Source organism: Lepidochelys kempii, chromosome 4 (genome assembly GCF_965140265.1).
Source record: "Lepidochelys kempii isolate rLepKem1 chromosome 4, rLepKem1.hap2, whole genome shotgun sequence".
Classification (NCBI taxonomy): Eukaryota; Metazoa; Chordata; order Testudines; family Cheloniidae; genus Lepidochelys; species Lepidochelys kempii.
Genome location: NC_133259.1, coordinates 98,048,925 through 98,337,282, shown reverse-complemented (window position 1 = coordinate 98,337,282; position 288,358 = coordinate 98,048,925). Strand labels below are relative to the sequence as shown.

The 288,358-nt window shown below is 42.4% G+C and overlaps 1 protein-coding gene and 1 pseudogene across 3 annotated transcripts; both read left to right on the top strand.

Moving 5' to 3' along the window:
* Nucleotides 1–159,173: 159,173 nt before the first annotated feature.
* On the top strand, nucleotides 159,174–285,997 carry NWD2 (NACHT and WD repeat domain containing 2). Of its 3 annotated transcripts, XM_073342315.1 has the most exons (7): nucleotides 159,174–160,649; nucleotides 206,483–206,571; nucleotides 226,192–226,308; nucleotides 276,008–276,211; nucleotides 278,438–278,582; nucleotides 278,903–279,492; nucleotides 280,397–285,997. In XM_073342315.1, the coding sequence occupies exons 1-7, from the start codon at nucleotides 160,499–160,501 to the stop codon at nucleotides 284,330–284,332; spliced, it is 5,232 nt and encodes a 1,743-aa protein (XP_073198416.1). In that variant the 5' UTR covers nucleotides 159,174–160,498; the 3' UTR covers nucleotides 284,333–285,997. The 3 variants fall into 3 exon arrangements, with proteins under 3 accessions (XP_073198416.1, XP_073198418.1, XP_073198419.1); XM_073342317.1 differs by lacking the exon at nucleotides 226,192–226,308; XM_073342318.1 differs by lacking the exons at nucleotides 159,174–160,649; nucleotides 206,483–206,571; nucleotides 226,192–226,308 and having other exon boundaries at nucleotides 276,122–276,211; nucleotides 278,387–278,582.
* On the top strand, nucleotides 207,542–209,267 carry LOC140910794 (nucleolar complex protein 4 homolog pseudogene; annotated as a pseudogene).
* Nucleotides 285,998–288,358: the final 2,361 nt, after the last annotated feature.

Here is a 288,358-nt window from a genome sequence, read left to right as displayed (position 1 = left end):
CAGCTGTTCACAGCTTAGAGAGCCCTTGGAGAAAAATATATATTTAATATTCTAAAGTTTTTGCCCCATGCTGGAGATATGGCACTTGTACTGTTTCCATCCCCTGAGAAACAGCCTCTGAACAATTTCAAAATAAGCGGTTCTAAAGAAATTTCCATCATGAATACGACAGCAGTTTACCAATGAACTGGTGCATTTAAGTAGAATATTTCAAAGTACATCCACTATTAACTTTGTTTTTGCAATGCTAGATGCAGGTTTTCAGTATGGATGTTTATTATATGACATAATACCTCTTGATAATATATGACATGAAAACTTAAGAAATGATAATAAGCTCACTCCAGGTTTGTGGACTTGTTTGTGTATTGCTTTCAAGGGATACATGATTTCTCTGCAGTTTGTCAGTTAAAATTTCCAAGTCAAACTTTGTAGTCTCAGAAGCTCCACAAAGGGGTGTCTGCATTATAATTGCCTATTACAGAATGGATTATCACACTAATATACAAGTTCTCTCATTTGTATTCTTCATTCACCATTTGGCAAATAGACAAACTTGGTTATTTCTATGCACTTCCAAGAAAATGTACAAACGTAGCAAAAGCAAAATGTCTTTTGATTCTAGACCAAGAGTCATATGAGCAACATGTCCCAAATCCACTCCAGGCCCGAACATTCACTCCTGTACCTGCGCTGGGTACTAGGGATATGTGCACTAGGAAGAGGATGAGGAATCCTCTCCCGGATTGAGGGGTACCAATGGATGCAGTTGAATCCATAACTTTAGAGAGCCTCCTCATTTGGAGGCAGGAGATTGGAGTATTATTCCGAGCCTGTGATATAAACAAGGCTCTCTCTATAGATCATTTGGCAAGACTAAATCTAAGTGTTCCTAATTTTCAAAACCCTGGGGTTATTTACAATCCAACATGACTGCACATGCAAATCAGATAGATATTTGCATGTGAAAATGCCAGGACTGCCTGTGCATCTGTGGTAATTGTGTGTCTCTTCTGCATGGCTGCTCTTCTGTGACAAAGTTACACAGTATCCTTATCTATATCTCATCTGTAAAATGGGGATATCTACGTACATTACTTGTAAGGGTGCTATGGCGCAGAGCCTCAAAAGGTATTTAGATGCTTAATTCTGATTGATTGAATATTGATGTAAATAGTTAGGAGGTATATGGTATAAGTCTATTTGGGAGACCAGGGTCCTGGTAGGTGACTCCTTCCATCTTAGATCTGGTCACAGCCTCGTCCATTTTATTTCACTGATTGTGAGATACTCTTAGGGAAGGTGTGACATGAGAATAATGTTGTTTACAAAGTTGTCATGAGAACTCTGCTCATTTGGAAGGCTGAGCATGCCTAGGGCCTGTTGACCCACAGCACTTCCAATGTACAGAACTTCAAATCTATTTGGAAAATGGCCTGTATAATCATCCTGGGCTCAGGATTCACCCCCAGACTGCTCCAGCATCTGCTTCTGCCTACAGACTGTCAGCCAACAGACCTACACTGCACACTGGTCTTCAAGAACAGAAGGCATTTGTCTTGTTTATGACTATGATTGTAAATATTATCCTTTCAAGGAAAAGGTCATTTACTGAACTCTGTCAGTGGATTACTCAGTATTTTGGAATCATTTGAATCTTAACTAAAGAGCAAGCAGCACATCACTGTATTTGATAAAGTCACTAATATGCTGGGGAAACTGAAAACGATCACTTGGACTGGTGATGTGATGCAATCTACAATAATTGACAGTTCACAAGCACAGTCTGACCTGTCTGAGTTCCCATTCTCTAATCTATTATAAATCTCTCATACCATCTGTTTACCTGCATGTCTCTAATCTCAGGGGGTTTTTTTACACTGCTGGAAGCAGTATACACAACCCTGGCAGTATGATTTTGGCTCATTGGGCACACATGGCCTATGTCACAATCTATTAACATGATACTTTTGGACTCAGTTTTAGATACAGAACGATAAATACTACAGAGCGGGAGTACTGTTTGCTACATTAATTCCTTGTAATATTCATTCTTCAGCATGCAGTGTGTGATATGACCATTTGGTCAAAGACAGCTTAGGTCATTTTTCTTTCAGCTTTAATTTATTCAAAACATTTGCTTGTGAATTTGATGTCCTTCCAATATCCCAAGATTGATGTCAAGCACTGGAAAATCAAAGTGTTAGAACCATTTCTGGAGAGGTGATGAGAAGGGAGGAAAAGTTAGGTCTACAAACCTTACACAGAACAAGAAGTTTTGATCTACTCTCCGGAACCACTGAATTCCTGAATACACTATAAAAGTTGGTGTTTGTCCCTCACTTCAAACATAAATATACACAACATGCAACACAAGAGTTATAGTTCCCAGCGCATTAGGATATAATCAGCGAACATTACTGTCACATCAACTCCTTGAACATGGAGTCCATATTGAACTATACAAAATTAAGTTTTCAACTCTGAATAAAAGCTGATTTTGATTTTTCAGGAATTTTATTCTAGACATATTCTGGGTGTAGGACAGTTTGCTGTTAATATTCCAGGTTTTTTCGATCCTCAAGTGTCCATTTTTGAAGACTACACACACACACGCAAACGAGAGACAAGGTGAGTAATTAATAGAGATATCCACAATTCCTCAAAGCCCACAGGGGACAGGGTGATTTTTCTGGTTTGAGGCACACATAAATGACTGTTTCATCAGCTTGGCTTGAGCCACACTGTAGGCCCAACTTTTACCCTGAATAAAGTTTTAAATATTGCTTATCCAAAAATGGTAGTGGGTGCCAAATAATAGCCTAGTTCAATCCTGAGTGATGCCAGTTCTGGGGGGGGGGGGAGGGATTAGAGTCCCAGGTGTGCACAAACATAAGAACCGTACAATTCTGATGTCACATGATTTATGGGGGTGCTGTATCTAATGAACCTCTTGTTTGGTACAATTTAAAAATTGTATCATTAGCCCCATCACTGACCCCCCATGTAGCACAGCAACTTTCAAGACAATCCAACTAAGCATGTGGATTTTAGAGCACTTTGGAAAAATCAGCTGTTAAACAGTAAGTTACTCTCACCAACAGAGGTTGATCCAATAAAAGGTATTACCTCACCTACCTTTTCTCTCTGTGTCAGTGACCAACATGGCTACAACACTGCAACTTACCCATAGTGTTGCTACCACCCCACTATAGTATGTTGGTACAGAAAAAGGTTTTCCTTTTATTTCTTTGCTGAAAAGTCCCTTAAAACAATAACTAGCTCATGTGGTGCTATCAAATTAATATGGATAATGATTAAACTGCTTGTCATGGTGAACAGGAAAATGTCATTTTTCTATCCTTAGTGACCCACTGTAAAATACAAGTTACGGGAAATTAAATTTCCCAAGAAGTGCTTATCTTTTCAACAGGTACCAAACCTTTTGCTACCTTTGGACTTTAATTATATTTAAGATTCAGGAGTTGGCAAAGATACAAAAATCTAAATCAAACTGCAAATAGCATGGAGAGCCTCTCTATGTGAAAGGTACATGAAGTTCAAGTCTTTCAAATTCAAGTTTGCCATTGCAAAGAATCTTCATCTACTAACAAGATGTGAAGAAAAGGCGAGATTTTCCTCACACTTAGATCTGACAAGAAGGAGGAAAAACTCAAGGATGCTAGCAGATAAAAATATTAGCTTCCTGGCTCTGTAAAATAAAATAGATTGTATTGAGTAGTAGACACTTGTGGCTGGATTCCTGAAGGGGATTGTGGAAGCAGTTTAATGGCAGAAGCTAGAAGTAATTCTGTAAAGTTGAACCGGCTCTGAAATTCTACTATTTTTATTGTGTGTGTGAGGAAGTGGAGAGAAAGAAACCAAAAAGTCTATATAGTTAGAAAATTTTGATGTTTGGTCATATTAAACATCTGAACCATCTTGAAACTGGTTTCTGACCCATTTTCATCATTAGGAGAAACACTTATGCTATTTAACATTTGTAATGGTTTAGGAGCACCCAGCCTTTCTCCATTTGCTTTATTCCAGCAAGCCTTCTGTGGTCCTTTATCCTTCTTGCTATGGTAAATAATTAAATGTCATTGCATCTGTCAGAGCATACTTTCAAGATAAAGGGGGAAAATGTGTGGGTTTGGAACACTTAATTTGGAACTTCAAAAAAGAAATATACAAAGTGCTTCTTAAAGTCACACACACACACACTTATTGTGCTGCTTAGCTTAGATCCCCAGTTTTAAAATTAAGATAAGAGGTCTTTCATAACAGCTATTGCCCATGTGCCTCAAGCCTCTCTCACTTGCTTTTTAGCTCTTGCAGATTCCAACCCTCAATAAGCCCAGGCAGGCAGAGTTGACACATGATGTTCTAATTAAATACATGTCCAAACTTGTGGAGTGAGCCTTGCAGCTGCAAAGCACTCCGGGATAAAGACTTTTATATCCAGTAAATGCATGTCTGATTTTTTATTTATCGTGACAGACAGCAGAAACAGCCAGATATGCACTGACTAAAAATACTGAGCTTTGCCAGTGGTGATAAGATCAGAAGAAAGAAACTTACTCTGACTGATGGTACTAGATATTCTCCAATGCATGCTGGCAAAACATGCCAATGTTCTGGGTAACCTGGTATAGTTATCTGTGTGGCACTTGAACCACTAAATGTCCAGTGTAGAATATCTTTAAGACAACCAGTCTTACTCCCTAATAAGCGCACAATATTTTTCATACTGCCATTGCTTTCAAGTGAATTTTCCCCTAAGGTTTTCATCAGCTTAATGTGCTACATGCTAAAAGCAATATATGTTAATAGACACCATGAGTGAAATCTTGGCCCCATTGAAGATAATGGGAGTTGTGCCATTGACTTCAGTAGGGCCAGGAGATCACCCCAGGAATATCTGCCACAATAGCAGTAATGCAAATACCTTTCGTTAGATTGTAAGTGTCTCAGGGCAGGAACTGTCCCTTCTTGAGGACCCATTGATGACATCACTAATGCTAATATAAACAACTAAATAAAGCATACTACTGCAGGAATGGATTGGTCACTCTGTGGTTCCAATAGGCACTAACTAGTGCTTTTCTTCCTGTTTTATTAGGACACACATCCATCCCCTTTGGTCTCCTAAACTGTTTGTAATAGGTCTTTTGACCATGCTTTGCAAAATGATTTTCCTTTTTGGTCTCAAAAAGCAGCTTCTATGACTCCTAATCATAAAAGTGACCTCAAGAAGTCATTAAGTCCAGCCTCCTACACTGAAAAAGGATCAAGTAAACTTAGACCATCCCTGACAGGCATTTGTCCAACCTGTTCTTACAATCCTCCAATGATGGGGATTCAACAGCCTCCTTTAGACCACTATTCCAGAGCTTAACTACCTTTATAGTTAAAAAGTTTTCCTAATAGCTAATCTAAATTTCCCTTGATGCAGATTAAGTCCATTACTTATTGTCCTACCTTCAGGAGACATGATCACCTCCTCTTTGTAACACCCCTTACCATATTTGGAAATAATTACCAGGTACCCCCTCCGCCTTCTTTTCTCAAGGCTAAACATGCTCAGTATTTTTCAACTTTTCGTCATAGAACACATTTTCTAGACCTTATCATTTTTGTTGCTCTCCTCTGAACTCCCCAATTTGCCCACTTTTTTCCTGCAGTGTGGCACGCAGAATTTGGTACAGTATTTCATCTGAGGCCTCACCAGTGCTGAGTGCAGCGGGACAATTACCTCCTCTCTCTTTGTGATGCTCTTTGCTTATGGGGAACATTGCCTAGCTGCCAGGACTTAGGCCCTGCAAACTGCAGAGGGGCTTTTAGTAGAGGAGCCCAGTCTTCCCAGTGCACCAGGCTCTGGCCCAAGACCCTTAGGGGAACAAGAGGGTCTGACATGCAGAAGTGCTGGTCCTCTGGGCCACTTCCTACCACCCTACAATTGTCCACAGTTCAGTCTGTACAGGAAAGTGTGAAGGGGTCAGCTCACCACATGGCACCTCTTTGTAACTGCACAAGGGGTGGTAATTCTCTCCCTCTTGAAGCAGCAGCTGCCTCCTCTCCTGCCTTGGCCCTGGCCAGGTTAGTTCCAAGCCTCTCCACTTTAGGGGTAGTCCATAAACAAATCAGGGAAGCACCACACATAAGCTGGGTTATTAGGGGAGAGAAGGAAATGCTGCCCTCTCAGGCTGTATCAGAAGCCAGTCCTCCCTTCCCTCAGGGAGGGACCTTCAGCCAGCTATGAGTGGGACAGAACCTGCCTTCCCTCAGCCCTTTATTCAAGAGCTGCAAGGTAAAGGTCCTTTCTCTTCCCTGCCTTCAAGTGAGCTGGTCTGCTCCCTTTTAACTCTTCCTCCAGCCTGTGCATCTCTTGCAGGTGAGATGGGGTGGGGCTGGCTAAGCCCTGAGCATCTCCTTATTCTCCAGTGTGGGGTTTGTATACCCCATCACAATCTTACATACATAGGAGTGTTGTATACACCCCAGAATGGTATTAGCCTTCTTTTGCAACTGCACCACATTGTTGCTCAATTTGTGGTCCACTATAACTCCCTGATCTTTTTCCGCAGTACTACTGCTTAGCCAGTTAGTCCCCCATTTTATACCTGTGCATTTGATTTTTCCTTCCTAAATGTAGTGCTTTGCACTGGTCTTCATTGAATTTCATCTGGTTGATTTCAAACAAATTCTCTAGTTTGTCAACATGGTTGGTTTTATGTCATTTTTTCCATTTTCCATATTTTGGCCCATATTTTTTTTAAACTCCTGTCCCTCTGAAGAATGGCATTAAGTCACCCAGAAGCCTGCTTCTGTACACTGGAAATTTTATGATGCAATCTGAATCTTCTGTGCTGTAGGTTTAAATTACACATGACATTTGACAAGATTTGTTTTTCCTCATTCTAACATTGATGTCTTTTTGACTTCACCATTTTCGAACACACAGCTCTTCTGTCTTTAGGTTTTCAGTCAACGCTGCAGAAGGACATATCCAATTTTGCACATTGTCACAGTCAGATGAGTTGGTGTAAATCAATTTACACCTGCTGAGCTTCTGGCCTTCTAATGCGGAGAGCCACCATTTTAAAAAAAACTGCCCTAACAAAGTTGTGTTCAACTTATAACTCAGTAGAATACCAGTAAATTTCTTATCCCTTGTGTAAAGCAAAATTAAAAATATATAATTAGAAAAAGTCCAAATCTCAGATTGGTCTGTTTGCAAATATGTATTTGTTAGCAAAAGAATCTCAGCTGCCATGTAATAAAACATATACCATGACATTCTAGGCTTTTCTAGAGTTTTGTAGTTTTCCTTAATCCACCATGTGGGGACGAAATCCAAGATCCATTACAAACCCTAATACTATATTGAATTATACCTCTAAATCTGATCATCCCCAATAAGAGACGTTGAGGCCAAAAATTTACATCAAAAAGAGCCCTGTTACGATTAGAACACAAGGCAATACAGAGCAGTTATATGGTTTTCCTCACTTCTCCATTGGCAATACCATTTTTGGCAAATGTCAACAGATTAACCAATGGTACATGCATCTTTTACTCAAGAGGCAGGTTGCGATATGTTTTAAAGGGGATGTTATAGTTCTGTCAGTTGCTTCTCTACACGCAGCACTTGTTATTACTGCTTGAAATAACATTAAATTGGAGGGTTTTAATCAAGTTCATTTTCAGCTAGTTGGGAGACACAGGATTTATGTCTACTTGGAAGAGTAGGTCTTGGTGGGTGACTCCTCCCACCTTAGACCTCACCACACCCTCATCCATTTTACTTCTGGCAGTAACTAGATATTGTGAGCTATTGTTGTTCCAGATTGCAAATGCTAAATGGATCATGCCACAAAAGAATTACTTTCTTGTAGATTGCCTGCTACTTTTTCAGTTAGTTGCAAAAAACAGTTTTGCTCCTTTGCACATTAGATACAAGAGCATATGGCCCATTGTAGATACTGCATCCAATTCCTAGACTAAGGAATCGGATCATGAATACAAAAATAACCCTCTAACACTAAACTGAGCAGCAATTGACACCAAGCCCTTTCTAGTCTGTTGATTTATATTATTTAATTCTATTGACCAATAAACCAGTGAGCCTCTCGTTCTACACCTCCTCTTTATATCTGGCCTTTTTATATTTCCTTGTTCTGAAGACAACTCCTTTTCAAAGAATCCACGTGCATAAGTGCATTTCATTAAATCAATATCTGCTGAAGGGGCTCATTTTGCTAAAAGCTTTGCATAATACATTATTTTTCCCTTTATCATCATAGCCTTTATGCCTACAGGGAGCACTAAAGCAAATGTTAGTTTTTCTGTTGGTACATGGAAATATAATACATGTTTCATTAAGGATGCTTTCTTTTCAGGTAATTTAAGCAGGACAGAATTGGTCCCTCATTTAAGAGAGAGTCAGAAGTTCATTCATTCTGATTATGGATAAAATTAAGATGAAATATCAAATGACTGGCTACCAGTGAATTATGCCTACAAAGCACCTTATTTTTAGCTTAAAAGTCCATTTTGCAAGCAGCAATTCTAAAACTATTTTTAGAAGTGCAATTTTTAATTCTTTCACCCATTTTCCATAGATCACTTAAATAGACTGTTCTCTATATATTTCCTAAATAGACAATATTTATGTTGAAAGCCCTGGGCACTATAATACAATTTAAACAAATTGGGACCAATGTCCAAAACATAAAAGCCTCCCAAGGTGAGATTCTTCCATCCCCTAATCAGCCATCTTTCCCAGAAAAGGCCTGGGTGAAAATTAAGCTATGCAATGTGACTTAAGAACCAGCAAATTCAAGTGTATGCAGAACAATGGGTAAGTGAATCCCAGAACATAAGGCTAGCCATACTGGGTCAGACAAATGGTCCACCTAGCACAGTATCCTCTTTTCCAACAGTGGCCTGTGACAGATACTTCATAGGGGATGAATAGAACAGGGCAATTTGTCAAGTGATCCATCCCCTATCATCCAGCCCCAGCTTCTGGCAGTCAGAGGTTTGGCGATATCCAGAGTATGAGGTTACATCCCTGACCATTTTGACTAATCCTCATTGATGGACCTTTCTTCCATGAACTTATCTAATTCTTTTTTGAACTCCGTATACTTTTGGCCTTCACAACATCTCTGGCAACAAGTTCCACAGGGAGACTATTCATTGTATGAAGTACTTCCTTATATTAGGTTTAAGCCTACTGCCTATTAAATTGGGTGACCCTTGCTACTTGTGTTACATGAAGAAGTAAACACTTTCTCACACACTTTCTCTACACTGTTCATCATGGGTATCAAAGACCAGGGCAAGTCTCCCCTGACCAAGGCCGTGGCCACACCCATGTTCTGGTGGAAGGCCCTGCTCTCCCTCCCTCTCTACCCTGAAGCTGCCAGAGGTTCAGGTTCCGCTCCAGCTGGCAACCCAAGGCAGTGCTGTGGGAGGGGCGGTGGCGAGAGTTTGGCCGGAGCTCCCACTGTCCATGCCATTCATGATTTTATAGACCTCTATTGTATCCCCCCCTTAATCATCTCTTTTCTAAACTGATGAGACAGTCTTTTTAAACTCTCCTCAGAAGAAAAATTGTTCCTTGGATCTAATAATTTTTCTTGCCATTCCCCTATACCTTTTCCACTTCCAATATCTTTTTAGAGATGGACCAACCAGAATTCTACACAGTGTTCAAGGTATGGGAGTACGATAGATTTATGTCGTGACCTTATGATATTTTTGGTCTTATTACCTATCCCTTTCCTAATGATTCCCAACAGTGTTAACTTTTTTTGATTACAGCTGCACATTGAGCAGATGTTTTCAGCGAACTATCCACAATGACTCAAAGAACTTTGAATGTTAACAGCTAATTTAGACACCATCTTTTTGTATATTTTCCAGTTAGCATTACTTTGCATTTAACATTGAATTTCATCTGCCATTTTGCAAAAAGAAAAGGAGTACTTGTGGCACCTTAGAGACTAACCAATTTATTTGAGCATAAGCTTTCGTGAGCTACAGCTCACTTCATCGGATATGTGAGCTGTAGCTCACGAAAGCTTATGCTCAAATAAATTGGTTAGTCTTTAAGGTGCCACAAGTACTCCTTTTCTTTTTGCGAATACAGACTAACACGGCTGTTGCTCTGAAATCTGCCATTTTGGTGCCCAGTTGGGAGATCCCTTTGTAACTCTTCACAGTCTGATTTGGACTTAATTATCTTGAGTAACTTTGCCACCTCACTGTTTATTGCTTTCTCTGTGTCTTTTATGGCATGTTGTACAGCACTTGTCCCAGTGCACATTGTTGGGGGACCCCATTATTTACCTCTCTCCACAGTGAAAACTGGCCATTTATTCCTACTCTTTGTTCCCTATCTTTTAGCTGGTAACTGATCCATGAGAGGACCATCCCTCTTATCCCATGACTGCTTACTTTGGTTAAGAGTCTTCTATGAGGGGCATTGTCAAAGGTGTTCTGAAAGTTGCAGGGGATATAGTATACTTGATCACCCTTGTCTATAGGTTTGTTGACCCCACCCCCAAAAGGATTCTAATAAATTGATGAGGCCTGCTTTCCCTTTACAAAAGCCATGATGACTATTTCCCCAACACATAAAGTTCATCTATTTGTCTGATAATTCTGTTTTTTGCTATAGTTTCAACCAATTTGCTTAGTTCTGAAGTTAGCTTTACCAGCCTGTAATTGCCAGGATCACCTCTGGGGCCTTTAAAATTAATATATAAGCATTATAATAGCTAGCTGCTAGTCAACTAGAACAGAGGTCGATTTAAGCAATAAGTATTATACCACAATTAATAATTCTGCAATTTTATCTTTGAATTCCTTCAGATCACTTGGGTGAATCCTATCTGGTCCTGGTGACTTATTACTGTGTAATTTATGAATTTGTTCCAAAACCTCCTCTGACACCTCAATCTGGGAGAGTTGCTCAGATTTGTCACCTAAAAAGAATGGCTCAGGTATGAGGATCTCCTCCTCAATGAAGACTGATGTAAAGAATTCATTTAGTTTCTCCACAATAGCCCTCTCTTCCTTGAGTACTCCTTTAGGATGTGGATCATCCAGTGGCCTCACTGACTGGTTGGCAGGCTTCCTGCTTCTGATGTATTAAATTTTTAAAAAATTGCTGTTTGCATTTGTCTTTTCCTAGTTGCTCTTCAAATTCTTTTTTGGTCTGGCTAATTATGCTTTTACATTTCACTTACCAGAGTTTTGTACCTTTCTATTTTCCCCAGTAGGATTTGACTTCCAATTTTTACAGACTGTCTTTTTGTCCCTAACCACCTCTTTTACTCTTTTTTTTTTTTTTTAGCCACAGTGGCATATTTCTGGTCCTCTTTTTTTTTAAAATGATTTGGGGTTTACATACAGTTTGAGCCTCTATTGTGGTGGCGTTTCAAAACTTTCCATGCAGCTTGCAGGCATTTCTTGTGACTGCTCCTTTTCATTTCCTTTTAATTAGCCTCCTCCTTTTTGTGTAGTTCCCCTTTTTGAAGTTACTGTTATGTGGTTTTGGCATTTTCCACACTACAAGGATTCTAAATTTAATTACATTGTGATCACTATTACCAAGTGTCACACTGTCTAGAGTGGCTCAGATTCAGTCTCAGGGTAGACAGTCAGAACATAAGGGCAGAAATCCCAAACTGGTGGTATAGTTTGTGATTAGATTTCACCAAGCCAGTAACAAATGTGAATGCCTGGATCACTATACCAGTCTTACCATGGAAAGATAGGCAGTCTCCTTAGACTTTTCAGTCTTGTCACCCACAAACTGACTGTTATGATAAAAAGGTTAAACTTTTTTTTTAAAGTCATCACCCCAAGTTTCTTCCAGTCCCAAGGGACCAGTCACTTACCCCAAATAAACTGGTATTCAAGATCTTACACCAAAGACAACATTGGTAGCCAATTATATAGTAAGCTAACTATAGGCTTATTAGTTAAGAAAAAAGAATGAGAGTTAGGGCGGTTGAAGCAGGTAAAATATAACAGGTAAATCAGTTTGTAACTCCAAATGGTGGCAGTGATGTAATAAAGTATCTGATTTCCCAAAAGTCCTTCAGGACTACCCAGAATAATTCTGGGGATCTGAGTCTTCTCATTCAGTTCTTCTGCCCTGTTAGAATCCAAACAGTCCAGGGATAAAGTCCCGGGGGAGCGGAGAGGTTCCGGGGGAAAAAAATTGCCAGACAAAAGGCATTATATACAGTTTAAACAAGCAATTTAATACAGGTATAAATTCATAGAATATAAGGGTTGGAAGGGACCTCAGTAGGTCATCTAGTCCAACCCCCTGCTCAAAGCAGGACCAACCCCCAACTAAATCATCCCAGCCAAGGCTTTGTCAAGCCTGACCTTAAAAATATCTAAGGAAGGAGATTCCACCACCTCCCTAGGTAATGCATTCCAGTGTTTCACCACCCTCCTAGTGAAAAAGTTTTTCCTAATATCCAACCTAAACCTCCCCACTGCAACTTGAGACCATTACTCCTTGTTCTGTCATCTGCTACCACTGAGAACAGTCTAGAGCCATCTGCTTTGAAACCCCCTTTAAGGTAGTTGAAAGCAGCTATCAAATCCCCCTTCAGTCTTCTCTTCCACAGACTAAACAATCCCAGTTCCCTCAGCCTCTCCTCATAAGTCATGTGTCCCAGTCCCCTAATCATTTTTGTTGCCCTCCGCTGGACTCTCTCCAATTTTTCCACATCCTTCTTGTAGTGTGGGGCCCAAAACTGGACACAATAATCCAGATGAGGCCTCACCAATGTCGAATAGAGGGGGAAAAATCACGTCCCTCGATCTGCTGGCAATGCCCCTACTTATACATCCCAAGATGCCATTGGCTTTCTTGGCAACAAGAGCCCACTGTTGACTCATATCAGCTTCTCGTCCACCGTAACCCCTAGGTCCTTTTCTGCAGAACTGCTGCCGAGGCATTCGGTCCCTAGTCTGTAGCGGTGCATGGGATTCTTCCGTCCTAAGTTCAGGACTCTGCCTTGTCCTTGTTGAACCTCAGATTTCTTTTGGCCCAATCCTCCAATTTGTTCTAAACAATTTTAAAGAAACAATTTAATACTACAATCATTGCTGAATACAAAGCTTGGTTGAGGTGGTGGAGTCAGAGAGTGGATTGTCCGGCTGCTCCTCTTGCTGAACTTGAAAAAATACATCTAGAGATTGTTGTTTTGCTTTCCCTTTTTTCCCCCTTGTGGTAAATTTCTTTATAGCAAGTCATTAGATGACCAACTCCCCTGATCACTTTGGAGCTGCATTCTCAAGTTCCTTGTCAGGATTGTCACCACTCAAGATTTGCAAGTCAGCCTTAACCCGCTTCTTCTCCTCCTCTACTCCGCACAACACATCCTCACTCCTCCCTCCCCAGCCAATCAGCCTGCTTGCAGTGTTCAGGAGACAGGAAGGAGTGGGGAGGAGCAAGGACGAGGGACGCAGGCTTCCACCCCGCCTCCTGAATGCTGCAAACCAGCTGATTGCCACGGGCAGGAGGCGAGGGAAGGTGCTGATCCATGGGGTCTGCCGGTGGGTAGGAGGCGCTGGTGGGGGTCCGCAGGGGAGCTGATAGTGGGGCTGCCAGTTGTGGACAAAACAGGCAGCCAACCAACGTTACAGCAGAGCATTGCACAACTTTAAACCGAGCATGTCCTGTAATGGAGCAGGGACGTAAGATCGAAACAATGTTAAGCAAGAGGATGTTAAGTGGGGAGTTACTGTACATCTAACCATTACTTTGATCTACACAAGTGAATTGTCTTGAATACACTCAAGCATGATCTGGACAGCTAGCATCATGCCAAGTGGTTCAGATATATTAATTTCTTGTGAGATCCTGCTCACAACTTAGGACTAAATCAAAAATTGCCTCTCCGTTTGTGGGTTGCAGGACAAGCTGCTCCAAGAAGCAGTCAATTATGAGGTCTAGAATTTTTATCTCTGCATTCCATCTGGAGGTCAAATGTTTCCACTCATTATATGGATAGTAGAAATTCTCCACTGAGTTTTCTGTTTTGGAAGCCGCCCTGAGCATTTCACGATTGCTGTCACTATCCTGATCAAGAGGTTGGTAGCTTATTCCTACTGCTATACTCATTGTTCAAGCATGAGATTCTATGGTATTGTTTGATTCATTTAAGATTACTATATTTTACTCTAAGCTCCCCTCTCCCGCCACCCCCCATGCAACCTACTCTGCCACTCCTATATAGTTTGTATCCTGGTATTACCATGTTGCATTGGTCGTCATCATTCTACCAAGTCTGCCTATTATAGCAATATCCTCATTTAATACCAGGCACTTAAGTTTACCCATCTTACTATTTAAACTTCTTGCAAATGTGTACAAGCACTTATAACATGTAGTTGTCGGCCTTCATGATGATATAATTGAATGGGACTATTTTGTTTGACTGTTTCTTTTCCACATGTACCTGGACTTTATCAACTTCTATCCTCTTTTTACTAGGTTATACAATATCCCCTTTAATAAATCCTCCAAAGGATGTCTCTGTGCTGTGCTCCTGCACACCTGCCAGCTTTCCCACAGCCCTTAGTTTAAAAATTCCTCTATGACCTTTTTAAATTTTAAAAGCCAGCGGTATGGTTCCATTCTGGTTTAGGTGGAGTCCATCCTTCTTGTACTTCCTCCTTTCCCAAAAGGTTCCCCAACTCCTAATAAAGCTAAATCCCTCTGCTGAAGGCCCTCATCTTATCTATGCATTGAGACCCTGCAGGTCTGCCTGTCTAACTGTCCCTGTTTGTGTAACTGGAAACATTTCAGAGAAACGCTACCATGGAGGTCCTGGGCTTTAATCTCTTACCTGGCAGCCTAAATTTAGCTTCTGGGACCTCTCTCCTACCTTTCCCTATGTCACTGGTACTTATAATTACCCCTCTTCTCCCTGAATTAGCCCTACCTTCTTATTAAGGGATCCTAAATGGATTAGGGATGAAAGGATGGCAGGGTAGAGTTTTGTTAGGAAGCTCTCAGTCTTGCCTAGTAGGTCACTATGCTCAGTGCACAACCCCCTGAAACAGCCTACACTATAAACTTAAGTTAAGCATGTATATGGCAAGCAAGCAAACAGGCAACAAACTGACCCCAAGGGTCATGTATTTGCTCCTCCTTCACATGGAGGACTCCCTCATGATCTGCTCCTGTTCACTAGCTGGCATCTCTGCTCAGCACAGCAGAGTGGAAGTGCAGGGGTGGGTGGGCTATTTGGGAGCTGATTATGGCTCCTGGATTCTGTGGGCTGGTGTGAATTAGAGCTGCCTAAAAGCTGCTCTAGTTTATACCTTAGATGAGCATCTGTAAAGGAGTGAATCTCCACCCATCCCCATCTCTGAAGGAAAGATGAAAGTGTCACACTTCCTATGACAAGGCGCTGGAACCAGTAGATGCAGAGCTGACTTTTCACCAGCTGAATACTCCCTCATATTTAGGAAGGGGCATAATTTCCCAATCTATGCAGGCATGCAGAAAACTCATTATTGTGCACCAGACATTTGGTATCTATCATATATGCAAGACTAGAATAGCTGTTACCTCTAATACATAGCACACGCTTTTCTTTAGCTAGGAAAAGAGGTATTACATTGAAAAAGTGAGCCACCTTTGAGGTGAGGGCAGGAAAACATTTAAGTTACAGGAAAGAAGTTTCCTTGTCATTCAACATTTTGGCAAACACCCAAAAGTGAGATGGGTTTCACAAGCTTCACCCATCTCTAGTTTGTAACTGGACTATTCCAAATGACAACTTAACAGCCAAAGGACTGATTGCTCTCTGCCGGATGAAAAATATGGATTTGAACTGGCTTCATCCAGACATTCAAAGTTGATTAATACAAAAACTGAAGAAAAATGCCAGAAGGATCCTGCTCTTACTATCCCTGTGCTGGTAAATATTGTCTGTCTGAAGCTGAAAAATACTATGGGCCAAAAGAACCAAAGACATTGATATTTAGTGCCAGGACTGCAGGCCTGCTATCCACCCTCAGCAGCCACAAGGTTGACCTTAAAACACCAAGCAGGAGCAAGAGGAGCTATTGAAGACAGTAAGGGGGGGGGTCTCCTGTGGGGAATGTTGTGGAAGAGGATTAAACTGAGTGGATTTGGAAGGCCACAAGGAATGAAGGGGCCACCAGAGTTTGGAGATGTATATTTCAATTAGTATTTATTGTTTAACAGTGTGATTAAAACTGCAATTATTTTTTTTCAAATTGTGATTAATTTTGAGTTAATCATGTGAGTTAACTGATTGACAGCCTTAGTCTATAGCATTACTTGGCTGAGCTGTCACTTCATTCCTAGGAACGGCCAGTTATTTCTTGTTGGTCTCCCCCCCCCCCCACACACACACACACACACAAACTCCCATACCAGTCAACAAGACTTCCTCACATGGAAACAGCTACAGAATTGACCCCATAGTGGATGTCTTTGGACACTTTACCACATTTTGGTGCGTTAGTTTCCAGATTGTATAATCCCCATTTAGCCCTATTTACATACCCAGGGGACTAATTACCTAGTGTTTGTACAAGATTTTGAAGGCATATGGCCAGATTTTTCAATAGAGCTCAATGCATGACAGTTTCCAAAATTTGGCCACTTAGGTGCTTAAATGGACTGAGATTGGGTGCTGAACACTTCTGAAAATCTGGCCCTTAAAGTGCTATAGGCTTTTAATTTTAGTAATTGTATTTTTTTTTAAAAAAATCATTTGAACTACTACAGTGTAAGTCTTTCCTGTACCCACAGTGTTTTATTTTCCAAAAATTTTTAGTGTTCATAGTTTGAATCTTCATTAGATAATTGTACAACAGTCTGTAACAGCTCCAGTGGGGCAATTATGATCTTGCAGCTGAATAATAATTTTTTTTTCTGAAGCAGTTGCAAAAATCCTCCCTAATTCTGTATTTACCTAAGAAGTTAGACCATCTGAAAGAAGCAGTTCTAATCTCTTGGGTAAATTAGAAAGCCTTGCTTTTCTGACTATTGCCTAGTTACCCAAGCGACCAGAATGGAATTTTATAGCATTGTACAAAGGTTTGGGTTATTTTTAAACATGACAAAAACAAAGAAAATTCCATTTAAATTATGTGGGATTTTCATTTCTATCTATATACTTTGGCTCGTCAGCTTGTGTCACTTTCAAGCTGGAGGAAAAACAAGGTTATTCATCCTGGGAGATTTATACTTGTTACTTTCCAAACACCCAGGCATTAGGGTGAAATTCTAGCCAATGTGTCTGCACCTGCTTAGCCAAGGTCTCTAAAGTGCTGCTGCAAGACAAATGCTAATACTACCCTATCAATGGGGTGAGGGAAATAGCGTAATAGTCTTTGGGTAGTATGGTCACCTCACTTTTACCTTAAATATCCTGGCTGTTCATCCTAACCAAATGATTTTCATCCCGATGTTTTTGCACTGATTTTGTTGCATTTAAAATGCATTTATTTGAAATGTATTTCAGGGAAGCAGGAGACCAGACGGCTCAGATGACTGATAACGGGATACAGAACGTTTCATATCCAGGTGATTTGTTCACATGTTTGAATTCAGAACTAGTCAAGAGTAACTGAAACAGTTATCTTTTGGCTGTTTAGTGATCTGAGTCCATTTTTTTTTAAGTAAAAAGAAAAGGAGTACTTGTGGCACCTAGTCTCTAAGGTGCCACAAGTACTCTCTTTTTGCGAATACAGACTAACACAGCTGCTGCTCTGAAACCTGTCATTTTTTTAAGTGTGCATCACAGAAACCACCACCTTAAATTTATGCTAACTGACAGTATGAGCAGAGAGCTGTGGATCTAGTGGGCCATGGAGATTTAATTGTCCTCCTGCCAGGACATCACTGGCAGGGCAGCCTTGGGAAGCCTCAGCAGTGCTGCCACCTGTGCTGTACTGGTTGTGTATGTGTAAATTGTGATTTGCCAAGGTTATCAATCTGCTTTGTGTCATGGCAGCAGCACAGGATAGCAGTGGAAAGTATCATGTGTTTACAGATGTTTAAGCTTCAAATGCCATCATTTACTTGTTACCTGTCACGAGCACTGACTTCACACAAGTTGTGTTGCCAGATTCAATGTACAAAACAATGAGCACCTTGGTTTTAGCAAACCATATTTAATTATCTAGGAATGTGGGAATGAGGGGAATTATGTACTGTGTATTGTGGACTCTGCATAGGATAGCTGGAAAGAGAAATTAAATAAGCAAGAGAATGCCACCACCACTAGTTTCTCATAGCCTAACATTGGATAGCATCTGGAGAAAGAGCTTTTGTCCAATGTTCATCTGCTTGAACTTTTATAATAAGTTACAAAAGGCAAAACTTCATTTATAGCAACATCTCTATCACAGACCACAGCTCTCCCATGGGCCAAGTTATGCTAATTGCTTGGAAGCTGAAATCAAAGCTGTGGAATATCAATTTAGAGTGCTTAATAGCAAAGAGTGCTAAGCTAAGCTTCAACTTTGTCTTTTTCACAAAACTGGTGTAAATCCAAATTCACTGGTTCTGCTTATGTGAAATTCTCTGCACAGCTCCAGGACAGGAAGAGTCTGATACAGCTGAACTATCATTATGTTAACCACAGCACTACGCCCCAAAAAAAGCCAATGTGACAAAAGGTACCTTCTGACGGTCAAGAGCAGCTATTACTGCCTAGAAGAGTAGACACTACAGTCCAAATTGTGATCTCAGTTACACAAATGGAGAGCCAGAGTAATACCAAGTAGGTCAGTGGATTTACTCTGGATTTACACTGTTGTAATGACAGGTTTCAGAGTAGCAGTCGTGTTAGTCTGTATCTGTAAAAAGAAAAGGAGTACTTGTGGCACCTTAGAGACTAACCAATTTATTTGAGCATAAGCTTTCCTGAGCTACAGCTCACTTCATCGATGCATAGAGTGGAAAGTACAGTGAGGAGATTTTATATACACACAGACCATGAAAAAATATACATTGCAAGGAGAGTGATCACTTAAGATGAGCTATTACCAGCAGGAGATTGGGGTGGAGGGAGAGAACCTTTTGAAGTGATAATCAAGGTGGGCCATTTCCAGCGTATTCTGTGGCTGAGGCCCTACTCTACTGTCATTACAGTACATCTGTAATAACAGACAGCAATCACCACTTCAAATAAACCACATTCCAGTGATGAAACTCTTGCCCCTTTGGTCACTGGCATTAGGATTTCACTCCAGGAGCTGACCAAAAATAATAATAAATAATAACCAGAAATTGATGGAGGTTTGAGCTGGTTTGTAAAAAGAGTGTTTGAGTGACCACATAAGTCTAGAAGACACTGGGACTTTCAGCATCACAGGTAGTGGAAGAGGGATCCACTGTGAATTGTCTCCTTTATGAAGGATCATCCCAACTATTTTAGCACAACTGTTAACATTCTGGGTGGAAAAATGATAAGTTCAATTATTAGTGAAGTATTTCTGTTACTAGCTTTCAGGGCTTCTCTATTCAGCAAATACTGATCAGGATAGTTGGTACACTTTAGAATATATTATTTTCTTCTTTGATAACATGGCAGGCTTTGTTATAATATAAACTTAACTTTAGGTAGTGCAATATTAAGGTTGAAAAAAATCTGAACAGCAACATAAGGAAATGAACACTAGAATATTAAACTACTTAGATGAAGGGTCTACAAAATGTCATGCAAATGACTGAGAGACCATAGGGACAGGCATTGCCTGTTTCACATATAGTATGGATTCGCAGATAGGGTGACCAGACAGCAAATGTGAAAAATCAGGACAGGAGGTAGGGGATAACAGGTCCCTATAGAAGAAAATGCCCCAAAGATCGGGACTCCCTATGGTCACCCTATTCTCAGACAGAACATCTTATAGTGGATACAATTAAATAGATATTACCTGGAGTTGTTAAATTTACAGCTTTAGTTGCACTATTTCCTAATCTAAGATGATAATGGAAATACTGTGGGAAAGTTAAATACCATGCTACAATAGGGGCTGTGGATATTTTCTAATGGTGCCTAATGCACTTTTTTTCCATGTGAAGTAGACACATAAGACATAAGGGAGATTTCTATAGGAAATACCAGAGGTTCAGTATGAAATACCAGGTATGTCTTCATATAAAAGACAAAATCCAAGATGTGGTATTCTAAAATTCATAAAGTGGTCTGATAATATATATGAAACTAAGTTTTAAAAGGTCTGACAACCAAGCTACCCAACCTAGCAGGTACACATGTATTTCAAGGCATCATCCAGATCAATGTATTCTATCTACAGCTGAGGTGACACTCTGAAAGAGTATCTAGTGAATTGGAGATTTTCTATTAAGTGTATTATATTTGTTTTAATTATTAACTAAATCCTGCAATAAACTGTAGAAGACAGAAAGCAACACTGACAAAATTTCCTGCCAGCCTTTAAAACCGATGTAATCTACTGCCAAGGAATTACAGATTCTTATTTCTTGTAAGAGTAAAGAGGTTAAGATTTTACACTTTTTAGGTGTATCCATAGATAGGATATTTGACAGGAGAGGACTAGAAGAAATAACCGAAGTATAAAGAAGCCATTGTATGATTCCATTCCCTCTGCTGGGTTACAACCTGGAACTGTAAATAAGGGCCTTGCCCTAGAACACAATGAAAATTCAGAGAAATGCTGGAGGCGATTCAAACTGATGGGCTAGAGCCTCAGCTGTATAAACAAGCATAATTCCATTGAAGTCAATAAAGCTATACCAGTTTTCAGTAGTTGAGAATATGGCTGAAGAATTCATCTTAAGAAATGGTACTTTTATCACAGATGCTGAAAATTGGCACACCGGCTTACATCTGTATGAATACCTCATAATGGACAGACCAGATTCTCAGCTAGTGCAAATCAGCATAGCTCCTCAAGCCTCAATGGAGATATAAGTTAACACCAGCTGATCATGTGGCCTTGAGGCTTTTGCTCCTTCCATTAATAAAGTCAGCAAAATTCCAAGCCCACATATAAACAATGGTAAATATAAATTGCATTCAAATTAACATTTGCACTTCTTTTCATCCAGTTCAGTTTACAATTATCACAAGGTCTTTCCTTCTTGCAGGTCACTATGTAGCAGTATTCAGAGTAGCAGCCATGTTAGTCTGCATCTACAAAAAGAACAGGAGTACTTGTGGCACCTTAAAGAGTAACAAATTTATTTGAGCATAAGCTTCCGTGAGCTACAGCTTACTTCATCCGATAAATTTGTTAGTCTCTAAGGTGCCACAAGTCCTCCTTTTCTTTATGTAGCAGTAGCATCAGTGCCCATCAGATGTCTCCGGCAGGGTCTCATACTAACTGCTTTCCAGTGACTGACATATCAGCTCATTGGATTTATAGATGCATAATTACCGTCTTTCCAAGGGTGGCACTACTACAAATTTGGATTCTTTTTATGTAAACTATGTGCTTGGATTTTCTTTCAGGACCCTCATGACCCAACTTATTAGCTTTCTCATCTTTTGAAAGCAAAGGAGGGCTCCCCCCACCTGATATTGGCAACCTCTAAATTGGGGAAATACTTTGGCCCTGCAAGTCCTTTTGCAGCACAGCTACTGCATTGCAGCACAGCTATGAATACAAGCAACCCATAAGCACAAATAAGGTTAAGTACACCTCTACCCCAATAGAACATGACTCAGTATAACATGAATTCGGACATAACGTGGTAAAGCAGTGCTCCGGGGGGCGGGGCTGTGGGCTCCAGCGGATCAGTGTGTCAGGCTCAGACACGCTGCTTTCAGCAGCGTGTTAAGGGTGCCGGGTCAGGGACGAGGGTCTCAGGGGCGGTCAGGGGACAGGGAGGATTGGATGGTTCTCGGGGAGGGGCAGTCAGAGGACAGGAAAAAGGGGCATTGGATAGGGTGTGGGAGTCCCGGGGGGCCTGTCAGGGGGTGGGGGTGTGGATAGGGATCGGGGAGGTTGGGTAGGGGGTGGGTCCTGGGGGTGATTAAGGACGGGGGTCCTCTGGAGGGGGCGGTCAGGGGACAAGGCATGGGGGGTTGGAAAGTGACTATTAATAAATGGAAATGCTCGAGGCCAAGCAAGTTCCATATAATGCGGTTTCACCTATAAGGCGGTAAGATTTTTTGGCTTCCGCGGATCGCGTTATATCAGGATAGAGGTGTATAGCACATAGTCCTCCATAAACAAGCAAAATGTAAGTTTAAGATCTTTTGCTCTATAGTGCAGAGTGAAAAAGGAGCAGGATGCATGTCTGAGGTGACACATAAGGATGATCACTAGCCTGCAAATGAGGAGTTTCGTTACTTGCTTCCCTCTTAGGCCTCAGCCTAAAATTTACCCAGAGCAAACTACTAGCCATGTAGCAGCAGTAATTAATTGCAGTTCAGATGTCTGAGCCCCATCTATTGCTTACAAGCAGAAGCTTCTACACCTGAGCTATGCAGGATCATGCCTTATAAAGAACAAAAATGAAATATGCAGTACTATGACAGATGGGCAAACTACGGCCCATGGGACCATCCTGCCCCTGAGCTCCTGGCCCGGGAGACTAGCCCCCAGTCCCTCCCCCGCAGCCTCAGCTCACTGTGCCCCAGCGTAATGCTCTGGGCGGCGGGACTGTGAGCTCCTGGAGTAGCGCACCTGTGGAGCCCGGCCTAAACCAGTGCTCTGTGCTGCACAGCTGCCTGTCCTGGTGCAGCCATGTGGCCAGCTACCAGTGCTCCAGGCAGTGTGGTAAGGGGGCAGGGTTGGATAGAGGGCGGGGAACAAGGGGGTTGAATGGGGACATGGGTCCAGGCCATGCCTGGCTGTTTGGGGAGGCACAGCCTCCCCTAACCGGCCCTCCATACAATTTCAGAAACCTAATGCGGCCCTCAGGCCAAAAAGTTTGCTCACACCGACCTATGATAATAAAGGGGTTTATCACCTAGTCCTATCTATCCTGTAGTACCAAGGTATTGCTTTCACATCCAGTTTAAAAATTCCCTGAGAACAGATCTCAGACCTCCTCTGTCCCCTTTTGTAATAAAGTGAACAGCACGTTATTACAGCATGGGGAATGTACAACTGCCTCCCCCTTCCCTGGGCCAAGTTTTATGGGCAAGCAGCATATGTAACTACCTGAAACACCAACAATTTGGAGAGCACCATTGCAAAGAATATTGTCTTTTTCCCAGTCTGCAAAGCAGAAGACAGTTAATATATGTTAATAGCAAATAAAACAAGGCTAATAACCTATTAGATAATGTATCTCACTATTACTGTACTCAAAAGTGACACTAGACCCTGCTAGAACAGATGTAAAACCTGCAGACATATCTCCAGTAATCAACATCCCCCAACAACACACCTTTCGAGATCCATAGATCCTACGCAGGCCTATCACAACATGTGGTGTACCTCATCCAGTGCACTAAACTCCCCAAGAACAATCACTACACTCTCAAATGAACTCACAGGAAAATGATAAAATACAAAAACTATTACCTGTGGGTGAACACATTTCACAAAGCGATTACTCTATATCTTGACCTGTCAGTCCCCATCCTCAAAGAAAACACTGAACACCACTAATTGGGTCAGCACCCCACCTCATGAGTGCCCCCTTTCTCTCACCAATATGCCTGCAATCACAGTCTTGGGGCAGCCCCCTTTGGTTGGTTGTGAACCTGCTTTTGGTTTTAGTTCTTATCTAGGGGTGGCACCCACCTCTTGCAATCACCCCCCAGCTGATGGTTCTTTCAGCAGGTCTCCAGCAACTCAGCCCTCCAGCCAAGCCACATACACTGTCCCCCCCCCCCCACCCTCCAGGGTATACAGTCCCAAGTTCTTATCCCAGCCCTAGTATGGGGCCATAGTTCTTAGGCTTCTTCAGTCACCAAGTTGGGGCCTATCTTGGTACCCTCAGCTAGTATCCTTTTCAGCAGCCCTCCCCATGGGCTCAGTCTACCACCAGACCAGCAAGGCCCATCTCAGTACCCTTGCCTAGTCTAGCCAGGTTCTGATCTCACTCCCACAGGCAGCCTGCCTCCACTCACCTTTTCATGGTCCTGCTGCTATTCTACCCAGCCTTCCCTAGGCTCAGTTCTGTCTGGTGAGCTCTCTGCAGTAAGCTGTCCACAGCCCCGCTGCTCATCTAGCCAGCCAGGCATCCAATCCTCTCTTGCCGAGCTCCACACAGCAACTAGAGGTTCTACTCTGCTGCTTGCCTTTTATCTAGCCCTTCTGGCCCCTTATTGGTCACTCCCACAGCCCCTCTAATTGGCTGCTCCTCTACAGCCACTGTAGGCTGCCTGGAGGACTTCTCCCTGCTCTATTCTGGGGCAGGGTGATGCAGGGCCATGAGGCCTCCAGCAGGGACCCTCTGGACCTAATCCACCCTGACACAAACACTTTCAAAAGATAAATCTGGGTGCTCAGATTGCTAGACACTAAAAATCATGGTCTTAATAAAAACCCTGGGTTTATGGCTTATTACAACAACCTGTAACCCACCAACTCCCCTTTTTGTCTTATGACTACAGCGATGTTAACAGGCCACTCCACCTTGAATGGCCCCTTAGAATATGTGAAAAGAAAAGGAGTACTTGTGGCACCTTAGAGACTAACCAATTTATTTGAGCATGAGCTTTCGTGAGCTACAGCTCACTTCATCAGATGTTTACCGTGGAAACTGCAGCAGACTTTATATACACACAGAAATCATGAAACAATACCTCCTCCCACCCCACTGTCCTGCTGGTAATAGCTTATCTAAAGTGATCAACAGGTGGGCCATTTCCAGCACAAATCCAGGTTTTCTCACCCTCCACCCCCCCACACAAATTCACTCTCCTGCTGGTGCTAGCCCATCCAAAGTGACAACTCTTTACATAATCAAGAATATGTGCTAACTACTGCTAAACTATCTGTTTGATCTTGTATTTAGAGGTGACACTCTGAGGACATGTGTACTCAGGACTCTGGGTAGCTCAAAAGCTTTTCTCTCTCGCCAACAGAAGTTGGTCCAATAACAGATATTACCTCACCCAGCTTGTCTCTCTAATATATCTCACTGGCATTTCACAACCCAACATGGAAATCGTTGCTATCTTCAGAAATTAAGTACAGAAAATGGTATCGGTGTAAAACAGGTGTGAAGTAGAAGTAAAAGTAAAAGTACCAAGAAACATGAACATTCAGTAGCTGTTTGCATCTGAAACATTTTAACAAATTAGCTTATTTTGATCACAATATAATAAACTTCAGGAGCTCAACTCCATATATTTCATATTGGTCACCTCAGAAAATAAAACCGGTTCTACTCCCTCTTTCTCCTTTGTCCCATTTTCAGTCTTCACAGAAATGCACATTGTACAATTATGAAGTGTGAATACTGGCTACTCAATTTACAAATGGTCACTGATTTTAAAGCTATTGAAACTTCCTAGTGCCCAGCATTTTTCACTACTCAGTGGTGCTGGAACTAGGGGTACTGGGGGTGCAGCAGCAACCCCTGGTTTGAAGTGTTTCCATCATATACAGGATTTACACTTTTGTTCAATGGCTTTCAGCACCCCCACCACAAAAACTTTTCCAACACCACTGTTGCGGCTTATCTTTTGAGTGGCCTTTCTGAGACAGTGATCTCACTCGAGTTCCATGCTGACAGGTATCCACATCACAGGCACCTCCATCACAAATGCCAGTAGAAGAACCCTCTTGTTGAGAGTCTCAATAGAGAAGCCAAAGACGGCATTACTTCCTCCCCTATCTTTTCAGACTGTGGTGGGTGCATATTAGGGGGCTACACTGTAGAAGTTTGCACTGCTGCTGCCCCCCATGTTACACTCTGTTTTATAAAAGAATACAAGACTTCAGGCACAGAGTCATCATAGCAGCAATGCAGAGATTGAAGAAGTCAGGGCCACAGGGGCTGGTTTGGCCATGGCTCAACCTAAAGCAGAAAGAAAAGGAGGACTTTCGAAAGCTTATGCTCAAATAAATTGGTTAGTCTCTAAGGTGCCACAAGTACTCCTTTTCTTTTTGCGAATACAGACTAACACGGCTGTTACTCTGAAACCTAAAGCAGAGGGGCTCAAACTGTGGGGCACGTACCCCTAGAGGGGTACAGAGGAATGTTCAGGGGATTGTGGCTAGGGCCTGGGCCAGCCCCCACGGGAGGCAGGGAGCTCCACTCCTGGCCCCAGCCCCAGCTACTGGCCCAGCTTTTGGGGCTACACTGGCCCCACACCTGGGGTCCCAGCCCCATGCCCAGGGCCCCAACTGCTGGGCCTGCACCCAGGGTCCCGACTCCAGGCCCCACCCCCAGCCCCCTTACCCCTGTCTGCATCCCCCTCCTGGAGTCGCAACCCCACTCCCTGCCCCAGCTTTGGGGGGGGGGGTGCATGAATAGGGGTAAGGGGGCCACAAGATAAAAAGTTTGAGGACCATTAATCTAAAGCATCTCTATCAGCCTTTAGAGCAGCAGACAATTAGCAATGTGCAGGTCCACCCAGCCATTCCTCCTCCTGCCCATGACAAGCCTGCTCTGCCCACAGCCTGACCGAGAATACCTCTGTCCCCTGTTCTTTTGCACTGGGAGTGCAGGAATGTCAGAGCCATCTCCTACTGTGCAAGAGTATATTCTGTGCCATGGTGAATTCCCTCCACACTCAGTTTCCAGGGTTGTCAATCTGCACATTTTCAGAAGCTCTACATTCATGTTTTTAAAAACTGAGCCCAAAAAAAATATGTATGAAATATTCTTAATAAAAGTTAATGGTTTCCTAACATTGTCTTTATTTTTAAATGTTTCCTAAATAGAATATCAAAGAGTATAATCTTGTAGCATAGCCCTCAAAGGCTTACTAAAAGCTTTGGTTATGTGATTGTTGTGTGTCCCACAAGAGAAAGATAAATGCGTTTTCCAAGTTCATTTGACTGGCTCCATTCCCTTTCCAATTAGACCATCTTTAAATTTGCATGAGGTTTATTTTTGTTGAGAACCAGATAAACATACAGCTGTTCACACTGAAATTAAATCCCAGGAATGCTTCCCTTATAAACAGCCCACTGTTTGAACTGTTTCCTTGGTAGTGAAAAGAAAAAGAAAAAAAGAGGATCTGAATTGTAAAATATGAATAATTAGCCTATTGTTAACAAAGGCAACAATAACAAAGAACTTGTGGTGTCTGCATCAGTTACAGTCTGTTCAGTCTGAAATGGCCCACTTGATTATTATGCACATTATAAGGAGAGTGGTCAGTTTGGATGAGCTATTGCCAGCAGGAGAGTGAGTTTGTGTGTGGTTTTTGGAGGGGGGTAGGGGGGTGAGAAAACTTGGATTTGTGCTGGAAATGGCCCACCTTGATTATCATACACATTTTAAAGAGAGTGGTCACTTTCGATGGATTATTACCAGCAGGAGAGTGAGTTCGGGGGGGGGGGGGGCGCGGAGGGTGAGAAAACCTGGATTTGTGCTGGAAATGGCCCAGCTTGATGATCACTTTAGATAAGCTATTACCAGCAGGAGAGTGGGGTGGGAGGAGGTATCGTTTCATGGTCTCTGTGTATATAATGTCTTCTGCAGTTTCCACAGTATGCATCCGATGAAGTGAGCTGTAGCTCACGAAAGCTCATGCTTAAATAAATTGGTTAGTCTCTAAGGTGCCACAAGTACTCCTTTTCTTTTTGCGAATACAGACTAACATGGCTGTTACTCTGAAACCAGTCTGTTCAGAGTCTCCCACCCTCAACTACAGCATGTATTCTTTCTTCAGGGAAAACTTTCACTTCTGATATTATTGCAGCTAGAGCATCTGTCCAAGTCAGATTCAGAGCTGCCTCAGGCAGCTACCACACAACCACATATCATAAAGGGCTTTGTGTTTAACTGTTTCTCTTGACATATGCACTACATAGAGTTCTAGCTGTACTGGGAGCAGGTTGAAATTTACTATCCAGAGGCCAGATCTTCTGGCCAGTATTACCTATTCAGTGGGAACCCTCTGAATGGACTTTCTCCCTTCATAGGCAGAGGGGAGTAATATCTTTTATTGGACCAACTTCTGTTGGTGAGAGAGACAAATTTTCAAGCCACACAATATTCCTTAAAAGCTTGTCTCTCTCACCAACAGAAGTTGATCCAATAAAAGATATTACCTCACCACCTGGTCTCGCTAATTCCGAGGACAAACACAGCTACAACTACACTGCATAAAGATAAGAGATCATTCTGGTACATCTAGGAGTGTAAGGAAACACACTGAATCCTTCACCTAGGAGGCAAGCTAACAGTGTGGCTGTCTCATGAAAAGAGGGTCACAGCCAAACCTGCTGGAAAGAGCTTCAAGGATTTTGGGTGAGCAATATTTGGTTAGACAAGAGAGCATTTTGTTAATTAACTCTTGACTCTAAAACGTGAGTTATGATTTTATTTTATATGTAACCATTTGTTTCCAATACTTCTACCTGGTACTATTTGAATCTCTATTTTTTGATAAACTCATACTTGATTTCACTATAAACCTATGCATTGTGTTAAGTGGAACAGTGCTCTGAGGTGAAACAGGTAGAGCTGGGGTGTACTGTTTCTTCAGGTGTAGCAAATCTGTGAAGACTGAGAGTGTCCAATGAACTAGGGGCTGGACACTTCAGGAAGATGCTCCGAGGGCTCAAAGGCTGGAGTGTGCCAGTAGCCAACCTGTAAAGTAACAGTGGGGCCTGCAAGGCCTGTGGGGATGACTTGTGATGTCCATGGTCGGAGGAGTTGAGGAGCTGACCCATGGGAGACACAGACAAGGCTTCCTCAAGCTGAGGACAGGTGGTAGCAAGGTGCCTGACAACCCTGAGTATTCCTGGATGCATCACACCCTCACAGCACAGTTCCAGCGGAGCTGTGCTGTCAGGGTGTCAGAGCTGAGGCCAGGGCCCCTGTGCAGAGCATATGAGGGAAAACCCTCCTGATAGAAACAGCCTAGGAAAACCCTGCAGAGTTTTCTGCCCCAAGGTTCACTCCTGCAGTGATCTGGGCTCTGAATTTTTCAGCTTTGGGAGTGTTTGAAGTCCCCACGGGTTTCATGGTATGAAAGTGTGCACCTTACGGGTCTTTATCATAGGAACATAGTTGGGAATGACTGAAATTAAACTGTGTACCAAGCAGGATACATGCCACTAACTGTCATGGCATAACATATAAAACTATGACATATCTAGCACAAGAGAGCCCAGACGCAAGGGATTTGAGATACCATACAATCTAACCATTATCTTCCTATTACATCTTAAAGCACATCTAATACAATGCATTTCAGTGCTTCAAGCAGCGTGCTACTTTTTTGTAGATTAGATTGATTCATATCACTCGGCTAGAGTGACTAAATTGACCTAACTCACCCCAGAATTGTGTGTCCTTAGAGGAAAATGTTATTGTTTGTGATCCTCTCCTTTAACAATAACGTGGAAGGATTAAGAGCCAGGCAATATATTTTTAATAGACACATTCTCAGTACAGCAACTGTATTCAGAGAGTGGAATCTCAGTCTTCGAGATCTAGTAAAACAGACATTTCTTCTCACACATTATTTTTGGCATTTGACTCCATTCTTGAATGCAGGTGCTGCACTGATAATGCAACACCCACTGATAATGTAACTTGGGTGAACATAATCCAAAAGATGTGCATTCAGTGGGATGGTAAATTCTGGGAACAGGTAATATGAGGTGAAACAAACCAAGAATTGATGCTAGACAGAAAGTGAGACCTGAGTGGTATGGCAGAAAAAACGCTAGCACAAGTTGGGGATGTATACACTCACGAAGCAGTGCAGTAATGATGTCTTAGATGTCTTTTTAAAATATTAATGAAAGACACCAGAAAAAGGGCAGAACTGAGGGTGTTGGAGGTCAGGGTGACCTGAAGAGAATTATTAAAGAGGTGATGCAGGTCAGAAATGCTGGTGGGTACTGAAATACCCACTCATACAGTTTCAGCTATTACTTCTATGCTGAGCACGCACAGATCAACCTCTCCTGTTCTCCTTACTTGGTGTTTTCCCCCGCACACATCTCCCTAGGTTTGGAATGCCCTCTGGACTAGTTGAACTAGTCACCTCCTCTCCCCAGCCTGCCTTTCCTGTGTGCATCCTTTAGCATGTAAGGTTTCCAGGTATGGGGCCATCTTCATTTTGTGACTTGCAAAGCACTGAACATGTTCTGAGCAGGTAAATTATTAATGACCAATAATAATCCAGTATGTCAGGCTCTCTCCAACATATTGTCTTGAATGGATGACTGCCAGCCCAAATTCAACATGGCCATAACAGAGTTTTTTTATTTTCCCTTCCACATCTTCTCCACTTCTGTCAGTGGACATTGCTGCTTACAACTGTTCCTTAGCCCTGCAGCCTGAGAATCAGCTTTGACTTCTCCCCATTAATCTAAATGGTTAACAAGATATTAAAAATCTGATCCTTACTTTTGTCCAATGGCTCATAAAACTCAACAGCACCATAGTCAACTCTTGCCAGACTTCCTCCTTTCTGGCATCCCTGAAATCCACATTGCTTCCCTCCAGTCTCTTCAAGATGTAAGCGTTAAAATAATCTGTTGCCATTTTGATCAGACTACATCAATCCCTTCTTCAAATCCCTCCACTGGCTTCTTCTGAAATATTTGTCAGGCTTAAACTCCTTGTCTTAAAGGCTCTCCACCTCAAACTATACCTTGGACCATGCTTCTTATCATATCTACCCTCAAGCCCTTCTTAGCCAATGATGGCACTCTAAATGCCTATTCGTTTGCTTCCCTCACTACTTTCTTCAGTCCTTTCTCCATCCAGCCCACTTTGCATGGAAAAAACCTTCTCATTTCAGGCATCAGCCCCCCACTCTCTCCTCATGCAAATTCTTCCTGAGACCTACTTTTTGGTGGTTCCAAATATGATAGACTCCTTTTTCTACCCCCAATATTTAAGATGAGAGGATCAAGGAAAGAGACATAACTCTGCCCCTTTATAGTTTTCCTTCTGTGTCAGCTACACATTGTCCCCCATCCCCTCCACTCTGCCAAAATTTCTTGTCATATCTGACTGTTTTTCAGCTTCTCATAAAATCACTTCCGTACCTTCTTGCCTTCTGTGCACAGTAGGACATTCCTTAGCTCATCTGAAAAGTCAATACCCCATCAACATGTAAGTCCCTCTTACAGAGCTTCTTCTGCCATGCTGCTTATGCTGATTCAAGTTAAATATGTATCTGGGGAGACACAGTTAAGTATTTTGCTGACTTTGGCTCAAGAGTGCTCCAGTAGGATTCAGAAGAGCAGATATACTTTGTCTGCAAAAACAGGTGGAGAGACCTTGTGGCACCTTAGAGACTAACAAATTTATTTGGGCATAAGCTTTCGTGGGTTAGAACCCACTTGATCAGATGCATGGAGTGAAACTACAGGAGCAGATATAAATACATGAAAGGATGGGGGTTGCTTTACCAAGTGTGCAGTCAGTCTAACGAGATAAATCAAGATGATCGTGGAAACTGACCAGCTAGTTAAACTTCAGTAGGGCACCAAGTAAAAAGTTACAACAAATGATGGGATGGTCTGTAATAACTATCTGAAGATAGATTATTAGATCACAACAGTTAGGGAATGACTATTAGACCATGCAGTCTTTCATTCTTCCCATGTGAGAACCATACCTATCGGTGTCAAGTATCAGGGGGTAGCCGTGTCAGTCTGTATCCACAAAAACAATAAGGAGTCTGGTGGCACCTTAAAGATTAACAGATTTATTTGGGCATACGCTTTCATGGGCCATGCATCTGAAGAAGTGGTGTTTTACCCACAAAAGCTTATGCCCAAATAAATCTATACCTATCGGTGGATATCACTCCATACAAACTTATATCTTTGCTACTTGTTTGACTTGTAAACGCACAGCCCACTTCCACAGCCAATGCTGGAGCAAGCCTGGTATCTGCAATTCTGAACACATTCCTTTGCTGCAGTGAACTGAGAGTTTGTTGGCATTGCACCATTTAAGAGGAGCAAATCTAATTGGCTACTGAACTGACAGTTTCTGACCCCTCTTTTAAAATAAGGAGTGCTATTGTATTTCATAGCTACTGGACTTCAATTTTAATAACAATACAATCTTTCCTGGCAGACTTCATTGTCCGCTCTCTGAGAATTGCATAATTAATACTAATTAGAAATTTCTATCCCAGCCAGAATAATTACAGTGTCAATTAACTCTGTCCTCCTACTGGCTTCCTGGAACTATATACAAGTGACTGCCCCAGGAGCACACTTGTACTCTTCCTTGGATAGACTGCACATTTATGAAGTCTAGTCCAGCAAGTGTGTTCAAAGGAAAGGTTTTTATGAAATTTTTATCATAGGCTGACTTCAGAAGATTTGCTTTGGCTAAATTCTTAGTTTAATCCTGACTGAATGTAAATGCTAATAGCTCAGCACCTCTAGCTTTTAGTACAAACTAGCAGCTGAGACCCATTTAATGTCTCAGCAGGAGATGTTCTCATGCATCACATAAAACTTGAGGGCTAAAAGAAAGAGTAATAAAACTGGATTGCAATTCAATAGCACTACATATCACCTTTCCTCACAGAAATAGCTTCTGGATATTTTAAAATCAGGGGAAACAATCATTTGAACAGTGTGTCAGAATAAATACAAACAAGTTTTCCATCAGAAATCAGTATCATGTAGTAGATACTAATTTGGTATTATCTATATGCATGGGAGATTTTAGATGTGAAGAAATGCACTTCGGTTTCTTAGCCAATGATGCCACTCTAAATGCCTATTTGACACAACAAAAACACTAATCCAGGAACCTATCCTTGCAACAAAACTCGATGCCAACTCTGTGCACATATTTATTCAAGTGACACCATCATAGGACCTAATCACATTAGCCACACCATCAGGGGCTTGTTCACCTGCACATCTACCAATGTGATATATGCCATCATGTGCCAGCAATGCCCCTCTGCCATGTACATTGGCCAAACCGGGCCGTCTCTATGCAAAAGAATAAATGGACACAAATCTGACGTCAGGAATCATAACATTCAAAAACCGGTAGGAGAACACTTCAACCTCTCTGGCCACTCAGTAAAAGGTTTAAGGGTGGCAATTTTGCAACAGAAAAGCTTCAAAAACAGACTCCAGTGAGAAACTGCTGAGCTTGAATTAATGTGCAAACTAGATACCATTAACTTGGGTTTGACTAGAGACTGAGAGTGACAGGTCATTACACATATTGAATCTATTTCAATAAGTTAAGTATCCTCACACCTTCTTGTCAACTGTCTAAATGGGCCATCTTGATTATCACTACAAAAGTTTTTTTCTCCTCCAGCTGATAAAAGCTCATTTTAACTAATTAGCCTCTCACAGTTTGTATGGCAACTTCCACCTTCTCTATATGTGTATATATATATATTCTTACTATATGTTCAATTCTATGCATCCAATGAAGTGGGCTGAAGCCCACGAAAGCTTATGCTCTAATAAATTTGTTAGTCTCTAAGGGGGCACAAGTACTCCTGTTCTTTTTGTGGATACAGACTAACACGGCAGCTACTCTGAAACCTGTCTTTATGAGAAGCTGTTTCTTTTGGGCCATTTTAAAATTATTTTACATTTTTTGGGGGGATGGCAATTATGGATTAAATCTGATCAATGTGATCTAATTTTCAGTGGTATAACTCAGAAATGACTCCACTTAAATCAACTGAGTTACACCTGTGTAAAGTTGATACAAGATCGGAATCAGGCTTTGTTTTCCATTCACATTCAGGTGCAGTATATTTAATTCTTTTTTATCTACTGTCCAGATACTGATTAGTCTCTTTGCATTACTGTCAGTGTAGTGTTTGGGATGGAGGTGTGCTGATGGGCCCTTCAGAGAAAGAAAGAAAGAAAAAAAGTTAAAACTGGGATTTTCAAAGAAGCCAATGAGAGAGAAATGCTGAGATCCCATTGTACAATGAGGTCTCAAAGCTACAGGGGCCTCTAGGTTCTACTGTAATACAAACAATAATTTTAAAGAATTCCAACGACTTTCATTAGGTTGTAAAGATAAACACTGATCACATGTCATCATTTAAGGATGATGAGTGTTGACAGGTGTTATCAGGCCACTTCATCATGCATGGTCCCTTAAAACTTGCTAACCACTTATGCTAAACTATCTGTTCCATTCTGTATTTAGCCATGACACACTGAGTACCTTTCCCAGACTTGCAGAGGACCTCTGCATAGCTTGATAGCTGCTCTCCCTCTCTCATCAACAGAAGTTGGTCCAATAAGAGATATTTCCATTCCCACTTTATCTCTCATCATTTAAAGCATCAGTCAATTACCTGCATCTGTAAGATAGTATGAATTTATTCAGCTTGTAAAGAGCTTTGACTAAGGGGTCCACCTTTGCTATTTTTGAGCAGAACTAATTAAAAAAAAAAACTTTAAATTTTTAGTCAGAATTTTCAAAGAAGTCTAAAGAAGTTAGCTGTCAAAACTTGCAGGAGGAAAAAATTGTTATCAAGTCTACTGTTACCAGAGACTTGAAAGTTTGCACTAAATAAATATTTCAGCAGCCTGTTGTACTGTGAAAACACAATGTTCAAATATTAGCTTATTAACAAATATTAATCAATTCCATTTTGCATGTGGTTTTGCAGTACATTATGTGTACAACAACATGGTTTACATAATTATCAGTGTCTTATGGTTTCTCTCTGAGTGCCTAGAGCAGAATTGAAGGTGTGGTCAGAGTTCTTAAAAATACTTCCTACTGAACAAAACCACCATGTGGTCTAAAAAAAGAACTGAGTTACATGCAGAACCAATTAGATGAATTTTCTGCAATTTGTCTATGGTTATGTTGACGTATTCCATTCCTCCATTGTCTGATAGGATCTCAGTGATTTGGCTCTGACAATGCCCAGAAGCCACTGCTCATCAGGATTTTGCATGCATGCTCTCTTTCCTTCATATAGAGTCAGGTTTTTGTGTTCTTGCTGTAATATTTGAACCAGCAAACTTGTTCTGCAATTTTTGCATGCCTGTCAGCAAATCTCTGTCCCTGCACTCGCATGTGTTCCAATGGATGGTCTTTTCTGATCTCAAGCATTGTGGAATCACAGTCCTTTTACCTTCATAAATCAGATCACCCATAACTTATTAGCTCCTTATTAAACATCCAGTCCTCTGTGACTTGTGGTAGATACTGTTTTCTTTATACAGCCAACAATGATTGTTTCCAAGCAATGTGAATAACTGAGGACCTTACTAAATTGCAATTCTTATTTCTGTCGGTATTTTGTTTGATGAAGTAAATTGGGCATAACTAAATGAACTTGTTCTTCAAATGACACCTGCATATTGTTGTTCCCTGCTGAAAATGATCTACATAAGGTACTTATTTCTAATATGTGCTTAGCCACAATGTTATGTGCTTATGTTATTATTTATATTACAGTAGCACCTAGAGGCACCAACCAAGAGTGGTGTCCGTTGTGCTAGGTGCTGTACAAACACATACTAAGAGATAAAGATAGCTTTTTGGGCAGGGTCTTACAATCACAATAGACAACTGAGGTAGTATTTCCATTTTACAGATTGGGAACTGAGGTTGTGTCTACACTAGCACTTTGGGCAGCAAAACTTTTGTCACTCAGGGGTGTGAAAAAAAAAACACACCTCTGACCAACATTAGTTTCACCAACAAAAGTGCTGGTGTGGACAGCATATAGTTGTTTAATTATGCCAGCTGGAGAGCTCTCTCCTGCTGGCACAGAGCGACTACACAGGAGACCTTACAGGGGAGCAACTGCAGTGGTAGAGCTGCGTCATTCTAAGGTCCATAGTGTAGACATAGCTGGAGGCACCGAAACATTAAAGATCTTGGCCAAAATCACACAGGCAAGCTGTGCCAGCACTCACAAATAAACTCAGATTTCCTGAATCCTTGTTCATTGCCTTGACTGCAACCTTCTTTGTAATTTTGCTGTCCTGCCACAAAGACTGTGATTGCAAAGCCATCATTGCCTTCAAAAGCTGTGGTGATTGACCAGCTTAACTTTTCCTCCTATACACATGTTGAAGGGAGAACTCACAGCCAAAGTGTTGCATCTCTTGGTCAATCTGTGCATAGTTTATTTCTGTGAGTTTCAGAAATTTAAATAACTTGGATATATTCCCCTCTGGAAGTAACACAGCCCCACATTGACCTGAATTGCCACCTCTGTATTTATATCATATTATGCCAATGTGCCTCCAATGGCAATTAGTTGCTTCTTCTAGTGAGGGCAGAATCATGCTGGAAATCCCACTAAAAGAGTCTTTTTTCTGGAGATCTCTTCAGTGCCAACACTACTTTGAGGTGTCATACATTTAGGAGGGTGAATCATTGCGCCGATATCCTCTCTGGCTCAGCACGTTGCTCTGCTGACCTCATCTCTGTGCTACTTTTTGCAAAGTTGACTTTGTATATGAAAACTTTACTTTCTTTTTAGTTGAACTTTGGCTGCAAACCAGGATTTCAGATGAAGTGGTACATCTATCTGGATTCCATATGCCCTGCGATGATACGAATAGAAGTGCCAATGGGCTATATTTTCAAGGTGTTAATTCTTCAATCATTGTGACCATGAAAACTAGAAGCCCTCCAGATTTTAGGATTAACTCTTCCTCTGGAATTTCCATTGACCATAACTAAATTTACAGGGCCAGAATCTCAGCTGGTATAAATCAATGTGCGAGCATTGAGTTCAATGGAACTACATTAATTTATACCAGTTGAGAATCTGGACCATACACAATAGCTTTACCTAAAGCCCCTTTATAAAAGAATCAGCATATAACAGAGTATGCTGACAACTGGGGGGAAGCTAGAAAGACGATCCAAGTTCATAATGAAATCATGTATGTGATCATTGAAAGGTGTAAGATTTTCCCTAGGCGGTTTCTTCCATTTTCTCAGAAAAATTGCCTCATCCATGCAAATGGAGGAGTTTCCAGGCATGATAGTCATAAATGTGTTCTTAATTCAATTCTGTAAGTATATTGTATTCATATTACTATCTCTCTTAAGCCAAATCCTGCTTCACTTGACATCCGTGGGAAAATTCTTTCTTGGATTTAACACTATTGTCTTCAACATTCATACCATTGAATACTTTCACACACAGACACTTGAGCAAGAGCAGGGTCCACATCTTTACGGTAACAGTGCACTAAAGGACTATTGGTAAAATTACTGAGTGCTTAAGAGACTTAAGAACCTAAGTCTCATTTTCAAAAGGGGGTAGGAGTCAAGTTTCATTGAAATTCAGTGGGACTTAGAAGACTAAGTCAGTTTTGAAAATGGGACTTAAGCACTTTGAGATTTTACCCAATCTGCTTGGTTGGTGATTTTTGTGAAGGTATAATACAGAGACTATTGAAGTGTGAAGAGAAAAATGCACTGAGTATCAATATTTGAGATATTTGTATATGATCAAGTTTAAAGGTACAAGAAAAAGTTCAAGTATGGCCATTGAAAATACTATGTTATTGTTTTTCTAGTTCAAGAGAATTTCAACTGCTGTACAGGGATATGAAATAACAAGCTTGGTAGAATTAATTTTTTTAATATAATTTTATCAGAATATCAATGTTTATTTTTAAGATTTTTATATGTTTAAATTTTCCACAGTTGCTGGAAATTATTGGATGGGCCAGATAATTAAAGACATTAGACATTGAGATTCAAGAAGCTAAAACTTTATAACTTAAAACAAAAATTATCAACATCACACATCAAAATATACTGTTAATATCCTTAAATCAAACTCTAACATGTTCTCAAGCAGCATTTTTCTTACTTTGCCTATCTATAAATTTTGATTATAGATGGAATTTTTCATCATTTTTGTGTGTACAATGAAATTGACATTTACCAACACTTACCGATTAAAAAAACTAAGTCTAGAAATAACCGTCAGCTAGATCATTGCCTCTTTATGCGCTGACAGCAATGCTCACCAGAATGAAATATGCATTAGTACTACAGAAGGGGGAAATCTCATAGGTGTGACCAGTGACAGAAAAATCAAGAAAAAAAGTGAAACACGCCAGGGGCAAGAAATAAGTATTACTAAATCTTTTAGAAGATCTTGCAGAACAAGAAAGGGAGATTTTACAGAAGAAAACTGGAAGCAGTCTTGAATGCAGATCTCACAGTTGTCACTACCTGCATAGATTAATGTAGCTGAGCTACCTTTAAAGGAGCCTCTGCTAGTGCACAAGCAAGACACTGTAGGCCTATAGCAATTATGGCAATCTTCACACTGTCTCCCTGTTTGCTTTTATATACACAATTCCTAGGATTGGTAAAAAGGCACTGCAAGCTCCTGGGCTGTGCACTAGGATGCCACGCCAGAGTCTGACTCAGGCCACTGCCTCCACACATAATTTATTGGTTAAACAAAAAGAGAGCATAATACCACATTATAGTAGTTCCTGTGTCCAACTTTGGCTACAGCTCCAAGAGGCTTTTTCCTCAGCCCTTCTTAGTCTTTGTTTCAACCCCAGGACTCCTGCAAGAGCCTACCTGCTCCCCAGGAGTCTACCTACACATTTCCTAATCACTGGGTTCTTTCCCCTGCTCCAGAGACTACCACAGGAACCTACCTGTTTCTTGCAGCTCTCTAGCCCTTCTGAGCACTTGCTGGTCCATCATAAGGACCAGGTATGCTTCACCTGACTCCTAACCCCACAGCCTCAGGAGGCAGCTGATTAGTCACAGGTGGGGCTGGGCCCATCTGTCTTTATAGAGGTCAGTCACCCTGTGACTGATACTATACAATCTTTGAAATAAATAAGAATTTCTGTGACTGGAGGGTTTTATTTAAAAAAAAACAACAACACTCCAATAAAGAGTATTCTCCTTAACAAGATCCAGTTCTAGGTATGTGACACCTTGTTCCACCAAGCACAGAAGTCGCCTTTCACATCAATCATTCCCTCTGTTTGGAAGCTGCCAGAAAGCTGCCTAACTTACCACCTGGCTTCCTCCTGCACTCCCTTGGCATGACCTATGGCTTTTTCTCTCACTGTGGGAGAGGGGGACTGTGGTCTCCTTCACCATTCCTGCTGCACCTGGACAGCTTCCTTCTCAGTTCATTGAATGGTGCCAACAAATATTTTCAGGGAATGAGCCACCAGGCAGGAAACCTGTCCCTTCCTGTCCTGACACTCCCATAGTTGAGTTGGAGAAGGAAACTGTCTCTCTCCAACTATAGTAAGCTCTGCAGTAACCTCTGTGATAGGTGGCAGCCCCTTAACCATGAGGGGTTGCAATGCATGAGCGTACTAGGCAGTGGAGCCTCTGATTCCAATTGCGCTATTCCTGGGGTTATGAGTGCTATAGTCACTCTAGGTCTCATGAAGTGTCATCTGCCCCTGGGATGAGTGCAGAACCTACAGCTGAAGGAGAGGACGAGTGACCCAGGGGACAAAGGTGCCAACTAGCAGAGAGCACAGGGGGTGCATAGGTTTTTCAGGGAGTCCTCAAGTCAGATATATGCATAATAGTTCACAAAGGTGTCATGTGAGGTCTCTACTGAGAGCCAGTAGCCCCTTGGTCACCATAATCATTGTGCAATGTATGTACAGATCATGTTTAAGAAGTTACGTATCTATAATAAAAACTATGCTCTCAAGGTCTTGGAATTAAGGCAGGTCACCTGGAGGTGACATACTTCAGAAATGTTCCTTTTAGGCAGGAGATAACAGGCACCTATCTCCCTGTATGATTTTTTGTGTGTTGTATGTCTCACAGTGTATGTCTGTTTACATACTGAGCCACAGGCAAAAGACAAAATTGTGAAATCTACAGAAGAGGAAATCTACAGAAATAAGCAAACAGCATGGGGGTGTCCTGTTTATAAATAATCACAAAAGATTGTTCTGGGATATCTTGGAGTGCAAAGCAACACACTGAATCCTTCACCTGGGAGGCAGACTGACCGCATAGTAGCCTCATGAAAGGAGGATCACAGGCAACCTGACTGTAAAGCGCTGCAAGGATTTTAGGTGAGTAATATTCTACAAGACATGAGTATTTTGTTAATTAAGTCTAGGGTGTAGAATGCATGTTATGATTTTATTTTGCATGCAACCGTTTGTTTCCAATACATTCTTGAATCTCTATGCTCTGTTAAATAAACACATACTTGATTTCACTATAAAAATATGTAAGTGCTCGGTGTTAAGCGGAGCGTTGATCTCAGGTGGACCTGGCAAGCTGGAGTGTACTGTTTCTTTGGAGTACTGTTATGACACAATAATAAATAAATAATAATAATGCCTGCATCTGTAATTTTCACTCCATGCATCTGAAGAAGTGGGTTTTTTACCCACGAAAGCTTATGCCCAAATAAATCTGTTGGTCTTTGAGGTGCCACCGGACTCCTTGTTGTTTTTGTGGATACAGACAAACATGGCTACCCCCTGATATTTGGAAGTTCTGAATCGGTCAGTGGAGCAGGAGCTGGACATTCCAGGGAGATACTCAAGGGCTGGGGTCTGCTATCGCTAGTCTGTAGAGTAACAGCAGAGCCTGCAAGGCCTAGAGGAGAGGGCTTGGGCTGCCCAGGGTGGGTGGAGTTAGGAAGCTGATCCACAGCAGGCACAGACTAGACTTCCTTATCTTGGAGGCAAGTGTTAGCGAAGTGCCTCACAACCCTGGGAACCACCAGGAAGCTTCACAAAGGGTTTCATCCTCTCATTCCCTTAAGAAGGAGACTTCTTGATCATACTAGAAGATCTCTGGGCTGGGGGATCTCTGGCTCTGCTAAGTAGCACCTGTCCCAAAGTTGCAGATGATCAGCAGCGCTTCCTGAAGACTATGGGAAAGGAGGGACACATATGGCCCCAGGAAGTAGAAACCCACATTCCCCCTCCCCCAGCCACCTGAAGAGAAGAATGATATGTTGGGTAGTCTCATGGCTTTGTGTGAAAGGAAGATAATGGTTGTTGGTAGGGAAGGAGGGTAGTCAGTTATCTGGGAATTGGAATTTTACAGATTTCCTTCCCTGAGCTTTACACAATGCAGTTGACCTCAAACGAAAGTCATTATGAACAGGTTGAATGTTTGCTGTGAACACTGAGCGCAGCTTTAGTAATTACTAGCTGAGAATCAATTCCTCTGTGCCTTTCCTCACATCCGAACAACAAATCATTGGTGCATCTTCCGTTCCTCCTTCGAGGCCACTAAAGTACACGGGGTCAGCCATCCATATTCTACTCTGTGGGGGCGGGTTCCCACCATGCTTGTTTGCTCTGCTTTCCCAAAAGTGCAGGGAAACCACGTGACATGAACGTGAGGCTTCCCTTTTTGTCAAACTAAGTTGTCATTCAGGCAGGTTGTTGCACTTTTCCAGTTTTCAGACAAACGGGTTGTTCAAGGTAAAATTGCATTTTGATGTTTTCAGATCTTGTTGGGATTTTCATAGCCAAAACGTTTGGGGCAGTATTTGTAACGGAAAAGCTTTCAGTGGTTGGCATGTTTCAAATTCTTTCATTTTGAGTTTATAGCACATGCTTTTTCAGCGTTGTGCATTTGTGTGATGTGGTTGTCAAAGAAAGAATTGCCTCATTCACTGAAGGCTATGGTTGTCAATTTTTCCACACTGTCATACTGTGCTTTGATACTTAATATTACTACAAGGCAACTGGAAACCATTACACATCATTATGTTGATAATGCAAGGGTCAATTATTAATGGGTTTTAATTGGCTAGTACTCCAGCAATTCAAACTGTGAAATTGTGTTCGCTGTCTGTGTAATTGTTATTGGATATGATGAGACAAGATTTGTGAATATGTTGTAAGACTATCTAAGCAATTGAAATGAACCTTAGAAGTTGGAAATAGAAAAAAGCTACTGGGTCATCATCCAGTTCATCTCCCTGCCAATACAAGATTATTCTTGCATTACAAATGGTGCTGAGATGCAAATAAGCAACACTATTGACCCAATGCCTTCAAAGGAAAAGCATTCATACTGGTATCCATTCAAAATGTCATGAGTATTAAAAACAGTTTATTTTGCTTTTCCATAGAAGCAGCAAAATGAGAACAAAGTGATGAGCCTGGATGGTTCTAGGTATAGGTCTTTCCCTATATAGGGCCACTTATGCAAAAAGAACCTATTTTTCTTTCATTCAAGTTATTGTGAGGGAAATATTCTACATTACCCTGTCAAATCCTGTATATTCAATAATAGCATTATTTTTTCTAGCAGATCATTAGTCATTATTGTGATCTTCAATGAATTCCTTTTTAAGCCAGTTAGGTCTCTCCTATCTGCATTATCACAACTGCAGCAAGGTGATTAGTGCAAAAATATTTTCTGTAGCTATTCAGTCAGGTTTTTTAAATGTAGACTGTGCTTATACCTGAGATAAGTATACTCAGGATACTGCCCAGATGCAGAGCTGATTCAAAACAGTTAGTGTGAACTCCAATGTATCAAAGGTGCCTGAGTGTCTCTTTGAGGCAGAGGAAACTATAGACAAGGAAAGAGCGGTCCTGCTGGGAGAAGCCCTGGAGACAGTAAGGATCAGGAAGCTTTGGTTTAGATTTGTGTCTTGTTATTTGATTTAACAATAAAGGAAACCCTGAGAATAGGGGGCAGTAAGGGGCAGGGGGTCCCGGACGGGAGCGGTCAGGGGACAAGGAGCAGCGGGGGTTGATGGGTCGGGGATTCTGAGGGGGGCAGTCAGGGGGCGGGAAGTGGGAGGGGGTGGATGGGGGCAGCGGCCAGGCTGTTTGGGGAGGCACAGGCTTCCCTACCCAGCCCTCCATACAGTTTCACAACCCTAATGTGGCCCTCGGGCCAAAAAGTGTGCCCACCCCTGTTCTAGCACATGTTTACTAACAACACTGTTCACAAAACCAGTGAATTTAAAGTGTGTAGTAAAGAGCTACCATGAACAAATATCTCAGCACCTTCTTCCATGCCTCACCTGATTCTTGGAACCCTTTCCAAGACCTTGTCCAAAATCCATCCTCCAAACCACCACCCTCTTTCATACCAGTCCTATAGACCATTTTTCCAGCACTGCCTTCAAAAAAAATGTGTGGATCTTACGCAGACATACACATTTAAACTACCAAGGAATATGCATGTCTAAAATGAGTACGCTTCTCAGAGTATAAACTTGTAGTATTTTGTATTTTCTGTGAGCCCATGTACTGGTGCTATAAAATTAAAGAATAATAAAATGTCTGTTTGCCTACAATCACAAATGTTTATACACACACACACACACACAAAACCCTAATTCTAAGAGTTACAACCATCCATGTGGGGGGAAAAATATACCCATGCACACCATAGTATGTGTCCAGCCAAAACAGCCAGCATTTCAAGCCTCTAACATCAAATATTTACCAGGATGTACTTGTAAAAGACCAACAGATTAAAAATTATTCCAAAATTATTTGGCTACTAAAGTAAAATGAGTACATTCAATAAAATCATGATCTGCTCATGGACAAGTCAAAAGGAGAAGAGAGGTGAAACTGAAGGTTGTGATTCAGCAAGGTAGTTAAGCACATGCCTAACTTTAAGTGTATAATTAGTCCCACAGATATCAAAGCTCAAATAAGTTTAATTATTCACCCAATTTTAATCAAGAATGTCTTTTTTATCTTTTGCATCCTGTTGGGATTTCTTCTTTTACAAGGACTCCGCCCAAATAAGGAATCATAGACACTCAACTTGGAAAATGAATTACAACAACATATTGTGCATCAGTTTTCTTTACCCTTCAATATCCACCATTACTTAACACATAGTAATTATGGCCCATGTCATCTCCTTCTCCCCTTATATGGGTGTGCAGGAGAATAATATAGTGTAAACCCCATACTTGTACTCATAAAAGTAAGAAGCAGAGCGCAAATGACATGATCCTTTACCCCTATGCTTATGGATTTGTTAAACAGATGAAAATGTAGATCTTTTTGTACCTAGTGCATTGGTGCCACAATCCCTGATGGGGGCCTCTAAATATTGCCATCATGCAAATAAATAATAAACAGCAACAACAGGGGACATAATCTCAACTAAGCAGAAAAATGGTTATTATATTGCCCTTTATAACTTAGTAACTATGTACCTAGCTGCAGTGATAGGTGCTCTAAATAAAATAAATCAATTAAATTTAATAAATGTTTTGTCATGGTCTAGCATACAATTGCACAGAAAGAAGAGACACAGTAGAGGTTAATTGCAGACATATTGCATGGCAGCACTCCGTAACAGCTTAAAACTATGAGAAGTGTCATGCTAACATTGTTGATGTTGCAGATTGCACAGTTAATACAAAGACAGACGTTGTGTAACAGTGCTCCTGGCAACAGAAGCAGTGAAATCTATATCACATCCCCACAGTCTACTGCCAGCATGAGAGAAAAATCAGCAGAAAATAAGAAATTGTCAGACAACTCCTGCCACAGTTCACATCACACAAACATAAATGTTACTTGATGTCATGCTGAATCACTTGTGTAAGAAGGAGGAAGATTAGCACTACAATGTAAGATGAAACTGCTTTGATCAATATGTTACTCTTATCAGGCCTGATCCAAAGCTCACTGAAGTCTGTGACAGTCTTTCCTTTGACTTCAGTGAGCTTTGGATCAGGCCCATAATGTTTAAATATGGCTTATAGCCACTAGACATTAGAAACTGACACAAGAATTTCCATGTTTTCTGCTTGAAAAAGATTTCCTGCAAAGCATTAAGGATAATGTTTCAGTTACATCAAGCTTATGTTAGTTAAATGGGGACATGCAGAGCCAGATCCCCAGCTGGTGTAAGTCCAGGTAGCCCTGTTGTCTTCAGTGTGTGAGAGAAATTAGAAAAACAAAATCCACACAAGTTGAACTTTTGATTGACTTTACTGGGAAAAGAAGTAGGCCCTTTGTCTGTTATTATGTATTCGTGACTGGAATGTAACAATCTTCTGAGACAACAAGTCTCTTACAAATATTCTTTCTAATAAAGCCATCATCAATGAATATTTGTTCTCCTCAGGCTTTATATTCACTGCTTGGTCTGTCTTTCTTTCCATGACATTCTCTGAGTTCAGTAATAACATCACAATCCTAAGGCCTTAACTCTTTTCTCATCTGTTTGTTTTCAGATCCAACATTCTCACATCTATCGACAGAATCTGGCAAAATCAATACAGAGTATATGCCAGAGTATATGTCCCCTCCAATTATTATTTGTTCATAGGCATGATAATTAGGCCATGGCAGTGAATTTTATTTCTCGTTGTCCCACTCATGTTGCCTTTCAACTTCTCCCTCACCTCATGGTAATTCAAACACCGCAAAAGTTTGTTTTCCTTGCAGGGGGTTTTTTTTCTTTTCTTTTTTCCCCCCATAGTCTTGCCTATGAGGCGTACGTGTCTTGGTTCTCATGTTTTCTCATCAAAAATAGAAAGATTCTGGTTTGCATTTGGGAATTATACCCTTTCAAAACTATTAATATCTCTACGTTTTTAGGAATCTTTCCTACTCCATTCCACTCCCATAGTACTCATTAATGTCAATGTGAAGTTGCACATATGTCAGAAGAAGAGTATGGATCTTTAATACTACATAATATTGCTCCACATAACGTGCAGTAAACTAACAGTGATGTGTGTTCTAAATTTAACATCACTAATGCTAATGGCAAGCTAGACTGAAATTACTTTGTTTAGAAAAGTTGACTAAAATGAGCTCATGTCTTGAAGAAAGGTATTTACTCGTTTTATATTTTATAAAGGAAAACAATGACAGAGTCAACATGATATCCAATGGGACCTCCTGTTTTCAAATAAGTGTTTTAATATTGTAGCATCTGTTATGCTGGTAGACCAACTGCCAGCTCTTGCCAAGGCTGTAGGGGTCAGCTGAGTACTGACAAATTCATAGCTAGAAAGCAGATCAGCTCACTTCTATGTTTGTTTCAGAGTAGCAGCCGTGTTAGTCTGTATCTGCAAAAAGAAAAGGAGTACTTATGGCACCTTAGAGACTAACAAATTTATTTGAGCATAAGCTTTCATGAGCTACAGGTCACTTCATCGGATGCATTCAGTGGAAAATACAGTGGGGAGATTTATATACACAGAGAACATGAAACAATGGGTGTTACCATACACACTGTAACGAGAGTGATCAGGTAAGGTGAGCTATTACCGGGGCGGGGGGGACTTTTTGTAGTGATAATCAAGGTGGGCCATTTCCAGCAGTTGACAAGAACGTCTGAGGAACAGCGTCGGGGGAGGGGAGGAATAAACATGAGGAAATAGTTTTACTTTATGTAATGACCCATCCATTCCCAGTCTTTATTCAAGCCTAAGTTAATTGTATCCAGTTTGCAAATTAATTCCAATTTAGCAGTCTCTCTTTGGAGTCTGTTTTTGAAGTTTTTTTGTTGAAGAATTGCCACTTTTAGGTCTGTAATCGAGTGTATTGTTCAAGATTGGTGTTAGACTTGTACTGATGTGTTTAGACTATAGAATGCTTATAAGTTGCTGCATGCATTAATCTCACTTGTAATGTCTGTATCCCATGCTGTAAGGAAATATGTAAATTTTGCTTTGTAAGTGTAAAAATCTCTGCTCTGAATTTGTGCACCCAAGCAGGAGGAGTGGTTGTCTCGCCCATCAAGAAGAACTATGAAGACCAAATGGGCCATTTTGAAACATCACGATACAAAGACTGGTTAATGGCCTTCTAATGCCCCTGAAGGTGCTATGTGAAAGAAAGCTTGTCCCCTCAGCTTGAATTCTGGATGAAGGATAACTCAAGATAGCTGAAATGAAAATTTTTAATCTTTTGGCTGTTTGGACTCTCACAGGGCAGGAGCTAGGAAACAAAAACAGAGATATCCAGGGTCAACCTGCATTAGCCCTAAAAGACATTCAGTGCTGACAGATTATGGTTCCAAAAGGTGTTAGATGTAGTAGACTAACTCATTTGTATGTTGCCTGCTTTAATCAGTAAATAACTCTTTCATTTCTTTTTCCTAGTTAATAAATCCTTAGTTAGTTTACCATAGGATTGGCAACAAGCATTCTCTTTGGGGTGAGATCTGAGGTAAGTGACTGGTCTCTTGGGACTGGGAGCAACCTGAATATTTTGTGATTTTTGGTGTAAGTTACCATTTATCACTAAGTCTGCCTTGCCTGGGTGGCAAGATAGACTGCAGTGCCCAAGGGGACTGTCTGTGACTCCTTGGTAAGTGTTAGGAGAATGCGAAATAAATAGGGTAGAGACTAAACAACAATAATCTTGCTTCTGGCCTTGCTTTTAGTTTAAACAGGCTTAATAAGCAAGCAAGAGAATGTAAGTGAAAGCACAGGGCTGCCCCCCTTCTCTTCCTTTCCCCCTGCAGCTGGTAGCCTGGAAGATAAGGGCTAATCAAGCAAGGGGTTGCTATGGTAACCAAGCAGCTGGAGGATAGGGGAGGGTGTAAGAAGAAGACAAGGTCTGCAAAAGAGTGACCATGCCCAAAAAGTGACCACACTCTTTACCCCTCCCATTAGGTAGAAAAGAGGTGGTCTTATTGACCCCAGACTCAAGACCCCCAGAACAGAACAGGGGCACTACAAGTATAATTAAGTTTACCAAGAAGAGAGGGTGTGGGGGGCGGAAGAGGGAGCTCCGGCGGTGTGTTAAGCGAGGGGTCAGGAGAACAAGGGGGTTCTATCGGCATATAGAGTAGTAGAAGAGGGAGGGGAAGAGGAAAATTCTATTGGCATATAGAAATAGCCCAACTGGTGTGAAGGGCTTCGGAATATGCTTGCTTGTTTAGCCCTAATAAACCCATCGAATTGCCAGCAGACTGGACTCTGGACTGTTATTTTCCGGCGAACTGTGTCTGGGAACTGAGAGGGAGGAGGGAGCTGGTCCGCTGCCAAGAGTAAGATTCTTACAGTGATTCAAGAGTTCACATTTGTTATTGGGTGGGTGAAATATTATTACAGAACATACCACGAGGTTGAGGTGTCTGCCCTGAAGTTGACATTCATGTTCATCAGCCACTCTAGACAGTTAGATAACATCAAACAACAATATAGATATCTCCTTGCCTAAAACCACATGAAAAAAATCTCTTTGCCACCTTCTTTCGTATGGGAATTTGAAACGCAACATTAAAGGTCAATGTCCAAGTTTGTTATGCATTCTGTGTCTTCCAGTGATGTGGACTGAATCAAGGCTGACCCTCCAAAGAAGGTACTTAGGAGGGCAGCAGTTCACTAGAAGTACAATGGTTTTGATGTCTTCTCCATATTCGCATGTCAGGGTGTCCTTCATTTTCCATTTATGTAACAGATAATTGCAACATCCACATGAGCTTCTGATGCAGTTTTCTGTGACCCATATAGTGGCAAATTATCCAATGGGCCCACGGGGCCCAGACCCAGGGGCCCCAGCCAATTGGCGGACCCCAGAAAAATGGGAACCCCAGCAGAAATTCGCTGCAGGGTGGCAGAAGCCCAGAGCCCTGGCAGAAGTCACAGGTCGGGCAGGTGAAGCCCCAGTGCCTGGACCCCAGTCCCCAGCAGAAGCCACAGAACAGGCAGGGGAAGTTCCAGCGACCAGACCCCAGCAGAAGCCACGGGTCAGGCAGGGGAAGCCTCTGTGCCCCAATCCCAGTCCCCGGAAGAAGCGCAGGGCAGGCAGGATGGATGGAGCAGGGGAATCTCCAGCGCCACGACCCCGGTCCCTGGCAGAAGCGCCAAACAGGCCAGGGGATGGGTGGGGGGAAACCCCAGCACCCCAACCCCGGCAGAAGCACTGGGTGGGCAGGAAGAAGCCCCAGTGCCCAGACCCTGACTGTGGCCCCAGAACTGGAGGAGCCCTTGCTCCGTGCTGCAACCTCAGAGCTGGAGGATCTCTCGCTCCCTGCTATGACCCTGGGGCCGTGTCGGGCGACAGAGGTTCTCCAGTCTTGGGGCTGCAGTGGGGGGGTCATTAAGGAGTGAATGGGGAGTGGGGCTGCAGTGTGAGGGCAGAATAGGGCAGGTCCATGGGCAAAACAGGGGCAGGCTGCAAAGGAAATGGGAAGAACAGGGGCAGGCCAAGGGGAAGGGGCAGAATGGGGTGGGGCCCTGGGCAGAGACGCAGGCAGAAGGGATGGAACAGGGGTGGGACCACAGGTGGAAGGTGTGGGGCAGGATCACGATTCCAGTGCTGGGGCCCCCCGCACTTGTTCTGTTCCAGGGCCCCCGGTGACCTTAATTCGCCTCTGGACCATAACTTAAATGGCATGATGAAACCAGGTGGGCTGTAGGAGCCATGATCAGGTATTGATTCTTGCCTCCACTGCTTTCCCACAGCCTCTGCCACTTGTCTTTTGATGACACTCCAGAGTTTTGAGAACTATGGAGGGGTTAAAAGTCAGCAACTCAGTGGGAGTGGGGAGGAAGGTCTTCATAGGTAGGTAAGTCTGGGTTCATTATCACACAGTCGTATTCTTATATTATCCCTGCTTCTCTTTGGCAGAATACTCGTAAGATATGCACAAGGACAAGGGGGCAGATTGTTGGGGTTGACGTCAGCACTCCTGTGACAATTCTTGCAGCCTGGTTCAAATGCAAATTGATGAGTTCTGTATGTACGCTATCTGCCCATACTGGCATACAATATTCAGCTGCTGAAAAGATGAGGGCCAGCCTTCATACACTCCTCCCTGTTAAGTGCTTCAACACAACCAATGCCATCAATGTGGTGACCAAATGCTGGTCAATGGCTTCGCAGCTTAAACAGCAACTCAAGCTATCCACTCTTTGCCTAAACTCACATTCAAAAGCCTACACAAAGCAAAATTTACTCTTGGAAGTTATGTCATCTCTTAAACTCTCCAATCTCGGTATGTATTGCATCGGGCAGAATGATTCTCATTAAGGCACTACTTCATAAGTCAGCTAGAGAGTCATCAAAGAATCAGATCAATTGTAAAATATTTTGTATTACAAAGAACATGTTGCATTGTACTGTATATGATGTTAAGGTATAAAATCAGGCCAAGGAGTGGAGAGGAGATTAAGTGAAAGGAATAAGCACACAAACACACACACAAAGAAGAATTTAGTTTGAGAGAAAGCAACAGCAAAATTATTCAAAGTTTATAATGGAAGCATGCTGCATGTTAGAACACTGAATCTGATTAATTTAAACTTCCTAGTATGAAGTGAGTGTGTGGGGAGTGATCTTGACGTGATACTCAAATTTAAGTAGAGAGAGAAACAGAAGAGGATTAGGGTTGATGAAGGCAAAAAAAGTCCCGAGGGCAGTAAGTTATGATAATATCAGACCTGACATAAAACATCTGCTCTTAGAATGAGATTATTCAAAGGGCAAAGCAGAACAGTAATGGAAAAGAGTTCATAACATTGAAACTCTGTGCATAAGCATTATATTTATGGTCTCAAAGTTCCTTCAAAAACCTAGTTCTTCTTCCCCCTGTGCTTCTTGTACACATAGCCACAGAAACAAAGGAACAAACAAAAAACTTAACCAAACCTAAGGCCATGTCTACATTTCACAATTAAGTTGACATCTTACATTGACCTAACTGTGGAGGTGTACACACTCCAATGCTCTTCCCACCAATTTAAAACTCCTACTAGGCCAACATAATACAGCCACCTCAATGAGAGGCATAGCGCTTAGGGAGATATAGAGTGACAAAGTGTGAGTGTAGACACTGCATTACTTATGTCACCATAAGTGGTCTCCAGGAGATGTCCCACGATGTCCATTGTGACCGCTCTGATCACCAGTTTCAACTCTGCTGCAGCCAGGCTTCTCCCCCTTTAAAGCTCCAGGAATTTTTGAAATTCTTCTTCCTGTTTGCTCAGCATGGAGAGCTCACATAGCATCTGCCCAGCTGATCGTGCCGGTTCCCTGCAGCAAACACACTCCTGCCTGGAATACACTGGAGTTGTTGGATCTGCTGGGTCTGTGGGGAGACTTTGCTGTGCTTATCAGCAATTTCTTCTGCAGGCAACAAAGCAACACATAGGTGAGCAGCATGTGGATCCAGTCTGCAGCCGCACACAAGCAAGAGCTGTATCCTCAGTTACTCTCAGGAGCAAGATATCAGTTGCTATCACCCCCACCTCTGGAAAATGGATCCAGTATTCAAAATAGTGGCCCTAAGTGCTTGTACTGATACCCCCCTGAAACCCCTCTGCACCCATAGTCCCATATTTCCCCTTCCCCCAACTCCACCCCACCCCACCCTAGGCCAAACTTACCATGATTGGGACTCCCGCTGTGCTGGGTGCCTGCCAAGGGAAAGTGAGAAAGTGGTGTTTCTAACTTGTTTGAACCAAAGGCTGTGAGTGCACTCACAATAGTGCCTCTATCTATTGTTTCTTTAGTTTCTTCAGATGTGCCCTTGACCGTCTCCTCCTGCACACTGGCTGAGCAGCTCCATTTGATAAGGAGACAAAACAGGCGAAAGGAAGACATGTTCCAGGAGGTGCTGCAATCTTCTGATGCATCGGATTGTGAGCAAAGAGCTTGGAGAGAGGCTATCAGTGAGGAACTGTGTGTGGATAGTCAGGAGAGGAAAAGGGCAGGAGCATCAGTACAGCTGCTGCAGGACCAAACAGATGTGCTGAGGTCCCTGATTGAACTGCAGACAGAACACATCCGTGCTCACCTCCCCCTGCAGCCCATACAGAACTGCCTTCCATGCCCTCCTTACATTCCCCTCTCCCCACACACATTCCTTGCATGTTCCCGGGCCGTCTCAGTTCCCCATGCACTCCATTCTGAGGGACATGTATCACAATGACAGCTGGACATATATCCAACTGTTAGAACCTCGTTTGAAAATGTGCTCTTCATTTTCATGTCCCTTGCAGAACACAGAAATGTTTGTATTGCTGTTGAATAAAAATGTACTTATAGAAAGATAAGGAATCTTTATTTGTCTCCTACAGATGGTAGTTGCTGCTGAAATTCATACACAGTGGCAATCAGTGTATTTACATTGTAAAACTAACGCGCACACAGCAACCATTACAAGATTCATACTATGGTGCAAGAAAACAATGTCTGGATAAATGCACTACAGAAACACATTAGTGGGGCTTATTTTCAAAATGCTCCTTCAAAGCCTCTGTGATTCAAATAGTCCTCCCGTTGAACCCCTCCAGCAGCCCTGGTATCTGGCTGCTCATAAGAAATAGCCAGTCGATCCACTTCAGTGCTCCACCCCTGTGGAAACTTCTCCCCCTTAGCTTCACAAATATTATGCAGCACACAGCAGGCTACTGTGACCCCAGGAATATTTTCCTCATTGAGGTCAAACCTGCCAAAAAGGCAGCTCTGGCAACCCTTTAATAGGCCAAAGGCATAAGCAACAGTCATTCTGCACCTGCTAAGCCTGTTCTTAAAGCACTCCTTGCCACGGGAGAAGGGATAGGATAGGTTTCCAAGGATCACTATTTGCATTTCCACATCCCAGACTGGAATCTTCTGATCTGGAAAGAAAGTCCCTGCTTGCACCTTTCTGTACAGGCCAGAGTTCCTGAAGAAGCATGCATCATACACCTTCCCTTGACCACCCTACGTTAATGTCAGTTAAATGACCCCAGTGATCCAACAGAGCTTGCAGTACCATAGAAAAGTAGCCATTTCTGTTGATGTACTCCATCGCAAGGTATTCCGGGGCCAAAATGGGGATGTGTGTACCATCTATTGCCCCTGTGTAAGCCATGTGTCTAATAGAGAGATATCTCTTTAAGAGACCCTTTGGGGAAAGGTATGAGTCAGTTGTGTCTGGGTCATTGTTGCTAGGCAGATTAAGCACTCCACATCCAGAAGCTTCTGGAATTGGGTGTGGTACTTTTGGGTATGCTCCAATAGGCTACCTGTTGCTGGGGTCAGACTCCGTGAGGGCAAGCAGTCAGGACAGCTGCTTTGCAGGGGGCCATGTGCCCTGTGTGAATTGGGAGAAGCTGAGCCCAGGAGCAGAAAGCAGGCTGTTGTCCCTAACCCTGAAGCATTTTGCAGCAGGTTAGTGATATTGTTAACCCTCTAAAAGAGAAGCATGGACAATGTTAATTATAGCCAGGGGAAATTGGGGGGGGGGGAATAACTTCTACTTTAATTGTATGCTTTGAATGTTGTTTTGATTTTAGCCAAACTGTTCTCGTTAAATTGTCTCAACTAGTCTGATTCACCAACTTTTCTTTAAACATAGTAATGGGGAAAGAGTCATTTATATTTTGCTATTCTCAGGTTTGTATTTTCTTGTAACAGGGTTTTCTTTAAATCTATACACTTGTGACTTAACTGAGTGATTGGTTAATCAGTTAGCTGACTGGCTAGTAGTGATTTCAGCAGAGGAAAAGTCTGCAAGGATTCCAACTGAAGTTTCCTACAAGCAAGTGGACGGAAGATATTGTTTTAGACTCGGCAGACTGTATAGATTTGGTGATCGAAAATTCTAACTGAGACTTAAGTGTACTAAACCTAAGCTTTTGGGAACTTTCCGTTTCTTCTCATTGTATTTCTGTGGGGACTGAACTGTTCAAATTTTAATTTGTTTTCTTTATTTCTGGTTATGTATAACTGTGAAGATAATGTCTGTGGATTATACAATAACCATGTTATGCTATAAAATTAGATTTCTTTCTTTATCATAAGATTTTATAAAGTTATTAAATTAAATTCATTTCTTTAGTTCCTTTTAGGACTTGAATTTGGGGAAGTTGACCCTGTGCAATCCTTGCTGAAAATCCTTAGAGACTGAACTCTGGGTCTCCAGCTACTTTTCTATGGGAGTTGGGTTTTTTTAGGCACTGGAGAAGGACAATGAAGTGAACTCTAGCCCACACAAAAGTTACACCACCATGGTTTGGGAATACCATTGGTGCTAAGCCATCCACTGTTTCCCACACATTCCCCAGAGTCACAGTCCTTTGTAGCTGGCCCTGCCCACTTGCATCACTACAACCTCAACTCTAAACTGATTCACAACTGACCAGTAGCAATCTGGAGGTCCCAGTTACCTCACAGTGATCACCATCCGCTTCTCCACCATTAGGGCAGCTCTCATTTTGGTGTCCTTGCACTGGAGGACAGGGGTAGTACTGCGCACAGTTCCAGGAAGGTGGCTTTGTGCATCCAAAAGTTCTGCAGCCACTGCTCATCATCCTGTACCTGCATAACAATGTTATCCCACCACTCAGTGTTTATTTCCCATGCCCAGTATTGGCGGTCCACTGTGTGCAGCTGCTCGGTGAATGCCAAAAGCAATCTTGAATTGTTTCTTTCCACGTCACACAGCAGGGCAGACACCGTGGAATCATTATCAGATGCACAGCTCATGAAATACTGCAGGATCAGCCATGTTGTGTTCATAACACTCATCAATATACTGGAGAGCAGTTTTGATCCATGTTTTGAGACAGAGATGGCAGGTGTGCAAATTATATGGGCTGTCGAAAAGTGGCATGAAATGTAGTTGGAAGCCCATGGAATGATGGGACAGAGAAAACTGCATCATGGGATGGTGAGCCCACCCCAGGAGGCACTGCAAACCCTTCCCAGAAAACCCAGCGACAAATGGTGGCGAGTTGAACAGTGGGATAGCTACCCACGGTGCACTGCTCTCTCTGTCGATGCAAGAGCACCAACTGTGGATGTGCTCCACCATCACAAGGAGCATTGTGTGGATGTGCAAAAGTGGTTTAGTTACAATGGTGGATGATCATCAACATAACTTAAGTTGACTTAACTTGGTAGTGTAGACATAGCCTAAGGAGCAATAGCTAGGATTTTCAAATGAACCTGAGGCAGTTAAGAGACAAAATGTCATGGAAACTGGGTGCCTCACTCTCTTAAGCTACTTCGAAAAATTCCAGCCAAAAATTTCCAAGGAGCAAGCAAACAGAACTGAACAGCCTAAATTCCTCCTTGGATTTCTGCTACAGTCCATGGCCCCTGCAGACCTTCAATGCAAGGCTGTGCCTAGAAGGCACAATCTAACCATTTGTTGGTGTGCTTCCCTTTTTGTGTGTGAGTCTCCGTTCTGATTCCTGCTTTGGATTCACTTTACTGTTTGTTTTTTGCTGATGTTTCCTGGGTGGTGTAGGTGCTCAGTTCATTATGACAGGAACTTGTCCACAATTACAATGTCACAAAGACCATATTTTTAAAACATTGGGATATTTAGTCCTCATTTTCTGTTCTTACAAGTTGAAAAGTGTGTTGGGGTGAAAAGTGTGTTGGGGTGGTGCCCCACCCTCAGGCAAGATTGAGCTGAACCAGGCCTGAGAGGCTGCACAGACCTGCAGCCAATCAGAGAAGGTCCGAGGAGAGCCAATCAGGGCCAGGATAGGCCCTATATAAAGGCTGCCCAGGAGCAAAGCAGTGAGTCTCTTCCAGAGGGGAAGGTCTGTCTCCTGAGTGAAGAAGACCAGCACCTTTGACAGCACAGGCTCAGGGGAGCAGAGGAGAGTGCCAGCCTGATACCTGTCAGACTGCGGGCCCTACCAGAAGGGCCTAGAGGGTGCAAGGGGTCAGAGGGGAAGTGACCCAGGGAGGATGGATAGATGTGGGGAGAGAAGGAGGGTGGAGAGGCTGCCACTAGAGGGTCCCTGGGTTGGGACCCAGAGTAGCGGGTGGGCCTGGGTCCCCCCCTTGTACAGCACCTGGCTGTGGAAGAATGGCCATGATAGACTGCAGCTGGCCCTTGAGCAGAGGGGCTAGACCTTTGGGGGTTGTAGTTGGCCACTGAGGCAGGAGTGAACTGGGAAGACTGCTGTTAACCCCCCCTGACCCCACCAAGCAGGGGGTGAGGATGGACTAAAGGGGCACTGTTGGAGGACAGTGACCAGAAGCGGATGTTGCCAAGCAGGGAGCAACACGGGTCCGGATACCAAGCAGGGAGCAGATGATGAACGGGACACCACTGGCAGAGGGTGCCCTGCAGAGGACAGAGCTAATTCCCAGATGTGCCAGTGGGAGGCACTGCGGTGGGGAGTCCCAACCCTGTCTCAAAAAGATAAAGCTGCTCTTCCTTGTTGTTTTTCATTTAAATCCAATTTTTGTTTACATTTTGAATTAAAATTCAATTAATCGGAGCACAGCACAAAAGAAACTGTATTGGTTGCTATTAGTAACATTGCCCCTCAAAAGCTTTGTTTGATTAAATGTAACCTCCTTGGATCTTGAGTGGAGAAATTGCTCTGTAAACATACAAGAATAGCTTTTCTCACAGTATTTCTACTTTTGTCTCAGCCTTGGACTGTATCAAGAAGAATTAACAAGCAAACAAAGAAAATGAAAACAAGAAAGTTAAAAGAACATTTTCTAACTACTAGGGAGGCTTTTTGTTTTAGTTATGGGCTCAGTTTTTGAGACAGGAAACTGGGAAGTGCAAAGGCTGCTACTGAGTTGTTCCCTGTCACAGTTACTGGGCTAACTCCAAATCTGACCCCTCTTAGTCTCTTTGAATGCACCCCGCCTCACATCTCAGGCCTCAAGCCATCACCTCTTTCCTGGTCTAGAATTACATTATTCTCTTACTCTCCAACTGAGCCCTGGACTACAATCCCCTACAATTAACCATGATTATCTGACTTGCACGTCTGTCCATTCTAGGAACAATGACAATGGTATCCAGTAACCAAACAGCCTTCTTAAAGTAAAATAATAATTATTTAGAATAAAGGTATTATAGAGAAAGCAGATCTTAAAACAATAAACCCAGCTATTCATATGCTCACCTCTTTCTAAAACTTACCATTCCCTAGATCTAGGAAGGCCCAACTTTTTCAGACTCCTGACAGGGGGTGGGTGGGTGGGTGGGTGCCCGTCCCCCTAGACAGTCCCCTGTATGGATCCTCTCACCCCATTCATCTCCTGAGAGGAATCTTTAACTTTACCTAGGAAGTAGTAACTCTGAAAAGGACTTGGAGAGCCTAGTGTATAACCAGCTGAACATGAGCTCCCAGTATGGCCAAAAGGACCTAGGATGTATAAATAAGGGGATCTTGAGAAGGAGCAGAGAGGTTATATTACCTCTGTATTTGGCACTGGTGTGACTACTACTGAAATACTGTATCCAGTTTTAGTACCCATACTTCAAGAAGGATGTTGATAAAGTAGAGACCGTTCTAAGAAGAGCCACAAGAGTGATTAAAGGATTGGAAAATCTGCCTTCTAGACAGATTGAAAGAGCTTGATCTGTTTAGCTTAACAAAGAGAAGGTGAAGGAGTGACGTGATCAGTCTAAGTACCTACATGGTGAACATACATTTGATAACAGAGGGCTCTTTAATCTAGCACACAAATAGCTACCAGGATCCAATGGCTGGAAGTTGAAGCTAAACAAATTGAGAGTAGAAATAAGGCAGAAGGTTTTAACAGTGAGGGTAATTAACTATTCAAACAATTTACCAAAGGGTTTTGGTGGATTCTCTATCACTGAAGATCTTTATAGCAAAATTGGAATATTTGTCTCCCAGCTATGTTCTACTTCAGACAGGATTTTTTTTAACTCAGCATTAATCTGATACACAGGCTTATTTAAGCAATAGGTTAGATACCACTATTCTGCAATTTCATCTGCGTTCCTTCAGAGCTCTTGGTTGAACACCATCTGGTCCTGGTGCCTTATTACTGTTTAATTTATCAGTTAGTTCCAAAACCTCATCTATTGACTTCCCACTTCAATCTGGGATAGTTCCTCAGTTTTGTCACCTAAAAAGAGTGACTCAGATGTGTGAATCTCCCTCATGTTTTCAGATAAAGACTCAGGTTTTTTAATCTCTCCTTAGGTGGAAGTTGTTCCATTTTTTCAATAATTTTTAGTGCCCTTCTCTGAAGACCAATGCAAAGAATTCTATTAGCTTCTCCACAACAGCCTTGTCATCTTTGATCATCTTGGATCATCCAGTGGCCCCACTGACTCTTAGACAGGCTTCCTGCTTCTGTTGTAAATTACTGTTAGTGTTTGTCTTTTGCGAGATGCTCTTCAATTTTTTATTTTTTGGCCTGTCTAAATATACTTTTACATTTGACTTGCCACAATTTATGCTCCTTTCTCTGTTCCTTAGGAAGATCTGACTACCAATATTTAAAGGATGTCTTTTTACCTCTAACCACCTGTTTTACTCTGTTTAGTCACAGTGACATACTTTTGTTTCTCACTTTTTTTTTTTTTAAATTTGGGCTATGTGTAGGATTTGAGTCTCTATTTTGGTGTTCTTAAAAAGTTTTCCTGCTGCCTGCAGACATTTCACTCTTGTGACCGCTCCTTTTCATTTCTGTTTAACTAGCTTCCTCATTTTTGTGTAGTTCCTCTTTTTGAAGTTTAATGCTATTGTGATTTTCTTTGGTATTTTCCTCCCTACAAGGATGTTAAATTTAATTATATTATGGTTGCTATTACTGAGTAGTTCAGCTATATTCACCTCTTGGACCAGATCCTGCGTGTCACTTAGAACTAAAGAAAAAATTGCCTTTCCCTTTGTGGGTTGTAGGATTAGCTGCTCCAAGAAGCACTCATTTATGATGTCCAGAAATTTTATCTCTGCATTCCATCTGGAGGTCAAACGTTTCCACTCATGGGGATAGTTGAAATTCTCCACTATTACTGGGTTTCTGTTTTGGAAGCTGTGACGCATGGCTATAAAGGGTTAAACAGCTTGCAGGCTGAATGACCCAAAGCCCACCTTTAAAGTCCTGTTAGAAAGGTATGTGAATGATAATTGGAGCCATTCATGCTAAATAGACTAGAACTTTGAAATGCAAACCTATTTTGTTAGAAGTAATACTAATTGTGTGTATCTTAGATGTTACCCATAAACAGATAGTTCCTGTCTGTCACTATAACTATTGATTCAGAGATCAAAAGGGAATATTAACATTTAGCTGAATCTTGGGTAAAATGTCATTGTCTAGGTTTCTTTGAAGTTTGTAATAGGGCAATTTATCCATTAGACAATGTTAATTTGGGTAACTAATTACTGGCGCTGTTTAGAAAGCAAAAGGTTACAACAAAAGCCTATTGTTTAACCAGGACTGTGGTCAAGTGGATGCTAGAACACTGTATAAAAAGGCCCTTGGGTCCTGATCCTGTTCATTTCAGATCTGTTTAGGCTTCTTTGGGGGAAGTTTGAGTCACAAGACTGAGGTCCCAGTTATTCTGGTATGTCCTGAATAGGAGATTTGGACATTGGACTGTAACTTATGAACTATTTCTAAAAGAACTCTTTGCAAATACAAAGCTTACCATCTCTGCTATGAATCTGCACTTAAACGAATTGAACTCATGTCTGTATGTGTATTGATCATTTAACCATACTCTCTCTTATTTTTTAATAAAGTTTAGTTTAGTTAATAAAAATTTGGCTGTAGCATGTATTTGGGTAAGATCTGGAGTATTCAATAACCTGGAGGTAATGTGTCTGATCCTTTGGGATTAGTAGAACCTTTTCTTTTATGTGACGAAATAAGATTTAGAGAAATTTTCATCATGTTTGACATGGGTACCTGGATGGAGGCCTGAAGCTGGATCACTTTAAGGGAACTGTGTTTGGACTTGTTGCAAGGTAATAAAGAAACTGTTTTATGCTGTTTTGGTAAATCTAAGTATTGGAATATCCACCAGTTTTATGGGGATTGTCTGCCCCGATCTTTGCAGTTCACCCTAATTGAGTGACCACAGCTGGCTCACACTGGGACACCAGTCACAGAAGCCTCCCTGAGCATTTCACATTCACTGTCACCCTTAGGGTTGCCAACCCTCCAGAATTGTCCAGGAGTCGCCAGGAATTAAAAATTAATTTTTAATTAGAAATTATGCCATGTGATGAAACCTCCAGGAGTACGTCCACCCAAAATTGGCAACCCTAGTCACCATACTGGTCAAGTGGTTGGTAGCATATTCCTACTGCTATTCTCTTATTGTTCAAGCATGGAAATTCTATTCAAAGAGATTCTACGGTACTGTTTGATTCATTTCAGATTTTTACTATGTTTTACTCTATGCTTTGTTTCACATATAGTGCCATCCCAACAACAGAGCAATCTCTGTTTTTCTATATATTTTTGTACCTTGGTATTACATTGATTATCATAAGTCAACCAAATGTCTCTGATACCTATTATATCAATAGTCTCACTTAATACCAGGCACTCACGTTCACCCAGCTTAGTGTTTAGACTTCTTGTGTTTGTATACAAGCACTTATAAAATTTGTCAGTATTTAGTTATCTGCATTCTTGTTATGTAACTGAACTGGACTCTTTTTTCAATTTGACTGTTTTTCTTTAGTTCTGACCTGTACTTTATCAACATCTATCCTCTCCTCTTTACTAGGTTATAGGGGAGGATTTATTAAAGGGGATACTCTAAAGCAGTGGTACTCAAAGCCGGTCCACTGCTTGTTCAGGGAAAGACCCTGGCACACCAGGCTGGTTTGTTTACCGGCCGTGGTTCATTGCTCCAGGCTGCGGAAAGTGGCGTGGGCCAAGGGACATGCTGGCCACCCTTTCCGCAGCCCCCCATTGGCCTGGAGCAGCGAACCACAGCTAGTGGGAGCCACAATCAGCCAAACCTGCGGACGCGGCAGGTAAACAAACCAGTCCGGTGCACCAGGGGCTTTCCCTGAACAAGTGGCAGACTGGCTTTGAGCACCACTGCTCTAAAGGATGTCTCTGACAAAACCATGTGCTTCTCTGCACCCGTCAGCTTTCCCCTAGCGGCTCCCAGAGCAAGCCCCAGGGCAGAGGTGCAGGGCCCCAATGGCAGCCCCCACTGTGGGGCTATGTGGGGAGCATAGCCCCGATTCCAGCCCCAGCCATGGCTTCAGCTGCTGACAGTTGAAGCTGAAGAAGTCACGGAAGTCCAGTAAAGGCACAGAATTGGTGACTGCCATGACCTCATTGACTAAATCAGAGCCTTAACCACTATGAAACAGACAGATAATATCATAATGCCACTATATAAATCCATGGTACGCTCACACCATGAATGCTGTCCTGGTTGCCCAAGTTCAAAAATATATATTAAAAATGGAAAAGTCACAGAGAAGGGCAACCAAAATGATTAAAGATATGCAACAGCTTCCACCTGAGGAGAGTAAAAAGACTACCTCTGTTGAGCTGAGAAAAGATATGGGGTGATATGACAGGTCTATAAAATCATGAACGGTGTAAAGAAAGTGTTTACTCCTTCATGTAATATGAGAAGCAGGGGCTACCCAATGAAATTAATAAGCAGCAGGTTTAAAAACAAACATAAGGAAATACTACTTCACACAATACACAGCCAATCTGTGGAATTTGTTGCCAAGGCTGTTGTGAAGGCCAAAAGTATTACTGGGTTTAAAAAAAAAGAATTAGATAAGTTCATGGAGGATAGGTGGTCCATCAGTGGGTATTAGCCAAGATAGTCAGGGAAACAACCTGTGCTCTGGGTGTCCCTAAACCTCTGACTGCGAGAACCTGGGACTGGATTACAGGGAAAGAATCATTTGATAAATTTCCTTGTTTTGTTCATTCCCTCTGAAGCATCTGGCACCAGTCACTGTCAGAAGAGAGGATACTGGGCTATATGGACCATTGGTCTTACACAGTATCGGCATTCTTATGTTTTTAGAATTAGGCTATTGGAAATAAAGCTCTGGATCCAACATTCAGAAATAGACACAGTTTTCATTAGTCACAAAAATGGTTACAGCAATGGCAATATTAATCTGACACTACAGAGAAATGGACACTTCTTGTTATTCATTAAAACATTTTTGACTGACAGTTTATCATAGTAATAACTGGAAGCATATTTTCCCTGCATTTCCCTTTATTGTTATGGTGAACAGAAAACTGCATTCCTCAGACATGGGAGCATCAATCTTCTAATTTCTGGAGCATTAGCAAAGAGATTACATGGATTAAGTATTCAAATATTTTATGACTTTACTGTAGCTGACTCATCCACTTCAGAAGACTTAGGTAAAGCACTAATTCATTTCTCATTTTGAAGTGAAAACTTTTGCTTATGAACTAATCGCTCTGTAAGAAGAAATATAGTCTCAAACTGCAAAACTGATTGCATTTGTATTTGGAATATCACAGCATTTGGGGGTGTTCAGATGAAGAGCTTTTGTTTAGTCCATTATTCAACTGGAGGCTACCAACTAAATTCGTTTGTGGATCTGCGTTTAGATTTTGAAACTCATACTCCTCTAAGGTGCCACAAGTACTCCTTTTCTTTTTTCTTTGATAGTTGCTAGTGTTTTGTTTTTATTTGTTTCATTTTTTTCATTTTTTGTAACTTTTGTAACTGTTCAGTCTTGAATAAAGCTCGCATTCAAATGGTAATCTATCAGTTCTAAAATTATTTTCTTTTTTGTAGAACATAATTTCATAGTGTTGTATTTTTCTACATTAGAATAACTCAGTTAGTTATCCAAGACTAAGCCTATTGGAGACCATAAAATCTTAGGCTATGTCCACACTGGAGACCTTACAGCAGGACAGCCACTGTAAGATCTCCATGTAGTACTCTATGCCAACGGGAGAAAGCTCTCCTGTTGACATAATTAAAGCACCCCCAACAAGCGGCAGTAGCTATGTCGGCGGGAGAAGCTCTGACATAGCACTGTACACACTACCAGTTATGCCAGCAAAATGTATGTTGCTCAGTGGAGTGTTTTTTCACACCCATGTGTGACATAAATTTTGCCAACGTAAGTGGTAGTGGAGACATAGCCTCACTTTTTTTTTTGTTACGGTTGTTACTATCCTAATAAATTAGTGCTTTTAAATATTTGACTATTTCCTAGTCAAATGCCTACTCCTAATTCTACTTAACTGAGATTTGAACATTTGTGATGGCTGCTGTATTGGGACAAAGTTTCCTAGGAAACTGGTTTAGTCTAATGATAGTAGATGTTAATGACTCCTGCTTAACTGTCACAATATTAGAATAAATTTCACTTTGTTGCAGTGAATTTAGCTAGTACTAAATTAGTGGCTTAACTAGGTGTTAAATAGATGTTACATTCTAAAACCTAGTATTTTTAAGAGAATTGCCAAACAAAGATTATGGGACATATTCTCCTGAGTACTCAACAGCAATGGTGTCTGGGTTTAGGAAGCCTTCATCAATCCACAACCCGTCAACAGAGAATATTACCATATAAAACCAAACATACGTGCACAGCTGTAGCTTGTTGTGTAGTGAAGATTCACAGAAAGATATGCTTTCTTCCAACACTGAACAAGGAACTTTTTTTGAAATAAGGAAAATAGTATCAATCCTAAAGCTACTCAACCTCTTTTTCAACTTCATTGTACAGCTTCTGGATTGAAGCTTCCCCAGCACCCCTCTTGCCTGGTTTCCTTCTCCAGTTTTAAAGTACACATATCCTCATAGCTGGGCTAAAAACACAGACCTCTCTATTAATGAGGTAAAAGGAGAACTCCTTTAGCTAAAAGTATATCAGGTCCCTTCTCTAAGGGCCAGATATTAGAGGACAAAATCACTTTCACTTGTGTTAGGATATAGATATTCAGGCCCACCTGTAAAGGCCTAAACTTAAGAATGTAGGTATATGTTTATCATTTAGCTAGTAATAGAGGTATACAAGAAAGAATCTGTGTAAGGGCCTGCTCTCACTGTGACAGTCTGAGGCCCTGTTCTTAGGCCAATGCCTTCAGCTAAGCAGCAGAGGCAGCCATAAGCTGGGAAGCGTATGGTCACATCCTCACATTCCAAACTAGTCAATATGGGGCTGTTAGGAAGGTGATCCGATCTATCACCTCCGGAGAAAGGGAAGAGCCTAGGAGATGTAAAAGGAAATTTAGGTTGCTAGTTTTCTGTCTGGTAAGAACTCACTTATCAATAAACACAGCTGGGAAACCCTTATGTCTTTATAGATGTAGTTGTGAAATCCTCACTTCTGTATTGTTTTGTCATTATAGTTCCCTCTTTGCTATTGTTTATTTGCATGGTCTCTGTCTGGTTCTGTGATTGTTTCTGTCTGCTGTATAATTAATTTTGCTGGGTGTAAACTAATTAAGGTGGTGGGATATAATTAGTCAGCTAATCATGTTACAATAGGTTATGATTGGTTAGTTAAATTTCAGTAGAATGATTGGTTAAAGTATAGCTAAGAATATTACTATATAAATTAGGGACAAACAGGAAGTAAGTTGGGATTCGAAAATAAGGAAAAAGGAACTTGGATTTAAGCTTGCTGGAAGTTCACCCCAATAAACATTGAATTGTTTGCAACTTCGGACTTCGGGTATTGTTGCTCTCTGTTCATGTGAGAAGGACCAGGGAAGTGGGAGAGTGAAGGAATAAGCTCTCTAACAACTTGTACACACAAAGCCAATACATTACATTACCACTAGCCCATGTCTGACAAAAACTTGTACCAATGTCCTGAGGCAATTGGGGTTCAAATACAACAGTCAGCACCAGTCTGTGATGCTTTGTATGCAGATAAAGATCAGCAAAACTGAAGTGAGTGAGGTTCCTTGGCCTAATTCAATACATAGGTGGCAGGCAACACACACACCAGTCATCACAGGCCAATTATCTTGGCACCCCATACTCTCAGCCCAACAGAAGTGATTCCCAGATTGAGCTAGAGTTCTTGGCAAAGGCTTTTATTGTACGCTTCAACATCAGAAGACATTTCACCTTGGAAACAGATCATTTGCCTATTCTGGGTCTCTGTCATAAGACCATTGACATTCTGCATGTGAGGCTGCAGAAGAGGATTATTCAGTTGCAGCAGTATGACTTTGATCGGATTAATGTCAAAGAAAGATATAATTTACTTGCTGTTACTCTTTCAGTAAATTTGGCTGGGTTGGCTCTGTCATTTAAGAAACCGCATACACCATGTTTTTTTAATACTGAAAGAGATGCCAATCAACTTTGGCATTAGCAGTCTGCCCTCTCATAATATAAGAGCATACGAATGGCTATACTGGGTCAGAACAATGGTCCACCTAGCCAAGTATCCTGTCTTCCCACAGAGGCTGTTAATAGATGCTTCAGCGGGAGTGAACAGAACAGGGCAATTTATAGAGTGATCCCTCTGCTGTCATCCCAGTCCCAGCTTCTGGCAGTCAGAGGTTTAGGGACACCAAGAGCATGGGGGAGCATCCCTGACCATCTTGGATAATAGCCATTGATGGACTTATCCTATATGAATATAGCTTATTCTTTTTTAACTCAGTTATACTTTTGGGCTTCATAGAAATCCCTGGCAATGAGTTCAACAGATTGTGAAGAAGTATTTCCTTATGTTTGTTTTAAGCCTGCTGCCTATTAATTTCATTGGGGTTGTGTGAAGGGGTAAACAACACTTCCTTATTCGCTTTCTCCACAGCATTCTTGATTTTTCTAGACCTGTGTCATATACCCCCTTAGTTGTCTATTTTCTAAACTGAACAGTCCGATTTGTTTTTTAAATCTCTCCTCAGATAGAAACTGTTCCACCCTGCCACTCAACCATTTTTGTTGCCCTTCTCTGTACTTTTTCCAATTCTAACATACCTTTTTTGAGCTGAAGCAACCAGGACTGCGCACAGTGTTCAAGGTACCATGGATTTGTATAGTGACATTATGACATTTTCTGTCTTTCTATCTATCATTTTCCAAATGATTCCTAATATTATGTTAGCTTTCTTGACTGCAGCTGTACACTGAGCAGATGTTTTCAGAGAACTATTCACAGTGACTCCAAGATCTTTCCTCTGTGAGCTAATTTAGACCCCATCATTTTGTATGTATAGTTGGGATTATGTTTTCCAATTAGCATTACTTTGCATTTATCAACATTGAATTTCATCTGCCATTTTGTTCCCCAGTTTTGTGAGATCCCTTTGTAACTCTTCACAGTCTGCTTTGGACTAACTATCTTTGGTAATTTTGTATTGTGTGAAACTTTGCCACCTCACTGTTTACCCATTTTTCCAGGTAATTTATTAATATGTTGAACAACACTGGTCCCCGTACAGATCCTTGTGGGACCCAGTTATTTACCTTTTTTCACTGTGAAAACTGATAATTTATTCCTACCTTTGGTTTCCTATCTTTTAGCCAATTACTCAACCATGAGAGGACCGTCCCTCTTATTCTATGACTCCTTACTTTGCTTAAGAGCCTTTGGTGAGGGACCCTGTCACAGGCTTTCTGAAAATCCACACACACTATATCAACTGGATCATCCTTTTCCACGTTTTGTTGATCCCTCAAAGAATTCTAGTAGATTGGTGAGGCATGATTTCCCTTTACAAAAGCGATGCAGACACTTCCTCAACATATTTTGTTCATCTGTGTGTCTGATAATTGTGTTCTTTGACTAATGTTTCAACCAGTTTGCCAGGTACGGAAAGTAGGCTTACCAGACTATAATTGTCAGGATCACCTCTGGAACCTTTTTTTTAATTTTTTTTTAAATCAGTGTCACATTAGTTATCTGTCAGTTCATCTGGTACAAAAGCTGATTTAAGCAACTGGTTACTTATCAAAATTAGTAGTTCTGCAATTTCATCAGAGTTCCTTCAGAGCTCTTGGGTGAATACCATCTGATCATGGTGAGTTATTACTGTTAAATGTATCCATTTATTTCTAAACCTCCTCTAGTCACACCTCAATATGAGACAGTTCCTTAGATCTGTCACCTAAAAAGAACGGCTCAGGTACGGGAATCTCCCTCACATCCTCTGCAGTGAAGACTGATGCAAAGAATTCGTTTAGCTTCTCCTCAACAGCCGTGTCTTCACTGAGTGCTCCTTTAACACCATGATCTTCTGGTAGTCACACACACCGTTTGCCAGAGTTCCTGCTTTAAAAAATTATGCTGTTAGTTTGTGGGTCTTTTGCTAGTTGCTCTTCAAATTCTTTTTTGGCCTGTCTAATTATACCTTTACACTTGACTAGCCAAAGTTTATTATCCTTTCTATTATCCTGATGAGGTTTTGACTTCCAATTTTTAAAGGATGCCTTTGTCTCTAACCACCTCGTTTACTCTGCTGTTTAGCCAGAGTGGCATTTTGTTGTTGCTGGTTCTCTTGCTGTTTTGTTTGTTTGTTTGTTTGTTTTTAAGTTAGGTGTATACATATATTTTGAGCCTCTATCATGGGCGGCAGGTAAACCCCTGTTCTGGCCAGGGCCGGATTAAGACCTTTAGAGGCCCTAAGCACTGAAAAGATTATAGTGTCCCCCCATATGTAATTCAAAATAAAAACAATACTATCCTGTAAAATTTTTATTTTTTGAAATGACAAACTTACATGTACGCTGAAATTAAAATTGCTTCTTTCTAGATTTTCTGATTGCAAAATTCTGGATAAGTTAATTGAAGCTGACTCGATGAAGCATGTCCGCTTCCATACACAATAGGGAAAGTGAATCAAGTCTGTCCTGACACATTGTTGTTCTCTGAGGGTTTTTTATTCTTTTCAGCTGAGAAACAGAGCATTCTGCAGAGCAGTTAGTAATCATCAATGTTAGAAAAATACATAGTGTGATCTCTACATTTGGAAATACTCATTGTATTCCATCTTTCAGTCTTGTGTCATGAAGATCAATGTGACTGAATTTCATTTTTCCTGTTTCATTAAACTTTGTGCGCATATAACCGTGGAACTGCCGCACTTCTCCACAGAGATTCGTGTTCAAGTCAACAGGATATGAGTCAACTAGCTTTTGGGAACCTTGTGAATATTGTTAGTCAGATAAGTCCATATCGTTTTAGAAAAGAATCTACTTGATACTACTTTGTACACTTCACTTCTCCTCTTCATATGAGCTTCAAGTGTATCAATTATAGCATAGTAAGTAGGTATGTGAAATTACACAACATACACACACACACAAAAATTGTGTGTGTCATATATATATAATGAAAGAAAACGAATCAAGTACATATAACTCAAAAGAATATATCAATAATAAAACAAATTTATTGCAATACATGACAGGATCGGATTTCCTTGCATTATTTCGATCTATGTTAGTAGGATGCCCCCTGGTTTAGGTGGGGATAAGTAATAAAGAGAGAAAGAAAATGGGGGAAGAGTGGGTAGTGGAGTGTAAGGAAGTCTACAAATTCTGATTTTTTTCCCCATGATGACTATTTCAATGCTTTTTTTTTTTAAATACCAAATTTTTTCAAAAAAAAAAATTTTTTTTTGTGCCCCCTGCTTTGCTGATGCCCTAAGTACGTGCTTAGTCTGCCTATTGGGTAATCCAGCCCTGGGGGAGGCTAACCTGCTGGCCCTGCCCATTCCTCCAGAGGCCCCTCTCCCACATGCCAGAGACCCAAAACCACCACTCCTTACAGGAGGAGCAATAAGGGGCCCCCCTACAACCGGAGGAGCACTGGCCCACCCACCTACCCCAGCCACATAGGGCTGCCAGACCGGCCCCAACGCTAAGCCGAGCCCCCTCCCCCTGAGCGCAGGCTGAGCCTCCCGCCCCCTATAACTCCCCACCCCAGCCAAGCCACCGCCCCCCTCCCCAAGCACTGGGCTGATCCACGAGCCCCCATACCCCTGAAGGCCCTCCCCAGCCAAGCCAGGCCAGCTCCAGCGGTGGGCGGCCAGCTCCCCAAACACTAGGCTGGCCCCAACACTGGATCAAGGCCCCCCTCCCCAAGCACGGGCCAAGCCACTGCCCCCCCCGCCTCGGCCCTTAAAGGCCCTCCCCCAACTGAGCTGCCGCCACCCCCTGGCCACCAGTCCCCAAAATGACCTGCACTGGGACAGCCCCAGTGCCTGGCTGAGCTGCTTCACTCCCTTACCAGACACCCCTGCCTGCCCACCAGCCGCTCACTGGCTTGCTGCGTCCCTCCTCACTCCCCGTCCCAAGAAGAGGAGGAGGGACACAGCGAGCTAGCAGCAGGGACTTTGGGGTGGGGGGAGGGCAGGGAGCAGCAGGCAATGGAGGCCTCAGAGTCGGGGAAGGGGCAGGGCCACTGCAGCCCTTCAAGTGTCTGGTGGCAAGTCAGCTGCAGCTGTGCCAGGGAAGGCTTAGCCTTCCCTGGTCTAATATACCCATCGCCCAGGGCCTCTATTATGGTGTTTTTTAAAAGAATCAATTCTGCTTTCAGGCATTTCACTTTTTTGACTGTTCCCATTAATTTCTGTTTAACTAGCTTCCTCATTTTTGTGTCGCTCCCCTTTTTGAAGTTAAATGTAGTGGGTTTCTTTGGTATTTTTCCCCTGTAAGGATATTAAATTTAATTACATTATGGTCGCTATTACCAAGCAGTTCAGCTACAATCACCTCTTGGACCAGATCCTGTGTGCCACTTAGGACTAAATCAAAAATTGCTTCTCCCCTTATGAGTTCCAGGACTGGCAGCTCCAAGAAACAGTCATTAATCAAATATTAATTTTCAAGATGCTGAACTGCAAAAGGTGACATGTACTCTATAAGCGGGTTGGATGGACCCAGTCCTTAAGAAAACTGTGTCTACATGCTACAAAATTTGTTCTGAGCTCACAGTGAAGACATGTGCTACTCGACCTCTCTTATGCAGATGAACCCACCCAGATGATCATTCCAACAGTGTTGTGATAAGCAGTCCTGGATGTTTTCTCATGAAAGACAATTGGGAGTTATGAAGATGAAGAAACTTCTGCACAGTTGTGTTTGGGGACCAGGGCTGCACTGAGACACTGAGCATCATGTAAAGGTATGTCCAGTCCACACACTGCATACAACCACTGTTCCTACAGCCCCTTTGTAACTGGTAGTCATAGACAGACCATGGCAGAGAATTGCAGTGGATGTCACTGGCTCCTTGATTACAGTGCATGGTTACACACTGCTGTCTCTTACAGACTATTATTTATTTTACCCCTTTACATTAATAATTTCACAAGGCACCTCAAAGGAGCTAATTTCTTGTCTAACCACTTCATTCACTCTGTTTGGCCTATCAGAGAGCCTTGTTTCAGACAATGGGGCACCTTTTGTATCAAGAGGGTTTGAAGGCTTTCTGACAAGTATTGGTACAGTACATTATAAATCCGCTCTGTACCATCCCCAAGGAAATGGGATAGTGGAGTCACTGCATGGGAATCTGAAGAAAGATAAGTTTGCAAACTGGATAAACACTGAGATACACCCTTCCCTATTGCATTAAGTCTTGCTTTATAGTCTATTCAAAGTATGCCTCATGAAAGTGTTGGAAAATAACCCATTCTTTCCGTTCGTCAGCTGACCTATGCACAAGTTTTATATGCTGATGGAAAAGGCTCAGCCCACCCCTTTGCTGTCCTCAAAGCCGACTGATCTGATTATGGAATATGAGATTTTCAACAAGCATATCCACGCAGGACTCCAGGTGTTTATCCTGGACAAGCAGTGTATGCTAGGCAAGGATGTGGAAACATTTTCGATAGCATGACACTGCAGGCTGCTGGGTATGGAGTGTGACTAGGGTGACCAGACAGCAAATGTGAAAAATCAGGATGGGGGTGGTGGGTAATAGGAGCCTATATAAGAAAAAGACCCCAAAATCGGAACTGTCCCTATAAAATCAGGACATCTGGTCACCCTAAGTGTGACAAGTGTTTACCACAAGGAGAATGCATTGTTAAACCAGTGAGATATACTGCCTACTGAAAGGGAAACAAATAGGGAAGAGGATGCTCTTCCTGTATATGATTAGGCAGTTGAGCCACAGCAACCACATCCACCTCTTGAGCTGAATCAGAGGTATAATCTAAGGCCCTTAGATCACCTGGTGCCTCCAACCAGGTATAGAATCATAGAAGACCAGGGTCAGAAGAGACCTCAGGAGGCCATCCAGTCCAACCCCCTGCTCAAAGCAGCACCAACACCAACTAGATCATCCCAGCCAGGGCTTTGTCAAGCCAGGTCTTAAAAACCTCTAAGGATGGAGATTCCACCACTAGATAACCCATTCCAGTGCTTCACCACCCTCCTAGTGAAATACTTTTTCCTAATATCCAACCTAGACCTCCCCCACTGCAACTTGAGACCATTGCTTCTTGTTCAGTTATCTGTCACCACTGAGAACAACCTAGCACCATCCTCTTTGGAAACCCCCTTCAGGTAGTTGAAGGCTGCTATCAAATCTCCCCTCGCTCTTTTCTTCTGCAGACTAAATAAGCCCAGTTCCCTCAGCCTCGCCTCGTAAGTCATGTGCCCCAGTCCCCTAATCATTTTCGTTGCCCTCCACTGGACTCACATCCAGCTTCTCGTCCACTGTAATCCCCAGGTCCTTTTCTGCAGAACTGCCACTTAGTCAGTTGGTCCCTAGACTGTAGCAATGCATGGGATTCTCCTGTCTTAAGTGCAGGACTCTGCACTTGTCCTTGTTGAACCTCAGATTTCTTTTGGCCCAATCTTCCAATTTGTCTAGGTCACTCTGGACCCTATCTTTACTCTCCAGCATACCTACCTCTCTCCCCATCTTAGTATCATCTGCAAACTTTCTGAGGGTGCAACCCATCCCATCACCCAGATCATTAATGAAGATATTGAACAAAACTGGCCCCAGGACCAACCCCTGGGGCACTCCACTTGATATTGGCTGCCAACTAGATATTGAGCTGATGATCACTACTCGTTGAGCCCAACGACCTAGCCAGCTTTCTATCCACCTTATAGTCCATACATCTAATCCATACTTTTTTAACTTGCTGGCAAGAACACGGTGGGTGACGGTATCAAAAGCTTTGCTAAAGTCAAGATATATCATGTCCACCACCTTCCCCATATCCACAGAGCCAGTTATCTCATCATAGAAGGCAATCAGGTTGGTCAGGCAGGACTTGCCCTTGGTGAATCCATGTTGACTGTTCCTGATCACCTTCCTCTCCACCAAGTGCTTCAAAATGGATTCCTTGAGGACATGCTCCATGATTTTTCCAGGGACTGAAGTGAGGTACTGATGAACTCTTGGAGGAGAAGGGAAGGAAATTGTGATGACTGGTGTGCATGTGTGCGCACGTGCGTGAATAGTGTTGGCTGTGTGCAGCTACTCACGACCCTCTGCTACACATGTGCTGTTCAAACTTATGTTTTCTTCAAGCTGTTGCTGACCTAACTGGTTCATGATTTTACATGTTTTGATTGAGAACCTAGCTGCATGTCTTGCTTCACTTTTTTGTGCTTTTGGATTGCTATCCTGGGCTGCATCAGGCAAACAGGATACTTGACTAAGGCTTGGCCTACACTATAAACTTGTCAGTATAACTGTGTCGCCAAAGGCTGTTCAAAATCCACACCCTTGAGCAATGTTGTTATACCGACCTAACCCCCAATGTAGACAATGCGGTCAACGGGAGGGCTTCTCCCCTAGACATAGCTACCGCCTTTTTGGGAGGTGGAGTGTCTATACCAATGGAAGAATCTCTTCTGTCAGTGTAGGTAGCTTCTTCACTGAAATGCTACATCAGCTCAGCTACACCAGCTGCAGTGTTCTGAGTGTAGACCTGCCCTAAATGTATTTCCCAAAGTAGTCAAACAATCCAAAAGGTTTAAGAGAAAAAATAAGCCACAAACACTCCAAAAAGAGTTAATAAAGCAGCCCTTGGGAGACGACCCTCACAGACTCCTAGTGTCTTTGCTCTCTGGCTAATTCTAAGTCTGAATAAACCAAAAGTATCCTAACCATATCTACTACACTCAGGTGAGGGAAGAGGTTTAAATACAATCTCGTCAAAATGTCTCTGCTCTACCTCGTTTATTTCACCAGGTGGTTGAGTTTGATTTGATATGAAAAAAATCACTTCAGCTTTAAGTAACTGAAACAACATTGAACCCAAATTTCTTCAAATTTGACTTATTTTGTTGATCTGATTGAGATTTGGAAATCAAGTTAAGTTTGAAGAAGGCATGTACTTATTGTAATTTAATATCTGTAACACTGCATTTTATAGTTGATTTACAAAGGATATATAGATAACATACTTTAAATATGGGGGGCAGAGTGAAGGTTTAACTTTCAACCTTAACTCTAGATTTTCTGAATTTTGAGTGGTGATTTTAGAGTTTTGCATGGAATAACAGAACATTTCTATTAATACATGTTGGTCATGTTACATTTATAAAGTCAGATCAGCAGTGTTCTATTTATAGCTATAAGTTTACCAAAAAATACAACTTCATCAAGAAGAAAGTCCTCTAAAAGGGAAGAGATTGTAATTATCTCAAAGCTTCCACATTTTAAATTTTAATTCTCACATTGTTGTAGACACTATTTCTAGATCACGTTTAATGAAAATAAGTACAGATAGCTGTCATATATTAGGTGAGCTAAATTTACCTGGTGCAGAAGACCTTGTCAAATTTCCAGTTAGCAACAAAATATTTTAATATACTACAGTTGTATAGAAAAAGTCAGTCTTGCTATACTTTACTTAAAGGTTGAACTGTATGAAAAATGTTTCACCTCTAATATATTTGGTTGAGATTAATGGTTCAACCAGATTAGCATAAAGTGAAAATTTGGCCTTTTCATTCATATTTTTTCTATGGAAAACAACAAGGCTAAGTGAATATTTGCCAACAGTGAAAGTAGGAAGATTTTTTTGACACACAGAACACCCCCTTGGTTACAGAACAGTGAAACTAGCTAGGATCCAGCCTTTCATGTCTTTGTAGGCCCAAGCTTGGAGAAAGTACAAAACACTTTTGCAGATTTTATATTTGCAAAATAACACTTATAAATGGGCGGTTTTCTACAAACAGAGGGCTAGATTGTGTCTGGATACAGGAATTGCCATACAGGATCACACCCAAAGTCCATCTAGTTGAGTATTCTGTCTGACAGGGGCTAGCACCAAATGCTTTAGGAGAAAGTGCAAGAAACCCCACAATAGGCAGATATGGGATATACTGACTCTCTCACCTTAGGTTTCATCCTGATCTCTAATAGTTAGAGGTCAGCTTAAACCCTGAAGCATGAGGTTTAACATCCTTTCCAAATTTTTTGTCAGCATCAACTATTTATCACTCTAGATATTGTTGTTATCCATATAAGTGTTGTATTCTTTTGATTTTTGCCCTTGACTTCCCCTGGCAATGAATACCGCAGTCTAATTTCTCATTGGAACTGGTTGCAAAGCTATAACAAGAGATGTTGCTTTGTCTGTGTGTAAGGTCTTCTTAAGCATTGTCTACATGAGAAAGCTGCACAGATTTAAAAACATTTGTTAAATTGGTGCAAGGCCCCGCATGGATATTCTGATTTCACTTTAAAAGTGGATTATTTTGGTTTAGCTTAAACCTGTTCCTAAAAAACTTAAGCACTGGTTTAACAAAATCAGTTTAAAAATCACACCTTATTTATTATTTAATATTGGCAGTGGTAGTATAGGTATAGTATTGCAGGAGACCACGGGGACCCAAATCATAGATCTGGACCCATTTATGTCAGATACTGTACAAACAGAACGTAAGCTCCTCAGGGTAGGGACTTTTAAGTCTAAGACAAGAGACACCATACAGGGGAAAGTACAAGGATACAATGAAATAATATCAATCAGCATGAAAAGCCATGGTCACAGCACATCAGCTGCTAGCCAGTGTTGAGTTTTAGGTGTTATAGCAAAAGAGGGCTTTGAAGGAGGACAATGAGGTTGTTTCCTGGATGTTTACTGAGACCTCCTCCCATGCATGAGCATCAGCAAGGGAGAAAGCATGAAGATGCTTGTTTGAAAATGTAACAAGTGGGCGATGAAGGCTGGCATCACTGTCAGAGTGGAGGCAGGGACCAACATCTCAACAGCATACAAGAGATGACAGATAGGATGGAGACAGGCCATGAAGGGTCTCAAAAATAAAGTCATTGTGTTTTACGTGATGGAGAAGTGGAGGGATACAAAAACAAGGTGTGAGATGGTCAAAGCAAGGAACTCAGAAAATAATCTTTGCAGCAAATGGACCTAAGTGAGGTAAGATTGCATTTGTCAAGGGCAGAGGGGAGGATGTTGCAGTAGACAAGATGATGAGGGACTGGACAAGAAACTTAGCTGCATAGATAATACGGAAAGGCCAGAACTTAGAGATGTTATTCAGGAAGCACTGGCAAGATTTAGACACAGCCTGAATGTGAGGATCTGAAGAGTGGGTCAAGTCAAAGATAACACCCAGGTTACAGCCCTTTATGTGAGGAAGCATGTCCATACTAAACTGTTAGTTAAACCAGTACAGCTTTCTTTTGTAGACCAGGCCTTAGGCTGGGACCTTTTGCTTTTTATATGTTGGCAAAGTGCCTAGTGCTTTTGGATGCTATATTAACAATAATAACTAACATTATTAACTATTACATAATTAGGTGTGGGGGAAGGGAATTGAAAGATCTAAAAGTCGGTTGATTGATAGATGAATTCCTGATAACTAAAATAGTGGCTGAATTCCCTTAGCCCCAAGATACATTATGCTGTATCCTTCAAATGAAAAGAGTTGTGAAGTATGTTAAAATAAATTTTAGTATTCTAAAAGTAGATTCAGATCTGGCCTGTTTATGATACTGTCAACCAAGGGTGCATTTAAGATGTCACTGAGACTGACAGCTATGTTACAATGCATATTCTTATAACTTCTTTTGGTCAGGCATATATGACAGCTTACCTAGCAATTCTGTTGCTCTTTATAAGTTAGATATAACACATTCAGCTGTGTGTGATAGCCAGCCAACCATCCAAAAATCCAGTATTTTAACAAAGCTGACAGTTCTGAGCATCTTGGGGTAGGAGGAGAGTTCACATTTTGTACATTTTCATTTAAATGCAGGTGATGACAATCTTCTTGTGGGCTGTCTTGTTATCTGCTAAGGCAACAAATGTTATCAAATCGGATTTGCTCAGTGATTTTGGGATGCCCTGGATTGAACAGGTATGGAAAGAGTTGCCCTGCAAGAAAAATTATTCCTTCCAGAGCTTCTTTGACAGAACCACAGGTTCATATGATAACACACAACTTATCAGGGCTGCTGAATCTCACAGATCTGGGGTCTAATCTGAGCAGAACCTCACACAATGTTACCAAATGAACAAGTGGATTTCCAACCAGGCCAGAGCTGCACCAACCATTATTACAAGAAATGTGTAAATATCATTCAGAAAATGACAGGAATGACCTGGTGAGCTGATGCAAAAACTCTGGACATCTTCATTGGCTCTTGTCTACTCTACTGCAGAGTACTACTCATCTATCTGGACACACAGCTCCCACACACAGCTTGTCAACTCTCAACTTAACACTGGCACAGTAAAATCAATGCCACAACCCTGGCTTCCCACATTGGCACGCATCTACCTCACCCCAAAATCATCACAACCTGATAATCCTTCAGAATTCATTGTATCAGAAAGACAAGGATGTTCCAATATATGAAGACCTAAACAACATATTGAGATTTCCACCAAAATCCAGAAACCTTTTTGGCTTGCAGTGCAAGAGCTCAAAGACTTGGGGTTGTCCCCCAAAGATCAATGTCAAGCAAGATGGTAGGATGCCAACATCCCAATCAAACATCTCATAAACGACCCAATCAAAGAATCCAGTGGTTTCATTCTCAGGGAAAATATGGTCCACTTTGAACTGCATCCACACATCATATGGAAGAGGTACCTACTTCCTCCCTAAATGGGGACTGAGACCCAGTTTGTTACTGCAGAAACAGACTTCAAACTATGGAATGACTAATCAACTAATGTCCCAAACAAGTATAGCCTGGTGATATCTCTGCCATCTGCTCCGCATCACCTCAGGCAATCAACTGGATTGCCAATTTAGACTTGGACAAGTAACATTGCTGATTTTAATCCATACAAAAGAAAAAGAAAGGAGAATATGTGCAATATAAGTCTTCTGTTTTGATGCTAACTTTAATATTTGTTAAATAGATAGCCGCTTATTTTTGTTTAGAATGTTTCCTTTTCTTTTCATAGGACAGTAGCTTATTTTGCAACTGATAATGTAATCCAAGGATCAGAATATTCAGAAGATTCCAATTTGTCTAGGAGAGCTAAACAGAACTTCTAACAGAGTGGAACAAATGCTGTACTGACATATATCCTGTGCAACCCCAGTGACTTAAGTGAAGTTGTACAGGATGCAAAAATTTGACAGAACTTAAATTTAAAATAAAGTTAAATTTATAGTATGTTTTGTTGAAATATTTTATCCACTAATCATTAACTACATAAAATATAGGCCTGAGATTCTTTCCATACATTTCCAGAACTCATTGAGTGAGGCCATGTGTGCATAAGACACAGAGAATATATACTACAGTGTAGTACTCTCTCCTAACAGTAATCAAGGAGCTCAGAAACATTGTTCACTACATAATTAATGGTGTGAGTCTCAGTAGTTTCAAGAACTGTGTCATAAATATAAAGAGAAGGGTAAACCCCTTTGAAATCCCTCCTGGCCAGGGGAAAGCTCCTCTCACCTGTAAAGGGTTAAGAAGCTAAAGGTAACCTCACTGGCACCTGACCAAAATGACCAATGAGGAGACAAGATACTTTCAAAAGCTGGGAGGAGGGAGAGAAACAAAGGGTCTGCGTCTGTCTTATGCTGGTTTCTGCCGGGGATAGACCAGGAATGGAGTCTTAGAACTTTTAGTAAGTAATCTAGCTAGGTACGTGTTAGATTATGATTTCTTTAAATGGCTGAGAAAAGAACTGTGCTGAATAGAATAACTATTTCTGTCTGTGTATCTTTTTTGTAACTTAAGCTTTTGCCTAGAGGGGTTCTCTATGTTTTGAATCTAATTACCCTGTAAGGTATCTACCATCCTGATTTTACAGGGGGGATTTCTTTATTTCTATTTACTTCTATTTTTATTAAAAGTCTTCTTGTAAGAAAACTGAATGCTTTTTCATTGTTCTCAGATCCAAGGGTTGGGTCTGTGGTCACCTATGCAAATTGGTGAGGCTTTTTATCCAACATTTCCCAGGAAAGGGGGGTGCAAGTGTTGGGAGGATTGTTCATGGTTCTTAAGATCCAAGGGTCTGGGTCTGTAGTCACCTAGGCAAATTGGTGAGGCTTTTTACCAAACCTTGTCCAGGAAGTGGGGTGCAAGGTTTTGGGAAGTATTTTGGGGGGAAAGATGCATCCAAACAGATCTTCCCCAGTAACCAGTATTAGTTTGGTGGTGGTAGCAGCCAATCCAAGGACAAAGGGTGGAATATTTTGTACCTGGGGGAAGTTTTGACCTAAGCTGGTAAAGATAAGCTTAGGAGGTTTTTCATGCAGGTCCCCACATCTGTACCCTAGAATTCAGAGTGGGGGAGGAACCTTGACATGGTGGCATAGTGGTGGGATTAACCTGAAATCATTTTGAGATCAATTTCAGATTTTTTGAACTAGAAATACAGATTTTAAAAAGGAAATTTTTTTTCCTTTGGAGCTGCTGGAAAAGCAGCTTGTTTTCTCTCTGCTTTGGAGCCAGAGCTGAAACAAAAGGGGATTATCTTTGTGAATTGCAGGTTTTCTTTGCCTGGAGGCAGGGTACTTAACTCCTGCAGGGAAATTCACAGTCTTCCAACCCAGAGTTTTTTTTCCCTAAAAGTAAATCGGGGGAGTGTTCTGCCCATTTGCCTGGAGACAAAAGTGACAGGGTTTTTTTTTTTTTAGGATTTTGATCTTTTACAAGGAGCACAAATTTAAAAAGGAATTTTTTTTCCTTTGGGCTGCTGGTAAGCAGATTTCCAAATAGTTGGAGGTTTTTTGCTTTGATTTGGGCCCAGAGCAGAGACAAGGGAATTGTCTTGTTCTGTAGGCTGACAATCACTATCAGAGAATAGGTATTCTATTCCAGCACAGCAAAATTTTACAGCCAAGTTTTGTTTGTTTATTTCTAAACCTCGGGTGTAAAGTTAGTTAAAAACACAGAGGTTAGAATGACAAAATCCACGGCTCAACTAAAGCTGGAATTAGCCAGATTTCAGGCTGAGGAAAGACAAAGGGAACATGAAAGACAGATAGAACTCATGCGGCTGAAGAAGGAGGAGAAGGAACAAGAAAGGGAGGCAGCGAGAGAGGCAGCGAAAGAGGCAGAACAACACCAAGAGGCTGCTCACAGGAGAGCTATGGAAGCAAGGGACAATGAACTGGAGGAGAAGGAAAAAGAGAGGAAGTATGTGGAGGAGATAGAGAAGATAAAGGCTCAACGGAATATCCCAACAAACCCTAGCAATCCTTCTCCAAGTACCACTTCCCGTCCCAGAAAGTTCCCCACCTACAAGGCAGGCGATGATACTGAGGCCTTCCTAGAAAACTTCGAAAGGGCCTGCCTTGGGTACAACATCTCTACTGACCAATACATGGTAGAGCTGAGGCCACAGCTCAGTGGACCCTTAGCTGAGGTGGCAGCTGAAATGCCTAAAGAACACATGAACAAGTATGAACTGTTTAAATCCAAGGCGAGAGTCAGAATGGGGAATAACACCCGAGCAGTCTCGTCGGAGGTTCAGAGCCCTAAGGTGGAAACCAGACGTGTCATTTACCCGACATGCCTACCACATTGTGAAACATTGGGATGCCTGGATATCAGCAGCAAGTGTTGAATCTCCAGTAAATTTGCCCTTCCTAATGCAAATGGAACAATTCTTAGAGGGTGTTCCTGAGGAAATAGAAAGATACATCCTAGATGGGAAGCCCAAAACTGTAATCGAGGCAGGAGAGATTGGAGCCAGATGGATGGAGGTGGCAGAGAAGAAGAAAACTGGTCGCAGTTGGAGCGGAGACCAGAAGGGACAACCCCAGACCACACCCTATTACCGGGGGCCGCCCAAGGCCCCACCTACCTCCCAAAGAACCCTCCAGACCCCTTATCCCACCACCCCATTCTCCAGCAACCCACCTCGCCCCAGTGACCCGTCAGCTGGACGATGTTTTAAATGTAACGAGCTGGGGCATGTAAAGGCCAACTGCCCCAAGAACCCCAACAGATTACAGTTCATTGCACCGGAATCACATCAGAGGTCCGCAGGCCCAGATACCTCCCAGATACCCTTGGAGCGGAGGGAAACTGAGTGTGGGCGGGAAGAAGGTCACCGCATGGAGGGACACCGGAGCACAAGTGCCAGCTATCCATGCTTCCTTAGTGGACCCCAATTTAATCAACCCAGAGATCCAAGTGACGATTCAACCCTTCAAGTCCAACTCTTTCAATTTGCCTACAGCCAAGTTGCCTGTCCAGTACAAGGGCTGGTCAGGAACGTGGACTTTTGCAGTCTATGATGATTATCCCATCCCCATGCTGTTGGGGGAAGACTTGGCCAACCATGGCAAGCAGGCCAAGAGGGTGGGAACGGTCACCCGCAGCCAGGCTAAACAAGCCGTGAGGCCTAGCTCTGTTCCGGAAACTTCTATCAGGACCCGGTCAGAGGTGATGGACCCAAACTCCAGGCCAATGTCTGCAACAGCAGTAGTGGATCCAGTCCCAGAGACCCAGATGGAACCAGTCCCAGAACCGGAACCAGCCGAACAACCAACACCAGACCCAGTGTCAGCACTGAATCCAGTACTTGCAACCTCAACACCAGAGGGCCCCACCGAACCTGAACTGGCAGCAGCCGATAACCCTACACAAGAGGCTCAGCCGGAGCCTGAATCCCAACATAGTGCACCAGCGGAGAGCGGTTCACAGTCAACAGAAACAGCTCCATCCCCTATATCGCTTCCAGAGGGACCAAGCCTAGGTCCACAATCCCATGAGGAACTGATGTCTCCAACATCAAGGGAACAGTTCCAGACCAAACAGGAAGCAGATGAAAGCCTCCAGAGAGCTTGGACGGCGGCACGGAGCAACCCACCGCCTCTCAGCTCTTATAATTGATCCAGGTTTGTTGTAGAAAGAGGACTTTTATACAAGGAAACTCTTTCTGGGGGACACCAGGAAGACTGGCATCCTCAGAGACAGTTGGTAGTTCCAACTAAATACTGGGCCAAGCTCTTGAGCTTAGCCCATGATCACCCTAGTGGCCATGCTGGGGTGAACAGGACCAAAGACTGTTTGGGGGGGTCATTCCACTGGGAGGGAATGGGCAAGGATGTTTCTACCTATGTCCAATCTTGTGAGGTGTGCCAAAGAGTGGGAAAACCCCAAGACCAGGTCAAAGCCCCTCTCCAGCCACTCCCCATCATTGAAGTTCCATTTCAGCGAGTAGCTGTGGATATTCTGGGTCCTTTTCCGAAAAAGACACCCAGAGGAAAGCAGTACATACTGACTTTCATGGATTTTGCCACCCGATGGCCGGAAGCAGTAGCTCTAAGCAACACCAGGGCTAAAAAAGTGTGTGCCAGGCACTAGTTGACATTTTTGCCAGGGTAGGTTGGCCCTCCGACATCCTCACAGATGCAGGGACTAATTTCCTGGCAGGAACTATGGAAAATCTTTGGGAAGCTCATGGGGTAAATCACTTGGTTGCCACTCCTTACCACCATCAAACAAATGGCATGGTGGAGAAGTTTAATGGAACTTTGGGGGCCATGATACGTAAATTCGTAAATGAGCACTCCAATGATTGGGACCTAGCGTTGCAGCAGTTGCTCTTTGCCTACAGAGCTGTACCACACCCCAGTTTAGGGTTTTCCCCATTTGAACTTGTATATGGCCGTGAGGTTAAGGGGCCATTGCAGTTGGTGAAGCAGCAATGGGAGGGATTTACACCTTCTCCAGGAACTAACATTCTGGACTTTGTAACCAACCTACAAAACACCCACCCTCTTTAGCCCTTGCTAAAGAAAACTTACAGGATGTTCAAAAAGAGCAAAAAGCCTGGTATGATAAACATGCCAGAGAGCGTTCCTTCAAAGTAGGGGACCAGGTCATGGTCTTAAAGGCGCCCCAGGCCCATAAAATGGAAGCATCGTGGGAAGGGCCATTCACGGTCCAGGAGCACCTGGGAGCTGTTAATTATCTCATAGCATTCCCCACCTCCAACTGGAAGCCTAAGGTGTACCATATTAATTCTCTAAAGCCCTTTTATTCCAGAGAATTAAAGGTTTGTCATTTTACAGCCCAGGGAGGAGACGACGCTGAGTGGCCTGAAGGTGTCTACTATGAAGGGAAATGTGCTGCTGGTGTGGAAGAGGTGAACCTCTCCATGACCCTTGGGCGTATGCAGCGACAGCAGATCCAGGAGCTGTGCACTAGCTATGCACCAACATTCTCAGCCACCCCAGGACTGACTGAACGAGCATACCACTCCGTTGACACAGGTAATGCTCACCCAATTAGGGTCCAACCTTACCGGGTGCCTCCTCAAGCTAAAAACTGCTATAGAATGAGAGATCCAGGATATGTTACAGATGGGTGTAATCCGCCCCTCTGAAAGTGCATGGGCATCTCCAGTGGTTCTAGTTCCCAAACCAGATGGGGAAATACGTTTTTGCGTGGACTACCGTAAGCTAAATGCTGTAACTCGCCCAGACAACTATCCAATGCCACGCACAGATGAACTATTAGAGAAACTGGGACGGGCCCAGTTCATCTCTACCTTGGACTTAACCAAGGGGTACTGGCAGGTACCGCTAGATGAATCTGCCAAGGAAAGGTCAGCCTTCACCACACATCTCAGGCTGTATGAATTTAATGTACTCCCTTTCGGGCTGCGAAATGCACCCGCCACTTTCCAAAGACTTGTAGATGGTCTCCTAACGGGATTAGGTGAATATGCAGTCGCCTACCTTGACGATGTGGCCATATTTTCGGATTCCTGGGCAGACCACCGGGAACATCTACAAAAAGTCCTTGAGCGCATAAGGGAGGCAGGACTAACTGTTAAGGCTAAGAAGTGTCAAATAGGCCTAAACAGAGTGACTTACCTTGGACACCAGGTGGGTCAAGGAACTATCAGCCCCCTACAGGCCAAAGTGGATGCCATCCAAAAGTGGCCTGTGTGTCCCAAAGTCAAAGAAACAGGTTCAATCCTTCTTAGGCTTGGCCAGTTATTACAGACGATTTGTACCGCACTACAGCCAAATCGCCGCCCCACTGACAGACCTAACCAAAAAGAAACAGCCAAATGCTGTTCAGTGGACCAAAAAGTGTCAGAAGGCCTTTAACAAGCTTAAAGCGACACTCATGTCTGACCCTGTACTAAGGGCCCCAGACTTTGACAAACCGTTCCTACTAACCACAGATGCGTCCGAGCGTGGTGTGGGAGCAGTTTTAATGCAGAAAGGACCTGATCAAGAATTCCACCCTGTAGTGTTTCTCAGCAAAAAACTGTCTGAGAGGGAAAGCAACTGGTCAGTCACTGAAAAAGAACGTTACGCCATTGTCTACGCTCTGGAAAAGCTACGCCCATATGTTTGGGGACGGCGTTTCCACCTGCCAACCGACCATGCTGCATTGAAGTGGCTTCACACCATCAAAGAAACTAACAAAAAACTTCTTCGGTGGAGTTTAGCTCTCCAAGATTTTGATTTCGACATCCGACACATCTCAGGAGCTTCTAACAAAGTGGCTGATGCACTCTCCCGTGAAAGTTTCCCAGAATTAACTGGTTAAAATCGTCCTTGAGATGTAGAAAATATTGTTAGTCTTTATGTACTTAGTAGTATATTTAGAGATGCATGTGTCTTATTAACTCTGTTTTTCCTAGAGCTCCAGGAAGAAATCCCAGCCAGTGTTTCACCCTAGCTGAGATTTGGGGGGCGTGTCATAAATATAAAGGGAAGGGTAAACCCCTTTGAAATCCCTCCTGGCCAGGGGAAAGCTCCTCTCACCTGTAAAGGGTTAAGAAGCTAAAGGTAACCTCGCTGGCACCTGACCAAAATGACCAATGAGGAGACAAGATACTTTCAAAAGCTGGGAGGAGGGAGAGAAACAAAGGGTCTGTGTCTGTCTATATGCTGGTCTTTGTCGGGGATAGACCAGGAATGGAGTCTTAGAACTTTTAGTAAGTAATCTAGCTAGGTATGTGTTAGATTATGATTTCTTTAAATGGCTGAGAAAAGAACTGTGCTGAATAGAATAACTATTTTTGTCTGTGTATCTTTTTTGTAACTTAAGCTTTTGCCTAGAGGGGTTCTCTATGTTTTGAATCTAATTACCCTGTAAGGTATCTACCATCCTGATTTTACAGGCGGGATTTAACTGGGAATTGGTCCTGCTTTGAGCAGGGGGTTGGACTAGATGACCTTCTGGGGTCCCTTCCAACCCTGATATTCTATGATTCTATGATTTCTTTATTTCTATTTACTTCTATTTTTATTAAAAGTCTTCTTGTAAGAAAACTGAATGCTTTTTCATTGTTCTCAGATCCAAGGGTTTGGGTCTGTAGTCACCTAGGCAAATTGGTGAGGCTTTTTACCAAACCTTGTCCAGGAAGTGGGGTGCAAGGTTTTGGGAAGTATTTTGGGGGGAAAGACGTTTCCAAACAGCTCTTCCCCAGTAACCAGTATTAGTTTGGTGGTGGTAGCGGCCAATCTAAGGACAAAGGGTGGAATATTTTGTACCTTGGGGAAGTTTTGACCTAAGCTGGTAAAGATAAGCTTAGGAGGTTTTTCATGCAGGTCCCCACATCTGTACCCTAGAGTTCAGAGTGGGGGAGGAACCTTGACAAAGTGTTTGAAGTGCACCACGAATAATGAATTTCTGTTATGGAAGTCAGACAAGAGGTTTGCCTGGAAGGAATCTCTATAGCTCCATGGTGAGGGCCTACTCTCAAATGCCACTTTTAGGTAAGAGGGCTGAAAGTAGCTTTCCAACCTTTTAAGCACTCAACTTTGGACAGCCTTAACGTATATAATTAGTAAGGAGTACTATGGAACAGCATTTTAAATCCACAAATATAGTTTGAAAATTTAACGACACTACAAAAAAGTCAGGTTTCATCAACAGAACAGTGGAGGTGTACACACAACAATGCTCCTCCCACGGATTTAACTCTCCTGCCACGCCGACAAAATAAAACCACCTCAACGAGTGTCACAGAGCTTTTTGCATCAAAGTTGGAGTGATGCAGTGTCAGTGTAGACACTGTGCTTGCTTATGTCACCCTAAGTGGCCTCCAGGAGGTGTCCTACAATGCCCATCATGACCACTCTGGTAAGCAGTTTCTGGTCCGCTGCCATGCAGCCAGCTACACAGGCATGCACTCCTACCCTTTTAAAGCCGTGGAAATTTTTGAAATTCCACATCTTGTTTGCTCAGCGTGGACAGCTCACATTGCATCTTCCCAACTGACCATGCCAGATTTCCAAAGCAAACAGGCTCCCACATGGAGTACACAGGAGTTGCTGGATCTGTTGCGTCCTTGGGGAGAGGAGGCTGTCCAGTCACACCTCCATTCCAACCATAGGAACTTTGACACCTACGAACAGATTGCTCATGGCATGGATGAGAAAGGGCATGAAAGGGACGTGCAGCAGTGCTGTGCTGTGCTAGGATCAAGGAGCTGAGGCAGGTGTACCAAAGGCAAGGGAGGCAAACATCACTCTGCACACCATCCTCAGCAGTGACCCCATCTCCACTGCCAAGAGCCCTATCAATACTTTGGCAGGACTGGAGGCAGCGTCCAGCAGAGTCAACCCTGAGGATGAAGTGGTGGATGAGGAGGTAGAGTTGGGGGAGGATGTGGGACAGGCATCAGGGACATCTGGTGGCATGGCAAGCCAGGACCTCTTTTTGACTCCAGAGGGATCTAGCCAGTCCCAGCACTCCAGTTCCGGTGTGCCTGAAGCAGGAGAGCGGAACTCCATTAAGTACTCAAGTTTTCTTTGATAGTGCATGGTTACATGAAGTAGAGATATCCTTTATTTTGTTACATGGTTCATGTGGGAGAAGGGATTGAAATTAACAACACTAGATACTGTTTGCATCTGCTTCATGTTCCCCTCATGCAGCTACACAGTATGGGCCCTCCAGAAAAGTTTGGTAATACACACTGAAATCCTTCATAGAGATCTCCAGGAATCTTTCCTGCAGATACTCTGCAACTCTCTGCTGAAGGTTCCTTGGAAGAGCTGCTTTGGTTCTTCTCCCTTTGTAGGAAACTTTGCTGCACCAATTGGCAATTGCTTCTGCAGGAACCAAAGCAGCACAGGCAACCACCATACGGACTTGATCTGAAGCTGCACTCATGCAGGAGATGTACCCTTGCATCTTCAGTTACCCTCAGTAGTGTGATTTCAGCTTTGATCCCCCCGCCTGTGGAAAACGGTGCCAGTATTCAGAATACTGTCCCTAGGCGCTTGTACTGATCCCGTTCTGAAACCATCCAGATGCTTTGTCCCATCTTGCTACACCTCCCACATCCCTGTGGTACATGCCTGCCATGATTTTTTTATGATTCAAGACTGAGTGCACACACAATATACTGGCTCTGTGTATTGTTTCTTTTGCTTCTACGGATGTGTCCTTGAGGGCCAGCTCCTACACAGTAGCGGTGCACCTCTGTCAGATAAGGAGGCAAACGAGGAGGAGGAGTAAGGAGGACATGTTTCATGAAGTGCTGCTATCATCAGGCCGATAGTGAGCACAGAGCATGGAGGGAGACAGTAAATGAGAAACTAAAAGTGGATAACCAGGAGAGGAGACAGGGCCAGACATGGATAATACAGGGTCAGGAGTGAGTAATAAAGCTCATGGAGAACTAAACAGAGATGCTGAGGTCCCTGATTGTGCTGCAGGTGGAACACGTGCTTGACTTCCCCAGCAGCCCATACACAGCTGCCTTCCTTGCCCTCCTCAAACACCCCACACACATTCCTCTCAAATTCCTGGCCCATTGCAGAACCCCTTGCTCTCCACCACAGGAACATTTTCCATAATGACAATTGGATTTACACACAGCTGAGAGATCTTCACTTCAGAAAGTGCTGCTCACTGTCAAGTCCCTTGTAAGCCATGTTAATCTCTGTTTTGCTGTTTAATAAAAAGTGAGGCTTCCAAAGACAGTGATTCTTTATTTGTGACCTACACAGGTGTGGTTGCAATAGAAATTCATACACAGTGGCAATTGCCATGTTTTCAGACTACAATTAAAGCTCAGGCAGGAATTATTACAAGGGTCATTCAATGTGGCAAGTAAACAAAATGCCTGGCTAAATTCATTACAGAAAGACACATTACTGGGGCTCATGGTCAAAATGCTGTTTCAAGGCCTCCCTAATTCAGATAGCCTTCTTCCCAGTCACCCATTGATCCCCTCTAGTAGCACTAGTGTCTGGCTGCTCAAAATTAGCAGCCAGTCAATCCACCTTACTGCTCCCCTGGGGAACTTCCCCGCCTTGGCTTCACAAATGTTATGCAGAGCACAGCAGGCTGCTATGACCATGGGAATATTTTCCTCATTGCAGTCTAACCTGCCAAAAAAGGCAGCACCAGCGACCCTTTAATCTGTGAAACACACATTCTACGTCATTCTGTAGCTGCTGAGCATGTTGAAGTGCTCCTTGCTGCTGGCAAGGCTTCCGGTGTATGGCTTCATGATCCACGGGAGTAAGAGGTAGGCTGGGTCTCCCAGAATCCCTATGGGCATTTCCACATCCCCTATTGGAATCTTCTGGTCTGGAAAGAAAGTCCCTGCATTCAGCTTTCTATACAGGCCAGTGATCCCAAAGATACATGCATCATGAATGTTCCCTGACCACCCCACGTTAATGGCAGTGAAACAACTCCGGTGATCCACCAGCGCCTTCAATACCATAAAAAAGTAACCCTTTCTGTTGATGTACTCTGTCACAAGATGGTCTGGGACCAAAATAGGGATGTGCATGCCATCTATCACCCCACCACAGTTAGGAAATCCCATTGCCGCAAAGCCAACCACTATTTCCTGCACACTTCTCAGAGTCACAGTCCTTCGTAGCAGGGGGTGATTACTGGCCCTGTATGCTTGCATCACCACAACCCCCACTGTCAACTTCCCAACTCCAAACTGATTCACGACTCACCGGTTGCCAGCATCCACACAGCAATTGCCACTCACTTTTCCAGCATTTGGACAGCTCTCATTTTGTTGTCCTTGTGCTGCAGGGTAAGGGCAAACTCTGCACACAGTTCAAGGAAGGTAACTTTGTGCATACAAAAGTTACGTAGCCACTGCTCATCATCCCAGACCTGCATCGCAATCCGATCCCACCACTAGGTGCTTGTTTCACAAGTCCAGTAGCGACAGTCCACCCATGTGTGGCTGTTCCATGAATGCCAAGATCAATCTTGAATTGTTTCTTTCCATGGCACACAGCAGGGCAGGCAGCATGGATTCCTGTTAAGTTTCGCAGCTCATGAAATATTGCAGGATTAGCCATGTTGTGTTCATAACACTTATCATGAGACTGTCAGGATCCATGCTTTCAGGCTGAGATGCCGGGCGCAAAGTTTACAGGGGCAGTTGAAAAATGGTACAAAATGCAGTCAGAAGCCCTTGGAATTATGGGACAGAGAAAACTGAATCATGGGGCAGTGATACCATACCCACGATGCACAGTGATCCATTCCCAGAACTCCTAGCAGGAGAAGGTAGCAATTTGCACAGTGGTGCGAGATGCACTGCTCTCTGTGTCAGAACTAGAGCACCAGCTGTGGATGCACTCTGCTGACACAAGGAGCACTGTGTGGACATGCAAAAGTAATTTAATTACAGCAGTTTATGATCATCGACGTAACTTAAGTCAGCTTAACTCTGTAGTGTACACATGGCTTGAACGTGCTGAAATCTTCAACCTGACATGAAAGATCCAATGAAGCAACCTGAGTAAAAAGATCCAATGAACCAACAGCTGGTCTCCTGAATCACACTGGACTGCCTATGACTTCCCTTTACTTGGCCTGTAGTTGAGACCTGATCAAAAACCCATTGAAATCAACAGGAGTCTTTTTGTTAACTTCAGTGGTCTGTGGATTAGGCCTGTAGTTGATAAAGAGGTGTAAAGTGGCTAGCCGGGGCTCGACCCTCTCCAAGGTGGCGGGGAGCCACACAGGCTCACAACACACAGATAATGCTTGGGGAAGTTAATTAGTCCGGCCACGGGAGTCTCCCTTGGTGGCCTTTGTGGCAACTGAAACAAGCACCGTAAGGCCGGGCCCTAGGTCAGGGCGGGGCAACAACAAGTCAGGTGCTCAGGCCTTCTGGCAGGGGCTGAGTAGTAGCAAACAGTATTTAGAAATAGGCCCAGGCCCTGGGTCAGGGCAGGGCAACCAAGGCAGTTGATGTCAGGCAGGGGCTGAGCAAATAAACAGGCCCAGGCCTCTAAAGGACCTGGGAGAGGGGGAGACTGCCACCCACGAGTTCAGTGGCAGTGGGGACGCAGGCCCTCCCACTCCACTGCGTCCCAGCCTGGGGCTTTAGCAGTGGCAGAAGATCCGTGGCTGTGTCAGTGGGGCTCCTGGCCGCAACACACTGTCATAGGCTCTGGCAGTGCCTCAGCCAGACTACAGTCGGCTGCCCCTGGGCTACTTCCTGATTCCCTCTCTTGGGGTACCTGGGTCCAGGCAGTGTCCTCTGGGGCATCCAGCACCATGGGTTCCTCAGGGTAGCGGCCGTAGGGCAGGTCCGGAACTCCTTACGGGTAGCAGCTGCAGGACAGGTCTGGCAAATCCTCCGGGTAGTGGCTGCAGGGCAGGTCCGGCAAATCCTGGTGTGCACTGCACCTTGGGCCATTGGGGCTTCCCAGTCGCAGGCCAGGCTGGAGGCGTCTGGCCTCCCCAGCGGCTGGGCCCCCAGCGAGCTCTGAGGGTGAGCTTTTACACTTCCAGGTTGCCGCCCGACCCTCTGAGGGGTGGGCTCAGAGCTCCCTAGCTCTGCCCATCCCAGCACCCGGATGGACTCGTCCCTCTCTGGGGTGGCGGGGAGCCAACCGCCTCACTAGAAGAGGTCACACACAAAACAGAAGTCTGTTAAATTATCCTGAAAGAAATTACTTATAGGAGTATACCCAAACTTTGGTTTTTCCCCCTTGACTTGCATTGCTATGAAATAGCTGTGATATGGAAATCCATTCTGACTATTGTCACGTACATGAGCACATTGTGTCTCAGTTTGCTTCTCAAATTCTCAGAGAGTTCTAGACAGAACAAACTCTAGAATTCATAAAGGGAAAGAGTGCCCTTTTAATTTGTTTGGCAATTTTAAAGCCTGGTGCTGAAAATGCTTATTTACACCAGAATTCTCTTGGAAGCCAATGGGGCTATCAGCATGAGTCAGTGTTTGCAGAGCCTAACATTTCATTGCTAGAATGTATGAATGGAGGTGGAGGGGAAAGAGTGAGACATAACGACAGACCTATGCAAATAGACCTGTTGTTGACTTTAGTGGGACTACTCTTATGAGTAAAACGTGGTAGGTTTGAGATCATTAACTAAGATAAGCCAATCACTGCCAGTAAGAGAGCTCCGAAATTCATTTATAAAATGTTTTAAAACATGACTTTCAGCTTTTAACAGTTTTAATGCCTCAAACGGTTGTGGTTCCACTACACAACCCTGACAAAGATTATGAATATTCTCTGATTGCCAACAGTTCTGTTATTTGGACTGAGATGGGAGTAAATTCCAAAATTCAGGGCTATTCAAAGGACATCGTGACTACAGCCCTGTCTCTTAAACTGAAGAACTCCTCTTCTGATGGCAACTGCACAAGTATCTAACAGGGGGACAAGCACCAGGCCAGGTACATACTTCTAGCTTAAAGCCAACAGCTAAAAATCCACCTAGCAATCGATAGGTAGACAGTGCAAGTCACAGAGCACTGGTATCACGTTCTCCCAGAGAGAAACTCTGCTTAGAAAAAGACGCTGCTGCCTCCAAATGTGGTTTAAGGTGTGGCCTGAAGATCACATGGCAGCAATATAACCTCATGGTAACAAAGGTGTGGACTACAGCTTGCATCCAACAGAAATGGTAGTTTCTTTCTGGCCAAATGTAGATGAAGGAGGGCTCTCCCAGTCAGTGCTGCTAACTGATCAAACAACTAACTGGGAATCCAACAGTATCACAAACTCTGAACTCATGTAATGGATGGTGGGCACTTGCCCAGAATTAGGATGTGTGATATATTTGTATAACAATCCTTATTTTATTGTTGTTGTTTTATCCAAATACTCAGAAATTTCTCTAGCCACTGGTTACTAGTCAGACTGCTAAAGAATAAGTTAGGATAACGAATACAGGACACTTGCACACTGTCTGTTTTAAAATTACAGAGATGGGCAGGAAAGCAGCAAATGTCACCAGTAACCCTGGAGTGCTTTCATGCAACACTTTTTTTTTTCCTTTCAGTAAATACTGGGTTGACTCTCCACACTATGTCAATACAGCATCATCAATTCTGCTGAGGATAAATGTGCCCTTGGACTGCTGTGGAGAAACTGTCAATTTTCATTCTTTATTTATTTGCTTTCAAAATAAAATTCATTTTGTCGAGACAGCCTAGCAGATGGCAGGGGAGGCAGATTTCATGAATGGCAGCTAACAAAGGAGATGTGCTGTGAAAGGCTGCTCTTGAAATCTATGTACATTGAGTTTTCTTTTGGAACACACTGAGTGGTAATACTCTGATGTAAGAGAATAAATGAACCCAAAAAAGGATGTTGGTTTAAATGAAGAAGAAGATGAAGCAGTGGGTTAGCGGATTTCTAGGGTTTAAATCTCAGTTCATTCAGACAGTACAGTGAGAGGCTGGCATTTCCACAAAGGCAAATATCAGAGTGTCTTGGTGTAAAATTGACTCACATCATCCACAAAAGTTACTCCATAGTGTCTGAGCATCTCTTTTATGCAAGATCATTAAAACTTTTCCCACAGCAATAAGTAGCCTTTCAAATAAATCCTTGCAACCTAGTTTACTTTCCAATGCTTTTTTTCCCAGCTGTCCTTAGTGGGCCTACAATATCTGTCTGTAATATTGGCCTGCTATAGTTATTCCTGCTTTTGTCCCCTCATATTTGGTCCATTACTATGCACTTGATAGGGGGTCACACTTCAAGATGCTTCAGAATAATTCATTGGATAAAATCCTGGCCTCATTGAAATTAATGGCAAAACTCCCATTGACTACAAGGAGGCCACATTTCACCTTTAGTATAGAAAGCATTGCATTGCAGAGGACTTTACATTGAGGCCCCATAGTCTGCTTGGTTTCCAGTAAGTTTCTGGGTGGCATTCAGGATATTGGAATTCATTCATAAAGCCCTAAACAATTGAGTCCTGCCTTCCAGAAAGACCTTTCCCCTCGTGTGATACCACAGCAGCTTTAATCAGTAGAGGAATTAATCATGGTCCTTTAAAAGTAAGGGCACATATTCCATTAAGAGTCTTCATCTCTGGAACTCATTTCCACAATTGAGCCAACAGAGCCCAGAATGAAGACAGGAAGTATAAAATTTTCTCTTTCTTGATTCTCACCTTTACAATAATACCCCTTCACTTGACTAGGGGTTGAATCATATCAGCAATTCACATTCCTGACTCAGGCAAGACAGTGACATGTTTCTGACAGGAAAACAAAAGGCTAATGGGATGCAGCATCCCTCCTCCTTCTGGTAATTCAATTTTTATTCCCTCTAAGAATCTGCTAATCCATTTGCCTCTGACTTGACTTTCACACTGCTCAGGTTTGTCCCTTAGGGCATGTCTACACTATAATAAAATACCCACAGCTAGATAGTGTCATCTGACTCCAGCTACAGGGCTCAGGCTGTGGGCTATAAAAGTCCAATGTAGACATTTGGGCACAGGCTGGATCCCAAACCTCTACACTGCAGTTTTACAGCCCTGCAGCCCAAGCCCAAGTCAGCTGACATGGGCCAGTTGCAGATATTTTACTGCAGTGTAGACATACTCTTAGTTTCCATCTGTGCTGAACACCGTGCAGTGACCTTGCTATGATGTTTATATGCAGATAATTAGGTTAAGGAACAGCCCCTGAGGCTGGGACATTGCCTTTAAAGTCCCAAGCAAATATCTAAATTCTGAAAGAGAGAAATCCTATTTTATTAACTTTGTGCCTATGAGAAATTCTCCTCATGGCATCACACTTTTATATTGACTTTTTTTTCCTGTGTATGACCTTCACCACATGACTCTTCCTATACCCAATTGCAGCACTGGGTCTGAAGACCTTCCAGAACTGATGCTGATGTGTGCACTCTTTAAACTGACCACGGGGGTCACCCCTTCCAAAGCCTCAGAAACATTGGGAATAGGAAGACAACTGTCCTAATGTTTGCTCTCGCTCTTGTTTTCATTTATTTATTTTTGCTTTGTTGCTAATTCCCTTTTCACTCCCATTGTTTCTTTTGCCCAGTAAATGTATCGCCCTTGTCCTTTGTTCTAAGAATTCCACCCATACACACTTCAGCTGATTCACTGAATGCTCAATCCGCTTTTTAAGCTAAAGGGTTGTATTTCTGCAAGCAATCATTGGCCTGAGTCTATTCCCAATGAAGTCAATGGGTATTTTAGCATTGATTGTACTAACTTCAGAGTGAGCAAAGTTAAGGAAAGACTAAGCACCTTTGAAAATTCCACCCATATCTTGTATTGGAATTGTACTCAGAGGCAGAACATTATTCAGTGTCTGAGGCTGTCTGCACTGCACAGTTCTTGTGGAAACGTGTAGGGTGCAATGGGTAGCTACACATGTCAGTGAACGGCTCTGGAAAGGTGAGGAAATGGGGAACTCCCAAAGCCTTTCCCTGCTGCCTCCTCACTGCCACGGTCATGTCCAGCTCCTGGGGTCTTTCCTTGTGGCAGGGAAAGATTCTGGCAGGTCCCTGCAGCGGGGAAAGGTTATAGCAGTGCGGAGCTGCAGGAGTTTTCCCCACTGTCTCTCTGTTGCCAGAGCCTCTCTCTGCTGCCAGAGTCTTTCCCTGATGTGAGGAAAGACTCCAGCAGCTGGGAGGCAACTGTGGGACAATACATTGCTAAAAATATCAGTGTAGACGGGGATGCACTGTTAGGAGAGTAATGAGCCATATAAGGTAAATAGCCAGGTACCTACCCACACAATTCATGTCTTTAATCCAGTTGCTTAACTAGTTCCTCATGGTTTACACTGCTATTTATACTTGTGCTAGGAGAACATGTAGCATATGTATTCTACATACCACCAAAAGGGAAGTGCAGTGTAGTCATACCTTAAATGTATTCAGGAGAGCGGGAGGCACTGGGAATCTAGTAGGAATGGATTTTGTCCATTGATGAGAGAGATATTTAGATGGACTAGTCATATCTATAAAGGAGAATAGCATCTGCAGATCCACAAGTTAAGATTAAATTACAAGGGCTAACTATCCTCATACTTCAGGGCATAAATTCATCACAGCTTATGTCAGGAAGAAATTTTCCTCATGGTACAATACCACTGGTGCATTATAAGCAGGAGGAGTTAGTGCCTTACTCTAGGGGTTCTCAACCTTTTTTGAATCATGCCCCTCAACTTTTATTTAGCTTGGAGCCTTTCCCTTACAAAATAGGACTTTCCTATGTAAATTCAATGGAACCGGGGGCTATTAATACATTGATTCCAATAGAGGGAATTCTATTTTAAATAAATCAGCCCTTTGATCCTGCTGTCTAACTTTAGGATAGGAAACTTTTTAAAGCATATACTTTAATATCCATATTTTCAGGGCACTACTTCTCAATTTCAACATCAAAGAGTACTAGCACCCCCATACACCAGGTCGCAATGGCAGGTCAGGCGCAATGATGGCGAGGCAGCAGGACCAAATTTGTGTGAGCACTGTTGCAGCTCTGCAAGTGGAAAGGCCTAAAACATTCTAAAACACAGGTCAGGCCCAATGGTGAATTTGTTTCCCCTTTCATCTTCACCTACTCAAAACTAAAACAAGCCAATACTTAGTTCTCTTTTTAAAGCCTCTGGGACCTTTTGATTTATCAAAAAAAAAAAAAAAGTAAAGAGATTTATACCAAGATTTTTCAACAGGGCTAAAGTGCTTATTTTAATCTTCTTAATTGTAATAAATGAGTTGTTACACTCCAGAGGTAAATGTAAATCAGCATGTCTTCACACACAGAATAAGGAAAAATAACCTTCTAAATGGAAAGGTGTAGCAATAAATTTAAAACAAGGGATGAAATGTATTGTACAAATTATTGTACAGAAATCCTGAAACACTAAGACTGAGATTTTCAGAAGAGTCTAATGGAGCTAAATGCCCAAATCCCCTTGGAATTCAGTGAGATTTAGGTACCTAATTACTTAAGCTCCTTTGAAAATCTCCACCTGAGGTCTCCCTCCAAATGAGGTAGAAGCTCACTATTACTTAGTAGCAGGGCTGTCCAAAGCACTTCCATCAAAAACTGACAGACAATGTTGGGTTTGCAGCTAAACTATTGCAGGGAGGGGGGGGAGGGAGTGGTTTTTTTTCCTGTTTTGCTTTGTTTCTTTTGCAGAAAGTGGCTGCCTTCTGTGGAAATTTTCTATTTTTCACTGAAAATTCCCTGTGACTGGGTGCCTGGATAGGTGACACTGAGAATGACACATTCACGGCAGGCTGCAAAAAACAGAGCAGATAATTCCCCAAAACTGGTGGTTTACTCTAAAATTAGATTCACCAAACCAGTATCAAAAGAATCATAGAAGATTAGGGTTGGAAGGGACCTTAGGTGGTTATCTAGTCCAACCTCCTGCTCAAAGCAGCACCAACGCCAACTAAATCATCCCAGCCAGGGCTTTGTCAAACCTGATCTTAAAAACCTCTAAGGATGGAGATTCCACCACCTCCCTAGGTAACCCATTCCAGTACTTTGCCACCCTCCTAGTGAAATAGTGTTTCCTAATATCCAACCTAGACCTCCCCCACTGCAACTTGGGACCATTATCATCTGCCACCACTGAGAACAGCTGAGCTCCATCCTCTTTGGAACCCTGCCCCCGCCCCTTGAAGGCTGCTATCAAAACCCCCTCACTCTTCTTTTCTGCAGACTAAATAAGCACAGTTCCCTCAGCCTCTCTTCATAAATCATGTGTCCCAGCCCCCTAATAATTTTTATTGCCCTCAGCTGGACTCTCTCCAATTTGTCCACATCCTTTCTGTAGTGGGGGGACCCAACACTGGACGCAATACTCCAGATGTGGCCTCACCAGCACCGAATAGAGGGGAATAATCACTTCCCTAGATCTGCTGGCAACGCTCCTACTTATGCAGTCCAATATGCCATTAGCCTTCTTGTCAACAAGGGCACAATGTTGACTCGTATCCAGCTTCTCATCCACTGTCATCCCCAAGTCCTTTTCTGGGAAACTGCCACTTAGTCAGTTGTTCCCCAGCCTGTAGCAATGCATGGGATTCTCTCGTCCTAAGTACAGGACTCTGCACTTGTCCTTGTTGAACCTCAGATTTCTTTTGTCCCAATCTTCCAATTTCTCTAGGTCACTCTGGACCCTATCTTTACTCTCCAGCATACCTACCTCTCTCCCCATCTTAGTATTATCCGCAAACTTTCTGAGGGTGCAACCCATCCCATCACCCAGATCATTAATGAAGATATTGAACAAAACTGGCCCCAGGACCGACCCCTGGGGCACTCCGCTTGATATTGGCTGCCAACTAGACATTGAGCAATTGATCACTAATTGTTGAGCCCAACAACCTAGCCAGCTTTCTATCCACCTTATAGTCTATACATCCAATCCATACTTTTTTAACTTGCTGGCAAGAATACTGTAGGAGACCATATCAAAAGCTTTGCTAAAGTCAAGATATATCACGTCCACCACTTTCCCCATATCCACAGAGCCAGTTATCTCATCATAGAAGGCAATCAGATTGGTCCTGAACTCGACCATCTCATGGTCACTGCTGCCCAGGTTGCCACCCACTTCTAGTTCCCCTATCAATTGTTCTAGACTAGACACAATAAATCCACCCCCACTGGATCGATTGCTGTCCGTCGATCCAGCGGGTAATGTAGACAAGCCCTAAGACATGAAAGAGAATTAGCATCTATAGGATAATTTGGTTACATTGTTAACCTTCAAACAGGACACAGGTACACAAACACATTTAGTATCTACCCTTGCTTCTTGTGAATACAAAATGAAAGAAGCAGTTTGGAATCTCCAATTAGACATCTGTACTCTCTCCAGCATTTTATTATTGATAGTCTAAATTAAGGTCTGTTTCCTTTTCCACACTAGTCAGACTTATTTAGAGCCTGATTCAACGCCCATTAAAGTGAATTGGAATCTTTCCAGTTTTTGGAAATTCTTTGCTGTAGTAAGTAATCCTTTTTCTGATACATAATTGATACTCTAGATCATACTCATTTTGAACATCAATTTCTTATATCACACTAATACACAGAAGAAACATTCAACATTGTGATAGAAATTATGAGCTAGAATCACAAAGGGGACTTAACTATTAGGTGATGCAATGCTGAGTTTAGGCACCCGGCTGTCTAGTGGAATCTACAACCATGAGCTAGCTCCCCAGGCTCCCCATACAATGCATGGGGAAAAATACCCTCCTCTTAGATTTCAATGCCTAAGCCAGGCCAGTTTGAAGAGTCCAGCGGTTTGCGCACTCAGCTGGGATGTGGAAGACCAGCATTCAAATTCCACCTCTGAATCAGAGGAGGGACTGGAACCTGGGTCTCCTACCTGCTATCTAAGTACCCTAAATCTAAAGGATATTCTGGGGTCTCTTTCTATCAATCTCTGCTGTTGAAGCTGTTCTATTTTGTATAAAATACTTGAATATTTATTGGAGTGGGGCCTGGTCTTCCAGGTAGGTACCCTAAGCTACAGTCACTCTCATATAGTGGTCCCTTATGGACTTGGAATCTATGAATCTATTAAACTCTTTCTCTGACACCCCCCACCACTTCCTTCTCAGCAGCTGTTTTGTGCAGAACCCAATTTGGGAAGTTCTCTCAGACCACACTAACCGGATGGTGCCCCACAGATGAGAGGGCCATGGGAACGCTAGTTTGAGGATTCTACTGGGGCTTAGGTGTGAGCTAGACACCAAGCAACTCAGTGGCATCAGGACTTCAGCGGCTGTGCGCATGTCCACCAGCAGTAATGTGGAGTTTCAGGAGCTTTACCAGTGGAAACTCAGATGCCTACAGGTTTAAGCAGCAGCTGAACAGGGGTTGTGAAGATCTAAATTTTGGATTTTAGGCACCTGAAGTGGCAGTCAGGCACCTAATTCACTTTCTAGATCCAGCCCTCACTAAACTAAAGACAAGCTGTAAAGGTTCAGTGTGGAAAGTGAAGGCTATTTATAATAGGATAAAACTTATTGAGGCAAAAATACTTTCCTGCAGCATGCAATGACAAAAGGAAATTTAAGAAGCACACAAGTTAGAATTGCTTTTGCCGCTTACCAAATTTGTCCAAATGTGAAATTCTAATGGATTTCAACCTAGGTTTTAATTCCCCCTGAAGCTACAGTGGCTTGTACTATTTATACCAGTGCTATAAATACTCACTCCTTCAAAGGATAACTTCAGGTCCGTGGATGTGAAGGATTTTCTTCCAAAGCATGATATTCTTGGCACTGTTATACCATGTGCACTGCAGTACAATAAAGTGATTGTGTGATACTGAATATGTTGGTGACTAACCATTTTGCCACTCACGCCAACAGACACTTAAAAAGGAGCTCTCAAGCTTTTTTGCCTTGTAAATCATGGCAGAGTGCTGGAGAGACCAGTAAAAGCATCACACTTAGCAGTACAGTAGTTCTACTCCCAAGGGCGCACAACAGTTGTGGTCTTTAACTCAAAATACAATACAATGAGTCTGAGCCTCCACTGCTCTGCACCTTGTGTGGTCATCTGCACTTGTGCAAATTGAGCGTAAAGAGGGTGTGAAGTGTCACCATATCATGGTTTACATCTATTCTGCACATGGGTAAATGACTACACAAGGTGCAGAGCAATGGAGAATCAGCCCCATGTTCTCTATCTGTGCATACCTTTGGTTGTGCTATAATATTGCTGTATTTCCTTCCATGTGTATTAACAGCATGTTCATGAAAGCTGAACAGGGCTCAGATTTCAACCTAACCCTCCTTCATTCATCTGTTACCTTTCAGGATCGTCACATCAGAGGAAAATCTGATCCGTGTAAAATATCTTCTTACATTATAAACTGTCAATGACTCCTGCAGGGAATGACTCCTCTGCTCCAGTTTCTTAGATGAGTCCCAGTGGCATGCACTGTGCATAAATACTGCCCACCATTGCACTTCACAGGCTGATAAGTGCTGTCTGGTTTTAAACAAAATGCTTCAGAACAGGCGAGTCTGTCACAGTTTCATAGTGTATGGTATGTCTGTGCAGTTTAGAAATAGCATTCAATACCTTGTTCGAAGAAAGAAAAATGCAAAGCTATGGACTCATTAAGATTCCATGTACTTTAAAGAAGCTAGGACTGAGTGTGTTTGGTATACTCTGTTGCAGTGAGACACAGACAGCAATGCAACCTGCTACTCCCTGTGGCCAGAGAGATAAATGGGTTGGATGCCCTCCAATAACTTAAATAAGACTTAAGCATGATCGTTGTCATGATCAGGCTAAGCTGACTAAGTTGGCTAGCTCCTGTCACTGAAGGGAATTCCTGCTATGTGAAGGTGACTGTCCCTGGCCCGTATTTTTTTTTTAAACATAACTCAGTTAATTCTAACAAGATCTCTTTAAGGACATCTTTTATGGATCAAATTGATATTTCTTCCATGCTGTTCAGTAGTGTTTAAATGGTCCAGTTTTAAAATACTAGCCTAGGAGGTAGGAAACTTGGGTTCAAATCCCTGTTTTCCCATAGATTTCCGAGTGACCTTGGGCAAGTCACCTAGCCTCTGAGCCCCTCACTTTCCCATTTGTAAAATGTGGGGAAATAAGGCTGTCATAAGGATAACTACATTAAAGATTGCGAAGTGATTTGAGATCTACTGGTGAAAAGTGCTATATAAGAGCTAGAATTATAAATATATAAAGGAGAGTTTACATCTCACTAAGTATTACTACAGAAACTGGCATATACATTTTCTTAGGTCCGATCCAATGCCCATTGAAATGAGTGAAAAGACTCCCTTGGACTTCACTGGGCTTTGGATCAGACCTTTATTTCCCCAGAATCATAATGTTATGTTTTCTATGCTATTCCCTATACCTTTGCAGCTAATGAAGAAAGCTTGAAGAAAAGATTAAGTTAACTGGAAGATGTTTTAAATACAGTAATTCAAAACCTGCATGGTTCTAGTTGAAAATTAAATTTACATGCTACTCAGACATTGCTAGCTTGAGCCCTTGACATAATAAAACACTTAAATATTTGATGGAACAACATATCAGTATTTTTTCTTAAGGTATACTCGCAGAACTTATTTTTATGGTAAGACAAAAAAAGTGATGTGGAAATTTCACTGTGGTTTTGGGTATAGGTTGGCAGTGGCAAGGGAATAGACTCCAGCTAATTCTTCCTCTGATCCCAAGCACAGCACTGCAATTAATCACTGCTGCTGTTAATTCATTTCCAAATGATTTTATGGTTAAAACCAAAACTATATCTTCTCTTTTCATGGAGTCCATTGGGACTAGCTGTTCATTTTAAAAGATAATGTTTTACATTGTTATGGCTCTATACGATGGACCAGGTGTAGGAAGGCCATCATTGTTAAACAGCACACTTTGTGGCCCACACTAGTGGAAAAAGGGAATTAAGAATGTTGGGGGGCATGCAGGGGAATTTACAATTTGCAAAGCTAGAAGGTCCTGGACTTTGGGCACCACATAAAATTAATAATTTGACTGTGCTAATTATGATTGCTACTCCTAGATGGACGGGGAATCCTAAAGTATTGGGGGAGAGAGAGAGAGAGAGTGAAGGAGGTGGTACGGCTCAGGAACACAGTATGCACTCTGGGGTACCACAACTTTTTGGTGGGGACAACCAAATGCCAGGGGAGCCTGCCAGGGGAGCTTGAACCTCACCTCTCTGACTCAGATTGGGACCCATATCCTATTGTGAAGTGTGCAGATGAAGGAGAATGTGACAAATGTCATGGCAGACAGCACTGAATGGGAGTCTCTGGTGACCAATCTCTTTGCACCCATACCTCCCGGGTCCATTAACACCACTGATTTGATATAAAGGAAAATAGTGCAATCGGTACCCATTGCCCAACTAATAGCTGAGCACAGGAAAGTGGGGACAATAGTGTGTAGACAGTGGAGTTACACCCTGGCGGGCTGTACCAGAGGAGGGGAGCGTGCACCTTTTGGCTTGTACTTTAAAATTAAGCTTAATGGTGGTTCAACTAATTACATCTATTGTAGACCTGGGAACGAACTGATGGGCAATAATCTTGGGGAAAAAAGCACAGAAAAACAAAAATATGATGCAAATTAAACAAATGCTAATATAAAAAAGAAAAACAAAGATAGTAGATTATTGGTAGGCCTGGCTTGCCATGAGTAATTAAACACATAAGGGGGAGGCCTCATTCTTTGGACAATCATCATGCGGAAAACAGAATGTTTGTGCTAACTAAGGCTATGTCTACACTACAGACCTTACAGAGGCACAGCTGTACTGCTGCTCTAAGGTCTCCTGTGTAGCTGCTCTATGCTGACACGAGAGACCTCTCCCCTTGCCATAATTAAACCACCCCCAATGAGCGGCGGTAGCTATGTTGACAGGAGAGCATCTCTCACCAGCACTTTTGTTGCTGAAACTTACGTCGTGTCGCTCCTGCGAGCGGCAACAGCAGCTGCATAGGGAGGGAAGCAGGGATCTGGCGAGCAGCAATGCCAGCCACACGGCGGGAGGGTGGCAGGGATCAGGTGAATGGTGATGCCAGTCCTGCATGCGGGGCGGAGTGGGGGCAGCAGGGCTTGGGTATGGAGTGACACCAGCCCCAAGCAGGGAGCAGGCTGGGCTCGGACAAAAGCCCTACATGTGGGGAGGGCAGGGCACAGGCGAGCAGCTTGGGTCAGCCCTGCGAGGTGTCCCATTTTCCCTTTCGGAAATATGGTCACCCTATGTACCCTGCATCCATCCTCATTGCATTTGAGTCTGATCAACGCAGCGTAGCATTGGTGTATGCCAAATAAAAATACCCAAGTGATGAACTCTTGAGTCCTGAGTTCTTAGGAAGCTGAGTGGAAAGAGGTCTCAGAGGTAATTCAAACACCAGGCAAAAACCATCAATGCTATTTTGACCATCTATACTCACTCAAACAAATAATTTCTATTTACATTTAAACTTAAATTTCTATCTGCTGCAAATGCCATTTTAATTTACCAAAAATACATAGAGAAATGTTACTGGTTTACATTAAGATAAATTGAAACTGTTTTGTAACTGGCTCTTTGGCAACAATGCTAACCAAAATGTTTAAGGAGAAAATCCTTAACAAAGAGTTAACATGTCTCTGTTCATGTGTGCAGCCTCATGCATACATGGAATACAGGATTGTCTGTGTCACAGTTTGCTGCTTTTAGTTCTCAGAAAGTGAATGTAGTGTTGTTCATCAAAAGCTCAGTGCTCATGTGAGCAGCCAGAAGAAACTTAAGAAATACTTGATTCCCACCAGTCTCCGGAGTTTTTGCATTTCTGGATGTAGTGTACTTTCCCATATATGCATTGATTTAAGGGTTATCTGATAATCAAATAGGTCAGGCACTTTAATTCTCAAGTCTGTAAATGCTATGTCTGTAAAGCTCTTTGCAGTCCAACCTTTGTCCTTCTCTTCTCCCTCGACCCAGAGAGAAGGTGTAATCTCATCTGCAAACACAAATTTAATCATTTATAAACTGATAACTCACAGATCAACCTCTTTACTCCAGACCTGTCTCCTATCCTGAGTAAAGTCTTGGCCTGTATCTGACATCTCCTCATGCAAAATAAGGCTGCCAGCTTGAGATCAACAGGGCCAAAACAGAACTCCTAATCCTTCCCCCAAAGCCTTCCCTTCTCAGTTACTGTGGACAACTCCACCATCTTTCCCATCTCTCAAGCCCATAACCTGGGTGTCTTTCCTGAACTCAGACTTCTCTAGATCCTCACATTCAGACTGTGCCTAAATCTTGTCAATACTTTCTGCATATAATTTCTAAAACATTCCCACAGCTAAATTCTCATCCAGGCTCGCAACTTGATTACCACAAGATCCTCTTCTCTGGCCTTGACAAATCTGATTTTGCCCTGCTCATATCCATTCAAAAGCCTGCTGCAAAGATAATCATTTTTACCATATCACCCTTCTCTTTGCATCCCTTCACAGACTCTCCCTTCCTTCGTTGCATCAAGTGTCTTCATTTTCAAGGTGCTTCACAGCCTGTTCTCGTCCTCTCTCTCATATGCTATCCAAATGTCAGCTCCACTCTGCCAATAATGCCAGCCTCCATCGCCCACTTGTTAGTTTTCAAACTGCACCTTTTTGCCTTCTCCCAAGCTGCCCCTCTCGCATGGGAGGAGTGACCTGTGAACAACCACAAAGCCACCTCATTGTCTTCCTTCAAATCTTTCTTAAGAATCTCCTTTGCCATGAAGCTTACAAAAAATTGGACACTGGTTAGGCAGCAGGTGTGCTGAGACTATTGCTTATCATGCTTAGTAGTATGATCTCGTTGTTTCTTTGTATTTCTCTGCCTGTATCTACCTGTTGCCTCTTATTTTATACTTAGATTGTAAACTCTTTGGGGCAGGATTGTCGTCTTGTCCTGTGTTTGTACAGAACAGTGGGGTTCTGATCCATAGCTGGGGCTTCTAGGCACTACTGCAATAGAATGGAATGAATAAATAATCACCCAGAAATCTAATCCCATAATGTCCCCCTGGCTTGACTAACACTTATAAGAAGCCTTTCTTTAACCCAGTACATCCAATTTCCCCTGCCTTCTGGTTTTGGTATGACTTTGATAGGATTATGTCCTTCAACTGCTTTGACATACTAAACTAAATCCAGGGTCATTTTGTAGTTATTGCTCAGTCAAAACTCCCACTGAAGTCTGCCCAACCTGGAAAAAGTTTGAGGTTATGTAAATAAGCCCATGCTTTAGCAATCCTTGCAAATATCTTATTATTTAAAAAAAATGTAAAGAGAAAAAACTTGTCTAGAAAGAAAGGTAAATTATTATAATACATTGGGGTGGAAAATGCTTTACAATTCCTAACACACAGTGGGAGCACTTAAAGTTTCTTCCAGTTCTAGAACTATTATTGGTTCTAGTGTAGAGATTTTTTCTGAAACTTTTAGTCTCCCTAAAACTGAACTTTAAATGCATCCACTGTATGAAGAAACATGCCATGATCACTGTCACACTGTGTGCATTAGCTCATAAGTGAGAGGGCCAATCTCAGGTCAGACTGTCAGAAAACAGGGCAGACACCCCAAACTGGTGGTATATTCTATGTTTAGATTTCACCAAGCCAGTAACAACTGTGCGCTTCTGGATTACTGTATTTATTTTACCATGGAGTCACAAACAGTCCCCCTTAGGCTCGCTAGTGTATCTTGCCATCCAGACAAGCTGGACTTTGTGGCAAAAGCTTATTAACATAAAAAATCACCACACATTAGGTCACTCCTGATCCCAAAGAGCCAGTCACTGACTCCAGGTCAGTGGTGCTCTTGATCTCACACCAAAGACAACGCTGTAGCCAATTTCTCTAGTAAACGAACTAAAGATTTATTAGCTAAGAAAAAGAAATTAGTTATTGAGAGGTTAAAGCAGGTAAAATATAGTACAGGTGAGTCTAAGTTTGTATTCCAAATGATAGCAGAGATGTAGTGTCCATACTTGCTAGTTTTCCATAAGTCTCTCAGGCCTACCCAAAATGGCTTTGGGGACCCAATTGCTCAGGATTCCCCCTGTCAGAATCCATCAGCCCAGAGACACAGGATCATTCCTATAAACCAGTATATATAGGTCCTGCTCATAGAAGACAAGTTGACAGGTGTCTTAACCCATGTGGGTCCTTTCTTTGATGAATATGCAATGCAAGCAGTCTGTGGATTCCCATTGTTGAACTCAATGACCCTTGCTTTCAAGTCAGTCTTCTACATCTTTTGCATTCAAAGTAATTTAGTTACAGTGGTGTATATATAATGCAATTGACTGACATTATGGAAGGGATAGATACATGAAAACAATACAGGTATCATTCATTTAGTGTTCATGAAATTCTAACACCTGAATATACACGCACTTTGATCTAGGGTTATTTAATTATAGGGACATACATAACAATGTGATAGCAACCCACAGGTTTACAGATAAGCAAGCACAACACCACCACACTTCCTTTGAATTATATCAACACACAAATGAATTGTTACACTTAACACTTTTGACATTTGCACACCAGAGAATAGTCCTGAGACACTGACCTGATCTGGCTATCAGTGTCACAACCACAACAGTGTTCTGGTTTTACTCACTAAAAATTCTCATGCTGGAAGAGCTGCAGCCTATAAATTGCAAGATTGGAGTTATGCCTTTTGTGTGTGTCACAGAATGTATTGGAATTATTATTGTTTGAGGAAGCCAATGTCTCCTTAATGGAGAGTACAGTGTTTCCCTCAAACATGTCATGAAATAGCTTATGGCAATCTACTGGAGCCACTGAACTGGAATTCTACTCTTTATCTGATTTTCAGTCCTGCCCTTGGCAGATTTCAGAGAATGTCTTCTCTGGGTGTTCTAACTCTGAGTGAGGCTCTATGCCTGGTGTTGTGCAGAAGGTCAGACTAGATCATCATAATAGTCTCTTCTGGACTTAAAGATCTGTGAGATGGTTGGTAGGTTTCTATTCAATAAAATATCTAAAATTTTGACATTAGGAGGGAAAATGTTCAGTTGTGGACATTGGCACTATTTGGAGTCTTTTTTGTTCCTTTTATGAAATATTTGCTGTGCATAATTTTCAATAATCTTCTTCTCTTGGCAGTGAAAGGTGATTTTTTTTTAGATCCAATAGTAGCCTTCAGTACTGTTGACCAGGAGATTTTGTTTACTTGCCTATAGACACTGATAGAAATCAATGGATTGGCGATGTTCCACGTGTTCCTTCCCAAGAAATCCCTAAAAGCGGGACTGGGCAATTCCTCATCTTCCCCAAATGCTCTCTTGTGTGGGCATGACCTGGTTCCATTGTATCACTCTATGATGGGGTGCTCTACTCACGCCAGGATGGCACCTCCTCCTAGATATTTTGGAATTAGCTCTGAAGAGCTGGAACGCCTTCCTACGGTTGCACTCAGTCTCTCTCTCACTCCAGGAACCTTACTGTCCTCTTTGTGACTCACCTCTCCAGCCAGGTCAATGTGTGGTTTCCCCTTCTGGGGATGTGTATCAAAGTCCCTGCTCACCTGCATCTAAGGCAGCCTCCCCATTGGTATCAGAGACAGGACTCTGTGAACCCCTTGAGGGACTTTTGAGGAAACAGAGGAGGCTCTCTCAGTGGCTGGTAGGGGAACCCAGGCATGCCCTCTACTCATGGGTCTGGCTCAGGGACTCTCTAAACAGTAGCCAAGGTGTAGTTCCCTCCTACACCTAGCCACCTTTCCCTGAGCCTCTTCCTTGCCTTCCTCCGTCTGGGTTTGCCAACTTCTCAAATCCCAGGGAACAACAGTGGGCTACTTGTCTCTGTAGCCCTCCAAACACCACCTCCACCACCCAGGGAGTGACTGCAGACTACCTCCCTACAGCCTCCTTGCTTCCAGTTTTCTGTCTTTATATAACCCCCACCTGTTCCCACACAGGTGAGCTCCCCTAATTAGGGCTTTCCTCCCAGGCTTAATTCTCCCAGATTGCAGCCTAATGGACTGATTAGACCCACTTGGCCCAATTCAGCTCTTGCAGGGCCAGTGTGAGTAGTGCACCCCATCACACACCCCTACTGTTCAACATGCATGGAAGGCCCCCAAGACTGATAATGAGATGATTTGGACTAAGGACAGCCAGCATAGTAATGTCTTATGTCTCTTTTCATCAGACCTGAATGGTGCTTCCCTGGTTGGCGAAGAGGGTCCTGAATGAGAGAAAATTTACTGAAGCTCAGGTGAGATGGAGGTGATATTAGGAGCTAGGTGGAAGCCTCTGGAAGATATTGGGGTGTTTTCTATTTCTCTGCCTGGGGGTGTGTGCTCACCATTTGGCTGTGAATTTGTAATCTGAAGGGATCTTCAACCCCAATTTCTCAAATAGCAGAATTCCAAAAACACTTTTCAAGGCTCCATTTCATCAGACCTTTAAGAGCTCTCTGACCTCCAGGTTGGATTAGTGAAATGAACTTTACATGGCACTACCTTTGAAAATTGGAAGCTTCAGCTGGTACAGGATGTGACTGCTCACTTACTTAGAAGTGTTGGTGGCATAGCACGTATTGCACCTGTTCAACCCTGAATCAGCTTCCAGTTCATTTCTCAATCAAAGGTGTCAGTTTGTATATATAAAGCCTTACCTGTTTGATGCCTAGCTATTTCATATCCCCATCCTGCAAAAGTATCCAACTGTGGCAATCCTTATGCTCACACAGATCACTGAAGCCAACGGGACTCACCCATCCATACTGATACTTTTGCCAGATCAGTGTCTTAAATACTATTTTCCTTCTTATGTACCTGTCAGGCAGTTGATAGCAGCTGGTATACTCGTGCTAAAAGTCTCCAGATTTTGAGCTCTGGAGACCTAAGCACGGAAAATCCTTGGTGAAGGGCTCTCACACCTGGAATTTTCTCCCCTTCCCTTACCTTTCTGGAACTTCAAGCATGGTCTGAGGTTATCTGTTTTGCTTCAGCAGGATGGCTGTGGGATGAATTAAGGAGTTTTGCACAGGAGCTGATAAGAGTTGATATTTTTAACATTTCTTCTTGTACATGGTACTAGATGTTTAATGATGAGCAGATTTTTTTTTATTCCTGACAAATTCAAATGTAATAAATAGTCATTCGGTAGGAAAAATTCTCCCCTTTGTAAAAAGGGAATGAGGTGGTGCAGAAGCAATTTTATCACAATGCACTTTGAGATGCTTTACAGTGGACCTATTTAAGCATATTCTCTTTGTTCTACCAGTGACAGATATGATGTCCCTTGTATTACAAAGGCTGGCCAGCAATGGGATGCCCTGCGGTTAGGCATGGCAAAGAGAAATATGTTTAAAATTTAAACATTAGGAAAACGCAAAGTTAAACCATGGAGCTTTCATGGAAGCAAAACCAGAAGCCTAGGGTTAGAAAGGACCTAGAGTATATGTTAGTAGGTCATCTAAATGAATACCCTGCTTTTCTTACAAGCCTCTTTAAGACCATTTACTTTAAAAGACCATGTAAAGAAGAGTCCAGAGGAGAAAAATATAAGCTGGTTTAACCCATTGTATGTGACATTATGATATTTGTTTATGTTTCACCAACCTACATGCTTCATATTTTTGAACATTTTATTTAACTTAAGGAGTAAAAACTCCTTTCCCCTAAAGTCTGATCTGTTGGGCCAAATTCTGATATCATTAAACCAGTTTAAATCCATTTAAAATCAGAGAGTTACTCCAATTTTACATCATAAAAGAATTTGACCTTTTATGACTGCATATTCTCCACAAGCAGCCACTTTCCCCCTGGCTGCTCCCCATTTCTTTTGCTACACCTTGAGTTTCAAGAAAAGTCTTATGGAATAATAAATTGCTCTATTATAGCTTTTGCCGGTAGGGAAAGCTATAGTTAAGGCTGCCTATTCTTCTCTTGAAGCTATTTTTAAATCCACTTACCCAAACGTGAACATTACTCAGTTTATAGAATCCCCACAAGGAGTTATGCTAAAATGAGATTTTGTTCTGTGTTACGTGATTGTGTCTTGTGTGAAATGCACTCCAGCCAACAAAAATGTGTTTGTGATTTGTAAGTAACTGAATATTATTTGTAACACCGGAAGCATTTGTTTGGCATGAATATGTATATCTATGGATGTGCGTTTGTGTAAAGCAAAGCAGACTACAATGATAAGAGGTCAAATTTCATGTGCTGGAAAAAATGCCTTGCAGCTCCTCAGAATGAGTTTGAGTTTTCTTCAAAGGTTAAGGTCATCATGACCTATTTCAGTTTTCTTTCTAAGAGACCTCAAGCTTCTTTGAAATATCACTGCTTTAGGCATTGTGGGGAACTCTTACGATTGGTACAAATTTGCCATTGTCTCTCCAGCCTGGTACAACTAAAAGTCATAAATACATCTTACAGCATATTATTTTAGCTGCACTGTCAGGAATTATTGTTTTTTCTGTAACGTACTGAGCATCTTTGCACAGCAAATTACAGACCCTTTTTTCCTTTGTAAATTAATATTTTCCCAAAAGTATTTTTCAACCAGCTGTAGCCAATGGCTGAAGTGCTCCTGAGTAAGTCCGGGGGGATTGGCTCCAGTGACAGTTATCATAGAATCCATAAAAGTTCCTGCATATATTAGCGTGTCTATGCTGATAGAAGAGATACCACCTGCCCCTTCCATGTGGCTGTAATCCCTCTCCCTGGCACAGAATGACATATTGAAAACCCCACACTAAATTACACTGAATTTTTCATATTCATGTGTCCCTTACATGGGATGCTCAAAGCATGCTGAGGTCCTTAGAAAGAGTTAAAGGCAATTTCACTGGAATTCTAAGCCCTCCTTAACACTCACAAAGTGTTGTTTTCTATTTGCAGATTGGTTTGTTCCCCTAGTAGGGGACATGTAAACAGAAAAATCCTGCTCCATCTCTGCAAAGAAAACAACTTCCAGAAGAGCTAGGCTAAAGATAATGTCTTCACTGAACAGCAGACCTGGGCTTTTACCCAGGTTTTATCCTAAACCTCCCTACCACCCACACAGAAAAATCTGACCCCAGTTTGGAGGTGTCTTGAGCCCATGCTAGGTTACCCAGCTGGGGGCGTAAGTTAGAACCTGGGCTCTGCTTTCACTCAGGCAGGAACCCACACACACTTTGCAGTGAGATTGCAGGCAAAATCATATCAGTGCTGGTAGTCCTTCAATGCCCTTCTGATAGTTCCAATAGTCCCATAGTCCTTTCAATGCCCTTCCCACTGAAGTTCTCCCACTATTGACAGAGAAAGAATGCTAAAGCATCTCAGCTCAAATGACCATGGAATATGTCCCCAGACACACAAGAGCAAGTACAGAAAGAATGAGCCTACAGTAACACTGGTAGGGCTGGTGGGAGCACTCACACCTGGGTTAGGCTAACCCAGGTGCTAATCACCTGGGTTAACTGGGCAGTGAAAACATATCCTCAGTGTGTAGATGTGATTATTAATTTCCCATCTACCTTGTATGATTATTATTCTCCTGCGTCAGATGGAGCCACTGAGGTCCAAATTAACTGAGCTGTGCTTGCTAATTGTCTGTTGAAAGTCAATGAGACTTGTGGTGTTAGTGGTGAATGTTTAGAATAGCCACTAGGGGGCATAGATCAAGTAATAGTTTGCATAAACAGGAAATAAAGATGGTCTTGCATTTCCCCCCCCTCCCCCCGTGCATGCAGGATTTGATATGTCCAAACCTTCCACGACAGATGGCCATCCAGCCTCTTTTTGAGAGCCTCCAATGAAGGAGATTCAACAATTTTCCTAGGCAGTATGTTCCATTGTCCTACTGTTCTTACAGTTAGGAGGTTTTTCCTGAGATTTAATCTAAAACTGCTATGCTGTAGTTTGAACTCCTTGCCTCTTGTCCTGCCCTCTGTGCCAAGAGAACAATTTTTATCCATCTTCTTTATGGCAGCCTTTCAAGTATTTGAAGACCACTATTATATCCCCCCCTGTAATCTCCTCTTTTCCACATTAAAAATACTCAATTCCTTCAGCCTTTGCTCATGTGGCTTTCATTCCATCCCTTTGATCATCTTTGTTGCTTGCCTCTGGATCCTTTCTAGTTGCTCTAAATCTTTCTATACATTGGAGACCAAAATTGGACACAGTCCTCCAGCTGAGACCTAACCAGTACCAAATAGAGCGGTACTGAACTACCTCTCCTCTCTTGACAAAGGGTCCTTTTTAATCGTGCCAGAGTCTGTTTATTCCTCCCTGTTCATGAGCCTTCTCTTGCCCTGATCCAAACCGATTGTGTAGGTTGACCAGAGACAGAACAAAGACATAAAAGCTAATAGTTCTGGCATTGTCCCTAAATCTTAAGTATTTGCTGAGAGGCAGCTATTAGAACTGGCTAAAAATGACAATTCTGTTTTGTGATAACCTGCAAGGTTTTGAAATTCATTTTCATTCCATGTTGGAATGAAAATAAAACCTTTCCAACATTTTCATGAAACAGTTGTGTCACAACATTCATTTCTGGATCAAAAAAGGTCAAATTTCTGTTTCAGGGTCTCTCTGGAGGTGACTGGAGAGTCCATCTAGACCTCAGGAACCTTCCCTTCAAATACTTCAAAATCAAAATCACAAAACATTTTGGCTTTGATGAAACATTTTGATGACAACACATTTAGTCAAAAAAATGTTCCAACCAGCTGTAGTGGCTATCTTCAGCCATTCTTTTCCTTCCTGCCTGTATTTCCAGGCAGGTTCCAGTTGAGTTAAACTAATATAATCATGCAGACAACATTCCAGTACCTCAGCCAACATACAATATTCATACATTATCACAGAGCAGCTCCAAATCTGTCACAGGACAAAGGATAGAAAAGCAGCAACTCCCCAGCATACTCTGCATTCCTGCTCCACCAGGAAGCAATCCATGTATGCACTTCAGCCCAGCCAAGGAGTCCAGTAGATGAAGGTTGTGTGAGGGTGACAGCATCCTGGAGCTATGATGCTATGGGGGTGTACTGAAATATTGTGTGCATGAAAACGCAGAATGTACAAGGAATTCAGCAGACAATAACTCATTCCCCCAATAGAATGAGCTGAAGAAAACTCCTATTCCCTAAATGGCTTTTTCTCAAAGAAAGTCAGAATTTAGTCCATGGAGTTGACAGTATTGATAACTAAATGGGATGAGAGCTTGTGGGAGCTGGCTAAGCCAAAATACAAGATTGCCTTTAGAAACCACCACATTTTTCCCCTCTGCAGTTTGTTATTCATGTATTAAATGAATAACTGAAAATAAGATTGAGCTACATGCAGTTGTCCAAGTTTTCAGTCTTAAGTGACCTGAAAGGAAACAGGGGAAACAACTTTCTAATGCCTAATGCGTCCTGGCTGGCTGCTGTGCATTGTGTTCATAACTGTGCAGTGGAAGTTTTCCTGACTTTTCCTCCAGACTTCCATGTCACAATGGAACTTTTTTTTTTCCCTCCTTTTTTAGCAAAAAGGGTGGCCCTGGCAACATATCCACTACAAAAGAAATCTTGGAAGAGATTATTGTATAACTTTTTAGTATCAATATGGACTCACGTGGTGATCAGAAAGCCCATGATCTAGTTTGAATGTATTATGAATTAAAACAGTCTGAATAGAATAAATATCACATGGCTGGCTAGCTTATCAGTTAACACATCACATTCACTGATTTCTAGAGCACCAAATTTGTTCATCTCTTATTGCAGAAATGTCATTTGCACTATTTATTTATATTGCAATATTATTTTAAAAGTCCTTAAGTGCTATGAACATAAGTGGGTTTCCCCCCCAGATTAAGGGCTTTTTTTCTATTTTAGAGAAAATAGAAAAATGTTGTACAAAGAATGGAGATGTATAGTAATGTTTCTATTACTGGTGTATAATTTATGAAAATACATCTTAGGGCAAGGCAAAATTTTGGTGTAACTCATCTTTTAGCATAATGTAATGATAAATGGCATTGAGTGACCACCTCTTTCTGGATAAAAATTCCATGCTTGAATAATAAGAGCATAGCAGCAGGAATACTGACTGACCATCTGACCAAGACAGTGACAGTGATTGTGAAATTCTCAGGAAAATTAGAGAGGCTAGAAAAACAGAAAACCCAATAATAATGGGGGATTTCAACAATCCGCATATTGACTTCGTAAATGTAATCTCAGGACAGGATGCAGAGATAAAATTTCGAGACACTATTAATGACTGCTTCTTGGAGCTGCTAGTCCTGGAACCCACAAAGGGAAAAGTAATTTTTTATTTAGTCCGAAGTGGTGCACAGAATCTGGTCCAAGAGGTGAATATAGCTGAACTGCTCAGTAATAAATCAACTGTAATGTAATTAAATTTAATGTCATTGTAAGGAGGAAAATATCAAAGAAACTCACCACAATAGCATTTAGCTTAAAAAAGGGGGACTACACAAAAATGAGGAAACTAAAAGGAACAGTCACAAGAGCGAAATGCCTGTAAGCTGCATGGAAACTATTTAAAAGCACAATAACAGAGTCTCAGACTAAAATGTATACCGTGCCCCCTACCCTCCCAAAAAAAATGCCACCATGGCTAACATTACAATCATCTGCAGTTCCCTCTTTCGAAAGCCCTAAACACAACACACCTCCTTCCTTCACATCATCCCCAGAGTGCCCTGCTTCATCAGCAACCTATGCCAAATGAAGGCAAGTGATTAGAGCAAAGGTAACACAAGTCCTTCTCAGACTTCAGTGATCTGTAGCACAAGGAGATTGTGCAAGCCTGTTCTGCAACTACCAGATAGACTAAGAGGTCCATTTTCTTCTCTGCCATACAGTGGTATAACAAAGCCCTAGAGGACCCTGGTGCAAGAATAGGTTAGGGGCCCCCTTCCTGATTCTGAAAACTAACATTTTGCTTAAGCCCATCATCACAGTCACCAGCATTCCCCACTCCCCCCACCATCCCCTCCAAAGCCCCCCAACACTCTCCACTTGCCCCATAACCCAACAGCAACTTGCCCCATAGCCCCACTCATCACCCCCAGGACATTCCTGGCCACTCACCAGCGCCTCCTCCCAGCTCAGCACTCTGCTCCTGTCTGGCCTAGGGTGGCTCCTCCGGATCCTGGCTACCCAGTGATTCTATTCATTCCCATCACTCACACAACGAGGGCCAGATTTGAATGATGTTGTGACCCCATGCTCCACGTTGTTCCACCACTCACTCAAATTTGCACACACACACACACACACACAGACACACACCCGTGTCATGATGGAGGGGCAGATGGGCCAAACCTGAGTGGTGCTGCGACTGCCGCACACCTGGTCACAATGCCACTCAGATTTGGCCTGGCCGCCCCTCTGTCCGACAGAGGGGGTGCAAATTTGAGTGAGTACTTTTGCAACTTGGCCCTGGTGCAGCGGCACCACTTGCACTATTGTAGCCACGCCAGTGCTGCCACAGCCTCTATAAGAGCTTTCAGACAGTGCGTCATGGAATGAACTTCAAACCCAGACCCATAGGACTTCTCATGCAGCGAGCGCCCGTCCTATGTTGCTGAAAAGATGAACCGTATCTGAGATGATCTTGCTCAACCTGAGAAAAGAGAAGCAGATAAGACAGTGGTGTGCACCACATTCCCTGACAGAGTTCAGCCCCCTCATGAGAGGTCAATGAATCATTAGAGGAGAACATTAAATGTTACCAGAAAGTGTGTCTCCAGGGGATTTCAGTGGAAGTCGCTCACATACAATATTGACTGTATCCAGGCCCCTGGCTCTCTTTTTTAATCCAGAAGTTTCTCATTACAGAGATGTTGACAGAATTCTTCTTTTTTGGTAAACAATACCAGCTATAGGGACAGCTTCCACACATCGGAGATATATCACTAGGGCCATCGCTAGAGTGCTAGCGACATTGTGGTGCCCTATGCAGCCCCAGACCTCCACGGGGGAGGGAGGGAGGGGCTGCAGCCAAGGTCTGTGGGGGGCAGGAGCAGGCTTGGGGGCAACCACCCCCCAGCACAAGCAGGTGGAGCGAAGCAGGTTGGGGCTGGGTCGCTCCACTTCCTGCCACCCGGTGATTGCAGGGCGGGCCCGACCCCGCACTCACGGGGCAGCAGGAAGTGGAGTGACCTGGCCCCAGCCCAGTCCACTCTGCTCCCCTGGCTCCCAGCCTTGGGACTTGGAGGACGGGGGGAAACCGCCCCCCAGCACTCACCAGTGGCAGGGCTGGGTGCCGGCGGAGTGGAGCAGGCAGGGGCCAGGTCACTACTTCCAGCCGCCCGGTGAGTACAGGGCATGCCTGCTGCCTGCTGCAGTCCCCCAGGACATCTCGGGGGAAGGGGTGGAGTGGGGCAGGGGCTTTGGGGAAGAGGTGGGGCGGGGGCAACTTTCCTGGCCAGCTCAGCCAGCTGGGGGATTGGGCTGGCTGCTGGAGCAGCACACAGCTGCGTAGTTTGTGTATGGGTAAGGACGGCCCTGTATATTACTCCTTAGTGAGACCCAAACAAATGTAGGCTGTATTCAACCAAGTCAAACTGATCCAGATTTCTTAAAGAAATGTTTAGAAACACCAACATGAAAATGACAGAAGGAGCTTGCTATACTTTTTTCAAATTCCCCTTTTAGCGTGATCTGATAATGCCTCATACATATCTAAAAACACCTTGCTTGTGAAATAATTCACCAGTTCCCGTCCAAAATTTGTCTATCTTTTATAGCTTCTGTACTGACACTCTGCCAAGTAGCATCAGAGAAACAGCAATTCATGCCCCATTCTAAGATCACTTGCAGAAAGAAAATCATCCACAGCAGATTCCTTTGTTTTCTGCTTCTAAATACTTGTGTAAATTGTGGTTTCCATGCATTCCCAAATAGAATGTCTTTATTTCCCCACAAAAACTTACATCAGTACAGAAGATACAGTTCAAGCAGCCTGTAACATTTCTGAATCAGAGACATTGCTGACTAGTCTTCTTTTACTGACTGGATCCAGCTCCCATCCTGGAATTTTAAAGATTTATTAGAGAGATTATAAATCTTGAGCTAACCAGAAAAGAATTCATATAGTAAGCCTTAATAGGAAAACTTGATGTGGAAGCACAGTGGTACATTGACTCCGGGCAAGACTAATCTTCCAGTACAGAAGGACTGAGCCAGGTGATTTAACTCTTAACCCCAGCACATTTTGTATTAGCTGAAGAGCAAGACTGCCAACTAATAATTGAGCTGAAACCACAGTGTTAAAAGGACACATTTCAATTTGCTCCCCCTGAAAAAACACATTAGAATGACAGGCTGACATTTGAAACAATGCTTATGTTGTGGTTATTTTTTAAAGTGCTCTTCAACTAGCAAACATACAGTATTTAAAAATTCAACAAGCTGAGGTGTGGGATCTCTTCATAGCTGATGACATGGATTCATTGATAGTAAGTGTAGCTACTGCATTTTCTTGAAATGCTGTAATGCCTAATCATATGTGCACAAATGTTATCTGACTGCCAGCAAGTGGAAAAATATGCCAGTATTTTGATATCAATTACAAAAGGGATCTGCAGGAGAAGTCTGTCATAATTCAATATACTGTGCAGTGCAACACAAACATGAACATTCATTGCCTTGAAGTTTAGCGCAGGAAACAATGTATCAGAGCTGTCTGTCAATCCCGTCAATGGATGAGTTTCTCCTGCAGCACTATCCCCCCTCATGCTCTCTGTTCAGTTAATTCCATCCGCAAAACAGGCCGATTCCAGAAATGGAGTCCACTGAAGGACATAAATAATCACAAGATTTTTCTAACCAGCTGCCAGAGATTTCTGAGCACAGGGGCACAATTTTAAAGCGGGAATTTGGGATGCGAGCTCTTGCTCTTGAAAGGGGAGAAACGCTAAGAAAAATTAGACCCCCTATTGATCTCAAATGATGCATACACAGAGTCTTCTCATCTTTGGTTCTGCTTGTGTTGAAGCTGTTTGGTGATGGGTTAAGAACTGAACGCATCCTCTGTTTAGATTCACCTTACTAAGAATCCCAACAGTAAGCTGAAAGCTTGTAACCTGCTATAAACAATGTCCGCAGAGGTCATAGGAACAGGGGATGAGTGTTGTGATCTAATGAGACATTTGCAACATTCTCATGCTGCTGCATTATTCCTACAGCCACTGCTCCTGCTTCAGGGTCATCCATGCTGCCTCCTTTACCCTTCTACTGATTCATCTGGGATTTCTCTGATATGGCTGCCAAAAGAACAATTCAGATGTCAAGAATTGCTTATGATCAAGATAGAAACTGCTCACCAAGAGGTACTGCCACCCTTTTAAAAACACAACTGATTGGGGACATTATTGATCTGGCTTGACTCGTGCTTCGGAAGGCTGCTGGAAGAATCAAATCACAAACACAGCAGCATTACATCCCAATTCCATTTGGATCACAGTGTTATCGCTAGTATGTATGAGGTTGTGAAAATCAAAGTTGGGGCATATTTGGAAGAGGAGGCGAATTCATTTCATTGCTAACACACTTCGCAGTGCGACCAGTGTCTGAACCATATGGGTGAGCCACACAAAGGAGTTTGTCAGAACCCACTTTCCAAAAATCATGTTCCGAAAAAGCACTTATAGGCTAACTTGCAAATTGTATAAGGTCTCACAGTCCATCCCAAGACCAACTCACAAAGTGAAAAGACATTTTAAAATTGATTTTATAAATTTCCAAAACATAGGGGATCCCCTCCAAAGCACTTGCAATCCAAGATTGTGACCAGTAGCCACTGGCTCCCATTATACTACTACTAAAAAGAATGACAGCTTTCTCCCAAAACATAATTCCTTTTCAGCCAGTGTGACTGTATAATACCTGAAGTTAAAAGCTTTGATTATTTTTACTTACAATGTGGCTAATTTTTTTCCACCCAACGGCAGCATTTTAGGCCCTGCTCCTTTGACAATCAATGGCAAAACTTCCACTAAATACAGTAGAAGCAGAATCCAGCCTTGAGGGGGAAACAGCCAATATTTTTATTACCTTTTTTTCATCCAGTGTCCATGGGCTAGAAGAATGAACACAGGGTTGGGAACCCAGAACTCCAGAAAGCTAGTCCTGTCTCTGTTACTGATTGGCCTCAATAATACTTTACAAATATCATTAGGAAGTTTTACAAAATCCCTGTGAAGTAGTTTAATATCATTATACACACTTTACAGATTAAAACTGAGGTGCAGAGAGGTGTTACGCATAGTAACAAAAACTGGGATTGTACCCATTTTTCCTTCTTTGTGCTATATAAACAAGGTCTGCAAGTTTCTCAAAAAGAGAAATATCTATTTGTTTTGTATATTAGAAACTCAAGATATTTCTCCCGTGGAAGGCTCTATGCCGATTTTAGCTAGTGAAAATACAACAACACAAGAGTCAGAGAGTGAAAATAGATCCTTTGAAAAGGGAAAGGATTTTCAGAGAGACCGAGAAACTGTTTTTATAAACACATATTTAACGCCAGGGTCTACTGTGTATTTAGAATTTTAAAAGTCTTTGTTAAAAATCCAAAACAATAATCCCTTTCTTCAATTAAAGTATGACAGCTCACAATAAATATCTGAGACCAGAAGAAGTCCTTAGCAGAACCAAGGAAGGCCAGGCTTTACATTCTTGTTATTTGTAAGGGAAAAAAAGCAGGAAGAGATACTTAAATATCAAACTCTTATTGCCAATGCATCAGACTATCGTGGTGGCAAAGGTACACCATTCCACAGGAGCTTAGAACGACCACGCAAACCTTTTAGAGGCAGTGCTAGCCCATTGGGGGCCCTAAGCAAGAATATCCTCCCCCACCCAACACATACTAAAAAAGTGAGTTGTGGGGGGCTTGAGCTGCTTGGGACCCTAAGCAATTGCTTAGTCTGCTGATGCCTAGCATTGACTCTGCTTTCACTTTGAGATTCCCATAACAACTCACCTAAGAGGGGAAATGACTTTAAAAAAAAAAGCGTCTTTACCACATGTACATTCTCAGCAGGTCATGAAACAAAGAGGAGAGCAATATTCGGGTGATAAGTATGTATGTTTTCATAATTATGATACACTCAGATCCCATGCTGGCTTGAGTGCATTATAAATACAGAGATAGATGGAACATGCATGCACAAGTAAAACTATACTGTAACAACATGTCCAAAACCCTATGACAAAAATCACAAGATTTGTTTGCAGTTACTTCTAATTTTATTAAACAAAAGCAGAGTGAGTATGTAATAGCACAAGAGCACCCAAAAATTTTAGGAGTAAGTTTGGTGTCTTGTACTTCTTATTGTCGAGAGTGTCCAAGTTTGTCTGAGTCAAAAGTCCCATTTCCCTGCAAAATTAAGGAAGCACAAAACAAATATGGGGCCTGATGCTGACTTCAGTGCGGGCCACAGAATCACAGCACCATTGAGGAGTTGCTCAGCATTTTGCAGAATTGGATCCCCTCTTTGCCCAAATCATTTTGCTTACATAATTAATTAATTATTATTATTAATAAATCACAACTGAATTCCATAAGATTTACAAAGCATTTTGTTACCACATCAGCTCCTTACACAACACTAACACTTCTGGTGCAGCTTGCAAAAAATTCTATAAATATTCTCCAACAGACAATATTGTTCATGCACCACAGTGCATGACAAATGACTGTTCACATTGCATAGTGCAGACACGTCTGCAGGGAATTGAGTGAACGCTGCCACCTGTTGGTGAATTAAATACAACTGACATTGGGTCCAATGCTGGAATGTAAATACGCTATATGCATTTGGTTAACATACTAATGAGAATTTTTTCATTTTCTAACAGATACTTTGTGTCATGTCAGTGTGTCCTGTTGTTCAAACTGAAATATTTAGTGGCAGAAATAAGTCCAAAAATACTTGTTTGACACTGTCACCAGCTGCTAAAATGCTTTAAGGATTCTACAGAATCTTCTGAAGTATCGAGCATTATAGAATTTTCAAGGAGAAAGTTCTGTGCTCACAAAGGTTAAGCAGCAATGTCAACCTCTGTTCAGAAATATCTCCAGCACTGTCAAAAGTGAACACTAGTTGGGATGACACAGTGGTCATTCGAAGACTATGGTACATCCTGGAATGACATCAAAAAGAGTGCCCCTAGCAGCTGTGTGTCTGCAGGTAGGTCAAATATCTCAGGGAATGGATATTTCAGTCTTGGCCCATCACTGAAGTCCTTTGTAAACTCTCTCTTAAATATAAAACATATTTGATTCCTGATAATGCTAAAGCCATGAAGAGATGTTACAGTGGAATCATGTCGGTAACATTTAGCACACACTGTCTCAGACATCCTAGGTGTATTTTATTTATAGTACCCATTTTTCTTCTTTTTCCAGGTGAAATACTGGATCATCTCACCAAAAGTTGTCTGCCTCAATTTGATTTGTTTGCCTTCGGTGCCTCTAGTTTGAATGTTTTCAGATTTCCTTGTTCCTTATTAAAGGTCCTATAGGGTGTTTGTGACTGGCAAAATCCCTGAAGCAGCAGTTGCAGCCCTGCAAGGATACTGCAGGTTTCCCTACCAGAGAATTTTACAGTGCAAACTCCATTGATCTAGTGATGTGTGTACAATGTTTAACACAAGGTATCGTTATCAGTAATCATTTGAAATAATATATTTCTTATATTATATATAATATATTTGTTTTATTTCTTTCATAAGTAATATTAGCCCAGATGGTCCTTAGAGCTCACTAACACAAAAGCTAACTGAAAGCAATAAGACGACATTTCATTATTCCTTTGGGCAAAACCAGCACACAGTTATTATACAAATGGAATGATCAATGAAAATGCCAAAGATTTTTGTTTCTGTTGTGTTCCTGCATAGCTGGAAACTAGTAGGATTTATCCAGCCTATCAGCACAGGAAGACAAAAACTAAACTGATAAGAGGAATCTCATTGAAACTTCTGTTTTTCTGTCAGCAGGGGCACAACAGGATTATTAGCTCCTTAACACACATCCCACCATACTACTTCTACTTAGGCTATGTCTACACTGGCAATCAAATGACAAAACTTTTGTCTTTCAGAGGTCTTAAACCCCATGTGGCGGGGTGGGACTCACCCATGCAGTGCCTCTGGTGGTCATGCAGGAAATTAGCGTTTCCAGCCTCTGGAGCACCCTCTGCAGGCCAGTGTCCCGCTTGCCGCTGGGCCCCCAGTCCCTCCCAAACCCCAATGCCCTTTTCACACCAGGGTGCTGCTCCCTGGCAGTACCCCCCACAGATCTGGATCTCCCTACCCCTGGGGGACACCCCCCGATCCCCACCTTACCTCAGTCTTTGACTACTGCCAGTCACCATCTAGCCCCCGCTCCCTGGGGCAGACAGCAGTATAATTGCCACTCATCATCGGCAAGGAGAGTCTGGATGTGCTGCTTCTGCGTACCCTGGGGCTGCCCTCTGCAACCCCAGTACCCTTTTCCTAGGCCTCTATCAAGGCCTGCTGCCTGGGGGTTTCTCAGGTCAGAGCTCCCCAGCTCCTCTGGGCTTTCCCCAGCCCTGCTCCACTTATCGGCCTTCTACAAGGCCTGCAGCCTGGGGGTTTCCCAAGCCAGAGCGCCCCAGCTCCCCTGGCCTTGCCCCAGCCCTGCTCCACTTTAGGTACCCTGCTCAGCTCCCAGCAATCAGGGAGAGGGAGAGAGTCCCTGTCCCTGTCCCCCTGGCCCATTGCCCTCTTATAAAGGCCAGCTGGGCCCTGATTGGGGCGTGGCCGCAGCTGTGGCTGTTTCCCCAATCAGCTGAGGCTTGCTGCTTTCCCCAGCAGCAGCCCTCTTGCAGTCTCAGCCCTCTCCCAGGGTTGAGTGGGTGACTCCTCCACTACACCCCACCTCCACACCCCCGAAAGACAAAGTTTTGCTGCGACAAGTGCCAGTGTGAACAGCGTGTTGTCGGCAGGAATGCTTTCCTACTGACAACACAAACACTGTTCATTTGGGGTGGAAGTTTTTTGTCAGCAGGAGAGCCAACAAACAGTAGCTACACTGCCCGACTTTTAGTGTCATGGCTGTAGCAACACAGATGTGTCGCTAAAAGCTGTGTACTATAGACAAGCCTTAACGCTTTGCATTGATGTAGCACATTTTATCAGAGGATGCCATGGGATGTAGGTTTATGTACCTTGTTAGGTTAAGCCCATCAGAATAAATAAGCAAGAGGCAACAGCGGCTAGGGACACCATCCCTGCTCATCCTGGCTAATAGCCATTGAGGGACCTATCCTCCATGAATTTACCTAGTTCTTTTTTTAATTGTGTTATAGTCTTGGCCTTCACAACATCCTCTGGCAAAGAATTCCACAGGTTGACTGGGCGTTGTATGAAGAAATACTTCCTTTTGTTTGTTTTAAACCTGCTGCCTATTAATTTCATTTGGTGACCCCTAATTCTTGCGTAACGAAAAGGAATAAATAACAGTTCCTTATTTACTTTCTCCACACCAGTCATGATTTTATAAACCTCTATCATGTCCCCCCTTAGTCGTCTCTTTTTCAAGCTGAAAACTCCCAGTCTTATTAATCTCTCCTCATACGGAAGCTGTTCCATACTCCTGATCATTTTTGTTGCCCTTTTCTGAACCTTTTCCAGTTTACCTTTTTTGAGATGAGGCGACCACATCTGCACTCAGTATTCAAGATGTGGGCAAACCATGAATTTATATAGAGGCAATATGATATTTTCTGTCTTATTATCTATCCCTTTCTTAATGATTTCCAACATTCTGTTTGCTTTTTTGACTGCAGCTGCACATTGAGTGTTTTGAGAGAACTATCCACAATGACTCCAAGATCTCTTTCTTGAGTGGTAACAGCTAATTTAGAGCCCATCATTTTATATGTATAGTTGGGATTATGTTTTCCAATGTGCATTACTTTGCATTTATCAACATTGAATTTCATCTGCCATTTTGTTGCCCAGTCACCCAGTTGTATGGGGTCCCTTCGTAACTCTTCGCAGTCTGCCTGGGATTTTACTATCTTGAGTAGTTTTGTATCATCTACAAATTTTGCCACCTCACTGCTTACCCCTTTTTCCAGATCACTTATGAATATGTTATAGTCCCAGTACAGACCCCTAGGAGACACCACTATTTATTTACCTCTCTCCATTCTGAAAACTGACCATTTATTCCTACCCTTTGTTTCCTATCTTTTAACCAGTTACCAGTCCATGAGAGGACCTTCCCTCTTATCCCATGACAGCTTACTTTGCTTAAGAGTCTTTGGTGAGGGACCTTGTCAAAGGCTTTCTGAAAATCTAAGTTCACTAAGTAACCCTTGTCCACCTGCTTGTTGACCCCCTCAAAGACTTCTAGCACATTGGTGAGGCATGATTTCCCTTTACAAAAACCATGTTGACTCTTCCCCAACAAATTACGTTCATCTACGTGTCTGACAATTTTGTTCTTTACTATAGTTTAAACCAGTTTGCCCGGTACTGAAGTCAGGCCTCTAATTGCCAGGATCACCTCTGGAGCCCTTTTTAAAACTTGGCGTCACATTAGCTATTCTCCACTCATTTGGTACAGAAGCTGATTTAAATGATAGATTACAGACTATAGTTAGTAGTTCTGCAATTTCACATTTGAGTTCCTTCAGAACTCTTGGGTGAATACCATCAGGTCCTAGTGATTTATTACTGTTTAGTTTATCCATTTGTTTCAAAACCTCCTCTAATGACACCTCAATCTGAAACAGTTCCTCAGATATGTCACCTAAAAAGAATGGCTCAGGTTTGGGAATCTCCCTCACATCCTCAGCCGGGAAGACCAATGCAAAGAATTCATTTAGTTTCTCCACAATGGTCTAATCGTCCTTGAGTGGTCCTTTAGCATCTCGATTTTCAGTGGCCCCACTGGTTGTTTAGAACGCCTCCTTCTTCTGATGTGCTTAAAAAAAATTTACTATCACTTTTTGAGTCTTTGGCTAGCTGTTCTTCAAATTCTTTTTTGGCCTTCCTAATTATATTTTTACACTTCATTTGCCAGCGTTTATGCTCCTTTCTATTTTCCTCACTTGGATTTAACTTCCACTTTTTAAAGGATGCCTTTTTGCTTCTCATGGCTTCTTTTGCTTTATTGTTTAGCCCTGTGGCACTTTTTTGGTTCTATTACTATGTTTTTTAATTTGGGGTAATACATTTAAGTTGAGCTTCTATTATGGTGTCTTTTAAAAGTTTCCATGCAGCTTGCAGGGACTTCACTTTTGGCATTGTACCTTTTAATTTCTGTTTCACTAACCTCCTCATTTTTGTGTAGTTCCCCTTTCTGAAATTAAATGCTACAGTGTTAGGCTGCTGTTGTGTTTTCCCCACCACAGGGATGTTAAATTAAATTATATGATAGTCACTATTACTAAGGGGTCCAGCTATAGTCACCTCTTGGACCAGATCCTGTGCTCCACTTAGGAATAAATCAAGAACTGCCTCTCCTCTTGTGGGTTCCAGGACTAGCTGATCCAAGAAGCAGTCATTTAAGATGTCAAAAAACTTTATCTCTGCATCCCATCCTGAGGTGACATGTACCCAGTCAATATGGGGTTAGTTGAAATTCCCCATTATTATTGAGTTTTTTATTTTAATAGCCTCTCTAATCTCCCTGAGCATGTCACAGGTTCAATTTAAACCTAAAGGGCCAGACCCAGGTAAATCATGGAAGTCAGTGAAGCTCCACTGACCAGATACTTTGGGCCAAAGAGACATGCTGGGTAAATACTCAGACAGCTTTTTGTAGTATATAGGCATTAAGTGTTTTAGTGGGAGCTAGTATTACTGGAAGTTTCTGCACCAGAATAAGAATTTTTTACTTATCATTTATGTTAAATCCTGGGGTAGAAAGGAAAGAAGTCTGGACCTGCAAAGCCACAGTGGAGGAAATTCTGAATAGGCCTATAGAAAGTATGGTCTGTCCCTGGTCAAAATAATTGCTTTGATAAAGTTATGAGGCTTTGAAGGTGCCAAATTGAATCTGTATTGATCACTTGCTGAGTCACATTAGGAAATGTGCCCCCAATTCTCTGCAACTTCTAACTGGAAAAGTGACACCTAGTCATTATGGAGTAAAGAAAAGCTGTTCATCATTTTATTGAAAGGCGTAGCATGGTTCGTCTAATATGCTAGTATAAGTAAGACCCCAATGGAATAGGTTACTAGCCATACTTTGGATTAAGTAAAAAAGACTTAGAAAAGCACTGCTGGTACAGAAACATTGAAGAACAATTTCCACTACAGATATGCCTTGCCAAATAAGAAATGAACTAATCTACTCAGAGTAGAAATAATTGTGCTTTTACTACAGGCAGCATTTAAACTGTACTGTGGGATCTGGAACTAATATTTCAGAGAAGTTCTCTCTTGTGCAGTACGATTTAGCATAATAATAGCCAACTGGTCCACAATTAATTTTGTTTTCTGCACACAACTCCCATCAAAATTTGCAACTAGGTTATAGAATCACAGTGGAGAAACAATGTCCACTCTCAGGGTTTAGTTTTGCAACAGTAAAGCTTTTCCTAGGAGCATGACATGTTCAAGTATCCTCTTGGAATTCTGCTTTCTGGACTACTAAGTATGAATTACTTCTACCGGCTGAATAGCTCCCTCAGCACACATTTTTGCAATTTTTATAGCTGACTTGGTTTAGCCTGCTAGATTTGGAGCTTACTCCAGTGTAAGTTCAAGTAACAGACTTTCATGAGTTTATGCAATCATAAGCCTTTTCCAATAACTGGCCTCTGAGCGTTAAGTATATCATACCTCTAAATTCACATGCACTACCACAGCACATAGAGCCACCATGTACCGCAAGGCATTGGAACACTCCCTGAAAAATGCAACCGTGTCACAGGGCCAGCCACCTCCCATGGAACACTGCATGGCCAGGGGTAACTCTGCAGCACCCAGACTCTGTTTTCCCTCTTCAGGACTTCTTAAGAACTCCACATAGTCTTTTTAATGGCTAATGCCATGACCCCTGCCTGGGGCTGGTGTAATAACAGTAACAATTCAAAGTAATCCTTAAGCCCCCAAAATAAAGTTCATCACCACAACAGAAGGTTCATACTCAGCCCTGGCATCTTCTATCACACCCAGAGCTCTTCTTCAGTCCCAGTTTGCTCTTCAGAAAGCCACCACTCCCAGCCTTTCCTAGCTGGAGCTCAGCCTTCTGGCTCTGGCTTCCAGGCCCCAACCCTTCTCCCAGGCAGGGTCTCCTGCTCAATGCAGCTCTCCTCCGCCAGAGCTTCCTCTTCCTGTATCCTTTGTCTTTGACTTTTTTTGGCGTAGCAGTCTCATTATACAAGGTTATGTTCACCACTTTTGTCATTCATTTTTAGGCAAAGTGTGTGGTTTGTTGGTTTGTTTTTTATTATCCTTTTACTCGGTTTAGTATCCTTAAGGAAACACATCAAGTTTTGTTTTATTTTGTTTTTGCACTACTGCATTTCCCTTTAGGGAAAAATCTTTGATTCCAAGCTGACTCCATTTTTCATAAAGAAACTTTCTTTCCGTAGAAAATTGTCCACAATGCCATAGAACATGATCAACAGTTTCTGTGGTTTTGCACACATTACACATGTAACCCTTCTGCCAGGTGGAGCCAGCAGCAACAAGGGCCGGGTTCAGTATCTAGGGTTCCTTTTCAACAATACAACACAAAACAGGCTCGAGCCCCCACCCAGTGACCTGGGACGATTACACACCACCCCCTGGGCACCTCTAATAGGTAATACATCCCCTCTCGCAAGCACAGAGTATGAGTGTAGCAAAAACCTTTAATAAAAGGAAGGAATTAACTCAGCATTAATTTGGGAAAACACTGCAACTAGGGTTCATAAACACAAATCATGAGCAAAAGACCCACCCCCAAGTAAGTTGGGCAGTGTCCTTTTCCCCTCAGGGTCTTAAGTCTAGCAACCCAAAAGTCCCTTTAACATGCCCATCCCTTGTCTATAACCCACTCACAGTTGCTGTCCTTGGCCAGTATAGCCCCAGAGTTCAGAGGTTCATCGGCAGAGTTCACCTCCCACCCTGTGTGGAAGGTGGGGTGGTGGTAAGGAAGCACCTTATATGCTGCACTGCTCAGGCACTTGCTCGTCGCCCCAAAGGCTGATTGCCATGCCTCTGCAGGGCTCTGCTCTGGCCCTCTCCACCAGCTGGCCGCTCACCAAGATATCTCCAGGGCCCCCCACACACACCTGACACAGCTCTCAGTGATTTCAGCTGTTAGTGGGGTATCCTCACTGCTAGTGCACACAAGGCAGTCTCTTGCAATAGAGACACTGTCCTAAAGTAGGTCTAATACTCAGACCTAGATATCATTTCAGCTCTATAGCATGTAACAAGACTCTCCATTGAGTCTAAATTAACTCTTTTACTATACCACAGAGAGAGGAAGGATCAAATGGTGTCTAGAACCCTTAAACAGGGCCCACACCACCAAGTACAAATATCTGGACAAATATCTGTCCCCATCCTCTCTCAACTCATTGGGCTTTGGAACCCATGTGCCCTGCCTAGCAACTGCCATTCAGTTGAGGGTGAGTCCCTCCGTTCTGGTATGCCAGGTACAGTTCTGCTGCCCTTGGTTCACACAACAAGGATAACAATGCTTGATTACTCCTGCCCCAATAACAAGGAGACTGGGGATCCAAAACCAGCCTCAAGTGATCATTTGGGCAAGCAATCCCATCGTGCTGAACACCTAGGCAGGGTGGGTGTATCCATACAAACGAAATCAGATTCTGAAGTCTTTTTCCACAGCTCACTGCTAGATGTCAGGGGAGAGCTCATTCAGACTCTGCTTACACACAGCCCATCTTTATGTCTTTTTAATAAGTTTAACTTATCATTTAAGGCACAATGACCTTTAACACCAAAAAAATGACTACTTCACTTGTACTATCATGGACTGTGGTGTATAGTATTACCTTTGATTTTTGATCACACGTCATAGAAACTTTGTCCTCCTTAGCCCATAGTTCTTGCCATTCCTTCTCAAGCTCCTGCGTGACCAGACTTTTAAAGTCTTGTCTACTTAAAGGTATCTTAATATCCAACTCCTCATTTTTGCAGAGCATGTTTTGTTGCTTTGTCAGCCATCTCATTTCCTGGTATTCTGATATGTACTGGAATCCATGCATTTGTTACACAGATACCTGTTTGCATTATTTCCATAGTTAGGAACATTATTTCACTTATGTATGTCATTTCTACTTTCCGAAGCCCCTGTTCTGGTTGTCATTATGCCTGACAAGGAATAAGATAAAATTATAACTATAGCCAATTGCACATCTCTTATGCAGGTTAGTACCAACATTACCCTCATTAGATTGGCTCAGTGTGTCTTGTTCATATGTGGGATCTTATCACTTGTGGAACCAGCTGAAGTGAAGTTTGGGAGGTCTGGATTGCCTTTAGCAGGTCAACATGTTCCTGGCTGGAAATGGGGGCCATTTGGGATTTGGTACACAGTAACTACTTTTATCTTTGGAACAAAAATGAGTTTTCAGTGTAGTGACAGCAAAAGCAAATGTATCTTTCATATCTGGTTAGGTATTAAAATGTTATCCTTCTGTGACCAAGCCAGGTAGCAAAAGTAGCTCAGTTATATCAGGCCATGCTTGCCCAGTACAATCAGAATCACAGACGATAATTCTGAAATACTGTTATCTATATTTTAAAGTAAACTAGAAAGAAGCAGAGCAGTAGCTATAGACATTGTCATCAACAATTTGTGGAGTCCAAATGGGTTAGCAAAGCAAAGCCAGATGGCAATGGAAACTTCAATATAGAACTGCAATATATTTCTTTAGAATAACTACAGCTGCCTATAAAAAATTATTATAAAATTGATTTTCAGGGCTGCAAGGAAGCATTTGTTGGAATTATTGGGTGCCTTGTTTCTAATTAATCCAAACTATAATGATCCTTGTTCATGAACTATGCTCCAAATAGTGGAACACTATCAAGTTTTACTATTGGAAAATTTAAAGATACTTTTATCATAAAAGTTGCATTTAATTTTAACTAGATTAAGGCAACTGAATGAGTCCATTGCCCATAGAAGCTTTCAGATATATAACAACTTGTGAGGATAACAGTCTATCCCCTCAAGTAGGTAAGTTAATTATATGACCCCTCTATTATCAGTCTCCATGAGTTTTATCCACTGTTCAGTATTCTTGGATTTATTTAATATTCTCTTTTCTTGTGCTTTAGCCTGCCATGAACTCCCCATACTGCAGCAGAAGGGGAGGATGTTAGGTCAAGATGCAATGTCTTTTTAACAAATATGCTTTAGCTAAACCAGAACTTATGGCCTTGATGCAAGAATCACCTGAAGGAGTTCTATGGCCTGTGTTATTCAGGAGATCAACGAGATTACAATAATCACCCAGTGTTTAATTTATGCCAGGTTTTGCCATGGCTGAGCCCCAGCACCTCTTTAATTACAAATTAAGCACTGTAATTGCCCCTTCTGGCCTTAAAATCTGAAAAGATGGTCTTGTGGTACAGATACTGAACTGGGATTCAGGAGAGCTGGACTGAATTCCCATTTTAGCCAAAGATTTTCTGTGCAACCTTAAGCAAGTCAATTAATCTATCTTGTGTTTCAGCTCCCCCTGTGTAAAAATAAAGATAATACCCCCTCCACCACATGGGTGTGATGAGGATAAAATCCATTAATGACGGTTTCAGGTCAAATGCTATGACACAGAGAGCCATATAAATGTTGAAACAGACAGCTAGTGCAAGTCCTTCCCAACATGAGACACCATATGAAGTATTACAGCCTCTATCTTTAAAAGTTACCAATATCAGTGCTGTTTTTATTAACTTTCTAAAATGTGTCCACCTAAAACTTTATCATATTTGGCAAATATGAATTTCTGATTAAGGGTAAGATATATCAGCTTCTAAGTATTTTGTAATTTAGTTGCTCTTCTCGGGACAATCTTGTATCCTCATGCAGGCACTACAATGGCTGTAGTTCTTAGTTATGATCATGCCTATTTACAGCCCCAAGAGATTAAAATGGCAAAAGAAAAAACAAGATTAGAAGAGAAAACATGTGACTGAAGTGGTGATGAAAAAAAAAAGTTACGCAAAACGATATCGTTGAAAGGACAGCTGGCAAGCTGCCTGAGCAATTATAGATCAACTTTTGTTCCTATTTCATCTTCAGAATCACTGCAGGTTCACAATGTATTTCTTTACATTGTCTATCCCAAGGTCTAGGCATACTCCCCATCAGTACCTGGCCCGGACCCAAGTAGCTAATGATTCAACCAGTGGACCAAATTCAGTGATGAATCCTGGTCACATGCCACCTGAGGCATGTTGTCAAGTATCAGAGGGGTAGCCGTGTTATTCTGGATCTGTAAAAGTGGCAAAGACTCCTATGGCACCTTATAGACTAACAGATGTATTGGAGCATAAGCTTTCGTGGGTGAATACCCACTTTGTCGGATGCACTTTCGACATGCATCCCTTCTACATTAACTGGCAGACCCGGGCTGCCATTGTGGGAAAGTAATGCTACAGCCAGAGTCTCCAGGCAAAATGCCTCCAGGAAATGCTTCTCCGGTGTGGTATGACATCAATAAAGCACCTGAGTATATGTTTAATTTTAATGTGTTTAAGTCTCATAAAAGTGTAAAGCTTAAAGTTAAACACAAGCTTAAGTATTGTCCTGAATTTAGATTTTTTTTTAATCTGGACCATGATGCATCTGTAACGCTCCTGTGTACCTTCTCTGGTATCTGATGTTCCCTCCTCTGCTCTCTGTCAGCTCTGCTCTGCCAATCCCAACACCTCTCTCCTTGATCCCCCTCCATAAACTTTCTTTTGACTTACATTGCTTCTTACTGGACTCCTCCCTCCCCTTCATCCTCATCCGCTCTCTCTCTCTCATTTGCTCCTTCCTTTCAACATACAAGTACGTACTTGTATTCTCTGTCTTCAAAAAAAGGCACTTACCCCCCCATCATTCTTCGTCTACCATTATTATTGTTTATTTGTACTGCAGTAGCACCTAGATATGATGGCCCCATAAGAACATGAAGGCCATACTGGGTCAGACCCAGGGTCCATCTAGCCCAGTATCCTGTCTTCTAACAGTGGCCAATGCCAGGTGCTTCAGAGGGAATGAACAGAACAGGTAATCATCAAGTGATCCATCCCCTGTTGCCCATTCCTAGCTTCTGGCAAACAGAGGCTATGGACACCATCCCTGCCCATCCTGGCTAATAGCCATTGATGGATCTATCCTCCATTAACTTATCTAATTCATTTTTGAACCCTGTTATACTTGTGGCCTTCACAACATCCTCTGGCAAAGAGTTCCACGGTGACTGTGCATTAAGCAAAGAAATACTTCCTTTTTGTTTGTTTTAAACCTGCTGCCTATTAATTTCATTTGGTGACCTCTAGTTCTTGTGTTATGAAAAGGAGTAAACAACACTTCCTTATATACTTTCTTCACATCAGTCATGATTTTATTGACCACTAGCATATTTCCTCCCCCCCCCCCCGTAGCTGTCTCTTTTCCAAGCTGAAAAGTCCCAGTCTTATTAATCTCTCCTCATATGGCAGCCATTCCATACCCCTCATAATTTTTGTTGCCCTTTTCTGAACCTTTTCCAGTATAACTTTTTTGAGATGGGATGACCAGATCTGCACAAAGTATTCAAGATGTGGGTGTACCATGAATTTATATAGAGGCAATATGATATTTTCTGTCTTATTATGTATCCCTTTCCTAACGATTCCCAATGTTCTATTAGCTTTTTTGACTAACGCTGAACATTGAATTGATGTTTTCAGAGAAATATCCAAAATGACTCCAAGACCTTTCTTGAGTGGTAACAGCTAATTTAGACCCCATTATTTTATATGTAGAATTGGGATTATGTTTTCCAATGTGCATTAATTTGCATTTATCAACCCTGAATTTCATCTGCCATTTTGTTGCCCAGTCACCCAGTTTTATGTGGTCCCTTTGTAACTCTTTGCATTCTGTTTTGGACTTAACTATCTTGAGTAGTTTTGTATCATCTGCAATTTTGCCACCTCCCTGTTTGCCCCCTTTATCCAGATCATTTATGAATATGTTGAACAGTACTGATCCCCGTACAAACCTCTTCAGGGCAGCACTTTTTACCTCTCTTCATTCTAAAAACTAACCATTTATTCCTACCCTTTGTTTCCTATCTTTTAACCAGGTTTCAGAGTAACAGGAGAGTGGTCACTTTAGATAAGCTATTACCAACAGGAGAGTGGGTTTGTGGGAGGGGGGAGAGAAAACCTGGATTTGTGCTGGAAATGGCCCAACTTGATTATCATACACATTGTAAGGAGAGTGATCACTTTAGATAAGCTATTACCAGCAGGAGAGTGGGGTGGGGGGAGGTATTTTTTCATGCTTTGTGTGTATAAAAAGATCTTCTACACTTTCCACAGTATGCATCCGACGAAGTGAGCTGTAGCTCACGAAAGCTTATGCTCAAATAAATTGGTTAGTCTCTAAGGTGCCACAAGTACTCCTTATCTTTTAACCAGTTACTGATCCATGAGAGGACCTTCCCTCTTATTCCATGACAGCTTACTTTGCTTAAGAGTCTTTGGTGAAGGACCTTGTCACAGGCTTTCTAAAAATATAAGTACACTATATCTACTGGACCACCCTTGTCCAAATGCTCGTTGATCCCCTCCAAGAATTCTAGCAGATTGTTGAGGCATGATTTCCCTTTACAAAAACCATGTTGACTCTTCCCCAATAAATCACGTTCATCTATATGTCTGATAATTCTGTTCTTTACTATGGTTTCAACCAATTTGCCCAGTACTGAAGTTAGGCTTGCGGGCCTTTAATTGCTGGGATCACTTCTGGAGCCTTTTTTAAAAATTGGAATAATATTTTAGCTATCGTCCAGTCATCTGGTAAAGCGGCTGATTTAAATGATAAGTTACATACCACAGTTAGTAGTTCTGCATTTTCACATTTGAGTTCCTTCAGAACTGTTGGGTGAATACTGTCTGGTCCTGGTGATTTATTACTGTTTAATTTATCAATTTGCTCCAAAATCTCCTCCAATGACACCTCAATCTGGGACAGTGCCTCAGATTTGTCACCTAAAAAGAATGGCTCAGGTTGGGGAATCTCCCTCATATCCTCAGCCGTGAAGACTGATGCAAAGAATTAATTTAGTTTCTCCGCAATAACCTTATCCTCCATAAATATATATCAAAAAGACAGTCTCTGGTTCTCCTCCAACTCTAAGCTCCTTGAAAAGGTCATGTACAATTACTGCCCTGATTTCCATTCCTTCAGATCCTTCATGGAATACTTCTAGAGCACCTGTCATTTTGGTACTTGAATGCCACTTAATGTTATACCTCCCTTTGACTGAAGCATAGCAAGTAAATAGCTGCATATCGGTGTAGAAATAAATAATCCAAATTATGGCTATTTTCCTTGGGATGTTGCATATAAGCCTCCTTTCAACAGGGTTCCTTGCATTTTTAAACCCATTTTTAAATATTTCATGGAATTATGAGACACAAAATTATTGCTAACAAATTCCAGTCCCTGTTCTCACATACAGCACTTGCCCCAGTATTGTAATTTAATGGTTCAGGAGGGTGAATCTTAATGGGAAGAGGTGCTCACAGTCACTATTAGCACATCATGGCAGACAAGTTAAGAAATGTACTTTAGGCAGAGATTTAATGGGTTCCCTTTAAATTATGGTGACATATACATTTGTAACCATCTTGTTGTGCAATCTCTTTGCTGATGATGGGTTCCTTGCATTTTTAAACCCATTTTTAAATATTTCATGGAATTATGAGACACAAAATTATTGCTAACAAATTCCAGTCCCTGTTCTCACATACAGCACTTGCCCCAGTATTGTAATTTAATGGTTCAGGAGGGTGAATCTTAATGGGAAGAGGTGCTCACAGTCACTATTAGCACATCATGGCAGACAAGTTGAGAAATGTACTTTAGGCAGAGATTTAATGGGTTCCCTTTAAATTATGGTGACATATACATTTGTAACCATCTTGTTGTGCAATCTCTTTGCTGATGCTTAACAGATTCATCTCCATGCTAGGAGTACTGTGTGGTCATTTATCTGAATGACATAATTGGGTCTAATGTGGTTGATTTAGATAGTAAAAGAAGAGCTTCCATTTTTGTAGGTTAAACTTGCATGTAATAGATATGACTGAGTTGAATAGTACTCTGCAGTTTGCAGATCTGTCTCATGCATACATACAGAAGCAGAAGACCACTTTAAAAAGACCCTGAGCCACATCATCCTCTTCCTAGAAAAATCATGCAGATGGGGGATAATTACTTGCAAAACTGTACCTGGTTGTAATCATGCCCTAGCAGTAGTACCCTGCCCTTGTGAAAGAGGCTTTCTAACCAAGCTGACACTGAGGATTCTACAAGGAATCTTGGCCCCAAGCCCATGGATCTCAGAATACCTTTGCAGCAGAGGCAATCCATGCCTGCTGATAGTGCGGAGGGGGGCAGAGTGAGGGCAGTTGGCTTCAGCAGTGTTATCGAGCATGCTCAAGTACAAGCCAAGCAGCAAATTGGGGGAAGGGTGGGACTTGACCCCACATGATCCAACCTGCATGTCACCTCTGCAAGTTTGCAGAGTGCTTGTCTCCTACATGCACCACCCTGACCTCCTCCCCTGGAGCTGGCTTCTCAATGGTGGTGTCCAACCTTGGAGGGGGAGGTAAAAGCTGGGGTGTGGAAGTTAGTGCTGCAGAAGGAGACATAAACTTACCTGTGATGTATTGTATAGAGCTTTTGGCCCTCTAATCACCCCACAACTCTAATAATTTGAACATGCTGAGTTGCTGTGACAAGAGCTGCTGACCGCTGCACAGTAGCGGGTAGCTTGTCATATAGCCACTACCATCATCTTTGCATGATGGTACCAAGCCAGAGTTCACTGTAATTTGGACATTGATATTTTGCCTACTAAGATTTCAGCACAGAGAGAAAAAGCAGGATATGATTATCAGAAGGGTATCCCACTGGCAGACTTGTGGTTCTTTTTAGTTTCTCTCCCTACTTATGTATTTTTAGCGGAAAATCCATCATTACTTTTAAAGTCTGTAAGAGAGTCACCATTCCAGAGCTCCCCGTCACAGCAAGGCCTGGCATTGCAGCAACTTCATCCCATCTCCTCCTTCAGGCTCCAGGGGTCTGGTTTGGTGACTTAGCCTTCCAGCCAGGTCACATGTGGTTTTCTGTCTTCTCTCCTCTAATTTCAAGCACTCTTCTGTCCATGCTCTGGGCTCAGCTTTCACCCTCCTCAGACTCTTTTCCATCTCTCCCTTCAGTCCCTCCTGGGCTCCTCTGGGTTGCTCCCTGCTCTTTCCTGAGCCTTCCTTCCCTCTACATGGGAGGTTCACTTCCTAGATACAATGGTGCAAATAAGTGACGGTCATGTTAACAACACCCTATACCGAAAACTCACCGACCACTGTGCCTTACCTTCATGCCTCCAGCTTCCATCCCGGACACACCACATGATCCATTGTCTATAGCTAAGCACTGAGGTACAACCACATTTGCTCCAACCCCTCACACAGAGACCAACACCTATAAGACCTTCACCAAGCATTCTCACAACTATGATACCCACAAGAGGAAATAAGGAAACAGATCAACAGAGCCAGACGTCTACCCAGAAGCCTCCTGCTGCAAGACAAGCCCAAGAAAGAAACCAACAGATCTCCACTGGCCATCACATACAGTGCTCAGCTAAAACCTCTCCAACGCACCATCAGTGATCTCCAACCCATCCTGGACAACGATCCCTCACTTTCACAGGCCTTGGGAGGCAGGCCAGTCCTCGCTCACGAACAACCCGCCAACCTGAAGCATATTCTCACCAGCAACTACACACCGCACCATAGTAACTCTAACTCAGGAACCAATCCATGCAAAAAACCTCGATGCCAACTCTGCCCACATATCTACACCAGTGACACCATCACAGGACCTAACCAGATCAGTCACACCATCACCAGTTCATTCACCTGCATGTCCACCAATGTAATATACGCCATCATGTGCCAGCAATGTCCCTCTGCTATATACATTGGTCAAACTGGACAGTCCCTATGTAAAAGGATAAATGGACACAAATCAGATATTAGAAATGGCAAAATACAAAAGGAGAACACTTCAATATCCCTGAACACACAATAGCAGATTTAAAGGTAGCCTCCTGTAGCAAAAAAACTTCAGGGACCAGACTTCAAAGAGAAACTGCTGAGCTTCAGTTCATTTGCAAATTTGACACCATCAGCTCAGGATTAAACAAAGACTGTGAATGGCTAGCCAACTACAAAAGCAGTTTCTCCTCCCTTGATGTTCACACCTCAACTGCTAGAAGAGGGCCTCATCCTCCCTGATTGAATCACAGAATCATACACTATCAGGGTTGGAAGGGACCTCAGGAGGTCATCTAGTCCAACCACTTGCTCAAAGCAGGACCAATCCCCAACTAAATCATCCCAGCCAGGGCTTTGTCAAGCCTGACCTTAAAAACTTCTAAGGAAGGAGATTCCACCACCTTCCTAGGTAATGCATTCCAGTGTTTCACCACCCTCCTAGTGAAAAAGTTTTTCCTAATATCCAACCTAAACCTCCCCCACTGCAACTTGAGACCATTACTCGTCATTCTGTCATCTGCTACCACTGAGAACAGTCTAGATCCATCCTCTGTGGAACCCCCTTGTCAAGGTTCCTCCCCCACTCTGAACTCTAGGGTACAGATGTGGGGACCTGCATGAAAAACCTCCTAAGCTTATCTTTACCAGCTTAGGTCAAAACTTCCCCAAGGTACAAAGTATTCCACCCATTGTCCTTGGACTGGCCGCTACCACCACCAAACTAATACTGGTTACTGGGGAAGAGCTGTTTGGACGCGTCCTTCCCCCCAAAATACTTCCCAAAACCTTGCACCCCACTTCCTGGACAAGGTTTGGTAAAAAGCCTCACCAATTTGCCTAGGTGACTACAGACCCAGACCCTTGGATCTTCAGAACAATGAACAATCCTCCCAACACTTGCACCCCCCCTTTCCTGGGAAATGTTGGATAAAAAGCCTCACCAATTTGCATAGGTACCACAGACCCAAACCCTTGGATCTGAGAACAATGAAAAAGCATTTCATTTTCTTACAAGAAGACTTTTAATAAAAATAGAAGTAAATAGAAATAAAGAAATCCCCCCTGTAAAATCAGGATGGTAGATATCTTACAGGGTAATTAGATTCAAAAACATAGAGAACCCCTCTAGGCAAAACCTTAAGTTACAAAAAAGATACACAGACAGAAATAGTTATTCTATTCAGCACAATTCTTTTCTCAGCCATTTAAAGAAATCATAATCTAACACATACCTAGCTAGATTACTTACTAAAAGTTCTAAGACTCCATTCCTGGTCTATCCCCGACAAAGACCAGCATATAGACAGACACAGACCCTTTGTTTCTCTCCCTCCTCCCAGCTTTTGAAAGTATCTTGTCTCTTCATTGGTCATTTTGGTCAGGTGCCAGCGAGGTTACCTTTAGCTTCTTAACCCTTTACAGGTGAGAGGAGCTTTCCCCTGGCCAGGAGGGATTTCAAAGGGGTTTACCCTTCCCTTTATATTTATGACACCCCTTTAAGGTAGTTGAAAGCAGCTATCAAATCCCCCCTCATCCTTCTCTTCCGCAGACTAAACAACCCCAGTTCCCTCAGCCTCTCCTCATAAGTCATGTGTTCCAGTCCCCTAATCATTTTTGTTGCCCTCCAATTTTTCCACATCCTTCTTGTAGTGTGGGGCCCAAAACTGGACACAGTACTCCAGATGAGGCCTCACCAATGTCGAATAGAGGGGAACAATCACGTCCATCGATCTGCTGGCAATGCCCCTACTTATACATCCCAAAATGCCATTGGCCTTCTTGGCAACAAGGGCACACTGTTGACTCATATCCAGCTTCTCGTCCACTGTAACCCCTCGGTCCTTTTCTCCAGAACTGCTGCCTAACCATTCGGTCCCTAGTCTGTAGCAGTGCATGGGGTTCTTCCATCCTAAGTGCAGGACTCTGCACTTGTCCTTGTTGAACCTCATCAGATTTCTTTTGGCCCAATCCTCTAATTTGTCTAGGGCCCTCTGTTTCCTATCCCTAGCCTCCAGAGTATCTACCTCTCCTCCCAGTTTAGTGTCATCTGAAAACTTGCTGAGAGTGCAATCCATCCCATCCTCCAGATCATTAATGAAGATATTGAACAAAACCGGCCCGAGGACCGACCCTTGGGGCACTCCACTTGATACCGGCTGCCAACTAGACATGGAGCCATTGATCACTACCCGTTGAGCCCGACAATCTAGCCAGCTTTCTATCCACCTTATCATCCATTCATCCAGCCCATACTTCTTTAACTTGCTGGCAAGAATACTGTGGGAGACCGTGTCAAAAGCTTTGCTAACGTCAAGGAACAACACGTTCACTGCTTTCCCCTCATCCACAGAGCCAGTTATCTCGTCATAGAAGGCAAGTAGATTAGTCAGGCATGACTTGCCCTTGGTGAATCCATGCTGCTTGTTCCTGATCACTTTCCTTTCCTCTAAGTGTTTCAGAATTGATTCCTTGAGGACCTGCTCCATGATTTTTCCAGGGACTGAAGTGAGGCTGACTGGCCTGTATTTCCCCGGATCCTCCTCCTTCCCTTTTTTAAAGATGGGCACTACATTAGGTAACCTCGTTATCCCTAGCCTGATTCTTGCTTGCATATTTATACCTGCCTCTGGAAATTTCTACTACATGCATCCGACAAAAGCTTATGCTCCAATATATCTGTTAGTCTATAAGGTGGCATAGGATTCTTTGCCGTTCCTACCTGAAGTCTTCCACAAGCGTCTGCCTGCCTTGTGCTCTCTGCTGGCTCCTCATAGCCCTGTGCTCTCTTTTCCTGTCCAGCCAGCTCTCAGTGATAGGGCTTCCTTCCTCTGAAGTGCAACACCCAGCACAGATGTAGCAGGGATGACTGGCCCAAGACCTCCTGGCAACCACATCTGCTCCAACCCCTTAAAGGTACAAGTCGTCGCTGCTACGAAGTCCTTTTAAAAATTCTTCCTAATCAAGTTGGCTTAAATTCAGAGCATGATTCTACCCAAATATTTTATATCCATGACACTATTCCAGATCTAAATCATTGTGAGAACAAAATTTGGCCCTGTATGTTTCTTCATATTCTCTTTCACTGAATTTAATCCAATTCTGTCAGCCCAGCAACAAGGCTAATTTGTCTTGCTTGTCTCCTATAGCTTTCACTATCATGCAGTTTTACATTCCCACTCAAATCAACTTATTTGTAAAATATCATATGATTTCTATTCATGTGGAAAAAACTCTCATTAACCCCCATGGAATGCCATTCAACACTTTATTTCTCATATGAACACATATGAAACTAGTATACAATTTCTTCAAAAAGTGAGAGGAGAATTATGCAGATCCTCTTTCACATCCATTATGAGAATATGAAATGTCCAATTATCAATAAGACAGAAAGCGATAGCGAAACATATAGGACATGTAGATTATGGCCAACATATTGAAAAGCATTCCTTTATTTTGGGGATGCCTCAGTTTTTGGGTGCCCAACTTGAGACACATGGGCCTGATTTTCAAGAGCTGCTGCGCATCCGTCATGCCCATAGATATCCAGGGGCTCTCTGTCTCTTTGAATACCAGCACCAAAAGTGTCTCAAGTTTGACATCCCAAAATCACTGACCACTTCTGAAAATGTGTGGGGCCCCTTGTGGCCATCACAGTGCTCATGACTTTATTTTACAACAGGGCCTCGTTGCCTTTTGCAGGCAGACCTCATGAAGACTGTTGTGCACTTTTCCTCAGCTAATGAACTATGATTTGTGCTGGTTTAGGGTATGCAGGCTGGGTTTTGAAACCACACCCCCATTGTTCTGAGAAAGTGGTTATCTTGCAGGTGTAACAATGTGCTGTGGAACAAGTTAAGATGCAGATTTTTCACATAGATTTCTGCAGATATTGATACACGTTTTTAACATGAGAAGTGCATCATAAAATCCATGACTTGCACTCCACAAATGGTAAAACAACCCTTTCATCTGGGCAGTCTGCTCAGCAGAGAAGCCTCTCTTATCTGCTATAACTAATGGCTGCCTCTGTCACCTCTTCCCTTCAATTATTTAGGCTTCCCCCACACTGACTGGCTTCCTGCTGACAGTATTGTGGACTGTGTCTATTAATCATTAACTGTCACCGTGCTTTAAAAAAAGTTGCTCAGGTCCAAAAATAGAACATTCTTTTTTTCCTGCTGAAAAAATGAGAACTATGTGCTACAGGGCTTTACACTGTTATTCAAAAATGCCCTGGTAGACATGCACACACAGTACGTATGAATTGAACATATATGAACATAAAAAGAAAAGGAGTACTGTAGCTCTTGAAAGCTTATGCTCAAATAAATTGGTTCGTCTCTAAGGTGCCACCAGTCCTCCTTTTCTTTTTGCAAATACAGACTAACATGGCTGCTACTCTGAAACCTGTCATATATGAACATGCAGACATTATTGCAGAGGTGTCACCAGTAGCAAATATGGTTAAAGCTGCAAAATAGTTTCCATTATAACTCCCTCTTTTCACTCACAACTTTCTCCAAAGTTCACCTTTGAAAATAAAATTTTCATGCCTACCTTTTTTTTTTTTTTTCTTTTTTAAACTCTTAGGAAAAATCCCTCCTGAGATTTGAGACAATGAAACGAGAATGTGTGTTTTTCTGATTGTGAAAATCTTATGACTCACTGGGAAGGAATGGAATACTTTCTCAGTATTTATGCCTCCATTTCCCTTAAAACAATGATTATCAATGAACCGGCAGGGTGATCTGGCACTTCTGAACCTCCACACAACGCAAAAAGTTTTCCCTTTCCAGGGAAAAAGAAAGATTCCAAACAAACAAAACTTCCACAGACAAGTTCTTCAGCCCCTAAATGCAGGTGCTCCCAGTTTTCCCCCTTTTATCAGGCATTGACCAGGGTCTCTGTTGTCAGGGTCTGAAGTTCTTTGCCCTCTTTAGGCTTAACAATCTATCTCCCCTCAGGTCAGGAATTTCTGCACCATCTCCCTAAGAGGCTTCATGGAGAGTGTGGGGCGGAGGGAAGGGTATGATCTCCAATTACTAAAAGCATCAGCCCTGGAGTCCTAAACCATCAGGAAGCAATCTGCCCTAAACCCAAATCTGGCCTGCTCTACTATCTTCAAGGGTCATTTCCTACATTGCCTGTTCTGGGTCAGGCCTTTCCCCTGGCCCTTTCCCAGGCAATCCTGTTCCAAACCTCACTCAGGCTCCTTCCCGGGGTCCCTCGATACAGAGTACCCAGCACAGGTCCTACCCTATCACATTCTCTCTCAGAAGCCCAACAGTCGGCTCCAAATCTGCCCTTATACCGAGCACTTGGAGCTCTTCTATCTCATTTGCCCAGCAGGCCTTGCTTCCTCTCAGTCATGTGCTCCATCTCTGGGGGCAGGGCCGGCTCTACCGTTTTTGCCGCCTCAAGCAGTGAAAAAAACTGTCGCCGCCGAATTGCCACCGCGGACAGCAGGGGAGAGAGAAGCTGCCGCTGAATTGCCGCCGCCGGCGGAACAAAGAAGCTGCTGCCAAATTGTTGCCGCCGCGGAAACTCTGCCGTCCCTTTCTGAGTGCTGCCCCAAGCACCTGCTCGGAACGCTGGTGCCTGGAGCCGGCCCTGTCTGGGGGCTACAAATGTTCTGAATGCTTGCTCTTAGTAAAGCAAGCACTGGCCAGGCTCTGCCCTTAAAGGACCCATATATCCAGTTATGCCAACTCAAAAATAACAGAATAAATGCGCTTCCAAATCAACATATAAATTAGCCCTTCATGATACTATTGCTTTGCCCCTTAAAAACTTAGAATTCACAATAAGCAAGTCATATTAAATTGCTTATGTCCACTGCACACTCGCCTGGCTATTATAATCAAGTCTTGCCACCAAACTTGATCCTACTGCATCCATGAATAACCCCTGGCAGCTCTCACCCTGATCTTTCCCCAAATGCTCCAAAAAAAAACCAACCCAAAAAATGACCTCTACCAAGCTATGAATATCTGCGCATTCATAGTAGAAAATGCCATTACATCCGATGAAGTGAGCTGTAGCTCACGAAAGCTCATGCTCAATAAATTTGTTCGTCTCTAAGGTGGCACAAGTCCGCCTGTTCTTTATTCTCAACTGTGTAATTTCTGATAGACACAAAGGCCAGCGCTCCAAGTGGTGTCAGTACAGCTCAAATGACTTTAATGGAGCTACACAAATTTACCCTCGGGCCCTCATCCAAAGCCGACAGAAGTCAATAGAAAGTCTCTCATTGACAAGATTTGCTCATTAAAAGCCAATTTTATGAGGTGCAACAATAAAAAGGGGGTTGTAAAATTATTCAGAGATAATGCATCTGCAATTCAAAAAGGTTAAGCAGTGGAACAAACCAAAACACAAACAGAGGCCGTAGAAAGAGGCATACAGCTTGTGACTGTAAATACGTTAGCAAAGGAAGCAAAGGGGGAAAATGCCAAATTTATGAGCAACTGAAAAAGTGACTTAGAATGGATGCTGAAACTCAACTTTGACTATACCATCTGCCACCAGCAACTCTTTGTGTGTGTGTGCACACGCACATACAGTACCTCTGCGTGTGTAAATCTGTCTATCTATATGTAAGTGTGTATATGTATTAGGGCTGTTAAGCGATTAAAAAAATTAATCGTGATTAATCGCACTGTTAAACAATAATAGAATACCATTTATTTAAATATTTTGGATGTTTTCTACATTTTCAAATATATTGATTTCAATTATAACAGAATACAAAGTGTACAGTGCTCACTTTATATTTATTTTTATTACAAATATTTGCACTGTAAAAAAGAAAAGAAATAGCATTTTTCAATTCACCTAATACAAGTACTGTAGTCTAAGTTCCCTGTAAGGTGTGCAGCCATATACCAGTCTATTTAGCGCCATGCAAAGGTGTTCAGAAAACCTGCCCTAGAGGTAGCTGCATTTCCATTGTGTTCGTATTAGTTTGGTTGTAAAAGTGACCCGAGACCCCACAGTGAAACATATCCCTAGCCCTTTTCAATACTCATTTGTTTGTTAAGTGTAAAGTGATTGTTTATTTGCTGGAAAAAAATAACTCAAACACAGTCATGTAAATACCCATTAAGAAACTAATTAAATCATACCATAGGTATGCTAACTAATTAACTCCTACCTACGGAGAGGATGGTTAATTAAGTCAGACTTTGTCTGGAATACACATGAAATTAAATTTCTCAGACTGAGAAAAAGCCTCTCTATCACTCAGCCTAAATTTTACTGAAAACACAAGAAGATTCTGGAATGTAACAGCTGCATCATCCCACCTATTTCTATATTACTGCAAAATATTACAGAAAGCTCTCAGCTGTGCAATACAGCAGCAAATAGTTATGCGCATTTAACTCTGATAAATAATCAGTCATGAATCATATTTGGATGTTATAATTCCCAGTAATTTTCAACCATTGCAGTATTGTTTTCTCTTACAGCCATGTTTTCATTGCCTGGCAATCTTAGGTGAGCAGACATAACAAGCTCTTTGCTCAATGGATCGCTTGGCAGTGAGCACTGTCTGAGCAGTTCGGCTGGCCTCCTTCCCTAGAGATCAAGCAAACAGCCTCTGTGACGTCACTAGTCTGAAGAGTGAGACTTTAATTCATTCCTTAATTCAAGCCACCTGCCTATCAGGGCACAGAGCACCTCCACTCTACTGACTTGCCAAATTTGCATCACATTACTCAAACAAAAAGTCCCACTGAAGTTTCATAGGACAACTCTTAAGTAAGCTGATCACAAATGGTCCCATAACGTTTGAGGTTTGTGTATTATACAAAAAAAGGGTGATAAGAAATGTTAAGTCTTTTCGTGTCTGATTTTAAACTTGTCCATACACAATGTGGAAAAGCAAAAATAAAAATGGGTAAGTAAACAAACATAATGCCCCAAGCAGTGACCTTGTAAGAAATCACTAGCTAAGCCGAGTTATGGCCGTTTAGTGTATGGACAGGAAAACCCAGAGTAGTATAAGTGGTGATCTTTGTGACTCATTAAGTCCCAGGCTTCTCTCAGTCAGTACTGAACTGATACCGCAGGATAAGTTAGCATTACTGTTCTGTTGGAGGTGCCGTCTTCCACATGAAACACTAAATTAAGCCATAACCACTTGTGATCATTAAAATCAGAGCAATTTCTGGAAGTGCAGGGGCGTTAGCTTTAGTGCCTTGGACATATTTTAACTTGGTAAATTAGATTTTTCCAATTTGCTTAATTAAATTCTACTTTCTTAAGCGTCAGATCAGTCTGAGATATGCCACAGACTCAGATGGAAACAGGGTTCTAGCTATGGAGAGGGTACTTATATGAACCCTCCCAAATCACTATAGTAACTGAGCACCTCACAATCAATGTTTCCTGCACTGTAAGGAGCTGTTGCCTCCACTGCTTACAGATGGGAAACTGAGGCAGAAAGAGACTAAATCAAGGGTTTACTCATGTTATTAAACTAAGCATGTGCTTTATCACTGATCCTGAATATGGGTGACATTAAGCACATGCTTAAGTGCTTTCCTGAATTAGGGCACTGCTTGGGAGTGATAAACTGTTCTCAGTTCAGATTACATTACAGAAGGAGAGGAAGACTGTTCTTGGAGGTAAGGTACTGAAACGGGTCTCAGGAGATCTGGGTTTTGTTTATGGCTGTACAAAGATTTGCTTGGACAAATCACTTAGCCCCTCTGTGCCTCAGGTCTCCATCTGTAGATTGAATGCAACAGAAATGCCCATGCATAAGAGCACTCCCTAATGCTGGGAAAACAGCTGGGTTCAGGAAGGAAAGGTAATTTAGTTTTCATTTTTCATACAGGCAGATGTTCTCTCTGAAAGTATAACTTTTACTTATAAAGGCACCTGTATAAAAGGTCCAACCTGTAAAAGTTGGCATCCAGTTTAGAGGTAAGTGGTTTCTGTTTGAAGCTGAGCTGTCGGTTGAGGAGTGAAACTTCAAAGAAGTGGTCTCACCCAATGGACGATACAGCCAATAAAGTATGATATTAATAAACCCAAGTACTATAGATCAGAAAGGCGCACCTGTGCAAGCAAGATGGGTTTTTTAAAGGACAGACAGATAGATTCACTCAGATTCTGCTACCCTTACTCACATTGAGTAGCACCTCACTCTGTGAGTAGTCCTATTGAATTCAATGGTTCTACATACTCAACATGAATAAGGATGCTAGGATCCAGCCTGAACTACTCCTGTTTACAGAGACAAAACTATTAGTGTTATGAAAGCAACAACCCAAGTGATTTTATTGGGGGATAAGGATTATTTCAAAATAAAACGTTTGCACTCCTAGTCATGGCAGTTGCTTTCAGGATCGTTGAATGAATGTTTTAATAGTCGGGCTGTCTCAGGGCATTCGTAACACTTCAGAGCACAGTGCTGGGCGACTGTGGTACAGCAATGGTTGCAAAACATGTCCATGATGGCAATTGGTACTAGGGTACTACATGCTCCATCAATTTACAGAAATCACTATTAGATACAGTAGACTGGAGACAGAAATCCACTGACATCATTTCTGCTGTAGAGCAACTAGATTCATACAGTGAAATTCCCTTTTGCTCTTAGTGCTTGTCTCCAAGATTTAGTACATTGTTCTGGGTTTGGAACAGGTGGAGAGCTTTATTTTCCCCAAGCACAGCTGCAGTATCAATTTGTGAGCTGGATAAAAAATGATGACACGCACTAAATGAGACTAAAAAATTGACAGCTGTTTCTTTAGAACCCCTGCAGGTCAAACAAAGCTTAGCAAGTCTTTTTTTTCCCCCTAGCATAGAAATAGACAAATCAGAGTTACTATTACAATCTCATTCCTCTGGGACTTCTTAATTCCAAAACGAACTTGCAGTGATAAATCCTGTAAAACCACATTAAGAGTGGAGTGTAAATGCTGTCCATCTCCTATGATCAACACAGACAAATCGGAGATCAGTGATTTTATTTTTCAGTTAATGTGCATAAGTAATATTTTTTAAATGAGATTGGTGGGTTGTACCGACCGGCAATCTTGCAGCACAGGGATATTGACTTTTCTATTTCTGATTTAATTAATCTATGTACAGCAGGTGTAGCTCACTTACTGGAGGAAAGTACTGCTAGTATTCTGCACAACAGATGGCTCCCTCTTAACTTTACTGCAGGCATGCATAGATTTACTAGAGTCAACATTTCCCTAATTGCCGTTTCAAATCCTATTCCAAGATTACTTGCCATACAATGTATGCAGTAGCAATGACACAGAAACACTGAGTAGACGTATATGGAAATATCTCAACCTTTTCTTTCTTTCATTTCCCCTGCTTTTACTGGACCTTCATTTCCCCAGAGACAGCATAATGTGTATGTTCTTCTTTTCTGCACCTAGCATTTTTGCACACGCAATAGCAATGAGATAGATCCCAAAATTTATGCTACTGGGATTTTTCAGAATCTATCACCACTCACAGTATTGCTCCAACTATAGTTCAAGTCAGTTATCTTCAGAGATTGAAGCCTATTCTTGCTCTCCTATGAGGATTGTCTGCAATTTCCTTATTTCGTGACAGCAGCTAATATGGGACCTTTTATTTAACATTGGAACATTTAGAGAGTATCTCCAAGATTTCAAGAGTGACTGGCCTCAACAGTTGGGTGCCCAACATGAAACACCATAAGGTAAGCCTAGTTTCTGGAATGCAGGTGTTCAAGTAGTTTCTGAAAAATCAAGCCCTGTTTATTCCCAGGGCCAGAAAAAAAGCAAGAGATTGACTCTACAGCCTGGTAGCTAGGGCACTCAAGAAATGATACACCCAGGTTCAAATCCCTGCTCCACTGAATTATTATTTATACAAAATGGAACAGCTTGTACAGGCGAGAGTCCCACCTCATCATAGCCAGCTAATAAGGACACTCAGCTGAGATGAAGGAAACCCAGATTCAAGCCTCTGGTATGCAGGGGTAAAACAGGAACTCGAACTTGTGTCTGCTACAGCCCAGATGACTGTCCTGATCACATGGCTCTCTTTCTCTGGTTTTTCACAGAAACCTTCAAAAGGTCTCAGTTTCATCCTGATGCAGAACAGAAACATTTCTGAAATCACAAAAAGTTTTGTGGAATGGGAAAACTGTTTCCCACCCACCTCTTGTAAGGAGCACAGACTTTGCACAGGAATTTCTAAAACCACAGTAATTTTTATTCTTAAAGCATACAAAAGAGGGACAGATCTTTAGGGAAAAGAACAGCAACCAATACACTCTGTCCCCTAAGTCTATGCTCACCCCTTCTGTAAGTCCTTAAATCCAGCTTCTGTGTCAGATGGGTAGTCCCCTTCTGCCCTCTACTTCCTGCAGTCCTTTTGCAGATCCTGACTGTAAGGTTTCTGTTCCCTCTGTCGTGTGACTCACTGAATGGATACAGCATCTCAGTCAGGTGGCTAAAGTCCAAGCCCTCTCCTGGAGGCAAATTGACAGAACCAGTTTCCTCTAACTTGACCACTCCCTTTAGAAAACCTATTGTTCTGACAATCACCATTGATCACTCTTGTATTAGCACTGGAGTTGTCCGGCCTAACAATAAGCTGCTCTGGTTTGTCCTCATCACAGCTACGCACTCCACATACAAGTTATACTCTTCAAAATGGCAGTCACAATGTCAAGGGAAGAACATACTTTGATACAGGCTAGTACAGGCATACTGATCCACCACATGAGGCACCCAAAATCGCTAGCCACTTTTGAAAAATCTTGACCTAGATACTGGGAGAAGGTTTAAAACAACGCCTAAAAGCCTGAACTTTTAGTTTGCAGACATAGCCTGCTTTTCATGTGTCTAGTACCCAAAGCTCCCACTGACTTCCATCATCTAAGTTAGATTGAAAACTCTGCAGCAAGAGCCACTTACATTTTCTGTAATGTGCCATGCACCCGTGTAATACTACATACATAGTAATGTGTAAGTACCAACTATTATTCTGTCTTAGAGTCACCACTGGTAGCGCCTCCTATTGCCAAGGTCAACTTAAACTTCCCATTATAAGCCCCTGTTTTCAATTATTTATCACTTTGCTAAACTTTAACTGGCTGAAATTTTCCATGCCAGAATACCTGCTCATTAAGTTAACACTGTTCAGTGAACTGAATAACACCTGGTTCCTGTGGAATAAATAGTATGTGATCACGTAATTAAAGATTGTATTATAATGCATACACACAATGGGGCTGAATTAAGATGGCACAGACAGCCTTAATTCTGGTATTTCCCAACTTTGGAGTTCTTAACTTTGCAACCTTAATAATGTTCTTTTAACATAATTATCAACAAACCTGCTGAGGGAAGGGTGTGTGTGTGAGAGAGAGAGGGAGAGAGAGAGAAACAGACTTGTGCAAGGAAGCAGATTTTATGTTCAAGCTTCCAATGATTTATTATAAAAAGCGGAGACAAAAACTATTCAAGCACCTTGATTGTACTCTTAAAATTGGAGGGAACCTTTCAAGGAAGCAAGGAATAAGGAATGAAAATAATGATGTGTTGAAGCCAACTACTATTCCATGTTAAGAGAAAATCACAAGCTTTTGCTTATCTATCTGCAAAGGGGAATTGAAAATTTCTACCAAGTCTCCTCAGAATACTCCATTTCAAATCTTATCAGCACTGCTGCAGTTACAGAAGATAAGACAGGTGTTTTGGTTGGGTTTTTTTAAACCTGAAGATGAAATAACATTCCTTGCACTGATGCCAGCTGGCAAAGTAGACAGGAGCTTGGAGGTGACTGTGTAATATCCCTGTGCTTGCATACATACAATAGCAGACAAGATTGCAGGTACTACCATTTCTTTGTCTGAGTTGATAAGCTTCCTGAAATATTAAATAACCTGTATATTTATAATTGTACTGCTTAATGGCTCCTTAAAAGATTGTTATTAGGTCTCTACATTGAGAATGCCATTGAAGGGAGAGTCTTTTTCTGAAAAGCCTCCTCAGATCCCATGAAAGCCAGGGAATTTGAAGGCTGCACTCTGGATGTCACTAAGATAGCATGGTACTGGACACCACATAAGGACAGATATAGAGTTTGACCTTAAAAACAGCCCAAGAGCAGGGGTGCTGGCACGGGGGGATCAGGGGGCCATTGCCACCCCCTACTTTTTACCAATCGTAAGGGTAAGAGATGGGGAGATGGGGCAGAAAGGAGCAGGGGGGGATCTTGGGGGTAAGAGGCAGTGTGGGAGCGGGACCTCAGGAGAAGAGGCGGTGTGGGGGCGGGGTCTTGGGGGAAGAGCCTGTGTGAAGGCGGGAGCTCAGGGAGAAGGGACGGTGCAAGCGGGCAGGGCCACAGTTTGAGTGGCTGCAGACCTCCCCACACACACTTTTAGGGTGCTTCTGTTGCTCCTGCCCAAGAGCAGAGGGCAAGGGGCACCCAGATATCTGCTAATGGCTTAATTGTTCAACTGTACTCCAATTCTTTAGCATCATGAAGCGTATCTGATAAGTGTCACGCAAGGTATCAATGAAAAGCTCATGACTCACTAGTTATTAATATCATCACATAATGTAGGTGCAAGCAACTGATGCAAAGTTATGGACAGAAACTGAAATGATAATTCTTAAACTGTGTTTGTCAGCCAAACAGGAATTACCTCACCCAGGGAAAACAATATGATTTCCCTACCTGGGGAATTATTTCCAAAGTGCTTTGAAAGACAATGGGAATGTAGTTACATATTGTGTAAACAGGCCTATCAAGCTAACAAGGGGTGGAGGCAAACTTTACACTGTCACAGCAGGGGAGAAGATTGACAATCACATGTCTAATGTTCATTCACTTGCACTGGAGGAAGGAAGAACTAAAAAATGTGCATTTTAGCAGACAATTCCAGCAGGGAAGAAACAGCAGGAAACTTCCTTCTAGACAAGCTCCATGTTGCATACCTCACAACTACAAATAGACTTTTATCTGGAGGTATCGTTCAGAAGAATCCATTTCCGAGATTCATTGGACTATAGAGGGGCCACGAAACCCCAAATTATCTGTCTTTCACCTGGGAAGACAGTTTCCAGAGGAACGGTCCCAGCCCTTTCACTTTGGGGGAGTAGATCCTGACCCAGGAATTTGGTCAACCATCTTGATGGAAACAAGTGGGGAGGATTTAATCTTGAACCAAGTCTAGCTTGTTATGTTTTAGCTACTAGAAAGTGTTTTATCTTTATGTCTCTTGTAACCATTTCTGACTTTAATCCTTAGTTTGTACTCTTAAAATCTCTCTCTGTAATTAAATAAACTTTGTTTTATTTTTAATCTAAACCAATCCAGTGCTGTGTTTAAACTGAACTATTTGGTAACTCCAGGTAAAAAAACAAATTTGAATATTGACTCTTTAAAGGAGCAACGGATCTTAGCTTTCCTCTGGTTGTTCCAGGACAGGGCTGGACATTTCAGAACACACATTTCTTGGGAAATTTGGGGCTGGGACAAGTGTGGGGTCACCTTCCCAGTTGCTAAGCAAGGTTGGTGGAAACCTGTGGAAGTCTGTGGTATTGCAGGCATGCTCCAGAATCCAAAGCGTTTGACCAGGGCTACCCAACACCTAGCCACAGTAGCAAGGCATTGGCGTTATAAGGTAAGAGTAACACAGCTCTTCACTGGTCTGGATTGCAACCCAGAACATCACATAAATCCATTGAAGGGATAACACTGCCACCCCAGGAAAATGGTGGAAACTCCACCATAGCAAGTAGTCCACATAGGAGATGATATGACCCTTAAAATCTTCTGTGCAGCAGGAAATATAATATCTCATGATGCCAGCAAAAGAAGATCCAGAATATTCCACAGCTCAGTGCCCAGAAAGTCTAATTACAGATGCTTTCCTCATCCATTTGCAGAATTTTGCCTCTGGGCTTCTCTTCGTCCCCATTTAACATTTACATTCATGTTGAAAATCTAAATCTACCACAATCTATGGATCTACAATCCACCAGTAACAAAACTGGACAGACTTCACTGAACGTGCTCATGAGATCCACTACTGTAATTCAAAGCAGGGCAAGACTCCAAGTTGGTTGCCATTTAGTCTAAGAGAATCTTAAAGTTGATTAAAGTGTTTGGGGTTGGTGAAATGCCTTAAAGGTGACCTGAAATGCCTTAAAAACAAGAAACAAATAAGCAAATAATTTAAGAACCCAAAACATTTAACATATTGTATTGTTACCTTTTTTAATTCTTTTCAAAAACATAGAACTATAGTGACATAAATATTATTTACAAATACATAGATCCCCATGTTCAGAATAATCAGGGGGGAAATGACGTAGAAATACATTTGAAAATCCCCTATGTGAAATAGCTGGGTTTTTTTTAATTTACATGCCCATTCTGCAGGCAATTTTAAGAGTACCAGAAAGACAGACAATAGATCCAGTGTTGCTCTCTCTGAAGCAATAACAAAATTCTTCTCAGCTTCAGTGGAGGCAGAAGGCATATTATCATTTCATATCACTCCTTGGCATCTTAAAAAGTATACAAAAATTGTATTCCATTCACATTCTTAAAGGCCCTTTTTCTTAGTTATGATATCAGCACTGACTCATTCTCTCAACATGATTGTTCTTAAATTCCTTCTTATAATACTCATATGGAGCTTAAACCTGCTCCCAGCTAAGTCTATGGAAAAACTCCCATTGACTTAAATGGTGCAGGATCAAACCTACAGAGCATTCTTACAAAAATGTCACATTATTGTTTCTTTTCCACTTAATTCCTTGTAAAATTCAATCATCTTTAACAGCTGAATTGGTTTAAAATAAAATATGGCCAAAACTTAGAGTAAATTCAAAATTTGTAAGAGGTTTCTCATAATTAGGATAGCTTATTTTGTTACTGATACTCTTGTGATTGACATGAATTAACTCATCCAGACTCAAATTATTTATCATTATTTTTCATCATTGCAAGAGCCTCAGCTCTTCCTGGTTCTGACTTAAGGTGACCATGGAAAAAAAACATGAGAAAGGCTGTTGTCTTAGTATTCACTGCAAGACTGAAAATACAAAGTACCAAAAATCTCATGAGAAAGTCTATTCTCATCAGTCATCCAGTCCAAAGCCTACTGGTACAAACTTATACAGCTCTCAGAAAATGAACTGTGTTCTCTGTACTCTAGAGAAAGTTCTATTCTATATCAGGTTACAATCAAGGTGGGAAGAAAATGCCCATCCTGGAGCCTAAAGTTATTGAGACTATCTACATTCACTCATTGAAGTCAATTAGAAAAATTCCCATTGATTACAACAGGGCTAGGATTTCACCTTCGGTTTGTGGTTCAACTAAAGATTGTTGTATTTGTTACCAGAAAATTATGTATAACATTTTACTTAAGTACTAAAGGATGGATCATTCATCCTTTATTCACAAACACCACTAGTTTGACATTCTAGGGCCCAATCCTGAAAAACTTCAGGCACATGGACAATTTACATGAATACCAAAGTAATGCATGTGCCTAAGGCAGGGGTGGGCAAACTAAGGCCCGCGGGCTGCGTCCAGCCCATCAGACGTTTTAATCCAGCCCGCAAGCTCCATCCGGGAGCAGGGTCGGGGACTTGCCACACTCCACGCATGCTGTGGCTCTGTGAGGCTCCCGGAAGCTGTGGCATGTCCCCCCTCTGGTTCCCACACAGAACCACAGCCAATGAGAGCTGCAGGGCATGCCGCTGCTTCCAGGAGCTGCTTGAGGTAAGTGCCGCCCGGAGTCTGCACCCCTGACCTCCTCCCGCGCCCTACGGGCTGAGCCCCCTCCTGCCCTCTGAACTCCTTGGTCCGAGCCCAGAGCACTCTACTGCACCCCAAACCCCTTAATCCCCAGCCCCACCCCAGAACCCGCACCCCCAGCTCAAGCCCTCACCCCCCCATACACACCAACCCCCTGAACCCCTCATTTCTGGCCCCACCCCAGAGCCCGCACCACCAGCTGGAGCCTTCACCCCCTCCTGCACTCCAGCCCCCAATTTCATGAGCATTCATGGCCCGCCATACAATTTCCATACCCAGATGTGGTCCTCGGGCCAAAAGGTTTGCCCACCCCAGCCTAAGGCTTAGCAGGACTGGGCCCCAAAAAAACAAAGTGATTTGTTTTCCCCCCTCAGACCTGTTTAATTTTGTAAGATTACTTTTCTTTTAAGCAGGAATTAATTTATAATATGTAACATTTATATTGCAGATTCAAAAATAAATATTCCAGTACAATTTTTTTTTAACTTTTTAAATTGTGGGGAAAACATGAAGGGGTTAGAGGGATTTCATCAGGGATTTACCAGCAGAAAACTTTCCTTAGTCAGCAAGGAAAAATAGGAACATTAGAACTGCCATTCTGTAACAGACCCAAAGTTCATCTAGTTCAGTATCCTACCCTCAACAGAGGCCAGCACCAAATGCTTCCGAGGAAGGTGTAGGAATCTTACAATAGCCAGATGTGGGATAATCTGTCCCGCACATGGGTCTCGTCCTGATCTCTCATAGTAAGAGACTGACTTAAATCCTGATGCATGAGGTTTAATTGTTACCATTAATAACAACTGTGGATAGTCTTGTTATCTGTACCCATTTCAAGTCCTGATATAAATCTTGTTAAGTTCTTGCCCTCAATGACTTCCTGTGTCAGTAAGGGACCCAAGCCGTCAATATTTGCAAAATGTGTGCTTAAGAGAAACATTCTAATTATTAACCTAATGTGAACCAAATGTGATCTCTCTCTGATTCTGCTGCTACTCATAGCTTTTCCAAGTAGAAGAATGAAATTAACAACTCTGTACAGTTTCACTGTTCCTATGCCCTGAGATTGACAAAAATGAGGTCAATTCTCCCTCTTTCCCCCACATCTGGCATTATTCACCAAGAGGGAGGACCAAACAATGGCAACTGGAGAAGAAGAGTAAAGTAGTGGAATTGATTGCAGTTGCATGGAAGCTGTGGAAGGGGTAGTGTAGAGGATCACCCCAGGAATCTAGAGGTGTGGGATTGGGAGCAGAGAGAGAGGAAGGAAGGAGGAAAAAAGCTCCTTTTCAGAAGATTAAGGTAGATGGAGAGTGAGAGCTTTACATTTATCAGACACTTGATCAGAAATTTCTCAGAAACTCATGTAAAAGAAGGGTTTCAGAGTAACAGCCGTGTTAGTCTGTATTCGCAAAAAGAAAAGGAGTACTTGTGGCACCTTAGAGACTAACCAATTTATTTGAGCATAAGCTTTCGTGAGCTACAGCTCACTTCATCGGATGCAATGAATCGGATCCGATGAAGTGAGCTGTAGCTCACGAAAGCTTATGCTCAAATAAATTGGTTAGTCTCTAAGGTGCCACAAGTACTCCTTTTCTTTTTATGTAAAAGACGGAGTCCCTGATTGGAGGCCAGGGACAGCACCGTGGTAAGACTACAGATGCATATGCTATTCCTGGAAATCACAGTTTCAAGGCAAACTGTAAACCCGAGGAGCCCAGCAATGCTTCAGTAAATATATGTGGACAATGAAAGATAAGCATTTAATTTGACGAAAGGATGACCCAGGGCATAAGAAACGAGATATAGAGCCTTTAACCTCAACTGCACTGGTTCAAGTCTCATCCATATCTATACTGAACGCTTGTTACTATTTGACATCTTATTGATTGCCTAAAGACCTGTTCCTGACCTGACTCAGCCCTTACGTGAAATAAGGTGGTACAGTTAGTACAATTCTTCATTACAAAGGACACTCTCGTGATTGCAACTAACTGATAACAGAGACAGAAGAGAAGGCAAAGACTGAATGAGCTGGACTACCCTAAGGGCTATAAACCAAATGTGCAACTGTGAGAATCGCATAGCTTTAGAGTTGCTCCTGCAAGTGGACAAATGGTGTCATTACTCAGTGAAGTGATTCTGCTCCACACAGGATTACACTGGGATCTCTTCTTTCCATGTGGAACAGGAGGTGTGAGGGGCTCTGCTACCTCTGCAATACTGTCCACACATCCCCAGAGCTGCAAAGAGTACTTCCTGCATCTCAGTGGGAAGTCATTGGGATTTTTGGATGCCCAGCACCTTTCAGAATCATGTCCTTAAACTACTGTGAAATATTGATGTGGATTATTAAATAGACACATTCTACTGTATGAATGGCTGTATTTTAGTGGAGGGTAACATACTTTTGGAGGAGAGATGCCACATAAACTCAGGTGTTATTATTTAAAATGCAAAACCTCAGACATGAGGTTTGCTCTAAGTAACATGAGCCCATTACGTACACAGGGTGGGATTTCCAAAACTCTTCAGTATTTGTCTAACTCTGCTTCAGCTAAGTCAATGACAAGTGAGTTAAACCAATGTGGCACTCTTTTGAAAATCCCAGCCATATACTAACTATGGCATTAAAGTTAATCCATTAAACATCCACAATAACACAAGTTTAGCTTAGAGTGGGAACCATAATTTTAAATCTCCAGACTTTTGTGCAGTTAAATATGAGCTGCAGCATTACATTTAATTTATCACACAGGTTACTTTCCAAGTTTTAAATTCAATTAAGAGTTGATCCTTTTTCTTCTTTTCTTCAGTAAATAAGATTTAAAGTGATGTGTAACTCTCAACATATTATTTTTCAATGATAGGACCATGTTGCACGCACTGGCCTTGATTCAAATCCTATAGCAACCAATAGGAGTCTTTCTATTGATGTCAGTGGGCTTTGGATCAGGTCCATTGAGTTGTAGTTTACATCTTGAAAAGTCTTACTGATTTCAATAGGACCACTCTATGAGTAAGATGCTACTCAGTGTGAGCAAGGGTCTGAGAACCAGGCTCTCGGGTAATAACTTGAATCTAGTCAATGTTTTAACAAGATATACATTCTATAATATTATACCTAATTTACAGATTCGTGTTCTATGCAGTGTTGTCGTACCTGTGTCAGTCCCAAGATACCAGAGAGACAAGATGGGTGAGGAAATACCTTTTTTTGGATCAACTTCTGTTTGTCCAATAAAAGATATTAGCTCACCCACCTTGTCACTTTATATTAGTGCTCTGTCGGTTGTAACCATTCTTTGAAATAGACATTACCTCATCTACCTTGTCTCTGAAAAAAAATGCATTTAACTGAATGATAAACAAGAGAGGTACAGGAAGAGGGGAAAAGGGAGAAAGAAATATGGAATTAATTGAACTCTAGCATTATGTTTAGAGTAAACTTGGGTAGGTTTATCAAACTAGTGAAGGAATATTCCTAAAAAGTCTTTTACAACTAAATGTGAAAACAAAAAATATTGTTCAGCTGGAAGCATTTAGGGCCAGATTGTCTTGCAGTGTCTGATACTTTGGCCTCAATAGAAGTAACAACTATTCCCCAGTGTGGGTGAAGGGATGGGTTCCCAATCTGACTCTTAACCAGTGATGAGCACTGAAAACCAGACATATCAACTAATATTTAAAACAGTTTTTTAGAACAAAGAAAAATAGTCAGGATATAAAAATGTAGAGATAATGGAAATCTTTCAAATACATGAAATCCTACCTGAACCTGACTTGTAAAGGTATTATGTCCTTATAAATCTGAGTGTTCTAATGACTTCATGAGGATTTAGCCAAGGCAAACTACAGAATAGGATCAACATATATTTTAACATTTGGATGTAGTTAACATAGAGCTCATTCATGCAAAACCTATGCAGGTGAGTAACTTTATTCACATGAACAGTCCCAGTATTCAGAGATTACTCACGTGAATAAAGTAACTTGCTACTTATGTTTTTCCAGGATCAGGCTCTTAGTCATAATGTTTTATATCAAGTGACAGGTGGAATGAGAGAGCCTGCTTCTATTCCCATTGAATTCAATGGCAAATCTCCCATTAACCTTAAGGATGTAGGAAGAACTGGACATTAAAGGTCTGATCCAAAACCCACTGAAGCCAATGGGAGTCTTCCCATTGAATTTAATAGGTTTTGGATCAGGCCTTTAGGTCCAATCCTACAATGGGCTGCATGGGTGGATTCTTGTGCCTATATGGAATGCTGCCACATGAGGGCAGGGTCTCCATGTGTGGCAGGAATGAAGCCTAAAGATGTAGCTTTGTTCTAAAACCTAAAAGCAAATTATAACTTGCGCCATATCAAAATTTGCCAAATTTGTTCGTCTATTGGGATTTTCAATTAATGTTTTATGACTGACATAATAATATCCTATTAAAACTTCATATTTCAATTTACATGACATCCCTTGGTATCCTGTTCCTTTTATTGTTAGCTTAACATATTAAAACTTAAATTATTTAAAGAAAGAGTAACTAAATACCTTCTACAGTAACTCAAACTTGTTTTAATATGGATACATTCTCACATAAATCAAACTCCTTTTTGCCGAACCGCTCACTCCCCCACAACATACACACATTTCCTCTTTTTCATATCAACATCTGTTATTTCACTTCATTCCCAGTGCTGCACATGAGCAATTCACAGGAGCAGAATCTAAGACAGTTAGGATGTGATCTTATTCCTACTAAGGCAAAACTCCCAGTGAATTAAAATGAGACAGGCTGGGGATCTTAATTAGGTTAAAGTGACTGCAAAAATCCATCATAAAATGCAGCACATCATAGCTGAGGTAGCCAAAAGCCATAGCCATGAGGTGAATCTCCTTAAGAAACGCTCTTAGGAAACTGTTTATGATGGGCTCCAGACCACCTGTATCATAAAAAGTCCCAGTATAAAATAAGGGCCCCCATGCTCCCCTCAGAAGCTGCTTCTACTGTTGCAGGAATAATCATGACTTGCCCTTGGCTCCATGCTGCCTATCTTGTTAAAGCTGGAAAAAAAGCAGAGGATCTTGTCCAGCTAAGCATTAACCCCAGTAAAATTCGTGAGATGTAGCTCAGGCTGTTCCACAAATCACTTATATCTCATTCAGTGAGCTGTCAGCAGCCTCCAGGGGCTGCTTCTAGGCCTGATGTACATTAGACAAATTACCTGTTGCTGACAACTAGATCTAGCAATGGGTGCAGCTGAACCACTGGTGAACACAGGTGCACAAAAGGAGGCAGGGTGCAGACAAAGAAACCCCAGCTTTGGCAGCACTTCAGTAAACGACCAGCTTTTTAGTTCAATTTCTGAAACAATGCTGCGTATGGTTTGCCATTGACTGCGCTTGCAGCTAAACCATAATCCAACCCCACTTCAACTTCACTTGTTGCTGACACCCATTATTAGCAACAGGCCATTTTTCCAGCATAGACCACATGAGAGAGAGCCAGAGACTAGTATCTGAGGCAGGGAGAAAGCTTCCATACACTGCTAAACACCAGGCAACCTGCATATTGCCAGTGCACTGATTTTGGTCCCAGGGAGAAAAGCTCCATGTATGTAGGGCCCCCATAATAGATCGATATCAACACCAAGTCACCATTTATAAAATGCTAAGGCTATATTTACTTAAATGTATCATATTCACTTGTGTAACATTGGGTAAATAAATTGGTTAGTCTCTAAGGTGCCACTCGTACTCCTTTTCTTTTTGCGAACACAGACTAACACGGCTGCTACTCTGAAACCGATATGTATTATGTATCACTTATTTACCATACAGCCTGTATGTATATCACATGTATTATACACGTACCAAGAACGAAAGATCTATAAAGAGAGAGACTTTGGAATATACTGAGATCCCAATATACCAGCTGGGGGAAGAATCTGCAGCTTGTTTCCAAGAAGGGATCCACGAGCCCGGGAGCACCATATTAGGGCCCAGCCCCCACCCATCCGATGCCAGGTCCCTGTTTCTCTCTCTGGGAGGCTTCTAAACTCTGCAGACCGTGAAAGGTCCGCCGCCTGCTGATGCAGCACAGCCACTGTCTCCCGCTGGGACCAATCCTCCTCTGCCTGGCTCGCGGGCTGGGGCCGGGCAGTCCAGCCCCCCCTCCAGCGCGCGCGCGCGCGTGGCTTCCTCTCTGCGCTGCTCGGCCCTGCGCGTGTCTGGTGAAAGGTTTCCGCCGGATCAGCAGGCGGCGGCCGCCCAGCCAGACGTCCCAACCTTTCTGAATATTTCATTGGCGCTGCCCGCCGGGGATGGGCAGCCACTGACTGCTGCAAAGAAAAGCGAGCTCCCGCAGAGCCGCTTCCTGCCCCTTGCAGCCTCTCAAAGCGGGCTTTGAGTCCTTCCTACAAACGAGTGATTGATTTTGGAAACGAAACCCCTCTGCTGGAGCTGACCCGCTGGGGAGCCTGCCTAGATGCAATTAAAACAACAACAAAAACCAAACAAGCCTCACATCTCTCTGAACTCTTTAGTGGCCAGAGGATGAGCCAGGAGCAGCTTTTCTATAAAAATCCCCGCCGTGGGCTGTGAAACAGTTTGAGGAGGGAAGGGCTGGATATGTTGCTGGAGAAGAGTTGCAGAAGGGAAGGTCCCTTTTTGGACGCCGCAGCCCTTAATGCATGAGAAAAATCAACCAACCAAGAGACTTATTATTACAGTGTTTCAGCTGTGACCAGGCTCGCCTGCACCCGCCAGGAGCCTGCTGAGACTAGCCCCCGAGAGTCATAGCTGCGGGTCGACCCCCTCATCCAGAATCTCTCTGCAAAGAGCCCCGCGCTCTCTCTTCCCCTGGAAGCCCTGCAGGGGCAACTGATGATGCGTCGTGCTCCCCTGGGCAGGTGTGGACTGAGAGGGGGGCCACAGCCCAAGGCGCTAGGGGTGGGCTCGTGGACGGCGCTGTGAAATCGCCCACGCTTGTGCCAGGCTAGCGGGGGAGAGGCGCGCACTGGCGTGGTGGATGCCCGCGGAGGTGCCCCCCCCCATCCCCGGGCTGGCCGCAGTAGCCGAGCTCTGCTGTGCTGCACCGTCGCTGGCGCTCGCTGGGTGATGGGGCCGGGATTGTGGAGTCATCGCTGAACGCCCAGCAGCGAGCCGCGAAGAACTCAGCGCATAAAGTTTGTTTCCACCGGCCACCTGCTTCTGCAGCCCCTCCTGCTCCCTCGGCCCTGGGGTGCCCTCCTGCTTGCCCGTTCCCAGGGCCGGGGAAAGCTCAAGCCCAGCTGCCTCTGCCGCCGGTGACCTCCCGCTGCCGCCCCGTGCTGCTCTGAGGACACAGGAGGCGGCGGCGGCGGCGGCAGAAGAGGAGCCGGGGAGCCCGTATGGCCGCTCCCAGCGAGCAGGTGGCGAGCGCGGCTGCTCCTGTCGCCACTGCGAGCCGGGGGGTGCTGTGAGCCCGGGGTGGGAGGGCGGACTGCGGCTGCCTCGGAGCTTCTCCTGCGGAGCACTGCGGGGCCGAGGAGGCGGCGGCGGCGGGAGATGTGGCCGGCGGGAGCGGCCGGCCGGCTGCCCTGTCCGCGGGACTCGGCGCTCCGGCGGGCGGCTTTCTCCGGGAACCTCTCGGCTCTGCCGTCTCACCTAGCGCCCAGCGGCAGGAGCGTCCGGGTCTTCATCAGCGCCAACCCCGAAGGTAACTCGCCTGCGCGCGTTGCCCGGGCGCCGGCCGCCTTCCAGCCCGCGGGGGACCCGGGGTGCCCCTGGCTCTGCAGCCCCGCGTCCTCCCTTCCGGCGGCTCCAGAGGTCTCTCCTCATGCACCCCCCCACCCCCCCCCCCACACACCCCGATGCCGGGCATTGCCAGCCTGGACCCTTAGATCACAGCTGAGAACAAGCCAGTGGGGCCTTGGCAAGCTCCTAGCTGTTCTGCACGGGGTGGTGTTGGCAGAAGTTGGTGCTTGTCTGCCCACATCTTGCCCCCCCTCCAGACATGCTCTGGAGAGGGCACCAAGGCGGGCACAGCCAGCCAGCAGCTCTTCCTTTCTCTTGGCTGTTCTAGTGATCGCGCCTCCTGGGCAGAAGCACAGCAGGGGCGAGCCCTCTCCAGCTGGCCTGCGGCTGTGGGGGAGCAGTGCAGGGGTCCCGGGAAATGGTGGCGCTCAAGCCGTCCCTCCGGGTAAAGAGAGAAGGCGGTTCCGCGGCTGCAGCCGTGTCAGCTGCCCGGGGAGTCTCCAGGCACTTGCGGTTCACGGGGGAGCAGGGTTCTCCTCTTGTAGTTAGTGCAGCAGCCCCTAGTCCTGAGCTGAGCTGCTCAGGGCGCCTTCAGACCATCACAGCCACAGTCACGAGTCTCCAGCTTCCCAGCCCGGAGGACGGCTGGCATCGGATGACTCTGTTTCTCCCCTCTTCAGCCCACTAGCCCGATCAGCCTGCTCTTAGGCGGGGAGCCCTCGGGTCTCTGCCTTCCCTCGTGGTTGTGAAAACAAACTGAAGAGGAACAACTCTGGTAGCTGGCTCTTGCTCCAGGATTGTGCTGGGATCTGTTATTTTCAAGGTTGAAAGCTGAACGAGAGGCTGCTACGAGAACTAAATGTCTAAGAGCCGCCTTGCACCGAAGTTGCTAGATCGTGTATTTCACTGCCCTACGTTACCTGAAGTTTAGCTCTGATTTTAGGAAATGGACCATTTCACATATACATATATATATAGGCTGTGATATACTCAGAGTTTGCTACAACCCCCTTCCTGAAGAGTAACACACACAAACTAAAAGCACAGTATCGCCGGCTATGTATATTTATAATAAGGTAAATATACTTTGAGCGAAACACAGTGAAGTGACCACTCAAGGCAACAACAAAAAAATAGGTAATCTTCTAATGAATGTGCAGAAGAAAGTGCATTTTACTTGAAGATACTGTATAGGGATCTCTTAGTAAGAATGCCTGATAAGGGAGGTCTTATGTACTGATTTCACAATATATTGCAATTAAGTGTAGGTCATACACAGTGATTAGTCTGAAATAGAATTTAAGGAGAACTTTTTTCTCTGTAGGTATTTTGGAGAGCAGAGGACTAAAGTTTACACAATAATCTGATCTTAATCCTGGTCTATTTACAAGGAAGAATTTCCATGGAAGTCTACAGCCTGGGTTTAAAAACACTGCAGCATCAGGCACTTTATTAGAAGTCCTTGAAACAATTAAGCAGCCTGTACTTAGAAGTACAAAATATTCTGCCTTCAGAGCTGAAGAATTTAGCATACATTCAGGAGAAGGAGTTATTCCCACTCATAAATTTAGTTATTTTAGAATTAAAGTTGCTCAAGTCTATTTCTTTACAAAAATCCAAACACTAAAAGTAAGGAAATCCTAGATTAAGGCAACATTCCTACCCCTTGCCAAGAAACAGTGCACTAATTTTACCATACTCATTCACATCAACCCCCTAATGCCTTCCCTGATAACGCTAATTTAATTCAACAATACTGTCACCTTCAATATACATAACAGAAAACAAAAAGTCACACTTAAAATGACAAATTAATTTGATTTTAAAAATGACAAATATCACAGCACAAATAGACATGTGGTTATGACTAATAGAGTACAGAAAACAAATTGTCACAGTAGTAACTTTTTCCAAGCTTTTTTGAATGCATGAGTCAATTTTCAACTCTCAAATTTGAGAGATTTTGTTGCTAAAAGGATTCTTGAAGGTAGATTCACCAAAATCAATTAGTGGTCATTAAAAATGTTTATAATGCTTAAACTATTTAAAAGATTAATGTAAAACTACAAGATATTAATTCTGTACAGAAAGAGTAAGTGCTGTAAATTTGGGGAAGATACATAATTGTATTCATGCATAAGTGACCAATTTAAACCTTGCTTGAAGTGTAAATATATTCTTAACTATGGAGTCACTCTGATTGTGACGTCTCCATAATATTTGTCATCAAAGTTGTTTGTCATCACATCCATTTGTCATATTAGCTAGATATTTCTGTTAAAATGCGCAGCAATCAATTAGTTTAAAAAGTTAATATTTAGGCCCATATCTCATAGTTAGCAGGATTGATTCCTTAAATTGTTACTTTGAGATATCCGTTTACTAACCATATTGAGATGAATGTAGCAGGTTTGCCTCTCAGAGTGATTTCTTTCAGGCTGTTTGCAGATTCAGGAAGACAACATTGCATTGATTTACCCTTGGTTCACATTTCCAATTTTTTCTTCACAGCAGTAAAGGCTAGATACATTCTGTTTTTTAAGTGAAAGCCTGAGACAAGGTTTTCCATAGTGACCAGTGATTCTGAGTGCCGAACTTAAGATACCTAAAAGAAGTCCGATTTGGAGAAGGGTAAGGTGTGTGGCATGAAAATCCTTTAAAGCTGAGGCACCCAAAATCACTAGTCCCTTTGGAAAATCTTGGCCTTAGATCTAGAGAATCCTCTTGATGACAAATATCCATCCATGAAAATATTTGTTGACGGTCCTTGTGACATAGACAGAAATAACTATTACTAACAGTGTGTATAAATAAAAAAAATTAATAAACTGGAAAAAGATGCCAGTGCCTTGGATTTAACTATAATCTAGAAGTTAGTTATTTTCATATCTTAATAAAGTCAGGAATTTATTTTCTAAAGAGTGCCCCCAAAAAGTGAATACAAACATAATTTTGAAAAAGAACCCATTTGAAAATGCTTCAGATTCACTAACTAACAGATTTAGGACCTGATCTTATGTATGTTTGTAGGTTCAGAGCCTTACTTGTTAATTCTCACAACATCCATTTGTGCACTCTGGGCTTGATCTTTCTAGTTTCTGAACCAGGAGTGGATTTACCATGAAACAAACCATGTGGTTGAACGGGGGCCCCAACAACAGGAGGGGACCCCAAAATGTAGGCCAAATCTCATCTGACAACTTGCCTCCAAGTCCCGGCTGGCGGCGCAGCAGGGCTCAGGCCGGCAGACTACCTTCATGCTGTGGTCGCTGGCCCCATGATGCTCCTAGAAGTGGCCGACTGCTGGCATGTCTCTGCATACCCCTGGTGTGGGGGAGGCAGCTCCACATGCTGCCCCTGCCCTGGGCAGCACACGGAGACCCGCTGCCCCCCACCCCAAAGGAGGATCTGGAACTGGGACCAGGAACTGTGGCCAATGGGAGCTGCGGGGGCGGCGCCTGCAGGCGGGGGTGGCGCCAGCAGGCAGGGGCACACGGCAACCCCCTAGCCCCCCAGCCTAGAAGTCAGAGGGGTGTGCGTGCTGGTCGCTTTGGGAGCCACGCTGCCCAAGGTAAGCACCCACCACTGTCCCCCTCCTGCACCCAAACCCCTGCCCCAGCCCAGAGCCCTCACCCAGCATCCAGACTCCCTCCCAGAGCCCGACCCCCACACCCCTTCCCACACCCCAGCCCCCTGCCCCAATCAAGGTGCCACTCTTTATTTTCATTTACTTCCCATTACTTATAATATAGGAGGAGGATAAAGAAAAAAAGAATGAAAAACAGGAAGGGGAGATAAGAGAGAAAGTTCTTTTTCTTGGCTGGTTCCCAAGGGTGGGCCCCTGAAAGTGAAGCTGTGCGCAGGACCCCACTAACTCTAAATCTGCCACTGTACTGAACATTCCTGAAATGTGCTGAGTGGCCTCAACTCCCACTGATTTCAGTAGGAGTTGAAAGTGTACAGCAGTGGTGGGCAACCTGTGGTCCACGGGCCAGCCTGTCGATAATCCACTGGCGGGCTGCGAGACAGTGTTTACATTGACCGTCCGCAGCTCCCAGTGGCCGCAGTTTGCCGTTCCCGGCCATGAGCGCTGCGGGAAGTGGCGCGGGCAGCAAGGATGAGCTGGCTGCCGCTTCCTGCAGCTCCCATTGGCCGGGAATGGCGAACCGCTGCCACTGGGAGCTGTGGGTGGCCATGCCTGTGGACAGTCAATGTAAACACTGTCTCGCGGCCTGACGGGCTGCAGGTTGCCCACCACTGGTGTACAGCATCTCACAGGACCTTGCAGGCCAAGCCATCAAATAGTAAGTGCTGCGAGTTTAGGGACACTGGCCCAGGTCCTTGGAGTTTTGGGGGCATCTAACACGCATTAGACCTTTGAGGATATGGGCCACTCTTTATTCTGGTTCCAATCCAGCAAAGTCCATAAGCAATATACTTAATTTAAAGCACATAAGTAGTTCCCTTAAATTACCAGTGTCTATTAAAGTTGGACACATACTTAATTACTTTGCTGAATCAGGGGTTCATTCCCTATTTTCAGTGCAAATTTCAATATATCCTTAACCCTGGAACTCTTATGGCATCTCCACAATACAGTTAACATAATATGCTGTATGGTTTCTAATTTCCAGCTAGAAAAGATGATACCTTTCAAATTTATTGAACACTGTTACACTGAATAATTGAACAGTAAACAACAATCATGGGTATGGCTAATTAGAAACAATAATGATCTATAGAAACTTTTTTTCTAGCTTAGATAAGTGAAAATATTTTTTCTCTAGTAGTTGATATCTATAGTGACCCTTGTTTCTGAAGTAGCTGATATTAATTAATTGAACGTTTTAATGTAGTTGAAAATTATTGGTCTTCTAAAGCAAATTAAAGCTGCTTTATTATTTGAAAAAGAAAGCTGTTTCCTATAGCAATCAGGAATTTTAAATAATTTTAAAATGCTGAGTCAAAGAAAATTACATCCCTTCACATTATCTAATTAGAAATATGTTTATCTATGGGGAAAAGTTAGAAAATTGTGTTTTATATTAACCTCAATCTTATCAAGAATTTTTGGTTGTTTTAAAGTGATAAGGAAGTAAATTCAGTTCTCTCAATATTTGTAATAAATTATTTTACAATTTTATGTAGAGGAAATCTGCACAAAATTACGCCTTTTTTAATATAGAGTCAGCTTCTGTAAATTTTTACTTCTATCAACAGTATTAACTCCTGTGTCTCTTCCTTCTGTTAACACACAGCTCACATTAACTATGACAATAGTTAGGTCTGAACTCTCAAGTAGTTCTGGTATACTTGGCTGTGATAGCATCATATGTCGTAGATTAAGCACATTCAGGTGTCTTTTAGGTCTACAGACCAAGTATTGACAAAGTAGAAAACCTAGCTGCTTTGGGATGTGGTGCTGGTGATATAATAGGTGTCATAATGCATCCCAGTTGAGCAGTACCACAGCATGGAGTTAGGAACTTAGTTTCTGAAGGTGACGTATTTTGAATGAGAACATAAAATCAAAATTCTGATAACCTGCCTTAATTAAAAATTCCATGGCACTTTGGAAAGCAGGGTAGCTGGGAATTAACCCTGGTGTCTTTGTCAAATTCCAGTTTCAGTAATTTTATCCACTACCTTAAGCTTGATCTGTTGTTCCCACTGGTTAAATTATTCTGGATTTGTTACTGTAAACAGCTGTGTAGTTTTTAGTGTGTTGCTACATTTGGTGTCTGGGGAAGGCTGTATGTCAGTAGTGAACAGAGTGAAATCATTAACAAAGAATACATATGGAGCCAAATCTTGCCCTCCTATACATGTGAACAGTCCTAATGAAGACAGAGAGGTAACGATGACTCGCATTTTATATGTCATCCCTATGCATCTTCCTGCCATGGGTAGGGTAAGCAAGTCCTATCTGAGGGCTCAAGTGGAACTTAAGTAGTGTCTAGGACTTGACTGGGCCTTCTGCCCAGGAATGAATTTCACCCTTAGTGTTTGCTTTTGGGTCCATTACCCTAAACCCAAGCCAACCTCATTTCGACCCCTCCCTCCCTCTGGGGGAACACTGAAGATCCTCCAAAGTCTGTAGGATTTTTATCAGATTATGATGGTTAACACTTTATATAGTAGTTTTTGACATTTTAAATTTTATAAACTGGTTTCTGTGGCATAAAGAGAAACAGATAAGATGAATGAGGTTTGCTTTTTAAAAACTTTTATAAACAAAACTGCTGGCCTGTGCATGAGATATTTTTTCACTCAGTAGCTACTTAAAGTTTCAAGCATTAAAGCCATGTATAAGTAAGCTTGGCAGAATTCAATTTTTAATTTTTTTATAATTTTGACAGATATCAATGTTTATTTTTAAGGATTTGTTTTGATTTTCATCAATTTAAATGTTCACAGTTGTGGGATATTATAGGCAGGTCACACATTATGGGGGAAGACTATAATTATTGAATGAGAGTAGATGCTGAGATTCAAAAAGTTAAATGTTTATAACTGTTAAAACATAAATTGTCAATATCACATGTCAAAACATACAAAGTAATGTCCTTAGATCAAACTCTAATAAGTTCTCAAGCAGTATTTTGCTTACTTTGTCTCTCTGTACATTTTAATTATTATTGATGGAAATATTTTTTCATTGGTTTGTGTGTGTATGGTGAAATCAATGTTTACCTACATTTACTGATTAAAAATCTAATCCTTCCAAGCCTTGTTTTATAAATTACAAGGATCGTAAAATAGATCAGATTAACTCCTTTGAACTCTTAAACTAGGCCTTGATCCAGCAAAGCACATAAGTCAATAGGAACTATACACTTGTTTAAAGTTAAGCACCTGCTTATGTGCTTTGCTGGATCAGAGCCCTACTGACCTTAGTTGCTTTCACTAGAAAATGAAATTTGTACTGTACTAGGGAAGTAAGGTAATTTGTGTTATTTTGTAATGACAAATATTTATTTTCACCTCTAACGAGGATACTGAAATCCCACTTATTTGAAAAAAATCAGTGTAACCTTAACTATGGAGCTATAATATATGCATATAAGAATAGGTTTCAGAGTAGCAGCCATGTTAGTCTGTATCCGCAAAAAGAAAAGGAGGACTTGTGTCACCTTAGAGACTAACAAATTTATTTGAGCATAAGCTTTCGTGAGCTACAGCTCACTTAATTTGTTAGTCTCTAAGGTGCCACAAGTACTCCTTTTCTTTTTGCATATAAGAATGTTAGATAAGACGTCATTTAATATAAAGATTTAGGAGGCTTTGCTAACATCAAACTAAACACCTGGAACTTTAACAGTCTCTTGCAAGATGACCAAAATGGGATTTCATTACATTGTATTTCATTGTTATACTCTTATTTTTATAATATAATGCTAGAATTATTCTATTTAAAATGTTTTCTATTTACACTGAATATTCCAAAAACATTTGCAACTTTGCTCATGATATTATAGTATTTATTCAGGTGATTAGTCCCATTGAGTAGAATAGGGATACTTCTGTGACAGAAAGTTGCAGAAATGGGTCTTTATCTGCATTACTATGTTTGGACTTCTTTGTCTGCTGTTTTTGAGAAATTTTCTCTCCTTCTGTGTGTGAAAGACAGAGAAAATGAAATGGAATATGCATTTCTGTGGACATGCCATAGAACATTTACTGCTATCAATAAGCATAAAGCTGGCAACTCACAACCGATGAAGAATTACGATTGCTCTAATTATGGTGTTCTTGCCATATGTAGGGAGATAAAGATACAACATTTCCCTTCTGTAGCATATTCCCACTATACTACTTTATTTTTACTTGAAATGTTGATTTCCTTTTTTTAAAAAAGCATTAAATCAATGAATAATCAAACACACAGAAGTCAAGAAAATACTTGTTAAAGCAGTTAGCTCTGGTCCATTGTGCTTCTTCCCCAAAATACTGCATGGTCTCTTCTTATATGAATTGCATCATAGGAATATCTTATTTATAAAGATAATTTTATGTAATCTGGAAGGAATGTATTTCTTGTGTAAAGGAAAACACAGATGTTCAAGTGCATGAGATAGCAAGGGAGGTGTTGAAGAGATGTGGAAACAACTCCAGACTTTTTTACGTAAAGTATCAGTTCCTGTTACCTGAAGTTGTATCTGTTATGGTTTTATGTAGCACTTATTATTGAGGTGTCTAATAGCTACAAAACAAACTACATTTGAAGAACAGTTGAGTATTTTTAAAGTTATGAACTCTTAAAGTTCAGTGACCCAGAGTCTGAGATGGTGGCAAATTTCAAATAATCTCATTTTTTAAATAGTTTCTAATTTGAAACAAATGCCCATTTCAAGAGGCTCAGAGATTAATAAGATCCAGCATTCCAGCCGTACAAGGCTGGACTCAGTCTAAAAAAATGGAATGGAAAAGTTTCAGCTTGGTGTTTTTTGTCTCTGTGGAGCCCTCTCCTCTGCGGCTTCAGAACTGATGAGGTTCTGCTGCATCAGTTGGTGAGGGGAAGGTCTTTTGGGGGTGTATACCTCCTGCAGAATGCAGAACCTTGCTCTGTGTAAGCAAGTAAGTTTCCTGAATAGGATGGTGGGAAGGACTGTTCCAGAAGTGGCACAAAAGGATCCACTGCAGTGCAGATCCGTTGGTGCTTGTTTCCATTGTGGGAAGTGCTCATTGAGCCATGGAAGAGGGTGCATTGGACTTAAGTAGTTTCCGTGGGGGCAGCTGTGGAGATGCTCTGTTGGGAGAATTGCTCATGATCTCCTGTGCATCTGCTGAGTGCTCAGGCCACCGAACTTGGTGATCCGGCTAAGGATTTGGGTCTATGTTAAAAAATTTATAATTGGAACAATGAGAAGTTTTTTGTTTGTTTAATAGATGCCAGAAATGGCTGAACAGATTTTGCTGATATGTTTTAAATGCACACAGTGCAAAGGATCAACTGAAAAAGCAAAAAGATGTTTTGGGACTTTTATAGAATTGCAAAATATTCAGTTCTTCAGCTTTGTTTGTTCTCCTACATCTTTAGGAAGGAACAAAATTACCTAAAAACAAGCCATTTCCCTGCCCTGCACAATCCAAAAATAAAAGGAATGTGTTTGAGAAAGGTAAGAAACTAAAAAAAAGGAGGTGGGGTGGCTATCATAGGATTGGAAGGAACCTTGAGAGGTATTCTAGTCCAGTCCCCTGCACACATGGCAGGACTAAGTATTATCTAGACCATCCCTGAGAGGTTTGTTTAATCTGCTCTTAAAAAATTCCAATGATGAAGATTCCACAACCTCCCTGGGAAATTTATTCTAGTGCTCAACTACTCTGACAGTTAGGAAGTGTTTCCTAATATCCAACCTAAACCTCCCTTGCTGCAATTTAAGCCTTTTGCTTCTTGTCCTATCCTCAGTGGTTAAGAAGAACAGTTTTTCTCCCTCCTCCTTTTAACAACCTTTTATGTACTTGAAAACTGTTATCATGTCCCCTCTTCGTCTTCTCTTTTCCAGACCAAACAAACCCAATTTTTTTCACTCTTCCCTCATAGGTCATGTTTTCTAGACCTTTAATCATTTTTGTTGCTCTTCTTTGGACTTTCTCCAGTTTGTCCACATCTTTCCTGAAATGTGGCACTCAGAACTGGACACAATACTCCTGTTGAGGCCTAATCAGCGCAGAGTAGAGCGGATAATTACTTCTCGTGTCTTGCTTACAACAGTGCTGCTAATACATCCCAGAATGAGGTTTGCTTTTTTTGCAACAGTGTGACACTGCTGACTCATATTTAGCTTGTGGACCACTATGACCCCCAGATTCCTTTCTGCAGTACTGCTTCCTAGGCAGTCATTTCCCATTTTATATGTGTGCAACTGATTGTTTCTTCCTAAGTGGAGTACTTTGCATTTGTCCTTATTGAAATTCATCCTATTTACTTCAGACCGTTTCTCCAGTTTGTTCAGATCATTTTGAATTATAATCCTATCCTCCAAAGCACTCGCAACCCCTCCCAGCTTGGTATCATCGGCAGACTTTATAAGTGTACTCTCTATACTATTATCTAGATCAGTGATGAAGATATTGATCAGAACTGGACCCAGAACTGATCCCTGCGGGACCCCACTCATTATGCCTTTCCTGCATGACTGTGAACCACTGATGATTAGTCTCTGGGAACAGTTTTCCAACAAGTTATGCACCCACCTTATAGTAGCTCCATCTAGGTTATATTTCCCTAGTTTGTTTACGAGAAAGTCATGTGAGACAGTATCAAAAGCTTTACTAAAGTCAAGATATACACATGGCTACCACTTCCCCCTATCCACAAGGCATGTTACCCTGTCAAGGAAAGCTGTCAAAGCAGGTTGGTTTGACATCATTTGTTCTTGACAAATCCATTCTGACTGTTACTTATCACCTTAGATCTTCTAAACGTTTGCAAATTGATTGCTTAATTATTTGCTCTATTATCTTTTTGGGTACAGAAGTTAAGCTGACTGGTCTGTAATTCCCCAGGTTGTCCTTATTTCCCTTTTTATAGATCGGCACTATAGTTGCCCTTCTGGAATCTCTCCCATCTTCCATGACTTTTCAAAGATAATCGCTAATGGCTCAGATATCTCCTCAGTCAGCTCCTTGAGTATTCTAGGATGCATTTCATCAGGCTAGACTTGAAGACTGGTGGACATGAAGACATCTAACTTGTCTAAATAATTTTTAACTTGTTCTTTCCCTATTTTAGTCTCTGATCCTACCTTATTTTCACTGGCATTCACTATGTTAGATGTCCAGTCACCACCAACCTTCTTGGTGAAAACCGAAACAAAGAAGTCTTTAAACACCTCTGCCATTTCCACATTTTCTGTTATTGTTCCCCCCCCCCCGTCACCCCCATTGAATAACGGGCCTGCCCTGTCTTTGGTCTTCCTCTTGCTTCTAATGTATTTGTAGAATGTTTTCTTGTTATTCTTTATGTCTGCAGCTAGTTTGATCTCGTTGTGTGCCTTGGAATCTAATTGTGTCCCTACATCCTTGTGTTATTTGTTCTCCCCAAACACCTTCCCCTCAAAATATCAATCAAGTAACAAACAAGCAAACCAACTACAAAAAAAACCCCAAAAAACCTCAAACCAACACCAAACCAAAAACCCAAGCAGGGATTTTACTCTGAAGACAGAGAGCCAGAGACTGCGTGAAGTCCACTAGGACTGCACTATTGCTATTGATTATGGAAGATGCTCAGAAGCTGAGTGATAAGCAGCATTACAAAACTCTAGATACTTAGATAATTTTGACAGCTTTCTCATTTGAGAGAAGGTAAACCTATTTCTAAGACTTCAAAATAGTTAATAATGTTGTTATCGAGGTCACAAAATAGTGCTTGAAAAATTTAAGGTTTCCAGATTCACCTAACACAGCAGTCTATTAGCACCCTAAAGACCACATTGTCCAAGGCAATATTTCAAAACTAACAGTACTTCTTGTGCAAACTGAATATTTATGTTTAAAGAATATCAGAGTTGCACATCCAAACACTCTTCATGCTGAAGATGGGCCTTAGCCACCAAGCTGAGACCCAGACCCAGACTTCTGCAAAATTCAAGGATATACAGAGTCTGGGTTTTGTTTCAGCCTATTCAGGGGTCCTGCAGAGGAGTTTGCTCTGTATCCAGAAGTACACATTCCCTAAAGTTCAGATTGTTTGGATCTGCGGTTTTGGTGCAGGTCCATCTTGTTACCATCAAAGAGGGGGGAAAAATCACAACACAGCAGAGCACATCATTTCCTTTCTTACCACAATAAATGTCTGAGGGTTGCTTTATATCTTTACAAGTATTCGCATACCAATCTTGGCTCCTAGTAGTCTGGTCTTTAGACATATGAACATATCTCTCATTGTTTGTTTGGTTTAGAACAGAGGTCTCAAACCATGGGCCGCATGCAGCCCGCGGAGTTATTTCCTGCAGCCCGCCATAGGCGCCGACTCCACTGGCAGCCAAGCTCCCCTCACCCCCGCCTCCCCTATTTCCTCGCCCCAAGGGCGCCGCGTCCCCGCTCCTCCGCCTACCTCCCAGTGCTTCCCGCTGCCAAACTTAGGACTTTCCAGGAGGGAGGGGGGAGGAGCGGAGATGCAACGCACTCAGGAGAGGAGGCAGAGAAGAGGCAGGGCTGGGGCGGGGACTTTGGGGAAGGGGTTGGAAGGGGGACGGGGAAGGGGTGGGAAGAGGCAGGCAGGGGTGGGGACTCATGGACTAGACAAGCAGTCTGAGGTATGAAGTTCAGCATGTGTGATTCTTTGCTGTGAGTAGTTGGGGGTGTTTGTTAAAAGTGGCAACATATTTTGTATGAATAGTTACTTTAAAAAGTTCCTGCCATTACAGCTATGTTGATCGACTGTTAGTGTAGATCATCAGTGTTACTGACCACATAAGGAATAGTTACAGGTGTTTATATTTTATTAAAACCCCTCTTCACATGACAGTTTTAAAAAAAGTTAATGCATTGACTTTTAATAGCATACTATATTACTCTTCATTTTTTTCATTTTTGACTATACTTTTGTTTCGTTTTATGAAAAGGTTTCAGTGATGCGGCTCTCAGGCCAGTGTACGAGTCCTCATGTGGCCCTCGTGGTGATTTGAGTTTGAGATCCCTGGTTTAGAAGTTCAGTGCCACTGAGATGGGTGTATTACGCTAGAGTCTGTCCTTTTCTTCTTCCACTTTTTGGCTTGTAGGAAGGGATTTGAGCTTCATACATTGGATTATAGTTTCCAAGCATGGTTAGGGAAGATGGAATTTTCAAGTGCAGATTCTACATTATATAAAAACTTTGGGCTGATACACAGTTACAGTATTGATTCCAGTCCCTATTATCTCACTTTCAGTTTCAAAGTAAACAACAGCGAAGTCTTTGCTCTCCAGCTAGATGGGTGACTAGCACTGCAACACATTTAGCAATAAAGAACAGGAACATCACCACTCTGCACCGATCTGAGCTGGGAGAGCTCATACCCCCAAGTTTGTTTTACATAAGAAGATGAAATGGTGTCCTGAAAGTCAGTCCTCTGTGGCTCCCGCACCTCAATCATCCCTTCAGCCTCAGCATGGTGTGGGGACCCAGTTTGTGATGGGAAGGAGTAATGCACAGGGAGATAAACTCTCCTCCCTGAACAACTACGGAGTTGCTTCTTTCTCTCTCTGGTCTAGTGTAGTGGGTTGACCTTTCTGTTTAACGATTGTCTCACTGTGAAGTCAGATAATTAGGGCTTGAGGCGTCTTATCTGGCAGGGCTTCAGTCTTTAAACACTGAAACAGTCTCAGTCCCATGTAACAACAGAAAGAGGGGATTAAATAAACCATGTGTACTGCTTGGGAGACTTTTGCCTTGCCATGGTACTCCCCTCATCTTTTATTCATTGTAATGGAGAATTCATACCCTTTTGTGATGTTACTGCAGCAAAGCAACTCTTTATAACAGCCTTAGTAATATACATAAAAGACAAAATATCTACATTAAAATGCAGTAAAAGTTGCTACAAATAGCACCCTATATTTAATTCTAGCCCAGGATCAACATGGAATATTTGTAGGACCTGTAACTTTAGTTTAGTGTAGTTGTTTTGTAGTTTCATCTGGGATGGAAAAAATATACTAACTTTGACTATGTTTATGGTCTTATTGTAGATGTCAGCACGAATAAATATGTTGCAGATAATGAGGAAATAATTTTAAAATTAAATATGAAAATTTTCATTGTATTTTTGTGACATGAGTCAGTTCTTCACACAAATTTCATTGTACTTAATGCTACACATTGTTTCCTGTAAGATTCTTTCCTCCTATTCCTCTACATCAGGGGTGGCCAACCTGACCCTGAGAAGGAGCGAGAATTTCTAATGTACATTGCCAAAGAGCCACAGTAATAGGTCAGCAGCCCCCCATTAGCTCCCCCACCCCACTCCCAGTGCCTCCCACCCACCGGAAGCACCATCGATCAACACGTCCCCCTCCCTCCCCGCACCTCCCAATCAGCTGTTTCCTGGCATGCAGGAGGCTCTGGGGGAGGGGGGGAGCAAGACACTGCAGGCTGAGGGGAGGGGGCAGGAAGGGGTGGAGTGGGGGTAGGGCCTGTGGCAGAGCCAGGGATTGAGCGAGTACCCCCCAGCACATTAGAAAGTTGGCATCTGTAGCTCCAGCCCTGGAGTCGGTGCCTATACAAGGAGCCGCATATTAACTTCTGAAGAGCCGCATATGGCCACCCCTGCTCTGCATTACCATTGTCATCATGATCCAGTTCAGTCCCAAAAAGCACCCAGATTCCATATCTCATAAATTCTTGGAAAACTGACTTTTGACATTTCTGCAGTGTAAGAATAGGATGGTGTTTTGCCAAACTGGAGCTACCAAGAAGCTTTTCATTCTGTGCCACTTTGAGATACTTGTGTTAATGTTCTTGTTTAAGCAACAGTGCAAACATGTCATTGTCTTCATGACAAACTGTACAAATTCACACAAACACCAAGCCTGGTAAGAAGTTTGGTAGTCAGTTTCTTTTTTCTAACTACTCCATCTCACACGACTGATTTTTAAGAACTCTCATTGACTTCAGTAAGAGTTCTACTTCATAACTGATAGCATGGTATGAGCCTTTATCATTCATTATACCTCATGCATGAGAAATATTGGCATGTAGAAAAGATACCCTGAAGGTAGCAGTTAATATCTAAGTATTGCATGGGGAATTTTTAAAATATTTGACTTTGAAAGAAATCTTCAGAACAAGAGATTGCCATCGTATAATTATATATATGAGGACATTACTTGAATGACAAGTTTTCAAGTTAAGAAATGTATCAGATTTCCTTGATTTTTCTTATGCTGAAAAATATCAGTAATAAGTCTTGAGACATGACATGCTTTCAGCTATAACAAATGCATTTGCAATGTACAGTTCCCAATAAGATTTAAATAGACTGAAGGTGGTAGAAATAATTGCATTTGTTGCTGTTATATTAATTAATTCCAAATAGTCATATGCAGGGAGTATAGCGAGGTCTGACAATTTTTCCTTAATGTAGGCACTGTTGTTCAAGATAGCTACTTCAGCCCTTGTCTGGGATTTTAATTAAGGAAAGATCATAAAGGACAGAGTTAGAGGACCATATTTAATCATACATAATATGTTATACCAATAAAAATCTAGAATAACTCCACTGGGCATGATACTGCTCTCACTTGACAGCTTTTACGCCAGTGTAACTCCATTAATGTCAGAAGCTTTACTGTAGTCTGAGGGACAGCAGAATATGGACCATCACCTAGAGAATACAGTCACCTTTAGGTACCAGATTATGCCACAGTGTTCCCCCTAATTTTTTACGTCCATGTGCGGAATGAATTTTGTTATGTGCACCAATACGGAGGTGATGTGTGACACATCACCTTCGTATTGGTGCACATAACAAAATTCATGTGGTGGGGGTGGTGCCGAGGGGCTTGGAGTGTGGGATGGGGCTCAGGGCTGGGGCAGAAGGTTGAGGTGGGGGAAGATGAGGGCTCTGGCTGAGGGTGTGGGCTCTGGGGTGGGGCTGGGGATGAGGGGCTCAGGATGCAGGAGAGGGCTGGGGCAGATGGTTAGGGTGCGGGCTCTGGGGTGGGGCTGGGGATGAGGGTTGGGGTGCAGGCTCTGGGGTGGGGCTTGGGATGAGGGGTTTGTGGGTGCAGCCTGCCCCGGGGCTGCGGTGGAGAGAGAGGACTCCCCCCAGCCCTCTCTCACCGCAACAGCTTGGGGCAGGGGGAGAGGCACCTCTCCCCAGCTGCAGCAGCTCAGCGGGCCTAGGCCGGACCGAGGGAGAGGCTCCTCTCCTGCGGCAGGTCCGTGCTGAGGCCAGCGGAGAGGGGCGTCTCCCCCGCTGCAGCAGGTCCATGCTGGGGGAGAGGCATCTCTCCCTGCAATAGCCCTGAGCCCCTGCACAGGGCTTAATAGGCAGCTGAGCGGCTGTGCAGCTTAGAGGGAACTTAGTTTGGCTGTTCCAAGTGCTCCTGTGGGCTGGAAGACCAGGAAGTACATGAACGGTTACTTGTTACCTGATCCCTACCTTGCCCTAAGTACCAGCCACTGGAGTTGGCCAAGTATGTAAGGGAAGCTTGTTTCAACCCTAATGGGTACTCTTCTCTTGCATGCCCCTCTGCCTTTGTGAGGTGGAATTCCTCCCAGTTTCCCCGGTTTGGTGTGACTCTGTATCATCCCCGGCGTGGTGCTGTGCCTTTATCACATGAGCGGGGAGCCTTATAACCTATTTGTAGATGTATCAATTAGGAAAGGGGGAAATGGCTGTTTTTATTATAACTATTATATATTCTAATTCTGCATCTCTTGGCCTCTCACTCTATGCTCTACCATCCTTGCTTAATTTAATACCCAGGCGTGGAGATACTGTAGTGTGTGCGTGGTTTCAGTACAGCTATTTGGAAACACTATGTGTGAAGTCATTCATTGGGGTCCCTAAATAGCAACATTTCATGGTAAGTTAATATGAAGTGTGAGTTAGTGACAAAGTTATTTGATTATTATATAGTGCCCAGGGTAATTGACCAAATGAAAGCTTTGAAATACAATTCAAATCCCTTTTGAGTGACATTGTTATTATTTATTATTATTATTGTTGTTAGTAATAAATAATAATAATAATTGTACTGTGCTGGAGCCCACAGGATCCAGTCAGGATTGGAGCCTGACTGTGTTAGGTGTTGTACAACCATATGAAAAGACATGGTCTCTGCCTCAAAACGCTTGCATTCTAAGGCCTGGATCCTGTCAATACATGCACCAGTAACATTATGCATGAATGATCTCATTGATTAGATATCATTGGACAGTTTGATACTTTTAAATGATTCAGAGCCATCAGGTCGCTAGCCTCCATAACCATGTGAATGTATTATTAAAGTTTATGCATGTGGGACTACTCACAGATGCAAAGTTATGCACCTGTGAAAGCATTTTCAGGAAGGGGCCTAAATTAAGATGGGACCCAGCGAATGGGATAAACAGGAGGCAAGGAGAGAAGGAGGATGAAGGTAACAATAGTAAGTTCACGTGATTACACAGCCTAGTTGCTTGATGGCTCTGAATCATTTTTAAGTATTTATCCAGATCCTCAGATGGCATAAATCTGTAATATACACCATTTGAGGATTGGGCCCATTGTGTTTTGGTATGGTCCCCCCACTCCTTCCCCCAGATCTGCCCACCTTTAGGTGGCTGATTATGAGTCTAGTTCTGCAAATGCTTATGCTTGTAAGTAACTTTTTTCATGTCAGCAATCTCACTGAATTCAAGGGGAGGGACTATTCATGTTAGAAAGTTATACGCACATATAAGTAGGGCCCTACCAAATTCACGGTCCATTTTGGTAAATTTCACGGTCATAGGGTTTTTTAAATCTCAAATTTCACAGACTTGTAACTGTTGGGTCCCAACCCAAAAGGGAACTGTGCGTGCGGGGCTAAGCAAGGCTATTGTAGGGGGTTTGCAGTATTGCCACCCTCTGCACTGCTGGTGGTGGTGGCGCTGCCTTCAGAGCTGGAAGAGGTTCACTGAGGTGGATCTGACCTGGCCACGGGAGCAGCCCATGCTGGAAAAGAGGAAGTCCCATCCCCCCCAGCCTGGTCAGGATTAGCAGCTATACCTGTTGCACAGTAGGAACCCCCGGCCAGGGCACACCCAGCCCTCCCCTTCCCAGTTCATGGTCCCCCCATGACCACAGCGCTTCGGGCAGTCGCCCATGGCGCCCACCCATAAGGCCAGCCCTGCCCCCCCCCCCAAAAGATCTGCAGTGAAAGTGTTCTTAAAACGAACATGTGCTGGGTCATCATCCGAGACTGCTATAACATGAAATACATGGCAGAATGTGGGTAAAACAGAGCATGGGACATACAGTTCTCCCCCAGGGAGTTCAATGACAAATTTAATTCATGCATTATCTTTTTAATGAGCATCATCAGCATGGATGCATAGCCTCTGGAATGGTGGCCAAAGCATGAAGGGGCATACGAATGTTTAGCATATCTGGCACGTAAATACCTAGCAATGCCAGCTACAACTGTACCATGCGAATGCCTGTTCTCACTTTCTGGTGACATTGTAAATAAGAAGAGGGCAGCCTTAGCTCCCGTAAATGTAAACAAACTTGTTTGTCTTAGCGATTGGCTGGCTGAACAAGAAGTAGGATTGAGTGTACTTGTAGGTTCTGAAGTTTTATATTGTTTTGTTTTTGAGTGCAGTTATGTAACAAAAATATTCTACATTTGTAAATTGCACTTTAATGACAGATTACACTACAGTACTTGTATGAGATGAACTGAAAAACACTTTCTTTTGTTTATCATTTTTACAGTGCAAATATTTGTAATCAAAAATAATATACACTTTGATTTCAGTTACAACACAGAATATATCTATAAAAATGTAGAAAAACATCCAAAATATTTAATACATTTCAATAGGTAGACTATTGTGAGATTAATCACTATTAATTTTCTTAATTGCGATTAATTTTTTTTAGTTTATTGCCTGAGTTAACTGTGATTAATCGACAGCCCTAATTCTTATGGATATGTAGGCCTAGGGTGCACTAACTACATTTTGAGTAGTCTGAGTGGAAGCACACCTGTTTACACCAGGTCTAATTTGGCTCATAAAAAAACTGGTCAAAATTTGTTGTGACTTACATTGTAGTATAAGTTAGTTGTTGATACAAAAAGATCAGAAAATGGGTATAGGAAGAATTCAGCATTTCCTGGTGTTCAAAATGAGTGTACGTGATTTAAATGCAGTGGGGCTTAAAGAGGGTATATCTGGCCAAAACAGGAGTTCAGAGGATGTTCTAATAAGCCTATATTGTTGTTGTGCAAATGGCCCCAAAGCACCTAATAACAGAATGTGTAATACAGCAGCCCTCACAACATACCTTTAAAAACTACCTGCCCCACAACTGACATCCACAGCACTACCAGCAACACTCAGAGACCCGCACAAGAATTAGTGTAATAGGCTAAAATTCGGGATACTGTTAAAAAACACTTTAAAAGCAAATGAATAAAAATCACCCATTTAATCTTCCTCACTCAGAATGGGTTTGCAGCAGCTTCCAGTAGCTAGTCTTTTGCTCCAAACCACTCTATTTCTGGCTCTTTGTCCAATGCTTGCACATTCTGGGGCAGAAAATCCATTCCAAGAAACACACCTGCGTAGACCGGCCAAATAATGGCATGAATAATGTAAAGCAGGATGTAAAAAATGCCTAACTAAACATAACTCAGAGTCTGCCTGCAATCAAATTAATTTTTAATTTTCACATTTTCCATAATTAAGCCATCTATAATTATTTCTGCACAGCGAAAAATACCACATTATATGATTTTCCAATGCAATATCAATATCACCTTCTCAGTTTCACATATGCTATAATACACCTTGTGACAGAGATGTCAATTTCCTGCATTATTCTGGACAAACTTTACAGAATTAAGTTCAAGTATTTTAGGAGTTCATTACATTAAGAAGGCAAATGTTTATGTATTATTTTGGAATAGTATGTAACTTCTTTGAGGAGGAGACATGGCTAATATAACCCTGGGAAGTGTTATGGAGCTTCAAAATATTCTTTGTAACAGTTTTCTTCACAAACAAAATTTAATGGTATTCCTAGGACATACTTGGGAAGTGGGGAATACAAATTACCCACCTCTGTATCCATCCTTCTGAAACTGTCCTTTGAGGAGAAACCCATTGTCTGGCTGATTACTTCTTCGTGGTCTCGTCAAAGACCCAAAGTGGATAAGAGTGACTTTCAGATTCATGGGTGTGCTGGTTCTGAGCCAAAGCAGTTACGAACTGGTAACCACAGAAAAACCCCTTGGGGTGGTTTGGAGGACTGTTCACCAGTCAGAGTCCTTGCTGGCATTGGGTTGATCTCTGGTAATCTTACTGGCATGCCTGAAGGTTCTTTTCTTGTTTTAATATGTTTTCTCTGTAATGCTTTTAACATAAGAATAAAGGTGCTTGCTTATAAAGGGCTGTGTGGTAACTGTACTGTGGCAATTACACTGTTTATTGTCTGTGAGGAGAAAAGTAAGGTAGCCTGCAAGGCAGTCCGGACTTGCTGGGGAATAACATAGTGCAGGCAGGAAGCTATCCAGCCTGAAAATACCCCAGACAGGGGGGGGAGAGAGAGAGAGACATGTGTCTCCGCCCAAGAAGGGTGATGGCTGGGGAGCTGGAAGCCTAAGCGTATGTCTACACTACGAAATTAGGCCGAATTTATAGAAGTTGGTTTTGTAGAAAGCGGTTTTATACAGTTGATTGTGTGTGTCCCCACACAAGTGCTCTAAGTGCATGTAGTCGGCGGAGCGTGTCCACAGTACTGAGGCAACCGTCAACTTCCGGAGCGTTGCACTGTGGGTGGCTATCCCACAGTTCCCGCAGACTCCGCCGCCTATCTGAATTCTGGGTAGAAATCCCAGTGCCTGATGGGGCTAAAACATTGTCGTGGGTGGATCTGGATACATATCGTCAGGCCCCCATTCCCTCCCTCCCTCCCTCCCTCCCTCCTTGAAAGCAAGGGTAGACAATCGTTTTGCGCCTTTTTTCTTGAGTTACCTGTGCAGACGCCATACCACGGCAAGCATGGAGCCCGCTCAGCAAACCGTCACCATATGTCTCCTGGGTGCTGGCAGATGTGGTACTGCATTGCTACACAGCAGCAGTTTATTGCCTTTTGGCAACAGACAGTGCAGTATGACTGGTAACCGTCATCGATGTAGTCCTGGGTGCTCTGCAGTACAGAGAGTCTTTAAAAATATTAGACTATTTGGAAAAGATACTGTATTTAAGTCACTGAATTCAACTGGGCATTCCAGGGCTTGGAAACTCGAAGTACCATCTTCTCTATAGCATTTGTCTCTGGCATTTATTAGTTGTGAGAAACAGTACTGAAGAGTTTCATTTGCATCTGCTTCTCGAAAGTGGTTAATAAATTGTATCAATTCTGGACTAACAGCAGGGCCAGATTAAGGTTGTGAGGGGCCTAAGTATGAATTACATATTGCAAAAAAAATTACGAAGTCAAACATTTATCTACATACATATTTACGTAAAATTAACAAGTTTATTCTACTCTCACTGTACTCAATTCTTCAAACGGATACTGCTGAGTAAGAGGTAGCATGAGGGATGCTACAGTGTCCTTCTTAGGCCTCCTTCCTCCTAGGTAATGGAGTGTTCATCTGTCTGAGGATGAAAACTGCAACATTCCCCATCCTGCTCACCTCTTTCAGCCTCAGCTCTCCACATGGCACAGTGCAAAGCCAAGCCCTGCAGGTTTTTCCCCCAAGCTATAGACTCTACACCACATATCCTATCTCACTCTGACTGCAGTCTGGGAGGCAGCCAGCTTTTATTATGTAAAAGAAAACCACTCAGGTGTAAAATCCACTGGAGCAGAGGAAGTAGTAGTGGGAAAATTACATTGGATGGCATTGTATTTTAGGGTGTCTTGCTCTGAAAGCTGCCTCCCAGGGTTGCACTGGCTGAGGACAATGAACTACTGTTTTCACATTGAACCCAAATATTATTTGTGGGATGATACCCAGTTTGTGTACTTAATCTCCAGTGATTCACCACATCAGGCCATTCTGTCACCAAGCTCTTCCACAATGAGAATCATAGGACTGGAAGGGACCTTAAGAGGCCATCTAGTCCGGTCCCCTGCACTCATGGCAGGACTAAGTATTATCTATTCTAGAATGTGTGATCAGCAGCTCTGACATGAGGTTTTTTAAGCATGAGTTCTGTGTGCACCAGCCTCCTACGGTTTGCATTGGTTTGTTTTAAGCTTTCTGTAAGAAAAAGATAACAACTAGAAGTGATACAGCTCTTTAGATGGTTGCCCAGTCATAATATTTAGCAATTCTGTACTATGTTAGTTCTTTAAAATCACTGTACAAACATTAAACAAACTTAATCTAATACTTTCAGCTTTTGAATGACTAGGAGTTGACAAAACAGAGCTATTCCCTGTTGTGTTCTCTGCCTCCCTGAACAAAAAGACTTCATTGAAAATCAGCTTCTTAAAAGGATCATTAAGGATCTTTCAAAAGAACAGTCCAACCAAAGCTGCTGTAGTGACACCCTTGTTACATCAGGTCTCATGTTTGGTCAGAACTCCTGTAAAGGGTTAATAAGCAATCTAGTTAGATATGCGTTAGATTCTGTTTTGTTTAAATGGCTGATAAAATAAGCTGTGCTGAATGGAATGTATATTCCTGTTTTTGTGTCTTTTTGTAACTTAAGGTTTTGCCTAGAGGGATTCTCTATGTTTGGAATCTGATTACCCTGTAAGGTATTTACCATCCTGATTTTACAGAGGTGATTCTTTTACTTTTCCTTTAATTAAAATTCTTCTTTTAAGAACCTGATTGCTTTTTCCTTGTTCTTAAGATCCAAAGGTTTGGGTCTGTGTTCACCTATGCAAATTGGTGAGGATTTTTGTCAAGCCTTCCCCAGGAAAGGGGGTGTAGGGGCTTGGGGGGATTTTGGGGTGAAAGACGTTTCCAAGTGGGCTCTTTCCCAGTTATATTTGTTAGACGCTTGGTGGTGGCAGCAATAAAGTCCAGGGACAAAAGGTAAAATAGTTTGTACCTTGGGGAAGTTTTAACCTAAGCTGGTAAAAATAAGCTTAGGGGGGGTTTCATGCAGGTCCCCACATCTGTACCCTAGAGTTCAGAGTGGGGAAGGAACCTTGACACCTGTGCATCCCAGTACAGAAAAATACATCAAAGAAAAACATTGGATTTCTTTGATTATTAGTACAGTTCAAGCTTGCTTCCATGCCCCCTGCCTGACCACTAGGGCCTAAAAATAGGAGGGCTTGAAAACCCACCTAAGCTTATTTTTACCGGGGGCCTGACAACCAGCTATCCAAAGATTGTTGAACCAACAAACATACTAGTTCTCTTTATTGTCAGCTGGAACAGGTTAGCAATCAGAAGAAATTGGGCCGGGGTTAAATAAGGAACAGACAAAAAAACTAGTTAAAATGAAAGTACCAGCACCAGAAATACAAACCAACAAGAAAACAACCCAAGGTATATATGAAGTGCCTAAAACCAAATACATTGGAAAACATTCAAACCGTAGCCTTGTGTATAGATCATACAATGTTCATAAAAAAATTCACACAAATAACAAAAATTGGAAAAGGTTAGGGAGAAAAGAGGAAAGAAACTACTTCTTTGTATGTTTGTCATTGTTTTCCTTTCAGACATGACATAATCTGTTAAAACAAGCCATTTTTGTCATTGATTTGGTCTTGCTTAATAATTTTTAGCTGAGGCACCATCTGGAATCCTCTCTTCTGTATTTTACTGAGATACAGTATTGCATTACCTACGTGTAGATGGTTATAGATAAGGCTAAGATTTTTGTCATGGATATTTTAAGTAAAAGTCATGGACAGGTCATGGGCAAAAAAGAAAAATTAATGGAAGCGGTGACCTGTCCGTGACTTTTTTACTAAAAATATCCGAGATAAAATGGGGATCTGTGGGTCCCCACATCATTTCAAGCAGGGCAGCTGCGCAGGGGCTAGGAGCCACCTGCAGCAGCTGGGGGGTAGCCCTGCTGCCTGCAACTCTGGGGGTCCTCCCGCTGCCTGTGGGAGCTGGGAGGAGCCCCTGCTTCCCATGTCAGCCAGGAGCTGTGGGGTGCCCTCGCTGCCTGCAGCTCCAAGTACCCATGGCAGCTTGGGAGCTCGGGGTTCCCCTGCTACTGGCTGCTCCAGGGGTTCCCGTGGTGGCTGGGAGCTGCAGAGTACCCTCACTGCCTCTGGTAGCTTCCAGAGCTCCCAGCCCCTACGAGCTGCAGGGGACCCTTTGGCTCCCGACCACTGCAGGCTGAAGTCACGGAGGTCGCTGGAAGTCACAGATTCTTTGATAGGAACATTTTTGAGGTATGTCACCTCCTGGTGATCGGCCTCAAGTTCAAGACCTTAAGAACATATTTTTTTAATTAGAGATACATAACTCCTTGAATAGTCCTACATAATTTTTCAATTATTATAACTGCCAATGGGCTACTGGAGGTTGGTTTGAGAACTCATATCGTAGAATCATAGAAGATTAGGGTTGGAAGAGACCTCAGGAGGTCATCTAGTCCAACCCCCTGCTCAAAGAGGACCAACACCAACTAAATTATCAAAGCCAGGGCTTTGTCAAGCTGGGCCTTAAAAACCTCTAAAGATGGAGATTCCATCACCTCCCTAGGTAACCAATTCCAGTGCTTCACCACCCTCCTAGTGAAATAGTGTTTCCTAATATCCAACCTAGACCTCCCCCACTGCAACTTGAGACCATTGATCTTTGTTCTGTCATCTGGCACTACGGAGAACAGTCTAGCTCCATCCTCTTTGGAACTCCCCCTTCAGATAGTTGAAGGCTGCTATCAAGTCTCCCCTCACTCTTCTTTTCTACAGACTAAATAAGCCCAGTTCCCTCAGCCTCTCCTCATAAGTCATGTGTTCCAGCCTCCTAATCATTTTTATTGCCCTCTGCTGGACTCTCCACAACCTTTTTGTAGTGGGGGACACAGTACTCCAGATGTGGCCTCACCAGTTTCAAATAGATGGGAATAATCATTTCCCTCCTTCTGCTGGCAATGCTGCTACTAATGCAGCCCAATATGCAGTTAGCCTTCTTGGCAACAAGGGCACACTGTTGACTCATATCCAGCTTCTCGTCTACTGTAGTCCCCAGGTCCTTTTCTACAGAACAAGAGCTTAGCCAGTCGGTCCCCAGCCTGTAGCAGTGCATGGGATTCATCCGTCCTAAGTGCAGGACTCTGCACTTGTCCTTTTTGAACCTCATCAGATTTCTTTTGGCCCAATCCTCCAATTTGTCTAGGTCACTCTGAACCCTACCCCTACCCTCCAGTGTATCTACCTCTCCCCGCAGCTTAGTGTCATCCACGAACTTGCTGAGGGTGCAATCCATCCCATCTTCCAGATCATTAATGAAGATGTTGAACAAAACCAGTCCCGGGACAGACCCCTGGGGCACTCCGCTTGATACGGGCTGCCAACTAAACATTGAGCCATTGATCACTACCCATTGAGCCCGATGATCTAACCAGCTTTCTATCCACATTATAGTCCATTCATCCAGTCCATACTTCTTTAACTTGCTGGATTTCCCCATTTCCACAGAGCTAGTTATCTCATCATAGAAGGCAATCAGGTTGGTCACGCATGACTTGCCCTTGGTGAATCCATGTGGACTGTTCCTGATCACCTTCCTCTCCTCCAAGTGCTTCAAAATGGATTCCTTGAGGACCTGCTCCGAGGACCTGATTTTTCTGGGGACTGAGGAGAGGCTGATTGGTCTGTAGTTCCCCGGATTCTCCTTCTTCCCTTTTTAAAAGATGGGCATTATATTTGCCTCTTTCCAATCATCTAGGACCTCCCCCGATCATCATGAGTTTTTGAAGATAATGGTTAATGGCTCTGCAATCATATCCGCCAACTCCCTCAGCACCCTCAGATGCATTGCATTCAGTTATGGACTTGTGCATGTCCATGTCCAGCTTTTCTAAATAGTCCTTAACCTGTTCTTTCATCACTGAGGGCTGCTCACCTCCTGCCCATACTGTGTTGCCCAGTGTAACAGTCTGGGAGCTAACCTTGTCTGTGAAGACCAATGCAAAAAAAAGCATTGAGTGCTTTTTCCACATCATTGTCACTAGGTTGCCTCCCCCATTCAGTTAGGGTCCCACACTTTCCCTGATCATCTTCTTGTTGCTAATATACCTGTAGAAACCCTTCTTGTTACCCTTCACATCCTTTGCTAGCTGAAACTCCAATTGTGCTTTGGCCTTCCTGATTACACCCCTGCATGCTCGAGCAATATTTTTATACTCCTCCCTAGTCATCTGTCCAAGTTTCCATTTCTTGTAAGCTTCCTTTGTGTTTGAGCTCACCAAAGATTTCTCTGTTAAGCCAAGCTGGTCGCCTGCCATATTTGCTATTCTTTCTGCACATTGGGATTGTTTGTTCCTATGCCCTTAATAAGGCTTCTTTAAAATACAGCTAGCTCTCCTGGACTCCTTTCCCCCTCATATTAGCTTCCCAGGGGATCCTGCCTGTCAGTTCCCGAGAGAGTCAAAGTCTGCTTTTCTGAAGTCCAAGGTCCATATTCTGCTGCTGTCCTTTCTTCCTTTTATAAGGCTCCTGAGCTCGACCATCTCATGACCACTGCTGCCCAGGTTGCTACCCACTTCTACTTCCCCTATCAATTCTTCCCTGTTTGTGATCATGGCCCCTAGTTGGTTCCATCAACACTTGCACCAGTAAGTTGTCCCCAACACTCTCCAAAAACTTCCTGGATTGTCTGTGCGCCGCTGTATTGCTTTCCCTGCAGATGTCAGGGTGATTGAAGTTCCCCATGAGAACCAGGGTCTGTGATTTGGAAACTTCTGTTAGTTGTCTGAAGAAAACCTCGTCTACCTCATCCACCTGGTCTGGTGGTCTGTAGCAATTGCCCACCAAGACATTACCCTTGTTGTTCTCGCCTCTGAACTTAACCCAAAGACTCTCAACAGGATTTTCTCCAGTTTCATACTGGAGTTCTGAACAATCATACTGCTCTCTTACGTACAGTGCAACTCCTCCACCTTTTCTCTCCCGTCTGTCCTTCCTAAACATTTTATACCCATCCATGACAGTGCTCCAGTCATGTGAGTCCCCGTCCGTGTTCCCCCCCCCCCCGCAAGTCTGTTATTCCAATCACATCATAGTTCCTTGACTGTGCCAGGACTTCCAATTCTTCCTGCTTGTTTTCCAGGCTTCTTGCATTCGTGTACAGGCACCTAAGATAACTAGCCGATTGCCCTGCTTTCTCAGTATGAATCAGGAAGCCTCCCCTGTTTCACCCTCTTCCTTGTGTTTCCGCCCGGTATCCCACTTCCCCACTTACCTCAGGGCTTAGGTCTCCATCCCCGGCAAACCTAGTTTAAAGCCCTCCTCACTAGGTTAGGTAGCCTGCCTGTGAAGATGCTCTTCCCTCTCTTCGTTAGGTGGATCTCATCTCTTCCTAGCAATCCTTCTTCCTGGAACAACATCCCATGGTCAAAGAATCCAAAGTCCTCTCTCCAACACCACCTGGGTAACCACGCATTCACCTCCACAATTCGACCGTCCCTACCAGGGCCTTTTCCTTCAACTGGGAGGATGAACCAGAACATGACTTGCGCCTCAAACTCCTTTATCCTTCTTCCCAGAGCCACACAGTCTGCCATGACTCGCTCAAGGTCATTCTTGGCAGAATCATTGGTGCCCACATGGAGCAGTAGGAAGGGGTAGCGGTCCAATGGCTTTATCAGTCTCGGCAGACAGTCACATCCTGAATTCCAACTCCAAGCAAGCAGCACGCATCTCAAGTTTCCTGGTCTGGACAACGGATGACTCCATCCCCCTTAAGAGGGAGTCCCTGACCATCACAATCTGTATCCTCCCTTAGGGAGTTGTGGTCAGGGAACCCCTATCCCTAGGACGATGCATCCCATGCCTTCTGGTCAATGGGGTCTCTTGATCGCTTCCCTCAGATGACTCTTCCAAACCATTCTCTGCCATAGTACCAGTGCAGAGAGCCTGAAAACGGTTTCTTACCTCTATCTGCATTGGGGATACGTGGGTTCTCCTTTCTCTTCTTCTGAAGGTCACATGCTAGAGGTGGGTCTGACCCACCCCAGGAGCAGCCCCTCCAGGGGAAGACACATCCCCTGCTGGGACTAGCAGCTGGAGTCCTGTGCAGGGTAGGAGCCCCCGACTGGGCACCAGATTTCACAGGGGAGATCAGATTTCATCAGCCGTGATGTGTTTTTCACAGCTGTTAATTTGGAAGGGCTCTGTATATAATCTTGGAAAAAATTATCCAGATTGCTTAAGATATGAAACTAGCAGTTCACAAGAACCTAACCCTACCTCACAGGAGCGCTATAAAAGGCAGTTAGTTAATGTTTGTACTGCTCTTAACATCTTCTGAGAATGGTGCTGTATAAATGGTAAGGATCATTATATTAGTTGTTTGGATTTCTTGAATATGATGTGGATCATAATGGAGTTTCCCTCAGCAGCAAACAATTTCCTTTCAGCATCTTTTCATGCAATTCACTCATTTCAGCAACAAATGCCTTGTTACAACTGTCTGTTTTTCTTTGGTAGTTGTTACAATATTGTGTACATGATAGATGTGTGATTTTTTTTAATGCACTCTTACGTTCATTTTCACTTATTTTTATGTGGTCCTCCTGTGCTTTGTGTCTGCTCAAAGTATCAGCTAAAGTATCCTATTTCTTTTGCTTCCACTACTTTGATATGCAGCTTAGTTGGGAGACAAAATGTCTGAGATAGCCTGTGGTTTTATTGATTGCCACAGATTCAGTGCCCCTAGTGGTTCAGTTACGTGTCCTGGTTGTTTTTCTTTGTTCTAATAGTGCCAGAAAAACTACTAGAATTGCCAGAATATACGACATAATTGTTAAACTGAAACAGAAAAATAGGAAATATTTTAAGTATAATGCCTTAACTTTTTTGAAGTATGAATTAATATATTCAGATTCACTAATTTTCACTGAATTCTTTGTATACATCTGCTTGATAGCCTAATATTAGTCCTGATCATAATTTTTATGTTATAATTTATTTTGCACAGATCACCCAGGAAACCTACTCTAGGTTAAATAATGGGTTGTTTCGTATTAATTTTGATTACAGTAACAATTCTTGTCATTGCAGGCTTTGCTATTTGCTCGTGTTTAGCTGTAATGAGCTTTCGTCTTCTGTAGAAGTAATTTTCAGACTTAATTTTGGTGTCTGTAATGTGCTTTGTCTACAGCTTCTTCCTTCACATCATTTAATTGTATGACAATAATTGTTTGTAAATTGTCTTGTTTTCAGGAGCTTTTGCTAGTCTGCTTTATCAAATGAAAGAGAATTGTCTTTGTATTGAATTAATCTCTTTCTGTAGTTTACAGAAGGTGAAATTCATGCCACTGCAGAGATTCTGCTCAAGACCTTCCATCCTGCAGAACACCCACACTGCTTGTGCACATTCCTTGCCCCCAAATCCATGCATAGGGAATGTGAGGGGCAGTGACTGAGGCAATAAAGTTGCCATCTAGAGGCTTTCACACACAGCCCATTCAGGAAGGAATTGCCACAGGTCAGATTGGCAGAGATCCAGGGGGTTTTCGCCTTCCTAAGCAGCATGGGGCATGGGTCACTTGCAGGTTTAATCTGGTGTAAATGGTGGATTCTCTGTAACTTGGAGTCTTTAAACCATGATTTGCAGACTTCAGTAACTCAGACAGATGTTAAGGGTCTATTACACGTGTGGGTGGGTGAGGTTCTGTGGCCTGCAGTGTGCTGGAGGTCAGACTAGATGACCATGATGGTCCCTTCTGACCTTAAAAGTCTGAGTGAATTTAACCACGAAAGATTGATGCATTAAAAATTATCTGGTGTTAGCTTATAAGCACAATACAGGGGATAAAATTCTGCCTTGGGATACTCACATGCCACATTCATTGGCTTTAATAGGAATTGTTTGCATATGTCTGAGGGCAGAATTGGACTGGAAGGACTTGATCCAAAGCCCATTGAGGTAAATGGGAAAAAATATGTTGGTTTCAATGGGTAGTGGGCTTATATGATACAAATTTGGGGCCTAGTCTAAACCCCACTAAAGTCATCTGGAGTCTTTCCATTGGCTTCAAAAGGCTTTGATTCAGGCCTTAAACTTGTACCATATAAAAATATTACCCTTCGAATAAAAATTGTGAACTTTCAGAAAACAGTCTATTTTAAATTGGGAACACAGAAAGCTTGCATATACATGGATCAAGTAATTATTTATGTTGAAATTCTGCCGAGTGTGGGCACATGAGGACTGGTTCTCCAGTCTGTCACACTAGTTTTATGTTGGTGTATCTCCTAAAATGCACAGTTCTGTATTTTAACACCTCACCTCACCATATATGGTACCATCCTGTTTTCCTGTGTGTGGGTGTGTATGTGGTGTCTAATGAGAAATAAAACCTACTACATTTAAATCTTTTTATTTGCACAATTTGTAGTAGGGAGTTTAAATTAACATTTTAAAAAAAACAAGGTCCACATTTTAAAGTTTGTTCATAGTTTTAAGTAGTGTTATTCTTTGGTTTTGGAGACAAGATGTAAAGTTGATTGGTACAAATAGAATTGTTGGGCTTACAACTAAGATCTGACTTTCGAATGCTATGTTAGGTTGTCAGTGTGGGTTTTGTTTAATGTTTTGAAGTAACTTATACATTTACAGCCATATCCTGTCATTGAATTGTCTTGTGAACATCTCCCAAAGCACTTTGGGAGAAACTTTGCAGAGCTGTATATTATTGTAGGCATATGAACCTCTTTACCTTTTAATGACAATCATGTGGTTAAAATAGGAGTTAACACTTGAAATTTCAGGGATTAAATCTGACAAGCATACTACTAAACAAAACAGCATCTTAACTGTTTTTTTTCCATACACATAGGTGCCCTAGTAAAATATAATCACATAAAGAAAAGAAACCTTTATATATAGAATGTTTTCATCTTGGTTCCTTCAAAATGCATTGTTCTGAAACTGGTCACAGAATGAGGCAGGCAGCTAAGAACAAGGGGGAGGCTTTCACCTGGGAAAGGGAACACTAAGTACAGAAGGGCCTGAGCAGGGAAGCCTTAGCCCTAGAGACTTAAGAATTCCTGTTTGAAAACGCCATTATTCTCAGAGTGTGTTTGTCCCAGGGATGCCCTGGAGCCCAAGGGGATTTGGACTGCCCTAACACAAAAGCTCTCACTGTTAGTGACTGACTGTTGTTGGATGTATTCATTGTGTTTATGTCTAAGTATGATTTAATTCTATTAATTTTAACTCTTATTTGATTAATTTACACTGTTCTTGTTGGACTGCGAATAGAGGCCCTTGTTGATTTTGTGGTCACTGCATGCATGCGATTCCTGGATGAGCCCACTGAGCGTTGGATGCCTGTGTGGCTGTAACAGTTGGAGATCCTGCAGCACTTGCAAATTGGAGGGGAATATTTTGCCCTAAATCTTTAAATTCCACAGACTTGCAGGTTATTTTTATGATGCATCTGTCTAAAGCCAGGGACATAAGTGTGTTCCACCTCTATGGTGAGGCTGTTCATTCAGAAACAATATCCTTGCCATACGAGCTCACTAATTCAGAAGGAAGTGAACCAAACTGAGAGTGGCCTTTGGAACATTCTTCATTACCATTAGGTGTCCCACTGAAGTTTCTTACAGGAGTTTTTATGTTGATCCTGCTTCTCTGGTCAGGTGCAGTGGTTTTATTACATTCTGCCTGACAGATTTCTCCTACAATTTCACTGCAGCATGCCTTAACTCCTGTGCAAAGGCATCTGTGTAAAACATGGTGTAATGGGTTGCTGACTCACCACCGCGGCACCTCCTGCTGGTTGCTCTGGGAATTAGCTCAGTCCAGCTCCGGAGCGCCCTCTGCAGGTGTTGTCTTGCCCATTGTCTGCTCTACTCCACTGTTTCGGACCTGCGTTGCTCCCCTGCTCGGCAGTGTCCACTACTTCTTTTTCACCCCCCTTCCAGGGGTCATGGCAGTCCTTTGGCTTGCACCCACCGCAGGGGCCAACCACAACCCAAAGACTAGCCCCTCACTTCAGGGGCAAGTTGCAATGTGTATTGGCCATGCTCCTCCGCAGCCAGGTGCGGTGCAAGGGGGGGACCCAGGCCCGCCTGTTACTCTGGGTCCCAACCCAGGGACCCTCTAGCGGCAGCCTCTCTGCCCTCCTTCTCTCCCCTTGTCTGTCTGTCATCCCTGGGCCACTTCCCCTTGGTCCTTGCACCTTCTTAGACCTATCTGGCAGGGGCCTGCAGCCTAGCAGGTAACAGGCCAGAGCCTGCCCTCCGCTCCCCTGAGCCTGCCCAGCACTGCTCTGTCTCAGGTGCTATGCCTAGGAGCCAGTCCTCCTCCCTTGCTTGTCAGGGAGAGACTCCCCTCTGCTCCGCTGGGCAGCTTCTTATAATGGGCTTCCCCGGCAGCTGCCTCCTGTCTGGCTCCTAACAAGCCTTGCCCTAATTAGCGGCAGGTTTCCACAGCCTCCCTGGCTGCTTCTGCCCCGCCTCCTGCTGGAGTGTGCCACCTGCATCACTCCACATGGGTTTATGGAAAATAGATCCTGTCAAAGTAACTTGATATCTTTTTTTGATGAGATTACAAGTTTGGTTGATAAAGGTAGTAGTGTTGATTTAATAGACTTAGACATCTGTAAGGCATTTGACTTGTTACCTGATGACATTTTGATTAAAAAACTAGAATGATACAAAATTAACATGGCACACAATAAAACTGATTTAAAAACTGGCTGGACTGATATGTCTCAAAAGGTAATTGTAAACAGGGAATTGTCATTAAGCGGGTGTGTTTCCTGTGGGGTCATGCAGGGATCAGTTTTTGGCCCTATGCTATTTAAAATTTTTATCAATGATCTGTTCTGCACCCCAATACCATTCCTTTTTATTCTCTTAAGAGTTTTCTCAAAGCCGCTGCTTTGGTAGATAGATTAGGTATGAATTTCCAAGATAATTAACCATTCCCAGGAACTGTTGGGGACGTGGCACCATTTCGGTGGCTGAAATCTTCCTCTTACCAGGTTTTACACCTTCATGGGAAATAACATCCCAACAAAAGTCTGTTCTGTAACCCCAAAACACATTTCGCCCTATTTAGTTTGAGGTTTGCAGATCTCCTTGCATCCAGGACTTCCCAAAGTCTACAATCATGCTTCTCTTTCACTGCGCCCCAGATGATGATGTCATCCACTGAGGTGTGAACACCGTTAATATGTTCATAGATCATATGTATGGTTTTGTGGTACACTTCTGGTGCTGAAGCTATGCCAAAGGTTAAGTGTAATTGTGATGTGTCATTCCATATTCTTTATGAACATATTCATATGATATGAATATGACATAATTAAGATATACTTTATGCAAGATGGCTCGTGAGATATCATTGGAAAGGTTATGATTTACTGAATATGATTATCCTATTTGTATGCATGTATCATTTCTGAATCGGAAATTAGGAATATTGACTATATATATGTATTTCAACTATGCCACTTTGGGTGATGCCGACTGCTAACACTTCAGGTATAACAATGGAAAGGCAGACAGGGCCAATGGCCCATCAGCAAAGATAACGGACTGTGAAAAGCTTGGCCTTCCTGTGGACGCTCCATACTGCCCCTGATTCATGGATGCTGTGATCCTACAGTCAGGTGGCCTTGTCACCTGATGCTAAAACATTACCTGGGACTTCTTGTAACTTTCCACTGTAAGGGAACGGGGGTCAAACTAGGAAACAAAGGACTCCCGCCTTATGGAAATCCTATTTCAGGGTGGGGAGTGAGGTAATCCAGAATGTCAGTTCTCCCCTGCTACCCCATCCAATATGACTGCTGGGAACAATTAAGACTGAACTGGGGGAAGGAACTGGACCCAGGCTGGAAGGGCATCTGGCCTGTGAAGAAGATTATTAGAACCACATTTAGGGTGAGAACTTACATGTAACCAGTTTCTTTAGTGTATTAAGCTTAGTTTGTGTGGTCTGTTTTATTTTCTTAGTAATCTGCCTTGTTCTGTCTGCTACATCCTTAACCACTTAAAATATACCTGTTATAGTTGTTAAATTTATTTCTGGTTTACAATATAACCCAGTTTATGTGATTTCTAACAGGGGCGGGGGTGAGAATTTGCACATACCCTCCTCCACATTGAGGGAAGAAGTGAATTTCATATAATTTTGGGTTTTTACTCCAAGGGGGTGGGGGTGAACATCTGGGTGCTGTGGCAAGTCCCTGAAGCTGAGTCTTCCCAGAGCTGATCTGCAGCTGGGTGTGGCTCTGCCTGTGTGTGTTAGAGGAGGTTTTAAGAGCCTGGCTCAGCAAGACAGGTTAAAGGGGGCCCATGCTGGCAGAACAGGTAGACTCAGTGGTATCTCAGCACATCCAGTGGCTTCCCAAGGGGTCCAACCCATCACAATAATAATCTGTATCATCCAAATGGGATATTAAATGTGCGTAGTGTTGAGCTTTCTTCAGTTAATTTTAGCTGCCAAAATTCTGAGGATGCATCAAATTTACTGAAATATTGAGCATTTGCAAATTGAGTCATAATTTCTTCCCTCGTTGGTAGCTTGAAATGTTCTCGTTTTATAGCCTTGTTGAGGTCTCTTGGAACTAACCATATGTGTAGGTGGCTGTTACTTCTCTCCACAATGACTAGGGAGCGCACCCATTCTGTTGGCTCTTCAGTTTTTTGTTTACTTGCATTGCTTCCATCCTTACAAGCTCAGTCTTGAGATTATCATTATTACAAATAGCACCTTTCTACATTGATGGAAAACTGGGGGGACCTGCTTGTTTATCTGGATTGTATGTTCACCCTACAAGCAAACCATTCCTTGAAACAGGTCATGATATTCCCAAATGAGTGCCTCTTAGCCAGGTTCGGTTTGATCTTGTAGTAAAAGCACCAGTTTTACCAGTCTGAGTTTTTCACACGCAGCAAGGCCTAAAGTTGGTGGACCTTTGACACTACAACGAATGGGAGCGTGTACATAGCTTTCTTATGGTTGATGCTAGTAATGCACCTCCCTTTCACTGGTATATTTGTTCTGGAATAATCAGGTACTTTTATTTTTGTTGGGCTCAGTTTTGGTCTTATTTTCAGTCTCTCATAATCTTGTTCAGACAGAATATTAACCTGAGCTCCCGTGTCCAGTTTCAGTGGAATAATTGTTTCATTCACTTTCATTGGCAGTATCCAGTCCCTCTCATCCGGCTTGCTTGATTTAGGTATGTTTATGAAAAACTCCTCAACCATGTTGTCTTCAACTGAATGCACTTGAGTTTTCTGAATTTGAGATCTGCAGCATTTTGCAAAATGATTATTTTCCCCACATTTTTGACAGAATTTTCCAGAGGGCAACACACTGTTCGGGGCATGCTGTGATCCATACCTTCCACCTGACTGTCTGTACCCAGACTTCCCCCCTAGGAGTGGTTTTCATAGCAAGGGGTTCTGTAACCCACACACCTCCTGGGTGTGGTGTTCAGTCCCATCTAGTGGCACTGAGACCTCTTAGAGAGAGATTAATGAGTCTGCTCTACAGCCTTAGCTAAGGGCTATATGGCTTTTAGCTCATGCGGTAGAGACTCATGTACTAAGTTCCAGAGGTCCCAAGTTCAATCCTGCCTGCTGACAACGGGGGTCTGTTGGCAGTACAGTTCTACTTTTTTACTTGACCTATTTTGGCTGTATTCTTTTGTACTTAGTATATGGATGAACCCTTCTGTTGAACTGAGCTCTTTGGTTCGTGCTTCCACAGTTTATGCTGCCCCTATGGCTACTAAATACAATTTAAATCTCTGTGTGAATTTTTCCCAGTTCTCCGCAACATTCTGGACAATTGCAGACTGGATGGAGGTTGCCACCCATCCATTTTTGGCTATTTCCCCTTTCTTAAGCTAATCAAGCTACTATTGTCCATATAAAATACATATAAAAGCCTTTGTTCTTCTCTGTTTGCTGCTCCAGTGCTCCCCTTGTCTCTGCTTTCAGTTGCAAACACAGGAGTTAACTTCAAAATGACTGCAGTTTTCGTCTCATTCAGTACTTCTGACACCATGTAATAATCTTGGGGTTCATTAAACACCAAACTAGTGAATGAGAAAGGAATACAACTTTTAATAAAACAAACTAGAGAGCTTCTGTGGTGAACTGCTGTACACAGCTACATGGTGTTCTCAACCCCAGCTTCCAAGGCACATCTCTAAATTCCTGTATTCATAATACTATCCCTTATGAAGGAGCGTCTCTAAATTATAATCTTCCATACCCCTATCTTTACAGCAAGGAGGCTGGGGAGTGAGCTGGTTCACCGTATCCCCTTAACAATTTACCCTAAATGGGCTTTTATGAAGCTTCAATTGCTAATTCCAATTGCTCCCTGCTCACATGGAAACCCAAGGGAGGGAGATGGCAGTAACGCAACCTGCCCTCTTTCAGTGTGAATTTCTCCAGGAGCTCTGGGGTCCAGGGTAGCTCAGGGACATGTAATTTTCATCTCTATGTGCCAGTTTCTATGAATCTAACCTGATGTTTGTAAAGTGCTCTGAGATTCTCAGATGAAAGGCACAATAGAAATGCAAATTACTGTTATTATTATGGTATTATATGCAGAGACAAGGTTTCCATAATATTTAAGGTTTGAGAACATTATTTTCCTTTTGATATTCAAAAGCTTTTAGTAACATGAGTAATACAAAGTGATATTGTGCTAAATGGGGTAAAAAAAAAAAACCTGCTGCTTAGTAGGAGTTGCTGAAAAGTCTTTGGTGATGTGAGCATCTTATTGTTAGTAGGTATGGAAGTAGTGCCCTTATTCAGTATTGCTACTAAGTAATGTTCAGTATTATTTTCACCACTTACTCTTCTATTTCTAGCAGTCTCATGGCAATGAAAAGAAAACTTATTCAGCTGGCCAAATAAAATGTAGAGCATAAAAAATGTTTTCTGTGCCAAACATCTATGCTACCCATGGGCAGCGGGCATAATAGGGTAGGGGAAGCTAAGCCTCCCTAAGCCAAGCTCTGGCCCTGCCCATGCTCTGCCCTCTCCCCCAAGCTGGCAGGAGCTCAGCTCCGCTGCTGGCCAGAAGTCAGCAGGATGATGGTGAGGCCAGGCGGCGGCCCGGGATGGTTTGGCCAGGGCTCCTCTGGCTGCGGGGGGAGACGACTTAAGGCTCCAGTGGATGGGGGGGAGGGCACTCAGGGCACCCACGAATGGGGTGGAGGGTGCTTGGGGCTCCCATGGATGGGGGTAGGGGTGGTGCCTTGGGTAGAAGAGGTAGGGCTGCGTGACTAGCCTCCCCGAAGGGGGGGCTCATGCGCTGTCCATGATGCTACCTCCCCCAACAAAGCTAAGTATTGTATTTATACCATGTTCTTCAGTGAGGTTTCTGAATGGCTATGCATTTAGGGTTAGATCAGGAGAGATGCTCTTCACTCATGCACAGGCAGAGGTGCCAGCAAAAGTTTCCCCTGGCCCCCCCTTCTATGACTGTAAAAGAGCATCTAATGATAACAATGCCTGTACCTCCTGTGTTCAAAAGAGCACAAGGGGGGGAGTAAGCTAGAAAAAAGGGGCTATAGAAGAGGCAAGGCCAAAGCCCCACCACCTCTCTACGGGGGCCCAGGGAGCAGGGCTGGCACACTGCGAATAGGAAGGGAGACGTCTGCTGCATCCATTAGGATAGAGCATGTCGCTCACCCCTTGTGCACGAGGAGCAGCTCTGGAAGAAATTATCAGTGTTAATATTATTGATGGCTCTGGACTTTGTGTGGATAGCAGGGGTAGTCAATAGGCAGACCGTGGGCCAAATCTGGACCGCCAGACACTTTTGAACGGACCCCAAAATATTTTTATTTACTTATTATTGTTTGTTTTTCCTCTGGAGTTTGGACCCTGACTATACCGTGACCAGGGAATTTGGGCCTTGACAAAATTACTATGCCTGCTGCCGAGCATTAATCGGTGTGGTGGTCTCAGCAGTGGCAAAGGCTGCTTTTCTCTCTCTCTCGGTTCCAGGTTTAGCTGCCTGCCCGTCACAAATGTTGTCTGCTGCCTGGATCCCAATAAGACAAATGTTGTCTGCTGTGTCAGTCAACAGCTTTCCTCCGGTCCTCTGCGAGCCGGGTAGCACAACACTCCTGTCTAGTCAATCCCATTGTTATGGCCCATACAACTGCCGTAGCTGCGACTTTCACTCGTTTCAGGGCCTGAATAATTATTACATATGTGTGTCAGTTACATGAATAGGCTGTAAACTTAAATGTGCTGTGTCTTTGAAGACCAGTTTGGATTTGTAAACAAGTTGTGAGATTAACCTCTACAAATTTTCTCGTCTCCATTGCCAAATTTGGGCCAATGTAGCTGCTGGTGTGTCACAGGGAACAGGAAATAGTTGTGTGGGCAGGATTGTTATGGTAGAAGTGTTAAAGATTGCAAAGAGCTGATTGCCTACAATTTTCCTTTTTAACTCCCTATTTTCATTTGCTTATACCTTTCTGAAACTTTCATCGATTGGACAGAACTTTTCCGTGTCTGGTATTAGTCAAAAGGTGAATGGTTTTGGCAAGTTTGAACCAATATGATTCACTCATTTTCAAATCCAAGAATGTAAAATATACACTCTTCCCATTATATACTTTTTAAAAGTACTAACGAAAGAGCTTGCATTCAAAAGTTAAAATTTGGCATGGGAAATGGACCACTCAGAGAAACAGTACACTTGATTATTCTGATGAAATCTGGCTGTGATTTGACTTAGCTATGAGCCTTCAAAAAATCATACATCACATAAACAGTGATCACCTATCATTTGGCAGGAAGATGGCCCACATGTGTAAATGGCTAATTTAGCTGCATCATCAAAAATTTACTCCCATTAAATGAGGCAGGGCTCTGCATGCATCGTACATTATTCAATGTGCATTTTCTAATGTGAGCATCAGGAGCTGTGCTTCATACATTGCAAAGTAAAGTGCATGCTATCTTGATCCACAGCCCATTGAAGTCGATGGGAGTCTTTCCACTGATTACAGTGGGCTTTGGTTCAGGCCCTGAATGAGGCAGGGCATTTGGTAATGATGCAAGGTGTGCACTCAGGGAAGTAGGGATCCGTAGGAGTTGCTGCTCATGGGTAATTATTCTTTCAGTGAGGCTGTGTCTGACAAAAAGGACACCGTGTTCTGTTGGTTTGATATCAGAATCTGCCCAGAATTTTTAAAAAGTCTTAACTTATCCTCCACTTTTGCAAATACAATTTTGTGACTACAGTTTATCATAGACTCTTAGGCTATCATTTGGATTTCAGAATACCTGATTAACATTAGGATAAAATTATCTTGTGCTGTTGCAAATACTTTATTCTGGCAGCCAGAAGAATGTCGTTTAAGTAATCTCTTCGTCTGCAGCAGCCTGTAAGTTAAAATTTGCCTGTCGGTGAGATTCCCAATTTTTAGGGACTCACAGATTTTCTGTCAGTATGAATCAAGTCAGATTTTATTTAATTAAACCAGTTTATCTGTCCTCCATCCTAATTACTCTGCTCCATCTTAAATTATGTGCCATTCTATTTTCAGAAAGACAAGCTTCATAAAGTAATAAAAAACAGGAATTCTTAATTGTTCATTAATATAAGTACCAAAACTTCTGAATTAGTGAGGCCCTGCGGAAATGATACTGTTTCTGAATGAGTAGCATCACCATAAAGTTGGAACAAGCTTATGTCCTTACTTTCAGACAGATGCATCATAAAAATAACCTGCAAGTCTGTGAAACTTAAAGATTCAAGGCAAAAATTTCCCCTACAATCTGCAAGCACTGCAGGATCTCCAACTGTTACAGCCACATGGGCCTCCAACACTTGGTGGGCTCATCCAGGAATGACATGCATGTAGGGATCACAAAATCAACAAAGGCCTATTCCCAGTCTGACAAGGACAGTGTAATTTAATCAAATAAGAGTTTAAATGAACAGAATTCCAATTAAACAAATGTTTTATCGTTTTCCATTAAGAGTTGTAGACAGGCGTTAAAAATGTAGGGTACCTTGTTGCAATACCAGACAGAATTCCAGTTAGACCAGGAGTGGCTCCTGAGAAGAAGCCAGAATTTACCAATGTACATTGCCAAAGAGCCACAGTAATATGTCAGCAGCCCCCCAGTAGCTCCCACCACCCGCTCCCAGCGTCTCCCATCCACCAGCTGCCCAGCCAATTAGCACCTCCCCACTCGCTCCCCACACCTCCCAATCAGCTGTTTTGTGGCATGCAGGAGGCTCTGGGAGGGAGTGGGGAGGAGTGAGGGCACGGCAGGCTCAGGGGACGGGGTGGAGTGGGGGCAGGGCCTGTGGCAGAGCCAGGGGTTGAGCAGTGAACACCCCCCAGCACACTGGAAAGTTGGCGCCTGTAGCTCCAGCCCCAGAGTCGGTGCCTGTACAAGGAGCCGCATATTAACTTCTGAAGAGCCGCATGTGGCTCCGAAGCCACAGGTTGGCCACTGCTGAGTTAGACAATGCTTTAGCTCTATTTGATTTTTGGAGAGTTAAAAAATTCAGGACTGTTCTGTGTGATGAGCTGGATTTATTTCTCTTTCTGAACGAGATTCTACTACCCTCATCACATTGAGGGGTGCTTCATTCCAGAAGTAGCGCCACTGAAATCATACAACCTGAGTGAGGGTGGCAAAATTGTACTCTCAATATTTTGTTCCCCAGACCAAAAATGATCATGGTTCGCTCCATATTTTTTCCCCTCAGTGGATCTCTATTTTTGTTCCTCATTCTAGCTTTTCAATATAGAGAATATTTTGTCTGCTATGATATTTGGCATGGGAAATGGACCACTCAGAGAAACAGTACACTTGATTATTCTGATGAAATCTGACTGTGATTTGACTTAGCTATGAGCCTTCAAAAAATCATACATATTTAGTAACTGGATAGCATTAGCCAATTAAAACTGTTTTTTTCCAAAAGCTCATGTCCCAACAGCCAGTTGCTTGCTTGTAAGAGACAATGCTATTTTTACAATAAGTATCATATTTTGGAAAATAGGAAAAGATCATTTAAATCTGGTTGAGGATTCTCCACTGAGCAATGTGTAGGGCTTCTGATTTTCCAGCAAAATATATTCTCTACAGTCACTAAGACACTTGATGCTACTACAGGTATGTATTTTTGTAGTCAGATAACAGTTGATGGCCAGCCATCATTTAAATGTTTTTCTTAAGGAAACACTGCATTTCTTAAGAATATGAGACTTCCTATTTTTGGTAGACTGTTTCACACCAAAATTATCCTAGCTCAAGGCAAATGACATAGAATATTTCATCCTGGATCAGTGACAAATTTGAAGTCCAATACTTCAATGGCTATAAGTGTAGAAACTGATATTGTCAAATATTTTTGATGGAATAAACAAATTTCTGATATACTCATAGATTAAGGTCAGAAGGTACCATTGTGATCATCTAGTCTAACCTCCTGCATGTTGCAGGCCACAGAACCTCACCCACTCACTCCCGTAATAGACCCCTAGCCTCTGGCCGAGTTACTGAAGTCCTCAAATAATGATTTAAAGACTTCAAGTGACAGAGAATTCATAATTTATATTAGTTAAAACCTGCAAGTGACCTGTGCCCCATGCTGCAGAGGAAGGTGAAAACCCCCAAGGGTCTCTGCCAGTCTGACCCAGGGGAAAATTCCTTCCTGACCCCAAATATGGCAATCAATTAGACCCTGAGCATGTAGGCAAGACCCACCAGGCAGATATCTAGGAAAGAATTCTCTGTAGTAACTCAGAGCCCTCCCTATCTAGTGTCCCATCTCTGGCCATTGGGGATTTTTGCTACTGGCAGTCGCCAATGAGTCATATGCCATTGTAGGAAGTATTTCATTCCTTAGTAGACTTTCTATTTTATGTTCTGTTTCTATAGTATCTGAGCACCTCATAATCTTTAATGTATTTTTCCTCCTAACATCCCTGTGAGGTAGGAAAGTACTATAATCTTCATTTTACACATGGGGGACTGACGTACAGAGAGACTAAGTGACTCGCCTGGGGTCACACAGGAAGTCTCTGGTAGCACAGGTAATTGAGCCTGTGTCTCACAAGTCCCCTACCACCCTAACCACCCTAACCCTAACCACTTCCTCTCTTTAATACGTTAAACATAATTTAAGATATCAGACCATACATTCATTATGTATAGAAAAGATATTTAAAGTAAAGTATTTTAGTTATTTTTCTCTCCACCAGAGATTTATGCAGAGAAAACCTATGGTACTAAAGACAGCCTGACTTTAATATGTACATATATTTTCAAACCTTTACAGCACACTTTTTTTCAGTTTGATGCAGATTTCATAGGCTTGAAAGAAAACTGTGGGGAATGGGAGCATCAGAGCAGCTTGGATCTTTTGATGGTGAAGAGATAGTGAAGGAGGAAACAGAAGGGAGGGAAACTGGAGAAATCCAATAAGACATCTTCCCTCGAAAATATTGTTTCTTTCACAATGTATGGGAGCAGAAAAATCAATTCATTGGTAATAGATAATAAAATAAAATTAGATTTTAGTTTAAATTAGGTAAATATAATAATAAATAAAACCAATAAATTCATTGGTTTACAATAATAAATTGTGATAATACCTCACACTTACATAGAACTTCAAAGATATGTGTGAATATTAGCTACTTAATCTAACTAATTAAATTATGCACCCAAACTCACTCTCTCAAACTCCAGATTGCGAAAATGGACCTCAGCATCAGCATGCATAGGTCAGTTATGGCTGGTAAACACAGCATATTGTTTGATTTGTGTGGACATCTGTAACTTACAACGTAAGAGGATTGTTAAGTCAATTTTTAAATGGCTTCTTAATGTCAAAGCAGTTATACAAATATTGCTCTAACTGCCACAGCTCTACTTTATCTTTCATAAATGAATGCTCTGTTATTTTTCATTTTACGGCACACAGACCCAGTAGTTCACAAGCATAATTTTATTTCCAATAATAACCTTGCACTGACAAAATCACTTTGTGCCTTTCCCCAACCCGTACTGACTCTCAGAGTAGGTGTCGTTCCACAACAAAATCCGATTCACAAACCTACACCTTTTTAGGATTAGATCGAGAGGCTACGAAACATGTTTAACATGTTTGCAGTATACATGTAGCCGTGTCCCAGTTTCTCAGGCTATGAAACAGATTACTTGAGATAGCTCTTGATGAACCATCTAATTTAGCTCTAACATGTCAGTACATTTCTTCAACAATTAATTATAAATAAATGTGTCCAAAGCTATTTTGTATAGATCGTATTTTAATAAGAAATTTGGTGTCTTAGTGTGATGACTTGGGGTTCTGTCTGCACAACCTATAAATTCTGATTGATATTGTGAAGTTGTACTATGAAAAGTTGCTCTTTCCTGAGTGCCTATATGTATGCGGATATACTATTGCTGACAGAGCCTGAAAGCGTTACTCCTGGGGGAATTCTGTGCCACTGCGCAGTACAGAATTTTGCAGAAATTAATGTGCATGCAGAATTTCCTTTCCCCACAAACATAGGCTGCAGTGCTGCTAGCTGCCACTAAGAGCTGCTGGAGCCGGCAGAGCTTAGCTCACACATAGAAGACACTGCTCAGGGGAGGGAGCTAGAGGGTTCCTGGCAGCTGCAGTTCCCAGCATGCCCTGAGGGAAGGAGAGGGCAGTGCACAGGAAACTCTGTTCAAGCCTGGGACCGAACATTAGATTGTTTCTCCCTCTGGATCACTGGGCTCTGGGGGAGGGGAGGGGATGGGTGTCTGGGCTCTGGGAGAGGGAGGGGAGGGGATGGGTGTCTGGGCAAGGGGGGCACCACAGCTGGGAAGTGGGGGGAGAAGTTGTGGGTGTCTGACCCCCAGGCTGGGCTCTGGGGGCTGGGAAGGGGTCAGAGAAACAGGAACTGGGTTGTCATAGGGGTTTCTTTAACACTCTACTCCTGGGGGAAATTTTGTGTGTGTCTGTATTGTTACAGACATACTTGCTGACAGGTATTTTGAAATAAATTACCAAAATAATTGAAACTGGCAAGATTATGTAGTGTTGTTTTGACAAATAAAATTTGTAGAATTTTAAAATATGCGCAGACTTTTTAATTTTTTGGTGTATAATGCCCCCAGGAATAAAGTGTATTTACCCCAGATAGAAAGGTTAAAGTTAATGACGGTACTTAGATCTCACAACAGTTACGCAAAGAAGAAGCTGAATCCTTAGAAAAACCAGTTAAGCTGTTTCCTCTGGAAGGAAGGCAGGAGCAGTGGAACAGGTACCAGGAGGAGAACAAAAGAGTCCAGGTGGCCAGAAAGGGTTTAAATGGGGTAAGGGTGTCCTATGTACTTTCCTGACCAGTTGGCCCCCAAGGACTCTGCAAAATCCCAGGAACTCGAACCCCAGCTCAGAGAATGCCCTGAAGTGATGAAGAAAGCGAGGCAGGGACATGCATTTAGTGTTTGTTGTTTTGTATGATCGGTGTGCTCCTCTATACTTTACCTGATTAAGTATAAAAGAGGGTAAAGGCGTTTAAGACTGTGCAAAGTGTTTGTTGACTGCTTCAGAACTGCTGCATGTCCCTGAGAGAGGTATACTGTAAACAAGAAGCTTTGCACCTCTGGGGCGGAGTTTGAATAATCAGGGTATCTCAGGGGTCAGCACTGGTCTTCGAGGGCTACAGAAGGTGGGCTGAGAACCCACATTTCCTAGAAGAGGAGCAGACAGAGTCAGTGCTCAGTAAATGTGCCAGAGAAGCCATGGGAGGAACCAGTGCTACAGCCTGCTGCAGCTCTAAAAGCTTGACACACACTGGCAGGGTCGGCTCTACAGTTTTTGCCGCCCCAAGCAGTAAAAAAAAAACTGCCGCCTCGGACGGCAAAAGGGAGAAGCTGCCGCTGATTTGCCGCTGCGGCCAGCGGAACAGAGAAGCTGCTGCCGAATTGCTGCCGTGGCGGAAACACTGCCGCCCCAAAGCACCTCCTTGGAACGCTGGTGCCTGGAGCCGGCCCTGCACGCTGGGAACGCTGACCAGCAGAGGCTTGGATTCCCCTCATAGCAGTCCCAGTGGGTGGCTGACAGAGAGCATTCACTAGGATCTTTGATTCTAAGGCTACCTCTATACTAGGGGTGTTATTCCCAGCTCATGTAGGCATACTCTTGCTAGCTCTCATCTGAGCTCGGATGCTAAGAATAGTAGTGTAGCCATGGTAGCATGGGCAGTGGCGGCCTGTACTAGCTGTCCTGAGTACAAACCTGGCTGAACCCCCTGGGTGCTGCTGCTGTCTGTGCGACTGTGGCCACAATACTATTTTTAGCGCCCTAGCACAGATGAGAACTACCACAAGTATGTCTATGCGAGATGAGAATCAAATCCCCAGGTCCAAGAACAGATGTAGCCTTAGTAATTTACTAATTTTTTTTTTTAATTATGAAAACAGGCCTCTGGAGATCTGTATACCCAGACTTATAGGCCACGTGGGTGTGAGGATTGGTGCATTTTGTACACTAATTTCAATGCTTCTCTTTTAAGAGACTACAGAATTAGAGGGGGTGAAGATATGATGGTAGAATTTGGCTCTCACTGCAATGAAACCTTGATTTATCTATGCATATTCTGCTATACCTCCCTAATCTTTGGTTTGTCTCTTTGTTCTGGAGGTTTTGCTAATCAGTAAAATTCAGCTCCCTGAAAATTAAATAAAAGTCAAGTTGACATATGACTGCTGACTTTACAGGGTCAGTTCAGTCCTGTTTTACAGAAGCCTATTCATAAAATATGTATTAAGCTGGTTGTATTAAATATCATAACACATTTACATTAAACATAACATCCAGGGACATAAAGTTTGGGTATTGAAATCCCCTTATTAGATTTTCACTCATTTTTTCAAGACTTATCTATTTTCCTCCAAAAATCTCTCTCTATATATATATATAGATCATAAAAATATAGAGTTAATATCAATGTTAACAACATTCTTTTTTCTATCACAGATACAGTAGCAGAAAGAAGTACACTCAGAGAACATGTTTGTCCCAAGCTGAGAGAATTCTGCAGGGAAAACTATGGGCTGGAATTACAGGTAGATTTTATTACATTAAATATTCAATTATGATATATAATTAACCTTTCTATTTTTGAAAATATTTTTGATTTATATGTAAAAATAGTGTAATTATTGATAAATCTGACACAAAATAGAAGCCTATACAAAACCAAAAAAAGTACATGTAATATGATAATTTTGTCAAATTGAAGTGCTCAAAGCATCACAAGTAAAGAGTGCTGGTATTAATAAAAAGACAGCTAAGAAAAATCCACACTGCTCTATAGAAGAGTGTTTACTGGTAAATAAGAACAATAGAGTAACAAATTAATATTTCCTCTTGAAAGTAATGCATAATGAAACTGTAAAAATACAAAACACCTAAGAGGAAATAATGTCACATCCAAATTATGGTACTGTCTTTCCAGAAGTTAAACTATTCATATTCAGAAAATATAAAGTCACATATAGTTTCAACATTTGGGTTAATGTTAATCGCATCATTCCTGTTTTTCTTTTGATCATCATTTAAGTCACAGCATCTTCATACTCCATATAATTACTGCTGCAACTACAGTTTTGTCATCAGTAACATGGAAATGAATTTGATAGGCCAATTATTGAAGCCTTGATGACCAATGAAAAACTCTGAACATTTTTTTTTAAACTATCCCATGTGTTTGCAGAGTCATGGCCAGGTTTGGAAAGATATGGGGTAAAATCCTGGCTCCATTAAAGAAAATGGCAAAATTCCCACGCACTTCAGTGGGACTAGGATTTCACTCATGAACCTTTTTCACCTTGTATTTTACAATAACTTGGTCCTGCCACACCTCTTGTGGAACAATATCAGTAATGAATATAAAAGTCACTCATCTTCTTACAGTTAGCTAGGCATGTATTTAAGCACCTTCCTGAAGCCTCTGGCAATAGAAAGACGCCCATTGGGCCCATCTGGCAGCAGTGGAGCAGGTAGCACCTGGTGATGGTGCTGCCAGGACAGAGCATGGCTGCTATGCTGGCCACCAGCCTGGAGTTGGTGTTGCAGAGCCAGGGCAATGGCAGCTACTTCAAGATCCTGGAGCTGCTGCAGGCAGCCGAAGATGCTGCTATCCTTTGCGCCATCAGACCCTGCAGCCAGTTTGTGGCACTGCTGGAGCTATTTGGAGGCCAGCTGCTTGACCAAGAGTCCTCTTTCACAGAGAACTGCAGTGCAGAAACTAAATACAAAATAGGGAGGAGGCATTGTTATAACAGTTGTGTCAACTGCTTGGTGGAGCTGATGGGCCATGAGTCTTTTCAGGTCAAGGAATTATCACAACCTTTGTGGAATTGGAAGGGAAATACCCTTCAGTCAAGGTAGAATGGGAGTTTCAGTTTCCCTCATGAGCTTTTAAAATTAGTTGTGGAGAACTGTCATAGGGTCTGCTCACCGCTAGTGAGCCTTCCCCTTGTCACTCTGGGGATTAGCTGATTCCAGGTCCAACACATCCTTTCCACCTCTCGCTGCATGCCGTACCTTCTCTTCCTGGCCCTCAGCGAGGCAAGATGCTCCGTGTTCATGGCTTAGCCCTCTGGCCAAGTCACATGTCCTCCCCTTCTGGGGTATCGAAGTCTTCTTATAAACGGGCTCAGGCAGCTGTTCTCTGTTCAGCTGGTGCCACTTCTCCAGTGGCTGGTAGGTGAAGCTGGGCCTGCTCTCTACTCTGGGTTCCAGCTCATGGACCATCTAATCAGCAGCCACCATCTGTTCCATTCTTTATCTTACTACCTTTTCCCTAAGCATTTCATAACTTCAAACCCAGGTTTGCCAGCCCCAAAACTCCCTCCTCCCAGGGGGTAACTGTAGGATTCTTTGGCTGTGTAGACCCTAAATATATCTCCCTTCTCCCAGGGAGTGATAGCAGCCTATTTCCCTGCAGCCTTCCTCTGCTAACTTCCTGTCTTTATAAACCCAGCCCAGCTCGTTCTTCCTCAGCTGGGTTTCCTCATTATTCAGTCAGCGGATTACTTAAACTACCTGATCCCCCTCAGCTGTGGCCTGTCTGGTTAATTGGACCCCTTCTTAGCCTACATTAAGCTCTTCAGGGCAAGTGTGGGGTCAATACCCCATCACAAGAACTTAATGTCTTAAGAAGAGGACTCTTCACTCCTGACCTTGCTTTTCCAAGAATACCTGGATTATGAACACATTTGGTACTTTGTGATGAAGGTGGTTGCTGAAAACATCAGACAAGTCATGCAGAAGACAAAAGAGTATATCTCTTCACCAGCAGAATGTATTTTTCCTCGTTTAATCTATTAGCATGCCGAACAAAGGGAATGAGGTGGTCAGTTTCATAGTGAAGCAAGCTAAGCAGGAGGCATGGAATGTATTGAAGCTAAAAAAGCATAAACAGGCATTTGAAAGGATGTGGTTTGGCCTTCTTAAACACAAGCTACTCAGCGGCCTTTACAAAAAGATTCTTGTAATTTTGAATGAATCAATCCTGCCTCACCTGAGTGAACCCACCCTCCGAATAGACTTCCTGACAGTCACATGTGATATGCTGTAGGTGGAGCACTCAGTCTTCTAGCCTTACGTGGATTATTTATTCCGATTTGCCAGCATAATCTGGAATACCCTGACTTTTTACAAAAAGATGTAGAGCATCTTACACCCCTGAATATATCACATGAAGTACCAAGCCTGGTTTTTCCAGCTATCTGGTTTATTTTTGTCTTTATCATAGTTCCCAGCATACCTGGTGGCAGCATTCATACAACGCCTCACTAAATTGACTCTCCCCAGTCCTCCCTAGTTTTTTCTGATGGTTATTCCTTCCATCTGAAATCTCTTCTGGAGGCACTCAGCTTGCAAGGTTCTCGTAGACACACCCACAAGGCTTGAAGATCTGTCAGAAGATCCATACATTATGGATGAGGAAGAGCTACAGACTCTTCAGAGCCATTATCACCCTGATATGGCCTGAGCAGTTGTCATTGTGAGCCAGTCTCTGTCTGAATTAGTGGACTACATATCGAAGCTCCTGGAGTTATTGGCCTATGTGCTTTTTGATAATAGAATAAAAGAACAAAGCCACCAGTGTCTCTCTAGAGTTTGAGAGGAGTGAGAGGATTATTTGGCAAGAGAATGATCTCTTTGCAGAGCATTTTGCATCAGAATGATGCTGCACTTTGGTAATAAACATTTTTTTATGACTGACGTTGACTGTGGAAGCCAAACAGAACGGTTTTATGAGTAGTTCCATTGAGTTTTGGCTGTAAAATCTAAATTGATGGGTTGGACTATTTGAGGTGCTTCTGTGACCTTCTTGCACCTTCCTATGAAGCATCTGGTGTTGATCATTATCATTGATAGGTTACTGGGCTAGATGGACCTGATCAACTCTGGCAGCATACTCATCATGGTTGAATCTGGGCATGTGGAGTTGGGGTGAGTGGGGACCTTCTCAGAACATTAGGCCTGGGTTCTGCATAGGTTTCGTTCCAGAGGTTGTTACCTGCACAAAACTCTGTCACTTGCACACTCCAGGGGCTTGTCTACACCTATATTTTATAGCGCTCTAACTTACTGGCTCAGGGGTGTGAAAAATCACCCCCCCCCTGAGCGCAGCAAGTCTGAGTACTTTAAAGCGCTAGTGTGGAGAGGCTCCAAGTCCTGGAAGCCGCGCTCCCAGCGCTCTGAGCTAACCCTCTTGTGGAGGTGGATTACCAGGAGCACTGAGAGAGCTCTCTCCCAGCGCTCGCATGCAACCACACTCGCACTTCAAAGTGTTGCTCCCGCGACAGCACTTCGAAGTTTCCAGTGTAGCCATGCCCTAGGGCTTCCACCTCTATCTAGTTCCAAGGGCTCAAGGCTTCCACCTCTATCTAGTTCCTAGGGCTCAAGGCGTAACCCTCTTAATTTAGGCACCCACCTTTACCCCATTCATTGGGCTCAGGTGTAACCTTACATTTTAGGGCACCCACCCTTATGCTGTTCCTAGGGTTCAGGCATAATCCTCTTAATTTAGGCACTCTAACTTTACCTCTCTGTGGACTCCAGGCAAACACCCATTCCTTCTGGTCTCCGGGCAAACACCCATTCCCTCCGGGCTTAATCTTTTGTGGGTTTACGGGGTCTTTTACCAGTGAAAGAGCCTTACCCAGTAATATCCTACTTAACCTCTATTTATTAACAATCACCAAAACAGAATGCACACAGTACACATACAGTAACTCCTCACTTAAAATCATCCCAGTTAACATTGTTTCATTGTTACATTGCTGATCAATTAGGGAACATGCTTGTTTAAAGTTGTGCAATGCTCCCTTATAATGTTGTTTGGCAGCCACCTGCTTTGTCCACTGCTTGCAGGAAGAGTTGCCCATTGGAGCTAGCTGGTGGGAGCTTGGAACCAGGGTGGACTGGCAGCCCCCCATCAGTTCCCCGCTCCCCTAAGTTCCCTGTGCAGCAGCCACCCAGCAGGCTATCAATTGCCAGCAGTTCAGCTGTCCCTCCCTCCACTGCCATGTGCTGCTCCTGCCCTCTGCCTTGGAGCTGCTCCACGGAGCCTCCTGCTTGGTGTGCGGGGAAGAAGGGGGCTAATGTCCCCCCTGCTCCTGCACCCTGCTTATCCCATCTTCCATAGAGCAGGGGGGACACACGACAGGGCTCAGGACAGAGGGAGCTTCCTGGCAGCAGCTGCCATCTCAGCTTGCTGATTAACTTAAAAAGGCAGTGTACTTAGAGTGGGGTCAGCGTACTTAAAGGGGCAATGCACATCTCTCTCTCATAGGGTGTGTATCTCTGTCTGCCATGGTGTCTCCCCTCCCTCCATTTGTGCTGCCTTGTAGAGTGTGAGGCTACATTAACAACAATGAGTTAACCCTTGAGGGCTCAGCCAGTTGCTAGTTCATCATTTAGCAGTAAGGCATCCCCTGGGAAATATCCCACACTCTGACTTCACCACCTCAACCAAGCTTCGCAATCATCATCACTGTGTACCAATATTAAATTGTTTGTTTAAAACTTATACTGTCTGTGTGTGTGTATGTATGTATATATATATGTCTTTTTTGTCTGGTGAAAAAAATTTCCCTGGAACCTAACCCCCCCATTTACATTAATTCTTATGGGGAAATTGGATTCGCTCAACACAATTTTACTTAAAGTCGCATTTTTCAGGAACATAACTACAACATTAAGCGAGGAGTTACTGTACAATGCTCACCACTCCGAATAAGACAGATGAACTTTTCCCTGCTGGCCAGTCAGGATCAGGTCCACCTGGGGGGCTCCAGTTTCTGCATAGTGTCATTGGCAAAGTGTTGAGGTCTGGCAGCTCTGTTCTTGGGCCTGTGAACTTCCTTTTGGACCCCAGTTTATATAGTGAAACTTGAGTCCTGCTTAGCTATACCTTAACCAATCCTAACATATTGTAACAAAATTCTCTAACCAGTCATACCCCACCACCTTAATTAATTTACACCTAGCAAAATTAATTATGAAACAGACATAAAATCAAAGAACCGGACAGAAATCATACAAACAATAGGGAAGTGGGGACCATAAAGATAAAAAAAAAATGAGGATTTCACAACCACAACTATTGATAAGTGATTTCTTACCAGAGAGAATGCTATCAAACTAAGTTTTCTTTAACCAGTTTAAGATTTGTTGCAAGAATAGGTTCCTGGGTTAGTGTTTTTGTTGTGTGGTGTGTGGTTGCTTGTGAGTATTTGCCTCAGGTTGGGTGGCTGTCTGTAAGCGAGGATTGCCCTGTCTCCCAAGGTCTTTGAGAGTGAGGGCTCATCCTTCAGGATAGGTTTTAGATCCTTTATGATGCTCTGGAGAGGTTTTAGTTGGGGGCTGAAGGTGACGGCTAGTGGTGTTCAGTTACTTTCCTTGCTGGGCCTGTCCTGTAGTAGGTGGCTTCTGGGTACTCTTCTGGCTCTGTCAATTTGTTTCTTCACTTCAACAGGTGGGTATTGTAGTTTTAAGAACGCTTGATAGAGATCCTGTAGGGTTTGTCTCTGTCTGAGGGATTGATGCAAATGCGTTTGTATCTTAGAGCTTGGGGCTGTAGACAATGGATCATGTGATGTGGTCTGGATGAAAACTGGAGGCATGTAGGTAAGTATAGCGGTCAGTTGGTTTCTGGCATAGGGTGGTGTTTATGTGACCATCGCTTATTAGCACCGTAGTGCCCAGGAAGTGGATCTCTTGTGTGGATTGATCCAGGCTGAGGTTGATGGTGGGATGGAAATTGTTGAAATCATGGTGGAATTCCTCCAGGGCTTCTTTTCCATGGGTCCAGATGATGAAGATGTCATCAATGTAGCACAAGTAGAGTAGGGACATTAGGGGATGAGAGCTGTGGAAGCGTTGTTCTAAGTCAGCCATAAAAATGTTGGCATACTGTGAGAGTAGGTTAGCCCTATTTCTACTTACAACTTGGAGGAGGAACAGGAACAGAGCAAGTGCAAGCCTGAGTGCCAATCAGGATTTAAATAGTGTCTCTTCACTCTTTGATGTAGCCAGTTGAATGGTTTGATAAAGTCCCAGACTTGTATTTCCAGAAGCAATGAAGAAATTTCCTTTCCTGTTGACTTTGGTCTTGGATCTTGCAAGATGCTGAGTGTGCAGCCCTAGATCCAGTTAAACACATACTTGACTTTAAGCATGAGAGAAAAGTCCCTGTGAAATCAATGGGAGCCAATCACCTTTAACAAGTTGCTCTTGTCAAGTTAATTTTTAGCTCTGTCTGGTAACAATTTGAAAATGAAATGTTTCTCCATCTCCTACAAGAAACAGGTAAGGATGGCAGAAAACAAGAGCTAATTTTGTCAAGGGGTGAGAGGACAGAAGTAGAAATCCCATTACCCTGCATAAATTGGTGCAGAATACATCCTAGGATAGTGTCTTCTAAAGCTGTCCAGCTTTACATCATCTTCTCCATCTATTAAGGTTGAAATAAACATAAGTAAATTGCCAAGGGTCATATACAAGGATTTAAATAGGCAGCTTCTTTTGGTGGCGATGGGCGAGGTGAACCTAGTTCCTAGAGTGCCATGCTGAACCTGTGTCTTGGGATTGTTTGTTTGCCCTCCAGCACCTCAGCTGTTTTCATTTCACATAAACTTCCAAAGTTTTGGCTGGGATATTCAATGGATCTTTGAGGAACTGGTGCTCAATTCCAGATGAAATTCAGTAGGAGTTGAGTACCTAACTTCCACAGGTTCCTTTGAAAGCCCCATCCTTCCTTGTTCGCCTCTCACTTGCAAGAGCAGTACTGTGTTCTCATGAGCCAGTCTACTGTGCCTCTGCTCCCTGTCTTGTGGTATTAGTGGAAAGATGATGCAGTGCTTATGACACTAGCCGGTGACTTGGGAGTCATGGGTTCAAGCTGCTCCTGTTCAACATCTGTAAAATGGGGGGGGATAGTACTTTCCTATCTCATGGGGAAGGATAAATACAGATCTATGAGGTACTCAGATACATCAGTAATGGGGGCCATGTAAATACCTAAGATGTTCTTGAATAAACTTGTATTGCTTTTAAAAAAAAAAAGAGTCCCATTGACTTCACTGGGCTTTGGGTTAGGCTCTCAGAGAGGAGGAATAAATTCACTATACAAAACTGTAAAAATGTAATTTATCAGAAAAATCTAATGCCAAATCTTCAGGCATTCCTCCCAACACACTATTACATGCCTTTACATTGCTTCCCCATAACTCAACATTATGAAATAAAGAAGCATTATCTTTAGTGATAACAGTTAATGTCTTTAAGCTATCATTCTGCATCTAAAGTCCTGCATCACTCTTGATATACATTCATCAGCAGGTTCTGATTGTTGTTGGGGCTTTTTCTTATGAAAATCAATATTATTTGAATTAAGAGACTCAATCTTAGATCCCCTCGAATCAAATTGGAGTTTGACACCCTGTATGGCAGTAGAAATAGCATCCAATGTGATTTTAGATTGTGTTTATGAAAAATCTTGATGTGAGGATGCCAACTGATCAGCTGTTTGGACAGTCTCTATAGCAATGCTGCAGGGGGAGAATGCAAAGGGGAGTATAAAATAATAAAACCAGTTTCTCTTATTCTCCTGTACTATTCATGGAAAAATCTGATATATTTTATTTATCCAGTTCCTTTATTTTCCTTATTCTTCAGTCATCTCTGAGGAGACATCTCAAAGAAAGGAAAGAAAGAAACAGTGTGATGTCTCCTTTAGGCATAACAGCATGCATTTAATCCATAATCAGAAAGAAAACACATTCTGAGATGGGCTGTAGTATAAAAATCGAGAAAGACCTCAATTCCTGCTTTGATGATAATATATGAATATCTTAACTGAGGAAGGTTTCCCTTGTAGGTATTCACAAAAATAAAACTATTTTATTAAATAGATTCAACTATTATCTGAAGACAGAGTGACATAGGCCTCAAAACATCAGGAAATTCTTCATGTAGGTGAAGGTGTAATGGGAAGCCCCACAAGCGCAGAGGCAGACGTTAACTATTTTACATACATGTCCTGAAACAATTGCGGATCCATAAAAGGCAGTGACTAGTCAAATCTAGTTTTGACTAGAGCTGTCAAGCAATTAAAAATATTAATTGCGCAATTAATTGCACTGTGCAACAACAATCAAATACCATTTATTTAAATATGTTTGATGTTTTCTACATTTTCAAATATACTGCTTTCAATTACAACACAGATTATCAAGTGTATAGTGCTCACTTTACATTTATTTTTTATTACAAGTATTTACACTGTAAAAAACAAAAGAAATCGTATTTTTCAGTTCACCTAATACAAGTAATGTAATACAATCTCTTTATTATGAAAGTTGAACTTACAAATGTAGAATTATGTATAAAAAATAACTGCATTCAAAAATAAAATGTAAAACTTTAGAGCCTACAAGCCACTCAGTCCTACTTGTTCAGCCAATTGCTCAGACAAACAAGTTTGTTTACATTTGCAGGAGATCATGCTGCCCGCTTCTTGTTTACAATGTCACCTGAAAGTGAGAACAGGCATTCTTATGGCACTACTGTAGCTGGAATTGCAAATTTTTTATGTGCCAGATGCGCTAAAGATTCGTATGTCCCTTTATACTTTAATCACCATACCAGGGGATATGCATCCATGCTGATGACAGGTTCTGTTTGATAACAATCCAAAGCAGTGCAGACCAACACATGTTCATTTTCATTATCTGAATCAGATGCCACCAGCAGAAGTTTGATTTTCTTTTTTGGTAGTTTGGGTTCTGTAGATTCTGCATTGGAGTGTTGCTCTTTTAAGACTTCTGAAAGCATGCTCCACACCTCGTCCTTCTCAGTTTGGAAGGCACTTCAGATTCTTAAACCTTGGGTCGAGTGCTGTAGCTATCTTTAGAAATCTCACATTGGTACCTTCTTTGCATTTTGTCAAATCTGCAGTGAAAATGTTCTTAAAATGAACATCATCCGAGACTGCTAAACATGAAATATATGGCAGAATGTGGGTAAAACAGAGCAGGGGACGTACAATTCTGCCCCAAAGAGTTCAGTCACAAATTTAATTAACGCATTATTTTTTTTAACGAGTGTCATCAGCCTGGAATCATGTCCTCTGGAATGGTGGCCGAAGCATGAAGGGACATACGAATGTTTAGCATAACTGGCACATAAATAACTTTTGCAATGCCAGCTTCAAAAGTGCCCTGCAAATGCCTGTTCTCACTTTCTGGTGACATTGTAAACAAGAAGCGGGCAGCATTATCTCCTGCAAATGTAAACAAACTTGTTTGTCTGAGAAATTAGCTGAACAAGAAGTAGGACTGAGTGAACTTGTAGGCTCTGAAGTTTTATATTGTTTTGTTTTTGAGTGCAGTTATGTAACAAAAAAAATCTACATTTGTAAATTGCAATTTCAAGACCGAGATTGCACCACAGTACTTTTATGAGGTGAACTGAAAAATACTATTTCTTTTATCATTTTCACAGTGCAAATATTTGTATTAAAAATAATATACACTTTGATTTCAGTTACAACCCAATACAATATATATGAAAATGTAGAAAAACATCCAAAATATTTAATAAATTTCAATTGGTATTCTACTGTTTAACAGTGCAATTAAAATTGCGATCAATCGTGATTCATTTTTTTAAATTAATCATGTGAGTTAACTGCAATTACTCGACAGCCCTAGTTTTGACATTAGTATACAAATGATTTTAGCAGATTTTTTTGGCTCAAGTGGGAAAGGTTATATAAAAATTACAAAGAGGAAGTGAGAGAGCATTCTGCAGCAGCTCTGAGATAGATTTTTCTCTCATAAAAATATCTTTTTCTTGGCAGTCCGACCTCCCACTATTTTATGGTTATTATGGGAAGCATTATCTTTTAATACACACAATCATTATTATTAATTATTAGTTTGCAGTGATGCCCATGAAGTGCTAGGCACTTTTCAAACATACAAGAAGGGACATAGCTTCTTCCTGTAATAGATACAGTATTTGGGTGGATGAAAGGGGAGTACTTTACTTTTTATTCTTTATATGTGGTCCTCTACTTATAAGCTCTGATCAGTATCTGGCTACCATGAAAACCACATACTGCAGAGCAAGGGTCTCAAACTCAATTTACTTTCGGGGCAGTGACAGTCCTCAAATCCTCCCAGCGGGCCAATAATGTCACTTATGCCACCTAGAATCCGCCCCCCAAAACTCCGCTCCCCCAAACTGCTGCCCCACACTTGCCTAAGGCTCTGGGAGGGAGTTTGGGTGGGGAAGGAGGTCTGGGGTGCAGGCTCTGGGAGGGAGTTTGGGGGCTGGGGTGTGTGGGGAGGGGTTGCAGACTCTGGGAGGGAGTTTGGGGATGGGAGTGGGTATGTGTGCGGGCTCTGGGAGGGATTTTGGGGGTGGGAGGGGGTGCAGGCTCTGGGAGGGGGGAAGGGGGTGCCGCACTTACCTGGGGCTCCAAGGTGGGGAGGGCCTGGGGGCTTTGGTGCGCTGCTGCCGCCAGGCACCACCCCCCACAGCTTCCCATTTGTCACAGGGGCACTCGGAGTGTGGCAGCGTGCGGAGGCAAAGCCCCACTCGGCGGCCGTAGGGAGGGGCCGGCAGACACGTGGAGCGAGCAAGCAAACACCACTCAGCTCCACTGCACTGTTGGGGCCCCGGGCCATTTTAAATCACCCGGGGGAGGGGAGTGCCCAGGGGCGACAGGTGGGGCCAAGGGAGAGACCTGGCCCCAAAACTGCTAGAGCCCCGCGGGCCACACCGGGGAGGTTTGCGGGCCGTGACTTTGAGACCCCTGCTGTAGAGTATCCTCAAGTCATCATCTACTTGATAAACTGTGACCTAACTTAAATTCTTTCTAATATATTCAGTGGTCCGGTTTTCTCTGAGTCATCCGGCTCTACCAATAACAGGGTCTCAATTGTTGCAAAACCTTAGATCTGTCAGGCTTCCAGTGTTGACCACTCCTCCTGTGGAACACAATTACCATATGTGGGGAAATGTGACTAATACATTAATTCCATCTCTGAATTGGTTTAGGGTACTCTATTTGTTCCATTTGTTTTCCTTTGAATCACGAAAATGTTTCTGAAAAATTATGTATTTTGATTTGGACTGTTGTTAAAATAGAGATAAAAAGTACGCTAGAAAGGATACCTCCAGAACACATATTTTGAATCTTTAAACAGCTTGACATATATCTGTTTCTCTAGGTTTCTTTTAAACTGAGAAACTAGTTCGTAATGGAAACATTTTCTCAGGATAATTAGCAACTGTTAAGTGAGGGCATCTTGTGGTGTATAGTGGGGGAGGTGAAGATATATGATAAATGGAATGTGACAAAGCTCTGTCCTTGCCTCCGTGGGTCCTGCATTTCCTGGCGGATTTCGCTAGCCTCGGAGGCTCACTGTGACCCTCCACATAACCCTTCTCTCTCTAGAGACAAGGGTCACAGTCTACTGAGCCATTTTCATCATAAGCCAGCGAGGGAGGTGAGGAGAGGTTATCCTTTCTTGCACAGTCTCTGTTGTCTCCCAGTCGCAGTGATTAATCAGGGGGTTGGGGGGGGGAGCCTGGGCCCACCCTCTACTCCGGACTCCAGCCCAGGGACCCTAATAGTATCAGCTATGGTAGCTGACCTTTTAGAAACATAACATGTACAATTCCCTGGGCTACTTCCCCCACAGCAGCCCTCACTTCCTCAAGCTCCACTTCACCCTTACCTCAGGGCCTCCTTCCTTGTCCCTGATATGGTGTGTACTACTCAGCCTCTCCAACAGCGCAACTTCCTCCCACAGCTCTTGACATGCACCCGCACCTGACTAACTAAAACCTGACTAGCTTTTAACTAGTTTCAGCCAGCCCCTGATTGGCTTCAGGTGTCCCAATCAACCTAGCCTTCTCCCTGCCTTCTGGAAAGTTCTTAATTGGCTCCAGGTGTCTTAATTGACCTGGAGCAGCTGCCATTTCACTTATCCTGGTACCAGGGATTTGTTTAGCCTGGAGCTAATATATCTATCTCTCACTACTTTTCTATAGCCATCTGGCCTTGCCCCGTCACAGAAAGAAAGAAAATCCAGTGTGCATAAGCAAATGAAGGCAGCCAGCTTCACGCAAAAAAGTTCACATATATTGTTAACAATTTACAGTGTTTTCTGCTTAAAGGGTTCAACAGGATAATGCACCCTACAGAAAGATATGCAAAATAAAATGCTAACTTCTTTCAATTAGTAAGAAAAAAAGAATGACCTATAAAGATGATAGGAGTTGTTATGACAGAAGCTGAAGAAAGCAAACAGAAAACACTGACTCATGAGGAAAAACTTAAAAAAGAAAGAAAGAAATCAGATGTGCAAGTGGACTAGCCCCAAAGTCAGTCTAGGTTGGGCAGTCAGCACTTACACAGAGCGTCAGGTTGGCAACCCACCTAGGCAATAACACTGAGTAATATTTTATTAGGGTGGACATTTGGTGAGCAGTGTCTCCAATTATAAGTAATAAATACATTTTGACATCATTCACAAGCATCTTCTTGTTCCATTGTATCCCATATACCCCTTCTTTCTAAATTCTCAGTATCCTTCATGCACATATAGGTTTGACACCTATATCAGCTCACTGGGCAGGGCAAACTTCTCATGTCATCCCATTGTGACAGTTGATTTTTGATAGCCTGACACTGAATCACCACATTGCAATGCAACATCATGACATCAAGATGCAGAGTCATCATGTTGTAACACAATGCTGTGAGGTCATGATGCAAGATTAGGTCATGATGGTGTAATGCCAGTCCTGAAAGATATTTTTTGAGACATTACAGCAGGGGTAGGCAAACTTTTTGGCCCGAGGGCCACATCTGGGTGGGGAAATTGCATGCAGGGCCATGAATGTAGGGCTGGGGTAGGAGGTTGGGGTGCAGTGTGCAGGAAGGGGCTCAGGGTGAGGGGTTAGGTCAGAGGAGGGGTGTGGGATGTACGAGGGGGTTCGGGGGGGTTGGGATTCAGGAGGTGGTGTGGAGTGCGAGGGGGGATCAGGGCAGGGGTGCAGGGAGGAGGCTCGGGGCAGGGGACTCAGGACAGGGAGTGGGGTGCGGGAGGGTTTTGGGGTGCAGGCTCCAGCCCGGCGCCACTTACATGAAGCAGCTCCAGGGTGGCAGTGGCATGCACCGGGGCCAGGGCAGGCTGCCTGCCCTGGCCCCGCGCCGCTCCCGGAAGCTGCCGGCACCACATCCCTGCGGCCCCTGGGGGAAGTGAGGGCAGAGGGCTCCGCGTGCTGCCCTCACCTGTGGGTACCTCCCCCAAAACTCCCATTGGCCGGGGTTCCCCGTTCCCGTCCAGTGGCAGCTGTGGGGGGTGCTGTCTGCAGGGAAGGGCAGCGCACGGAGCCCTCTGCCCGCCCCCTCACCAAAGGGACTGCAGGGACATGGTGCTGGCTGCTTCTGGGAGTGGCGCAGGGCCCGCAGCGCCACAGGGCTGGCAATCCCGCGGGCTGGATCCAAGGCCCTGATGGGCCATATCCAGCCCACAGGCCGTAGTTTGCCTACCCCTGCATTACAGCCAAATTTTCAAAAGTGCCTCTTATTTTTGTGCACACAAAGTTGTGCAAGCACACCTGTTTGGATATGCAGTTACTAGGCACAAAATTACAAACTACTATTGAAAATTTGGTCCATTGTTATGTAGGATACAGGAGAGCTCAGGCAAAATTGGGATGGAAGCATGCTTATGAGCAATAAAACGTAGGAATTTATCCTAGAATTATTTATTTTCTGTGTCTCTTTATCGGTTTTGGATACCCCTAAGCATAGGCGCCAACTTCCTCTCAACCCTCTCTCCACTCCCAGGCCTGCCCCCACTCCACCCCTTCCTCCAAGCCCCCACCCCTGCCCTGCCTTTTCCCTCCCTTGCTCCGCCCACACCTTCCCTCAAGGCCCCTCCCCCGCCCTGCTTCTTCCCTCCCCCGCCCTGCTTCTTCCCTCCCCTGCCCCACCTCTTTCCACCAAGCATGTCCCATCCCTGCTCCTCCCCCTCCCTCCCAGCGCCACCTGATGCCATAGCACAGCTGTTCCAGAGCATGCAGGAGGCACTGGGAGGGAGGGGAGGAGTTGATCAGCAGGGCCACCAGCGAGTGGGAGGTGCTGGGAAGAGGGAGGGAACTTGGCTGCCAGTGGGTGCTAAGCACCCACTAATTTTTTTTCCGTGGGTGCTCCAGTCCTGAAGCACCCGTGGAGTCAGCACCTATGTCTCTAAGATTTGCTTGCCAAAGCATGTTTACTAGTGCTAAGTGAACTGTAGCTGAGAAAGATTCATCATTTGTGTTGCAATAAATTGCCTAGAGAGATTGTGGAATCTCCATCACTGAGATTTTTAAGAGCAGGTTAGAAAAACACCCGTCAGGAATGGTCTAGAGAATACTTAGTCCTGCCATGAGTGCAGGGGACTGGACTAGATGACCTCTCAAGGTCTCTTACGATTCTACGATTTAATAATGTTGCCATTAGTAGGAAAAATTGATGATAGTCAGTTAGTTCTTCGATGCAATCCTGTAAATTGTAAATCCTGTAAATTGTAAATTTGATGCAATCCTGTAAATCCTTCGATGTAAAAAAATCCTTATTTACAAAGACTATATACAAAGTCTTTTCCCCTGAACACAGAAGCAGGAAGCAATTTCTTTGTTCAGAAATCTGTGCTCACTTTCCCATCAGTCCTGTGTCTCAAGGAGTTCTGTTTCTGTTCACTCTCTAGGCTATGCTATCATCTGCTTCTCTGGCTGCTTTCTGCTTCCGACCAAGAGAGACACACACCTCCACCAATCAATTCTTCAGCCTCTGCATTTTCAATCAGTCCCAGAGAAACCTTTCTTATTCTCCCTGAGTTAGTTCTTGTTCAGCCCTTCCCATGCTGGTCTGTGCCTTCAGCAATGGTGTCTATTGTTTCAGCTGTCCCTGAACCAATGGGGATTTAGTTGCTCCTTCATTTAGCATGAATGAAAGGTGGCTAGTGCATCCACCAGCTTCAGCAAGATAATGTGATTGCCTAAAAACATGCTCCAACAACATCCTCTTGTCTAGCACAACAGTAATAATGTATTTCCCACGTGTTAGTAGCGGGAGATTCTAAACTTCACTTTTGAGCAGAAAGGAAAGATTATTCACCAGTCACTGTAGTTCTTTTACAGTGCTGCCTCTGCATTAATACATGCTCCACCGCCATTCATGCCTTCAGCATTTTACCATCATCGGGCGCTGAGGTTTTCTCGGAAGGGACTGAGGGAAGTGGGCCCCAGCTACCCTTTTACAACCATTGCTCCAAGCATTCATTTCCAGCATCCCAATGAACCCTGCTTTTGAGAAAGTACCTGAAGCTACAATAAAAAGAAAGCTCATGTATGCAGGAGGCCAGCCCAAGACTGTGGAATAAGCTCCCCAGCAGCTAAAAACCATCACAAACCTCAGCCCCTTCTGGTGTAAGTGCAAGGTGCGTTTCTTTGACCTTGCCTTTTCTAACATAAACATATAACATGTGAGTATATAATATATTTTATTGGACCAACTTCTGTGGGTGAAAGAGACAAGCTTTCAAGCTTACACAGAGCTCTTCTTCAGATCTGGAAAAGGTACTCAGGTCTGGTCTAAACTACAGACCTCTATCGGTATAACAACATCACTCAGGTGTGGATTTTTCACACCCTTGAGTGACATACCTACCTAGCCCCCCGTGTACACAGCGTTATGTCAGCAGGAGAGCTTCTCCTGCCATCCTAGCTGCCACCTCTCAGGGAGGTGGATTAACTACACTGACAGGAGAGCACTCTCCCATTGGCTTGGAGCATCTTCATGAAAGCACTTCAGTGGCGCAGCTGCATCAGTGCAACTACACCCACGCAGTGTTTTAAGGGTAGACTTGCCCACAGAGTGTCACAGCTAAAAACAAGGTGGAACAGATTGTTTAGCATAAGAAGTTAACACATACTAAGAAACCTTTCAAGGTGAAGTGCCCAGTTAACATCTCTGGAGTCCTAGAACAAAGAAGTGGGGGCAGGGGGAGTTAGTGGGTTACAGATTGTTGTAATAAGCTATAAATCCACTGGCTTTATTAAGTCCATGATTATTAGTATCTAACAAAGTTATGAATTTAAGCTCCCAGGCTCGTCTTTTGAAGATGATACGCAGGTTTCCTTTGAGGATGAGGACTGAGAGGTCAGATATAGAGTGATCACTTTGAGAAGTGTTCACCCACTGGGGATATGGTGTTTTTGTCTTTTATCACTTTCTTGCATGTGTTCCTTCAAGAGCCTAGTGATTGTCTCATTTCACCCACACAGTTGTTGTTGGGGCATTTAGTGCATTGGATGAGGGACGTCACGTGCTGTGATAACTGTGTTCAGGGGCGTAAGTTTTGCATCAGTTGTTACGGCAGAGTCTGTGCTGCTTTGAGTTGGTGTGTCCTGGCCTGTGGGGAGCTTGCTTCTGATGATGAGCTTGGCAAGGTTGGCGGTTGTTTGAAGGCAGAAGGGGGGCAGGGTTGGGAAAGATTTCTTTCAGGATGTGGTCCCCATCAAATATTGATTATAATTGTTTAATGATACCCTGTATGGGTTCCAGTGTGGGGTGTTAGGTGACAACTAGATATGTGCAATTGGATCAGATTTTTTTTCCATATTGAAGCAGATTCTCTCAGGGTATTTTGGTAGCCTGTTCCATGATGCCATCTAGTTCTGAGACCAACATGGCTACAACAACACTGTGAACAATAACACACACACTACAAAACAAAACACTGCCTACTACACACACTTTTTCACCTGGGGAGAGGATGAGAGAACAAATGTGACAGACGTTAGTCCCATTGCTCAGTGCATTAATGGAAGGTGCTCAAATACTACAGTGATGAGCATAGAATAAGAACCTGAAAAGAACAGAAAGTCAGTGGCACAAGGTATTCACCCCACAAGAAAAAAACTGTGAAAATATAGAATTCCTGGTCAGTCGTCTTTCTTTTTTGTCAGTAAAGAAAGAAGTTATGACTTAGAAAACACCCAAGGAGAAGCCTTTTGAGAAAGCTGACATTTTTACTTAGTCCCATTTCTGGCGATAATCACATTTTAATAAATCAGAATGCATTTATCATGCATTCAAGACACAAAGTTTGTTTGATTCATAAAGTAAGAAGACAATAACAATAAAATCATTTAAACATAAGATACTAGGTTTTTCTCTATCCTACTGAAATTTTTCTGGGAGATTTTGTTATGAGAAAGATACCTTCTCACCTTTCATAACACATAGAGGAAAGGCACACAGCATGCTGGAAAGTTAGCCCTTGACACACTGTTCTCTCTTCTGTCCTAGCTCAAGTTCTCTGACTTCTGACTGGTCAGTTAGAGTAAAAATTTCCTTTGATGCCTGAGAAAAATTCTTGAGTGACATCTTGAGTTCATCCAGCTGCAAATTCAAATACGGTATCTTTGGAGCTGAGAATGACTGAATTAGTTAATTTATGTCTTATGCAATTCTAATATTCAGGCATCTGATGAAAACAACACAGAGTTCAATAATAAATCCACAGAGATAAATAATGGGAAAGAGAAAGAAATAGGGAGAAAAGAAATATTTTCACTTGTAAAGAGAAAAAGATCAATGAAGCAGAGAGATGCAGGAAAGCTGAGATGGCAAGAGCTGCAAAGAAGTTTCTTGCTCAGACCGGTGTTTGGGACAGAGTTTATGTAAAGTATAAATGTATAAAATTATTCTTTCTAACATTATGCTCTTTTATTCCACTTTATAATGCACTTCACTCTTTAGGCTGTTTCACCACATGTGGTCACTTACCTCCAGCGTGTAGTGCCTGAGGCCCCAATCCAGCAAACAGTTACACATGTGCTTAACTTTACTATGATGAGTACTCATGACAGTAAAGCATGTGCATAACTGTTTGCAGGATTGGGTCTTATAATCCATCAGCCATTGTTACCAGAACCTTCCTAAGAAGATTTGCCTGTTTCCAAGAGGGTTAACTTGACTAATCCATCAACCATATACATTTTTAGATGGTAAGGTCTTCAGTGCAGGGACTCTCTCTTACTACTGTGTTCAAACTGGATCAAGCACAATATGATTCCATCTTGACTGAGGCCTCTAGGTGCTATTATAATACAAATAAATATGTAAATTAATTAATTTTTTTAAATTGTGCAGTAATGACTTCTTTATAATAGTATCACATGGTTGTATTGAAAGCTGATAGTAGCATAAATAAGCAAATCGCAGTAGGATATATCATCAGTTTATTTTTTAATAAACCTGAGACCTTTGGACAGATAAAGGACTCTGTTCCTTTAAATTAAGGTCCTGTAATAACAAAACTTCTATCCGTTAGTTAAAATATGTAGTGAAACCACGCTTCATCACTAAATCTCCTTAAATAAATGTAGCAACCTCAACCAGCTTCTTCCAGGCATTTGCTTGCATCTTATTAGCATTATAAAACTGAATCTATAGCAACAGATGAAAGTCATAACAGCAAGCCATCTGCTATTATAAATTCATGCATTTTTTGCTTCCAGAGCAACAAAACATTAAGGAACAAAGGAAGAGTGATATTACAATATCTAATCCAGTCCTGTCTTTTTTGTTCATTTTAGCACAGGATAGTTTGATCTCTGGTGGGTCAAAAAGTCATTGGGTGAAATCTGAGCTGTGTTGAAGTCAATGGCAAGACTCTGACTTCATAGGGGCCAGGATTTTGCCCAGAGAGTCTTATAATTATTATTATTCATTTATTATTTGCATTACAATAGCAACTAGAATCGCCATCTGAGATCAGGGTACCAATGTGCTAGGTGCTGTACAAACATATAGTAAGAGGCAGTCCCTTCCCCAAAGAGTTTACAGTCTAAATAGAGAAGACAGAAGGGAAACAGAGAGATAAGTTGACTTGCTTACATCACAGAGCAGGTCCATGTCAGGACTGGGAATAGCACCCAGTTCTGTCCACTGCTCTACCCACTGGCCCACATTAACTCTTTAAAGATAAAAAAACAAATCTCTTAATTGAGATCTTGTTCATCTTGTTATGTAGGAGAAGCTTAAAGTAATGGATAAAACTAACAGTGTGTTATACATTGATTTCCAGGTCATAGACTTATACTGGGGAGTAGAAACAGAAGAGTGGGACAGTCCTGAGCTCCAGAAGACTCGTATGAAGCTGTTAGAAGATTGCTTGAAAACTTCTGCAGGTCCATGTTTTGTTGTGGGTATACAAATAATGCTTTACATTAAAACAAAAATACATTGATAGCTATCCTAGCATCTGTAGTGCAGTTAAAGGTTTTTTCCTAGACAAATGTGTTTTCTCTTTTACTTCTGAAATATTTCTTGTATACTTCTTACTGTGCATTTGAAATATCAGACCTGAGATTTCCCAGACAGTGCTGTAAATTGACAATGGATATTTGACATCAGTAAAGGAGGTCTGGCCCTTCACAACCAGCCCATTTTGGGTGGTTTGGTGCCCCCACATGGAGGGCATTGTGACTGCTGGCCAATGGCAGCACTCCTTGGTTAGGGTATTAACTCCCAGTACTTCTCCCAAGTTCTGGTATTAGCAGGCCAACAAGGGCTTGCCTATAAAAGAACAGCAGCAGACAGAGGTTATCTTCTTCGATCCATTCTCTGCTGGTGTGCCTGGCAGGCCCAGGAAATCATAGGATGCTATTTCGATCGGAACATCAAAATGGGAAATGGCCAGTGACAGCCTGGGAAGGCTGTGGCTATCATCTTTCTCAGACACACACACGCATGCAAAACACCGATTGTTTACTGCTGCCAGGACAGGTTGCTTTTAGAAGGTACTTTAAGGTTCAATAACATTGTAGACACCTAGCAAAAAATGATAATTCCTGTGTTCATCCTCACTAGCCCTCCCATCAACTTTTGTAAAAGTGGTGTACATACTCCTGTATAATAGGAGTAGGTATTTGTTAAGGTTGTAGCTAGTATCTTACCTCAAGCTCAAGAAAAGATCTCCTGCCATAGAATCATAGAAATGTAGGGCTGGAAGGAACTTTGAGAATCATCAAGTCCAGCCCCCTGCACTTACACCATCCCTGACAAGTGTTTGTCTAACCTGTACTTAAAAATCTCCAATGATGAGAATTCCACAACCTCCCTTGGAAGCCTATTCCAGAACTTATGGTTAGAAAGTTTTTCCTAATATCTAACCTAAATCTTTTAAGCCCATTACTTGTTGCCCTACTTTCAGTGGACATGGAGAATCACTGTCTTCTTTATAACAGCCCTTAATATATTTAAAGACTATCAAGGTATCTTCTTTTCTCAAAACTAAACATGCCAAATTTATTTTAACCTTTCCTATTAGGTCAGGTTTTCTAAACCTTTTATCTTTTTTTATTGCTCTCCTCTGGACTCTCTCAATATATCCACATCTTTTCTAAAGTGTGGTGCCCAGAATTGAACACAGTACTCCAGCTGAGGCCTCACCAGTACTGAGTACAGCAGGGCAATTACCTCCTGTGTCTTATGTATGATATTCCTATTAATACACCCCAAAATGATATTAGCCTTTTTCACAACTACATCACACTCTTGACTTGTATTCAAATTGTGATTCACTATAACCTGCAGATCCTTTTCAGCAGCACTACTTTCTATCCAGTTATTTCCCATTTTGTAGTTGTGCATTTGATTTTTTTTTCCTTCCTAAGTGTAATACTTTGTACCTGGCATTACTGAATTTAATCTTGTATTAATTTCAGATGAGTTCTCTAATTTGTCAAGGTCATTTTGAATTCTAATCCTGTCCTCCAAAGTGCTTGCAACCTGCCCAGCCTGGTGTCATCTGCAAATTTTATAAGCATACTCTCCACAGCATTATCTAAGTCGTTAACAAAAATATTGACTAGTACCAGACTCAGGACTGACCTCAGCAGATACGCCCTTCAAGTTTGACAGTGAACCATTGATAACTGCTCTTTGAGTACGGTCTTTCAGCCAATTGTGCACCCATTTTATAGTAGTTTAATCTAGATGACATTTCCCTAGTTTGCTTATGAAACTGTTATGTGGAACTGTTTTTAAAGCCTTACTAAAATCAAGATATATCACATCTGCTGCTTCACGCACATCCACCAGGCCAGTAACACTGTCAAAAGAAGGAAATTGGGTTGGTTTGGCATGATTTGTTCTTGACTAATCCATGATGGCTATTCGTTATATTATCCTCTAGGTAGTTACAAATTTATTGTTTAATAATTTGTTCAAGTATTTTTCCAGGTATTAAAGTTAGGCTGCCTTGTCTATAATTCTCCAGGGTCATCTTTGTTCCCCTTGTTAGAGATAGGTACGATGTTTGCCCATCACAATATCTTCAGTTCTGAATTTATGGCGCCAAGTCAAATGTTAATTTGAGCTCAGTAACTGAAAGACACTGGGAGTGGACTGCATCAGTTAAATTCTGCAAAATAGGAATCCTCTCTTTTCAGGGAAGCATATGCACTAAATGTTGCTGGCAGTGGTGTTATATTCGTTACATGGTGCAGAATAGACTTGTAAGTGTAAAGTTTTACTTCTCTTTCCCTTAGAAAAATGTGTGCCTTGCTTTAATGAGCACATAGGTAAAAAATACGGAAAAATATTTTTGGCACATCAGTGTGGCATATAAACTGTTTTAATCTTACGTATTGATTCTGGACAAAAATTTATCATTCTTCTGCCAACTTTTTAAATAAGGTGTTCCTTTTAACGCTTTCTGGGTAGATTAAGGTAATTAATGAGGTTGGATATACAATGGCAGAGCCAGGAATCAGTATTTGAGCAATTTAGACTAAAGCATCATAAGTCAGCATTGATATCTGAAACAAGATGCATGAAGCAATTTGGGAGGCAAGTGGATTTGTATTGTTCATGTGTGGAGTATGTATGGGCTGGGATTCTTTGTGAGTAAGGTGAGCAAGACTATTTTACTGGAGATGTATACTGCCTGGAAGGAATTTTTAGTCAGACTGTTATTTGTTGGGGTTTCTTTGTTTTGTTATTTTTTGTTAACACCTATCTAACTTCAGTGAATAATAAACACCTGGGAACATAGTCTTTATTAAGGATTCTGCACCCTGTTCTTTGGTTAGGGAATGAGAAAACACCCAGTCAACACCTGAGACACCGAGTAATCCCTCTACTCATGATATTCCACCTATTTCAAAGTAAAGTTAAATTAAAAAAATTGTTTCTTTGGAAAACACCTTCCAGCCCTTCATTTTGCAATAAAAAGACACATTAAGTGTCACAGACCCCATAAAAAGAAATCTTAAGCAGGTCATCCGTAAAGGGCGTGTGAGTTTGTTGTCAGTGTAATGAGAGAACAATAATATCAGTTGCAGCAGCCAGCATATCCAACTTCTACAGTTAATAAGCCATGTCTTCAGCTGTATCAGAGCAGTTTTCAGGACATGTCAGCGAACGAGGACAGACACAAGGACAGATTTTAAGTGTCATGCTGCAACTTTGTTAAACTTAACCAAAGGAGGGGCGCTACCTGTCCTGTCAACCAGACTCTTGCATACGAGGCATTTTAAGTGGTTCCAGTGCAGGGTTACAAGGCTCCTACTGTATAGCCCATAACTCAGGGTAGACTCTCCTCAGCTTACCCCTTAGATTCAGCTCTCTCATCTGAATCCTTTCACTCGCAGCCACACAACCTGCGAGGGGGACAGAAGGTACTGAAATGTGGCGGGGGGAGGAACTTGGCCCGTGCATGCCACAAGGTCTCCCCTTATCCCAGAGGCGGGCAAACTATGGCCTGCGGGACCGTCCTGCCCAGCCCCTGAGGTCCCGACCGGGGAGGCTACCCCCGTCCCGTCCCCTGCTGTTCCCCCTCCCTCGCAGCCTCAGTGCGCTGAGCTGCCGGCGCTGTGGCCCGCTGCTCCTGCCAGGCAGCGTGGCTGTGAGCTTCTGCCACTCTGAGTGGCGTGGTAAAGGGGCGGGGAGGGGTTGGATAAGGGGCAGGGGGTCCCATCAGGGGACAGGGAGTGGTTGGATGGGGTGGAGATTCTGGGGACGGGCAGTCAGGGGAGCAGGGAGGTTGCATAGGGGGTGGGGTCCCAGGGGACAGTCAGGGGGTGGGGGTGTGGATAGGGGTCGGGGCAGTCAGGGGACTGGGAGCAGGGGGGTTGGATAGGGTCTGGGGTCCCGGGGGGTGGTTAGGGGCAGGAGTCCCAGGAGGGGGCAGTCAGGGGACAAGAAGTGGGGGGCGGGGGTTGGATGGGGCGGGGGTTCTGAGGGGGGCAGTCAGGAGGCGGGAAGTGGGAGGGGGTGGATAGGGGGCGGCGTCCAGGCTGTTTGGGGAGGCACAGCCTTCCTTACCCGGCCCTCCATAAAGTTTTGCAACCCCGATATGGCCCTCAAGCCAAAAAGTTTGCCCACCCCTGCCCTATTCTCTGGGTATAAAAAACCTACCATCAAAATCCCAGGTCTTTTACTCTGAGAACAATCCCTGCCTTTTAACCACACTGGAAATTGGCTGCAAGTTGCGACAAACCAACATCCTTACCAAGTACTACCACTGATTACTAAATCTTATTCCTGTTTAACCTAACTGTGCCTCCCAACTGCTGCAAGGAAGGCAAAAAATCCACAATTTAGCCCCAACAAGGGACCAGTCAGCTCCCCTCTTACTCCAGCTGGCCAATGGGCAGAGTAGTAGGGGCCACCCTTGCATTCCCCCAGTGTGTGCTCTCCTCCCCACTTCTATAGGGGCTGTCCCAGTCACTGCATATCCCATAAAGTTTGCCACATGTTGAGGCAGGTGGATGGCAGTAGCAGAGGAGGAGCGTGCAAAATTGGTTTCTAAACCTCCTTTAAGGTGTCCTCGTCTTGGAGCTGTTCTATGTTTTCTCAGACTCTCCAAAAGGTATATAAGACCAGGATTGCTCTGTCCACTGACTGCTTGCAATTGTAAGGGGTCATTCTGGCCACAAAGGATCAACATGGCAAAGAGGCACTTTGAACATGCTTCATTTTTTTATAACATGCCTCCTACATTGGGTTCAGGAGAGAGATGATGTAGAAGCTGCAACCCAAATATTCCCCCTACCTCTCCAATGCCAGCGAAATCTTCAGAGAGTCATTTAAGATGGCTTTAAGTCTGATTAGTCCTGCAGGAGCCGTGCAAAATCAATTAAATGGAGCCGAGGATCCAGCCCAATATCCTTGCTCTTAAATCTACAAAACTGGTTTTAAAAAAATCCACAAATGTGCCTCTTTCACTTTCCTTGTTAGAGAAATATCTGGAGATGTGATGATATTGTGGAATTACTACAGCAAGTTGTTAACAATAAGCAGGAATTGCTTATCGAGCAGAACCCAGGTCACTGAGAGAACACATGCAGGCCCAGAGCCTCAAAGATATTAAGAAGCTGGTTCCCACTGAAATCAATGGAAGTTCGGTGCCCAATTACCTTTGAAGATCTGTGCCTCAGTATTTTGCTCTCATTACCTGGATTTGCCAATTGCTGTGAAATTCTGTTCAGTAGAAGTCAGAAAACCTCTGAAGATTTAAAGGAAGAAAAAAAAGTTCTTAGTATAAAAAACCAATTATCTTTCAAGAGAAGTGTTTGCTAGTTTAAAAAAGGGACTATTTTTTGTGTTTTTTCTCAGAATAGCAAACTACTGTAGCTAGACAGAGCCAGTTACATGTGGGACAACAGCCCAGTCTCATATACACAACCTCCCTCAGTCAATGTAACTTTTTAAACAAATATTTTGTTTCAGACACTGTATTAAGGCTTCTCCTCCCTCCTGGTCCTGTCAGTTGGTTGCTATATTCTCTCCATCTGCACACACTATTTGCAGTGTAGCAGTTTCACTTCAAGGCCCCACCTTAGCAAAATCAGTAAAGTCTCCCACATCATGCTGATGTTTAATACAAAAGTCTCCCCTATGGGGTTTCATTTATTGTTATTAAACAAAATTTATTCAGCTGTTCACCCTGTATCCAGGCTCACCAACCAGAGTTGGCTGAAGTTCTTTGTAGTCAGAAAATGGCCTTCTTTCAAAAACAAAATGTGTTCAGTTTTTATAGGGGGGAGTTGTACATCTTTTCAATATTTTTCCATTGTCATCAAAAACATTATTAAAACGCTTATCAAACTTTTCAATTACCAAACACTAGGTTTTTAGTAAATACAATTTCTATCACCATTCTGATGTTTTCAATAAAAATTCCTGCAACATTGTTTTTTTAAAAGGGTTAATTTCAAACACTCTAAACAAGAACTATTTTGCAAAAACTAGGATTTTGTTTTTTAACCTGTTCTATCCCCATGTCGTTTTGCCCCTCTAGCATGGCTTCAGAGTCCTTTCAGCCCTTCCCGAGAGTTTCATAGTGCTTTCCCCCTCACTGCAGGGGTGTTGCTTTCTCTTGTGTCAGGGGCCAAAACACAGTCCCTGCTTCATGGCTCTATTGTCCTTTCAGTCCCTGGTCTTCAGGAATTCTCCACAGCCCTCCTCTTAAGGTCTGTGAATAGTTCCAGTCTTTCTCTAGCTCCTCTCAGTGGCTTCTGATCACAGCTCCTTTCAGGTTCTTTCCCCAGGCCTTTACCAGGAAAGACCAAACAGCACCCAGGGTAAAATCTTGACATTCTTAAAATCAGTGTTAAAATCCTATTAACTTCAATAAGGCCAGGATTTCTGTCTTCGGGTCTCCCAGTGGAGAAACTCCCTGGTCCCACTCAAGTTAGCAACAGGACCTGTTTTTTATTTCCTGCCTCTTCTACCCGCAGCCAAAGCTGTCAGCCAAATCACATAATCAGTCACTTGCTCCTTAGTCAACTGATTTCCCCCCACCCCCTTGATTTGAAAGCATCTTTTGTCCCCATTGGTTCCTTTGGTCAGGTGCCAACCAGGTTATTTGAGCTTCTTAACCCCTTACAGATAAGGAGGAATTTTAGGCTACCCTTATGGTTATGACAAGGGGCATCACTGGGGGTGGCATGCGCATATCAGGGGTGAGGCTGCAACACATAGCGCTGAGGAGATTCAGAGCAACTCAGGGAGGCTGCTGTTAGACCCTCGGGGCTTCTCTAGATTACACAGGGAACGCTCCAGCCCTCAGAGCAGCCAAGAACTCTGAAGGTAAAAAGGTGGCTTTAAACCCCTCTAGCTTCCCCTCACCACCCCCACTGCCACTGAGCTGTGAATTCTGAGCTGCACTGCTGAGAGGTACAGTACAAAGTCTCACTGAGTGTTGCCTATGTTACAGTCAGACAATCTGAAAAGGTGGTCTGTATAAAAATTACAACTTAGAATAAGTGACTTTTGAGCCAGTAGGAAATCTTGGCACACGCACACTACGTTCCTTTAGCTCCAGCAGTTAGTTTAAAGTATCTAATCTAGCAACAGAGCTTGATAAGTATTGAGCAATAAGATGTTTGGGACAACAGTGTGGAGTAGGGTACCTCTCTGTATCAGGATATTTAGACTTGGTGGTTTGCGAGATGAAAATACAGGTAAATTTTACATTCTGTGTTACTACTGAGAACAGTTTTGTAGAACTACAATAATGCTACTAGTGGAATTGCTCAGCAGAATGGTTCAGAATCCATCAATTCTTTTTAATCAATAAACACTATAAAAGCTCTTTATTTAGATTTACAGATATAACTCTCATGGCTTTAACACAAAATGTTTGTGGAAGATGGACAGAAGATCTGTCTACACTGTAGAAATTTGCACCAATATCATTACACCAAAGCAGATTTCTCTCTGACTCCCTGTCCTTCAGCCCAGATATTTTCAACTGGACAAGATTCATGCCTATAAACCCAATTCCATAATTCTTGCACTTTCAATAGTTAAAGTACTGGGTGATTTAAGAGCTGAAAATGAAAACACATTGTTGTACTTTATTACTGATGAACCTTTCCCCACCCTGTTATTTTCTTACTGCAAATATCAAGTTAATGGAGGTGCTTGTTACAACACAACACAAGACACCAACATCTCTCTTCTGAGATCTTCATTTACATATTATAATTTATTGTAGAAGATTCCTGTAAGGTCCAATCACTTGCAGAATATGCCCCCATCCACAAATCCTGAAAGGCCATAATAAACATCCAGATACCCAATTTTGCCTGCAATCACAAAAGTGGAACTGAAAGCCTAAGGACTGAAGAAGTGTTTAGAATAGCTCTACAAGGAACAAACCATTAGGTAAAATCTATTGTTAAAGTGAAAAAGCTATGCTGGAGTCACTGCAAGTTACTAGAATGTAGAGAGTCCTGAGATGGGTAAGCTGAAGACACTAGGAGTAGGAAATGCAAACAGTGAGAAAGTTTTGGGGGACTAACGTTAAATTAAACAAAAAAAAAATCTTTGCTGTTTTGTTAGAATGCAGATAAAGAGCTGAAGTCTGAGTCGTATACCTGTCATACCGAAATGGCAGATGCTACTTTAAATGGAGAAGAGAAGAGTTTTGAGGAAAGTCCTAATCTTAGATTGTTATTAAGGAACAAAAGATGAAAAGGCTAAAACTACTAACGCAGTTTTCTATGTGAACTTGAATGGTACAAAACAGCCTGTGACATGGAACCACTGATCTTCTGGAACCTATAGTTGCTGTGGTGCCTACAGTTCCCTGTGTGTGGCATTTGTTAGGCAAGTAGTGAGCTATGACTTGTACTTTTCTGAAAAAACATTTTAGTGTTATCTCACTCTTAGAGCCCACCCTCACTCATTTGTCAATTTCATCCACCTCTTGCAGACTGTCTGTCTTGTAGATTGTGAGTTCTCTGGGGCAAAGACTGGTTTTGTTACTTGCCTGTACAGAGCCTACTCCTAGCAAAATGGAGCCCTAGTCCTTGATTAGGGTTAGTTGTTACTGTAACACTTAAATGTCATCTCAAATCCCTAGAGAGCGGCTTCCATCTATTTCTTCTTTTGCTAAGAAACCTGGACTTAGTCCAGTTATATATTTTTATGACTCTTCACTTTCTCTTTGACAAAGAAACCAGGCTTGCAGGATAGAGATTTTACATTTTCTTGTAGCCATGGACTTGAAACATGTCCTATCATCCCCAGATGTCTCTGTGGAACGTAAAATGAAAGACACCTACTTATGCTAACATTCCTGAATATTTTATGAACTAAACAATTTTGAAACTGTTTATAACTGGCATTGCTCCTAAAGAAAGAATGGAAATCAATGGACCTGAAGAGTTAACTGGACTTGGTAGTCCTGTCAATACCTATCCCTAGAGAGATGCCCAAATCCACCATACCCACAGCACAGGATCTCAAATTCTCGCCTGCTCTTTACCAAGACCAATCCTATCAATAGCTCTTCCAATGGCATTCTAGTGTGACTATAGCTCCCACAAATCTTCCGGCTCCCATTCACTGACCCAAGGACAGCACACCAAATACATCTTTGGTACCCTCCCCTGAAATGTTCATATTCATCCCTGCTCCCTCTTATTTCTTGTACCTTCCTTGACAGTTCTTGAGTAAATGCTGGTGAGGTAGTTATCAGATTGGAAACAAACAGGTATTCATACCATGCTGTATCGCAGTACCTGACTGATTTAAATCCAGTCATTTCAACTGATGCAGGAGTTTACCAGGTTGATCATCAAGCTCCAAAAGCTAGGGTTTTTAAGTGAATGTAATGTTGATCAGTGGAAATCTGCTGGACTGACAGTACTAGAAGTGGAAGTTCTCTTACACTCACGCTACTCAGAAGAGATACAAGCTTAGGAAACATTAGTTTAAGGTTCTCCAGGACCAATGTACCTTAACCCTTTGGGGAGCTGGCCTCTTAAATGTAGTGATAACCAAGTCAAGAAAAGTATGAGAATGTTTTTGAGTAAAAGAAATGTCTGGGGCAGATCCTATTCACTTTTTTCTATTCCACACAGAACAGGCTTAGCAGACTCACCTGATTCTACCTTATAACCACAGCTTTTTAGGAGCAGTAGTATACATGAGTAACTTGGTTAGTAAAGGGTAAAGTCCAGAAAAAGAATATCAGAGAGGAATGTGCACAATTTAGTAATAACAGAAATGGAATTTCTCAGTCTGAGATATAACATAAATACGAATGTCAGATTCACTGATAAACAAATCTTTGATTGCAGGAATATGAAGAAATTTCCTGTGTGGGTATGGTATTGAATAACTGCCTATCATGGGGGATTGTACTTTTCTTGTAGGATCTGATACTTGCTACTGGCAGAGGTAGGACCTTGGACTAGATAGGCCATTGGTTGATCACATATAGCAATACCTTTATTCATATGGTATATTTTCATTAGCAATTTGGCAAGTGGAAAAGAACTATACATGACCTAATTCCCTTCAACTTTATACCATGAGACACAGAAAGATCGTCTCAAGGCACTTGCTGAGTTGTTCTAACACACCTTACCTCTATGAGAGTTCTAATGGTATAAAAATACATATTTAAAAAATAAAACTAATTCCCTCTTCCCCCCCCGCACCACTGACAACTGAACAATACTTCTTAAAGTGGTGTCAAAAAATTCAGCCACTCAAACAATGAGACTGCTGAGCATTCTTGGACTCTTACAACATTCCACACTATGCTCCTTCTGTCGGCCGTGCACATCCTCACCAGGAGCATAGTTTAACTGTGTGTATGGAGCATGGTAGGGCACTGACTGATTGAGTCCCACAACATGGGGCTGACAGGACAGCGATCCTCGGTCTGTCACTTGCCAGGGACTGACATAAGTAATGCAGTATCTACACTGACACTGCGTCGACCTAACTACATAGAACTAAGTGCTACGCCTCTTGCGGAGGTGGAGTTATTAAGTCAGGGTAATAGGCAACTTACATCAGCAGGAGCAACATTGTAGTGTAGATGTTTACAGAGTTAGGGTTACACCAACCTAACTCTGTAGTTTAGACCAGACCTAACATATACCTCTTAAGGTGTACAATATGTTTTAAGTGGCATATTCTTTCAATATGCATTCAGTTTGTGCATGAAATTTACAAGGCGGTCTCGGGAAAATGACAAAATCCCTCTCCATCTACAGTTCATTACTATTTTAGGTTTTTGGACCAGATTGGCAAAGTTACAGAAGTCTTTTCATGTGTCCTTGTCTTTTTGCCTAATTAGAATTTAATGGGCCAGATTCTGCTTTCTTGTACACCAGAAGCAAGCAGAGGTGTTCTGGATTTACAGTAACATTAACTAAAAGCTGGTTGGCCCGCCAGTTGTGAATAACTTCCATTTCTTAAGAAAATGGTGCAAGCTGTGTTTTTGGGGGGGTTGTTTGTTTGTTTAGTTTAACTGCAATGTGTACATACAATAGCTTTAAGTCATCCTTCCTTTCTGTAAGTTTTACTTCCAGTGAGTTGGTCTCTTGCAAGAATGCCTGTAACCTCCATTAGGAGGGGTTTTCTTTATAGTTTTCAATCACATCTTTTTTCTTCCTCTCCCCTCCAAACATTCTGAATTTGGGATTAAATCTTGTTAAACTGAATAAACTACTGGGTTTAGATTGATTTTATAAATTGCTGTTTTGTGGCATTGTGTGCCAATACTGTGCTATCAGTGTGAGAAAAATGAAATGTCAGTTCTTAAATCAGCACAGGGCAGTAACTTAAGAGACCTAAACTTTTGTTCAAGCACAAATATTAAGGTTTTACCTGGAGACAAAAAAGAAAAGTAAATCCTGAAAAAGATGTGAAAGAAGTCCTCAGTCTGTGGCACCCTCTTTGTGAAAGTACAGTTTCCCACTTTCCTCCTATCAGAGTAGGATTATGTATCAGTTCCTTGGGAAATATCCTTGGACTGAGTAGAACGTATACCTGTAGTTTGTGATCTTTTTAAAAACCGTAGCTTTTACTGTGTAACTGTAATGGTACACACGCTAAATCAGAGTAATACGGTATGTGCTTACGAGTTTTATTTATTAAAAATAAGTTTCTCCTTTTGAGAGGGATATTTTCCCTTTGAGCTTTGCATAGAATTCTTATGGTCGTCAGTGGAAGTTCCACATGAGGAACAAGGGTAGAGTATCCTCCTTAATTTATAAGTTACTTAAATGCTACACTATATACCCCATACCTGTGGCAAAACATACTTTTGGTGCTGCTCTATGTGCCTGCTACTGTACGGTCACACAGCGGCTGTAACAGAGAACAGCAATGAAAGGGTTATGTTTTTGTCAAAGAGGTACTTGGCACTCACTTTGACAACACAATGTGCAAGGCACTGTATTTTCAATTCCCCCCACTTTTTGAAATAATGAAGTAATTTCCCCATATCTTAAAACACTGCGGTATTGCCACACTAAAGGTTAAAAAAAAAATCATGAGTCTTGCCCTCAAAACTCATGAGATTGATTTACGTTATAAGATTTTTAAAAATCGTAAGATTTAGGTTCTTTGTTTGCCTGCAGCTTTTTGAGCCTTTAAAGTTCATCTTGTCAAGTTTTTCTCCATATCCATATGGGCTAGAAACTTACATTTAAAAAAAATAAATTGAGATCACATAACTCCAGGCGCTGGGCCAATATCGCAAAACTAATGATAGAATTGTGAGAGTTGGCAACATTGACACTATGTAAGACTGGCAGATTGTATTAATATCACATGGGAATGTTATTGACTGTGTCTGTTTTAAGAGCTGTGGTAATGCTATGTTGGTTCTGAGTGGAAGGGGTTCACTGACCTTTGATGTTTCACACCTACCATTCTACTTTTAGCCCATGATTGAACATTCCCTAGTGCAACATGAAAGTGCCCATGAGCAAATATGTAATCTTAAAACGTACCCTGCAAGTTACAATATGCAGGCGGACTCCTGTGTCTATTTAGAGCCACACTGATATCAGTGGGGATCTGTTTGGACTCAGAGGTCTTCCTGAACTGTTCCTCTCACGGGATCGGGTCCTTAAGCAGCAGCTTGCATCATGGAAATGACTGTAATGTTTGTAATTACCCCATAAATAGATCTGTGGAAATTTTGGGGCTACATATCTGATTAAACAGGTCAAATCCTATCTTGCACTAATGACCTCAGATGACCTCCCTTTCTCCAAACTAGAGCCTCACACCCAACATGACCGCTCGTAGTAGGTGTTAATATAATTTTTATGAACATAATAACCATGTAAGGGCACTTGCATTGTTGAAATCCAACAAAAGTGACCAATAACCTTTTAGTGATTTTTACTAGAAAGATCAGATTTCAGACACTGGCTTTTTGGTTAGATTTCTTTAATCAACAGCCCAGAATTAATGATTTCACCAAATATCAAGATTCTAGCTGAAAGAGGGCATGGAAATCAGTTGTTCATTTGTCACCTATTACTATTTTCTGTACTATATATGTTTAGATTTGAACCTATTTAACAGCTAGTTACACAACACTTTCACTTTGCAAAGCTTCCCTGGAGCAGTCTCCTGCAGCAGGCTTTTTTTTTTTTTTTGCTAGCCATTGCATAGTTAAGTAAAGTGAAACTAAAAAGTTTGCTGCCTGAGCTCTTAAACTTCACATGGGTTGTCACACTGTTTAATTGTAGGTATACTCTGACAGTTAGACCCCGGCCCAGGACTCTGGGCTAGGACTTAGGCACTCCTCTCCTGTCCCAGCGACACCCAGAACTCCCCTCAGATGAAGCAGGCAGGTCTTCTTATCTTGCCTGATGGTTCCTGATTGGCTACTGCTGTCTAATCCTGGCCCTTCTAGCCGCCGGAGCATCAAGTCTTGTTGGTACCTGAGCCTGAGTGGCTTTTGTAGGTCAGAGGTGTCCAGGTGGCAATGCCTCCAGTGGAGAGCACAGAAGGCCTGGTACACCCCGTGACACACCAAAAGTTGTGTTACAGCTCATTGCTAACAACTTTCCACTCACATATCACACTCTAAAAGATTTCAATTTCAAAACTCAGTGGAAAATGGGATATGCAGTCACAGCATTGAAAGAATACTAATAATGCTGTTCATTCACTTTTTAATCTCTAAAATTTAAAAACAGCATTTATAGCTTGTGAAATCATTTGGTTTCAGTTCATATTCCTCCTTGTCTGATCTATTCAATGGAGTCTCAGAAAAGGTTATAGGCAACAAGCTTCAATTATAAAAAGCATGTGGAAAGAAGTCCTGCAGGTGTTCTTTTCCATTGTCCAAAGAGACATACTTAATGGATCTATGTTCTTTGCTTATGATTTAGTTTTTCCAATTCTAATGATTGCAGGGCCCCCTTCCAAGATGCGGCAAAAATGCTTGGAAACCAATTGAAATTATTACTTTATTCCTAGCAGCAAATGGTGCAAAGGAATTCAATAGATCAGTATCTTAACTGAATGCATGGCTTTCAGTCATTATGGTCACCATAATGGAAAGACTGATATGTGGACATAAAGAATCACGTTTTCAGCCAGCCTCAACCTGTACTCTAAAATTTTCCTAGGTATATTTTGTGCATGTAATCCCCACATTGCAGTTCCATACAGGTATTTGGGCTTGCAAATTGGTATGTCAGCTGTCTACTTAACTGATATGTGGACACAAATACTCATTCGTATGGTGGGTTTGAGACAAGGCAGTGTGCTGAGTCCACTTGTTTTCATGGTAGTTATGGGGTTAATTAGTAGGAGAACTGAGCCAGTGGAGACAGAGAAAACTACCCTATGCTGCTGATCTGACCTTTTGGCTGAGAGCAAAGCTAAACTGAAGTAATGCAAGTAGGGAAGATGGAAGAAGAGTTGTTGATTGAAGTTTCAGGAGAGACTCTGAATCAAAAGAAAGAATGTTCACTTGAGAAGTACACGTAATGCAATTAGAGAAAGATCTGGAGAACAGAAAAGAACAACGCAGTGTGCATGGGTAGAAGTAAAAAAGGTGGCAGGCATACTGTGGACCATCAATTAGTAACAAATTGAAAGGCAAAGTGTATGCTGCATGTGTTTGCCCCTGCTTCCTCTATGGTTTGGAAATGGGGGGTCTGATGGAAATAGAAGGAAAGACTACACAAGTAGAAAATAATAGAGTGCACATGGAGGAAATTAGGGGGAAGATGAACTTGGTAGTCAGTGATTAATAGGCTGGAGAGCCCATGTTTGTTGTGAGCGGGACGTATGATAAGAATGGAAGAACAACAATCAGCAAAGAGAGCATGCGAGGAAGAGGATAGCAAGAAAGGATCTGGAAGAATGAGGAGATGATGGAAAGAATCAGTAAGAGAAGTTTGAAGAAAAAAGGGCTGGAACTCCAAGGCCTTGCCATGGACCAGAAGAAGTGGCGAAGAATTGTGGGCACCTCAAACCTCAGGTAAGCAGGAAAAGGAGTCAAGAATTGAAGTGAAGTGGACGGTCAGGATTAATTTATGAGGCAAAATTAATTGACCACTGAAAGCGGAACGTGATAAACAAATACACAAATTTGAGGGGTATTAATACCAAAGATGAGAAGAATGACTAAGCCTAGGAGTAACTCAAAAGTGTTTACATTATCAGCAGAGAAAAATTTCAAATACTAAAATCTAAGGTGAATAATCAGCGAAGGTCAAAGGTGCATCACATGAGACAGTTAAGATTATATTGGCTTGGAAGTAGATTGTGAGGATTAGCTTCCTCTGGTGTTGGGAGCAAATTTAAGAGGCTTCCAGCATCCACTTCTGATTTCTGTTTTTCAAATCCGTTGCCCCCAATAGTAATGGAAACATGTTCTCTATGGCCCTGTTCAACAGACCTGGTAATTTATCATTATCAGTGTGAAATTATTGACTGTGTTAATTTGAGCACTATTGAAAGCAATCAGACAAGACCTGATATTAGGAATTTAGGAGTCTGGTGGGGTTAAGAAGAATATTTTAATGATCTAAAAATCTTAGACACATTTTTAAGTCAGCCTGCAATCATCTATGGTGTATAGTAAAATATAGGAGTGGATTGGTTTTTACATCTGCTGAAATTTTTATTCCTATCGTATAATGCATGCTTTAATCATGCCACAATTAGTAGTATTTTCTTGAGATTGCTTCAGATTACAATTTGGTGATTAATTCTGGACACATTTTGGCTCAGAGAAAGTTCCCAAATCATATTACTCCAATTTTGTCGAATGTCCTTTTACTCCCAGTTCAGTTTTGAAGTGATTTTAAAGTGATTTGAAGTGATACTAAACTGGGAGGAGTGGTAGATACGCTGGAGGGGAGGGATAGGATGCAGAAGGACCTAGACAAATTGGAGGATTGGGCCAAAAGAAATCTGATGAGGTTCAATAAGGATAAGTGCAGGGTCCTGCACTTAGGACGGAAGAATCCAATGCACCGCTACAGACTAGGGGCCGAACGGCTAGGCAGCAGTTCTGCAGAAAAGGACCTAGGGGTGATAGTGGACGAGAAGCTGGATATGAGTCAGCAGTGTGCCCTTGTTGCCAAGAAGGCCAATGGCATTTTGGGATGTATAAGTAGGGGCATAGCGAGCAGATCGAGGGACGTGATCGTTCCCTTCTATTCGACATTGGTGAGGCCTCATCTGGAGTACTGTGTCCAGTTTTGGGCCCCACACTACAAGAAGGATGTGGATAAATTGGAGAGAGTCCAGCGAAGGGCAACATAAATGATTAGGGGTCTAGAACACATGACTTATGAGGAGAGGCTGAGGGAGCTGGGATTGTTTAGTCTGCAGAAGAGAAGAATGAGGGGGGATTTGATAGCTGCTTTCAACTACCTGAAAGGGGGTTCCAAAGAGGATGGCTCTAGACTGTTCTCAATGGTAGCAGATGACAGAACAAGGAGTAATGGTCTCAAGTTGCAGTGGGGGAGGTTTAGATTGGATATTAGGAAAAACTTTTTCACTACGAGGGTGGTGAAACACTGGAATGCGTTACCTAGGGAGGTGGTAGAATCTCCTTCCTTAGAGGTTTTTAAGGTCAGGCTTGACAAAGCCCTGGCTGGGATGATTTAACTGGGAATTGGTCCTGCTTCGAGCAGGGGGTTGGACTAGATGACCTTCTGGGGTCCCTTCCAACCCTGATATTCTATGATTCTATGATTTATTATCAATGTGCAAAATTGAGTAAAGTCACTGGAGTATCTGAGTTAATCTTTGCTTTTGCTTTCTTTATAGCATTTCAAGCTTGGTACCTAAAGTCATGCAGCTAAATCTATGTTTAATTCCCATTTTTCAGGGGGTGCCAAGCATGTAGAATTGCCACTGAAGTCAGCATGAGTTGTGAGGTTCAGCACATCTCAGTATTTAGCTCTGTAGGATGGACTAGATTTAGAACTAGATTTTCAAAATAATTTGAACTGATAAAGGAGAACAAAAGATGGGAAACTGGGGGGGAGTCCACTTCAAAATGTAAGTCTTCAGTAAAATAAAATATATTCCAGGAATATAACCCAATTACTAAATCTCCTCAACATATCGAGCTTGATTCTCTTCTCACTTACGGTCTGATCTGAAACCCATTCAAGGAAAGGGAAGATTCCCATCAATGTCAGTGGGCTGTGGATCAATCCCCTTATCTCACCAACCTCAGTGGTGTTCACTGATGTAAAACTAGTGCAAGTGTGAAGAGAATCAGGCTGGGCTGGAATGATTGAATGGTGGGCTGTGCAGAAGAGGGTTCTCCAAGAATGTCAATGAGAAACAAACAACAATGGATTCTTCAAAATAGTTACAGGGAAATGAAGTCCATGACTGGAGTGTGGGAGGGATTTTAAATTCCCTCCTCTGATGCCATTTCCTGTGGCACTGGAATCAGGGTCAGATGGCAGCAGCTCTCTCTTACCCTCTCTGCTGAAGGCTAAGTAAGTCTTGAGGTGTACCAAGGAATTAACAAGGGAATTTACCAGTGACAATTATTTTTTGTAATATCATGGGAAGATACTGGAAAAGACCAAGTGTAATAATACCAGTCTTCAAAAATCTTTTTTCTAGAGGTCCTGGCAGTTACCATCTAAAATCAGTTCCCTGAAAAATAATGGAACGAATATGAAGAGAAAAAAAATCACTGAACCTCAAGGGTCAGATTATCTACATTAGATACATGTAGATATTTATGTGCACCTAATTTATACATGCAGAGACTAGTAGTGCACACAGATGATATGCTTAAAGGACCTCATGGAGAGTTAGAAGCCTAGGCCCACATCCACAGAGATCCTTCCACCTGTAAGTATCTAAATCCCAATTTTAGGTATTTCTACAATCCCCAAAACCCCCAATTGACTGTCACCTAACCCTGTAGACATTTAAACTCAGTGTCTAAATTTCCACTGGAAAAGTTCTCTATGCCCCTGTGTTTCTGTTGGGTGCACACATGCTGCTGCCTCTCTCTACTGTCTGAACACCTATCCACTGCCTAAGTCCCAGTGCAGTCCACAAGCCAGGGGAAGATAAGTGCGCCTCTGCTTATCTCACCTGTGGGACCTGATCCGGTAGGCATACTCAGAGGCTGCCTCCCAGATTGAGTCCCACTCAGAATCTGTGAGGAGGCGGCGCTCACTTTATAACTTTCAGGTCACTGGTTACAACACCCACTGAGGAGGATGTGGGTGACCCAGGTGCAATACCCCCTCTGCCTGAGGAGCGGGAAAGGATTTGAAAAGGGGTCTCCCACCTTTCAGGAGAGGTACTCTAACCAGTGAGCCATGAGATATTCTGAAGTGGGGCTCCCTTACTGTATCCTTTTGAAGCTGTTCCACTTTGGCTAACCATTGGAGCAGGGGGACTGGGCCCTGAGTCTCTTACCTCCCAGCTGGGTGCCCTCATCACCAGGCTACACCAGAATCATCATTCTCACTCTGACCGGCCCAGTGACTCTCTATTTATCTACAGTGAAATGGCTTCAACAGGAGAGAGTGAGGGAGCCTCCCACATCAGAATTCTTTTCTCCCCCTCAGGTAGAGGCAGGATTGAGCCTGGAGCATCTGCATCCCAGGTGAGTGCTTTCACCACTGGGCTAGAAGTTAAGGCACCACCTCCTCCTTCTCAGGTTTTGTGTGGAGCGAGGCAAGCACCTAACTCATTTGCACAAGAAACAACTTAGGCGCCTACGCCTCCTGGTTCCAAGAGAGGGGTTCTCACTTGTGGATTGTTAGCAGAGATAGGTGCCTACATCCAGGCAACAGGTAGATACCCATCTCTGGGAGAGGGGTGGGGCTTCAAACCATAGGCGCTAACTCCATGGGTGCTCTGGGGCTGGAGCACCCATGGTGAAAAATTGGTGGGTGCTCTGCACCCACCGGCAGCTTCCCACCCCGCCCTCCCCAGCTCACCTCCGCCTCTTCCCCTGAGCGTGCCTTCCCCGCTTCTCCCCCTAGCTCCCAGCGCTTACCGCTGCGAAACAGCTGTTTCACAGCAGCAAGCACTGGGAGGAAGGGGGGAGGCGGGAGAACGCGGTGCGCTCGGGGAAGAGGTGGGGATTTGGGGAAGGAGTCCAATGGGGCAGGGACTTTGGGGAAGAGGTTGGAATGGGGGCGGGGCAGGAGGATGCGGTGCAGGGGTGGAGTCGGGGCACGGCCGGGGGTCGAGCACCCACCAACGCCAGGAAAAGTTGGTGCCTATGCTTCAAACACACTCCTCTCAGCAGCATCTCCAGTGGCTAATTGAGGCAGCTCCCAGTCTAGCATGTTGGGCTTTTGTGGATCCCATTCTAAGGCACTTCTCTCTCCTCACATATTGCATAGGGAATCTAGGCACTTAAAGCAGGCTGTGTGTGATTCCCAGGTGCCTAAAAGCTAAGAGTTGCAGTGCTGAGCATCACAACTGCTAAACCATTTTGTGGATCTAGGCCCTAGCTGCTAATCTGTACATGGAAAAAACAGATAAATGTGCTCGTCCAAATCAGTTATTTGCATGCATAAGTTAGACTTATGGAAAAGTTTGCTTGTATGTAACTTTGAAAATCTGGCTTCTATAAGATAACAAAGCTATGAGCGATAAGCAGCAGAGGCTTTCAAAGGACAGAACTTGCCAAGCAAACTCGCTTTTTTTTTTATAGAAATTTCATAGCGAAATAAACTGAAGGGGAAAAATGGTAGATGTAATATATTTCAGATTTTAGCAAAAATCTATCATCCTTACCTTTACACAGGGCATGGCTCCTGTGCATTTGAATTTGTAATTTTTATTATAGAAATTGAAAGTGGTTTATTATTGAAGTGTGTACATATATACTTTGTTCTTCAAAAAGGCTCAAAATTGCAATTTACGTAAATATTCCCTGTGCAGGATATTGCTTTCTGATCCTTGTTCTAATCCTAACCCACTGAAGCATTCGAGCAACTGCAAGGAATGACTAGGGCTTTTTCCACCCTAATTTAAACTTAAAATTAAATGAATCACAAAACCCTGAAAGACAAAAATATAAATAAAATCTGAGAGTGGATGGTTCAAGGGGCTGCTGAAAGGACACGAAGCATTTTACCTCTAGGTTACAGTATGAATGCAGTAGAGAATGATACTTACTATCTTGTCATGCTGTTTAGTCACTTATGGGAAATGGGTTGTTTGTTTGCATTTTCAAGTGGACAGCAGCCCACATCACCAATGGCACCTTCGTGGAGAATCCCCACAGAGTCCATGGACTGAATGAGTCTAGATTGCACTAGTCACTCACAGAGGTGGTCCCTCCAGTTCAGACTAGATACGTTGGGTGCGCAGTGTGAGGGGGAGGGCATATGTGGCAGCTGCCAATTCAGTAGCTGTTCTGGAGTCCTATCCTGGTGTGAAGGATTTCTGTCTCCCCAGCTGTCAATCCAATATTTTTCACTGTACTAAAATTAACTTTAAACACTTCACTACGGCATTCGTATGCTCATGACTTGCAGAACATTGTTATTCTGCAATGGGCCGACTAGCCTCAATGTACATGTAAAGGTAGTAAATAGCAGTTTAGATGTAAAGATTATGTAAAGTGACAGGTTTCAGAGTAGCAGCCGTGTTAGTCTGTATTCGCAAAAAGAAAAGGAGTACTTGTGGCACCTTAGAGATTGACAAATTTATTTGAGCATAAGCTTTCGTGAGCTACAGCTCACACTGAATGCAACCGATGAAGTGAGCTGTAGCTCACGAAAGCTTATGCTCAAATAAATTTGTCAATCTCTAAGGTGCCTCAAGTACTCCTTTTCTTTCTGAGATTATGTAAAGTCAAAGTCTTTTTCTATAGAAATTGTGTCATCTCACTTTTGAGACCTGTAATTAGAGCTGAGCAGGAAAAGGTTTCCTGTCGTGTGAGAATGAGATTTTTGAGACTTGTCCCAATTCTGCATCATAACAGACTTAAAATCTAAAAAAAAAAATTGTTTCAGGTCAATTTTAATGTTTCATTTTATTTTCAATCTTTTAAAATATATAGTATAAATTAACTTACATTTCTAAACAGAGTCATTTCAACCCCCAAAATGGATTTTTTTTTTCATTTTTGAAAGGTCAACACAGGATTTTTCAACAAGTTCAAAACTTCTTTCTTTCAACATTTTTTGGAACAGAAAATTCATTGAAACTGACCCTTTCCCACCAACAGTTTCAGTTTCAACATGGCATTTTCTGATAAAAATAAATAGAGCCAGAGAATATCAGGGTTGGAAGGGACTCAGGAGGTCATCTAGTCCAACACCCTGCTCAAAGCAGGACCAATCCCCAATTTTTGCCCCAGCTCCCTAAATGGCCCCCTCGAGGACTGAACTCACAATCCTGGGTACAGCAGGCCAATGCTCAAACCACTGATACATTTAATCAAAAAATTCTGATCAGCTCTGCTTCTAATTTATATTCTTTATTGGGGTAAGTCCAGAGCCTGGCTAGGTAGCTGAATGGGATGCAAGCCACATACTTGGATAATGGGAGCTCCCCCACAGAAGCAAAAGCAACCCAATGGCTGAAGTAGTCTCTGTGAGTCTATAACTAGGCTCCTGCCTTGTGGGAGTTTGGGAGGATCCCAACCCAGTGGTGGAGCTGTCCCTGTCCCCTGTGTGGCTGCCATATCAGGAGCTCATACAGAGCAGGGCTCATCCCCATCAGCCCAGCCTGAACCCCTTGCATTCAGCACTGTCCCAGACTCCCAATTCCTTTCCCTGGGCAGCTGCAAAAGGGACATCTGGATCTGCCCCACTGTAATGGCCTGAAGTATAACCAGGAAATCGGTATTAAATCTTACTTGACATTACTAATAATAATACTTTTTAACACACACACACACACACAAACACACACCTCGTCATAAGTCTCAATTTGTTGAACCTATTGTAACTTCATTTTATTGCTGCCTTCCCCACTTCACCCCAAAATCAACAGACAAAGTCCTAAAATTGTTGCCAATCGTATTAACGCCTTTCAATCACTATGGGCCAGATTCTGACACCTTTACTCACATGGAATAGTGCCATCCTCCACAACTGAGTTAACTGAAATAAATAGAAGCACCCATTGTTTCGGCCACTTATTCTCATCAGGTAGTAGCTTACTCTGCAAGTAGTCACATTAATTTAAATGGGACAATTCATGGTGTAAGTTACCATTCAACATGAGTAAGGATAGCAGAATCTGGCTCTTTCTCTGTAATATTGCTTCCTGCCATAGACAGTGCTTGGCTTCTCCTGATGGAACACTCATCATTCATTCCTCCTTGATACAGACAGACATGCAATGAGTAATCCCTTGTTTTGATAAAAAGTCATTTCCAAAAATGAGCACAGAACCGGATTTTGCAATCAAAGACATAGAACAGTCGGATTCTTCTTGGCATGCTTGGGGCAGCCTTCTCTTTGGCAGTCTCCAGACTATCAATCAGTGGAGTGTATTTTCCCTTGCAGCAGTATATGTCTCTTGGCAAGGTAATACAGGCAGCTGAACTGAGAAGCATGCAATGATGCCTCTGGCTCTACCATGTGATTAAACTGCTGTGGGTTCTTTGGTCTTCCTTAATCCCTGGAAGGTATTTCCTTTTGAATGACCTTTGAGTCTGAAATAGTTATAAAGGTTTATGCTTTTGTGAATATGTTCCTTTGAAAATGCCCATGAGGTTCCTTGGCAAACTTTTGTATGGTATTTCAGAACTGTATGTTTTCCATGTAATATTTAAATTTAGTCTTTAAATTGCCCCGATCCCTGTAACTCATTTACCAATATAGATTAAAATAACCACTTTTTTGTGTTAGTGACAGTTTGGGGGCTTACTTTTGATAAGGGCTCAACAATGTGTATAAAATATATGATTGCTGAGGGTGTCACTGCATAAAATTGGCAACTGCATAGAGAGGGATTGTATTGTAGTGTGTGATTTGAGAAGGAAATGTGCTGCCTAAGGTGTCTGAGCACAGTTTTCTCTATCTTATTCTCTCTTGAGCCTCAGAAGGCTATATGTGTACCTTTCATTCTAATCTGCCCTTCCTGATGTGACAAAACCCACCTCTTAGCTACAGCTGGTGGAGTACAACACTAACAGTTTGTTCTCTGTATATGGGTGGAACTCCCGATGAGATTAGAAAGTCTACATCAAGAACTGCTGTGTAGAAATGAGAAAAGAATATTAGCCTTAATCTTTACACCTCCTCTTTTGTGTTCCCCAACATCACTTTCCTGTATGAAGCAGGCAATTAATATTTTTCAGAGGGAAATCATAGAATCATAGAATATCAGGGTTGGAAGGGACCTCAGGAGGTCATCTAGTCCAACCCCCTGCTCAAAGCAGGACCGATCCCCAATTAAATCATCCCAGCCAGGGCTTTGTCAAGCCTGACCTTAAAAACTTCTAAGGAAGGAGATTCCACCACCTCCCTAGGTAACGCATTCCAGTTTCACCACCCTCCTAGTGAAAACGTTTTTCCTAATATCCAACCTAAATCTCCCCACTGCAACTTGACACCATTACTCCTTGTTCTGTCATTTGCTACCACTGAGAACAGTCTAGAGCCATCCTCTTTGGAACCCCCTTTCAGGTAGTTGAAAGCAGCTATCAAATCCCCCCTCATTCTTCTCTTCCGTAGACTAAACATCCCCAGTTCCCTCAGCCTCTCCTCATAACTCATGTGTTCCAGTCCCCTAATCATTTTTGTTGCCCTCCGCTGGACTCTTTCCAATTTTTCAACATCCTTCTTGTAGCGTGGGGCCCAAAACTGGACACAGTACTCCAGATGAGGCCTCACCAGTGTCGAATAGAGGGGATCAATCACATCTCTCGATCTGCTGGCAATGCCCCTACCTATACATCCCGAAATGCCATTGGCCTTCTTGGCAACAAGGGCACACTGTTGACTCATATCCAGCTTCTCGTCCACTGTAACCCCTAGGTCCTTTTCTGCAGAACTGCTCCTGAGCCATTCGGTCCCTAGTCTGTAGCGGTGCATTGGATTCTTCCAACCTAAGTGCAGGACTCTGCACTTGTCCTTGTTGTCATCAGATTTCTTTTGGCCCAATCCTCCAATTTGTCTAGGTCCCTCTGTATCCTATCCCTACCCTCCAGCATATCTACCTCTCCTCCCAGTTTAGTGTCATCTGCAAACTTGCTGAGGGTGCAATCCACACCATCCTCCAGATCATTTATGAAGATATTGAACAAAACCGGCCCCAGGACCGACCCTTGGGGCACTCCACTTGATACCGGCTGCCAACTAGACATGGAGCCATTGATCCCTACCCGTTGAGCCCGACAATCTAGCCAGCTTTCTATCCACCTTATAGTCCATTCATCCAGCCCATACTTCTTTAACTTCCTGGCAAGAACACTGTGGAAGACTGTGTCAAAAGCTTTGCTAAAGTCAAGGAACAATGCATCCACTGCTTTCCCTTCATCCACAGAGCCAGTTATCTTGTCATAGAAGGCAATTAGATTAGTCAGGCATGACTTGCCCTTGGTGAATCCATGCTAACTGTTCCTAATCACTTTCCTCTCCTCTAAGTGCTTCAGAATTGATTCCTTGAGGACCTGCTCCATAATTTTTTCAAGGGACTGAGGTGAGGCTGACTGGCCTGTAGTTCCCAGGATCCTCCTTCTTCTCCTTTTTTAAAGATGAGCACTACATTAGCCTTTTTCCAGTCGTCCGGGACCTCCCCCGATCACCATGAGTTTTCAAAGATAATGGCCAATGGCTCTGCAATCATATCCGCCAACTCCTTTAGCACTCTCGGATGCAACGCCTCTGGCCCCATGGACTTGTGCATGTCCAGCTTTTCTAAATAGTCCCGAACCACTTCTTTCTCCACAGAGGGCTGGTCACCTCCTCCCCATACTGTGCTGCCCAGTGCAGTAGTCTGGGAGCTGACCTTGTTCGTGAAGACAGAGGCAAAGAAAGCACTGAGTACATTAGCTTTTTCCACATCCTTTGTCACTAGGTTGTCTCCCTCATTCAGTAAGGGGCCCACACTATCCTTGACTTTCTTCTTGTTGCTAACATACCTGAAGAAACCCTTCTTGTTACTCTTAGCATCTCTTGCTAGCTGCAACTCCAGGTGTGATTTGGCCTTCCTGATTTCACTCCTGCATCCCTGAGCAATATTTTTATACTCTTCCCTGGTCATTTGTCCAATCTTCCACTTCTTGTAAGCTTCTTTTTTGTATTTAAGATCAGCAAGGATTTCACTGTTAAGCCAAGCTCGTCACCTGCCATATTTACTATTCTTTCTACACATCGGGATGGTTTGTCCCTGTAACCTCAATAAGGATTCTTTAAAATACAGCCAGCTCTCCTTAATCTTAGTGCTAGTACTTACACTATAAATCCTTCCTTTCCCAAAATACAAAGCATCACATTGGGGAATGCTTTGTTTATGATGGTCCCAGGAGTAGAACTCCACTACAAGAACCAAAATTCCGCAGTCAGCTCAGGTATCAGGCTGAATTATGTTCAATCCGCTTGATAATCATTGGACTTTTTTTCAAGAAAATAATCAGAGTGAATCATTTTATAGGATTCTGACAGTCATTAGGAAATCACTCTTTTTTTTATGGTAACCCAAATTCTTGCTATTACTCTTGTATTAAACAGGGTCACTTTTGCTCAAATAATTTCTTTAAACTTCAGTCAAAATATTTCTTTTGTGAGGGATTAAGCTTTGTCTATGGAATATTCTAAAATCTGTAAATACACCTAAACTGTCTGCTTTTATTACAAGTAATTACAAAAGTACTACCATATTACTCAATGAGAATACATAAAGTTTTTAAAGACTCAATTTTCTGAAAAGGAAACTTTTTTCCTTCAACAAGGACCCTAGAGCTTCCAAAAGTAAAATAGGAAAATACATTGCTGTTTACAGAAGAAAACTTATGGCTCTATTACAGGGGTGGGCAAACTACGGCCTGTGGGCTGGATCCGGCCCCTCAGGGCTTTGATCTGGCCCACAGAATTGCCCCCCCTGGTGCCGCAGGCCCCGCGCCACTCTCAGAAGTGGCCGGCACCATATCCCTGGGGCCCTGGGGAGGGGGGTGGGGGCAGAGGGCTTCACACATTGCCCCTGCCTCCAGGCACCACCCCCCCCCAGCTCCCATTAGCCAGGAACGGGAAACCGCGGCCAATGGGAGCTTTGGGGGAGGTACCTGGAGGCGTGGCAAGGGCAGTGCATGGAGCCCTGTGCCCCCCCCCCCCCCGGGTATGCGCAGGGATGTGGTTCTGGCCGCTCTCTGGAGCTGCGCAGCATGGGGCCAGGGCAGGCAGGGAGCTTGCCCTGGTCCTGGTACGCACTGTTGCCACCCTGGAGTCACTTTATCTAAGCGGTGCCGGGCCAGAGCCCAAACCCCTCCTGCACGCCACCCTTCCCCCCAACTCCTTGCCTGTACCTTGCACCCCTCCATGTACTCCACCTCCCTGCCCTGAGCCTTGTCACACCCTGCACCCAACCCCGTGCCCTGAGGTCCCTCCCACAGTCTGCACCCCTCCTGCACCCCTGCCCTGAGACCCCTCCTGCACACCCCACCCCTCCTGCAACCCAACCCCTTTCCCTCAGCACCCTCATACACCCCGCACCCCTCCTCTGCCCCAATCCCTTGCCTTGAGCCTGTTCCTGCACACCGCACTCCCTCCCCCACCCCACACTCCCTCCTTCACCCCAACCCTCTGCCCCGGCCCTGCATACAATTTCCCCACCCAGATGTGGCCCTCAGCCCAAAAAGTTTACCTACCCCTGATCTATAATAACTTCACCACCTGGTTCTGTAATGTAAAAAATACTTACTTTCAGTGTGAGTTTTTTCAAATTCACTGTTCTGTTAGAGTGCCATCAAGTGGCTAAGTATGCCTGTGTCATTCATTCCTAGAGAAATTAACATGCCACTTAACTCATAAAAACACAGCAGTGAACATTTTGTTTAAAACTCTAAAGAGAATACTGTTATTGTAAGTAGCTGCTATTTTTTCTCTTTTCTGAGTATTTTGCAGAGCACAGCAGATAATATCAATTGGCAATACTTCTGGCTGCATGAAACTTATGCTAGCTTCTCAAGCATGGCATTGCATGGGACATAGTGTTTTAATTAGTATTAATTTCTCAACCTGTTCTTTTCCATTCCTCCATACACTTCCCTGGGAAGATGCTACAGAAATTTGCATCAGCTGGCTGGTAGTCTGACCTATTAGTTAATGAATGCATAATATTTAAATATTTCCTACATGGCAGAGGGGCATTCAAAAACAGACTCCAACGAGAGACTGCTGAATTGGAATTAATTTGCAAACTGGACACCATTAAATTAGGCTTGAATAAAGACTGGGCATGGATGTGTCATTACACAAAGTAAAACTATTTCCCCATGTTTATTTTTCCCCCCTACTGTTCCTCACACGTACTTGTCAACTGCTGGAAATGGCCCATCCTGATTATCACTACAAAAGGTTGTTTATTTGTTTTTCTCTCCTGCTGGTAATAGCTCACCTTAACTGATCACTCTCATTATAGTGTGTGGTTTCAGAGGAACAGCCGTGTAAGTCTGTATTCGCAAAAAGAAAAGGAGTACTTGTGGCACCTTAGAGACTAACCAATTTATTTGAGCATGAGCTTTCGTGAGCTACAGCTCACTTCATCAGATGTTCATCTGATGAAGTGAGCTGTAGCTCACGAAAGCTCATGCTCAAATAAATTGGTTAGTCTCTAAGGTGCCACAAGTACTCCTTTTCATTATAGTGTGTATGATAACACCCGTTGTTTCATGTTCTCTGTGTGTGTATATATATATCTTCCTACTGTATTTTCCACTGCATGCATCTGATGAAGTGGGTTTTAGCCCACAAAAGCTTATGCTCAAATAAAATTTGTTAGTCTCTAAGGTGCCACAAGTACTCCTGTTTTTTTTTTTAGATAATTCAGTGTGGTCATCACAGCAGGTCTGTTTTATGGATTAGGTAGATTTCAAAAGTTTTTTGCAAGGGTAGGGGGATCGGCTGTTCCAGGCATAGGGTGCAGCCTAAGAAGAATGGAAAGGAGATGAAAGAAGATAATTACTTAGTGGTTTGTGGTCTTTTCAGTTTATCCAAGTCATTCTGAAACCATGTTATAATCTTGCAGCTGGTGGTTTTGCTATATCAATGGATCTAACTTTGAACTTTGTTTTTGCTTACCTGTACATTGATTTATCAATCTTTACATCATCTGACCCGGTCACAGTACATTGCAAAATTCTTTCTGGAGGCTGTTTGCAACTCGTCAAGCTGGATGAGCTAGTCTTATCACCCAAAGCTCCTAATTAACTTCTTTGACAGTTGCCAAATGACAGCTTCACTAGTTAGTGCACTGCAGAGGTTGCAAAAGTTTCACTTATAATAATCCCGTTTTCGTTCGTCAAACTTTCCAAACAACAAAATCTCCTTTATGGCTAAAATTTTCCATGCTTGGTCTCTGACCAAAGGCAGACTTTTGGGGGAAGCTTGAGAAAAATCCTTTTGGTTGTTTTTGTTGTATATAAAAAAAAAAAAGTATACTATTCCCACGCTATAAACAAAAGTCAGATCGTTAGATGAGCAGAAGGCTCGAACAGGGAACCTCGTTGATCTCTTTCAGGAGGGCTTCTATAAACAGAGTCTGAAAAGAGTTAGTTTATAATTAGGAAAGTTATGAATATTTGAAAGTTGTATCTTGTGCATATATGTAGAAAATGAATTAAGTCTGTGGATTTACACTTCTGCAGAGATGAACTCGGTGTATGTGCAGTTTTTGAGAAGTTCATCCTTTTCACTTTACTAATGACTGACTTGAGCTTCTGAACACTAACTCTGTTCTGAAACCATTAACAAACTGTCTGGATGGTGGGAATGACTAACTTTTCAGGCTCCAAAGCTTGAGCCAATGCATTTATTCAAGAGACATGTTATAAGGAGCTCTGCAGTAATTTTCCATTAAGCAACAACAGAAAGTGTGCAGACCAATCAGTTGGCTCCTCCAACCACACACCGACTGTGTCTTGTGCCCTGTTTCTGCCTCTGTTCAGCTTATCTTTTCCTCTTCCCACTCCAGTAGTTGTCTCCAGTCCAGACTGTTTTTTACTTGCCAGCAGCCTCCAAATCTGTAAAAAGTATAACTATGGTGCACGGGGCTGAATCCACAATGCTGTGAAAATTGGGGATTGCATGTGCATCGCGTTTGCAAACATATGGTTTAGAGATGCAAGCAAAAGTGCACATGCTTATGAAAAAAAAAGCTAGCTCATTCTGTTAAAAAGTGCCTGATACCTTTCAGGAAATTCTGCTTTTATTGAGCCTACTATGATCCTCACTGGCAGCATTGATTTTGCCACCCTCTTATATCAATAACTCTGCCACCAACAATTAGGTCTTGTGCAACTACCAAATCTTATCCTTTCCTTTAGCAAACCATAGGTCAAGAAGTTTGCCTTTCTAAAGTCAGTGTTTCCAGTTTTAAAGGTATTCTTGTTGATCTCATGCTGAATTGTTTTGTTAGGATGTTCTGAATAAATGTTGTTTACATTGCTATAGACAGTAATGCTTGATAACTTTATAATCACTGTTTTTTTCTATTCCCCTTCTGCCCATATTTCATCCATTTCATGGATGATCAAAGTGCATCCTAATCTGGCAACATGCTATAAACAAAGTCGTACAGTAATTCCTCATCTCTATTACGCATGTGTGGCCTCTGCTTGGATCAAGATGGATGAGTGGCTGCAGATTGCTCCATTTGAGTCCCATAGGCTCCCAGCAAATCTCCACTACAGCCCCCAATTTCACTTATGTTCCTTTATTGGATAGATACCTTCTCACTGAAGAGACCTGTGACTTCTACAGAATTCTTTGGTATCAGAATCTTGTCTTAATCCCAAACCTCTCCCTCATAAGCACATTTCTGTCAAGTCCCCTGAATTACGCAATGCCTAGCATACAGCACATTAAAGTAAATCATTTATCCCTTGCTTCTTCCTTTTAGTTCCTCTCTCAAATCCATATATCCTTTTATGTTTAAACTTTGGTTCCACCTCCTTAAACCCTAGGATTGGCAGGTCTTTTTTTCCCACATGGTCTTGTCCCCCCTGAAACAGGATCCAGCTTTTCACTGGGGCCTTCAGTTTTACTACAAAAGAAAACAGTTTGCCTTTCCCTGACCTGGATTCTAAGAGTCTCACTTCTTGCCCATGCTTTTCTTCACGACTTACTGTCTTCATGAAGATGAAATCTCCCTTTGGCCACACCAAAAGATTGCAAGGCCCATTTTTATTTACCTTGCAGCTGGATGTTTCTAAAATGCTTGATCCAGGTTACCATTTTAAGAGTCACAAACGCCACTCAGACTAAAGTTGTTTACCTACTAGCATGCAGTACTTTAATGAGAGCACTGGCTCTGCATCTCATCTCAGTTTAAAACTTTCAGTAAGCTTCCACTTCAAACCCAAGTGGAACGCTGCTTTCTCCACACCACATCTTCATCAGCATGCTCCACACCTCTCAGATTTTGGAAGGCACTTCAGATTCTTAAACCTTGGGTCGAGTGCTGTAGCTATCTTTAGAAATCTCACATTGGTACCTTCTTTGCATTTTCTCAAATCTGCAGTGAAAGTGTTCTTAAAATGAACAACATGTGCTGGGTCATCATCTGAGACTGCTATAACATGAAATATATGACAGAATGCAGGTAAAACAGAGCAGGGGACATCTTAGGGGAGAATTATGAGTTCACTCACAAATTTAATTAATGCATTTTTTTTTAACAAGCCGTTATCAGCATGGAAGCATGTCCTCTGGAATGATGGTTGAAGCATGAAGGGACATATGCACCTTTAGTGCCTTTAGTCTTCCCAACTAATAAGGTCAGAATTATTGTTATTCTTTGTTTTATGGTAGTAGCAGCTAGGAACCCCAGTCAAGAATCAAAGCCCCATAGTGCTAGGTGCTGCCCAGACAAACAACAAAGATGACAGTCCCTGCTCCACAGAGTTTATAGTCAAGATGTCAGCAATAATTTGTAGACATTGTGGCAGAGGTAGGTTTGAAGGAGGATAAGGTGGTGATAGATGGATTGTTTTCCTCTATGCATAGGGAACAGCATGAAAGAAAGCACTGGAGCTCTCTCTTCTCTTTTAAGTAAGGTGATTCCAGGAGATGCCATGAGAGGAAACACTTACTTATGATGCATATATTAGAGGAAAGTAATGATAGCATTTATTAATACTATTCACCAAGCTGAAATCATACAACAGAGGAGAAACAGGAAATGAAAACAGACTATATAGAAACAACTTTATTAAAATTTCCTAACAACCTATTATTCATTCTTTTGGAAAGCTCTGCAATAACAACACATATATCACTTTTGAATGTTCAAAGTACTGTAGAAACATTTAGAAAGATAAGCCAAATAAAAATTGTTAATGTCCATTCTTAGACTCCCTAGCCTGACTTCCATCTTGGGACCTAACATACCTGTTTATCAGAGGTGACAGAACTGGGAGGAACTAATGGACCTCTTTGTTCTCAGCTATTTATCTCCTTAGGTTTGATCCCTTTCTCTATTATTTACTGGAGGAGGGAGATGAAGATCAGGTCTCAGCAGACCATCCCACAGATTCATTTAAACGTACCATCCTTTTTGCATAATCTGACAACCAGTTAGTATGGCGGGGGAGAAGAGGACAGGACAGTAAATACTGGGGAACTAGCATAATAGTCTGCCCTTTGCTGATGTCCCAAATTATAAAGGACCCCGATTGGGCCTTCGTCTATCCCAAGTCTCTTTAAAGGGAGTTTTAGCCTTGTTGTTGCACCCTACATAATACTGACCTCCTCCAAGTCACGCAAGGCTCATTAGACTCATAGACTTTAAGGTCAGGAGGGACCATCGTGATCTAGTGTGACCTCCTGCACATTGCAGGCCACAGAACATCTCCCACCCACTCCTGTAATAGACCCTTAACCTCTGGCTGAGTTACTGACATCCTCAAATCATGAGTTAAAGACTTCAAGTTACAGAGAATCTACCATTTACACTAGTATAAACCTGCAAGTGATCCATGCCACACACTGCAGAGGAAGGCAAAAAAAACCCAGGGTCTCTGCCAATCTGACCGGAGGGGAAATTCCTTCCTGACTCCAAATATGGTGATCAGTTACACCATAAGCATGTGGGTAAGGCCCACCAGCCAGACACCTGGGAAAGAATTCTCTGTAGGAACTCAGAGCCCTCCCCATCTAGTGTCCCATCACTGGCCATTGGACATATCTGCTGCTAGCAGTCACAGATCGGCTACATGCTATTGTAGGCAGTCCCATCATACCATCCCCTCCATAAACGTATCAAGCTGAGTCTTGAAGCCAGCTAGTTTTTTTTTTTTTGCTCCCACTGCTCCCCTTGGAAGGCTGTTCCAGAACTTCATTCCTGATCTTCATCTAATTTCAAGCCCAAACTTGTTGATGGTCGGTTTATGTCCATTTGTCCATGGGTCCACTTTGGCACTTAACTTAAATAACTCCCCTCCCTCCCTGGTATTTATCCCTCTGATGTATTCATAGAGAGCAATCATATCTTCCTTCAGTCTTCTTTTGGTTAGGCCAAACAAGCCAAGCTCTTTGAGTCTCCTCTCAGAAAGTAGGTTTTCCGATTCCTTGGGTTATCCTAGTAGCCCTTCTCTGCACCTGTTCCAGTTTGAATTAATCTTTCTTAAACATGGGAGACCAGAACTGCACACAGTACTCCAGATGAGGTCTCCCCAGTGCCTTGTATAATGGCACTAACACTTTCCTGTTTCTACTGGAAATATCTCACCTTATGCATCCTAGTACTGCATTAGCCTTTTTCGTAACCGCATCACATTGGTGGCTCAGTCATCCTGTGAACAACCAATACATCCAGGTCTTTCTCCTCCTCTGTTACTTCCAACTAATACGCCCCCAAGTTATAGCAAAAATTCTTGTTGTTAGTCCCTAAATGCAAGACTTTGTATTATTAAATTTTAGTTTTCAAGGTCATCCAGATCTTGTATGATATTCCAGTCCTCCTCCATATTGGCAATACCTCCCAACTTCATGTTATCTGCAAACTTTATTAGCACACTCCTTCTTTTTGTGCCAACGTCAGCAATACAAATGTTAAATAAGATTGGTCACAAGACCGATTCCTAAGGAACTCCACTAGTAATCTCTTTCCAACCTGACAGTTCACCTTTCAGTGTGAGCCATTGTACTTAAACCACTTCCTTATCCATTTTTCAATTCTCATATTAATCCCCATCATCTCCAATTTAACTAATAAATTCATATGTGGAACTGTATCAAATACCTTACTGAAATCCTGGTTGATTAAATCTACAGCATTTCCTTTGTCTAAAAAAATCAGTTATCTTTTTCAAAGAAAGAGATCAGGTTGGTCTGACACAATCTATCTTTTGGTCATTGGTGGCTGTATTATTTCCACTCAGGTGGTGAAATCATTTTCCTAGCATTTAATTTTAAAGAAAAGGTATCATTCACAGACTCAATGAATTGCAAATCTATTTAGCTCTAATAGGAAGAAAAAAACAGTAAAGAGAAATTAGCCAAGAAGTATCAGAGGTTAGATTTTCCAAAGTCAAGGGGTTTGTTGGGGTCTTGCATGCAGACAGTGATTTCATAAATCTGTATCTGTCTATGATAATGCCTGTTAATTAACACTTTCTGAACAGCAGCACAATGGCTATGCATTACTGAGAAAAACAGACTTATACTACTGAACAGTATAGAGTTTTTCTTCCCCCAAAACCACCAGCCTCCAATAACTGAACTGTTATAAGACCTGTTAGAGAGAGATAACACGAATTTATGGGCTTGCAGTAGAAATTACATTCAAGGCATTGAGTTGTACATAAATTTTTCCTATCAGATGCCAATCAGACAACCTCCCACTCACTTGCAGAAAAGGATAGACAATGTGAAAATGATTCATTTGGTGGGATGAAGACGGAAATGAGTTAGTGATTCAGTTGTGGAGTCTGATAGGCAATTAGGGCTAGTTCCACCAAGGGATTTAAGTACATAACTGCCACTTTAGGTACCTAAATTTCGTAGGGATCTAAGTGTCTGCCAGTTAGCATGTTAAAAGCCACCAAAGACCTGACACCTAACTCATGCCTAAGCCCCCATGGTATTCTCAAACTAGACATTCCCACCAATCTTGCCTCTGAGGCCCGATCCAGTAGGCATACTCAGACACCACCTTAGAGCACCCTACTGGATTGGCCCCTGAATAAGTCATCACATAATATTATCTCCTTGCAACCTCCCAGATGCCAGTCATTGTTAGCACACTTTGCATTTTACAATTTGCCCTTTGAACACTGTTCCTTTCTAGTGACTGGTTGTTTGCTGCACCCTCCCTCTCTCTCATTTCCTCCAGGTTATTCTCACTGCCCTCCGTGTTCCTCTGCAACTATCCCTGCTGCCTCTTCTCTTCCTTCCCCTACCCTCAGTGTCCCTCTTTCCTCTCCTTTTCCCTACGTCCTTGCTCCTCTCAGCTCATCCTCTCTGCCAGTTCCCTGTCCTTCACCCTTGCTCCCGTAAGACTTATGAAGGCTCCATCAATAGCAATTTTGAAGTCAAGATGGAATATTTTTCTAAAAGATGTGCTCTAAAGTTCTATAGCCGGTGTTATAAAGGAACTTGGATTAGATTGGGGTGGGCAAACTTTTGGCCCGAGGGCCACAACTGGGTACAGAAATTGTATGGTGGGCCATGAATATTCATGAAATTGGGGGTTGGGGTACTGGAGGGGGTGAGGGCTCCGGCTGGCAGTGCAGGCTGTGGGGTGGGGTGAGAAATGAGGAGTTCAGGGTGCGGGAAGGTGCTCCGCCTGGGGGTGCAGGTTCTAGGGTGGGGCTGGGGATGAGGAGTTTGGGGTGCAGGAGAGTGCTCCGGGTTGGGACTGGGGGGTTCAGAGGACAGGAGGGGAATCAGCCCCTGAGGCACAGGAGGAGGTCGGGGTGCAGGCTCCGGCTGGCACTTACCTCAAGCAGGTCCCAGAAGCAGCGGCATGTCCCCCCTCCGGCTCCTACACGGCGGTGCAGTGCCGGCCAAACAGCTCTGTGCACTGACCCGTCTGCAGGTGCCACCCCTGCAGCTCCCATTGGCCGTGGTTCTGTGTAGGAGCCAAAGGGGAGACATACCACTGCTTCAGGGAGCCATGGCACGTGTGGAGCGGGGCAAGCCCCCGACCCTGCTCCTGCTGGAGCTCGAGGGCCGGATAAAAACATCTGATGGGACAGACATGGCCCACAGGCCATAGTTTGCCCATCCCTGGACTAGATGATCACAAAAGGTCCCGTCTGGCCTTGGAATCTATAAAAAAAAATTGAAGTTTATGTTGTATTCCTTTCCCCCTTTTCTCATGTCTTTTGGACTATAAGCTATTTAGAGCACAGATTGTCTCTTCCTATGTGTCTGCACAGCACCTTGCACATTTTGGACACTACTGTAATCAAAATAACAACAATCATCCCAAGTGACCCCGCTGGAGAGAAACCAAATGCAAATCCGAACATCTGTACACCAGATAACGCACTCTGCAAAACTGCTGGAGGGCCCTCTCTGATCTACATGAAGTATGACAATTGCTTTACTTAGCGTGTGCTAGGACATACACACACCTCCCAAAGCGGTCTTTGTGTGGAAGAGTTGACTTACCATTGGAGCAAGGCACCCACTGCTGACAGCCAGTCCAGCCGTGGAGTTATCTGTCTCTTTTCATGACTCTACGCAAGCCACTTACAAGTCTCATACCTTCCAGGGTATCAATGTCCCAAAAGGACTGTATGCTACCTGACAGTGGTTATCAGTCAGAGGGTTTCCACCCTTCCAGGGCTCCTCTTCCATCAGAACGAGGAGTACTTGTGGCACCTTAGAGACTAACAAATTTATTTGAGCATAAACTTTCGTGGGCTAAAGCCCACTTCATCAGATGCATGCAGTGGAAAATACAGTAGGAAGATATATATATCTATATATATACATACATACAGAGAACATGAAAAAATGGGGGTTGCTATACCAACTCTAATGAGAGTAATCGATTAAGGTGGGCTATTATCAGCAGGAGAAAAAAAACTTTTGTAGTGATAATCAGGATGGCCCATTTCAAACAGTTGACAAGAAGGTGTGAGTAACAGTAGCGGAAAAATTAGCATGGGGAAATAGTTTTTAGTTTGTGTAATGACTCATCCACTCCCAGTCTATATTGAAGCCTAATTTAATGGTGTCCAGTTTGCAAATTAATTCCAGTTCTGCAGTTTCTCATTGGAGTCTCTTTGAATTTTTTTTGTTGAATAATTGCCACTTTTAGATCTGTAATTGAGTGTCCAGGGAGGTTGAAGTGTTCTCCGACTGGTTTTTGAATGTTATATAATTCTTGACGTCTGATTTGTGTCCATTTATTCTTTTGCGTAGAGACTGTCCAGGTTGACCAATGTACATGGCAGAGGGGCACTGATGGCACATGATGGCATATATCGCATTGGTAGATGTGCAGGTGAACGAGCCTCTGATATTGTGGCTGATGTGATTAGGTTTTATGATGGTATCCCTTGAATAGATATGTGGACAGAGTTGGCAACGGGCTTTGTTGCAAGGATAGGTTCTTGGGTTAGTGTTTTTGTTGTCTGGTGTGTGGTTGCTGGTGAGTATTTGCTTCAGGTTGGGAGACTGTCTGTAAGCGAGGACTGGTGCATCTGATGAAGTGGGCTTTAGCGGGCTTTATGTTCAAATAAATTTGTTAGTATCTAAGGTACCACAAGTACTCCTCGTTCTTTTTGCTGATACAGACTAACATGGCTACCACTCTGAAACCTGTCTTCCATCAGAGTGGCCCAAAAACTTCTTCCTTGAGTCTTTTAACCAAGCTCAAAAGTAAAACACAAGCCACAACGAAAGCAACTTCTGCCCACTCTCACACGCTTCTCCCAGTGTTTTCGGTCATTCTTAACCCTTTACAATAGAGGCCTCATTCCCAGCAGCAGGTAGGGAAACTCAGGCCCACCCTCTACCCTGCCTTCCAGTCCAGTGACCCTGTAAACTGCAGCCAAAATCTGCTTCATCAGACACCTTGCCACATCCTGTCCTTTTGTCAGGGCTCACCACCACTGCGTGCTCCACCCGGTGGCTGCTCTGCATCTCTCAGAGACCCACACTCTGTTACTCAGAGAGGAGCTGCACAGTTCTTTACCTTTCTCCTCATGACTCAGCTTCCTCTCTTTATAGAAACTACCCACCATCTTCCCCAGCTGGGCTTCATCATGAAGCCTCCATTTCCCTCCCTCTCACATGCAAGGTGCAGCTACAAGGTGCAGCCAGGTAGCATAATTGAGCTATCCAGCTCCACTTAACCCTTTCATCACCTATACAGAATAGACACCCCATCACAGTTCCTCATTAGCATTAAAATGTCAGTGGCATTTTCTACAGAAGAACGTTAGTGATTTAGCTAAATCAGATTTGAAGCTTATTGAGTTAAATCATTGCAACCTCTTTGTGGGGACATTATTATATCCATTTGAGGCAGTGGTCCCCAAACAGGAGGGTTTGGAGGAATCTTCAGGGCCTAGGCTAGCCCCCACAGGGGGGTGAAGAGAAAGCACCACCCAGCCCCCTTTGCTCCCACCTCCAACCCTGCCCCCAGCCTCGGCCCCTGGCCACAACTCCACTCCCAGCAACTGTTTCACTCCTGGCACCAGACCGACCCCCAGCTGGGCCCCCTTATCCCTGGTCCACCACCAACCCCAAGCCACAGCCCCGCTCCTGGCCCAAGTTCCTTGTGGGGAGTGGGATAGGATTGGGGAGCATGATGTGAAAAGTTTGGGGAGCACTGGTTTAAGGGGGGGCCTTATGTTGTTGCTTTGTAAATCAGAGATACAGCATGGATTTCCTGTGAAATAAGCAAAATAGATTTCTATGGTGTTTGATGTACTTTTAGATAGTTATCTCCTCCCTTTCTCTGTGCTGAGGAATCATCTTTCATAATCTCTAATCTAGCTCCACTGTAGGGAGACAAAAGCTTTGAGAAATGGAAGTATTAAAATGCAGGTAAAGATTAGAGATGAGTGAAGTGGTTCATTCAAAGAAGAATCGCTCCTTACCTTTATCATTATCCTGAACCAATCCCAGATCAAAATTTCTGAAAGTTTGGTATAAAAGTTCAGAACCATCCTACTACTACTCTATCCCCTTTCCTAGTGGGGCAGGAATGGTACTCATCTGGGATAGGGTTGGAGGGCTCATTTCTCCTTTCAATCTAGGGTCTTCCCAGGAACCCTGCTGCCCTCTCCAGTCCAATCTGATTTCCTAGGATGTAGTTCAGCAGCCAGCTTTCATCTTTGGTGCAACGGAACCCAAGCTGTCTTATGAGTCCAATGATCTGATGTTCTTGAAACACAAAGGCATATGACGTCCACACCAGGTACTCCCTGTAGTAGGGATAAGGAAAGGAAGAATCGTACATGTTTCTGGATTAAATACTATGCAGTGAGCTGTACAAAATAATTTGTGTTTAATCACGAGTGCCTTTAAATGTTAACACCATCAGGTCAATAGGCTCAATTTTAATAATACTTAGCTCTTATCATCAGTAGATATCAAAGTACTTTCTGAAGGATCATTATCTCCATTTTGTAGATGGGGACAGACAGGCACAATGACTTGCCCAATATCACACATCAGACTAGCGGCAGAGCTCGGAAGAGAACCCAGGTCTCCTGTAGCTGAGTCCAAGCCCACTGTCCAGTAGGCTGCACTGCTTCCTCAGTGGAGCAGCAGAAAAGTTACCACTCTATTGCACTGCTCTGGAGACACGATGATACATAAATCCTAGAAATCCAGGGATATAACTTCTCTACCTATTTTTTAAGCCACCTGATAGTAGCATTTTTGGTGGGTTTTATTCAAGGGCAGCAAACTGCCTTCTCTCCAATTACCTTTGATTGCTTAACAGCCTGAAAAGCAGCTAAAAGGGTCTGTTCAGAGAGCACACTACTGCTTCCTTGATCAGGAGGCCAAGGTGCAGCCCAGCAGTCTGTATAGCTCGTCACATCACCACTTCTGTCTACACAGTCAAAACAAAGTAAACCATGTTCATAACGTATTACTTTCATCTTCCCAATATTTGGCTTGGGTGAAGTGGCTTGGTACAACTCTCTGCAACATGGCTTCAGCTAATGTCAGTTTAGTAGTTTGTGATGGACCCTTACAAACTGATGACAAATGGGTACTTTACTGAGCTCCTCAAGTAATTCAAATATTTATTTTGCTTTTACTGTGATCATTAGTGCATTAAAAACAAATTTAAATAAACATTTTATTCAAAGAATTCGCTATTGTCTAAGGTATTAGCATTTCTGTTTTGAGGTCATAAAGGAGCAGCTATTGTTCCCTTGAGGAATAAAACAATGAAATGTTCTTTTCTGTTTCTCATAATAATTAAACTCAACAATGATTGTGTCATTTATTTTGGAGAAACAAATAAGTCTCTCAGACTCTTTATTTTTTCAAATGATTTTTCCAACATCTGAAGGATAGCATTGTTGTACCAATAAAATAAAAACCAGCAGGATCTTATTAAAGGGAAAAAGGCAAAATACCACATTTATTGTGAATACAGAAAGAATCATAGTAAACAGTTAGTTATAGCTATAACATTCCATTCAATCTCATATTTATTCACACATTCATTCATACAAACACACACATACACACCCACACACACAGGTTCTGCAAGGTTGTTATCATAGTTACCAGCCTTAGAGTTGCTCATACCAAGCCACTGGCCAGGTGGCCTGGACATGAGGAGGGAGCAGGGCCTTGTCAGATGCTCATCTGATGCTCCTGGAAGTTGGTTTGCAGAATCAGACCCCAAAGTTCTCACTTTTTAGAGTCTATTTTTATAGGAATTTCTTCCTATGCCAGTCTATGGGAATTGCTTCATCATGCTGTTGCTGAATCAATCAGCAGATAGCACATTCCTGACGGCTCCAAGATGTTATCTTGTTCTTTGGTTCTCCCATCCTTGAGGCTGTTGGGTGGATTCCAGTCTGCCCTCCGGGGGGGTCGTCTGGTTATTTCCACTTGACGCCTTCTTCAGCCGATGGACACTGGATTCTTAGGCTGGCACCTCCCTGATCATTCAGTTATTATCCACACCAAGCATCCATCCACATACATCCTCTATCTCTATTTTAATCACAATTGTTAATACAACAAAAGGGTGGGGAGTCTCTGGGTGCTGTTTCTGTTGTTAGAGTATTGCTTTGAGTCTCTCTCTCTGTGAATTGCTTTGAGAACAGCCTCTGTCTTAGAATGTACTAACACAATTAGCAGCTTGCAAGTTTCACACATAGAGGGAGAGAAACAGTACCAAAAACCAAGAGACCTCTTAATTAGTAATACCCTGGAATTTAAACTCTGGGGAATCAAACTCATTTGTGATTTTAATACAGAACTTCTTTAATATGATCCAACATAATCCCCCTTTTGACACTAAGATTTATAATCGTCAGTGTCACTTTTTATGTAGCCTATTCAAGAGAAAGTACTGTGAGGCAATTTGAGTTTGTGATTCCAATTCATGCCACATACATGATCCTAGTGATGTATCTTTACTACAAGGTTCTGGGGCAACAGGCAAGGTGAGGCACACCCACTTTTGAGGAGTCCATTCGGTACAACCTCTAGTGTCCAATAGCTTCCCTCCCTCCCCAGCCCACTGGCTCAAGGTCCAGGGTAGCCAAAAGGATCCCATGTAATATGGGGAGTGGGTTAACCTTCAATACCTTTGCCTCCAGGGACTGTTGGTGTGCAATTTTGACAACAATTTCTCCCATTAACAAGTCTGGTTTACAATACTGGAAACATATTGCATCCATTCATATTGATAAGTGTCAAACAATGATCTCTTTCTTTTTTAACAAATGCATCAAACCCTTAATATTTCCCAATATGACGCAGAACATTTTGTGTTCCAAAATAGCTAGTGCAAGTATCTGCATTTCAGTGCATCCCATAGCTATGCCTGTGTAGTTTCCTATTTCTAATATTTTTTTTTTCTTATGGATAAGCCATGTGGTAGTATTAAGCCATTACTAAAGATTCCATTGGCCTTTTAGGTTACCCAGACCAATTTGGACCAAGTCTACATTGGCATGTACTTGTTTTTGTATCAGGCTGTCCTGTAGCTGGGACAGAAAGCTTAATTTATTTTTAAGTTCCTGCAGGTCTTCAGTATTTTTTTTTAAACACACAACAGTGCTAGCAACAACACAAAACACAAGACAAAACATAGAACACAGAACACAATTTCTATTGTGACAGTAGATTCATGGTATTGGGTTGCTTTTCAGCTGGCAGCTTTTCCTCTGGCTTTTCAGAGGATATTATAATAACATAATAAAGCATAAGGAATTTCTACAGGATGCATTTAAAGTTATAACATATCAGAAAACCAAAGAAATCGGCTGGCTTAGTGCGGTGGGGTTTCATTTGAATGGGAGGTTAAACAGAATGCCTTTATTATAAAATTCCTTGTAAAACTGAGATCCTGACCATTTGTGGTCCAGACTTTAAGAAAAGCTCCCTGATTTGTCAATGTACCTGTTAACATGTGTAAAATACGTATTTGTGCACACAAATGGAGTAAGTGCATGGATAATAGTCAGACTGTAGTTGCCGTAACTGACTTGAACATGCAACCTATAGACAGTTCTGCATATACAAATGTGGGTTTTGCACACTCAAACATGAAGTAAAAAGTGGTGTTTCAAGTCATGCACCAGTTAATTTTATCCCCCCAAATAACTAAAATTTATAGTTTAGAGAAACATAATTGTTTTGTTTAGTGCCAATTCAGAGATCTGACACCCACTATCTTAGTCACATGCCTTAGGACAAAGTAATTGCAATGATTAACTATGACTATGTTATTATTAAAAGAAAGAAAATTCAAAACAACAAACACAAGCAAACACTGATGCCTTTCTATGGAAAGCTGTTAACAGATATTGCAGTTTAAGAGTAAATCTACCCAGATGGGAGCGCTCTTCTCTAGGTAAGAGAAGAGCAGAGTTTATATTTTCAAAATCACAGAGAGTCCTATTTTAGTGTATTATAGATAACCAAAACTGTTTATAGATGGGCAAGGCATTTTGTTTAAGGATAGGTGAATCCTGTTTGGTATATCAGAGATAACCAACAATTTATAAATGGGCAAAGGCAAGTGATCCCAACTAAAGTATTTACATTCAGTTACTTAAAAAGCCACTCAAGGAGCTGTCTTAAAACAAGCAATTAATCAATGTAAGTCTCAAATTCCAAATTAAATTCCACTATTTCTTTCTGTTTACCAAGGGGTTAGCTTAGGTCTCCTCTCCAGGAATACATGGTCTAAAAACCACCTGGTGTTTTACAAGAGAAGCTGGTAATATCTTTAATTACAATATCATTGTAATATCCCCATAGAATTTTTTTTTTTACTTGAGGGGCAGGGAACAGAGGGAAAAGGGATGATAAGAGGCTCCTGACCTAGCTTTCGTGTCCTTGATAAACCAGGTGCTACACATCCTTTTCTCTGAAATCCTAGAAAATTTCCGTTAACTAAGGGAAGGGCGTCTCTTCAAGAAGACAGTCCTGTTAGGTGTTTGCTTTTAACCAGATAGTTCCCAATGTTAGTCTACAGTAGCTTCACTCACAATTAAAAACTCCAACCAAACCCTCTATACAAAAACAAAAATCACAATAACTAATATTCAGATAGCTCTAACATCACATAAAATAAACTACATAGAATATTACAACAAAATAGTCATTGAAAAACTGCATTCCAAAATCTGCAATTGGACATGAAAGTGATAAGTATTAGCTGTATCACCAGGGAGGAGGTCTTCTCCTTGAAGCTTTTCACGCCCCTCACTAATTGGGAGAAAGCAGAGATTTCCTAGGAGTGTCTTTAATTGGCTTAACTATTACTTTCAGTAAAATAAATAGCTAAAAACATAAGCATAAGAATGGTTATTTTCCAAAGCCATATATGTGCACATGTATGAATTTGTAATTACAAAAATCTTCTAAACTTCAGTAAAGGCAAAGTTAGGTTTACAATTACCAAGAATTATCACAATAAATTATAATTGTATTAACCATTTTTGCACCACTGTTGAAGTTTACCCGTCTCCCCCCACCACACACCCCTGGTGATGCCAAGAAATATGTTTTGATTGCACTGATGTTTGGGAGGCTGTCTGGTGATAAATAGATGAGCATCATGATAAGCATCAGTGCAATCAAAACATATTTCTCAGAGCAAAATGGCTACTTGACACAAGATTGTTGTTAAAAGTATTATTTGCCTTTAGATAATAGGAAAATTATAAAAATGAACCAATTATATTTGATTCTTCCAAGTATGATTTCTTAGACTAGTATCCCATTAAAAAGTTAATAGAAAAGAGAGCCGGCAACCATGCGATTTCTGTGAAAAGAGAGACAGTCAACCAGTGGAAAAAACTAATTGTGTCCATTTTCAGTGCCAAATTCAGAGCATCATAAAGACTGAGAGTGAGCCCTGCTACTTATCTATAAGGTCCAGCAAAAGATCATCAATTTTAGCTCCTGTTCCAATCCATCCAACATTAACAAAACTGGATATTTGCTGAATCTGCCACTTTCTCTTTTAGTAGTGAAGCAAGGAATTACAGTGACTACAATAAATAGTATCTGAGATTACTACACAGATCATGAGGAAACCTAGCTTGTTAAACTGGCTTGGTTTGCAGGTCTTACTGCGTCATTTCCTCAAAAATTAGATGAACAAAGCTAATTAGTAACTCGTACAACTTCCTGTGACATAACAGTTCTTATTAAACTTTATCATGGAGGATCTCAGAGAACTGCAAGTTAACCTAAAAGTCACACTGGTTCTGCATTCATAAAAGCTGCTAGTATAAATGTCTGTGACCATTTTGGTGATGAAGTGTCTGAAATAATTACACCACATGCACTGTGAATCTGTCATGACTGAAGAGCAAACCCAAATCATTTCAGTTTTGTTCCTTCTGTTGTGACTAGGAGTACATCTGTAATATGAGTATATTCATACACCACGGGAAAGGGGAAGAAAAACATTTCCCATCTGGATCTAAATAATAATTGTTTAATCTTCCTTTAATGGTCGCTTTGGCCCCAGGCTTAACAAAGCTAACAGAGATACTGCTGAGGTTGTTCTTGGCATTATATTACAGTTTATGTTAATTATGCAAACCCCAGCTAGATACAATTGGTTGCTGAGGCAGCATTGGTCGCCCTGGCAGCATTAAACATTTCAATCACCTCCAATTTAATGATTCTGTAATTTGTTGTTTTGCTATTAAAAGTGAATGCGTTATCGTGTGGGAGATTTAATTCATGAATCTGCATATCAAGCTGTCTCCTGGTATATAATGTAGGACAAATATTCTTAGTAACGTTTCCCTTTAAAAAAATACTCATTTTCTATAGTTGACAATCACAAAACACTGTCATATCAATATTGTAAAATGTATTGTTTGGGTCATGACTGTAAGATACTGTCATTTTTCACAGGGGTTGTCAATGACAATATTCCCCCTTTTATTTTTGGTGGGTTTAATATGAGGATGCATTAAACATGAAAAATCTTTTTTGAACTGTATTGATTTATTTTTGTATTTGTACATATGGTGTTGCATTAGATTGTATTTATATAGCCAGATCCTCAGGTGGTGTAGAGCTATGTATGTTTATACCAGCTTAGGATCTGATTTATTATATGATATTACATCCTAGTAGGGCAGAAGAAGTTGTTGGATTTTTTAGAGAGTATTTTTTCGTCTCTCTCTCATTTTGGTGCTTAAGGAAATTGAAAGACATCATTGGCTAAAGTTAGGCAAGGTGCAGGCAAGCAAAGTGCAAGCTTCCAGTCTACTGAATACTGGTTACAGTCCTCAGACTTTTTTTTTTTTTTTTAGCAGACACTACTATTTTTGCTAACTACTACAGTGGATCATGAGCAAGGAGAAATGTCCTATGAGGCCACCAAACTAATTTTTGTGTGTGACTTAATGCAGCATTTGAACACTATTCTCTTTACAAAGCTATGTATTGTACTATCTGGTCCTCATATTGGGATCTGACATTTGTTTCTTTAAGAAAAATGTCAGTTATTTATGTCATCCTTCAGAAAATGGGAGAAATGTTATGTTCAATGACTCACACTGTCACCATGAAATTATTGTCTGGAAACTGGATTGTAGACTCAGACTAGTTTGGAATGATTAGAAAACATGCTCTTTACCAAACAATGCTCTTTATCTAGACTTTTTTTTCAGGTGGACACTTGGAGCCAGGTATTGATACCACATTGTAGCTAGCCTCCTACTGACATCTTGGCAAGAATTCAGCTATTGCATAAGATCTCAGGGCCTTACATTGCCCGATCCTGAAATGATATACCTAGAAACTGAATACCAGTTTTATGAACCTCTAATTCTCCCTGTATTTGGCCAGTTCACTCTTTGCACCCTTCCAGTCTCTCCCCACCCCCTTCTAAGTTTGATTTAAAAAACAAAAAACAAAAAAACCCAGTGAGCACAGAAGGAAGCCAGAGAAATACAACACCATTAGTATATTGTTATTTATTTATATAACAAAAAGTGTATTTATTTTCTAATACAGAGAAAGTGAAGAGAAGACAAACAGCAATATATATGAAGAAATAATTACTTATCTGGGACTGCTGTACTATCTTTCCACCACTAATTGGCAATGTTGCTAAATCTACATCAGCCGCACTCCCATTCCCACACTTTAAAATGGTGCCATCTCTAATAATAATCCAGTTCTGCCAGTTTTTTTCAGTGTGCCTGGACCCCAAGGAACCCAGAATTCCACAGAGGATTCCCTTTTTAGAAAACAATCTGCCCTCCCTTTTCAAAACATTCTGTACTATAGTGAGGAGAAGAATAGAGGAGCCTAGCTCTGCAATGTGCACTGCAGCTGGCTCCTATTCCTCCATTTCCTTGAGAAGACCTTGGGAAAACTTTCTAATGGAAATGGGGTACCTATATGGATTTACCCTTAAGTAGCTTCCCTTCCACCCTCAGCCACCTCCTTCTAAGTGATGGAATGTTCATTCGCACATAGTCTCCTCACACAGTGTGTTGTTCACTATTGTTGTTGCCCTGTAGCTGTTGGCTCCAGGTTATCCTAAATACAGAGTATCAACAAAGCCAGCCCTGTTGTCCTGGGCTGCAGATTTTCACCATGCTGTAAGTTCACTCAGATTTCTCTTTCCTTCTCAGCCCCACCCCGACTGCTGCTACTTTCGTGGTATATTTCATTTCTCTCTGGACAGAATGCATATTCTCTTTTCAGACTAATTTTTAAAGCTTCTCCATTATTCAGCTAATGCAAGGGGTAGGGAAATGTTTCTACAAAGAAAGCTTGACTTCACGCAGAGTGGCACAAGCTTTCTGTTCTTGTATATGCTCATTTTACTGACTGGTCTCTATCACCATAACAGATGGGGGATGTTCTTTTGTATGTACATTTTGATGGGCAAATACTATTCCTTCTCTCCTGTGGCTGTTTTTTCAAGTGACATCAGTCACATAAGTAGGTACTGACAATGCCATCCACAGAGTAACGACAGGCAGCAATACATGTGTCCCCTCTACTGTATTAGTGTTCAGTTAAAAATAATTAAAAAGCTTTTAAATAAAATCTGTGTATGCCTCAACTTTATTAAAAAGCCATTGCTAAAAGTCTTCCATAGCCTATCCACACCCAGATCAGTGTTCTATTTGTGCTTTGCTCCACTACTCAGAATGATGATCTAGTGATGCATGACTGTTTGGGTAATGTCCATTGCAATGATAGCTTTAGATAAGATATAGAATAAAGAACCTGCCTCCTCGTCTTAAAAGACTGCTTAATTTTTTTTATTACTTCCAGTACTGTGGAGACATAACAATACAGACTGTACCAGAGAAAAGCGAAGTGTACAGATTCCATTAGGAAAGACTCCTTAAGAATAACTTGAATTAATTAAGTCAGCTGCAGTAATCTGCATATAAGGCTGTATGAAAGTTATGGTTTTTGGTTCAGAAGTTGCAGCCACAATTTGCTATAGTTGTGATTTTGCTGCGGTCGGTTCAAGTACTATTAAAAAAACTGTTTAAAAAACCAAAATAAAAACCATGATAAACACAAATTTGAGTGACACTGCAACCCAGTGCCCCAGGTCACAATGCTACTCACTCAAATTTGCGGCAACTATGAAAAGAGGCAATGTGTGTTAAAGGTTGCAGTTTCTGCAACAAAATCATGGCCTGTGATTTTCTTACAGCCTTAAATATAACATAAAAATGCAGCAGATACTTAGATATTTTAGTATTGCTAATGAAAGGCCAGTTCTACCATCTTTGCTCAGGCAAAACTCCTCATTGAATTTACGGGGCCCAAATACAGAAAAAGTACAGCGTTGGTAATTTCATTTAATAATCGACATAAAAAGTAACTGCAAAATCCATACAGTGGAGTTCTGCAGAGGGTGAAATTCACAAGGCCTATGTATGACCTACACTGGACTGGAATAGTGCATAAGCTTTGTATTGGCCATCTGCACAAGGCTCAATTTCAGTCTGACAGAGAAAAAGTTATTTTTTCCTGAAGCAGCAGCAGCAGAAGAGGAAGGGTTATTATTTCCTGCTTAATCTGTGTGTGATGCTCTGTACCTCGGGGGCACATCCTTGTAAAATGATTGTGTGGTATCCAATTCAAAGTTTGTCATGTCAGATGTCTTCGGAAGGCTCATGATGCACTGAGCATTGTTGTTATAGAGATGTTATAGTAATTGTTGTTATAGTAATGTTATAGTAATAGTGTGTTTGGTTTGAAGTGTGTCAGAGACTCCCTTTGGGATAACAAGCCTGGTACATATCAACTTCTTTGTTACATTGATGAACTCATATAAGCTTGCAGCATCCAGCAGACATAACTGGATACTGCAGGATGGAGGTTTCTAGGGTTGTGTCTGGGACTGGAGATATTGGCTAATGTCATTTGGTTGCACAATCCAAGGAGCAGCTTACATGCCAGAGCCCAGGAGTGGGGGATTCTCAAAGCAGAGCAGGGTAAGGCTGGCTCCCAGAGTCGAGAATTGGAGTGACCTAGCAGATCACCCGTCCAGATAACACCAGAGGGGAACATCACACTGTGCAGCTGCAGAACTACAGAAAACCTAGGATTCTAAAAAGTAGATTAGGAGAATGAACGTCTAAACTTTGCAACGTGTTTACCCCATTGTGGGAAGAGATGTGGATCTTTTTAGGGAAAACTGCAAATTAGAAATGATCACAAACTAGAGAAATTTATATAATCAAAACATTCTCATTTCATCAGAAGGATGATTATTTGACTCTTCTGATTGAGCAAGACTGATTTCTCCAACCAGCTTTCTACAAAACCAAGGCTGATGATTTTAAGGTACCTGCCCTTAGTGGAAGAAAGTCTTCTCTGGGCCTGCCGTGGGTCTGCTCCCCAACTCCTCCGGCCACAGGCAGCACGAGCACTCCCCTCTAGGCCTCACTGTTACTCTACAGGCTAGCTATTGCCACACCCCAACCCTCGAGCCCTCCAAGTGTCCCCCTGGAATGCCCAGCCCCTGGTCCGCTGGATACTCAGAAGTCACAGATTCACTACTTCTAAAGAAGCAAGTGCAGCCCAGCTGATCAGTTCCACCTCAGATCACCGTTCAACTTAACACACAGCACCTACATATGTTTATAGTGGAATCAAGTATAAGTTTATTTAACAAAGCATAGAGATTCAAATAGTAGCAAGTATAAGTATTGGGAAAAAATGGTAACAAAAAATAAAATCATAACATGCTTTCTGGACCCTAGGCTGAATTAACAAGATACTCTCACAGAGTATTGGTCACCCAAAATCCTCACAGCATTTTACAGTCAGGTCGGCTATGACCCTCCTTTCATGAGACAAGCAGGCTTGTCAGCTTGCCTTTTCAGTGAAGGACTCATTGTGTCACTTGGCACCCCAAGATATACCAGAAAAATCCTTTGTCTTTATTCATAAACAGGACACCTCCACCGTCCACTGTTGTATGTGTTGACGTGAGACTGATAGATTGTGTTTTAATGGTTATAAAGCTTTAACTTTTGAATCTTAATGTCTATTTCATTAAATAATTATTGCCTGACACCCCTATAATTCCCCAGAACTATGAAAATTTAAATAGGTAAAAATTGGAAAAAATACTTTAAAATAAACATTGATATTAGCAATCGAAAGTATAAAAAAAATAAAAATCCAATTCTACAAAGCCTAACTATATTTATTTACTTTCCTCGTAACTTCAAAGTGATAGAACTGTTGTTAATGCCATGTTGATTCTTATGAAAGTATTTAGCCATATTCTGACTAGGGTCTTAGCATCACTGGAAAGGGACACTAAACCCATACTTTGTTGTAAATACACAGGGCCTGTTGGGAGAAAAATATGGGACCATCCGAATACCTGGAGAAGTTGAATCATCGGAATTTGAAATGATCCTAGATGCTGCTGTGGAGGCAAAGCTAGAGACAAGGATTTTGGAAGAGTGGTACTGTAGAGATGAAAATGCGGTGCCACCAGCATATTACCTCAGACCAAAATCTGAAATGCTGAAGAACAATCATAATACGGTAAATTACCTTCATGTCCTTAATAAAAAAACCTACATAGATTGGTCACAGTGGATGGAATTCACCAGCATCATTTGAAAACAATTTAGGGGTCATAATGGAATGAACCTCCATAGTCTATGAACTCTTTGCACACTGCAGAGGTTGGCTCTGTGATGGTCCAGAAGGAGGAAGTGTGGGACACCATGGGGAGTGATGGGCCAAGGCTGCTGGGTCTAAGAATGGTCCACTGCTCACAGCTGTCGCCTTTATAGGGCAATGATAGTGGGCTGCAAGCACTGTTACAGCTCATGAGCCTTCTGCAGCAATTGAGGAATGACTGCATAGGTGCCTCTATCCATCCTGCTTGTTGGAGTGGGGAAGACTCTCTCTCAGCCCTTGCATGGGGCTCTCATTAAAAGTCCATGAATAGGACTTACACGGCAAATGGGAATTTCTCCCCAGGGCCCCAAGTCAGCAAAACACTTAAGCATGTGCTTTAAGCTAAGCAAATGATTAAAATTAAGCACACACTCAAGGACTACCCTGAATTGGAGTTCATATTAAAAAAAGTTTCTTAGTAAAATATTTTTGAACAGTCCCCTTTAGTCTCACCTCCTATATGTGCACATAACTTTGTTTGACCGTAGCTATGCACGATACAGGGCCCAATTTTACCCTCATATAGCAAGAGCCGATTTATATCCAAGGACAGAATTTGGCTCTCCAAGAAGAGAATAAACCCTTTAAGGTAGAGCTATATCCCAAAGCAATATCAAAATGTCACTTTATTTTAGTGCATACTGACTGTAATTACACTACAAAAGGAAATTAAACCACTATATAGCATGCATTTACCATGTTACAAAATGCAATAACCTCCTCTGTTGCATAAAAAATGTTTGAGCAGTAAGGACTTAAAAGAGTTCAAGAAAACGTAGTGCAGCAGAGTCTGAAATATTTATCACTGGGGGGGGACAACAATTTACATAACGTCCCCCCCAAAGCCCAAAATAGCCCTTTAAATAGATCTTGAAGGTTTTTTTGTATTTTTGTTTATTAATATTTTATAGATTTCCCCAAGCTACTGTCCCACAAGGGTTAAGCAGAAAAGGTTCATCTATCAACACTAGTGCAGTTTTACACCCAGTAAACAAAACAGAAGTAACAGACGGAATATAAAATGATCTGCAACTCTGAATTTTCTGCAGGAAGGGCTTTGTGAGAGATTGTGATTCCCTGAGGCAGCACAATGAGGTGCTGTCCCCATACTCTGGACTAGACTGCAAATTGACAATCTAGCACTAAATCAGAAATAATAATAATAAAATTACTTTGTACTTAAATAGGGCTAGCCTGTAATCTTAAAATCTGACATGAGTAAAGGGGCTGTGCTTAGCTGTACTGCCCCAGGAGCAGAGCAGGGACAAAACTGTGACTCAGAGAGCCACAATTTGGTCCCTGCTTCCTGCTTGCTCCATACGGGGAAGTAAAATGTGCCAGCTCTTTCCTGGTACAGTTTACTCCCCTCTCTGCACCAGCTCAGCTGCGCTAGCTGGAATGCAGGGCTTAGAAGGAAAGCCAAGGCTCCACCCACTTCCTGCCTAACTGCCAATGGGCTGCTCTCTCTCCTGGTTACAATCTGGCCCACAGGAACTTTCCTCCAGATATCTCAATGCACTTTACAAAGATGAATGAATTTAGCCTAACATCACCCCTTTGAGGCAAGTCAGATTATGATCACCATTCTGCAAAGGAAGAACTGAAGTACCATCAAATAAAATCCAATATTTTCAAAAGTGACACCTAATTTGGGGTGCTTAATTTGAAATTCCTTGTGCCTAATTTTCAGCTTTGAGATCCAAGGATGAAAGTTAATCTAAAAATATTATTATTCCCTAATAATAGTACTCCAGGCCTGACCCAAAAACCCACTTTCTCTTCATATTTTACTGGTTATTCTTATTTACCCCCTGAATAATGTTGTTCACATTTTAGTTCTGTGCACTATTTCAGGAAGTCTTATGTTTTATATTCAGGACAACTTATAATGTAAAATTATGATCTGTCCAATATAAAAGGTTAAGAGTGAATATACTGGAGGTTTTTTTTAAAATGTATGCATTATATTATTAACCGTATTCTCCTTTCTTGTGTATATCATTACCTTAAATATTAATCCTTTGCTTTCTGAAGTTGTAGAAACTGATGTTACAGCTACTGTTTAACTATGAATATTTTTAAAAGATGGAATCATCTTCAAATTCTACAAATGAGAACAAATGGAAGGACATATCAGAAGAGATTAAGAAGATTTTTAAGACTGCTGTGAAGTTGCTGCATGAAAAAGGAAAAATGAAACACAGCCAAGCAAAGAGATATCTTTCCTCTGGTAAAGTTCAGAATACGTACACAAAATATTCTGTATCTATGCACCCATTCATAATCTAGCCAGCAATATTTCCACAATTATCAAAGTATATTTTTGATTGTCATTTCTCACACATAATTTAAAAGAGGAGAAAAGTAAATTTATACATGCTTGAGGCTGAGTCCTGTATTATAGCTAGTACTAAATAAAACTGCACCTGATACATTTTGCATACAGTATTTTTTGTTTGCTTGTTCATCTAGAGGGAACAGAGATTTTTTTCCTCTGTTTGTTTTGAAGGAAGCTAACAGTTTCCCTATTTTCTGTTTTATTCCCTCCAGCTGTTGAAGATGAGCTTGATTTTGCCTTGGGAAAACAAACACCAGCTTTCCTGAAGAAGTGTGTCTGTTACATTCGGAAAATTGCCAACATTGAACGTTTTGTTAAAATTCCAGAGATGGGAAAATACATGGATGTAATTCATATAGGTGGGAAAGTTCTTCGGGATCCAGAAGCCCATGATAAATTGATCAAACTCCGGGATGAATTTATTCCTACTAGTGTTGCAGCATCTAATCTGAGAGTGTACACTTCTGTTACTCATTGTGACATGAAACTTGGTTATTCACAAGAAGTAGAGAACCACTACATTGAAGGACTTGGTAAACAGTTCTACGAAGACATGATTGATATAATTCAGGCAACAGTACAACAGAATTTTGACACTGAGACAGACTTGCTTTATGATGAAGTCCTTCAACACTCTTCATTATGTAAAACGTACTCCTCTTTCTATGAGTACAGGTGTGAGGCGCTAAACATAGTTCATAAATACACTCTGCACAGCAAAACAGGACATATTAACCCTCTTATCATATATGGAGGACCATGCACTGGAAAAACCCTTTTATTAGCTGAAGTGGCAAAGAAGGTAAAAAATAAAAACCAATATATTTTATAATATGCTAATCTTAATAGAGGCAGTAAATGTAGACCAGATTAATTCCCATTTTCCTTATTGTGGTATCAACAGATCTAAGATTAGTCTTTGATACAGACAATAAATCCAGTCTTCTGCACATTACTGGATATCTATTCAGGAAAGAGGCACTGTACATCCTAGTAGCCACATCTCCATATCATATTTCCAGCCAAAACATAATTGTTAGTAGAGCTTTCTAAGGAAATGCAAATATTTCATCCAATTCCTAGATCACTGGTAAGAATTAATTTATTTGTGAAATAAACAACTTTACAAATACACCATTGTAACATCATTAGTCCCTCCCTTCCTGTTCCCTGGTGTTATAAAGATGTGACACCATTTAATGATTATATGGTATCAGTCTTACAAGTAAAGCACGTTTCCAAGACATGCTAATTTGTTTCAGATCCTCTTGAATTGCTTCAGAAGTTCCATGATTTGTGTTTATTTCAAAATTTCAGAAGTCGTTTAGTTCACATATGCCTGTCCAATCATTAACTAGATTATCATGGTGAAGTGTGAGGAGCACATTTCATATGTCTGTGAACTTGTCTCCACTGAAAACCGCAGCTCCACTGCTGTATTACTGAGTGCTCTGGCAGTATTGCTTGAGTTAAAGATGACATATAATCTAATATTTCATTTGTGATGTATAATATTAACACTTTCTATAACCCCACTATTTAGAACATTTCCACTCGGACAGGAACACTTCAAAAATAAACTTATGTTTTCCAACAAATTAATGCTGTTTATAAAACCATAAGTAAAACAATTATGTGCTCTGTTATTGTGCTTCACTTGGCTCTGTTAATTTAGACATTAACTAAATTATGCTTCTACATTATAGGCTTATACTTGGCTGCAGGAAGAGATGGGACCAGAATCTGACCCTGTGGTAGTTATAAGATTTTTGGGATCCACAGAAATGAGTACAGATCTTAAGAATCTGCTTCAAAGTATTTGTGAACAATTAGCAATTAATTACCGTTGCCTAGTACAAAGTTACCCTAAAAAGATTCATGATCTTCGGGACTTGTTTATAAATCTGTTGAATGAGTCTTCATTTCACAGACCACTGGTTATAATATTTGATGCCCTAGAGCAGCTTTCAGATAACGATGATGCTAGGAAACTATGGTGGCTCCCCATTCACCTTCCCCGTTCAGTACGGATAATCATGTCAACACTGCCGAACAAACATGGGATCCTGCAAAAACTGAGGTGCCTTATTCATGAAGAGGACAACTACATTGAGTTGATTTCAAGAGACAGAAAGATGTGCAGCCAAGTACTGAAACATCAGCTGTTGCGTGTTAAAAGAAAAGTAACATCAGGGCAACAAATTTATGTCAATGAAGCTTTTTCAAAGTGCACACTGCCTATGTTTGTAAACTTAACCTTCAGAGAGGTTAGGAACTGGAGATCTCACAAAGATGTTGATGAGTCCTCCCTTTGTGTCACTGTTCATGAAAGCATCGAGCAGTTATTTTGGTCATTAGAAAATAAGTGTGGGCTAAAGCTGTTGTCGAGAGCACTGGGCTACATCACAATGTCCAAATCTGGCCTGAGTGAAATGGAACTGGAAGATATTTTAGCTCTTGACAACAGTGTTATGTATGAGCTAAATGATAGTGTCAGGCAATGTAACCCATTGAGGGTACCGTACATATACATTGCAAGGCTTAAGGAGGGCTTAAAGGGATACTTGATAGAGCGGCAAGTGAAAAATGTAACACTTCTAGTGTGGGCAAATAGGCACCTGCAGCTTATTGCCCAGAAACTGTATCTCCACAGTGAGGAAGATGTACATGAAATGCATACAATCATGGCAGAGTACTTCCTCGGTGTTTGGTCAGGTGGAAGAAGGAAATCTTTTTACAGCCAAGATCAGTATTTGAATGGGTGCCTTGACAATAACAGTAGAAGCATGAATGATGAGGAGAAGCACTGTATGGATCTCACCTCTTTTGACAGGCAAGCACCTGATCAGCCGTGGGTCTTTCAGTGTAATCCATTAGAGCCTGACATCTTTTTTGTCAATCACAGGAAAATGACAGAACTTTTGTATCACTTGACAAGATGTGGAAGATCAGACGATCTGCTGTATGGTGTCATTATGAACTTCAGCTGGCTGTACACAATGATTAAAATAGGACAGTTTGACAAAGCACTTTCTGACATAGAACTGGCTTATAACTATTCACAAGAAAAGGAGCTGAAATTTCTGGCAAGTACCCTTCGCAGTATAAAGTTCAAAGTAACAAAATATCCAGGTTCACTCTCTGCTGAATTGCAACAGAGGCTCCTTCCAGTTGTCAGCTCATTGCCTAAATTGAGACACCTTCTTTTAGAATGTGACAGAGATGGACCCAAATACTGCTCTATCGTTCCTTTGCACTCCTCCATGGATGTGACTTACAGCCCCGAGCGACTACCCTTGTCATCCAGTTGTATGCAGGTCACGGAGATCCTGCCTACTTTTAATCCAAATACAGTCATTGCTGCTCTGGAAAATGGCTCCATCAGTACTTGGGATGCAGAGACTCGCCAGCTATTAAGGCAAATTACAACAGCTCAATCTGTTATCTTAGGGATCAAACTTACGAATGATGAAAAATATCTTGTAGTGGCTACAACAAAGAACACACTTTTGATTTACGATCATCAAAATTCCTGTCTTTTGTCTGAAGTAGAAATTAAGGGATCAAAACATTGTGGAATTGGGGGAAGCTCAAATTTTATAAATGGATTTACACTGTCCATTAATCATGCACTTGCTTGGCTGGAAGCCAGCAAAGATGTTACTATAATAGATCTGCTTTATGGGTGGCCTCTTTATCACTTCCACTGCTGGTATGAAGTGACTTGTGTACAGTGTTCTCCAGATGGAGTCTATGCATTCTGCGGACAGTACCTTAACACCACCACTATATTTCACTTAGGAAGTGGAGAGAAACTGTCCACCGTGACCTCTGAATTTTCAGGTGGATTTGTGAAATTTCTTCTTGTTCTGGACACTGCTCAAGAAATGGTGATGGTGGACAATGAGGGTGGCCTTTCAGTTTGGAACACTGAGGAAATCACAAATCCCCAACTGACAGATGACTTCGATTGCAGGAAAGAAGACAGCGAAGTTGTCAGCATTGAACTTTCTGAAGACCAAAGTGCAATTTTAATTTGTAAGGCACTCAGTATAGAACTTCTCGACACTGGCATGTGGAAAGTGACTGAAAAGTTCAGAGCAAAACACAATGAGCGCTTTATATCTGCTGTGTTATCCAAAAACGGTGACTGTATAATTGCTTCTATGGAAAATACCTCAGCCATTTTTGTTTGGAGGAGAGATACAGGACAGTGTATGGCAAGCTTACAGGAAATCTCAGGAACCATAGTCAGACTAATTAAACCCAGTCACCATAACATGCTGCTATCCTTATCCACCAGTGGTGTCCTTTCTATCTGGGATATAGATATCATAACTGCTATGTCCAATATTGACAAATCTGGCAAACCCATCCAAAGACTGGTGTTGCCAACCAGAGGTGAATTAATTTATACACTGGATGGATCAGAATCTGTACATAAGTGGAACTTCAGCACTGGATTCATTGAAGCTGTGTTCAAGCATGAAGGTATTGTTGAAAACTGTGTGCTGACCTCTTCTGGAGAAATAATGATTACATCAGATGACAAATGTAGCCAATATGTATGGCACACCATTACCGGCGAAAATATCTTTCGCATTAATGGACAAAGGATATCTCAGCTGATGATTACACACAACGATCAGTTTGTCGTCTCGCTCTGTGAACAAAATGCCTCCAGAGTTTGGCGACTGGCCACGGGACACAGAGTTTGCAATATTTTAGTTGCCTTACAGAATGCGTTTATAACCACTGCTAATACATTTGTAGTTGGAATGACAAAGAATAAAGTGTTGGCAGTAAGTCTCTGGACAGGAAGTATAACCAAGAAATTTTGCTGCGATGATGGTGCAACCATTGTTAATATTAAATTGATCCCAGACTGCCCAGATATTGTAGTGTTTATAACATCCACTGAAACAGTGAACATCTGGAGTCTGACAGAGGAAGTAATCTGCAGGCGTGTACAACTGCCTAGTAATTTCTTAAAAGATTTAGAAGACTTTGAAATATCCCCCAATGGGAAGCTAGGAATTCTGTCCCGTGGTGATGAGAACATCAATGTGCTTGATTTACACAGCGGCAAACTCCGTGTGGTTCATGCCCCTGGAATTATCTGGCGACAGAGGCTGTCCCGTGATGGCCGCTATCTTGTGTACATCTGTTTTCGTAATGAAGAGGATGATGACAATGGTGCCATCTCTAGCTTAATTGTAATGAGACTGGCTGATGGTAAAAACATTGGTGCTTGTTCCCTTTACAAAACTCCAACCTTTCTTTCTCTCTCACAGAGGCATTTGAATATTATTGTTGGCTTTGATGATGGAAGTATAGGTACTTACACTGTAGTGGATCGAGTAGATGCAGCACTGAAAATTAAAATTGCTACTTCAAACAGCCGTCAAATTTTCAGTAATGCAACACAAGTGATTAGGCCAAAGTGTCACAATTATAGCTTCAAGGTGAATGCAGACTGCATTTGGAGAGAGTCTACTGAGGTGTTTGCAAGAGATAGCCCCATCACAGTGACAGACCCTGAGACAAGCGAAACAACAACACCCAAAAAACATAACTACTGTTATGACAAAGTGTGCGCAGCCATAGATTGCAGAGGACACAATTTTGCTGCTGATAACTGATTAGAAACATGGACTTAGTTTTCCTGAATACATAATACTTGTGCATAGGCTAGTCTTCTGATTCAAAAGTAAGTACCAGTGCATTTCTTGAAAGACGAAGAACAGCTGAGGGCAGGAATGCTGTTTTTCTCAACAAATATTCTTACATTTATGTGAACAAAAATAAGCAAAAAAAAAAAATCAACCAAATGTGAAAAACATTTATCCAATGGGCGGCAGGGTTTTTAAAATTTTGGAATACAAGGTTTAGTCCAAGGTTAGATCCAGGGCCTTGACTGACAATTTCTAGCAATACTATTATAATTGTTATACCATTACAGGAATTAGAAAATCTTATTTGGGGGTTGCCAGAGTTTTAGCTAGAAACAAAACTCAATTTATTGTTGGATAAGAGGCAAGACACTCTTTTATAATCCAGATAGCCTCGTTGTGGACAAAGCTAGGTCAACTGTTACCCTGAGTTTATACCCACTTGCAAACGTGTTTTTCCGCTTGATGGTGCAATGACAAGATGTCACCTGCCAACCTGGAACACTTGATGCATTCCATCATTTAAAGAAATAGCTACTTTTTTAAAAAAAAATTGGGATTAACATTTGGGTTGAAAGGGGTAGAAGCCAATCAACACCAAACACATCTACATGTGAGGTAATAAATCAGTCTTCATCTAAATGAAAGTACTGAAAGTTACAAACATTGCATGCAAGGATTTTTCTATAGTCTGATAAAAATGATAAAAACTAGTTATTACCTAGGTCATAAAAGAAGAAGTTTAACACTGAAATTGTATTGTTTTTCTGTCTCTTTTACAGTGCATATTAGTACTGGATAAAACAAATACTTTTTCAAAGAGAAAGGGCATTAACAGATAAACAGTCAAACACCTGTTCACTTCTCTCTGTTGTATAAAAGTTTGGAATATCTCTTAAGTCCCTACAGTGATCTTAATAGAAAGCTTTCAGACATGCCATGTATTATTCTTGATAGCGTTTGCCTTATTACTACCATTCCTATTCTTTCCTGTGTTCAACACAGATCAGATGACCAAATACTCTGGGACTAACAGAATATACCTGTATATGTGTTGAAATATTCCATAAAATCTAAAGACTGTCCAAAGGTTCTTTACTGTTCCAATTGGTAATGGTTTACATACTGTATGTATGCTCCTTTATGTTTCACTTCTTGCTTTACGACTGTTCTGAGCCTTTTATACAGTTTTATCAGTTTCAAGACAGAAATTGTGAAATATTGTCAACTATTTTTTAAAAAACAGTTTCACGTAACTAAAAGAAGTAGCTATCTGTATCTAACGGGTGATAAGGTCCCCCCATCCCACTCTTTACTTATCTTAAACATGGCATGTCCTTGGCAAACTTTTAAAAGAATTTAAACAAACTACATTTTTCTTTTGGGGAAGTTAGAACTCCATGCCACTAAATTTCCAAGAAACGAATGCCAACCTAGGATTTAACGTAGTGTGTGAATGTTCTATGTAAAAGCCAATATAGTATATCAAGTGACTTGAATGACTTTTCCTAACTTGTTTGCAACTTAATAGATCATATTGAATGTTTTTATGTAAAACTTTGTATTGTTGGGAAGAATTACCCAATCAGAGAGTTATATTTTCATAAATGTTAAATTTAGTTAAATTTTGTTACAGAGTTGTTAAATTAGAAATCTATTGCAGTCTTCAAACAATATACAGTCTTGTGTAATCATTGTTTGTATGAATAAACTAAGTAAACAGACTGCTATGTGTGTGGTTTTAATTTGTAAAGAAATTTCTGAAAGGGGACTAAATTTTTAGGGCCAGATCCTCAGCTGGTGTGAATCAACAAAGCTCCAATAGAACCTAAGCATTATTTTAAGGCCACAAGATCGGGGTGGGCAAACTCTTTCGCCCGAGGGCCACATCTGGGAATAGAAATTGTATGGCGAGCCATGAATGCTCACAAATTGGGATTGGGGTTCGGGGAGGGGAAGGTTCTGGTGGGGAGTGCAGGCTCCAGGGTGAGGCCAGAAATGAGTTCAGGGTGCAGGAGGGGGCTCGTGATGAGGAGTTTGGGGTGTAAGAGGGTGCCATGGGCAAAGGAGTTCAGAGGGTGGGAGGGGGATCAGGGCTGCGGTGTAGGGAGACACTCAGGGGTGCAGGCTCTGGGCGGCACTTACCTCAAGCAGCTCCCAGAAGCAGTGGCATGTCCTTTCTCAGGCTCCTACATGGAGGCGCAGCCAGGCGGCTCTGCTCGCTGCCCCATCTGCAGGCACCGCCCCTGCAGCTCCCACTGGAGCACTGGAGGGGGCCACTGGACTGCATAGGAGCTGGAGGGGGACCAGCTCTCTGGCTGGAGCACCGAAGCGGGGCCATACTGTGGCTTCCAGAAGATGTATGGAGCGGCCCCCGACCCTGTGCCCCGGCTGGAGCACCGGAGCCTGCGGGCCAAGCCCCAGACCCCACTCCCCAATGGGAGCTCGAGGTCTGCCTTAAAATGACTGGTGGGCCGGATCCCACCCGTGGGTCATAGTTTGCCCACTCCTGCACAAGATATAAGTGATGCACAGGTTTTACACTGGCCCTCTGCATGGGGATGAATTTCATTCTGACAAATGGCAAGTAACTGAGAGGTACTGAGTGCTTGCAGCTCCATTGATTTCACAGAGCCCAGTACAGTACTCCTTGCACAAGAGCATTTCCCATTGACTTTTATGGGAGATTCTCCGGCACAAGGAGTACTGAAACTACTGGCCCATACTCAAACTAAATAAAAACTAAATATCTAAATTCAACTGTACAAAATGAAACAAAACAGTTGATTTGCCTATGAACCTGTAACATACCAAACATTGGCTGAGCTCGCTAAACTACTTTTTTCCTCGGATTGGTGAATAACTAGAAGCATTCTCTCAATATCTGTGACCTGCTAATTAGAAAAATACAGTGACACCAGAAAACTGAGTTAATAATAGAACTTAACCCAGCCTGCAGAACATGGATGTTTAAAAAACAACAAAGAGATATCAAGATTTTAAACTGACCCAGTTCTGCTCAGTTCAGGAGCCAACCTTGAGCCTTGGCCCACAGAAGCTTGGTAGAGGCCTACAGCTTCCAGATTTGTTGCTGACTCTTCAGGAGAGAATGCAACAATTCACTTTATCATTGGTAGTACAAATTACATCTCCAGAACAAACTATCTGCTTCTCCCAAACTGAATGGCTTGATAAGTCTGCTCAGGAGGAGTCTCTCATCTAAATTTTAAAAGGGGAATTAAGCTGAAGTGTGAAGGTGGAGTCGTCTTTGGTGGACAAAGCTAGGCCTGAGGTCAGTCACAGAGAGTATGTCTACACTGCAATGTAAGCTCAGAGTTAGCAGAACTTGAGTTCGCAGACACTGGGTTTGTTAACCTAGGGCTTGAGGGTTTAAACCAGGGGTCAGCAACCTTTCAGAAGTGGTTTGCCGAGCATTCATTTATTCACTCTAATTTAAGGTTTCGTGTGCCAGTAATACATTTTAAAGTTTTTAGAAGGTCTCTTTCTATAAGTCTATAATATATAACTAAACTATTGTTGTATGTAAAGTAAATAAGGTTTTTTAAATGCTTAAGAAGCTTCATTTAAAATTAAATTAAAATGCACAGCCCCCCCAGACCGGTGGCCAGGACACGGGCAATGTGAGTGCCACTGAAAATCAGTTCGCGTGCCGCCTTCGGCATGTGTGCCAGAGGTTGCTTACCCCTGGTTTAAACTCATTTGAAGTCCTAGGTTAGGAATTTTTGAACCTTGAGTCCCAGCCTGGGTCTGCAGCATCTACACTGCATTATGTGGGCATGATTCCAAACACCTATACCCCAGACTTCCTAGCACCCTTCCAAAATGTGGCCAGTCTAGCCCTTTGTTAGTGCAGCGTGGAAAAACCTGACTGTCCACCAAACTTAATTTCCAGAGGACAAAGAAAGTCAGCCCGTGGCATTGTGGGTTACTTTTAGTAGACTTCCAAACCACAGGTCCATGGGGCTGCGTCTAACC

Coding starts and splice junctions, on each gene's coding strand:
- NWD2 (XM_073342315.1), top strand. CDS start 160,499: ATGTGGCCGGCGGGAGCGGCCGGCCGGCTGCCCTGTCCGCGGGACTCG. Junction 160,650..206,482: donor CATCAGCGCCAACCCCGAAG/GTAACTCGCCTG, acceptor TTTCTATCACAG/ATACAGTAGCAGAAAGAAGT. Junction 278,583..278,902: donor AAAGAGATATCTTTCCTCTG/GTAAAGTTCAGA, acceptor TATTCCCTCCAG/CTGTTGAAGATGAGCTTGAT.